Source organism: Phalacrocorax aristotelis, chromosome 13 (genome assembly GCF_949628215.1).
Source record: "Phalacrocorax aristotelis chromosome 13, bGulAri2.1, whole genome shotgun sequence".
NCBI classification, from domain to species: Eukaryota; Metazoa; Chordata; class Aves; order Suliformes; family Phalacrocoracidae; genus Phalacrocorax; species Phalacrocorax aristotelis.
Genome location: NC_134288.1, coordinates 18,326,529 through 18,570,003, shown reverse-complemented (window position 1 = coordinate 18,570,003; position 243,475 = coordinate 18,326,529). Strand labels below are relative to the sequence as shown.

At 46.5% G+C, this 243,475-nt stretch overlaps 3 protein-coding genes and 4 non-coding genes across 16 annotated transcripts; 6 read left to right on the top strand and 1 right to left on the bottom strand.

Annotated features, from left to right (window-relative positions):
• Window positions 1–4,200: 4,200 nt before the first annotated feature.
• Window positions 4,201–37,053, top strand: STAU1 (staufen double-stranded RNA binding protein 1). 10 transcript variants are annotated; one of them, XM_075109199.1, is made up of 16 exons: window positions 4,230–4,391; window positions 10,173–10,239; window positions 14,916–15,192; window positions 16,016–16,140; window positions 18,180–18,336; window positions 20,003–20,141; window positions 20,875–21,040; window positions 26,546–26,644; window positions 27,993–28,205; window positions 28,765–28,908; window positions 29,799–29,945; window positions 30,746–30,818; window positions 31,190–31,509; window positions 32,268–32,390; window positions 34,516–34,601; window positions 35,252–37,053. In XM_075109199.1, the coding sequence occupies exons 3-16, from the start codon at window positions 15,000–15,002 to the stop codon at window positions 35,337–35,339; spliced, it is 2,073 nt and encodes a 690-aa protein (XP_074965300.1). In that variant the 5' UTR covers window positions 4,230–4,391; window positions 10,173–10,239; window positions 14,916–14,999; the 3' UTR covers window positions 35,340–37,053. The 10 variants fall into 10 exon arrangements, with proteins under 10 accessions (XP_074965302.1, XP_074965299.1, XP_074965303.1 ...); XM_075109197.1 differs by having other exon boundaries at window positions 4,273–4,391; window positions 27,975–28,205; XM_075109201.1 differs by lacking the exon at window positions 10,173–10,239 and having other exon boundaries at window positions 4,201–4,391; window positions 35,266–37,053.
• An 11,007-nt stretch (window positions 37,054–48,060) lies between these two features.
• Window positions 48,061–48,149, top strand: LOC142064376 (small nucleolar SNORD12/SNORD106). Its single transcript, XR_012663078.1, has one exon. It is a non-coding gene; the product is annotated as a small nucleolar SNORD12/SNORD106 (small nucleolar RNA).
• A 911-nt stretch (window positions 48,150–49,060) lies between these two features.
• LOC142064375 (small nucleolar SNORD12/SNORD106) lies at window positions 49,061–49,151 on the top strand. The gene has a single exon (XR_012663077.1). It is a non-coding gene; the product is annotated as a small nucleolar SNORD12/SNORD106 (small nucleolar RNA).
• A 921-nt stretch (window positions 49,152–50,072) lies between these two features.
• LOC142064374 (small nucleolar SNORD12/SNORD106) lies at window positions 50,073–50,163 on the top strand. The gene has a single exon (XR_012663076.1). It is a non-coding gene; the product is annotated as a small nucleolar SNORD12/SNORD106 (small nucleolar RNA).
• Window positions 50,164–51,083: 920 nt separating this feature from the next.
• LOC142064373 (small nucleolar SNORD12/SNORD106) lies at window positions 51,084–51,174 on the top strand. The gene has a single exon (XR_012663075.1). It is a non-coding gene; the product is annotated as a small nucleolar SNORD12/SNORD106 (small nucleolar RNA).
• Window positions 51,175–74,572: 23,398 nt separating this feature from the next.
• LOC142063922 (somatomedin-B and thrombospondin type-1 domain-containing protein-like) lies at window positions 74,573–87,201 on the top strand. Its single transcript, XM_075108336.1, has 5 exons — window positions 74,573–74,928; window positions 78,295–78,489; window positions 79,405–79,483; window positions 81,161–81,337; window positions 86,249–87,201. Exons 1-5 carry the CDS (start codon window positions 74,670–74,672, stop codon window positions 86,364–86,366), a joined length of 828 nt encoding a protein of 275 aa, XP_074964437.1. The 5' UTR covers window positions 74,573–74,669; the 3' UTR covers window positions 86,367–87,201.
• A 29,004-nt stretch (window positions 87,202–116,205) lies between these two features.
• On the bottom strand, window positions 116,206–243,117 carry KCNB1 (potassium voltage-gated channel subfamily B member 1). Its single transcript, XM_075108709.1, has 3 exons — window positions 242,725–243,117; window positions 241,076–241,725; window positions 116,206–119,579 (listed from the first exon to the last, which is right to left on the bottom strand). The coding sequence occupies exons 2-3, from the start codon at window positions 241,640–241,642 to the stop codon at window positions 117,555–117,557; spliced, it is 2,592 nt and encodes an 863-aa protein (XP_074964810.1). The 5' UTR covers window positions 241,643–241,725; window positions 242,725–243,117; the 3' UTR covers window positions 116,206–117,554.
• Window positions 243,118–243,475: the final 358 nt, after the last annotated feature.

The window sequence follows — 243,475 nt, the reverse complement described above, 5'->3', positions numbered from 1 at the left end:
ACTCATTCTGTGACCTTTCCACAAGAACAGCCTTCCTGAGAGCTGTAATATTGTCAAGAAGGGGTAGGCCAGATTAGAGCTGTCAGAGCATGCCATTGTATTGTCACCAGCACGAGTTAACCATAAGGCGTCGTGAGATTCTGGCTCAAAGCTAGCCACAGCAATCTGTTGGTTTACAGTTCTTCACTCTTCCCTGAAGTTCGCTCATTCTTGTACAGAAAAGGTTTATCATTCAGTGAGCTTCCCTTTATCAGTCCCAAGACTGCATGCTTCGAGCTGTCAAAAATGCTGCTAGAATGCTGGCGAATCGCTTTGAAAACATTTTGACAAAACTTGGGAAGAGTTTTGCAGTGCAGCAGCTGTACGCCTGCACTAACTCGGATAACAGAACCAGCCTGGCTGTAGCAGTGCGGAGATCGAGCTATATTTGGTGGAGTAAATTGTCTCACCTGTCGAACGGCGCTGTCTCTGCCAGGCTGCATGCAGTGGCTCGTGGAAAGCCAGCTTGGATACAGCTACCCCGTGCTCCAGAATGGCGTGGCAGATTCCTTGTCCCAGAGCTCCCCGTGTCAAACCTTGATTTTTGTCTTAAACCAGCTCTATTCCTTTCTTCACAGAAACAATAGTATTTCTCAATACCTGTTACCTGTTTTGCAGATTCCATCAACAAAAAAAAGCTGAGAGAAGAGTCATGCGTGTTCTTTTAGCCCTCAGCAGAAGTATTACAAAGACACGTTCTCCTGTTTCAGGCATTTGGTTTTAAAATTTTGCAGTTGTTAACTGACAAAAGATATGCTCCAAGCACTTCTCCTCTGTGAAAACTTAAATCTGTCTATAAATCTACCTAGTTATCAGAAAGCAGGATGAATGCTTGATTTTCCCTTAGCTTTCTACCTTACTTATTTAAATCAAGTAATTACTGCCTTTAATATAATTTAGAGGAAATTTGAGGTGTTCCTAGGGAATATGGGCTATAATAGTAGGCACGGGCTAGTTCATGAAAAGCTCCGTGGCTTCTGTTGACAGCTAGTTGCAGAGATTATAGACTTTACAATTTCCTCTCAAAATAATAGTCTTCTAATTAACGTGGGGGTCAAAGCTTATGCTGGACTTACTGTATTGTATTCAAGATAAGAACAGAAGAAAATACCTTAATAATAAAGTAATAAATCTTAATAGAAAATAAAAGATATTTTGTAACAAATGAGTAACGTGTCAGAAAAGCAGAATAAAGGGGTTTTAGCACAGCTAGTTCATATATTTAGCGTCCTAGTAAAAAGCTTTCATTTTTCAAAAGCTGTAAAGAGAAATTCACATTCTGGTTTTGAGTCTGATGTAAGGGGTATTGTGAAGTAAGTATTTAACAAAGAAAATATATGAATAACAAATATCGGATTTCTACATGAACATCTGAAAATACTGTTATAGCACTGCTTCCTTCATAAAACAAAACAGAAGTTTCAAATATTTTACAAATTATTAGCTAGAAATAGGTCTCTGTCCTTGTTTAAGCTGCTGCATAAAGAAGATTGGAAAAGTCTTTTGTAACATTTTTGAGTAATTAATAATCATACCCATACTAGAGGAGTAAATATCTTTCACATGAAAAGGACAAACATGGATATTTGAGGTGGTGGGCCAAGTGTTCCTCAGACTTTTGAATTACATTTAAGTATTTGATTAAATTATATTCAACTTCGTAATCTGGCTGCGGATACTTTTCATCCCAAATGTGCAGATTTTTACACTTATCCAGATGTTCACAATTTTCTGGAAAGAAAGAGAACATAAAACTGAATTTTTAATGTAACTCAATCTGGGGGAAAAAAAAAGATAGCTTTGTAATTCCTCGTCTCACCTAACTTTCTACAAAAAAGCCTGCACGAATGTTGTTTCTGTTACAAACAACATTAAACCTTGCAGTAATGATTACACAACAGTTGAAGTTTCATTTCGTTCTGAAATATAACTGTGGCTGGCTCGGAATAATTAAAGCGTCTAACAGCACATATTATTATGCAACAGACCACACGAACATATGAATAGATGTTTAAATGTGATACAGGACATACATCTATATACCTATATACTGGAGAATGTCTTTTAAATGGTATATTGTCAATTGATTTTAAGTGTATGATGTATTTTCTTTATGGTATCTTTGGAATCCATATCAGTATTAAATACAGAAGTGGATATGGAGCTTTATTATTGTTTTTATTTCTAATTTGGTTTTGCTGAAATGCTGTAGTTGTGATTCTCCCCCCCTAAATACGAAGGCTTTCGCATTTACGTGTATTCGGTTAGTAAATGTTGTAGGTGGGATGCCACATTTGTTTGCCAAACCATGGCCGAAATTACTGACTTGCGATTTAATGATGCCATAGAGTTTAAACGCAACCTTGTAACCTGAAATGTATTTTTATCTATTAAGAGTGATAAAATATTTCTAAAACAAAAAGTTCTCATAGTATCTTTCTCTGACAGAATGGATTGACCTATTCTTGCGCAACTGGGGACTGTTTAATATTGCACTGTAACCTTTGCTAGCTTCTTCGCTCGTGCAGATTCGTTACAAAAAGCAGTTGCATTGCTTTTAAAAATCACACAAGTTAGGAGAAGTGTTGTCTTTAAAATGCTTAACTTTAAAAAAAATTAAGGTTGGCATTTAAGCTCTTGTAGGGCGTTTCAACTGCTACATTGACCCAGGAAGGGAAACTCCCGCTATTGCAGAAGTTCACTGGACAGCTGCATGCTACCGTTAATGTAGTGTTCACTCTTCTTTCAAGAGCTGTGGTATCTGAAGCAACATAATAGTATTTAAAGGCTCAATTTGTATGACAAACCTAAAATTACTAGGAAGTACAGACTCCAGTAGTGGCATGCTGGAATTTTTGCTTTCTTAATACATTCATATGTTGGTTTTCACTTAGCTAATGTATGCGGGTTCACTCCAGGTAGTGATTTCAAGAGTCCAGCAGAAACAATCACAAAATCACCGAGAGCCATGGTTAAGGTAGTGGCAGATAATTATTGGCTTTGGCGGGGGTGGGTGAGCTTTGTGAGATGAGGGGATGGATGCGAAGACAGCAAACTAAGGGCGTGCATAGGAACTAAACAGATTTAGTTTAGATGCCTTTTACGTTCAAATGTAGATCTTGAATTTAAATGCATTTAGCTGCAGAGTTAAATAATGTCAGTCGTGTGCAGCAAGTTGTGGAATTTTGTCCTGGGCAGGAGCTGTTCAAAGGTTTTTGCATGTACGTAGTCACCGGTTTTACTTGTGCATCTTCCTAGGGTCAGCATGATTTCTCCTTGCCGCTCACATGTGTTTTGAAATTTGAGAATCTTTTTCACAATACTCTTTCCTGGATGTGTTGGCCGACATTCGCTATTAACTCCGTCTTTGACAATAACTACACAGATGTTTAAGGTGAACGGAGCCGTGTTGGACACAGATGCGCCTCCGGCCCCATTTCCTTTCTCCTTAAAGGCAGGCCGGGCTCCCCGGGGGCCCGAGCAAGTTCCGCATTTCTTTAGTTTCAGGTGATGGAAGTAGAAAACGGGTGTTTCGTGTAGGCGTCTTTGCTTTATCTGACCGAGCACGGCGCGGGCCGGGCGCTGCGTCCCCGCGGGACCCGCGCCCGCAGCCGCCTTCCCAGCGGCGAGGGGCGGCCTCCGCTCCCCCGGAGCGGCCCCGCACGGCCCCCGCAGGCGCCGTCAGCCGCGGCCCGGCCGTGCGTGCGAGCCCGCACGGCGCCCCCTCGCCGCCCCGCGAGCCGGGGCCCTCGGGCCGCATCGCCCTCGCCCGCCGGTCCCCGGAGCGGGAGGAGACGGGCGGGGAGGGGGCCGGGCCCGAGCCCCAGAGGAAGGCGGCGGCAGGAGCGACCTGCGGCCGGCGGCGGCAGCGGCCCGGCCCCCTCCCCCGGGACCCGGCCAGGCCCGCTACGCTCCCTCCCACCGGCGCCGCCATCTTGGCCGGGCACGGCTGTTCTGGCGCGCGGGGCACGCTGGGAGCTGTAGTTCCCCTGCTCGAGGGGGACTGCGGCGCCTCCGGTGGGCACGCCGGGACTTGTAGGCGTCGCGAAGGAGGCGGCCCTCCCAGCCGGCCCCGGGGCCCATTGGCTGAGAGCGTGGAGGGGGGCGGTGCCCACGGGGGCTCGGCCGCCCTCGATTGGCAACGCGCCTGCCCCGCCTCCCGGCGCGGTGCCGTCACTTCCTCCCCGGCCGGAGCTGGCCCCGCTCATTCTCTTTAGTGTTTGCCCTGTGCCCGCCGCCTCCCTCCGCTGCCGCGGTCGCCCCCCGGCCCCCCCCGGGACCCGGCCCATGGACTGAGCCGCCCGCTGGCCCGCACCACCAGCCGGCCCGGGAGCCGCAGCCCAGGCAGCCAGGTGAGGGGGGAGGCGGCCCGGGCTCCCCCCGGCGCCGAGGCAGCGGGGCGGGGGGTGGCGGCGGCGGGGCCTAGCGGGGGCCGCGCCGAGCGGCGACGGCGGGGCCGTGGGGAGGGGAAAGTCCCCGCGGCGGGCGGGCCTACCTCCCCCCCGCGTCCCCCTCCCCCGGCACCCCTCCCTTCGCCCTCCCCCCCGCCCCGCACGGGGCTCTGCCCGGCTCCCGGAGGCGGCGGCGGGCCGGGCAGGCAGCCCCCGGCCCTGTCGCCACCACCGGGCGGGGGCCCGGCGCGGGGCAGCGCCCGGCGCGGGGGGAGCGGGGCGGACGCGCCGCGGGGTCGCTCCGCGGACCCTGGATGGAGCCGCTGGCGGGGGTGGCGCGGGCCCTCCCTGCCCGAGCGGCCGCGGCGGCGCCCCCAAGCCCCTGGGGCGAGCGGTGGGGCAGGAGGTGGCCCGGCAGGCCCTGGCGAGGGAAGGGTCAGCGGCGTGGCTGGGCTCCCCGGGCGCCGTGAGACCGGGCTGGCGGCAGCACCGGGCACCCCAGGCCGGCGATGCTGGCAATCCTCCTGCGCCCGCAGTCCCCGTTTGCGCTTGGAGGGTGACAGCGCTGGCCCCGGAGCAGGGGTCCGTAGCAGCACAGCTCGTGTCGGCTCTCTGAACCCCTGGGAGAAAGCGGCTGCAGCCACCCTGCTCTCCAGATTGCCCGGAGTGGGTGATAACAGTCACAGACTTCTGCAAAGTCCCAGGGGCACATGATCTTGGTAGCAAAACTCCCGAGACCTAGCTAGACTTCTCTGACTGTTATGATAAAAGGTGTAGTTATGGTGGCAGCAGCAGGAGATGCCCCCCGCCTTCTCCGTGTACAGATTACAGTGCAAACACCGAGACAGCTGGTATTAGCAGCATTAGCTTTCCTCCTGAACACTGGCATCATCACAGTTTCTCCTTACTGCCCGTGGGGTTTGGCAGCCATCACTGCTCACTTTTCTTTTCACTGGTTTTGGGGTTCTTTTGTTCACAACGCTAGTTTTTCGGGAGACGTAACAGCAACAAGTTCCTTTTAAAGCTTTACACTGCTTCTGTCTGTCCTGGAGGTTAGACAGGGTTTGATTTGTTTGGCTTATCCATCTAGGCGATACTATAGCTAGTAATGTTGACAACCGCTTTATTCATCTGTTGGGTATTTTTGTCATTGCTTTTCTGGCAGGTTTAAGGCAAACCTGGGAGGAACATAATATGGAATGTAAACGAAGGCTACGTGTATATATAGCAGTGAAATAAAATATGAGTGAAGTCCTTTCTCTGCTTTTGGAATAGTATATTTATAAAGTCTTTCTTCTAACTAGAACATGCAAGTGTACTACATAGTTCCCTTGCTCAAACTGGCAGAAATGTATTTTTGAAAATAGTAGTGAACATCCAGACTTGAGTTTTAATGATGCAGCTGTAGCTATGATGTAATAAAGTGATCTCTGATTTGTCTATTGATCATCTCATATATACAACAAATTTGTACGTTCAAACTGTTAGAGACATTCGCTGGATGTCTCACGTCTTGATGAAAATTTAAAGAGCCAATGGATTGAATTTTTAACTATATTTTCTATTTTCTGCTGTTGGATCAGGATGTCATTTCAAAGCTCTCCTTAGAGAATGTACGCAAGATACAATTCTTTTTTTATTATTTTAAGCAGCCATTGTTTCTTTGTTTGAAATTTTTCATAACATTTATCACTAATAATTTTTTCACTGTCAGTACCGGTCAAAGTATTAGGTGTTTTATGGCAAAATTAAAGTGTTCATAGGTTGAAATAAATTGGGGGTGATGTAACTGTACAAAGTCATGGCAAAATTGAAAACTGCTCTGTGCCTTTCGGATCTTACTGAAGAACAGCAACTTTATTCTGAAGACATATGAACTTTCCAAAAAATTTATTTTAATTGCTTTGTCTAGGATCCTTGCTGAGGGGTTGATTATTTTGTTAGAGTTCTTGAAGATGCAACTGGAACAACAGAGGAGATCTGTGCACTGATTACCATGTTAACTCTAATCAGTGTCAATGGGCTTTTTTGACCTGTTCTACTGCAGGAAAAAAAACCCCAAACATTAAATATTTTGTCACAGTTCTAATCAATTCAGCTAGAAGTAAGCATTTAAGTGTTTACCTTTATTCATGATTGACTTATCACTTTCTAGTTTATCATTTTGCATTATGTTGGGAACTGTCTGGTTTATGTGTACATCTGCTAGTTCCCTCTTTCCTTCAGATTTTACTTTCAAATTTTAGCTTTTTATCACCTGTTCTCTGACTAATAATCCATGTCTTAGCTCCTGAACTAGTTTGCTTAATATTTAGTGTTTATGCCCTTGAAAATTCATCTTGCTCAAAAAGAGCATTGTCTTTTTCTGCAGTGAATGTTGCCTTTGAGATGTACTTTGTCTTTCCCATATACTACAGAAAAAGATTTATCTAGAGATAGAGAAGAAAACATTGCTCAGCTAGTGTTTCACATTTTGTGTAAATAGCCTTAAGTCTGTAAAATTTGTAGTCTTTTAAAAATATTGATTGGTAGTGAATATTTATTTAGACTTTCCAACTGTAAATAGTTAGATGTTGTTAAACACTGTTACAGCACCCAAATGCTTTAGAACTTTAGGCTATATGTTACAAAGCTACCACTGATGTGTGTTTTTCAAAGGTATATTAGGAAACGGATCATCTCAACAGAAGTCCTAGATTTTGTGGAAATTTGTTCTTCGGGCTCCAAAATGGTTGAGTGTGGTGGCTGAGTCTCTTTTGTCCCACATTTGAGTTATTTAAAACTCCATTTTAAAAAAGGGAGGAGAGAGGGAATCTTTCTAACCAATATTTTATCTAGGTAATGAATGTACTGACTGTAGTATTTCCCGGTCTGTAAACAACAGGTGAAAGTGTTGTTGAGCAGTGGGCCTGTCTTTGGTGTGACCGTAAATTGTGATTTGAGCTGTGGGGGATTGGCCGCCTCTGTGACACCAGTTCAGCAGATTGTTCCTGCGTGGCGGAGAAGCGCTACTGCGATGCCGCGCTTTTACCCAAATGAGGGTTGGGTGACACTGAGTGGCAACAGAGCTACAGGCCCGTACAGGTGACAAAGGGCTTGGTGAGTAAATGCTGTGCATCGCTGAGTTTGTTTGGTTGTTTTGGTTCTGCCTAGCCCCCACCTCGGATACCTGCATTCTTTTGCAGGGACAGGGCTTGGGTTTTGTGCTCTAGTTGCTGATCGGAGAAAGAGGCATAAATGAACTTTCCTGCTTTGAGAACAGCTTGTTGTTGATAAGGAACAACTAATCTTCCTTGCTATGTGGCTGAAGGGTCAGATAACTGTTCTGATGCACTATGTTAAGTGCATCTACTTTTCAGAAAGAAATTAATGCATAATTTAAAACCTCATTTCCTATAGCTAAAACTTTTTCTTGGATATTGTTTGTGACGTGATTTTTTCCTCGGTGATGTCAAGAAGTCCTTGTAATCTGAACCTTGATGGTTTTATCTGGTATCTGTTCTGTTTCTCATTCTACGCTGTTTTCGTTCCATAAAAAGCCCTCCCTCCCTGGTGCTGGTGGGTCACAAGTGAGTGCAAATAAAGTTTTAATGGGGCGCACGTGCAAGTTCGTAACAAGTAGCATAACGAGAACATCATAACTTCCAGCCTTCCGAATGCGTGCATCCTAAGGAATAGGACACCTTTCCATATTCTGGTCCCGACGATGAATAAAACTTATTTCTTTGAGGATTTAGTCTCTCTTGCCTTTTCAAGTGGTTTATCAGAGTTCAGAGGAGTCTGCGGTGTGAAATCCCCTGTTTGCAAACCTGTTGTTTAACAACAAGGCCGTTGTCTTCCTCTGATGAGAGACAGAAACGTGCTGTTAGAGTCAGGGACACTGAAGTGTGCCGTGGGAGCCCAGGCTGGGAGGGACTCAAGGGAGTGAACTCGTCCATCCCTCTGCCGTGCCAGGTATGCCAGCCTCAGTCTTGGTGGATGTTTGTCAATTACTTAAAGTTTGCCAACAGTGAAGTCACCTCTGTCACCCAAAGCAGTATTGTTCACTGCAACCATTACTATCAGAAAGCGTTTCCTTGATGTGCTTTTAAGCCTCTTGCCTCTAGCTCTGTCACTTTAAGCATGAAGAACAGATTATTCTTTTTCACACCTAAAACCTTTCATGCACTTGGGGACTACTGGTCGTCAGGCCCCAGCCAGCCCTCTCCTCTTGAGCGTATACAAGCCCAAATCCATTAGTGTTTTTCTTACAGGTTATATTTTCTGAAAGCTGAGTGTTTTGTGCTTTTCCTGCTTTGTTTTTGCCAACTGGGTCCACATCTGTCTTGCAGCATGGTACCGTGTGTGGATGCAGTGCTCCAGCTGAGGGCTCAGTATCACTGAGTAGAGAGTAGGAGGATCACTGCAGGTATCTCTTAGGCTATATGTCCATTTCTGCATCTCAGTATGGTGATTGCTTTCTTAAAAGAGCCTGTCAGCATTGGCTTGTGTTCGGTAATGATGTTCCGTTGGTTTTAGCTCTTCTCCCGCTCTGCTGGTGTCAACTGGTCTTTCTGCCCAGTGTTTGATCAGCAGACAGTGCCTGCTCAGAACCTTGCACCTGCTGAGGTTAAGTGATGCATTTTTGAGCCTCGTTAGACCACCAGAGAGGGCTGGAGAAAGTTCAGTTGTCTTTATACGACTTGGTTTTGATCCCACTTGGGAGTATTATCCATTTCCTTGTTTCCCAGGTGCTTAATTAAGCCTCTAGAAAAACTTCTAGAAGAAAAGTTGAACTGGTAGGACTGTAACCCTCTTGTCTCCCTTCTTCGCTCTCCAGTTAAAAAAATAGTCACGATGTCTGCCTCTTTCAGGCTCTGTATCCTCATCTGTTCGGCAGGACTCCTCCGAGATAACTGGTTACAGTTCTAAGATTAGTTGCAGGATTTTGAAATGGCTGTCTGAAGTAAATAGAAGAGCTTGTTTATCTAAGTCCTCTTCTAACATTAATCAAGATTGAGATCTTACCCATTTTGTTGCTGGTAGTAATGTTGCTGACATGCAGTGGCTTTAGTTGTGGAAAAGAAGGATTAAACACTTCGTGCTATATTTGTAAGCAGAATAAAATATGTTTTGATTTCCGTTTAGAGCAGTCCGTGCAGTGACAGGTTTCATATTAAGTACTGAAACTATTTTATTCTAAAATGGTTTCAGATATGTTGATTTTTTTTCTTTATGCCTATTTATGAGTTAAATCGTTCAACTGGAAATGTAGGCAAAAGGCAAAATTTATATCAGATTTTTGCAGTTAATAGCTGTCAGAGTTTCTCAGGTTAGTGGCATGCTTTTGGTTTGGCTTTGTGAATTAAGGTCTGGGTCTAATTTCGGTAGCTGATCTCTAGGGCAGTTAGGAAGAACGTTAACTTCTACAGAATTGGAAGCCTTTCTACAGAAAGAAAATTTGCAAGTGACTCTCATAATCCTGCAAAGAGCACTCTTGTGTGATTCTACTGTTTGTGTAAGAAAAATCACTTGGGTTTAGGGAAAGAGCAAGGAAAGAAGGTTCTTGAAACAGATTGGAATTTCTGGTGGGAAAAACCTAATTCTGTTGAGCAGTCTGTCAGTGAGAATTTAATGGTCATATACAAATTCTTGTCCTCCAAACGCATGAGGCAAACTCAGTGTAGCGGTGAGACATGTACCACAGAAGATCTTTTTGTAGCTTTAGGAAGCAAAATGCTAACTCTCTGTTTTTCCTTTTAGGCATTCTCCATCATAAATACCCTATACAAAACTAAACCCAAATCTTCACTCTCTGGATCTCCTAAAGGTAGATGAAACTTACTTAAAACATTAAAGTTTCTTACCTTTTATTTGCATCATACTCAAGAAACCGCAAGTTGTGGTAGAACATGATTATCCACAGGAAGTATCTGTTTTTTGTTTGATCCTCTGGCTTCTATCTGCAACACCTTTGAGAATTATGACACAAAAAACCCCCAAGAGAACTTTTCTCTGAAAATGCTACATTCTTTCTTCTGTATAGGAAGACTTTAATTTATTTTTGGCTGAGTGGACTGAGACCGTGTTCACATCTTTGTGCATTTCTTTACTTGCCTTTTGGTTACCTTAGTGACTTCTGAACTTTGCATTTTAATGTATTCAAAATTTCTGTGAATATTCCAGGCATTGATGCACCAGAACAAAAATCTAAAAACTGGGGTGGGGAACAGTGCTCTGTCACCTGAAAATCCATCTCTCCAAGTTTATTATTGTCCACAGATCATTGAATTGTTTGATGGCAGATGTTACAATCACGAGGATAATATTCTAGTGCAACACTGTCTCAATAAAATTTAAAATATTTATGTCTTAGCAAAAAGTAAGTGTGGAAAGGTGGGAAAGGAGCAAGTTATGTGATTAGCTGCTGGCTAAGATGGTATGAGTAAAACATTTGTTCATTCACCTATTTTTCTGTGTTTGTGATTGGTTTTAAATTCTAGCAGCACCTCAAGTATTGTATAGGGGGTCAGTTTTTTGTACTAGTATTAGCTTTGAAAAGTCTGAAGTAGCTAACCCCTCATTACGTGGAAAAATCACCTGAAATACTGGTATCTCTTTGTTTCTCCGTGCACTGAAACAGCCTTTATAAGTTGTTAGCCTCAGCGTACTAGATTGTGGTGCATTTCCTTGGATAGTTAGGCTTTTGTAAGCCTGTTACAGGGCAGAGGGCATATTGCTTTGTAAAAGCACTGTAAACCCTTTTATACTCCCCAGATACCCTATAATCAAATGTGCAGTGATGGACAGTGAGTTCTTATACCCTAGTGAAATACTTCACACAAATCAACTACCGTATCATAAACTTCACAGGTAGCTGAAAAAATACAAACAAAATTCCAGGGTTTTTGTCAGACTGTTCTTTGAAGTTGCTTGTCAAAGTGTGAGCTAAATGTTTTTAAAAAGAAAACATAATATATATTTGTATGTGTAAACATGTAAGGTATAATCATCTAAGTTACTACCTAGTGTCTAAAATTGTCAGAAATTTGTGAAGTGGAATTTCAGCGATTCACGATATGTTTTTAATGCCTGCTTTGCTTTGGTTCTGCCTGAATTCGATCTAATGAACTATGAAATAGTTCCAAATTGGTGATAACTTACAGCACATAGATTCGACTTTTGATCTGAATATAAAAACATGTGAGATTGGTGAAGGAGAGAGAAACATGATGATGACGTAGCAATTTATATAGAAATGATGGAGCAATTTATGTAGAAACAAGCATTATATTCGCTTAGGTTAAAAATTATACATTGATTGGAGAAGTTTTATTTTCATTGCAATTCAGTTCTCTCCCTGATAATAAATTTCAATTCAGCTGTGGCGAAAGACTTGGCATGCCCAGGTACTCACCTAATTGAATTTCTTGGGGATAAACCTTGAACAGCTGTGTGTTCTACAGGTTTTAGATTTCTATTTCAAGTAAAGATATAGCTTAGTGATTCCCTAAAATTTCCTTTTGGTTGGGCATTGCAGCTTGTCCTTCCTCCACCTTTAGAAACAGTCATGGAAAGGAGCACACACACAGTCCTGTTGAGTGCATCTTTTCTTTCTTGCTAAATTAGTGGCTCCGGAGGCCGGGTATCTGTATGGTAACTTTGGTCATCAAATCATGGCTAGGTTGTCACTGCAAAGCATTTTGCAAAGAAGGGTGCGTGGGATTGTTACCGTCTTAGAGATGCATAAAGTGAGCTGTGCTCAAACTGTCGGTGCGTGGTTTCTGGTGAGGTCGGAAGTCTCTGGATTCCCAGAAGGCGCATAAAGGCTGCGCTCTTCCAGTTCATTGAGAGGTTGGTGGGAGGCCACGTGGTGAATTCCAGTGAGGTGTGCTTCAGACGCTTTCCTAGGTCCTTACTTAATCTGTTCAGATGTGACTGAGCAGCCAGAGGGCCGAAGTCGGGCAATTGGTCTCTACTCTGAGATCCTGGAGGTTACGAGCTATGGATGTGTCTGCAGCAGTTTTTTTCCTCTGGTCATGGTATGTGCACAGCTGAAGTCTATTCGAAATTGGATCGGCTTCCAAAATCTTATTGTTTCAAGCACTAGGATGTGACCTCAAGGCTCCACAGATTTTTGTGAATAATGGCTGAATTGTCTGTCCTGAATATTGTTCTGTCTAGAGGTGTTTGAAGAAAAGCTTTTTCCAGCTGAACACTGATGGTTATAACTCTCAATGGAGAGAGGTCTGGGTAGAGAGCAGTCTGAGCTGTACCGCTGCGAGGGTCTGTAGTATTCTGCTGTAAACATAGGAAGTGAGCTAATAATATCCTTGTCAGGGGCTTCCCTTCTTGGGGAAGAAAAAGATTACTAGGGATAGGTATAATGCTCTTCTCTGCATTTGTGCGATAGTTGACTAGAAAACCACTTTAGTGTGTGTGTTTTGGGGCTGAAATTCCATGTTCCTTAAAACCAGGTGATGGCAAATAAATGATGGATACTGCCTTGTTCTAAAAGCAAAGTGCTTGTAGACAGAGGTTTCTGAGAATTTCAGACATCCTTTCCAGTGTGATCTGAAAGATCCTGATGTTATTGACTTCAAAATAAAAAAAAATCGGTGTCATCTGCTCAAAATGTGTGGATTAGAAACTGTTTAACTTCAAATACTTTGAAGGGCATTGCACTTCAAAAGGAGAATTAGCGGGTTTTTTATTGCACTGCAAGACTTTATAGTCTTTTCCAGGCAATTATTGTTGTATTATGTTTGAAAACTTACAGTGTTTCTAGTGATGTTCCTGGGAATTAAACTTAGTGATTATAAAATTATTACCCTGGAGTCTTACTCTCCATACTCTTCATCCGTGTCTTACAACGCCTTGGAGCTCCTTTAGATAGACATCCTAACCCCCTTTCACACTTACAATGCATCCAGTGTGTAACTTCTGCAAATGTAGTAGTCAAATATAGGATTTGTTTTGAGTATAATTTGCATATGGGTCTTCTGAACTAATGACATCTGGACTAATTTCACTCTCTAGTAATAAACAAAGTTATCCAACTGGTAGTATGATAAACCTGACATGTTTATGATGTTTTTTCAAAGTAAAAATATTCCAGTTGGTGTATCTGTTGTTTCCCAGTAGCTTCTTTGCTCTTATTTAATAAATAAATAAATCTTTGTACCCATGAATGTATTAACCTAGGTTCTCCTCTTAGGTTTGTTTTGTCAGTAACTAGCTAAAAACTTCGCTCTGACTCATTGCTGCTCCTCTTACATTTGGAAGTCCATTCACGGGTTCAGAATTTGGAGCTTACAGAGCACTAGTGGAGTTGTGTTGCTACTAATAGCTCTCTGCTGGTAGCTGGAGCAGTGATTTCTCTTCCCCTCTTCATCTATAAATTATGAAAGAATAAACCTTCTTTTGCTGCCCTAATAAAATCTATAGGTGGCCTGTGTGTGTGTGTGCCTGTGTGTGTGAAATGTATTTACTTGGCTGTAAAATTTATTTTTAATAAATAAATTGATATGTGGATCGTAAGCAGATATGGGCAGCTGAGCTCTGGCAGCAATGACAGCCTTCGAACTGGCAACCTGTTAGTGTATATTTAGGTTTAACTGTCTGAGCACAAAGATAATGTTGCATCCATGTGCAAGAGAAATCAAATACTAATTTGTCGGTGGAGGAAAGACCCATCACAATACTTCACATTGACTGGTGCAATTTCATCGCTGGGAGGTGTTTTTTTTCTTAAATGAACCTAAATGCCTATGAGCACTTTCAGCATTTGCTTAGTGTTGCAAGGCCAAATAACTCTAAACTGATGCTTGAACTGTGACCGAGATGTGTTCTGACTTAAACAGAAGTAATCTTCAAAATGCGTGTAGCTTATAAAGTTTATGAACTCTTAAACCTTCCCTTTTCCAAGTCATAACTACTTTGGCATTTTCTGCTGGACACCGGTTGTGTTCCCCTCATTCTTGGTGATCCTGGGGGGAAAAGTATATGATTATAATAAAGGGTGCATGCTCTAAATAGTTGTTTTGTAAAGACTGCATTTATTGCTTGCCCTGCCAACTTAAAAACTTTATCTTCAAATGGTAGAATGCATGAAATGTAATCTGTTCATGAAGGTTGCTCTTTGTTTAGCAGTGGTTATCAGTTTAACTGGATTTGCTTTGTAAGTGGATTCAGTGAGGGGGAAAATGGATAGTTAAATGAACGAGCACAAATAAAGCCTCTATACTACTTCTCTTTTATAAATGAAATAAATGTGAAACTTAAATGATAGGGCATGTAGATTGAAATATGCTGTTAAAACTGGATGCATAAGTGACTTGCTGCATGCAAAAGTGACTTGCTGCATGTAAAATGGAAGCAATGGACGCTTGATTGAATACTTTTTCCCCTGTCCCCTTTTTTGCTGGCGGAGAAATAATTTCAATAGGTTGTTGTTTAGAAAATGCTAAATATTTAGTATAATAATTTTTCATCTTTACATTTTAGGTCAGCGATTTGGCTTCATCACACTGAATTTGCCTGCATTCAAAGCTGTTTACCTACAGTAATTTGCTCTGGTTGGAAGCGAACATGTCTCAAGTTCAAATTCAGAATCCTTCTGCTGCCCTTGCAGGGAGCCAAATATTGAATAAAAACCCATCTCTTTCACAGCCTTTGAGTATTCCTTCTACTACTAGTTCTTTGCCCTCTGAAAATGCAGGTAGACCTATCCAAAACTCTGCTTTACCCTCTGCATCAGTTACATCAACCAGTGCAGCTGCAGGTAAGACTGTGTGTCTGTTAATAAGTGTATATAGTCTTAGTGTTTATAGCTTGGCATGATATATTCCTGGAGTCTTGCACCTACAAATACTTTAAAAGTAATATTTATCCAACTACAGTAGTTTGTAGTGCTTTCTCGCTATTGAATGAAATCTGAGACAGATAGAAGCACACTTTTCCACAGAGTTCTAATAGTTAATTTAAATGTTTCTAATGGGAAAGAATATTTAAAATTGTACAACATTGAATTTTTAAAAGATTGCTGTCCATCTTTTCTACAAGCAGCTTGTTTTAAATATAAAAAATATGTTGTTTGAAATAGTTTAGTTCTGTTAGCTTTTGTTCTTTTATGACCAGTTTAATGGTAAATATCTTGTGCTAATAAAATACAACAGAGTGAACAAAAGTTAATAAATAAAAAATAGATAATAGGGAAAAATAGGAGAAGGGAAAAGAAACTAACTGGCTCTTTGAAATTGTTCAAAGCAAGTGACCATGATGAACTCGTAGAAGATTTGCTCCTTGAAACGTACTACATAAGATGCTAGCTAAATGCAGGAGTCTTCTAGCTTCATACTTCTGTCTTGCATTAAAACATCAAATTTAATGATGCTGTCTTTTAGGCATGTGCATTGCTTGGAAATTCCAAAGTTCGGTAGGTTGCTGCCAGTTTGGCTAATGAGCAGACCTCTCTGTTCCAGCAGATCTTTTCTGAGAAGTGGTGTATTGCAGACAACTAAATGCTAAGCCAATGAGATTTTCTTTTTTTTACATTAAAAATTGTACTAGAGTTCACGGCTACCTGTTTTTATGTAATCTTTCAGCTCCTTCAAACATGGCAAACCCCAAAGAGAAAACCCCAATGTGTCTTGTGAATGAGTTAGCCCGTTTCAACAAGATTCAGCCTGAGTATAAGCTTCTGAGTGAGCAAGGTCCAGCTCATTCTAAGGTATATATTCATATAAGTTTCTTGTTGCTGTTGTTCGTGCTTTTTCACTTTAATAAGTGGAAAGGCGAAGCATATGCTTTTGGTGCAAGATAATGCAGAATAATAGAGGGGAACGGGAAGTACCGATGGTAGGGAAATGTGAGGCTGTTACACGTGTACTAAAAAGTTGGTTTCCCAAAGTACAGAAAGGTTGAACTTACCTGTTACCTAAAACTGCTTAGCTTTTTTGAAGAGTTATTTATGTTAGCTCTGTTATGAGATGGCTGGCTTTGACTTTCATTTAATAAAGCAAGTTTTGTTCCTTGCACTCTTTGCTAAAAAAATTTTCTGTTAAATATGGATGATCCTTTTACAATAACTTTCTAGTACGATGTTAAGCTGCTGTTCTATGTCTTGCCTGTTCTGGAAATTTTCTGTGTTCTTCCTGTGGTACATTTTACTATTTTGAGATTCATGCCACCAAATTTAAAATATTAAAATAGTTTCTTAGTCCAAATTACCCCATGAGATGCAGGAAGATTTATGGCAATTATGTTTCTTTAGGAAAAATGCTACGTAAGGAGTTGCAGCGCTTTCGTGTCTATGTAGCTGGCAAGGTACAAATCTGTATTTGTTGATATACCCAGAATAAGTTTTACTACTTAAAATTAAGAGTTGCTCTCTCTTGTGCATATCATAACTGACATTGCTTTGGTGTTGCTCTGTTTTAGTTGTAAATAAAATGAACCCTTCTGTTCTAATTGCCCGATGTTTGGAAAACAAGGATATGGTATATGGTATAACTTGGTATATGTTCTTTAATGGCTGAAGTACAGTATGATTGAAGAGCACTGAACGTTCATCTGTTCTGGAACAGTTACTTTAGCAAAAGAATCTTTAGTTCTTCACAGTGGGAACGTAGGAATGCCTAGGCTAGACCAGCATGTGGTGTGTACCCCGTCTCATGGCATATCTTTTATAATGTGTCAAAATCTCAGTAATATACAATTCCTTTGGTGTTCTGCTCGTACCCAGAGAAATAGTTTTTCAGGAATACAGCAAATACACAAGCAGTTTGTGTTACTTCAGAGAACACTGAAGAAGGGAGTTTTAACATTATTAAACTTCTTAACACTCATTGAAGATATGTATTGTACAAGAGCTGAGATCAAGGCATACGAGGAAAGTCGGCCTGCCATATGTCTATTTAATCTGACATCATCTCCTTAAGGTGTTTCCTGGACAATGTTTGTTGTACGTTAGAGAAATTGCCTTGGAATTTAATAATATTATGAACTTTATAAAATCTTTAGTCCAAAATATGTGTAATATCAGCTTCAATGTGCAAAGGAGGCAGGGTTTGCATTTACAAAAAGTATTGGTACAACATTCAGAGCATCTGTTCACTTGTGTTTTCTTTCTGATTGAAATTAAACTTCATTTAATTACCAGGGAGACCTTGGCTTGCTGTTGTCTGATTAATTTGTGGAAATTTAGGGCAATATATATATTTCCTTATTCCACATAATTAAAAAGAAGCGCCACAGAGCTTTGCTCTATAATCAAATAATCTTGTGCTCACCTGTGGGCATGTAGAAGCTTTAATGGTACAATCTGAACTTATCTTTCTTCAAGCTGCTGAAAAATGTCATTAAAAAAAACCCCACAGTATTAAAGCAAGATTTGAGTTATGTGGAATAAAAAAGTCTGAATTTCAAGGCTGCTGTTCAGAGTAATGTTGGCATACCAGCTATCCATGCAGCTGTCACCTCTATACACATTGTGCCTCTTGTTTTTTAGCCTATATGATCTCGTGCAGTAGGCAGGATAATTGCTACCTACAGTTATTGTGAAATTCTTAGTTCTGTAATCAGAGAAAATCCTATCAATGTCCAAAGTGTTTAAAATCTGGAGATGACATGTTAGTTGAGGAAAGCTTTGATTACCGTATTCCGAAGTTTTGCATCACTTAAAGACTCATTGTTTTGTGTAAGAGGGTCTAATAAATTATGTGAATTCTGAAGCAGCTTGTAGTAAAAGCAATGTTTTCTATTTTTGAGGTCTTTACAGTGCAACTGACTCTTGGGGACCAGCACTGGGAAGCTGAAGGAACTAGTATTAAAAAAGCGCAACATGCGGCAGCTGCCAAAGCTTTGGAAGGGACAAAATACCCTAAGCCTACGGCTCGTCCATCTCGTAGTGAAGGCAAGAATCCAGGTATATGCCACAACAAACTGATTTAAAAAAAAAAGAAAAAAAAACCACAACTTTTCTGGTTTCACTATTTATTTTAAAGTTGCATAAGGATGAATAAAAGCAGTTATTCTGCATATTTAACAATGGCAATTGTCAAGTTTTGTGAGAACATCATCCTGATTTAATCTTTGATTGTTGTAGGTTATCATGTTAACCAGTTAAAAGTATAGGGTTTTTCCATCAAGTCATTCAGGCTTGAAGAACCCATGGCTTAACTTACTGTTGTGTATTGTAACACATGGTGAAAACCTGGAAAAGGTGTTTACCCTAATCTTAAAAAAAAAAAACCTAAGTAAAAAAATCCAAGCAAGCAAACAAAAAACCCATGAGGAATTCGGTTGCAGCCAAGAATTTGGCTTGCGACTGAATTGCGTGGACCGAATGCGTGGACCAAATTTCCATGGGCAGATGAATGTGTTTGGTAATTCTGATAGGATAATTCAAAAGCTTGAAAATAAAGACTTCTTTTGAAACAATTAAACAGACAAACAAAAAAAAGCCTGTTAAATTTGTGTTGAAGGATTGGATCAGAACTTTGGAATTTACATCATTTGTTGTTCTTTAAAGAGAAATAGATGTTGATTTTTATAAAAGCATTTGAGTTGTAGTTTGCTATGCTTGGGGAATTTCCTACTTTACTAAGATTGCTTTTAAGATACATTTCAAATGTAAAATTAATTATGAACTAGCCTCACATTTCAGCTGCACATGTGATTGTATTACTGTTAGTCACTTGAATTCAAAGCTATTGGGATAAGCATTAGTATGTTCAGCAAAGGTTAAAACTTCTGTGCCAGCTGTATTCTGATTTCATCTAAATTCTTTCTTTGGAAACACTTCGTATGGTCAATAGTGAAAATATTAGAAGCTAGCAATTACATATTTTGTCTGTGAATCCGTTCCATAATTTCATTTTCTTTTGGCAATTGCCTTATAACAAAATACTGTTGTACTAGAGTACACGCTGTTTTTTGAGCCAGTGAGGCCTGTGGCAGGAAAAAATGAGCATTTACGTGACTGTTCTTTCTCAAATGAGAATGGTCAGTGAGTCAATTCTTCATCCACACGATATCTGCACTGAGGAAATGTTTGTAGCCCTCAGAAGCAATATACCTTCCTTTTGAAAAGGCCAGTTGCAATTTGAAAGTGAAGAGTCATAAAAACCCTTCTCAGGTCATTGAGTACAAAGAGAAACATTAGATCATTCTTGGTAAACAGCAGACACAGAAGGTGTGTAGCATGTCTGTCAATTTAATTTTAAAATATTGCTTGGGAAGAGAAATTTCTGTTCTACAGACCACATTGTTAGAGACACTGTAAACATAAGTAAATTGGTAGCTTCACAAGTTTAAAGAAAAAAAAAAAAAAAACACACCCCAGAAAAGCCTCCAGCAAATTTACTTTTTTGCAACAGGATTTGTCAGAACTGTACTAGGCTGCTAATTTAATATGCATCATATAGACTTATTTTCTTCGTGTTTATTAGCATTTCTATTGATAATTCATTCGTTTAAGGTACTGCATATGGCAAAACTTGAGCTCATATTTCCCTGCTCTGAGACAGCATAAGAGTTCAGATTGTTGTTGCGAAAGTGGGACAACTCTCTTCATATTCGTTTTTATTTAGACAGTGTAACCCCCACAGTGGAGTTAAATGCACTTTGCATGAAGCTGGGAAAGAAACCTATGTACAAACCTATTGATCCTTACACGGGGATGAGATCCACTTACAACTATACTATGCGAGGTGGTACTTATCCTCCACGGTATGTATCATTTAATTTTCTGGTTTTGCAGTCGCCTATCTTTGAACTTCTGCTCTCGTCATCAGAGTGCTTTGATGTTATCTTCTGAAAACTAAAAATACAATGCCCCTTAAAGGGATATTCAGTTTGAAACATAGCCAGATTATGAGGCAAAGGTTTTAATGAGTATACCCCCTTAGAAGCTGTGATTTGTATTATTTAAGGTGGTGTTTTGTTTTTTCCTTGGGAGGGGAGGGGAGGAAAAAGGGAACTGAACCAAGTGATGAAGTGGTTTTGAGGGTGTTCAGATATAGCCAGCTTCACAAAGTGAACAGCTAGATATTTCTTGAGTTGCATTTCTGTGTAAAAGCAAAAGTGAATACAACAGTTTGATGCTTTTCCTAAAACTATTTAAATTAAAGCTTCAGTTTCAGGAATTTCACAGGGGCATAGGAATTGAGAATTCAAAACTTACTGGCCTGCCAAGTCTATAAAAGCGTAGTTGCATTGTCTTTTTCTCTTCTAGTTGGTTAGAAGTGTGTTCGTATTGTAAAACAAGAAATGTCGATACGCTGTTGCAAAGGTGTGTCCCTAAAGGCTTTTAGACTTTAAATCAAAATTTGGTTTTTTAGTACTAGTGCTTCAGTGCTGAGCTGTGGTTACTGATATCCAAGAGATTCAGCCATGTATAACTTAAGTTTCTGTTTACTTTGCAGGCCAAATTATTGGCTTATTTAAATCTCTCTTTTTGCAGGTACTTCTACCCATTTCCTGTTGGGCCCTTACTTTATCAAGTTGAGCTTTCAATTGGAGGGCAGCAGTTTCATGGGAAAGGAAGAACAAGACAAGCTGCTAAGCATGATGCAGCTGCTAAAGCACTGAAAGTTCTGCAGAATGAGCCCTTGCCTGAGAAACCAGAGGTGGGAATTAATCTTAGTGTTGTAAGCATAAATTGCTAAGATAAACTGAGATATTGTTGTAGATTTTTTCCTTATTGAGAGGAAGATTACACTGAAATTTAATTCTGTGTAGTAGTGTTGACCTACTTGTGTCGATAGAAACACTTTGATTTAAAGACATAAATTTCTATGGAACTAGAGTTTTCCCAAATGAAGTTATTTCTATTTACAGTTATATTATATTAATTCTTTTGCTGTCATATTTTTCCACAGCAATGCTATAGACCTCTGTCAGATATGAGCACTGGAAGCATAGATAGGAACTAATATCTTATCAGGTACAGATCATATACAAACTTCTGAAGAAGTGTGTAAATGGGGTACTTGCATTCTAGTATGGGCAACACAGAAATCAGATATGGGTTTGCTTCCTGGGCAAAATTCCTACATAATTTTTGGAAAGAACCATAGAAGTTCTAGAAGAGCAGGAAGTTAATGGAAGTAGTAAACTCATACACACATTTTGATATTAATATAAGAAGTAAATTTTTATCCCTCCATATATTTATGGCTGCCCAGCACTTTCCCTTCCAAGACCCTGCTATTGGTTTTCTTCATGCTTTTTTGTTAAGTTGCTTTTGGCAGAAGGTCTCATTGGGCGAGTTACGCATAGCTCTGGGGCTGGCTGACTGTGCGCACCCTCTCCATGTGTTGGCTGACTGCTTTGGCCAAAGACTACACAAAGAGTGTATTTAGTCTTACCTTTACGGGCTCAGTATACCCGTCTGAATTGTGAGGGCTTGATGTTAGAACTAAGAGCAAGAGACCTATTGATGTACTTCATGCTGGCATCTAGATCATGTTGAGGAGGAGGCGGCCATGCAATACAAACATAGAAGCAAGAGAGACTAGGATATTGCCAGAAAGGTGAGGAACAGGAATCGGAGTTTAGACTGATAACTTAAACAGTCTGGGGAGCATGAGAACTTGCTGGATACAGAGTCTGGCTGTGTGCTGAGAAAGAAAGAAAATAAAGAATTGGGCAAGAGGGTGACAAGGGGTCTCAGACTGGGGAAAAAAAATAGCTGAAACTATCAGGAATGGCAGAGCAAGAGGGTTGAGGAAATGTGTTGTGAAGCCAAGGGACATTGAGTTAAAACTTCCAGGTGTTTGTGGGAGAGAGCATTGCCCAGGTAATTAAGCAAAAACACTGGATCTGGTGGTTCAGTGAAGAGGCCTAGGGGGCAGATGGTAGTGGTTCAGGTAACAGAAAGCTCTCCTGGAGAAATGTAGATTATTGAATGATGGAGGCTACTAGAAGTCAAGGGATTACAAATGCTATTCTGTAGAAGAGAGTGATGCTGGGAATAGTAGCTGAAAGAGTGGAGGTGAGTTCTGCACTGAGATCTAGAACTGGCTATAGGCACAGTGTGGTCAGGGACAAGCTGGAGGTCTTCACGCAAGAGAGGTCAAGCCTGAGGGGATGTTCCCCCTCAGTGCAGGGAAACCCCAGATTCCTGAGTATTGTCGTTCTGTGTCAGTGATGCATAACATCTTTTTGCACTCACCGTCCTGAAAGGTAACTTGCTGTCGTCAGCTGGTTTTTCCACCTCAGGTAGCAAAGTTCTGTGTACTGGACCCAAGGAGCCCAACTCTGCAGAAAATAGGATCACATGTAACTGAATTATTTTCTGTTCACTTTTTTAGAAATGCTTCTGTACAAGTGACTTTCTGAATATTTGTAGAGTTGTGTTTAAAGTTGAGCAATGTGAGGTCTTCAGAACAACCACTGCAATTGTCGTTACCTGACCACGTATCCTTTTCTATAGGATGTCTCCATCAGTCTAAGGGGTGTAAATCAAGAGCTAAAGGAAGTAAACCTATGGTCTTTTTTTTAAGGACATGATAAGGGAAATACTATTGTGAATGTTGCAAGAGATTGCAAGAAGGGAGAACTATTTTAAGAATAAAACAGCTGCAAGCTCACTGGGAGCTGATGCTGTCTTGACCCTTCTATACATATGCTGGGCAAGTCACTTAAACTTTCATGAGAAACGTGTTTGTCATTTTATTTTTCTATTTATGTTTGACTTGTCTACAAAACAGTAAGAAATGCAGCTATGCTTAAGGAGAGCAATCCTTTGAACAGAGGGTACTGTTTTATAATAAGTCAGATCTTAATTTGAAGTTTGGTACTTAAATTATAAGTTCATTAATATTCATGGCTTTCAAATATTGTGGTTTTAGGAATGTCTGAGGGAAATGCTGGTTTTGTAAAAGCATTTTGCACTAGGCAAGATGAAGATAAAATAAGTAAGATTTCACCACTAAGTGAGCACTGTTAGTTCTTGCATTCAGTAAGGCATGGTCCTTGAAGGATTTGGTTGTGCAAGATCATAAGGGATGCTATTATAATGCACGTATACAATGGAGGTGAACTAAGTTGTCACAAGCAGACATAATCCTGATACTTCCTACCTGTCATTTCGTGTTGCCAGTAATTTTTCTTTTAAATTTAGTTATTTCTGTGTATCCCATTTGTGCGTGTGTGTAAACAGGATATGCTTAAGCTTGAACTCTTGTATTTTGTGGGGGGAGGGTGGAAGGAGAACGATTTTTCTAAATTATTATTATTATTATTATTTTGCAATTTTTTATTTATGGGATTTTATTTTTCTATTTTTAAATTGGAAAATATTCAGTGCTTAAGAAATCATTGAACAAAATTATTAGAGTTTAAGGGTAAGAGTGACCATTTCCCACACCTTCTCAGACTGCAAATCTAGAAGCAAGTGGCAGGAAAAAAAACTCAACAATATTAGCTCTCAGCTAGACAAAGCCCTGCCAGAGCAACCCAATTTAATTTTGAAGTCTGCTCTGCTTTGAGTGCGAGGCTGTAGCAGCAGACCTCCAAAGGACCCTTCCCACCCAGATTAGTCTGACTGGAGTTAAGATACACTGACAAAGTTGCAGTACGGTGTTACTTTGCACATTCAAATATAGAGATGATAAAGCATTGATTTAAAGCTTAGAAAATACAGAAAGCTATGGTTTCTAGCACAACTCTTAGACAGAAATTCTAACTTCTGCCTGAAAACACTAAAACCCGAATGGCTTCTATGTTTTTTGCCAACTCTTTTGGTAAATAGCAGCTGCTCTTTATACCCTCAACGTAAGGGAAAACAGTCAGACTGATAGCTGCGTTGAAATCAGAGTAGTTCTAATCAGCTACTCCACCAGTTTTCATAATTTGCTAGAGTTCCTAGGAAAAGGCTAATCCCTCTTAAAGGAGTATATAACTTTTGCAGTTTGCTTGGGAGTTTTTTAATGAATCACTTTTGTTTTCTTTTGTGACTGCATTTATCACTTGTTAGAGATAGATTTGAACAATTTGAGTGCTAAATGCTTATATTCATGGTCTCATCCTTGGAGAGTTTAGTCTATGCACACATTGAAACTACTTTAAAAGCAGACTTATCTTCCTTGAGATGTACAGGGAAAGAGAAAGGAGAGCGTGTGTGTATGATTATTTTTAATCTATAAAATAAACTTATTCAGAACTTGAGTGGAGGCAAAATAATTGGTAAAATAGCTATAGCCTTTTAATTGTTATTTTGCTATTAATTTACTCTTTTTAGATAAAGGTATTGAAGAAAAGTACCTGTGTTTTACACTGTGAGAACAGACTTGGAGTATGTCAGGAATACACACCATAACGTAGCAAATAATTCCATACTATTTATTTGTATTCTCTTGAAAGAATATTAAAGGGGGAAAATCTAATCCAGTAAAGAGAAGTCCTTGTAACCTTTGCAAGGAGAAAAGTCAGAATCTGAAAAACCAGAATATATCTGCAATTAAAAGGACAGGAAAATATTTGTAATTAAAGTGATTGTGCTAATGTTTTGACAGTAAGGGCAGCGACAGATCGTTCCTAGAGGTGCTGGCAGTAAACTTGCTGTAACACCTAGACCATAATAAAATAAGGCCTCAATAGTTCAGATAACTTTTTCTGGGCATATGATGCTATTCCGTTTGAACTTACAATTGCATTTGAAATAGGTTTTAGAATATGATCATCAAGACTTTTGACTCCTGTATTCAATCTTGGTTTTGCCAATTTTTCCCTGCGTTGTGCCTTCTGCTGAGGTATAGTATGGTTCCTCTAGCGGAGGTGTTGCCTCCGTGTTTCTCATGCAGGCTAATGCGCAGTGCATCCACCTTGCTCCTGCGGGAGCGGTGCCATCGCGTGGTCTCGGTTTTCGCAGAGCTGAAGGTTGCTCTGTGTATGCCTCCACGCAGAGGTTGGAGACTGGCTGTAGTAGTGGGCTCTGAAGTATCAGATGTTAACATAGTAAAAGGGTGTTGGACTGTAGGTGCTCTTCTGAAATGTTTGCAACTTGAACCTGAAACACAAGGTCAACCCGTAAGAACAGTGTGAAATCTGATGGGACAGTGGGAGGAGTGAAAACCACAGATCAATTTTACTCATGTTTTGTTCTGAGATGGGAAGAGGCTGCTTTAAGTGGTGGGGAAAAAAATTTCCTTTGTGGTTTTAATCTAACTTTTTGTAACAGGCATTGGGGATGCTTGCTACAACCAGAAATATTTTTAACAATGAGAGCTCTTTAGCATATTTCTGCTGCTCCAATAAAATATTTCAATAATTTTTGGTACCTGGTTGCATAACTAGTATTGTGGCATGATATAATTGGTGAAATTGTTGCTATTCGTCTTTATCATAATCTTTCCAATATCACTGCTGGACATTTAGTCTTAAAATTTCTCTGTTGCTGTTACCATGCCTCTTAGTTCATGTTGATCCCAACATCAGTGAAGACATTTTTGGAATCACAATCAAAATTTTACCTGGAGATACGTAGAAGTGCCTGTAGGTAAGCTTCACCTGGCACTGCTGTCCTCCTAGCAGGTGTGAGTTCTCAGAGATGTACACCGTTTGATTTAAGGCAAGTTCCTGATAGTACGCTCTTCAGATGAGAGAAAAATCTGTAGATGAAGCACTTGCCAAGGGAGCATGTTAAAAGACAGGGCTACGCCAGGGTCTAATTAGCCATCCTTTATTCACATTGGTCCCATTCTCAGAATCTTTATTTTTCCTGCCCTTTCTCTTATCTGATACTGTCTTAGTGCTTTTGGTACAAACGTCCAATCAGCATATGAAAATTTTATTTCATAAAGGTACTTCCATTTGGAAATCAGCTCATTTAACACTTCAGTTTGGTTTTGTATAAATAGACTTTTTTTAAACCTATTGGCCCTTATTCCATTTGTTCTTTCCTGTAACAAGCACATGAAAATATGAGGGTTTGCTAGCTTTTACACACACACCTTAAATGAGCTTCTTAAGTTTCAGTTCTGTAGTATGTATGCTGCATTTCTACACATTCACATAAAATGGTAGTAAAGGTTAGACTAATTAAAATTTTGAGAGTTCAGTAAACTGGTTGGATGGATAAAATTCAATTTAATAGGATCTTTATTTTAAATAGAGTATGCTTCTTTTAGGTTAACGGAAAAGAACCAGATGATGAAAATCTCAATAAATCTGAAATAAGCCAAGTTTTTGAGATTGCACTTAAAAGGAACTTGCCTGTGAATTTTGAGGTATGTTTATTTTACAAGCTCTAGATCTGTTTTTATTAGAATATTAAGGGTACACATTAAGTTGAGTCTCTTCTAGATAACCCAAACAACTGACTTGTAACATGTCTTGTTAGTTGTGAATACACTTTTACCTTTGACAGTCACCCTGATTGTCTCAGTTTATATGGTAAAGTGAACAAAAAAGAAAAATCCACCTGTTCACAAATATACGCACTAAAATCATAACATGAGTGAACAGCTATGCTGTGGTTGTCTGTGCAATCTTTTTTGCAAGCTTTTTGAATGAAAAATCAGTATTACAGTGAAGAAACAAACACATCCCCCCCATTAATGGTTAGAACATTGAAGTGCAGAGTCGAGGCAAAAGAGTATAGCTCACTCTGAAAGACGTTTATGGAAGTATTTGCTGAAGTAAGCACTGATGTGGACTACCCGCAAGTTGCAGAATCTCACAAATAGGTTTCTTTTCTTGCCATGAGGTGACCTCATGTGCATCTTGCTTTCCTTTCCCTTTGGCCTGGCTGCTTGCTGCCTCTTTGCCCCTCCTTGATCATTTTAGTTATCTTAAACCAACAGCTTCCATAGGAGCATCTCTGTTTCACTAAAATATTAATTTATCATGCTGCTTTCCTGAGCTGGCGGAGTAACATTTAAGTCAACTATCTGAATTATTATAGTAAGAAAATGCAATTGTGTGTAACTAAATTGTTTCTAAAACTCTTCTTCTATGAAGTTTTACATGAAGCTTTCAATTACTGCAGATTAGCCTGAGCATCACTGGTAAAACTATACTGTCACACAAAGCCAGTTGTGGGTGGAAGTTCTTAATTCTTTCCTATTTTTTGACTTTATGGATATTTTGAAGTATGATGTGTTATGACCGGAGTTAAAAGACTAAATCTGTAGTAGGTAGCTATCTTTTAGATGTCTCCAGAATTCTTGATTTCTGAACTAAAATGCCGGAATTGTTTTCTTGATAATGTTCTATTACCGTACCATGACGTATTTAATGAGGTGATGTCAACTGTGTGGAAGTACACACGGATGAAATAGAATTGTCTTTTTAATATTGAAGGAGTAAATCGGTAAATTAAATAAGATGGGTTAATGACGTATATGTAAATACTGTTTACTGCTCGCTGCATCTGATCTTTTTAAAGTATATGTTTATTTGGGTGGGATTATGTTATTAGAGTGAGTATGATTTACATCTCTACTTTCTGGATTGTGTGAGAACCTAAAATCTCTTTATCCCTAGTTCTTGAGGGAAGTTTGCTATAAACAATGTGCCCTACCATTTTTAATAAGTGTTTATCACGCTTTCACTCAGTTTTTCCCTCTGAAACAGGTGACCAAGGAAAGTGGTCCTCCCCATATGAAGAGCTTTGTAACCAAGGTGTCAGTTGGAGAATTCATGGGTGAAGGTGAAGGAAAGAGCAAGAAGATCTCAAAGAAAAATGCTGCAATAGCAGTCCTAGAAGAACTGAAAAAATTGCCACCCCTTCCTACGGTTGAGAAAATGAAGCCACGAATCAAAAAGAAAACAAAATCAATAGTGAAGGTAAGAGAAAAACAGATTGGGAATCTGACTGCTATAAATAATCATCAGATAAGAGACACTTTGGGGTTAATTACAAACACTCTTCAACTGCTCAACTTTCATCAGCAGTCTGGTACTGCCAATGAAATGATATTTTGCTCCCACAGCGGGGTTCTCGTACCACTTTTACAACAGTTATCCGTAAATTCAGGATGAAAGAGGAACCTTACAAAAGAACGAGTGGCACATAAAAACCAAGCTCGACTTTCAAGCCTTAGACTTTATAGCTTCGGGGTTTGCATGATTTTGCCTGTGCAAATTCTCCTGCAAGTCTGCCCCTCCTGGTATAGCAGGATTAGAAGTTGTAAAACTATTACCAGTGGTAGGTTATATGTGGTCAGATGTGACAGCAGAGCCAAATAAACCCAGTGTTTCTCTTTGGCTGTGACAGTGTTTCATTCAGCAACTTTTATTTCAGTGTTCTTAAATTCTAGAGATGAATTAATTCAGTGGCATGCTGCATTTGGCTATTAAGCCAAATAGAAATTTTGGCTTATTTCCTAAACATTGTTCTACATAGCTGCAGACAAGTCCGGAATATGGTCAAGGAATGAATCCCATTAGCAGACTTGCCCAGATACAGCAGGCCAAGAAAGAGAAGGAACCAGAGTACATGCTCATCACAGAACGTGGTCTTCCAAGACGCAGGGAGTTTGTTATGCAGGTTTGTATGTTGATTTGAGAACTCTAGTTGCATGGCTGTGAGTTTTGGGGTTTTCTTGTAGTTTTTGTTTTGTATTGTTTGTGGGGGAGGGTGTTGCTTGTTGGTTTTTTTATGGTAATGAGGTTCTCATGATGATATACAAAGTTAACGGGCCTACAGCCAAATTTCCATGAAATTTATTAAGAAGATACCTGGTGGGCTACGTTCAAGGAAGATAAAGGTGCAAGAAAAGTGATCTGAGTCATGTTTTAAAAAGAAAAAAATTGCATAGGGCACCAGAAGTCTATGTTGCAACTACCTAATATTTTAATTAACAGGAATATTAATATTCTGTTAAGAGATACTGAGCTTCTTGTATTTTGTAATGTAGGACTCACATGAACGTGGGTATCCTTCGTTTCCTCCTTCCCCTGAGTTTCTGTGTGTCGCCTTAGAGCACAGCACTTTCCGCACTCTGCGTTCCAAATACCAAGAGCACAGTAGTGTTTCTAATACAGAGTTATCTACTAGCCTCTAATGCTTAAGTGCCTTCTCCAGACCTCTCTCCTATCCTGGCCAAGACAGGAAAGGTAGTTGGTTTCCTTCCATTACATTAGTAAATATGCTAAACCTGTAACTTCAGCTTGGAAAACTTGTCTGCTGTGATACCAGTTGTGAGCATTTCGGCTGTTGCCATGGTGAGATGATGAAATACAGTTTGTGTGGCTTCTGTTTGGGTTTTTTGTGCTTGGAGGCCAATGATCATTGACAATAAATGACAACCTGCTTAGAATGATGATCACTTGAACTATTTTGTGACTCGTAGCATGCTTGAGAGACAGATCACTAAGAAATGAATCCTCATACTGCTGTTTAAGAATTGATTTGGTTTTTTCTTCCTCTTTGTCCAGGTGAAAGTTGGTGTACACACAGCTGAAGGAATGGGCACGAACAAAAAGGTTGCTAAACGCAATGCAGCTGAAAATATGTTGGAACTTCTAGGTTTCAAAGTCCCCCAACCTCAACCTCCAAAGCCAGCATTAAAGACAGAAGAGAAGGTAAGAATCTTTAAAAGTCACCACTGTTTGACACTACAGCAAAAGCTGAGTTGGAACTTTGCAAGGCAATAACGGTGTAATAAACTTTTGCTTTCTGCCCCAGCCAGAAATCAGTTGTATTGAGGTGACTGTTCTTTAAATAATAGTGCATTTTGGATTCATTAAGGTTTCAGTTTTGCAAGTAAATCAAAGTCTCATCAGAAGGCTAAAAAAATATTTTTCTTCTTTATAAAATGGCTCAGAACCTGTGATAAATTATATATTCGGTCTTAGAAGCTTATGGACATGTAGGTTATAGGACTTTGTGGTAGGAATAGTTTTGCATAGCCTTATTGCCAATTGCAGTCAAGTTTGTTATAGGTCTCTTTCTTTGGTGGGTCCTTTAGCAGGGAAAGAGCTTTGCATTCATTTATTGATTCAGCAGATGTTACCAGGGAGTTAAAATAGCAAGTCTGTTTTTAATTTTCTCCTTTTCCATGTATATACTCATTTGTGTCCAGTACATTGTCTTCAACAATACTAATGTTAGTTTAACTGACCTTATTATGGCATCCTGTTCTCAATATCTGTGTTCTTAATACCACTTCACTACTCCGTAGGTAGTTTGTCATTCAGTGAGTAAGAATCACTGAACTTGTCTTTTCTTGGTACCTATAGAATAATTGAAGTTTTTGAATAAGGAATTCTCCAGTAAAATTTCAAGTGGTCAGATCACCCAGGCCTTGAAAACTTTGAAACTTGGCGGGGGGGAGTTTTGAAAGGATATTGTGTTTTTGGCTTTTTTTGCTTTTATTTTTAAGACACCAGTGAAGAAACCAGGTGATGGAAGAAAAGTAACCTTCTTTGAGCCAGGCTCTGAAGAGACTCCAACTAGTAAGTAACTTTACTGAAAGAAATGTGGTCCTGTTGGCACGTGTGTGTATGTGAGATATGTTTCTCAGTCCCCTCAATAGTGCCGTTTAGCGCACTGTGAAGAGCACAGATATGCAACTGCTGGCTTGCAAACTAAATCTACCCCTTGAGAGGATTTTGTTCACTGAATCACTTATTCGGTAAGCAAACTGTCTTGATGATGCTGAAACTCTGACCCACCAAAGGTAAATCACGCTCACTAAGTTTTAGTGTTTCAAAAGTCATTTGAAACTTTTTTTTTTCCCCAAAAGTGGCTTTTGATGCCTATATATGCCCTCGCGTGCCTGCAGAAATAGCCAGCGTCTGTTTCATATGTACCTCTCTCTTCTCAGGTAATAAAGAAGATGAGTTTAGGATGCCTTATCTCAGCCATCAGCAGCTTCCTGCTGGAATTCTTCCCATGGTCCCTGAGGTTGCACAGGCTGTAGGAGCCAGCCAAGGACACCACACCAAAGAGTTCAACAGGGCAGCCCCGAATCCTGCCAAGGCTACAGTCACAGCAATGATTGCGAGAGAGCTGTTGTATGGTGGTACTTCTCCTACTGCTGAGACCATATTAAAGAATAACAACTCATCAGGCCATGTACCCCACGGACCACTTACGAGGCCCTCTGAGCAACTGGACTATCTTTCCAATGTTCAAGGAATCCAGGTAAACGTTCAGCTTTGCAAGATTTCTTCCAAAGCATTCCAAACTGGCCTGACCTGCTGTTGGTTCTAAAGCTTTTTAGTTCTGCTGGTGACTGATGTTATTCTGAGGCTAAAATTAATGTAAATGTTTTACTTTACATATGAAATGTATTGAATTTTACAGCTTTTTTATTTAGTTTTCCAATGTGCATTTCTGTACTGCAGTCTCAGCCTTAATTCAGCGTACTCTGAAGTTTTGGAAAAATAAAATTGAAAGTAACGTTTTCTGACAGTTGCCATGATGTATGAACATGATAGGAACTTGAAATTGGCTGATCTGAAATAATTTTTTTGTAATAATCATTCATCCATTAACATTTGCTGCAAGCTGTACGTTTTCTTGTGTTTGGTCCCCTTAATCAGAATTGCGTATAAGTTCCTGCATTAGTACGTTAAAGGAGCTCAGTGGATTGAAAAGTACAATAGGGAAAATTCTAAATGCAGATAGCTATGATCAGAATGAAGGTCACAGCAATAATCATTTTTACATAGAAATACATATCATTATTACATACTTTTGTTCAGAAGGCTGGCAGAGCTCTTACGATTAATGCAGAACATTGCAAGTGAAGTCAGACTTCAAAGTAACTGGTTCTACTGGCTGACGGAATGATTAAAGTAAGGTTCAGCTTCCTATATGAGCAAATAATCTATAGCAATTGTGACATATTTTCTGTACTTGGTTAACTGAACAGAACCAAATCCTTCTCTTTTCTTCAGGTTGAATATAAAGACTTTCCAAAAAATAACAAGAATGAGTTTGTATCTCTCATAAACTGTTCCTCTCAGCCACCGCTGATCAGCCATGGAATTGGAAAGGATGTAGAATCTTGCCACGATATGGTATGGTGAATTTTGCTGAAATGGTTTCTCTTTGGCCTTCAGTGAGTTAAGGGATGCAGCGGATAGACCGAAGTTTTATATTACCGCTGGATAGCAATAAATTAAATGCTGTACGATTCCCTGGCTAATTTATGTCTAATATTCCACATAAAATTTGAAATGATTGATTAATAATATCAGAATCTAATCTAAATAACCTTCAAAATGCTTAATATATGCTCACAATTTTGGTCTACAAAAAAATGCATTTGCTTTATCTTGATGATACTTGAGTGAGCGTTTATTAAAGAAAACATATGAAAAAGAACTTTTAAGTCATAAGAGCATACCAGTTTTTCTTTAACAGAATGCATTGATATTTCACTGGAACTGTAACACTTGGGTTCATGTTACCAGACTTTCTGCTGGAACGGAATCCAAAATGGAAGAAATGCAGTTCCACGTTAGATAGTGGGATACACCCAAAATCGGTTCATCACAGAATCCCAGACTGGTAGGGGTTGGAAGGGCCCTCTGGAGCTCACCCCGTCCCACCCCTGCGTGAGCAGGCCCACCCAGAGCAGGGGCACAGGGCCGCGTCCAGGCGGGGTGTGAATGTCTCCAGGGAAGGGACCCCACAGCCTCTCTGGGCCGCCTGTGCCCCTGCTCTGGCACCTGCACAGGGAAGGGGTTTTTTCTCGTAATGTTTAAGTGGAACTTCCCGTGTTCCAGCTTGTGCCCGTGGCCCCTTGGCCTGTTGTTGGGCACCGCTGAAAAGAGCCCGGCCCATCAATCTGACACCTGCCCTTTAGGTGTTCATAGGTATTTATGAAATCACCCCTCAGCCTTCTCTTCTCCAGGCTCAAGAAACCCAGGTCTCTCAGCCTTTCCTCACAAGGGAGATGCTCCAGCCCCTGATCCCCTTGGCAGCTCTGCACTGGCCTTGCTCCAGCAGTTCCCTGCCCTTCTTGCACTGGGGGGCCCAGACCTGGCCGCAGCCCTGCAGGTGTGGCCTCGCTAGGGCAGAGCAGAGGGGGAGGAGAACTTCCCTCGCCCTGCTGCCCACACTCCTTTTAACACGGCCCAGAACCTCCCTTAATAAATAAAATCTTTTATTCATACTAGCTGAAATATTTCCTTGTGAAAGAATGAGTCTTCTGGACTGTAAAACGTAAGGGACTTTTTCTATAAAAGACATCAGATATTGCTCACAATACGTACACGCTCTACTATAACTTGAAGAGAGTTTAGGTTTTTTGGTATGCAGTGGCGACCTGAGTACTGACTGCAGGCTAAAGTAATAGTTTGCAATATGTAGATACACTTAGGAAAACCTGGTTTTACTGATTTTTATATTAAAAATTTTGCCAGTAATTTTGTAATGGCTATAGTTTGATGGAGATTTCATTGATCTTTGTCACTTAATTTTGACATTTTCGTACCCAGCTCTACATCCTGCTGTAAAGAGCTCCTGTAAGACTAAGCACGCAGGTCAGTGCAGTAGGTAGAAGGGAAAAGGAAGGACAGCCAGTTCGGAGCTTAGACATTGTGACTGGACCAACGTGAGAACCTTCCTCTGTTCAGATGTTCAGCTTTCACTGACACATGTGCCATAACTAATCAGGGATGTTCTGAAAAAGTGCATCTGAAATTGATCTGAATAAAATTGAAAAAGGTTTCAGTCCTCAAAGGAGGTGACGGACTTTTGCACTGGCCATGTCACTGACTCTCAAGTCACACATGCCCTCCCTGTGATGTATTTTTGATTCCTGGGTAACTTGTTTTCTTTTTCTGCAAAGGACTTTTTGGTTCTCTGTGTTTTAATGCCCTTTATGTTGAGCTCTGTACCGTTTGATCCGTTATTAATTTAGTGTCTTTTTCCCTGATTTTAATAGTACTGAGGAATTCGTTTTCCTCCATTGCTAAAACAAACGCGAGGGGAATCCCCTAGCCACAGCACCATTCTATTGCTTAACGTAGCAAGATGAAATTCTCCACCGTTGCTTTTTTCCCCCACCGTAATTATGCACCTTCAAAAATGTATTACCAAAACCAGAACAATTACTTTTGTCTTAAGTGAGCCCTGGTCCCGCTTTCACTAATTAATGAAATGAACTCAGGTTGAATTGCCCTCTCTTTTCTTTAGGCTGCATTGAATATTTTAAAGTTGCTGTCTGAGTTGGACCAACAAACCACAGAGATGCCAAGAACAGGAAATGGACCAATGTCTGTGTGAGTGTGACCCGTTGACTTTCCCTTGCATTAATGGAAAACGCAAAACCCTATGATGTTCTATAAACAAAATGTGAGAGTGTTTTTCTTTGCCAGAAAAGTTAAAATGCCAAGGGCTGTTATCTTCTTCAGGAGGATGAGAGGGTAGGTTTTATGATCAAGCTCGCAGCGTTCAGGTGTCAAATGCAAATTACTAAGCAGAAGCGGTACACAGAATGTAACGGCTGGGATACAGAGCAATTCTCACTGTGATCCCTCTCCGTAACAACTAGTTGTTTACAGATATTTGTAAATAGTGTGACTTTTCAGCGTGTTTAAGCGTTGGAGCTGCTCCTCTCTCTCTAGAAGTCTTCTGTACGCAAACTCTGAACAATGTACAGGTTTCACAGCTTGCCTTCAGCGGAAACACGGAGGGGTTGCGAAGTACTCCCCCCGACCGGAGAAGGGGAGGCAGCGGAATTTATCCTCTCATTTAGATAATAAGCTGTCAAAATGGTGGAATTAACAAAGGGCTAATTGCTTAAGAATGGAGGCCAGTTAACGGAAACAAATTGTTACACACACCGCGAATCCTTTATATCTGATTTAGAAGCATCTTATTTGTGGAAAGAGTGTTTTATCCCAAGTAACAGGTGTTTTCTCATTTGTAGATGTGTGAAACAAGAAATGGAAAGTGACCCTCTTCTCAAACCGGCTAACTCAAACACTTTGGGACAAACACTGGACAGCACTGCCTAAAAAAGGCTTTTGACTGGACCCAAACCTGAAAGCACCAGAGAAAATCAAATGCTTCCTATTAATGTAACCTAACTGTTTTAGAGTGCTACAGTCTTTACAACCTACTGTAGTGTCTAAATCATAACCGTTGCTTTTTCTTCAAGCAGTGATAAATTTTTAGTTTCATTATGTTGTTTTGATTGAAATGACACTATAAATTTTTCATTTTAAAGTTTCTTAATTGTATCTAGAACAATAGCACAGTTTAGAAACTTTGTCTTTTGAGACTGACATGTTATCTGTGAACTAACTTGGGAAGATCATATCCATGTATGTGGTTATTTTGTTTTTACTGAAATAGCAAAGTTTCACTGGAAACAAATTGTGTGCCCGCCATTTTAAAAAGTCCGGTATTCTCGCAAACCTAGCTTAATTATCCAACGGTTGAATGAACTAAAACACTTTAGGAATTTTAAACTTTGATCATTTTTGGTTAATTTCTAGTTTTCTTGAGTGGGGGGTAGGGGAACTCGAATGCAACATGACTTTAAATGATCTCCGATCTATGTTTTAAGGATTGTGTGTGTAGATGGCACACAGCTCACTACATTACAGGATATGGTCTCAATGTAGTGCATATAAAACCGCAGATTGATTTTCCTTGAGTGCTTTATACTGTTTAATTACATCTCCATGTAGGGCTGAAAAAAATTACCTATGTTTATATATAAACTGTGTTGCTTTTGATGTTGTGTTATTGCGCACTGAACTGTGCGCAATAAAGTTTTTGCATATGGTCCAGGTAAAGCACGATAGCCTTGCAAGTTAAGTACTGCTTCAGTTCATTGTTTACGCTGGAATTTTTTCTCCCCATGGAATGTAAGTAAAACGTAGTGTTTGTCACCAATAAATGGTAATACTAAATTTTTTTTTTTGGTTAATTTATTCTTGTATGCCACTACAGGGGCTGCTTTTTTATAGGATTTGTAATGCTTGTGATATAGTACGGGCAGTATTGTAAAGCTATGGAGTAACTGTAAAATGGTTATCAATTACATATAAATAACTACTATTTAGTAATGTGGAGGATGTGAAAACCTGGCAAGGTCAAGGAAATTCAAAAGTAACGTGGGTACATTTTGTTATTTGTGCCACAGTGTGTTAGTGCAACTGTATTAATGGGAGCTTAAACTAAAGTTACAATTATGACAAGAAACCTGGCACAACAGGTTGGTATGATTTCAAAGTTTAAGTCTCTACTTTTAAGTTTCCTTGTTTGCTTGTAATTTCAGTCATAACCTTGCCTTGCACTTAGTAATTTCTGGGGGGTAGTGCTTTCAAAACAAAACAAAACTTTCCCTCGAGCAACAAAAGCTGGCACCGTAGGCTGACACACGGCGGTGTATCGTTCAGATGTGACTACGTTCGGTGTGTACCTACCTGGCAATCTGTGGCAGCACTTCCTAGACACCTGTCTGCAGCGCCTGTAGTAACTCTTGTCACGGAAAGCAGTTACTGCATATGCTGTCTCTCAGAGCTAAATGTCTCGGCCATTTTATCTGCGTTATCAAAAGCAATTGGGCCACATTAATTGCGTACCAAATTTTATTGAATCAAGTTGGTTTTGATCATTATACGCGCAAAAAAAACATTGTAAAGTTTCTTGGGTTTTTTTTTTTTACATTTGTAGAACTAAAATGCTGTACATTTAAAAATTAAAAGAAACTTGCTGGGCTGAGGCTTTGTATTGCAAATTCTTACAACTTAGAAGCTACTTACCAAGCAGTTTGTTTTGGAAGACCGAGAGCACCTCGACAGCCGTGTAGGTGGTCTCCCTGTGTTCATCCCCTGCTACTTAGGAGTCTTCTCTCCGGATGGGACTAGACCCTGTTCGTCTGCCTTGCAGCATTCAGTTGTTGATAACCTTACGTTACATATGAACCTTACTTAAGGTACTTTGCCACAGCTACCTGTTTCAGTACTCTCAAATGCATGTATCGTCGTAGAGGCACTAGGTAAGACAAGATCCTTTTGTCAAAGGCCTTGTGGTCACAGCCTCATGATGGAAGACTTCAGGTCACAGTGTGGGCTCTAGGTAGGCCAAGTGAGTTCTAGATAAACGTGTGGTTTTTCTGGTGTTTTCTGTTTGTTGTCTCTTCTGTGCTTGATGCAGCAAAGGCTAGGAAGAACCTGAAGGCTTTATACAACACTTTTGTTCAATAGATACTGAAATGTTCTACAAAGAATACAAATATGAGAAGACTGAGGTGAAGGTGAAATTCTCTGGCTGCAGTAGACTGGCAGGCTCGTACCGGTGTTGAGTGTACATTTCTGAGTACTAGCAGAGAGCTGTCTGCAAGACACCTCACCTTTTCGGGTTCGTTCTTTGAACTTTTTACTTTTCTTCTTGATCTTAAACCTTTTGACTGCAAGTGAATGAGCTGGAGCTTCTGAATATGAATATCAGTGTATATTAGCTTGGATTTCGTGGCACATATTTCAGTAGTGATCCCATTATAGAAAATTTAAGTATGGAGTCTGTTCCAAAATGACTTTTTCATATTCAGATCTCAGTTGGTTAGGGTTGTTCTCCCACACGTGGATTTTACCAAGCATTTTTCTCCCTGTTATCTTATTTGACTTTGCTTAGATTACCACCGACGTTTTAGTAAATTAATGCATTTTTCCCTATGTTTCTCCAAAAGTATTTGGCAATATGGCAGCACTACTCTGAGTGTTCCACAATCTGCTGTACATTTAGGAACTTGTTAAATTTTGCACTCAAAGTATGCAGTTCAGTTCAGCTACAGAGAACTTCCCTTTAATCACTTTCTAACAGGTGTAAGGAAAACAAAGTATTTAGTCTGATCTATCAATCTCATAACTATTGTGCTAACAACTGAGACAGCGATCTTGTTTCTTCTTGGAATTTACCATGTAGTTATCCCCGCCTCTTAAATCATATAGCCAGTGTTCTGCAAGTAGGGCTGCCTTCCGGCCACGGCTTCGAAGTGCAGGAGGAAGGTCTGATCCCAAGGGCTTCCACTCCTGGTACAGTAACGTGTAACTGAGGGCAGGTCGGAGGAGGCAGGTCCCTGTGGGGCAGGAGGTGAGACCTGGCAGAACGAGTCACTGAATTTCAGAGCATTTCAGTCTTGTTCATTTGGACCTTTTTTAATGCCTGCCCATCCTGCTCCCCACTGTGGAGCATACGGGCTCAAGGGAAGTAGCTGAGGAGTTTGGAAACCAGATTCTGGAAGTTTTTATATTAATTGTCCAGTAGTCCAGACAGCGTAGGCAACGCATTTTCCGTCACAAACGAAAACGTCCTGTCTGCCCGTAGTCCCTCACATGTCTAGGCTTTGACAGACTGCAGTCTTCATGTTGCTGTTTTCTGGTATTTGAAAGAAAGCACTCATTACTGCTTTCTCAAATTTCAAAGCCTTAAGCCAACGTCTAATTTCTAGCAGCTTTTGCATTGCTTTCCTTCAAGCCTTTTCTTATTCTTAGAAGTATACAGCAGCACTTCATAGTGGCTCTTGTCGAAAGAATGACGCTGCGCCACTGTTCTTTGAAGAGATGGTGCACTCAAATGTCTCTTCTTTCAGTGCCCTGTGTAAGAAAGCAGCTTTGCAGATGTGCTGCACATGAAACCTGACAAGTGGAGCCTGTTCCAGTGCGGTGTTACCAAGTCAGAGAGTGCTGCTCAGGGCTCTCATTTCAAGTAACAAGTTGCACACTGAAGTTGGTGTACAGGAAGGAGGGTAGTCCATGTTCACCCAGGGATTTTAGAGTATTATCTGCTTTCTTGAATGGGCTGGTTTGCTACCCCTGAGACAAAACACTGCATCACATGGAAGTTAAAGGGCAATAATGAAAATTGGCCAGGGAATTTTTTTAAAGCAGAGTATTTTATTTGTCATTAGGAAGTCCCGACTCCCCAGAGGAAGAAACGTGACTTTGTGATCCATCATTCTTGGTTTCAGGGTAGAGGTCTTAAAGAAAAGAAGGATTTGTGCAAACTTTATTTTTGGGAATGCTAACCTGTAGGGTAGCTAAAGTGTGCCTAGAGAATGAGAAGCGGCCTGGGTTCACTGCGATACCTGTTCATTCCATAATATTAAAATACATTCCCATAACTTGTTGTTGTTCTGTTTCAGGATATGGTCAGCTGATATTTGCTTACGATAAGTCCTGTCTGAAAGGACTCAGGGAATCTAGGGTCAGCAGCGGGTTGTTCTTGTCCTCAATTCTCTGGCCAAATCTTAGTACCACCCATCAGAGTTCAGTGTAGCTGTACCTGGAGTGCCACTGCCATTATAATGTTACCTAAGGATCAAACCAAAATTCGGTTCTAACGCACTGATCAATGTTAAAAACAGTTTTATTCTGTCCTAATGTATAACGACTAATGGTGGAGGCTCCAGAAGTCCCTAACTGCAGGAAGGGATAGGGTGTGTGCGTACCACTTCACTGATCTTGTTCTGTGAAGCAACCACATAACTGCTTGCTGCTTTTATTCTGAAAATCTGCAGAGGGAACCAACAGAATAAGTGTGAATCAGTGCAGTATCTTCCTTAAGGGCTTATATGTTTAAGTGATTTTATTTAGATGACTCCTCTGTTTAAGCTGAGACAAAGAAATGCTGCTCCAGAGGTGGTTACAAATCTGAAAATACTCAACTTCATCTCTGTGGCTGTGACATGCTCTATTGCTTCCCTTTACCTGCTGATTGGACACCTACTTATTTAATACCCAGCAACCTCTGAGCACGGACCTGAACATCCCGTGGGAGGAGGCTGGGGAAAAAAATTGTTAGAGCAAATTAAGATCTCTAGGGTATTAAATTAATCTCTGGATTAGAACTGAATAAAAGCATACAGATGGCAAATAACACTTATCCAAGAGTGTATTTTATTCTCCAACAAAACAAACTATTTTGTATACCACTAGCAGTATCCTACTGCAACAAAATTGTATTTGATTAGAAATGGAGAAATTATAGTGCTTTTCAGCTTTAGTCATTCTCCCACTTCCAGTTTCACAGTATTTTTAGCAACCTGCTGATAAAGGATGGTTTAGATTTTAAATGTCCTGTAAGTGATGCAGAAAACATCCTTCACACTTCAATACTTCCATCCTCTGCTACCGCTCTTTCATTTATCTTCACTGTTTCCAACCAAAAGATTGTCTTTTATGTGTAAATGCTGCCTCCCGCCCCCCGGAAGGGAGATCAGTTCTCTGAAAGAAAGCAATCCCAGCCCTGTGTTAAGGGACAAAACCTCTGTGTTTCCTGTTGAAGTCCAAATGCAAAACCTGTTTGGGGACGACTGGGCATCTCTACATGCCCTAATCCCTGTCCCCCATTTATCGTGGGTGCAAGCTCCCAAATTGCTGTCCTACCATTTTAAAGCCACACCAAGTACATCAGAGCAGGGACATATGTTGCGGTCTGAATGCTAAGTATTGCTTTCGTTGTTGTTTTCACACAGTAGTTTGGTTTTAATGAAGATGACTGTTTCGCTCTTGCCTAGAAAAAACAGTTGGGAAAGGAAGGCACCACTGGGAAAATCATCAGTAGTTTGTTGTAAATATGATTCGGTGTAACTGTCCCACAATCTGCTACTGTATTTGCATAAAAAGTTTGTAAATTACCTTTAAAGCTTGTTATGTAGATACAGAGGAGCTTACGTATTAAAAGGTTGAGCCAACAAGCTATTTTAAATAATAAAACTGATAAAAACTTGAAGAAAATGTGCTACTTCAAACTCATAAAGGCTAAATATATTTAAATAACCGCCTCTTCTAAGAATTCTTAGCAATAACTCTTGTGCGTTGTCTCGTACTCTACTAACTTCAAAGGTAAGTGGTGTTTTCAGGGAGTGTTTTAACTTCTTGTATTTCGACATGCTGAAGGGCTGATGTAGAAATCTAATGCTATTTTTATTTAAAAGAAAAAAGGTTATTGAAGAGCTTTTACTATCTAATCCCACCTCATTCTGTTGGTCCGTAATCGTATGCAGACAGGGAAGATGTACCTAGATTAAAGCGATACTGAAACCGGGCCAAATGTAGACCTGTCAGTCATTAGTCAGCTGGATGTGCCCCCACTGACTGCAGCGGGCTTCTGCCGCATGCTTCAGACAAGCACGTGGCAAGTGTGCACACTAACCGTGCACAAGCTTGCACATTCTGCATCTCCGAGCCTACGGTCCTCTGGGCTGCCCAGGAAGGGAACGCACCTTGTGGTTCACAGAGGGGTGTCTTCACATTCCTTGTGGATGCTGCCAGGGGTTTTTGCTGGCACTTTCTTTTGGGAAGCTGTTTTAGCGTTTAGCTATGTGGCACGCTCATCCCTCCCTCTCTACCAGCAGTTTTACTTCATTAAGATGCTTGATCTCTTCTCTTCTCTCCATGAACCCCTACTCCTGGAAGAGAAGCATCTCTTAAAGCACGCTTTAAGATTACCCGAATTGTGATGGACAGACCTGTTACACAGCTTTGGTTAGCGATCTATTAATATTCTTGAGATAGATCACAGTATTAGGTTCTATAATTCTTGACAGCATCAGCCATTTTAAAACAGCAGTTTGATGGGGTTTTTTTACAATCAACATAGCAACTTAAAGATTCGAGAATGGCAAGGTGCACTCTATTACTTACACGGAAGTGCACAAAGGAAAATTCAGTTATGCTCAAGTTAGAACGATTCACAGAGGGACTGCGGATGCAGGGGATAAGGAGGACCCTCCCGTTGAGTCACGAGGTTTGGAATAGACCCCCTTGCTTTCTAAACTTCTTTCAGAGGGAAGTCTAGGTGTGGCTAGGTCCAATCTTAGTCTCAGCCTTGGTCAACAGTTTATGTGAATAGGGATAAAATATATATAGTCAAACTGTGCACACATACACCCCGAAGTTAACCTGTGAATAAAACTTCCCTTTTTGTGAGTTTCATAAATTAATTACTTTTGTGTGCTGGCATTCATCAGCGCACGGCCGGTGAACCTCGCAAAGTCAGGCCTTTGAGCCCTCGTGAAATTGTCAAGAACGGATGGTCCTTCAGTCCTTGCAAAATCCCCCGAGAGGTGTCCCAGCCCGGGGGGAGAAACAGTCACGCAGCCGCTGCGGTCCCAGAGAGCTCAAGGGCCTCCCTCTTGGTTCGCTAGGTATAGGATCGAGATGATTGGCTTTGGTCAACATTTTACATTGCGGCCACAATTCTGGTACACAAGTCAGGGAGCAGATGGCCCAGGGTGGGCAGAGATTGCCTGGCGCATGAGGTGTTATGACCAACAGCAAGGTGGGATCTCAGAGTGGCTGGGGGGCTGCATCACTGCACATGTAGAAAAGCTTGTCCTGTGTAAATGGCCTGACAACACTTGGTTATTTTTGCAAGATAAAGAAGGATGTAAACATTTCTGAAGTCACTTTTAAGTTAACACCATATTGGCCTACAATTTCCTTTATCTTTTTGTACCATCTCTTTCTGACAGAGTAGTGTCTTTCATCAATGCCCAAGTAAAATTAATGTGCTAATAATCAAAGAGAGTAGTCTGTAAGCCATCAAAGCTCCCTTCTCCCTGCAAAAACATTTTCTGTAGAGTCTAGCCAATAATTTTGTAAAGCTTTACTGGTATCACACAGCATTAGAAATTGCTGTATCCTCAGTGTAAAGCTGTTAACAAGGCAGTTGCTCATTTAACAGGCATTTATTGTTTCCATGGTTTAAATGGTTTCTCTGAGCTTGGATAAACTGTTAAAACATTTTGATCAATTTTAAGGCTAAACTGAACAGATATATAAAATCAGCAAGACCCAGTCCTGCAAGGTGGACCGCTCTGGCTCACCCTAGGACTCGCTGCAATGGTCATACCCTAGAAAACTGCAGCATCTCTCAGGAAGAGCTGTGTTCATCAGAAAATTAATGTTGGGATCTCTCCGTAAGAGTGCTCTGTGTCCCCAGTGATCCACAGCGACTGACCTCTAAACCTGCTGCTGCAAACAGGCCCGAAGTTCCTGCTACAGTCACAGCATAGTCAGGATGCATTTCTGTCCCTTTCGGAAGGAAATCCTGGACAGTCTGTAAGAAGAAAAAAAGTTGGGACTTCATTTATGTGCAAACAAGCCTATTAAACTGGTAAATCTGAATACATCTCCCTGTTGGGTGTCTTGCTGAAACTCAGCTGGGTCATTCACAGTCTTCTTTTGTTTCTAGTTTTAGCTGCTGGCTGGAAAAATTCTGACTCCCCAGCTAAACTATGGCAGTTTCTCTTGTTGCCCTTTAACCCATTCTGTGACTTTTTTGTTTAGAATTTTTCATATTCCAAAAGACCAGTGTGTATGATTGGCAGATGCTCACAAAGATTTTTTTCAATAGCCTATCAGTGTGATGACTGTTTTGTTTGGATTATCATAGTGCTCTACAGTGAACTTGCTGACCAAACAGTTCAAAGAGATCTTTTCATGGCTTTCTTGATGCATACCTCTTTTTTTTTTTTTTAATTCTATTACAAAATTTTTATGCTGGAAAATTACAATCCATATTAGAAATTTCCTGAATTTTGGAGGCATCTGGTGCTGGGTTTTCAGCTTAGGCTACTACGTCAAGAAGTCAGAGGCTGCATCCCAGTTAAAATTCGGATTTCTTCATGTTCAGTTCTGGTGTGAAAAAAAAAATGACCCTGAACATAACAATGTAGCAGTTGAATGCTGGCATGTGAAATATTTAATCATCCCATGAGATTAACGAGGTCTTGTTTAGCAATTCACAAGCGTTTCTACTTTCATCAAGTTTCCCCTTCCTTGGGCACTAGAGAAAAGCATGATTCTGTGCTAGCGCTCAGTGTCGGCATTTGGAAGAAGCAGAAAACATGCCCCTGTGAAGGCTGACATATACGAGCATTCCCCAGAAGTTGTGGTACTGTTAAAAAATGCATGTGACTGCCTTTTAACCTTTTACCTTTGGTATGTAAGGTTAGATGGAGCACTGGCTCCTGCACGCCTCGCAGAAGAGCAGACACAGGGACCCAAGACCGGAGAGGCCCAGCCCAGCAACTGCAGCCTGCAGCTGCAGTGAATAACCACCCGCAGCAAGAAAAGTGCGAAGCTGTCCAGTGGCAGATGTGTCCTGCAGGCAAAATCCCTGCTGACTGGCTGTAAGGCAAAGCTTTCGCAGGCTGGCTGCTCTGCCCAGCAATGCTCCACAGAAGAGGTCCCTCTGCAAGTGAAAAACGAGAAGAATTGGGACTTCAGTATATTCTGACTTTTGCTGCCTCTGGAGGAACTTCCTCAGTTCAGTGAGTCTTGCTACAATGAGCCCTGTTCAACATTATTCTGCCAAGGAGAATAAAACCCACTGAAACCAAATACATTTGATGCTAAGCTGTGCTGCAGCTGTTTAACACCCCAGGCCTCCCCATTTTCCCTTCCTTGCCAAGCTAGGCAACACAAATCACGGTTACAGTTCCTTTTGCATTGTACGTGTGACTTGGGTTTGCACTGTAACAAGATTAGTTTTCCCTGTAATCCTCTTAAAATGTCCTTCCTCTGATTGTTCTTCTCATCTTTTGGCGTTCTGCAATCTCATCTTTTGGCGTTCTGCAATTTGGATTAATAGGATTGAGAGTTATTCCATAAGTCCTGTTAGATGAACTGCTTTCAAGAATTGGTTGCCTACAAACACATTTAATTTGGAAAAAGCATTTCTATGGTAGCTGAATTATGCAGTGTTATGCCAAACATACTGTAAGGCCTACATATGTACATGCAGTATGTGTCTGTAGATATGACTAGACGAGGTGAATAAAACAAGATAAACTTATTCATTTCAGAGTGTCCAAAATATCTCACGTGGCGTCTCTATGCAAACTTGCAGAGGCCTGGCTGTATGTTTGCAAACTAGATGACAAATTCACCACGTGCCTTTTCTTGTTCTCATCACATTTCAAGCACCATCCTTGAACTACCCTTTCCATTGGTCCCACAGGACATATTCACCTTGCAATCAGCTTGACCTGCTCCCCGTCGCTGAATCCTTGTTTAGTGGTAGAAGGTTGCTACCAAAGTAACAGCTGGTTTGCTGAAGCACTGATGTGACAAGTCACACAATGCTAACACTTGGTACAACTCGGAGTGAGCGACTGAACAGCTCTGCCTGGTGCCTTGGCGTAACCAGTGTGTATTTTACAAACATAAAAACCCAAAGCATGCAGCAATTACATGATTTTGTGCTAGTCTAGACCAGAGCTGCTTATTGCAGAATAACAGTGCTCACCTCCTGTGTTTAGCCCCAAAGAACATCCTGCTGATGTAAAACTAGCGTACAGCTCTGTGCCTTCCCCTGCCTCTTCCCCTGCCTCTTCCGTTTCAGCCCCATTGCTTCAGTTGACCAACTGAATTATTCTAGTGACAAAAGTTCCTGCCTTCCCCAGGAGGTGCTGGGAGGGGGGTCATCAGTGCAGAACATTTCTGAGTCATACAGTGGCACCCCCTGCTATGCAGCAACCACTAGTGAGGGATGAAACGCTGTGCTTGGCTGACCTTTCTCAACATGAATCGATGCACACACTCTGTGCGAGTGTAGGTCACAAAAAAATACCTTCGATGCGCATTCAAGGCTGTCACGTGGCAGGTCTACACTAGATACGGGCGAATGAATTCAGAGTCCATTTCCAAGGTGAATTTATAGCTATGAAATCACTGCACACGGCAGTGCTCAGGTTACATGCCTGGCTGTTCTCATTCAAGACACATCCTTCTCTCTTTATTCCGTTCCTCATGTTACTCAGTGGCAAACTACTTAACGCAATGTAATTTGCCTGTCTGTGGCCACCTAAAAGCAAAGTAACTGTTACTGTGACGTGTTCCCCAAACCGCGGTAGGCACCTCCCCAGTGACACAAAGCTGAGCCGAAAACCCAGTCGCACCTCAGCAGGGAGCCTGAGCTGGGAAAAATACAGGGGTGTGGGTGGGCAGTCCTTGATTAACCGTCTGGGGGCTCCTGCTCTGGATTCGGCGTGGATCAGGGGCTTGATGTTGCCACTGTACTTGCACATGCCTTTGGACACGTCACTAAACATCTCTGAATCAATCTTTTTTTTCATTTATAAGAAGAAAGTAAAGAGAAAATTAAATTTCCCAAGCCCTACTCGCCCACCCCGGCAATGCACGTTAGCCGTACTGATGCCCCAAGCCCGGGGCGTATGCAGCATGGCCGGTTTCAATCGCCGGACCTCCCCTGCAGCGTGACATACCCTGTGTACCGATGATATCCCCAAGAAAATGGAATTTTTGGAACTGTTCGCTAAAGCCATAACAATGAACTATGTGAGCCTGGTGAAACAGAAGTTGAGGGCCAGAGTCAGAAACTGAGACATAGGGAAGCACTTGGTTTAGGACTATGTCCTTGAGGAGAGCTGAGAGACTAATCAAACATCCCGCCTCAGAAGCCGCTGAGAACAGGGCGATACAGTGTATAGTCAAGGAGAACAACAAATTGGGCTGTAAATAAGAACTAAAATACTAAAAATCAGGCCCTTAGACCGGGAACCACCCCACCTCTAGTTAAAGTCCCTTAACCTATAATCATTCATGGTAAACTGAAAGTGAGCTGTGGTGTTACAACCAAGCGAGAAAGAAATTAACCAATTATTGGCTGAGGTGTGTGAATATTAGCTGTGATTGACATATTTAACAGTACAAATGCCTTGTAGTTTCTCGGTGCGGGGTGCAGCTTTGGGGGCCACCACCTCACACCAACCTTGGCACAAAAAATGGCTTGAATAAATCCCTCCGCTCTGTGTGTAGTTTGGCGTTTTGCACAGCGGGAGAACGAACCCGCTTTTCGGGATAACAGCGACACACACACTGGGAGCCAAGGGCGCCCCGCGGTGCCGGGGCCGGGCGGGAGGCCTGCAGCCGCCACCTCCGAGCGCGGGGACGGGCGAACCACCGGCACCCGCCCGCCTTCACGCGCCTCCTCACATGAAGCCCGGGCACAACGGCAGCCCCGGGGCGGGCTGCAGGCACTACACGGGCGCACCACCGTGAGGTGAACAGGCCCGGGGAGCAGCGGCGCGCCCGAGCACGCGCAGCGCCCCGTCCTGCCCTCCACCGCGAAATGGCGGCCCCGGTAACGCCTCCGCTGCCGGGCGCACCTCACACCACCTCCGGCGGCCCCGATGCCGCCGGAGCGGTGAGTGGCCCCCTCGGCTCACCGCCGCCCCTGCGAGCGGGGCGCGTCTGGGGGGGGGGGTGAGGGGCGAGAGGCTGAGCGCGGCCCGCCCAGGTAGCCCGAGCGGAACCGCCCGACATGGCGGCGGCGCCCGCCCTCAGCGTGGGCGGGGCGGGGGCGGGCCCCGCCGCCCCTATAAAGCGCCTCGCGCGGGAGCAGCCGCCCTCTTGCTCCGGCGTGGTTGAGGTGGGTGCGGGCTGGGGGTGGGCTGCGAGCGCGGTCGGGGGGCGGGTGGGTCCGTGCTGTCCCCCTCTGCCCCTTCCTGGTGGCCATCCCTGCCTGAGCGGGCCCCTGGCGGCCGCCGGTGCCGCCTGCCGGCCTGCTGAGGGGGCGGCCGGGCCGCGTGGCCGCCTCTTCGCTCGGCCTCGCGGGCGCCGTCCCCAGGTCCTCCTCTCCGGGTCCTGCGGGCTTTCCCCGCGGGCGACCGCCCTCCCCGGGACGGTCTTCGCGGAGCCGCCGGGGGAGGCAGGAGCGCGGCGCGGGTGTGCAGCGGCGGGACGCCGGGTGCTCGCTGGTGGAGGTGGTGACAGTTTTTTCCCCGTCAGAGCGACAGTGTTGATCTCTCGCTGTTCAAGCCAGGTCGTGTCTGATGCACCAGCGGGAAGCGCCGCTGCGTCCCTCGCGCTTGCGGAGCCGGCGCTGACTGTTCCCTTCGGCTTTGTTCGCAGGGTCCGGCGCGATCCGGCGTGCGATGAGGGCGGTCGCCTGGTTTGCTCCACCATGCCTGAACCTCTGGCAGGTGGGAATGGTAAGTCCTTCAAGTAACTGTTCCTTACTGTTTTGAGAACACATTTTTCTTCTTCAGAAGAGCTGTTCAGTTCCTTCTGCAGTGCTTTGTCAGGTTGGTGTCCCTGGAGACTTGACAGATACGTAGGTTTGGCCCTAGCCGCGATACTGTGGAGCTGACAGCAGAGAGGGTTTCCTCCTGCAGAAGCCTTGCAGCCTGGCCCTTTGTGCCATGTCTCACTCCCGCTGTGTGCGGGGTGGCAGCCCCAGCAGGGTGAGGAGTGCGCAGCCCGGGAAGGGCGGTGGGTTTACACCTCCGAGCCCCTGGCAAGCGCTGTGGCTGGAGAGAGGGGCGCCGTGCTGCCGCTGTGGCGGGGCGCTGGCTCTGGGGCGCCCGGCCGTGCCGCGCGCTGGTGGGCGTGCCGTGGTGCTCGCCGCGTGGGGCTCGCGGCTGCGCCGTTCCCCCGGCCGGGCTCTGCCGGCCGCGCGGCACTTGCTGCTGCACGTGCGACCTCCTGCCTTCGCGTCGGGAAGGCGGAAGCCTTGCGTGGCCGTAAAGGCTGGGCCTGCGGAGCCTGTTGTCTCTGCCTGCCTCTTTCTGTTGTGTCTGTCTTGACTGTTGTGCTCTGCTGTGGAAGCCCCATACATCAGTGTTTTTTATCTCGACGCCTGAGGTGTTTCCCCATCCCACTTGCATGAATTCACTCATTGCCCTTGGGTCAGCCGGCGGAGGTGGGAGTGTGGTACGGCCGCTGTGGGCGTGCAGCCACCCAACTGGGGACTTGCTGGTGTAAGTGATGACTGACTTTTTTCCCCATCAGAGCGACAGTGTTGATTTCTCACTGTTCAGGCCAGATCGTGTCTGATGCACCAGCAGGGAAGTGCTGCTGTGTCGCACACCCCAGCAGGGCCTGGTGCTAACTGATGTATTTGGCTTTTACTCGCAGGGCTCTGCAGAGGCAGAGGGGGTGTTGAGCCTCTGGGGGACTGGATGTGATGGCTGTAGCTGGCAGTTGTGAATTGTGTGAAGAGGGCAGTCACCTGGTTTGCTGCACCATGGCTGAACCTTTAGCAAATAAGAATGGTAAGTCCTCAAAGTAACTGTTGATCACTGGTTTAAATGAAACAAAAAACGGGTAGGGGGGAAATACCTTTCTGCCGGGGAGTTGCTTCCAAAAGTCTTTGTCCCTGGAGACTTGACTGATATGTGAAATTGAACATAGCCTAGATATTGTAGAGGTGAAAGCACAGAGGCTTTCCTCATTTTCCTCATGCAGAAGCATTGCAACGAGGTCCACCGTGCCTCCTGTTGCTCCTCTTCTGGCATGTCCAAAATAGCAGGTGTAGCTAGTGAACAGGAGCCAGCAGGGCAAGGAATCTGTAAGCTGCACCAGTGCAGGCTGAGTTGGAGCAGTATGGTGGTTTACAGTTCTGTCCTGTTTGTTTCCCTGATGCATTGTGTTTCAAGAGCTCACTTTAAGGACATCCTGCATTGGAGATACGTGGGTGATCTGCTGTTCAGAGCAGCTGCCCCAGTAGGGACAGGAACCATCCTGGCTGAAGTGTGTCCCTTTGGAAGAGAGGTGCTGCGTAGAGTCTCTTCTGCCCTGCCCCTTGCTGGTCAACTTGAGGGAATGTGAGGGGATTGCAGATGTTCAGCATTCAGTGGTGGCCGTATGTGTGCCAGGCTTTGCCACTTGCTCTGCGTTACTTTGCTCTGTCTCTGTGGATCTGCTTGGTGGAGGTGGGAGTGTGGTACGGCCGCTGTGGGCGTGCAGCCACCCAACTGGGGACTTGCTGGTGTAAGTGATGACTGACTTTTTTCCCCATCAGAGCGACAGTGTTGATTTCTCACTGTTCAGGCCAGATCGTGTCTGATGCACCAGCAGGGAAGTGCTGCTGTGTCGCACACCCCAGCAGGGCCTGGTGCTAACTGATGTATTTGGCTTTTACTCGCAGGGCTCTGCAGAGGCAGAGGGGGTGTTGAGCCTCTGGGGGACTGGATGTGATGGCTGTAGCTGGCAGTTGTGAATTGTGTGAAGAGGGCAGTCACCTGGTTTGCTGCACCATGGCTGAACCTTTAGCAAATAAGAATGGTAAGTCCTCAAAGTAACTGTTGATCACTGGTTTAAATGAAACAAAAAACGGGTAGGGGGGAAATACCTTTCTGCCGGGGAGTTGCTTCCAAAAGTCTTTGTCCCTGGAGACTTGACTGATATGTGAAATTGAACATAGCCTAGATATTGTAGAGGTGAAAGCACAGAGGCTTTCCTCATTTTCCTCATGCAGAAGCATTGCAACGAGGTCCACCGTGCCTCCTGTTGCTCCTCTTCTGGCATGTCCAAAATAGCAGGTGTAGCTAGTGAACAGGAGCCAGCAGGGCAAGGAATCTGTAAGCTGCACCAGTGCAGGCTGAGTTGGAGCAGTATGGTGGTTTACAGTTCTGTCCTGTTTGTTTCCCTGATGCATTGTGTTTCAAGAGCTCACTTTAAGGACATCCTGCATTGGAGATACGTGGGTGATCTGCTGTTCAGAGCAGCTGCCCCAGTAGGGACAGGAACCATCCTGGCTGAAGTGTGTCCCTTTGGAAGAGAGGTGCTGCGTAGAGTCTCTTCTGCCCTGCCCCTTGCTGGTCAACTTGAGGGAATGTGAGGGGATTGCAGATGTTCAGCATTCAGTGGTGGCCGTATGTGTGCCAGGCTTTGCCACTTGCTCTGCGTTACTTTGCTCTGTCTCTGTGGATCTGCTGGTGGAGGTGGGAGTGTGGTACGGCCGCTGTGGGCGTGCAGCCACCCAACTGGGGACTTGCTGGTGTAAGTGATGACTGACTTTTTTCCCCATCAGAGCGACAGTGTTGATTTCTCACTGTTCAGGCCAGATCGTGTCTGATGCACCAGCAGGGAAGTGCTGCTGTGTCGCACACCCCAGCAGGGCCTGGTGCTAACTGATGTATTTGGCTTTTACTCGCAGGGCTCTGCAGAGGCAGAGGGGGTGTTGAGCCTCTGGGGGACTGGATGTGATGGCTGTAGCTGGCAGTTGTGAATTGTGTGAAGAGGGCAGTCACCTGGTTTGCTGCACTGTGCATGCCCCTCTGGCAGGGGAGAATGGTAAGTCTTTGATCCACCTGTGTTCGCTAGCTTAAATAAAAAGGAAAAACCTCCTTTCTTGCAAGGGAGTTGCTTCTGCCATGCTTTGACAGATTAGTGTCCCTGGAGATTTGACAGGTGTGTAGATCTGAGCATTGCAGCAGGGACCCTTTTAAGCATTGGACCTGAGTATCCAAGTGCAAGGTCCTGCCCCTGGGGAGGAACAACCCCACACACCAGTACAGGCTGGGGGTGACCTGCTGGAGAGCAGCTCTGCTGAGAAGGGCCTGGCAGTGAGGTGACCCTGAGCTGGCACTGTGCCCTTGGGCCCAAGAAGGCCAGTGGGACCTGGGCTGTATTAAAAGGAGTGTGGCCAGCAGGGCGAGGGAGGTTCTCCTCCTCCTCTGCTCTGCCCCAGTGAGGCCACATCTGGAGTGTTGTGTCTAGTTCTGGGCCCCCCAGTTTAAGAAGGATGGGGAACTACTCGAGTCCAGTGGAGAGCTCTGAAGGTGATCAGGGGACTGGAGCATCTCCCTTGTGAGGAAAGGCTGAGAGACCTGGGTTTCTTGAGCCTGGAGAAGACTGGGGGGCGATCCTGTCAATGCTTTTAAATATCTGAAGGGCGGGTGTCAAGAGGATGGGCTGGACTCTTTTCAGTGGCGCCCAACAACAGGCCAAGGGGCAACGGGCACAAGCTGGAACACGGGAAGTTCCGCTTAAACATTACGAGAAAAAAAAACCCTTCCCTGTGCAGGTGCCAGAGCAGGGGCACAGGCGGCCCAGAGAGGCTGTGGGGTCCCTTCCCTGGAGACATTCACACCCCGCCTGGACGCAGTCCTGTGCCCCCTGCTCTGGGTGTACCTGCTCAAGCAGGGGTGGGACGGGGTGATCTCCGGCGGGCCCTTCCAGCCCTTACCATTCTGGGATTCTATCAACACCTGTTGGAATACTCAAAGTTTCCTTTTACTGTATTTCCTACAGCGATTAATACCTTGTCAGTTGTTAAGGGCATGAAGATTTTTCAAATGTAATTGATTGCCTCCTTCAGCTGAAGAGCACCTGTCATGGTGACTTCAGACATTTTTCCCCCACCAGATTGTCAATGCTGATGTGAGCTTATGTTTTAGGCAGATTGACTGATACCACAGATGCAAGGTGCTTCAGTTCCTCGTGTGGCTGTAATATTGAGGTGATGTGCCCTTGCGTATCTGGCAGGGAAACTGCGTGTATGCGGCTTTGAGGGTGGGCAGCACTGGAGGGTGCTGTCTGCACTTACAGTAACACTGACTGTAACACCATCCGACATGCGTAAAAGATGTGAGGATTAAAAGTGAAAGGACTGTTGCTTTCAAAAGATCTCAAGTAAATGGCAGAGAGTTCTGACAGGTTTCAATTTAACCTTAAGGGCATAAACATAGCTTTCTTTTGTTTTTGTTTTGCTCCATTTAAGCAGTGTTAAAAATTAGGTGGTGCTTAGAGTCAGGGAGGTTTTGTCCTTCATATTTTTCTTCCTCCCCCCGAATGGGAGGTTCTCAATGCCTTGGAGAAGGATGGATGAAAGTTAGCTTCCAGCAATGTATCTATTTGCAAAAAGACGGATTGCTTTTGGGGTCCTTTTTCTTCCTTTCTTTTTTGTAGAAGATCGATGATGTGACAACTTCTGAAAACGTGGCTGTTTGATTAGGATTTCACTAATGCTCTAAAAAATGTGCTTAAAAGAACTTTACTTCATTGGATAAACAGCTGTTGTCACTGGCTTAATTCAGTTAAAGCCTTGTGTTGCTGTTCAGGTGCCTGTTGTGCAGCTATCTTATTTCCAAGGGGGCTGAAGTCTGGTAGCCTGTATCTATAAAGAGCATAAATGTGACCTTTCTGTATGGCACTCTTTAAATTCAAAAGGAATGCGAGTGCTCTGTGTCAGATGGTGAAGCTGGTAGAGCTGACCAAATATGTTACTTTGACACTCTCTGGTCAGGCAGTTCCCCCAGGCTTTTGTCAGGTACTACTCTAAAAGTTCCCACAATGCAGTTTTAAGAGTGCATCCTATTTGGAGTGCCTGGCAGTGAAGTTCTTGCTGTTTCCAGAGCAACCTTCACCATCTAATAGTTTGGGGGAGGGAGGGGATTTGAAAGATAAATATTTGCTGTTTGTTGTAGAGTGGACTGACAAAATGTTGGCTGTTTTCTTGACAGGTTGAGACTTGTCAGAAGTTGCCCTAGGACCTGCTGTGATGTCAGTGTACTAGCAGAAAGGTGTCTTCTGCTAATGATGTCCCTCTCCATGCTGCTACCTGTGATCCCTTGTCCAAGCTACAGCACTCACATCACCCTGCAACAGCTCTGGTCTTTCCTCGGAGCTAGCAGGAGTGATTAATTGGTGTCCTGCCAACTTACAGACAAGAGGGTGTTATATTTTCCTTTCCCTTGGTATGAGGCGTTTAATTTTAATGGATTCTGGAACTTGCTGCACATTTAATATAATTGGATGCTTTTGTCTGCAAGGGCTGTGTTCACCACCTGACAACTAATGTTATCCTACCACAATCATTAAAAGTAAGGAAGCCTCTCCTTAGAGCAATTGTTGAGTATGGGAGGATGGCCTTCTGTGTAAGGAGGGGGGGATTCAAGTCTTGGCTGTCCCGTCATCCAGAAAGCTTTAGTGATGTATTGTTGGCAGCCTGTAAAGTGGGGAAGGGACATCTTTGCTGCAGCTGAAGCACAGTGTGCATGTCTGTACTGTTCAGAGCCTATTTTTAATAAAATCTGAGTACTGGGTGAATTCAGCTGGTGACTGATATTCTCTTTACAGCTTTTAACAGCCAATTTCTGGATGCTCTAATTTTTGGGGGGAGTTGGATGGTAGCAGGGCTTCTGTGTAGTGATTGCTTACACTGAGCTACCTCAAGCTAGAAAGGGGCATGATCTTATGGCAGTATAGTTTCATGTACCCTGAAGTAAAAGTGTTTAGTAGAGACTTGTCTGCTGCTGTGCTGCGGGAAACAGTACTTGGGCACGGTTCTGTATGTAACAGCTGGGTGCTAAAGGTTGACAACAGGTCTGTTCTCTGGACTAAAGGGAGAGGTGTAGTCTGCACTTTGCCTCCCTTGGAACCAAGGTCTCTTCCTCAGCTTCTCCCTTAGATACTGTGTGGGGAGCAGCTGGTGTAGAACATAATTCAGTGGGGATTTTAGCTGGCCTGGTAAAAGGTGTAGATTAGCATGGTCCCAGCTAAGTCACTGTGGCTTTGCAAATTCTCCCATACATGACTCTTACAGAAAAGTGATAGCAGCCTGGGAAGGAAGGGAAGCTGATGTCAGCCTCTGAGGATTTGCACGTTTCACTCCTGCAAGTGTGTTCAGCTAGCAGGAATGACTGCTGGCTAGAGAGACTTAGTGACAGATGTTCATTGAGATCCTGCAGCCTTCCCCTGGATGCTGTTTGGCAAACGTCCAGGTTTGTGGAGCAGCATAATTAAATATGGACTGTACATATGTGATGGAGCAGGGAACGACTAAACTAGAGGAAGCTAAAGGCTTTCCTAATACCAGAGCAATGCAGTCAAGAGCCCTAGGGTGTATTGCTTCCTGTGTCTGCCTTTCATATTGCAGATCAATTAACTGTACACATCTGGCCTCAGCAGGGGTGAAAAATCTCAGTGCACCTGTGCTGTGCAATGTCTGCTTGCATGTAGAGGGGTTCAATGGTGGTGAGTGTTCTGCTCGGAGGGCGAATGTGTTCTCCATCTGCTGTGCCCATTAGCGTGGCAGTCAGGAGTAGTGTCTGCATGATGCATAGTCAAACAGGCCTTGGCAGATGGCTCAGCAGGTCCTGGTCTGGTAGCGTTTGTACCCCCCGCTGGCAATGCAAATGAAGTAAATAAGCCCTTCAGATAAAGCTGATGTGAAGAATTGGGATACATATTAACCTGTGGTGTCCTGGACAGCAGGGTCAGATTCAAACCCCAGCCCTAATGATGGAAGAAATTATTCCCAATGTGCTGCTCTTGAAGTAGTGCAGCAGCCGGTATGTGCATTAGGGATGGGGTTAAAAAGCAAGTCCCGTGCAGCCTCAGGTTCCTGAGGAGCAGGGCCAACTGGCTGCTGAAGGTTCCTGTGTTGCTACTTCTGGGCCTGTGGAAGCTTGTAACTGATGGGTTGTTTCTGCTAAATACCAGCAGAAGGGCTGCTGCCTGAAGGCAGCTGGGTGCGTGTGTGTAGTGCCTGCAGGGAGCTGGCTAGCCTAACAGTGATAGTTCAGGTCAAAATAACTGAAGGGCGAAAGTGAGGCATGGGTAACAGGCTGAGGAAATCTTTAAGGAAAGATTTCCTGCAGCATTTGAAGAATTGCTGTGTTACTTTTACTGCCTGATAGCAACAGTGTAATTAATACTCTAATGGATTAGAAGTTATTTACAGTAACTACAAGTTTAGAGGGTATTTCAGCTACTTTAAAGCATAAATAAGTTTCAGTGGTTATGGGAGAGAACTTGGTATTTGCGTGGCCTTTGGCATGTATGTTTAGCAGGAAACAGCAATGAAAATCAGCTTTTAACCAGAGCTTAAAGCAGTCTTCTATTAAACTGGGTAGATATTTTTCTCATTCAATTAATGTAAGCAGCATAATCTGTTGAAACAACATATTGACGAGGGATCAGAACTGCTGCTAATACCCTTTTCATAATCTAGTGATCATACCTACCAGCAAGTGTGCTTTAGGGAGCAGAGCGTGCTGGTTGTCCGGTGGGAACTGTGAAGACAGATGCAGCTGGAACATGTTTTATTATGTCTCCAAGAAAAGTTGCTCAGGTGAGGATTCAAGCACTGCTGCTATTGCATATATGCATAGGAATGGAAGACAAAGCTGAAGATAACTGGTCCACTGTAGGCAACCCATGAATGCTCTCTAGTCTTGGATGCAGGGGCTGTTAGATGGAGGAACTGAACTGCATGCCATGAACCGAGTCTGGAGATCTCTGACCTGGCAGCGGTAGGGGGTGCTGTGTGAATGTGTTCCCCAAAGCTTAGAGAGGGCCAGATGGGGGTTCTGCATCAAACTGTCCGTTTGTTTGAGTTGTTCTGTGTGTATATAGTCAGGATGCTTTCATGTTGTCACTATAGCAGTGTGCTGTAATAAACCTCTGGACCAGTGCCATTAGCTTATTGTAAGAACAAGAAGTGTGACGAAGAAAAATCCTAAAAGTAACATCTGAACTTGTCAGAGGCTTTTATTTAGAGGAAGAGGAGGTCTTCTGTACTGATAAGCTGCTGCTTCAAAGCTTTTTATCAGCTGGAGCGACTGATATGCCTACAAACAGTAGGTACCTTAGGTGTGGCTTCATTTTACACTTGCCTCTGATTTTTCTGGAACTAGTTTGGGTCTAGAGAGCATCCCCCAGCGCTCCTTCCACACATTTGCTCCAAATTCTCATGCACTAGCTCAAAAATGTGAGCATGGCTGCCTTTACTATAAGCCTGTCTGGACAGAATTTCAGGAAAATGAGGATATAGGGTAGGCACAGCTGGTAAATTCAGGATGCAGGTCATTTCCTTTAGTACCATAGCACCTTTTTTTTTTTCCTGTTATACAGGATATCTTACCTTTTGATGCTTCTCCAAACACACTTGGTAATGAAGAGCTGGCTGAATTTGACTGTAGCCAGCTGTGGGCTCTCAGCCATGTGGTATGCTATGCTATGAGCTCAGGTAACTTTCCTGTGTGTAACCAAAAGCTATTAAAAAACTTGAGCTTGTAAGGGCCTTGCTAGTACAACTGGGGTACAGCCAAGAAATGAAGTAGGCTTCCTGGTTAACAGAGAAACCATCAAACTTTATTGTCTATACCAAGCATGGAGGTAAGATCACCCCATCTGGAAAATCTCTTAATGTAGCCCTTTGATAAAAGAGTGTGTGTGTGGCAGTTAACACTGAATTTGAAGCAATTTGCAGTGCTCTTCCTCAGAGCTGTCCTTGGCATTTGTTGTCCCATTGCTTGCCTGACTTCTGCAGGTACCGGTCAACTCCTGAGTGTGTCTGCTGGGTGTTCTGAATAAGGAGATGAAGGCCAGGAGATATGACTTGGACAGAGGCTGACTTAGAGCTTTTTCCCTGCACAGAGCACTCCCTCCTAGTTCTCAGAGGTCAGCAAAGGATAATCACAGCATGTCTGGAGATCGTACTCTGCTGTGAAGTGGCTGAACAGGGCAGTGGGGACAAATACGGAATTGTCAGTTCCATCGATTATGGCAGGAACAGACAATGCTGTATGTACTAATGTAACTTTCTAAAACCGAAATCTGGACTCGCTCACTAGGCTGGTATGCTTAAGCAAATGTTTACTTTTCTCAAACAGCCCTGTTTCTTGGTGCTGTGAGCATTTGAGAGGAAAATAGCACAGACTATTTGTCTGATGTTGCTTTTAATAGACATGTTTACATACAAAGTGAGAGGTTTAACATCTATATTCCCAAAGACCCAGGCATCTTTTTGCATGGTGATTATTACATTCTTTAGACCGTCTGTTAAGCAGGTGTGTTAGCTTATGGGATAGCAGAGTCCATTTCCTCACTGCTGCTTCTATTCTTTGTGTTGTTTCCTCTGCCTCCATCTCTGCTCAGTGATAGATAAAGTTATCTGACACATCAGCTGTGTTGACAGGCTAGATGTTATCATGGACAGCAATGAAGCAAAACTTGGCTTTGTGATTCGTCTAGGAAGATCCAGATTTCAGGACACTCAGACTGCCCCACAGGCAGTAAGGCGAAGGCTTTTTTTGAAGCAGAGGGTTTCCTTCTACAGCATCTGGTGTTTTAAAGAGATGTTCTGCAGCTACAGACCTGCACCCTTTTTGTCAGATCGCTTGCAGTGGTGGGGTGAAGTCAAGTGTCTTGGTTCAGCCCAAGTCTCATTTCACACTGTGGGAACTGCTGGCTTGTATTACAGCACCCAGGGTTGCCAGGCAGTTTCCCATCCAGGCATTGGGGTCAGGGTGCAGGTAGGGCTGAGGCCCTATGGCACTGCACTAGCTGTCTTCTGGCGGCTTTCATCTTGCAGAAAACTGCAATTCATGTCCCTCTGCTCCCTGCTGTGAGTTTTTCTTGCTCAGACCACCTGGTTGATGCTTAGGTTCAGCTCACTGTGTAGTGCGAGGACTTCTGCGCTCTCAGCAGGGTGAATAGAGAGGGGACAGTGGCTTTCCACCGAGGTGTCCAGCACACACGGCCAAAATTTCTCCTTTGCTCCATGATACCCACCAGATACTGGTGCTAAAGCCTTCTAGATTGTTCCACAGTAAATTAAACTCTGGGGAAAAGTGCTGGGGATGGTTCTCTACATGTTTACAGGGGTCTGAAGAAATTATCTTCACCTGTTTCTCTGCTCAGTGCCACTGTGAGGCTGGCAAGGACTGGATGTAACCTCTGCCCATGGGTCTTCCAGTGACTGAAATGGGGGCTCAAGTCTTCTACGATGTGGATGGGAAACACCTGGTAGCCTGCAGGTAGTAACAGAGTTGTCCTGGTGATGGGTAAAAATATTCTTTGTGCTACACCATATTCATAGTGTAAATGAAAGCAATTCCATTATATTCCCTAAGATTGTTTGGGCTCATGGAAACACGTTCAGGACCACTTCTGTCTGTGTTACTGAGAATCTGCCTGATATCTTCAGTGTTATATTTAGAAAAACATCTGCTGGCTAGCCTGCGCTTCACTGTGCCTTCCACTTGCTCTGTTCAGTTTTGAATGCTGTGGCTCGGTCACCTTGAAGTCCTCCCTCTAGTGCTGAGATTAAGCTTGACTTCTTTAATCTTTTCTCAAAGCAAATAATAAAGCCAGGGGCTGTCCTCATTTCCCAGCTTTGCAGACTCCCTCGGGTTCATGTAACCTTCCTCAGTGAGGATGTCCAGGGCCAGAGAGACTTTGGGAGATGCAGGCTGAGCATTGCCTGCATGAAGGAGCCAGGCACATTCCCAACCTCTGACAGAGTGGCAGGTGTCCCTCCGGTGGGCTGAGGAGGCCCAGCTGGTGCGTGGGGGTGGTCGGTAAGCAGATGCAGCCCCACATGGTGTTGCTTGCCCAGATGAATTCCCTGAAGGCCGTGCCTGAAAGCTGCTCTCTGAAGGTGGGGCAGCATGTCAGCGCCCAGGGGCTGGCCCAGAGTAGCGCACACATGCTTTCTGCTTCACACATGCTTTTCTTTCCTGCTGTGGGTGGCCCCGGTGTCTTCAGCAGCCTACTGCTTCTGGTTCAGGGCTGCTTTTTAATTGAAAGGGTGAGGCTTGTGCTTTTGATCGTCCCACAGAGACTGGAATGCTTGCACATCAGTTCAGGCAGGGCATGGCCTGTGGGCAGCAGCTAGCTTCTGGATACCGTTTCTCAGCAAGAAGAAACACTAAGCTCTACCTCTGCCCTTGTTTAGCAGCTTGGAGTATGTGCGCTTTTTGTGCTGCACAACTGCAGCTGTTGTATAGACATTGCCTCCTCCCATCAATTTTCCCAAATCTAGCTGGACAATTTAATGGCCTGCTGATGAAGAAAAGTGGTTGCTATCTCATGCGAATGGTTGCAAACCATCTGCAGGCTCATGGGAGCGCTGCTGTAATTGTTAAAAGTTACACTGGCGTGGTCTCCGTTCAAGTTTGCAAGAGTTTTGTCTACCAAGAAGAGAGAAACTTTTTTTTCTGTGAGATAAAGCACCCATGGGGGACGGTCTGTCCCTTGACACCAGCAGTTCAAAGCAGACTTCCTTTGAGTATTCACTGTCTCTTTTTTTTTACAGCAGGATATTTATAGGTGCGGTTTTCTTGGAAATCTACAGAGGAAGACTGGAAGTGTCTGAGAAGTTTTGTTAGTCAGCAATTTATGTGGCTGTGGAAAAGACTTAGTAGGGCTTGGGAAAACTGCCTGGAGAAAAAGGTGTTTTCCAAAGATAACAGCAATGTGCGTGTCTCTGGTTCCTAGCTTACCTAACCCTGTTCATTGGGCATGTGCTTCACAACAGCTGCTGTTGTATCACGAGGGTGATGTATATTTTGTGCTGCTGGTTATTATTTCCCTCTGCAAACCCTCTCTGTCACTAAGACATATACACATACTCCCTGCCAGTCTTTCCTGTGGCCCTGGATGGTATGCTGGGTATCAAAGTGGAGCTGAAGACTTTGTGAGGCTGCTGGCTGTAACAGCAAGTAGCAACATTTGTGGGGTGAGAGGAATGCTGACAAGGTCTAATGCCTCAAAGTGTGTTACAGTGACCTGGTGAATGAATTCACATGCAAGCCTGGTCCTTTTCCTAGCAGAGCTGACCAGGTAGACCTGCTGTTACATAGCCCTTTGGCAAGTGGAAGGCTTGGTGAGGAGGGGACAGCTTCCAAGTCATCCTGTTAGTTTATATGGCAGATACAAGTCTACTCCTCGCTGTTCTTTTCCTGATTCCCCCCCCCACACCCCCCCCCGCTCTGGAGAAAAGTACTGGCAGGAAGCACAGATGGATTTCCTTAGTGACAGAAATCGGGATCAGGGTTGTGTGTGAATGCCAGACTTGCAGCATAAATGCTGGGTGCAGAGTTCGCTGTGCAGGCACAAAGGGTGTCACAGCCTGTTGCCTAAGAGATGTGGTGCAGCTTTTTCCCTCCAAATGGCAACGGGGTGCCTCTCTTGCTCTGTATTGCAGGCCTCTGGAAGTTGCATTAGTGCATTCTCCTTTTTTTTCTCCTTTTTTTAGACAAAAAAGGAAAGGTCACAGTCTCCCATGAGCTGTCTTCTCCCAGTCTGAATTTGTGACAGGGAATCTGACAAAGGCACCTACCCGTGGATGATCCTAATGATTTTCCCTCACACTGGAAAGGAAAGCTCACCCATATTTGGGTGTTGTCAGAAATTCCTGTTGCCTGATGACAGGAGTCTGTTTATCCATCACCACATTATTCCCCTGACTGTGGCTCAGGAGCTGGGAGGAGGGAGATACAAAGCTGCATGGGAGGTTTGCAAGGCTGACAGAAGACAGGAGCGCTCAGGCCTTCAGGAATACGTTACTGCGTGCAGCCATGGGGGACAGGCTTGTTGAGTCGTGGTTTCCTGTAGGTTTGCCCAATCCTTAAGCCTGTATAGGATCCCTGAGAGATGGTGGGGTTAGCCCTGTAGAGGGAATTGCAGCGAAGGAAGCGTTAGGAGGATCTCACAGGGTTTCTTCATGTTCATTTCCCTCATGCTGGGAGCAAAGACCTCAGGAGCTGAAACAGCATGAAGCCCCCCCATGTCCTGAGATCTCTATGTATGTGCATGGTGCTCTGGCTCTTGGCTTCTAGAGATGTAACTCATCCAAGTTGCTCTCAAAGTTAGCTGTGAGGTGGGGCCTGTTGTCTAAAGCAGATCAGCTGGCTGTGTAATGTTTCTTGTAAAAGCAAAAATTGGTTTTGGCCCCTTTGTGCCATGTTGACTGCGTACAACTGGACTGTGTAGTCCTGGCAAGAGATGTCACTTGGGTCAGCTCCTGTGGTTTTATGCTAACGTGGTCCAGATTTATGCTTGGTGTAATTGTGAGTAAGAGCCTAAATGGAAACTCTGTAAGAGGGGATCTCTCCAGGAAGCTCAGCAGCTGTGTAAACCTCCAGATTAGAGAAGGGCTAAGAAAAATTCTCTTTATTACAATGGTGAATCTGGCCCCTTAGCAACAGCCTTATAATCTTCATGTCATCTTATTGAGAGACCTGTTATTACCAGAGCACTGAGTATGTGGAGGTGGAAAGATCTCACAGGGTGAACTTCTTTTGCCTTCCCCCCCCTCAAGGTGGTGGTTAAATAAACAGCAGTTATACAACAAGCTCAGCTATGGGAAAACTGTATCCAAGTCGAGGCAGTGGCTGTAGGTAGGGGGTTGGTTTTGTGCTGAATGTTGATAACATGTTTTACTGGGCAAATATAATTCCGGGGAGGGGGTGTCCTGTGGTGGCCTCTTCTGTCTGAGCCTGCTTCACTGAGGGTACAAATAAGCTGTAGCTCTGTCTGATCTGTAACACATGCTTTCAGGTTTTTTCAATTTTTGTTCAAGGCAGTGAGTCCATTGGGAAAGAGGGTGTGTAGTCTGGATGTGAGTCCTATAACTCATGTACAAAGCAAGATGCAAAACCGAGCTTCAGACAACTCCTGTCTAACAACTGACCGTGCAGGCTAAATATTCCCTGCTGAAAGATGTCATCTATTGTACATCTAACATGCATTGTCAGTCTGTTTGCTGTGGCATGGACAGCCAAGTTATTTCACACAAACATACACATGGAAACTGTAGTAGCTCAAGTGAATCGGGTATTTGACTGTCCATGTATTTCTACAAGAACAGGGAGCACGTAGCATGCAAGTGAAAGACCTACCAGGAGAGGGCATGTGTAAGGGTGATATTGAATTTGACCAGGAAGTAGTTGAAGCCAATTGTGTGCCTATGTCTAAGTGTCTATGATTTACCTGCTTGTTGAAAGTGTTCCTTCTATATTGATGGAGATCTGAAATACAGATAGGGAAATGAATACCATTAATTTCCAAAAATATATGCCAGATTCATTGACTGGAATGTCAGTGAATGTACCCTGAATGCCAGTAGAAGATGGTGCACCGACACCCAAGGAGACTAAGGCTTCATCAGGCGCTCTGTCTCAAGGGTATATGGAGGTGGAAGGAGCCATGCTGTTGTTATGGACTAAGTTGAAGTTACCAATTCAGTTCAGCAGGGCTGGCAGAAACTCCTGGGTTTTTTTTTTTGTTTGTTTGGTTTTTTTTGCTATAAACACGGATTCCTCAGTGTCTTGGCCACAGCCATTAAAGTCACCAGGCCCAGCCCCTTCAACAGGGGGATGGCATGTGAGCAATGTCCAGTGGCTACAAGCTGGCTGCATGGATGGAGGCAGGCACTGGAAAAGCCTTTGAATTGTTGGACTCGATCTTAAGGGTCTTTTCCAACCTTAAGGATTCTAGGATTCTAGGATTCTTCATCCATCTCCCTTTCCAAAGCATTGGATATCACTGTGGGTTCAAGACATGTTTATCAACATGAGGATAATGTTTAAAATCTGAATTTCACATGTGGAAGTTTCCTCACAACTCAGATTTGTGGTGCTTGTGAGCTGCTTTTGTGGCTCCCTTTCCTTTGGCCGTGTTGAATACTATTGAGCGTTATTTTCATTATTGGCAGAGATACAAAAGGGATATTCAGTGATACTATTAAGGTGATTTGGGCTAATAATGCCAATTGCTTGGACTCATTAGGAATGTTATTAGAAGTCCCTTCAGAATGTCATTATTTAAAGTCTAGTGACCTCTTCTGCCATCCAGATGTCTACTCATGACTCTTCTTCAAGGCTGTGAGCTTCAAGGCTGCTGCAGATAGAACAGAAATGTACAGTACTTCTATTAATTTTTAAAATTACTTGGCAGGGTCACATAGGTCCATGGAAATACAGTTTTGGGAAAAGAAACAAAAAAAACCTCTCATCTTGTTTCTCTGTGATGTGTTAGGCTAAAATCCTGGTCCAGCTACTGAACAACAGCTGTGAGGTCTCCAGCTCTGATCATTCAGCAAAATGTATTCCTTTACCATCCATCGCACAATCCCACTAGTTAAAAATTGCTAGTGATATCCACACCACAGAAAATATGTAGGGACTCGTGGGCCGCATCCTGCAGGCAATAGACTATAGGGCAGATCCTACCAGACAACCTGGAGAGTTGGATATGGTAGTCTGCCTCTGTAAACTTGCTGTGAGGTCCCGGGGCAAAAACCATTCAGAAAAAACAGAACGAGAAGGTGCAGTTAACCCATTCTCTCCCAGTCTTAGCATCCTCTGCTTGCATCACTGTTAAAACTTCCATTGTGACAAACTGAGTTTCATCAACAAAATAATGTACCTTCTGATACGAGAATAACAGGAAAGCCCTGTTTTCATGCAATTGTCCTTACTGATAAGAAAGGAAGGATTCCCACACTGCAGTCTTCTGAACGTGCTGTCTAGAAACATCTCCATCTGCTGAATTGTTTTAGATAAAACTTTTTCTACCCCATATCTTTCCACAAGACACTAGGGTGTCTTTAATATGCTACTTACTACAGTTACTGTAAGAAAATAATAGCAAGTTTCTTAGCAGTGAAAACTAAATTCTGTTGGAAATACCTTGGTGGAGTTTTACAACTTGTTTATATAAAATGCACTTTAACAGCAAATGAAAAAAATGTTTTCCTCACACACTTCATTTCTTTATTTGTTGTTTACAAGCTGCTTCTTTGTGTTGTAATTTATGGCAGTATTTTTGATGGATCTGAGTAGGAGCCTGGGTACTGAAAAGAGGGATGTTCTTTGAGGGAGTAAATAAAGTTTCTCCCAGAGTTCTATAATTCAATCTGGGTATAGCTGAAATAGCGTTGAAATAGTAAAAAAAAAAAAAGTTAATTTCTAGAGGAGAGGGAAAAAAATCAGCGCCCCTATTCCAAGTAAAATAAAGCAGAATATTTTTGTATTTACTCAGATGCAAAGGGCAGAGAGCCCTGTGACTTGGTTTTGCCCAAAGAACATTCGTACTTGACTGGTCAATGCCTTCTTGCTTCTGCTCTCACTTAAGAAAATAAATGTGACCATTTTTGTCATATAAATTGTATGAATTGATTAAAACTGTTAAATAGGTGAGGTAGTGTTAAAACTTCTGTTTCTTTTCACCCCGCCATTACTGCATGTTGCTTCCTAGTTGCAGTGAGAACTGCCAGTCACAAAAAGCATCTTGTGTGCTGAAAGTTGACTTCTGTGGGTTTGGGTCAACGCTTTGGTTTTTAGCTCTATTTTGCATCATAGTTCTGTGCTGCTGCTGAATGTTCTGTGTTTAGCTATCATCTGCAGAGTCTGAATTTGTGCAGATGGGTGGGTGGCCTTGAATCTCCTGTGGAAATATATTCATTGTAGATAAAGCCTCTGGTTTTATCGCCGTAGTAGTACCCTATTGCAAATTAAACATCTGCTTCTTTGTAGATTAGCTGTAACTTTATTAATTTATGAGGGTCAATTTAGTACCCTTTTCCTGTTAAAACAAGGGGAAATGGGTACGTTTTACAAGGCAATGTGGCTCCAAAGCTGAGGAGGGGCCCAGAAACTAGGACTCATTTGTTTGGGGTCTAGTCCTACAAATGCTTGGTCAAGTGAAAAGACCCAGCAATGACAGGGAACTGCTGGCACAGATCAGGCCGATTTGGTAGATAGGACTCAGCAGGATCAGGCTTTGCTGACAACGCTGAAACTAATTTCCATGCCACTTGGTAGGCACACCGCACCAGATGCGTCTGACTTGTCGCATCCATGAGATGCAATGCACTCAAATTATCTCTGGCAGGCAGAGGCGTGGATCAGACCAGGAGCTTTTCCCTTTGTGGACTCCAGGAGCTCTGCACAGCAGAGATTAAACTGGGATCTGTTCTCTGACCTCTTTGGCTTCTTGACAATTTGACATGTATAAAACAAAGTCAGAGTGACTGTGTGATACAGGCAGCACCTGGACTGCAGAGACCCAGACAATGTAGTCAGAAATCGGTTGCTTTTGCTGTTAATGTAGCTAAAAGCTTGGCTAATGTTGGCAATACTGAACCTGTTTTCCAGCCAGGCAATTTAAATTTCTGAAATGTACGTTGGTACTAGACCAGTTGTCTTTCAGATTTCAGCTATCTTAGTCACATACTAATGCATCTTCAGTTTATTGGAGAGATTTATTTAAAGCCAAGTTTTCTTAGGATGTGCACTCAAATGGCAACTTAAAAACAGGACCAGTTATAGTAAGTATATCTGCTTTCTTCTGCAGCTTGTGTAGCTCGTTACAGAGCCTGGTGAATCAGAACAGTTATGTCTGTCTGCAGTGTAATAATTCAAGTACCATATTTAAACATGCTCTTGAATTTTGAGAGACACCTCAGTGTTCTGTTTAAGCAGTGTCTATATCAGTTCAGGATTTGCTTTCCATTTGCTTTGCTTTTCTTCCTAACATCTGGGGAAAGATGTAGCAGAGTGAAAAACGTGTGGCCTGGACGATAACTGCATTGAAGAAACTGTGCTGAAGGCTATTCCCAACTTCCCCTGTGTTGTACAGGGTCCTGGGGACAAGTGGTGCCCTGTCACCCTGGAGTCTGATGCTGCAACTTGCATATGACCCATTTGCACTTGCTGACTCATAAAACAGCTCAACTGACTCGACAATTCAGTAAATAAATAAACGGAGGTTTCTTTAGCTGTGGGTGGATTAATTTATCCTGAGTCTTGTGCTGCATGGAAGGACAATATCAATTTTTATTGTCTCTTTTAGGAAAACCATTGTAAAAAAACCCTTTGATGTTTCTCTTAGATTTATCATTACAGAAGACGAAGGTGTTTTAGGTATTTCATCTTAATCTTACAAATAGCCACGTGTGAAAAAATAAAGGGCCTGTGCAAACTTGGAACTGTTGCCTTGTGACTAAGGAGAAGGAGAAATGGTGGCCCAGAGTCCCAGGCTCTTAGGCTGACAACACGTTAGCCAAAGTGATCGGCTTACGTGAGACAGGATGATCTGATGGTGACTGGGAAGACTGATCTTGTGGGGTGTGAACTGGGCTGCTGTTTCTGGGGTATGTGTGCACTTCTTGTTTCTTCTGTAGCATCTCGTGCACACTTGATTCTTCATAGGAAGGAAATAAAATGGTCTGATCTGAAGACAACATAAAGTTTCATCTTCGAGTTTTGCCACAGGTTCTTTGGAATGAGGAAGGACCTGCTGGGAGAAGTCCCTGGCTGTTTTATACATGTCCCTGTTGATATCTTCCGTCCTTAAACACCAGCAGCAAAATCCCACGAGCTGTACAAGCGAGAGGCACTGAGCTGCCGTTGGGGCCAGTGGAGGGAGGGAAGGCTGCTGCTGCCTGCCGCTCCTGGAGCCATCTCACAGCACGGCATGGGCTGCAGGAGAAGCACAGCTGGAGGAGGATGCAAAGGTGCAAGGTCTGAAGGAGGAAGCAGCTTTCTGTGGAGGCAGTTGGTGAAAGCACGAAAATGGAGCTAGTTTGGGAGGAATCTGAAAAGTGAGGGACTGCTTTTGAATTAATGTGGGAGAGGGTCATGTAGGTTACAGAACTTAGACAGGATGTAAGGCATTGTGTTCCTTCTGCTAAAGAGTGTGCCTTGCCATGGGATTATTCTGGATTTAAAAGATTCCCAGTAATGCTTTGTGGTGTCACCCTGGGCCTTCACAGGCCAGGGGAAAATTTCAGGATTGACTTGAAGGCAAACCTGTTCAAGGCTTTTATTCTGCATACGGGAAGGAACATGGCTTACCTTGTTCATAGGGTCACCTGTCATGCCTCAGATTCTCACAAACTGTGCCTTTATTTTCTCTTAGTAAAAGAAAAAGAAAACTGGTCCAAACACTGGAAGTACCAGGTTCTGAAAAGTTGGTTGGTTTCCTTTCCTTTTCTTTGGGAAAGTAAAAGACCCAGAGAGAAAGCCACTAAAAGCTTTTTGGTAAAGTATTTATTTTTCCTATTTTCTAAATAAGACTTCTTCCAAGGCCAATTTGAACCTTCTCAAGTTTTCATGAAAGATAATAGCTTTTTAATGACAAGACGTTTGTTTCATTTGTGCCCTGGGGTGAGTCACAGTCCTGCTCTCTGTGGAGAGGCACTGTGTGATGGGGTTGTGCAGTGGCTTTTGGGAGAAGAGAGGAGCAGAAGGCTAGCACCTGTGTTCTTTGTGCCCATGGCCACATCTGAATGAGAGGAGTGGGACTTCCCTGCTTCTCTTCTAGCCTGACTTCCCCCCGTGGTCTTACAATGCAACATATGTGAGAGAGGAAAAGGCAGAATAAGCAGACCATGCTTCCCATGTGTTGGAGTCTGCTGGAGACACTAGCTCTGCTGTGTTGAGATGAAGCCTTTATCAAGGGTGAATGCTTTTGGGGTTTAAATCTGAGGAGGTGTGTGCTCATCGTAACTGCTCTGCCGTGTTGTGGGTTCTCTCAGCGGTTCATCAAGATTCCTGGGGACAAAATGGTGAGCTGGAAAACAGCAGGTGCTTTGAACTTAGCTAGTCACACAGTAGGGCTCTGGAGAATACTGCTGCCCTCTGCTAGTGCCCTCTATGCACTCTGTCCGGGAAGCTGATGTGGTTCTCCTCCTTGCAGCCAGCTAACGGTGAGCTTTACATAGGTGGCAAAGGCACGTTTGAAGAGATGTGCAGCAGTTGCTGGCCTCTTGAGCACATGCAGAAAAGTCCAGGTCTAAGCAGAAGGGATTTTTTTTTTCTGCATGAGATCCTTTTTGGTACCTGGGTCAAAAGCCAGTTCAGGTGTGCTGCGCAAAACTCCCTTCAGTCCTGATGAGATCCCATCCCTTTGTCAGAGTATAGGACTGTTCCTGGGTGGGCTTTGTGCAGTTTAGGACTGTTTAGTTCGATGTTCTTCTCTGCTTTGGCAAAAGACAAAAGAATCTTGTGATCTGATTTTTTTCCTCAGATTTTCTTCAGGAAAATATCTGAATCTTGCTTGATATCAACCCTTCTCCCATGTCTGTGTGCTAAAAACTAGCAGATGTGTACAGAAGGAGAATGCTGTTTCAGGGCCTTTTCACTTCTGTTCTAAGATCTCAAAGGACACCATAAAGGAGAGAATCGTGGTGCAGAGTTTTAAACTCCTGCAAGTAAAGTGGTGTTAGGATCCCTGCAGATGTATTCTTTGCTTACTGGTCTTGATAAAAGAAAATTCCACCTGAATCTTTTCTCAAATAAGGCTTTTTAGGACTCAGTGCTTAGTCCTCCTCCCTTTCCTGACCCCTCAACACTTCTTTAATGATGGCTTTCTGCACAGGGTGCCAGGGGTAACCAGGCAGACGGGCATTTTAAGAAAGCAAGAGCAGGTGTGAAAGTAAATCAGCCAGCCCCTCTAGTTCTTACTATTATTATTTTGAGTTTGTCAAAAGAAAGAAAAAAACCTTAATTCTTGCATTATGATATTTTAACATATGAAACACTGCTCTTTTTCTCAGCATTAAAATCTTGTTATCTGCCTGTGTGAATTTGTTCTCATCTTGGCCTTAAGTGCATGAATTCACACTGTGAGTGGGACGTGTGGGAAAGCAGGACCACATCCACAGCAGCGATTTCTTTTGTAGGCAAGGGTTATCTAACCTAAAGAAAGAGGCAGGGCCTGTGAGGTGACCGCGTGAGGAACTGGGTGTTAGAAACTCAGCTATGGCAGAGATATCAACGGAGGAGCTGCTGAGGCAGAGTCAGGAGCGGTGGCACCTCTCCCCGACTCAGACCACTGGCCAGGCAGCCCCTCCTGCCAGGGCGGTACTTCAGCCTGTGGGAGAGACGATTAAGGGACAATTCAATGGAGATCTATAAAATCCTGAGGTGGCCTTGAGAAAGTAAATGAGAATTTATTGTTCCCTGTCTATTCCAATGCAAGAACTAGGGATTTAAATTAAATTAGCTGATGGAAGGTTCAAAACAACGTTGTGCCCTGTGTAGTGTGGCATACTGCTATGAGAGACTCTGGGTGCTCTAAGTTTACATGGGCTCAAAATGAGATGGGAGAGAATTTGTATAAGACATGGACTGAGGCATAGGTATTCCTTATTGGGAGATACTGGAGGCGAAACGATGAGAAGTGTGAGAGCATTCTGGGGAAATACCACTATATGTTCAGCCTATCTTATATTTCTCCTGGGTATCTGCTATTAGCCACTACTGAAGACAGATACTGGGGGAGATAGGTTTTTGCTTTGACCCAGTGCAGCTTTTCTAGTGGATTAATAAACCCTCAGCTTTTTATCAACAGCACTCTGAGCTCAAATCCCAGTTTCTACTCTCTGCTCTGGTGTGGTTAGATCAGCTCTGAAAAAGGACTAAGAGGACACTAGCTTGTGCAAAGGGTGTCTGTCCTGTCTTAGGAGAGCTGTGTGCACTGAGCTTGTGGCAGGACTAGGACAGCAGCATCCTCAGGATATAGGATGAGATGAAGGGCTGAGATGCTTCAAAGATTTTCTTCTGCCAGGGCATGGGGAAGGGAGTTAAACACTTGAATGGAACAAACAGTAAAACCTCAGGTGAATGGCTTCAATGGAATAGCCAGGCAGGGTAAATCCTCAGAGACAGCCAGGTGTTTCTTGCATGTGTTCCCTGCTTTTTCTGAGCTGGAGGTTTTTTTTTTTCCTATCTGCCACACAGAGGGAAGGATCTGGGATGGGAAAACATTCAGCAAACTACAGAATCAAATAAGTGCCGTGAACACAAAACCACAGCAGTTGCTCTGGCCTTGGTGTGAGGCTGGCTTGCCCCTATTCTGCCTGACTGATCAGGCAGAAGCATAATGGACAGTTTGAAAGGAAGAGTTAGTTAAGAATAGCGTGGGGTGGTTCAGTCTGTCTTCGGATTTGTGCTGGTGGTCCTCTCCTCTGTTGCACTTTGTCTCCAGTTCAGACAGGCAGGGCGTAGGAGCAAATGCTGCTGCTCAGCCACAGCAGCAGCCTGAGAGGAATTAGAGGAAATGTAAGGCTTGCTTCTGGATGTTAAAAACTGTTTCAGAGGATCCTGAAGCATCATTTCATGAAGGGGGGATATCCCCAGAAATGGGATGATGGGATAGGAAGAAAAGGTTGGAAGGTTTTTACATCATTACAAGTTGGGAGCTCAGCTTCCAAAGCATGGAGGGGTGACAAGTTGGCATCCAGTTTTGATTCATACAATTGCTGTCTGTGGTTAGAGCAAAGTCCATGATTATCAACTATCCAAAAAGGTCTCAGCCTCTTGCTGGGTTTCCTGGTTTTGGAGTTTTACTGCTTCTATTAGATTAGTTAGTTGTAGGAGGCTTTATCATTTTCCCTAGCTTTTCTTTGAAAACATTACAGTTTCAGAGGGTTTCTCTGATTCCCTGCAGATATTTAGAAGCTGAGAACAAAGTTGCTATAAGCAACTGGAATTCCTCCCATGCTCCTCTATGGACATAGTCTGTTTAGGACCGTGTGTGCTAAAACTCACCGGCAAAGCCTGGAAAAGTGTGCCCTTGTATCTTGCATGCTTTTGGCTCTCAACATGAGATAGGAAAGGCAGCACACCACAGGACAGACTGCTGCAGAAATTGATTTTCAAGTTGGTACCTGTTCACAGCAGCAAAAGTACAGGTGGAAATACTGACCTTTGCCTTCTTTTGGACAACTATTGCCATTGCTGTTGATTTGCATCATGTTCTAGAAAGCTGTGTGAACTTGTGGTGCTTCTTGCTGAAAAATAATGAAAAAGCAGAGCACCCCTTGTGATAGCCTTGGAGAAGGGTTCGAATGAGCTGGCAGCCAGCTTTCCTGCAGCCTTCACGGATCTGTAGAAATCACCTCCAAGAAATCAGATCACTTGATTGGCTACATTCCTTCTATGCTTTTACAGACTTGGTGGTGACAATGGATAGTAAAATCAGATGCTCTAAAGCAGAACCTTTTTTGGGTTTTTTTGATCCTGCATACTGGTGGTTCTGCTAGTTTCCTTATTGCTGGAATGCACAAGAATCAAAGTCCTGCACAAGTGACATAAAGTGCAAGGGATTGCTTACAAACACAGAATGAAGAAAACACTGCTATCAATGCATTTGCAATGTACATATAAACTATCAGGTGATAGGAATATAGAGGCAAAGGGGTGAACACCTGGGAATAGGTTAAATCCTATTTAAAAACCTGGTAAATTCTATCCAGGCTAGATAATCATCTGTTGGGTTGGTTGTTTGTTTTTTTTTTTGTGGGGTGGGGGGATGGTATGGCAAAATAAAGTTTAAGAAGGGGCTGGTATTGGACCGTGTTCCTCATTCCACAGATGCGTGGATCAGCCTGTGGTACAGGTGGGAACACTGATCAACTTCCCAGAGTGAAAGTAAGAGTAAGCTTCCCTTTGTGCCTTGGAAGGGACATTCCATCTGCAACACCCTCCCACCCCTCAGAGTTAATGAAGGGAGCAGGAGGGCCTCTGGGAACTGGGTCAGTGGCAGCTCCAGCACCGTGCAGCTTAATGAAGTGAAGGAAAATGATTGAGAGGCCAGTAAGGGCAGGAACCCTGCGTAGCCAGCAGGGAAAGCGGCTGGGTTTGTACAAGCAGGTAAAGTTGCATTTCCACCTGCCCTAGTGAGCTGCCTCTTGATGTTCCCTGTAGGTTGGAAGATACAATCTCCAGTGCCAAGGACAGCCCCGCAAGCTGTTCTGCTCTTGAACCTCTCCTTGTAAGATGGACTATCCACATTTTCTTTCTGCAAAGCACACTTGCTTGGCTCTAGTATTCCTCCTAGGACAAACAGTTCCACTTTTTAGACTCGACGATTGTCCTGCAAGAAATCTGTTGCTGGGCTGACGTGGTCCAGCATGGCTTGGGCCATGTTTTCCTTGGCTTCTTTAACATTACCATCTTTGGAGCCCATCAGGGGAAAAAAAAATCCCAACCTTACAAAAATCCTCTAGCGCAATGTCAAATCAGAACAAGGGAGAACTTCTGCTTTCAAATCAGGAATGGGAGAGGAGTAAGTTTCCTCGCAAAAGCTTTAGTTAGGGGTGGATTGAATACCAGCCCTACTGAGATGTCTGGACCCAGATCCAATTTTCATAATAGTGCACGGTTAGTCAAAATTGCAGTTTTTATGTGGACTCATTGCTTTCTAAAGCTAATTTCCATTCAGTTGGTTTTCTGCATCTCAGAAAAACGTTCCTCCTACCCCAACAATTGTTGGCAGGGGAACTGGGAGCATGGCAGCATCAGTGCTGGAAACAGAAACACCTGGGAAGCGTTCTCTGTTACTGTCCCTCAGTTAATTGCGCAAAAGCCCCACAGGTTTGTGGTTTATGTTGACTGATCAGCTGAGTAATGCAATCTCCTTTGAATGTTCTTCCTGTTCTAGATCAAGAATGAGACATACATTGATTAAATGACTAACCTGTGCAGTCACATAGTGAGTGACTCATTGCAGAGGCAGGAATTAACACCCGGTGTCATTAAATTCCTACTTCCTAGACCCCATGGCCTCTTATTTCTAGTTCTCTTCTCTTCTGTCTCCTGGCCTTTTTGCCTCTTGCCCATTGCAGGATTTGTTACGTGTGTGATTTCTAAGATGGCAATATCTGACCGCTGCCAAGAAAATGAGACGATGTCCTTTGCTACAGACATCTATGGGCATACAAAGAAGCTAAAGTTCCTTTTATTTCTTATCTTTTTTGGAACATTTTACTGTGTTATGCCTGAGTGGGTGCAGTACCAGGTCTCCTCTGCTCCCATGCTTCCAGCACTGCACATGATGAAGGTGTTAGCCTGTCCTCTAATATTTTCGGTCTTTCTAGAAGCATCTTTGCTGCAGTCTCCCTGAAATGAGAACACTCTGCCCATACGCTCTGTTAGTACAGTAGCATAATCAGTCACAAGAAATTGGTGGGTGGGTTTTATAAATCCCAGTTCAGTGTATATCGAGGTGTAACATCTGCTGCGATCAATATTTTAGAGCAAGTCTGTTTGATAAAAAGTTACAGTAAAGCCTTTAGGTTCCTACTGAATAGCTAAATAATTCACAGGAGTGGCCCTAATCACAGTAAAGCCTTTAGGTTCCTACTGAATAGCTAAATAATTCACAGGAGTGGCCCTAATCACTTTAAGCTTCTTGCATTTGAAAGTAAGCAGAAATTTCACAGTAATTCTGTAGAGAGGCAGTATAGCCAGCCGGATCGTGTTTCTTACAAGCTGCTGTACTGGGAATGAAGCACTATCAGGTTTTTAATGACTCCTCTATGCTGGAGTCAAATCTGGCAAAAAACCCGTCTCTTTTGTCGTTTGCTTTTGATGATGATGATGATTTGGCTGGTAAGCGCTAGCAGCCAGTGCAGAAATTATACTCTCTAGTTTCAGAAGTCGGCAGCAGTGCAACTATTGGATGCACGGGCATCACGAGATGCCACGGAGGTTAAGGCACAGAAACATGGTAGCGTCGGGAAAAGGAAGGATGTTAGTGCCCATGGCTGCGAGCCCGTGTCGCGGCGCGGTCCAGCCCAGGCGCTGCGCCGCCGTGCCCGCCTGCGGAGCGCCGGGGGGCGGGGGGCTGCCCGCCCGGCCCCCGCGCCCCGGCCCCGCCGTCCGCGCTGGCAGCACCGGGGCTCCGCCCGGCCCGGCGCGCCGCCTTCCCCGTCCGGCGGCGGGGCCAGGGCGCGGGGGAGGCGGGCCGGCTCCTTCCCCCTCCGCGCCCGCTCCCGGCGCCTTGCAGCCGGGCCGGGCGGCGGGGAGTGAAGGTCGGTGAAGGCGCCGTGCCGCCATGGCGGGGGCCCCCCGCTGGGCTGCCGTGCTGGCGCTGCCGGTGCTGGCGCTGCTGCCGCTGCCGGTGCTGCTCACGCGGCCGCCGGTGCTGCCGGCCCTGCCCGGCTGCGCCGCCCGCGGGCTGTGCTGCCCGGGCCGCGACCCGGCCTGCCTGAGCACCGGCCGGCGGCCCGACGGCTCCCGCGGGCCCTGCTACTGCGACCAGGCGTGCGCCCGCACCCTCGACTGCTGCCACGACTACGCCGAGGCCTGCCCAGGTGAGTGGGGCCGGGGCCGGCTGCCCCGCCGGCGCTCCGGCTGCCTTTAAAAGCGCCGCCGGGCCCCGCTTCGCTCGCGGGACAAGCGAGAGGGGGCGGGCGGCCGAAGGGGGGGATGCGGCAGGCGCTGCGCTCCCCACCGCGGCTGCGGGTCCCAGAGATGCTGAGATCCCCCTGGGGCAGATAGTGGCGGGGCGCGCCAGGACGATGCGTGTTGTACGGGAGGGGCATGTAGAGTAGGACGTTTCCTGACCGAGTCAAAAATCTCCCGGTCTCTTTGCCTCTTGTGGACTGAATTATTATGGATGGGATCAAATCTGCTGCTCGTGTTAATCTGCGCATCCCTGCAAAAGGCATCGACAGCCGCAGCATGTGGCTGCAGCTCCAGCGTTTGACCTGGCACGAGCATCGACTGCAGAACCCGTGCAGCAGAGTGCTGGGCTCACCGGGCAGCGCTCCCTCCGTAAACGTCCTCTGCTAAAGTGTGGATGTGAATTAAGGAGATGATAAGTTATTTTAGTGACTGGTGCGTTATCGTATTCCCTTCCCACAACAGCATCCTCAAGGAGTCTTACCCGCTCACATAATGCCTTTTTTGTGTGTGTGTGTGTGTGTGTGTGTGTGTGTTTACACCTGCATAGCTGTGCCTTAGCTGAGTTTTGCTCTAGGCAGATGGGCAGACATTCTCGTGATTTAATTGCCTTTTTCCTTTCAAGACAGAGCCGGAAAATGGTTGGGAAATTAGTTCATTCCGAAGTGATTTAAACAAGCTATGTCTGTGAGCAAGGAGAGGCTGGCAGGTCTGCGGACCAGTGACTCCTGAGCGCAGCAGAGAATTGCCGCCCATGGGACCCCATTAACCTGCCTCGGCCGTGCCCGGAGGCCCGGCACCCCGGGGCTGCAGGGAGCGTGCAGCTTGGCTGTCCTGCGTTGGTGCCGGGTGCCCCCCTTGGGCTGTTGGGTACTCGTCGGTACTGCTGCGCCTGAATCCTGCAGCCGTCTGGGATGACTGGCCTAGGCAGGAGCCCATGGTGCCTGTTCTTCATTGTACGGACGAGCAATAAGAAGCAGCGCGTCTGCAGGTCCCCGTTGCGCGTCGAGAGGGGCTGGCAGAGGGCGGCCGCGCTCCCTTTCTGTGCCGGGCACGGTGCGGGGTTACCGGTGCCACAGCGCAGCCTTTGCTGCCGGCCCGGGGGGTCGCGGCGCTGGGCTCTCCCAGCCCGCTGCCATCCTGTGGCTCACCGGAGGAATGACAGCCTCCTGCTTGCGGAGGGCCTGCGAGAAGGCTGGGCTTGTGCGGGATGAGGTATTTCCGCGTTATTTCTTGCGGTTCTTTTGTGCTGGATGCAGGGGACCGAGTTCTGCTTTGACTTGCCTTGCCTTCGTAACCTGACCTTTTGTCGGCAGTGTTCTTCCTCCCACCACTAAAGAGCTACTCAAACTGACCTGTAAAGCAAAATATTAAGGCAAAGGCATTAATATCTGACACGAAACAAAAGCGAAGAGAGCAGGATATTCCAAATAAATCAGATGCACAAAAGGTGTTGGGTAGCCTACAATCCAATGCACAGGCTTTTTCTGTGGTGCATTGCTGCATGTATGAAATGTCTCAGTTACACAGGAAATTGATTTAATTCCTAATCTTTGAATAGGTGTAAAAAGCTGTTTGTGGTGACTTTAGACAAAGAAGAAAAGCAGTAGTGCTTGAAAGATCTTCCTAAAGTTTCTGAAGACAGTTTCAAATGAGGCTAATGTAGTAATTAGGGGTTATCTGGGTTCCATGGGAGAACAAATTGAAGTATCCAGCTTGAGCTGCCTAGAAAGGCTGGGATTCACAACAGCAGCTTACCTCCCAGTGAAACCATGCCTTTGTAAATCAGAGTGTGAATGTCTGTTACAGTAAGGTAATGAGCATAGTGGCTCTTAATGGATTTGAATGGGCTCATCACATCTTTAAATTGAGTGGTAGATTAGTAGTGGAGCTGGACTCAGAACGAAGGAATGCCTGAGTTCAGCATCGTGGGTCAAATGCTTCTGTCCTTGCGTAGTTTGCCTCTTGAGTACTCACAGGGACTTTGGTGGGGGGTAGCTTGCAAGGGCAGCCCTTTTGTTAGGGTATGTAAGGTGGTGCATGCTGGCCTTTATCTGGTCACTGCGTGAGGCACCCAGAGGCTGAATCAGCAAGGCAGGAAACCTGATTAGACACCTACTCACTGGTACGGCTGAAGTTTGATGTCCTTACTAGAGCTGGTGTGGTGTATTGTCATATGCTGGCCCAGCTCAGTCACAAGACACAGAAATGCAAGGAGAGGGACTGTAGCCAGCTGAGAATATGTGGGAAAAACATAATGTGTAAGTCTAGGCTGACATGCAAGTGTTTTTCTCCAAAGGTATTGCTATGGTTAGGTTGTGCTGGTTAAGCACAACTGATCTAGTATATCATGGGCTATGGTTCCAGGTTGCTTTTGAGAGAGACAAGCAGATGAATGCTCTTGTGCTCAAGTGATTCCTGTTATTTCTTCATAGTTGTGTACAAAGATTCAATCCTATGAAACTCAACTATGGGCATGCTCATGGGGAAGACGTCGCAAAAGGGGATATGTGACGCAGGGAGTGGTACCAGTGTGTTTCAGACTGAATGGATGGGATGTTGAATGCTGAAGGAAGATATTTCTTTAGCTGTGTGGAGGCCAAAGCTTAGAAGTTTAGCACCATGGGTACTATGTGAGAGCAAGTAGGGATGCTCAATGATGTGAAGATTTTTGAAGCATTATTTCATGTGGCTTCCCAAAATTTAAAGTCATGAGTCACATCCTCAAAATATTTTGGAACTGGTTCCAACACGTACAAAGTAGAAGCCACTGTGTTTCATTTTGATTCTTGAACTCGACTCCAGCCTGCCATGGTGATGGTCCAAATACCATGGCTGGTCATCACTTGCTGTGTGACATCTCACAAGAGAAGTCAGTAAGGTTTCAGGCCTTATCTGCATGAAGGGTCTACAACACCCTCCCTTTCCTCCTGCTCCTTATCCTGTTCTTCCCCTACCACTCAATTTGACCTTGTCTAATTTTAAAACTTTTTCTCAGTTCATCCGGTGCAGGTCCCGGTTTGCAGGGGAGGCTTGCAGTGGCCTAGGAGAGGGAGGTGACCGGCCCATGTAGACTAGCCTGGGTGGCTGGAACTACTGGGCAGGTAATTTACTGGGAGCAGAGCTGCTTGGAACTGCCCGGCACAACTGTGGGGCAGGTGTGAGATAAGGAAGGTTGTACTGAGCTATGTCAGTAAGTGCCTTCTCTGGAGAAGGCACATCGCTGGCATAATTTCTGAAACCTTCCACAGCCCTTTTTGTTACTCCTCCTCCAGATATCTCCTGTGTTGTTTCTCAGTGGAGTGTCTGGAGTGGCTGTGCAGAGCCTTGCAAGACAACATACCGTGTTCGGAGGAGGCATGTCATCCAGGAGCCCAGGAATGGAGGAGAGGCATGCCCTCCTTTGGAGGAGAGGGCTGGCTGCGTGGAGTACTGGACTCCGCAAGGAACAGAGTGCAAACAGTCCCTGAGTAAGTCTACCAAAAATGTAAGTGTCTGGGTAATCGGGGGGAGGACTCTTGTTTGGGTCAGCAGAGCTGATCTTTCTTTACTGTATTTGAAAAGAGTTGTTTTCAGACACAGCATGTTTGCTCTGGGACTGTCTGGTGTAACTGAGAACTGAGCTCTTCACACAGGGGTGTAGAGATGTCCTTCCCGGGCAGTATCTGAACGTAGTGCCCTCCATTTGCTGTGATCTGCTGTGTTTCAAAAGTGAAATAATACAAGCCTGTTGTGATCTCACTTATACAAGTGTAAATCTCTGGCAATTTTGGTAGAGATGGTAGATGTATCCTGTTTAAAGCTACTCTAGGTGGGTGTTGAGAACTTTTTTTCTTTTTTATGTATTTTTTATTTTATGAGTCATCTGCAAAAAGTCATGAAGTAGCAATACCCTCAAAGACAAGGTATGACTTCTCTGCACTTGGAGCAGAGTGTAGGCTGAGGAGATCTCCAACTTGTTTCGGGAGAAAAAAAGCCTAATTTCAGTTTGTTCAAATCAACTTTTCATGATATACCTTTACTGATTTTTAGAACAGCTCCTAATTTTTGCTTGTATTTTGGGGTCAAAATCTGTCCAGTCTGGATGTTGGCTACAACTGATTTTTTTCAAACTTGTTGAGAGTTGGTGTTAAATGAATATTGTCTCCTCCCTCTATCTTTTGGGTGTGCCTGCTCAGGCAAAAATCTGGCAACAATACAGATTCTCTTTTCAGTGAAATGGTTGATGGTCACAGATAATACGAAAATACAAAGTTAGAATTGTTTTTGTCTGAAGATAAAACCATATGACATTCAAGGCTCATCTTTACTGTTTTGCAGACGTAAACAGCCTTAGTGCACTATTGCCACTTACGCTATGTACTCTTTCCCTTTGATATACACAGTCCCAGCATTAATAACAACAGGAGGGTTTGGAAAAGCGAGGAAAAAAAGAGCTGCAGCTGATGGCTGTGAAAGAGCAGGGTAAGTCTGAGGCTCAGCATGGGCTCAGTCATACTTCATCTTCAATGTCTCTCTGGTTGCAGTTTTGGGCCTGGCTTTTGGCTGGTCAGAATCGGTGTTTCCCAGCAGAAGGGTGGCACTTCACTAGAGCAGGGTGCTGCTCTCCCCTCAGTGACAGCAGTACCTGCAGTGCATCTGAAGGTTCTGGGTCTGCCTTGATGTAAGGCCACTACGAGACTGAAATTCAGCCCTTCATTCATGGCATTGCTGCTGTTTTAGGTTGTGTGATCAGAACACCAAAGACCATTCACTTCAGCTCTTCCTGATGTGGAATCTGGTGCAGTTTGTGCTTTTTTACATAAATGGGGTAAATTCTCAGGGGGCAGCATTTGCTACCTTGTTGCATGGGAAGCACACCCCTCTCCCATTTCAGCCCCCTCTTGGCTGTAACACTGCTTGTTTTCCCCTGCAGCACTGTTGCACAGCTCAGGTACAGGCAGGGCTGTGCAGAAAGCTCTGTTGCATTTCACCTTCTGAGACACAGCCACCTCTGTCTGTGCTGCTCTTCCTCTGAGCTGGTGCCTCAAACAGAGGGGAGGTGGCATCAGCCTTCCCAGTCCTCTAACAGTTGGCGTCATTGCTACCAGTGACACCGTGCTGATGGGGAAGGTTATCTTCCACCTCATAACCCCTTGTGCACAGCTTTGCAAGACAGTTATTCCCCAGGTGTTCTTCCTGCACTCCCTCGTGGTTTGCCTGTTTCTTGTTGGGAGCTGCCATCCCTGTTAACACTGTGTGGAGTTTCCCAGAGCTGCTCTTGCAGCATGAAGCAGTCATGCACTTGTTAATTTATTTCCCCACATGCTGTAAGTATTTCCATACTGCGTGGTTGCATCTGTCCCCCTCACTTACGTGTCTGAAGGAAAGAGCATCTGTTCACCCTGAGACTCCCTCGGACTCCTCGTTAGTTGAGCCTTCTCCCTGTAAAATTAAAAAACGTGAGCACAGCTCTATTGCACATGTATTTATCCTTGCTCTCTTTCCCTCAGATAAGACAAGGAAGCAAACTGCTCGCATGGTTCAGTGTGCTACTTGAAGGTGTTTTCCCCTCCAAGGAGGCCTGTTCTTTTGGGCTTTCCTCTCAGGTTTGGTTAAAATCAGAAGCACAGAGAAGTGTGAGCAGGGCAGAAGTGCTATGTCAATCTGGTAGTCCTCCCACTGAGATATGACAACCTCACCCTCTCTCTTAGGAGGGAGATCATCACAAGGAAAACCCTTCCAGACTGAATCTTAGCTCCTGTTGCAATTTGCTGTATAAAACCCATAATAAGTAACCGAGAGTAGATGACAGAGAAAGTGTGGTTCAGCAAATGGATACCAGAGTTGGAATCAGAAGTCTCTTGGGTTTTTTGGCTTTAGTCAAATGCTTGACCAATCTGTGCCTCTATTTGTAAAACCAGATGCCAGTAACACCTGATATTTTTTGAAATGCCACTTGAAAACACCAGCAGCGTACTTTATTCTCCATTTAACCTTGTCAAAATGCAGGTACGCCAGTGTTCTGGTGTTTATGACCTTGGGTGTGTGCTTGGGGGCGTTTCTTAATTAGTGATTAGTCTGGTTTAGTCTGGCTCTTCCAGTGTCGTAGAGGGCTCTGATCTGGTTATTGAGCTAACCTATCGGTTATTTTGGTTGCAGGTACTGTGTTGAGTTCCAGCTTGTGGCCATCATGCCGGACTGTTTGCACAGCCACCACTTGTACACTCACTGGATGCAGTATCTGAGGGAGGGCCACACTGTCTGCGTGGAGTGTCAGCATCCAGCTTTAGACTCCAGAAGTCTGCATTGTTTTGGGGATGGCAGTGGAAGCAAAAAGTAAGAGTTCTAGCTTACGTTTTCATGTTGAATTCTTCATTCTTCTCCCTTGATCTGCTTGTCCTAGTTTCACAAGGCGCTGCATGCAGCTCTCTGGAGCACTCCACATATATTAACTGGTCTTTGTTGCATACCATGTGTTTCTTGCAGAGATGAAATGACCTGGTGAAGCTCACGTATTAAACCAGTGGCAGAGCCAGGACTGAAGTGTGGGAGTACCTGCACTTAGTCTGCTAAATCTCACTGACTTTTAAGTGGCACAGTTGTGGAATTTTGTTTGTTGGAGTGTCTTTAACACTCCAGCTATGCTTCTGAGGTAATCGGTCCTGTCAGATGTCAAATAAAACCAGATCTGTTTCCGATTTTTAAGCACTGGAGATTTTGTTTCTACAAGTGACCCTTTGTGTTTCTGGTGACTGGCAGCTGGCTTAGGGACTTGGGGTATGTGCTGCCACCTGAGGTTGGATGGAAGTACTGCTAAATCTTTGCACTTTGAGCATTCTTTCCCTGGAAAGCTGAAGAAGCTTTGGGGTGACTGATGGGGACCACCCAGGATGTGCAAATTGGGCAGACTCCAGCAAAGATCAAGGGAGTGGCCTGAAGCTGTGAAACGCATCTGTAGCAGAGCCAGCAACAGAGGAGTCCTGGTTCCCAAGCCTCTGCTGTGGTCACTGGAGGCACAGCTTCTGCACTGCTTTTGTCCTGACACTCTTAGCCCTGTTGTTAGTTTATTAAAGGCATCCTCTGAAACTGGTTAGCAACCCTGCCTGGGAAAATGATTGCCCACCAGTGCTGGACAGGGCTATTTCTAAAACTTACATAAATGTTGCAATAAGCCCATTCATTTGCATTAGAAACTCTGAAACAGGTTTGTCAGGCCTCAGGCAAACAATGTATTGCACTACCAAGACTGCCAATAACGGCCTTTTTAGGCAGGGTTTTTCTCAGGCTTTTAGTAAGAGGAAGTCACATTAAAGTCTTTTCCTTCCCTGCCTCAGCTTGTTATATACAAAGGTTCCAAATGCTTTTAGATAGAGAAGATAAAAATCTTAAATGGTGTGGCCCGTAGTTCTTACCTGCTTTCAGCATGTAAATTATTATAAAAGCGCACAATAATGTTATTTTACTAAAACTCTGGAGCCAGACAGGAACATCAGATTAAGAGAAATAAAAAATTTGTTCAGGAATTAATTTCCTCATTGGGCTGCAAAAAAAAGGGGGGCATTTTCATTTGCCTGATCTGGTGAACAGCTGTGTATGTGGAATGGAAGCACAAGGAAAAAGGGACTGTGTCCTTTAGGAATGATGATCTGATCATCGGGTGTTGGCAGGCTGAAGGCTGGAGAGGGGTAGTGATGATGGAGTTGGGGTGAATGGTTACTGGTTCACTGAAATCAGGACTCAGCCCACATCTCAGCAGATGGTTTAAATCCATCCCAACTGAGCAGAGCCGAGAAATTGTTTGCAGAGTCTTGCTAGGGGTCTGTAAGGTGGGCTGGTGTCTCCATTTCGTTATAGGTATATGAGCTAACTTTTAACACAAGCGAGCTTTTACCCCTATTTTGTGCCTATAATGTCGAATGAAGTTATGTCTGTGGCATTTTTAAGGCAGGTATGAGCTCTCTGTGTGTGTCAAGCTGAGGTACTGTGTGTGTTCACTTGTGTTCATTTCCAGGGCAGTAACATAGGCTTGGAGGACAGGCAGGGCTGGCCTGAGCTGTGGACAAAGCTCCTATCTACAGAAGGCAATGGAGATGCACTTTAAGCCTCCTTGAACCAGGAGTGCTGGGCAGCTTTGTCAGAGGTGAACGTGTGACTGGCAGGTAGAACATGAATGATGCCTCTGGTCTGCAGCTTCCTCATCCTGTGTGTGTGTGTGAAGCCTCCATGACATTTCAGAAGGATCTTCTAGATAACTCGCATGTATCCCCTAGATAGGTGACCTCCAGGGCATGGTCTGGTGTTCTTTATCACTACTTGACCTTACAGTGATGGGTCAAGGAGATTATTGTCCAGGGCTGTGTATCTTGCTTTATTTTCTTGCTGTTAACATCTCAAGTGCAAGTATTTTCTATAGGTATTCTTTATATGAACAGAGCTGTCCCCTAATTTGTTTCCAGAAATAATATACTATTTTTACCAGGTTGCATGGAGAAAAAAAACTGACCTCCGTGATCTCTGAGAAGAAATTGGACTGTTGGTGGGGACAGCCATTGAGTGGGATGAGGGAAATGTCTGTGAAAAGGCTTCTGCCTTCTGTTAGAGTAAGTGGCCGCATCTGAGTATGCAGCCTTGCAAGGGAGCAGTGCTCTGAGGGCGCTGCATGGTGAGCTCCTCAGGCTGTGATTCGCTGGCCAGATGCGGAGGGCATAAATGCGGTGCTTGTAAAGAGAGGTGGAAGAAGATGGGAAAGCAACTGCTGCCCTGAGAAAGAGGATGGTGGGAGGCCAAAGCTGATGCCAAAGCCTGGGATGCAGCATGTATGGAGTTCGCCTAGATCTGCTCACAGGTCTCTGGCTGTGTACTGAGTTCACCGTCATGTTGAATTTTTGCCCGTGTAACTCTGCCAGGAGAAGTGGACACTTGATGGTGGTTGTGCCGCCTGACCTGTGCGTTGTGCGCTGGCCTGGCTCTCGGGCCGCCGGCTGAGGCTGTGCGGGGACGCATGCACAGCTGCTGCTGTCCCACCCACACCGTGCCTGCGCTTTGCTTCTCGCCCTGTCAGATTGGCAGCTTGTGCCAGCATTTAGTTCCCCGAGATGTTGTTCCGAGAGTGACTCTCAGGAAGGAAAACATCTGAGAGAGTTTAAAATAAACTCAGCAATGCTGGTATATTTTGATGAGTATTTCCTAATTATCTTCTTGTGTCTAAGTGGAACCTGGCTTATAAATGCTTCAAGTTAGAGAGAGATTCTTGTTATCTGTGCCTTCCACCTGTCTCCCACTCTGTAGAACATGCTAGTTCACTTTAACGCTTGTTATGCAAGCTCAGGAGGTTTCCCAAAGTCCTTGATTTATGGCCATATTTGTGGCCATCAGGTGAGGATAGCTAGGGTAATCTAGCTTGCATTGGCTTCTTCTAGAGGGTTTTGAGGTAAACAAGGCAGAGCGTCAAGCCAGGAAATAGATCTGTTGATTTTGGGTAGTCTTCTGAAAGATCTACAAATCAAGCACAGACTTGACATCTGTGAAATTGTTACTCAGCCTGTGTCTAGGAGGATCAGCTGCTCTTCGTGATCTGGAGCAAGGTGTGGTGGTTGTAGCACGTAAATGCCCAGACTGCAGCAGTTTATGCCCATGCTCATGGGGCGGAGGGAGAGAGAGAACGGATGGGCTTGATTTATAGCAAAGTCAGTATCTGCCTTCCCCACCAGCAAGATGAGAGTAAGCAAGTTTAGCTTATGTGTTTAAGGAGTAAAGCTTTTTAAAGTTAAAGCTGCAGTCTGGAGTTTTGAAGGACATGGGACCACTCTGTGCGCAGCTTGCTTTCTCTGAGATCTGAATCCTCCCTGGGCAGAATCTGGTGTTTTGAAATGACCCCAAGCCAAAAGAAAAATACAGTGAGCCTTTTCCAATCATGTGTGATGCATAAAACCCTGCTCTGGAGCACGGCATGTCATTGTGGAGCTAGAGCAATAATTCCACTTTCCACAGAACTATAAAACAAGCAGAAATTAGGGGTCTGTTGGGCTATTCTGTGGGCAGCTCTCTGCACAGGGCAAATGTGATCCAGTTTTGGAATTTGTGCTTCTCCAAAGGTCAGGGCTGGGACACAGTGATGTGAGGAATTCCCTTAAGCCACTAAATGCTAAAAGCTGAGAAGGGGCACAGTGCTGTAGCAAAATTTCAGTTTCTGTGGCCATTAGGCCAGCATTGCTTGTGCAGCCACCGATTGTGAATCACAGAATCCCAGACTGGCGGGGATTGGAAGGGACCTCTGGAGAACAACCCATCCCACCCCTGCTTGAGCAGGCCCACCCAGAGCAGGGGCACAGGACCGCATCCAGGCGGGGTGTGAATGTCTCCAGGGAAGAGACCCCACAGCCTCTCTGGGCAGCCTGTGCCACTGCTCTGGCACCCGCACAGGAAAACGGCCTCTGGATCTGCTTGATTGTTTTAATAGGATATTCCTCTGATCAGTTCTGGTCAATGCATTGATGGACTATCTGGGAGAAAAGGTGTTGGTTGGTTGGGTTTTTTGTCCTCTACTTACGTAGAGGCCTGTGAGTATCCTCGTTCCAACACTTGTGGGTCAGGTACCTCCAGCCACTTGCCATCCAGAAGCTGTGTTAGTGAGTAGCTATTAGCAAGACGGAAAAGCTTAGGCAAGTGTTCCGCTAACGTGGTTATCCAGAGACGCTCATGTCCCTGCATCTGCTCACACAGGCATGTGCCGTGTACTGCGTGCTAGGTTCTTACCCAGCATCTCCATGGCTATGGGTGGCCATAGAACTCTGCCTACTGAAAGGGAGCATGGTGTTACTAAGAAAAATGGAGAAAGAGCTGTTTTGCCCACTTTGCAACTGCCAACTGTTTCAGTACAGGAGTTTGGGGGATGTCAGTGTGCTTTGTGAGTTGTTGTATGCAATGCTGGGCACCTCACGGGAATGTTTCTGTGAATCCTTTTGGACGTAACATGTACAGTATGCGCTGCTCTGGGTTCTTCCAGTCCAGTGTTCCTATGAGGACCCATTGTGTCTTTAATTCACACTATCATAATGCTGGGGGGGGTCACTGTGGTTGCTTTTTCTTTACTATGGTAGAAAGGCAGAATTGGGTCCATGGAGTGAAAATCAATGTTGGCAAACTAAATGGGATTTACTGGGTGATTTAAGCCCTCATTGTACGAGTGAATTCCCTGCAACAGAGGTGTAGCACGTTAACTTTCTCCCTCTCACGACTGTGTTTCAGGAACCAGCTGTTGCACTGGCAGGCGGTAGGGAACCCTCGATGCAAGGGAACCTGGAAGAGAATTCGCCGGCTGGACACTTGCTCCTGTCCTTCTGTTCACAGCTTCTTGTTCATCTAACTTCTCCTGACAGTCCCAGCAAGTGGGCTGTGATGGCTTGCCTGGCACAAAGCAGTGGCAGCGGTAGTAACCACAACCAAACCAATGACTCCTCCATGCCAGAGGCTGTGCCGCTTAGTTTCAAGAGGTTGCTGCCTGCATTGGGCATCCTGAATCCTCTCTGTCCGTGTCCAAAGAAATCAGGCTGGCTGTGAAGTGCCAATCTCTTTCTGCACATCTGTTCCTGCTGCCTCTTCTGCCTGGGAGAGGCCAGTCTGACCCTGATGATTTCTTGCAAATTCCCCTTTTCTTGAGAGGAACGAGAATTCACCAAGTAAGAAATTGGACAAAAAAGGCCATATGGACCCAGGTTTAATTATTATTTTTTCCAAGGTCTCAATGAAGAATCAATGCAAAATAAATTAACCCAATTGTTTTCTTTTCAAGACAGTGGCACTTCTTTGTGGATGCTTCCTGCTTGTGCTCATATATCTTTTCCTTTTGTTTTTGCCCTCCCTGGTCTCATCATTTCATATTGATCCTCAGTCTTAGAGAGGGTCGATCTTGTGCTGCTGAGATAATGGCAAAACTTAGAAATGAGCCTGTTCAAGTCTGTGAGTATAGATGGTACCAGGGATGAATGGCCCCTTGGACTTCAGGTTTCAAGGAGCACCTCCGAGTGCCCCAAAATGCAGTGCAGTCCCGGGGCTCTACACAGGAAGTCATCCCAGCTGTACCAGGTCTATAGCTATAGCCTTGTATTTTTGACTGGAAAATATTTGAAATATTTTTTATATTCTGCTGATTTATATTCATACTTTTCTATAAACTAAAATAAAGGGGACTGGAGACATTCTCCCAGTGTGTGTCTATTGATTAACCTGTGTCATGCCATCTCTTTAGTGCCTGAACCTGCCTAATTTGTTCCAGCCAATCTTGCCACTGACTCATGGGCTCCAGCAGGTGAGGCTGGAGGAAAAGTCGCTGCTCTCCGGTTCTACTCAGGATTTACAGCTGGAAGTCCAGCACCATGACCTACCACAATGCAGAAATGGATGTGATATTTCTTTTAATATACACATAGTTCTGAATCTGCTTAAATAAAATTACAGCAAGGATGTGCGGCAGAGCGCTGCAGTGATGAGCGTCTTGGTAATTAAATTTGTCAAAACGCAGGTGAGTGGCTGGGGTGGCTTCAGAAGAGAGTTTTAATGCTCAAGTCCAACTCTAGTCTAGATTTCAATCATGAAAACCAATCTATTGACCATGAAGGTCTTCCTTGAAAATATCAAAGGACACTGTGGATGCATGCTTGAGATGCTTAGAGGAATATGTGTAGTACAGTGCTGAGAGGCCTGGAAGCACGTGGTGCCTCTTGGCCAGTACAGTAGGGATTTGAGAGCAAGTCTCTGCTTTTCATTGTACGTTACAGGCTGTCTCTGTGGATTAATGACTCACAGTGGGGTGATCTCATCCCAGAGTAGCAAGATTTAAAAAAAAACCTTGTGCTTTGCCGCTGTTTGACATAATCTGTAACTAACGTGTGGCCTGCTCAGGGGTACTCGCTGGTTTGGGAGCAGAGGGATGCGGTCCTCTGAGGGATGGCTTGGGAATAAATAACTAGAGAACATAATTTCAGTTTTTGCAGTGAGGAATTTCTATCAAGCTGGAAGCCAGTTTCTTTTTCATGGTGAAGATATGTAATAATAGTAGCGTTTAGTCACTGGAAGGTTTTCTTTCTACCGCAGAAGCCCCATATTGGGCCACAGGACCATAAAGAGGTGGCTGGTCATTTCAGAAGCGGGATGGAGCCAGCTATTGGAAACCCTTTTTATTTTCAAAATCTACCCAAACTTTTGGCAACATGAATCCCTGCTCTTATCAGATGCTTTCAGAATTGAGTACTGAAGCTATAAAGGATGAATTTTTTGCTTAATAATGCTTAAAAAACCACCAGTCTTCCAAAAGTTGCATTCAGCCCAGTCACCCCAATGCCCCCTCCTACAACATCAGAGCCATCTGGGTAGGAAAAGTCTGTATTGCAAAGTTGTAAGTGATAGTGTGAAGTGGGAAAAGCTTTTATTCTAATCAACGAAACAATGTGGCACCTTAAAGCAGCTTAATTGCAATCTCTTTAATTTACTGAGTACTTAAGCATTAGCTGCACTATATTTGTGCGTAAGACTTTGTATTGTCTTAGTACTTGCTGTCAAATATTTAGTCCTGACATTAATCTGTTTTGCTGTGAACCTTTCAGGAAATGTTGATTGGTACCTGCTGTGAGTAAACGGTGTGAAACACCCTCCCTGACCCCAGCCCGTGTTGAAAGTAGAAGACTACCCTCCTGCTTCAGTGTCTTGAGAATAAGTGAGCCATAAGAGAGGTCCTTTTGATAATACTTTGTCCTATCCCGGCAGAAACTGTAGGAAATTCTAGTCAGTTTCAATATAAATTTTATGTGTAGGAAGTTTGCAGAATCAGTCTCAAGTGAGTGAAAGTAGCTGTGGAGAGTTGTCAAGTTTGAGGATATGCTGCTCAGAAATAGTATTTGGGGTCAGATCACTACAGAATTTGGGCTTCATTATATTTTTGGAGGCTCACCGTAAATTTGCTAAAATGCATTTTAGGTTGACTGAAACTGCTTTTGAATTCATGCTACATTTGATGTTTAGTCCTCATAGATGGAGAGAGAGGAAAGAGGGGGATTTAGAAGTGATGAAATGTTTTTATACCTCCTAAGGGAAGTGTTCTGATCTTTGATTTTGGAATTTTATGTCAAGATGGAAACAATTTGAGTCAAACAAAATGTTTCATTCAATCCCCTCGTTTTCAAGTTTCTGTTTCGAGGAAAATATTGGAGGAAAAACCCCATCATTTTGAATTGACCAAAATGATTTATTTGTCAATAGTGTTCTCTTTTGGGTCCTGCTTGTGACAGCTGTGATACTAAATAAGTAAGCACAAAATAGTCTGTTCCCATGGCCAGCGACTTGCTGGTCAGCGTTTTCTTTGATGCTGCCTCATCCCTGAGAGATGATAATACAAGGCCCTAACAGGAGGTGCTGATGGTGGCATGGTAGGACTTCCACTCTTTTGCTTCTGTCACCGTAGCCCGGGGATGCAGGAGTATGAAAGAGCTAGCCCCTGAGGGACCCTCGTAGCAGCTGTATTTCTGCACAGGCTGTGTCGTTTGATGAAACGACATTGCAAATCCTAAAAAAGGCTGTGCAGCATGCTGGTTTCACCTCCACACCTTGGGTAACTGTACCAACAAATCCTGTTGGTAAATTCCACGGGCAAGGAAGGAGAGATGCAAGTGTGTGTGAGAAAGGAGGAGCAAGCAGGAGTAGAATATAATGAAGCTGTCAGATCACTTTTCCTGCAAATGAAATTAGCTCATGATGCAGACATATACTAAGTCCTGCCTGTTTCCACTCTAGGGACTTTACCATCGTCCATCATAATAATCTCCATAATTTCTACAGCCTGGGTTTTGGGAAAGATAAGACTAATGGAAATCCAAGGCAAAATACTCCTGAAAAATGTCTTTGTATGGTAAGCAAGCAAGGCAGCCTCACGTTGGGGAGAGGCTGTTTGCTGAAGATGACAGCTGTTCCCATGACAACACTAAAAACCTTTCACCATTGGGTATCAACAGGAGAACATCTCCCGCGGCAAGTACGTGAAGCCAGGAGCTTAGTCCTCACCTCCCAAGCACCATCCTGTTGGGCACTGGTAATGAGGAACGGCCAGTTGTTCTCACACAGCTCCACCTCCCAGGCACTGGCCTGGCTCCAGAGGAAAGGAAGAGCAAATAAAGCCAAAGCACCAGCCTGCTGGGTTTATGTAAAAGGAAAACTAAGCCCGACTGATGTTCCTACGCTTCCCTCTGCTCTTCAGCTGAGGATCCCAATTTTTAGTGATGAAAAGCCAAGCAAAAATCCAGGCCACCTAACAAACCGCTGAAGACGACAGTTGAAGGAGCCGTGTGATTTTCTCTGTTGTATAGAAGTCTTTTATTGTCATGGGATGGAGAGAGAGGGAGGCCCTGGGGGAATTCTGCTTTTCTTCACCCTAACCCTGTAGTGTCTAGCCTGTGATTCAACCAGTTTTCTTCCGCATTTGGAACAGAAGGTGGTAAAAGACCATTTTTCGCCGTGGGATCTTCATCAGGCCTATGAGCTCCCTGAGCGTTGTGATATGTGGGTCTCAGCTTCTGCAGTCATCTGAATGTATGAGGATCTGCTTCTTTTTATAAGGAAAAAAGCACTTATGCAATTGGAAAAAAAGATATTAAATGTGCCCAGAAAGCTCAGGAGCCAAAGGTAAAGAAAAACAACAAAAAAAGTTTTTTCTTAAATGCCCTTGTTGCTCTGAAGACAGACTTCTTTTTTCTTTTGCTCAGTGCCCAGAGGAGTTAAACATGTTCTGCTTGAATGGTAGGCATTAGCAATACTTCTCCATAAGTAAGACTGTTCTGTTATCTTTAGCTTTTCAAACCTAATTTTTTTATCTTTCATTTTGCGTATTTAAGTATTAAGATCACTAACTTTTAAAAAAAATTCTTCTCTTCTGGTTTTTTTTAATTACATTTTTTCTTAAGTCCTTTCCAGTTATAAAATTAGTTGCTTGTTGATAGTTATGATACTGCAAATGGAGGAGTAGGGGTGGGAAGGGAGAGGAGAGTCTAAACCAGCAGTGATTATTCTGTTCTCAAAACATATCTCCTGCAGCTTAAACCCACAAAACAAAATATTAGCAAGAGACCTTTTTTTTCTTTTCTAAGCGGTGTGGTTTTCCCATTCTCAAGCTGGGTGAAATACATCCACTTATAAAAGTTATTCTATGTACTCTGCGAATCACCACCTTTTTAAGTCCACAGGGCCTCCAGAGCGCTGGTCTGTGGTACCCACAGTTGCTCCTGTCCCTTGACACATGCACACAGCTCACTGTGACGCTGGCGGGACCCAGACACGCATTCAGACAGGATGTGCTGGGCTGCGTCTTGTCAACGTGTCACATGGGTATTGGAAAGGGAGAAAGCTGCAGCCATGGTGCAGTGTTTGTCACAGTATTACCCTTTTTTCATGAGTTAGGCACAGAGTGTGACTGCATGCTCCCCCAAAGCCATGAGTGTCACACCCTGGTCCATGCTGGAAAGGAGGTGTGAGGTTTCTTCTTATCACCGTTCCCTAATCCTCAGGGCTGAAGAGTTGCTCCCTGCGCAGAGGTCAGCATCGCTCTGGCTCTGTGCGTTGTTTTCCTGCTGTTACCTGCTGTGCTCAAAGCTTGGTTTACTTGAGCTCTGTTGTTTCCATACTATTAACTGTGTGCTTTTGAATTACTGGAAGGGTGTTGTAGGGTGATGCCAGCACTAATGGGCTTTCAGCTTCCTCCACTTCCATAACAATGCTCAATCAATCCTTGATTTATTCCTTGTATGGTATTTCAGCTATTAACAGGTGGAACAGAGGCTGTTTGGAAAATGGGAGTTGCTCAGCCCATTCTGCACGCGATGAAGGCCGATGCTGCTCCGGCTTGCCTAGTCCTGTGCCGTTCTGCTCACCCACAAGCTAAGTCTGACCTGTGAATGCTTGGAGCTCCTGTTTGAGAGCACAAAGTGCAGCTGGACATTTTCCCTCTCTGAGGCAATTGCATCTATAGCTGTGGCGGTATCCCCTGAAGCAGCACCCGTGACCTGGTTCTGCATCTTGGCTGCTGGGACGAATGGTGGGATGTAGGAGAGCATCTCCAGGAAATAGCTGTCGATCGCGTTAGCGGGGTACTAGCTGGAGACACTGGGTGTCTCCGATGTGATGGTAGGGTACTGCTAGTTTTCCTCTCTCTGTTTTAACTCTGTCTAGCAGCTGGGTGCAATATGGAAGCAGATCCCTGAAATGCTTTGACAGTGAGGGTGGCTTAAAGCTCGATTTCAGTTCCAGGGGATAACTGAGTGAGTAGTTTCACAAATGATGCTCAGGCAAAATGTGAGTTACCTCACCCACCTCTGCCCTCAGGTCCCTGCTGGGACATTGACTGTGCTTATTTGGGCACAGCAGTGTGAAAACACGACCTGTAATCACCGGTGGAAAGAGCCGATCACGTGTAGTTATGAAACCCCACAGCTGTGGGCCTCGTGTTCTGCTTGGCTTTTCCTCTGTGGTTTGTTTAGGGTAAATCCTGACAGGTACATGGGTTTGTGTGCTGAGCTCCGCTGCGTGCTGCACTCAATATTAATGTCGTCTGCCCAATTTAGGAACAAAGTCGTAAGTCCCTCATTTTTCTAAGGCAGGAAAAAAGCTTAAATACTTCCAAGAAAAGCATCACTGTTTATTATGCTGGCTAGGCTGGAAAGTCTTGGTTACAGCGTGTACTAAGGACTGACAGCCAACCCCAAAAGACATACGTACGCAAGCCCCCAGAGCACAGCCACCAGCCAGGGCAGCATGCGTGTATGCAGAGGGGACAAATGCGGTGTAAGGATGCCTCTTTTTGCCTGTAGCAACTAAACAAATGGGAAAGGAGCTGTGTTGTGAGAAAGGGAGGGCACTCAGGGCAGAGGGGGGAATATCAGGTCTTTATGCAGGAGCAGGTTCCCCTAGAAATGAAATTATCATCAGCTGGGAAGTTGCCAAATGAGTTGCAGTCTTCTCCGCACAAAATGACCCTTTATAGCCATATGGCTGCTACCAGCACAGGTCTATGAAATATTAACACTTCTGATGTAAGACACGATTTCTTCTTCTTTGTCTTCGGAGATGCCTGGCTGCTGGGAGAGGCAGGTGAAACCACCCCTCTGCCCTGACAGTGGCAGGGCGTTATTGGCAGGCCAGAGGAACCCTCCCTGGCAGGCTACCACCCTCTGAGACGTGGTTTGATAAGAAAAAGGCAGGAAAAAAACAGTCATGGAAAAGGCTGCAAAATTTCGACCTTCTGCCACAGAGGAGCAGAGTGTGAACTTCAGGACCTGGTGAACATAAACATCTCAGCTTCCAAAAACTGGCTAAGCTTTTGCCGTCAAACAGCAAGCATCAAAACAGAGAAGTAAGTATGCATGCTAGCACAGCCAGCCTTAGCAGTGCCCCTGTGTGCGTCACTGCGTCTTCGTTACCCGCTTACACTGCTTCCTTATATGAGCATTTTCTCTGAAAATACTACATATTTGGAGAACACAGAGGCAGATCGGTTTTGTGTCCTATAAAGCAAAGTTCATGCCTGCATTGTTACTTCCAGTCTTATTGTTTTAATAATCCAATAGATCTTTACCTCGTTTTCATTTTTGAGGGTCTCAATTTTGATGAGTAAGGCCTTGAACCTAACGGGAATTTCTAGAGCAATCCTTAAGAGCAGTTTCCTTGACTTTAACACGACTGCCAACAGTGGTAAAGGTAACCATATATTGGGTACCGACAGAAGCACAGGTCCATCTTTGGCGGCATCTCCCATGCATACAGCCCGGCCGGTGACAGCGCAGGGGACAAGGCAGATGCCCACGCCTTTGTGTCTGCACACAGAGCGCTCCTTTCCCGAGGGGCCGGAGGTATTTAACTCCATGCTAGTTCAATTTTGTATTTAAGTTGTCTCTATTTGCCAGTGATAGCTCAAAATTTATGTTACTCTTAATCCATAAAGCACTGGGCAGAATTTAATGTACACTTGTCATATGACACATGGAGCAGCTGGCCTGCAAGTCAGTAGTAAAGTCTGCAGGAGAAGGATCCAGCAGATAGACCATGCTGTTTGAGATGCTGACTGTGGGAGAGGAGAGGCTGTGCGTAAGCCTGGGTGATGGGCTGGCGGAGTAGGTCACTCCCTGGTCTGTCCCAGCCTGGCTCTGCAGCTGCGTTTGCATCTCTTGTGGCTCCTGGCACAATACCAGCGTTTCAGGAACAGCTGTGATTTTGGTTTGTTTTCAGTGTGGATGGGCTTTTCTTTCTTTTTTTCATTCAAATGCAAATGATCCCTGGGGTTGATACTGTTCCTCGTGAATGATGGTCCTACCTGTGTAAAATCATGAACACCTAACCATCAGACCTAGGGCGCAGGCTCACAGGGCGAGGGTGGAGATTTCTCTAGTGTTCCAGCTGCGTGGCTTAATTTTTGTGTCAAAGAACAGACTGATGGCATATGGGAGCTTTGGTCTTGAGAATTCATTCAGCTCCATTAAGTTGGTGGGTTTTTTTGTTTTGGTTTGCTTTTGGGTTTGGGTGGGGTTTTTTTTCTTCTTTTTCATTTAGAATTGCAGCATTAATGGTGGTTAACAGAGGTTTCCTGGAAACAGAGATGACAAAATACAATAAAATTGGTGTGGTGGTGGGTGTCAGAGAGGGGGGAGTGCTTATCATAACTGAAACGAGGAGCTGATGTTACTAATGTAAGGATGATGGCACATTGGCATGTTATGATGCATTACAGCTGCCCTGAGTTGGAGTTTGAAGAAAGTGGTGCAATCACAGCAGCCCTGCGTGTCACCTGCATCCTTGAAGGAGAAGGGAGCACAGCTGGAGGTGGAGCAGAGCAGCACTGACTGCCGGGGACAACCTGAAACAACAAATATCTTCAAGGGTTCCTCACCACACGATGGCCGTATGAGCCCTGAGCAGCACCGAATCATGAGTAGTTGTGCAAATAAGTTCATTCAATAAGTCTTAAGTGTCACAGGGAGTGATGGGCTGTGTCCTCTGCCTGCAGGGTGAAGGGGAGGAAGGATGCCAGGCTGGAACAGGCAGTTAGGGAAGGGCAGGAGCAGGGGAAGGAACTGCTCTGCTAATAGGTAGCACAAAAAGTGCTCTATAATGTAATATAACTCCAAAAACGTTTCTGTCTGCATTTCAAACACCCAGAAATGTCTTCCAAAGCAACCACACAGGAGTGGTTGCTACATTTATGTATTGGGAATGGTTTATTAAACAGCTGTAATTGTGCAAATCCAATGGCAAATATGTTTGCTTTATGTTAGCACATTTCAGTAAAAATAGCTTAATGATGGCATTGCAGTCATTTATTGGGAAATGTGGAAGCCATGCAATTCTGCAAATGCATTTTCCAGGGTTATGATCATCCAGTTCTCTATATATCCTTTATGCCTGCAATGGATTTATTCAGCCCTGTGCACCTTTGGTAAGAAGTGGATAGGGGTAGCATAAATAGGAGCTTTCCATCTAGCCCATGGATATGCAGAAGCAGTTTTCTCTGTCTTCACTCTGGAAAGTAACCTCACTTTCACGGAAGAGTGCATGGCAGGCTAAGGTTTCTTTAAAACCAGTCAAATCCTTTAACCCTCTCCACAAATGCACAGCCTTGGGCCAAACTGGAAGGCAATGGCACGTGAAGACGTCTCCCCTTTCTCGGGCTCTCTTCTCATTTGCTGTGGTCAGGATTTGATAAAAGCCTGTCACTTCTGTGTGTTTGGGGTCTTGGAGAGGAACTTGAGATGGGAGAAGCAGCTCTTTACTTGAAATCGGGGCGGGGGAAGTCTTACGTGGACTCAGTGTGACAAGTAGATGTTCAAACTCCTTATTAGTTGCAGAGGTTTCTCGAGTGGGCCTGAATTTCTTCTTTAATAGTCTGTGTTCTACTTTGTGTTCCCATCCTACACCAAACCCCACCATTCTCAGAAGCATCTCAACTGCTTAGGCCAGAGACTTTCCACAAAATCTGGGTGGGAGTGGATTTTCCAGAGGCTCTGAGGCAGGTCACGTAAAGCTGAACATTTAACTGCCTTCCATGCTTCGAGCAGCCAGTGCTGTGCAAGCAGGAACCCAATGGCAGCCAGTGGTGTCTAAGGGGGGGTGCAGATGGCTGCATGGTGGGGCCCACAGTGCCCACCCTGCACTCACAAGGGCTCTGGAAGGGTGTAAAATGGCCAGATCCACAGGAGGACTTAGCTGCCGAAGATAAGAGAGAAATGTCAATATGGAAGGCTTTTGTCAGCATGACTCCATCACCTGTTGATCAAAGGTGAGAGGGAAGAGGGGGTCAGAGGTGATTTAAGATCCCAAACTACAATCACACCTGCTTTCTTTCAGATCTCTGTCCTTTGAGCACAAATAGGGAAATCAAAACCTCAGATCAGCTCATTTTCAATCTCCTCCTTGACCTCTCTCGTGGTGGGGGGAGATGGTAAAGCTTAATAAGGAAATTTGTTTTACACAAGATCCCGGGCCTGTAGATAGCTGTGTTATCACTGGCTGCATTAATTTGTGTGCCTGTTTTGCTCCTTTTTTTAATCTTTGCATCTATTAATTATTGCAGAACAATTCTTACTGATAACTCCCTGGCAGTTTGCGCTGCTGTTCCTAAATTGTAAAATGATATAGTTGGCAGAATGGGTACAGACAGGTACAGTTAATTGGGCTTTTGCAGAAGGAAATTACATAGTATAATAATATGTCCAGGGTGCCATGGGAAGTGCAACTTCCTATTGCTTTAGTAAATAGGATTGGGAGAATACGAGCTCTGGATTAACAACTGCCTCAGAGTTTATCCCACAGTTGCAGAGGGCTTCAAACCCCTGTCGCTGAGCCCAGGCATCACAAACTCATTGCTCTGAGGTAACAGGTTTAGCTTCAGAGTCCCGGGGTCTCTGATCTGGTTGGGTGCTCTCTGCCTGAAGTCACAGGAATCACACAATTGGAAAACGGGTGGTGGGTCATGGTGGCTGACGGCAGGTGAGCTGTGCAAACCCAGAGCTTTGCTGGGGGGGACAGAGCACTTCTGCTTCTTGCCTCCTTTTTTAGGGAGTAGGACGGGAAAGAAGTCTTTGAGGAGGTTTTTCTAAGTGAGAAATGGTGAGAATTTTTTTCATTTCCTGCAAAGTGCAAGTCTCAAAACCAAGGCTTGCCCCCCCTCCCCAACCTGAATGCACAACATCGGATCAACTTGAAAGGTGTCACACAAACCGGGTAGTTTTGGAAGACTTTCTTAAATAAAACCATGAACAACTTGAAAGAAATTTGAAGGATAGATAGAGACTGAAATTTTATTTCTAGTAAGACGCCATTTTCTTTGAAAAGAACAACTCCTCCCCCAAAAAAGTCTGAGTAGCAAGTCTTAATTACTGCTACCTGCTGCCTTAGCTGGAGCTGTCAATAATTTGATATCAGCCTCAGGACTTTGTTGTCTCAGAAGTGCTGCCAGCAGCATGGCAGAGAGACCCGGACCCTGATTCCCAGTTCAGCTGCTGGCCTCCTGCACGCCGCCGAGACTGCAGCTCTTCTCCATTTCATCTTCTCAGCTGTCAAAGAGGGGTTGTAAACTACCATTTTTGTGATGGGCTCAGAGCCCCTCAGTGGGATGTTCTGGACGCAGGCAGCATGCTCATTTCTTCCTGCGTATACATACAGTGAGCAGGCTCCTGCAGCCAGCTGCACTGATCTCATTAAACCCCTGTTTTTATGAGTTGGGGATTTGTAATTTTTTTTGTTGTTGTTGCTGCTACTGCTGGTTTTCTGCATCACCACTCATTCTTATAATTAAAGTGACAGCTCTTGAACTAGTATGTCAAAACAGCACGGTTGAGGCAGAAAAGTACTGGGAAGATCATCTTTAATCAGACAACAATGATTCATGTTTAACTGGGTAGATGGTAAGTCCCAGATCTAGCTGGCTCACAGTGAAGTTTCCCCAAGGACAGGGTGTTGTTGAGAGTGCTGTGCAGCTGTCGAGGCCCCACCACTTGGGAGTTTTGGTGGAAAGTATTTGATATGCAGTTTCTGTCACTGTGTCAGAGCTGGAGCTGGGGAGCTCTGAACTTTCAGAGCAAATCCTTTCAGACTTATTTTCTAGAAGCTGTACAAAAAAAGAAACATAAAGAAGATTATTTAGGTTTGAAGATCAGTTGAACCCTCCAGCTTGGTTGAAAATTCCTTGTTTCCAGGAGTTCCAGCTCTCTCTTCCACAGTCTCTTGGTAGCCACAAAGCCAGGTACACTAATCCCAAGGGTATCTCAGTGGAGAAATCCCAAGTGTGGGTAATGTTCGCGGCTACACGATCTGTGCGTCTCCCCTGCGGTGCGTGTGGCCAGAGATGCTCCGAGGGCGGAGCGGCTCAGGGCTGTGTGAGCATTCTGGGAGCTTCTACCTGGCCATTTGCTCCCACTCCCAAGCTTAATGCTTGGTCTAGCTCTCACTTTTCCTCCTGCTTTCCCTGCCCTGTGCTCCCCGAGCATCAACTCATGTGGCTGTATATGCATGGTATATGTATATATGTATTTATGTATACCACATATAACCAGTCTTGCATTCCTTTGAAGGTCCCACTGCTTGGTGTAGCTGCTTTCCTAGAAGGGGTTTTTTTTGCTCCATGTACCCAACACAGGGCCATTCAATCTGCTGTAACCAGACAGCTGCAGTCCTTAATATTTCAATATATTCCAGCTACAAAACAGCTGGTAGCATCCAGCTAACAAGTACTTATTCACCCTTTTGTGCATTTAGGCTGCTGACCCCACCATTAGGGAGGTGCTATAAGAGCCTGGGGGTGGCCGGGGATGTGTCAGGGTTATGCTAAGGGGTCTCAAGGGCTTGTTTGGCCTTTGGAAACCCTGGGACTGAGGAAAGCGGCTCAGCCCATGGGCTGACGCACAGAAGACACTGAACAGCACTCGCTTTTAAGTTCTTATGTCTCTCTGGGTTAATAATGCTTCTGATTAGAGATATGCACCTGAAACTGTCTTCCCTTTTTGAATTTCTCCAGCTTTCTGCAAAGGCTTTGGAAAACAACCCCCATCCCTGCTGTGTGTTCAGCTGGGCCTGATTAACTGGGATCTTTGAGGTGGACCCATGGGAAGCGGGCGTATCTTCATTGTGCATTTAAGATGCCCTGTGACTCTGCAGAGAGATACCATGGCAGCCTGCATGTGGGGAGACCTTTAAATTTATCCTGCTTGCAATGGCTGCTCTCCAGCATCTTCGTTTGCAGGGTACAAGAACTGTGGATTAACGGCAATATTTTATATTGCCTTAAATAAACTTTCATTCCTGGCCAGAGCTTTGCACTTTATTATATTGGTATGTTAAATGCAGTATTATTCGCAGTGCTATGCAATCTTCAATAGTAATAGTTGATGCTGCTTAAGATGAAAAGGCTCAGGTTTCAAGAGCTGAAAGGATTTCTAGCTGGAAGGACTCAGCCCTCCAGTGCTCAGTAGCACGACCCTGAGCTAGCAGTTCATTTTTCAATAAGGTTTCTAGCGCCGAAGCTACTGACCTTCGTAAGGCCACCCGAGAGGGTGGCGTGGCTTTGGCCAGTGTGGCAGCTTCTGTGTTCCTGCGGTGCTTTACTACTGAGACAATACTCTCTCTCTCTCTCCACATATGAATGAAATCTTTGTTTTCAGCACTCCTGACTGGTAAATATATATACTTTAAGTGAAACAGAGGACTGAGTTGGTGGGGTGCGGCCGTTCTTTACGCATACACTGCCCTCTGAGGGACACTGACATGGCAGTTTGGTCCTCAAGTGCAACGGCTGGAACGGTGCGATGGCTGCATGAGGACGCTTTGGGCAATCTGAGTGCTGCTGGGATCTCTGCCAGAACGGAGATGAATATACATGACATACTTGTGAATTGCTGAAAGAAATCAGTGGGTGGGAGGGGTAAGAGAAGGGGGGAGGTGGGGCTGGTTTTTTCTCCTGTGCTCTCATACGGTGGAAGGTTGATGACTGGGAGCTATTGAAATGCTTATAATTGTCTCATTATAGACAGAAAATGTAATTAAAAGGGACAGCAATCTTTCTCCAAATTCAAAACACTGCAGTCTATCTTTGAAAGCAATTTTGGCTATTAGCACAGGTGATAATGTCCCAGCAATTGAATCCAATCTAATTTCCATGTCAAACCGCTAAGGAGAAAAAAACGAGTTCCCTTCCAGATGCCACCTGCCTCAGCCACCGCGTCTGGAGGGCGAAGCGGGAGCGTGACGCTGTGTGCAGAGCTCGGACGGGACGGACAGGCAGCCTGAACGCGGGAGCACTTGAGCATGGCCGTGGGCACCCCCCAAAGAAGAGCAGAGGCTGTTGTCTTGGCCGGGTGGTTCCCCTCGGTGCTGTCTTGCCCCGAGATGGAGGTATGATGGGTACACAGAGCAGCACACGATGCTGTCTGCAGGTGGCATTGAGTCTATCATGTTTGCTGGAGATGAGCAGTTCAGCCAAGTGTTCTCTAGGACAATAAGCAAATGACTCGCATCTTTGTCTTGTTTGGCTTAGATGTTAAATCAACTCCATGTCCTGGGAAAAATGATGTTCCTTGGATTTGTGAGCAAACCTGAGATGTGCATGAGTGAGAGAGCTGGGTGAAAACAGGCATCCTCTGTTGGACTCAGTGTGGCTGTTCCCTCCTCTTGCTCGGACAGGGGTGGCTTCAGAGAACTGTCTTCCTTCTGTGCAGAAGGAGGGAGGTTCATCCAGGCTTGCAGCGAGCAGCCTGGGTAGGTGCAGGGTTAGTCCAGCAGAGAGCTCTTTTGTGCCCCTCAAGACTTTCAGAAGGACCTTTAATTCTTCAGAGCCCTGAAATCACAAGAAATTTAGTTTCACATTCCTCATGCGTTATGAGGCTGAACAAAAATTTTTGGTGGAGTAACCAATAGGACTTGACTTCAACCCTTGGTGTATTTTCTCTGAAAGAAAATCCACAAAACTCTCCTCTCTCCCTCTATCCTTCATTTGCATGTGTTTCTTCTCTTCTGGGATCAAAAGCAGAGGAGCTGAACTACAGAGGGGAAAAAATCTTCCTGGGTCTTCGTCATCCCATGAAAAATGGAGTTGTCAGAGCTGCTGCAGGAAAAGAAGCCCCTCTACCTCGGTCCCCCGTGGCTTAATGCAAGGCTATGTCTCAGGGGACTCTGGCTTTAGCAGAATAGACTGTCTGATCCAACCAGCCTTTTCATACTCAGATGAGATATGGTGAGCATGTCTCTGACAGCCAGAGGCCACCACTGAAAATTATCTACTGCTCCTCTGCTAGGTGGGGGCTGACAGTTCAAGAAACCCTGCTCAGAAAAGTCTATGCATGAGTGAAATATTACTGGGGGGCTAGTGGAAGGTACGATCTTATGGTACCTGGCTAAAAGCTCACCTGAAACGTGTCTCCATGGTCTCTATCTTTAAGACTTCATGTCTCAACTTTGCAGCCTGGAAAGGGGAGGATGCTGAAGGAGACCAAAAGGAAGGAATTAACCAAAAAAGTGAAATAGCTGATTTTTTCTTTCATCTCCTGAGACACGAAAGATTTTTGCAGCTAATGAATTATTTCTGAAAAACACTAGTGGTAGCTGCCGGCAACATTAGCGTCAAGTTTCCCAATGAGCAAGGATCATTTATGTACTGATTTAAAATTCTAATGTATTTTCATTTGCAGTAGCTCAACTCTAACATGGCTGGGGGTCTGGAAAGAGGCCAGACGAAGTAGCCATGTTTCTGACAGCTTAGTAATCTCCTTAGATGCAGCGGTGGAAAACAGTGGCTGGATCCTACTGAAGCCTGGGGCAACCAATTATCTCAGCAGAGAAGCTCCAGAGCCCTTCATTAGCACTGGGGATGTGGGGAGTTTCTGGTTGCTGCAAGCACAGCAGTGATTTCAAGTTAAGCAGAAAAATCAGTTGTGTCAGAGGTTAAATAGCTCTGCTGCTATTTAAAAATGCAGGGTGGGACCCCAGCCCTGCTGAGAGCAAGGCAACTTCTGCTCTGGGCTTCAGAGACACTGGAGTTTCTGCCTCCTTTTCAAGGAAACCCTACAGCTAAGCTAGAGTTAAACCCCAGCCAGGAACACGGACTGGAACACAGCAACCCACCGGTGTCTGATCCCCTCCCGGTCCCTAGATGGGAAGGTGGCGATCAAGTCCCACCTCGCACCTGGAGCTGAGGCTGGTGGCCATCAGGGGCATGGGGAAGAGGGAAAGTGCTGCTCTGGCTGCGTCTCTGGGGTTGGCATCCTAGTGGCACTGCTCAGTGACTGCGGGATGTGTCATCCGAGAGAAAAAGAGAAACAGATGGTAGAAGGAGTTACAGTGGGAGGAGAACCCAATTAGAAGTCCCAGCATGGTTTGTGGTAGGGATAGGGATCTTATACCTTGAGTAACAGCCAGGAAAAGAGAGGAACCAAGCTTAACACCCATGATGGAGAATTTTCTTGTTTCAGGCAGAGAATAGTATTGAAAACAGCTTTTGCAAAGCTTTTGAGAGATTCTTCTCTGAAGGGAGGGCAAATAAAGGAGATACAACAGGGGAGATGGACTTAATACATCCAGAATGTGGGCTTATAATTCCAATATAGCGGGTTTTTTTAGGTGTGTCGTCCCTCCCCTCCCCTGGAAGGATGCTTAACATTCAAGACAGCAGCCTGGGAGTTGGAAGTCTGTAATCCCACCCCTGGGAACACCCCCAGCCCCTCCTGGCATAAACACCCAGTGCATTTGGGGTCACTTGCACCCCCGTTTTGGCCATTCAGAAGTTAATTTCCAGAAACAGTGAGCGTTAGTGTGAGCTGAAGTTGGGCAGCCAGCACCTCTCGGCCTCAGTTGCTGTAAAATTCCTCATCTGTGAAACAGACTTTGTAACTTTTCACTGCGCACGGCTCGGAGGGGTGTGTATGCCAGGGGAGCCGCTGATGTGGGCTGGTGTGGGGTGAGCAAAGCCAAGCATGGGGTGACAGGGGCGCCTGGCATGGCAGGGCCCCACGCGCTCCCCGCCGTGGGAAGACCAGATGCTCTTGTTAGCGCACAGGGTAATGCTCCTCCCTGTCGAGGTGGCAAAGCAAATGCAGCGTCACCCAGAGTCCAGAGACTGTGAAAAGGCTAAAGAAAGCACATCTTATGCTCTCAGCAAGCGCCTGGGGGATGACGGACTCAAAACCAGCAGGACAGTGACTATGGATGGGAAACTGTTCGGAACAGGGGCTCATGGGCAGCTCTGTGTGTCCAGAGCAGGGGAAAAACCCCCACCTCTACCCATTTGTGCATCTGGGTGTTACTCATCTTGCAAATACAAACCCTGAATTTCAGAAAATATCCGATCTGTGTTTTCCTGTGTGATTCTTGCGTTGTCATTGCTTTGCTCATACCTTATGCTGGGGCACGAGTGCCGCAGCCTGCCCCCAGCCATGCTCAGCTGCTGGAAGAGCCGGTGAAGGCACGACTGCTGGGCTGGTGCTTTCTAACGTTCACATGCTTGATTTGCTGTCAAAGCAATCTTTTCCCATGCCGCTCTGCAGTCGGAACTGGTTTTGCTTTGCAGGTGAACTGCACAGTGTGTACTGAGGCATGCTATTTATAGGAGGGCAAGGTTCTGTTTAAGGAATGGGGTACATGCATTGGGAGCGGGATGAGAAAGAGTGGCTGAGCAAAAGGGAGTGAGACATTTCTGATTCTGTACCCTGAAAAAAAGGACTACGGCATAAAATCAGAAAAATAATTCCTGAATAGCATGAGATATGGCAAAATTAAAGTATTTTTGTTTATTCTTTCTCACTGTGAGGATTTTTTCCCGTGAAACTATATTCCTACTTGGTACTGCACTGTTAATGATCTTGCTGACTACACTATATAGTTCTCAGATCCCTAACTAATGTTAACAAATGACATTGTGAAATAGAGATGTGTTTTCTCCCTGTGGAAGGGTGCTCAGGAACAAAGGGTGAGAGTTAAATGTAGAACCAGAGCTGAGGCATTCTCAGGCCTCACCACTGTGCTAAGGCCATCGAGTCATCCTAGAAGCTCACACTAGGCACACTGGTGGAAATGGCTGCCCATCCGTAAAGCCTTTTGCTGTACATAAGGTCCAAGAAATGCTGTCCTGTGAGTTTATTCTGGAATGCTACGAGAGTATCAATAGCACAAAATATTCGTGATGTAGGCACCTATGAAGAAAACTGCAGCACAGTATGGGATGCTTGGTCGCCTGGAAATCCTCTTTAAGTACTCCAGTATGTCTCTAAAAATCCTCCTACAGCTCTGGTCCACTCAGCTCCCATTCATCTACCCTGACACCAGCATACCGAAAGCATTTAGTCAGGAAACAAGCACTTGCAAAATCTTTCTTTCACATTCTCTTAATTTTTGTTATATAAATCCCATGTTTCCTGGAATAGAGGCTCTGAACTGCTGAACTCAGTCTGAAGTCAACCCAGCTAACAAGCTCATTTATATTAATAGGAAATCAACTGTTCCTTTTTGCTGGATTCTCAGTGGAGCAGCTGGTGGTCTGCTTTTTCCATGCAGCCATCCTACTCCATACTGAAATGCCTCAAAAATATTTGTTTGCTAGAAAATGTTAATGGAAACCAATATTGCTGATGCGAAAAACCAAATAAATAGAGAAACCCACAGATTGTTCTGGTCAATTAGACCCTCAGAAAGTGGTTACATTTTTTTTGTATACTCTCAGATAGCACTTAATAGCTGTCTTCCAACAGCCTCATGGCTTCTAATACCTGGTCATGAAGAAAACCCAAACAGAACAAAGCAGCGTTAGAGCTATGGTCACATTATTTGCCAGGAGTTTGGCTGTAGCTGCTATATCAGATCAGACTAAAGAGTTCTTTCCCTCACCTAGCCCAGCTGGTCAGCACTGGCTTGTTGGGGAAGATGTATAAGAAAAGCTAAACGGGATGACTTATGGGCTACTTGATTCATGGAGGAGAATGAATCGGTTTTGCCTTCTACCGTTAGCCAGAGGGTTTATATACTTTCTAATTTATTAATTCTTTGTTTTGTACTGTGATTTGCTTTTCCACTTAGTTGCCATTTAGAGTGTTTAATATCTTTGGAGCTCCTGAGACATCCAGACCTTCCCATTAGTGGGGTGGGCAGTGCACGGCTGGTCTGAGGCTGGAGAGCCACTGGCATCTTGAAGGTGGCACAGGGCCCTGTGGATGCCCCAGGGTAACGCTTGGACCCTAATGACAAGCCAATTACACGTTTGCATAATGATGCAAATGAGCGCCCTGACCTGAGCAGCAGCGGCATGTCTTTCCCAGCCCCTCGTTACCATTATACAACCTTGGACATCAGCCATGAAGGGTAGAGAAGGGGTCATCTTCCCAGGCTTTCACTAAGCCTTGGGGGAGACAGAGAGACACTCTCCTGGGATTTCTTTCCCACATAACGTTGCCTGAGGCACTGGGCTGGGCTGGGGGTAAACGCGGCAGGCCACTCTTCTCCCTGGCATGGCTGCAGTTGCCTTCCCCTATGGCTCAGCTAGGTGCTGGGGGTTATCCACACTGTGCGGGCTGCGATGGGGTCACAGCAATGAAAGGCGGCAGTTTCTGCACAGCCACATAAGCACTAAGTGGTACCAGAGCTTGGAAGGTAAGTGCACACTTGTGTAACGTTGTAGGCATCATCTGACAAGCGCTGCCTCAGGCTCCTGCGCTTTGGGGACTTGATTTTTTTTTAGACTTTTTTGGCTTTGCCAGTCTCTAGTGATTCAGATAATGATGTCTCCAATTTATTGTATCACCTGGCTATTAAATCTGCCTGTAAAGAGGAGTAAAACTAGACCACAAACATCTATGGAAATTCATTTTTGTTAAATAATTTAAATCTACACTTTCTCGTGCCTGGATCAATCTTCATCTGACTATCTCCAGTGTTCACCTCTCCACTGCTGGGGAGAGTGCTAGAAGCTGCATCACTCTGCAGGTCATTTTAAAACTAATTATAATCATTTTACATTATGTATTTTTTCTTTTGCTCAGCACATAGACCAATGCATTTTAGCTTCAGTTATTATTAACAACAGATCTGCCAACATTATAAAAATGGCACTGAGTATAGCAAAACATAAGCCTACCTTTAGAGACGTGGGTTCACTCTTTAATTATATAGGGATTGAAGTGTATGACACAACGGTGCACAAATTTGCACTTATTTTCCAAAGCTAGGGTTAATGCTCAGTGCTTGTGTTTCTACTCAGAAACTGCAGACAGTCGTTGTTGTGACACATTAGTCTCAGCTTCTGACTGGATGGCTGCAGATGATCCTCTGGGGCAAAGTTACCTCTAAATGCTCTTGCTTGCTGAATAATGATGATGTTGCAGCGCTTAGCAGCTCAATTTCCTTATGGAAGGAAGGTAAGTAAGTAGAAAGAGACAGTGTGGAAGAATCTAATCCATATTTTATAAGCAGAGTTTTTTTACCAAAAAAATGTAAATTACTGAAATTGTTACTGACTCCTCTGAAATTATCAAAATATATGGAAAAATGTGAAAGTTTCCTCATGTTCATCTGTGCCAAAATGCCTAAACATCCTCCTCAGTTCTGGTGCCACACTATGGTGTTACGTGGGAGCAGAACCGCCCCTGGAGAAGGCAGTGACATCTCTAGGAGAGAGGGCCATGCTGCGCCATCTGCACGTTCAGCAGCCCAACTTCCAGCACAGCACACCAAGTTAAACTCTAGAAAAACTCCACCGGGTTTTTTGAAGAAAGAATTAAAAGTAACACAATGAAGTGCCCATGGCCAAACCAAGCATGGCCCTTAGTTGCCAGATCGTTCCCTATTAAATTTGTGTTAAATGAAACACAGATTTAATATTTGTGTTTAATTGTGTGACGTACAGTGCTACACAGTGCTGTGCGCTCAGGCTGCGGAGGCAGCTGGCACAGGCGCGACCCCAGGGGAGGAGGGGATGGGGGGAGCGGGGGGAGCCTTGCCAGAGCTCAGGGCAGGGTGCGGGGGTGTTGCTGGAGCTCTCGTGCCCCGACGTGGGGTCTGTGCTCCCTTGGCAGGGTGTTGTTTGAGTAACCTTTGGGACCACTGGCTGTCACCTGGCTCAGCATGAGGCAGGCATCGGCGTGCTCTGGCTGGTCAGAAAACAGATACGGTGGTTTTGTAGGAGCAGAGGATCACGTGTAACAAGGAAAGAAACAAAAATGTGCCTAGTTGAGCTGAAATAAGACACATCATGGGAAAATCCATCCAAGTTGGGGGGGGGGGAGAGACTCAGGTTGTTGCTGTTGGAGCCAGGGAGGAGAGATGTGGGCTGGAGGAGGTGAAGGAGAGACCAGAAATGTGAAAAAGCTGCTGCCTTTCATTAATCTGGGTAAAGTCTGGGAAATGCGTATTGTTGTTGGTAGAAGAGTAAACCTACTGATGTTGGCCTTGGTAACATTTGGCAGCTGGTGCCTGAAGTAAGAGTGAGACTGGTGCTGAGCAGGCAGTGCCCACGCTGTGATCGCCGCACTCTGCCACCGGTGACGTGGGCTGGGATGGATCCTGCTTTCCAGGTGGTGCTTCTGCCTCGTGGGTTAAATTATCCTGCTAGTGCCTTGGCTTGGCATAAAGCACATGCAGGCAAAAGGGATGTGGGGTGGAGGGTCTAGGCAAAGCAAAGTTCCTGTAGTATACTTTAACTGGGAGAAAAATTAGTATCTATAGATTTGGCACACAATAATGAACCACAGTGCCTCAGGAGGTAGGCATTATTTTAATTGACCTGTTGAAGTAAATCAATTCATAGAGAAAAACCTCCTTGGACAGTATAATTACAGGTACTGGATTATAATTCAGGAGGTTGCATGCTCAGGTTGGCAGGCAAATAACAAGGAAAATCATTAGCAGAAAGTGGAAGACATACGTGATAGGAATTTCTCCACTTCCTAATTCTTCATTTGTAAACCCCTCTTCAGGTTCAGTGCCTTAATCTTATTAGATGTCATTGTCACTGCTTGTTATGGAACACTCGACCATTTAGATTTTTCTTAGAACTTACTAAACTGAAAAAACACAAGTAAATGCAGAACTATGCCATTAAAATGCTGCGCAGGGCTTCGGGTGAGATTTGTCCACTTGTGCATTTGACTTCCTGGCTTCCATTTGCAACCGCGGTGGCTGTATAAAATAAGAAGTAGAACTGTGCACTTAGTCTTCATGTGATTTGTATGTGCAGGAACTTTGTGAGGGTGCAGGGAGTGCGGAACCACAGTCCAGGTAGAAACGTGTGCTTATTTGTTCTTTTTAAATTTTAAATGGCCATAAATTAAAGGCTCGATACATCAGGGGGGTGGGGGTGTGAGATTAAAGCTTTGAAGAATCTTACAGAAACTGCATTTCAGTATAAATGGAAAGAAAATATTCCTGAGCATTTTAAATTACCTTTGCTCTGATGACTTGCATAATTTAACCAACCCACTGCTTAATCTAATGGAGAAGAAAACCACAGTGACTCCAGCAGAAAGTCCAAGTTTTTGCCTCAAGTAGCAGCAAAACCAACCTGTTTGTCTCGTTTTCACACCCAAAGCTCTTTGTCTCCAAACCTCGGCTGTTCTCCCATCTGCGTCTGGTTCTGCTGCTGCACAAGTGCGTGATCAAGACGCCGCTTTCCAGGAGCTGCGTGTGGGGTAGGGACGGCCCTGTGCTCTGCCCACCCATGCATGGAGGGCCTGGGGGTGCCCCACTCCCCGAGCCTGGCCGCGGCTACAGGAGACGTGGGTAGGCTTTGTTGGCGGCGGGTGAGGACTGAAGCCCACAGGCTTGTGCACTGCATCCGTCAGACTTAAAACAGGAGGCGTCAAGCTCAGCACTGCTTTCCTGAATCATGGCCCTATCCGTGAGCAAATAACATATGTCTAAACCTGCTGTCAACTGCAATGAGCTAAAGCAGAAACTCTGTGCCAGCTGACGGTGGTTATATTTTTGGCCAGTGTATATGACCATGAAACAGAGCAAATAAAGGCTTTGGTTTTATCCATACCTTTTTATTTATTTCTGTAGTCTGTAGTAAGGGACCATTGCTTTAAAATCCTTAGACATTTGGACATATTTTACAAGACAGTACAGTTTCTGAATGTCACACATTGATCACAGTTTCATACTACTACATGCATATAAAGACACTGATTTTTTTTTAATAATTTGTTTACAGAAACAATTGGAGAGGTCAATAAACTTCAACAAAGAATGACTAAAGCAAAGTTAAAAAAAAATACTCTAAGTACACTAGTATATGGCTAATGTTGCTCTAATCACCCCAAAATGCCAGGGTATTGAATCATTGCTTAAATGGGGAGAAAACATCTGCTGACGCATTGCCCCTTGGGTTGATCCAATCTAACCCAATGAAGGGATTGTGCAGGAGCTGCTGGGCTGTAGGGCAGGGACAGGACGTATTGCCCCCCACTACAGACACACTGGACTGGGGTCTCCATTGCGCCGGTTAAAAAATAACTGGAGTGCAAGGCAATGGAGAAACCTGTCGTATGTTCCACTCTTTCGCAAGTGGGGCACAGTCAGTTTCAGTTTTCAGATGCAAAAGCAATTTGATCCTCATGTACTAGAATAGCCACAGGAAACATACATTTTCCCAGTATTTATTTGTTGCTAAATGTCACATTTTTCTTTTAAAGGGAGCCCCATAGAGTTCTTATCCTTTAATGACTAGGGATGCTCGCCTCTGCCCTTCGGAGGGTTCACCGGGAAGCCCTTGCCTGGGGCTCATGGGCCGCTATGCAGGTACAGCAGCCGTCCTGTGCTTTTGGAGAAGGAAGACCTGAGGCTCTTCCCCGGCCCTGTGAAATGCTGAGCAGCCACTATGTGCAGCACAGTGACAGACCACCCCGCATCCTTCCCTGGGCGTGGAGGCATTACTAAACAGCACTTGCAGCAGTCCCTCATGAAGAGTTTCCTCCCCATTCAGGAACTGCTTCGCTGGTCTGATGAAAAACCAGGATTCTGTGGCAGTAAGTCGGGGTATATGTTTTTAATGCTAATCTAGTTAGAAAGGGAGTTTGGTTGGTAGCTGCGGCTGGCCTTTCTGATTGCAATATCATGGCTTCAAAGTTCAAAGTGACAAGGAGATGCTGCATCTTCCCACCCTCCCATCCCCAAACACACCAGTGAGGAACGTTTCAATGCAAAAGCAATTTTCTGCACCCACCACCAAAAAAACCCAGAAAGAATGGGGGGGGAAAATGTTTTCCACCTTTGCAACAAACGAACAGCACCGATATAAACAAAGTAAATCCCAGTGGTTGTCTGAGCCAACATGTGGCTAATGGTATTTAGGGGCAGTGAAACATAAAAGGAAGAAGAGGCATAATAGGCAGAGCTCCTAAATGAAATATGGAGAGTAGAGAAGAACTGTGGAGTCCTAAAATGATCTTAAATGTAGATTATCAATAGGACCAGAGGCTGTGACATGATCCAAGGTAACTGATGGCCCATCTGCCGGTAGTGTCCTCCCTGCATCAGTAAGTCCCTGCAGTGAGGACTGAGAGTGTTGAACCGTGTGGCTGAGGTTGTGGTCCTGCTTCAGGGACCATCATCTGCGAGTACGGGGTGCTGCTTGCAGCATCAAGCCCACAAAGAGTGAGCTGACACGGAGGGATGCTCAGTCAAGGCGGGGATGAGGTGATTATCATCTTCTTGCCTGAAGGATTCTTCCTTTCCCAGGCTGTCATTGACCCGGCTGTTTCCCATCCCCTCACCCCACTGGTTTCCTCACGGGTGCTGTGGACAGACACGTCCATCCCTGAGGTCTTGCAGGGCCTTTAGTTTTCCATTAGTTTTTAGCACTATGGGGCCAAATTCCTCACTGGGCTAAATGGGGCACAGGTCCATTACCCTCAACAGGCTTTTACTTACAGCAGCACAGGCTTTGGCATTTCATGCAGATTTGGCTCCCTGGCTTCCACAAGGCTCTAGTTTGGGTGAGTCTTTGTACTGAACCCAGCCTAATTATGACTATTTTTTGAAGGTAGAGTCACTACAGTCTTGAAAAGACCCCTTTTGAAAACATCAACGTTAATCCTTGTTCAGTCCTACAGACTATCAATAGTATTATTTCTAGTTAAAAAGAAAAATGAAGCTTTCTCTTCTAAGCCTCTAGACTGAAGACTTCTTGTGCAATGAAGCCAGAATCAAGCAAAGCAAAATTCTGAATAGTATTTACAGATATGAACACTTGTGGCACCCTACCATTGGTGTCAAAGGACACTTATTTGTGGCTTAGGTAACACCAGCAACAAAGGGGATACACACCTAAATGCAGACATTCAGTTTCCCTAAGGTTTCCTTTGTCTGACCAAGACAAAGTTTCAGTGCAAGAGCCTAAACCTGATCAGCATGGGGTGCAAAGCACATGCTGGAAAATAAACGTCTTCTTTGAAGGGCTGGTTGGTATTTGGGTCGTTCCTGTGGTGGTGCGGGAGGGCTACCTGCAGGGGAGCTTTTAAGAGTGCTCTGACTAGAAGCTTTCTATGGTTTTGTGGACTATGCTCAAACTTACCGATATGGAAGGTGCCTTTTGAAAGGATTTATGTGGTCATTGATGATAGATATGGTGCGCTATTGCATTAATTGCTTTTAAAAGAAGAAAAATCCCACCCAGTTTTAGCAGCCTCATGTGTGAATGGATCTGCCTGATACATAATCACATGCAATACTGTTTCTGCTAGTTACTCTGTTCATTCGGGTGGTGTCTGGACGTTCTGAAACAGGTGTTTTCCCAGAGTAATTCTGTTTCAGGTTTACTGGCTAGTGCGGTGGGGATATAAGAAAAATCACACAAGCAGACAAAAGGAAATGGGACCAAAACTCCAGCTTTGGAAAAAAAATGGTCACTGGCCAGACCACTGGGCGGATTCAAAAGGAAATGTGTATGCGGAGCTATGGGGCTCGTCTGAAGCAATTTGTCATGCTAAACTTCAACAGATCATGAGATAGCTTCAGGATGCACATTTATCTCATGGACTTTTATTCAATTTATGTGACAGTACAGCTATAAAGGAGCAAGGAAGAGCACTAAATAAGCAGGTACATGGACGGACTTTACCATAACCAAATCCAAATCTGGTCCCTTTCTGAACGTGTACATTCAGGTTTTTTTACCCCTCCATAATTTTTTCTCATTTCGTGATTTTTGGCTGGGACTGAAAGTAGGAATTCCAAAGCCCAGTGAGAAATGAAAGCCTTGAACCCTTCTGTTTTAGCCCAGGAAAAACTTCGCCAAAGGTGGGAGCTGTGCCTGAGCATCGCCAGGTCACTACCTTAAAATAAGAGCCTGAATTTTGATGCTTATCCCAATTCCATCATAATTATTAGAACTGTCAGATTAAAATCCTGCCCCTTCTTTATACTCTTAGCTTAACCAGTGTAAATCTGGACAGACCCTACTGAAGTCCAGGCTATGGCTAACACTGAAGCCGCGGCATTTGCTGACAGTCACACCGCCATAACCAAGGACGGCGTCAGGCCCGCTTCTGTGTTTCTCAGGAGGAACATCTTAGTTTCCGTAGCCAGCCCCTCGTTATTTTTAAGTACCACAAACAGGAAAAATACAAAAACATGACAACATCAGACAAACTCAGTGATCTTTCGCAGACGCACTTCCAGGAGGGATGTTGCAGGTGGTTTTTTTTTTTTCAGGACGAAAGAGAAAAAAAAAACCCAACAAAAAAGTTAGGGGATCAGCTAAGTAAATGAACACCAAGAAAGCATCTAATATATTATTCTGTAATAGAAAAAGAAGAAATCTGACTTGATTGCCCTATTATAAATTTGCTAAAAATACAGATATATATTTATATTTTCATATATATAACTTTTTTTTTTAAAATCTGAACAAAAAAATAGACTACTCTGGAATGCATGAAAGTCACGTGACTTTTCCATACATCAGATACTTATAAAGCCAACACAATGGCAAACAGAAGGTACAGAGGTAACTAGAACGTCTGTACTTTATTCAAGACCTATTTAAAGCCATATTCTCCCCAGGTGGGTGATCCTAAAGCAACCTAAGGTAACACTTGTTCAGTCTGGTTACCGTAAGCAGAAGTGACTGACCAAACATGACGGAGTTGGAGCTAATCTGGAGGTGCCAGGAAAGCCCGTCTCGCCCCCGACTGAGCAGCACAGGAGGGCGTCGTGCCGCAGGGTCTCCATCGCTCGGCTGCTTTATTCAGTAATTCTATTATTCGCTTTAAAATGAGGCGTTAAAAACTATTGGAGATCGTGGTATGTGGCGCTTACCGACAGAGAGAGAACTTGGCTTTAGAAACCTTGTCTTTGCGATGAGTTTTAAATACCCTTGTTATTTACTATAAACTGTACCGGTCATAATTCTGCCAAGACATAAATATACAGTAGGTACAAATATTAACAATACATTACAATTTTACAGAAGAGAATACTGTTTCCTTAGAAAGGTGTATCTTATTAGCTGCAAGGGAAGAAAAGGCTACAGTTTATCACAGCCATAGTTGCCAAAGAAACCAACCACCGCGGATGTGTTTCTGCGTGACTCGCACAGACAGATATTCCCTGGCGTTTGACACATGGCATGTTCAGGAAGGGAATGTGCCTTCTGCAGGTTTTCTTTTCCTCTTTTCTTTTTTTCCTTCTTCTGCCATTATTGACTCTCGAACCTTTCAGAAAAATGTGGATTTCACAGGAGACTGTTTTGTTTCTTTTTTTTTTTTCTTTTCTGTAAGTGTGCTTAGGTGAAGTTTCTAAGAAAAGGCACTGAGAAATCTACTGCAATGTGACTGCTGTATTCCTTTGTCCAAGGCTAAAACTCAAAGGGTCTTTGCCTCCTGGTTAAGAAAACTGCACCCATTCCTTCTGCATATATATATTATGTATATATTTATATATATGTATCAAAAACGATGCTGATGGCGTAAGATGCAAGCAAGCAAAAACATCACACATACACAGTCCTTTCAGATATGAAGTCTTCCGCAGCAGCAGGTGAAACTCTGTCAGCTTGCTTGATACATGATGCACAGTAACTTCACAGACCTGAATGCCAAATACCAGAGACTAAACTGCATGTTTTAGCTCAATGCAGGAGATATTGCATATTTTCCCCGACTGTTATGAGCTTTGGGAAACGTGTATCAAACAAACTCTAAAATGAAATTGTCTTTCTAGTGTCTATAGAATTTGGTGAGCGTTATGTTTTCAAAGCACTGCCTTTCCTTTTGTAATGAGTACAGATTTAGTCTACCATAGCTTTGTTAGAGTAGATTTCCCAGTGCTTACATTATATATATGTGTATTATGCACACACACACATATATAGATACATACTTCATATTCAGACTTTATTTCATTAAAATAAATTAAACATACTTCCTTTTTAACTGGGCACAAAATGACAGCTACATCTTCATACACAAATAAGAAAGAAATGCTCTTCAAGCATATTATATGCTTAATTTTAAATTATTTGCTTTCTATAAGAAATCTATAGGACTTTGGCTATTCAGACTTAAAAGGTAGATTTTTAATGATACTTTTGAATTTGGCTTTCAAAAGTGACTCAATAAAATGCTACTTTAAAGGTAGGACTAAATAGATGATATAAGGTGTGTGTCATGAGTGATCACACAAGGCAGACAGAGGGCCTTTGGTTACAAGGAGAGTTGCACCAGTTGATTATCGGTTAAAAAATGATAGAATTGTTGATCTATACATTTTTGTCAGTGCCATCTATAAACCAAATACATCAATTTGGATGAGAGTGTGGTAAATACTACACTATATGGCTATATTTAAATACGCTCACTTTCGTGATATGTAAAATATGACTTTTTTTTCCACGTGAAAGCATCAGCTCTAAAAATATTTAACTTGGAAATAGCTATTACTTACTTTATCAAAAAACTTTTCCCTGATTTTTCTTCTTTTTACATTTGTGCTGATGGCAGACATGAATGATCACTGAAACATAGAGATTATGTTAAGACTGTTCTCTTTAAAATTTCTCATTGCTGCTCTATGGCCTTGGAAGGCCACAGAATAAATCAGTATTTAAAGCTTATCTGCTGGAAAGTCACTTTACTTGTTTGTGACGGCTCAATCTTAACTAGTATCTCAGCAATACATCGGCTCCTCTAAGTACACTTGTATTTACTATGGCCAAATCCTAAAGTCCTTCACCAGGCAAAGCGCCCACTCGGAGGAACGGTGGTTTCGGCTGAGCGAAGGCAGAGTAAAAGCTAAGGGACCTCAGGGACCGGCCCTGCGTAAGTGCTCTGGAGAGTAGCCGCTGCACTCGCAGGGGCCGTGAATCTTGCACACCCCCACGTCAGCCCTTGCACGGCTCGAGGTCGCTTTCGCTGCCGGCGGGCTAGTTCTGAGGTGGTGGCTCAGGTCTTACTCACGCCTCCCCCAGGGTCTTGCCTTGCTGGGACGCAGGGGCGACCTCTGAGCGGGTACCTCAGGCTGCCTCCCGCTGGCCGGGGCCGGGGCCGGCTGAGCAGAGCAGAGTTAACGCCAACACGCGTACAGTTTTGTGCCAAGGAGAGACCTAACAAAGCTATCACTGTAACCCATAATAGTTCCTAAAACATATATGTGCTTATTGCTTTTGTCCGTACGTACTGCATTCACTATTACGGATTACAGACAGAAGTACTGCACAGCTTGCACGGACAGACATTGACATTCAGGACTAACCAACGCCTTTTTTTTTTTACAATAGGAAGGAACAAAACGCAGCGGACTCGAGCGGCTTGGGGTCCTCCTCCCGCCTGCGCGCCTCTGCTCCCACGTCCCGTGTCTCAGCACATCCCCGGACCTGCTGCATGCAGATCGTCACATGCCCTGGCAGGTACTCAGAAATAGGTCATGAAATGCTTCTTGACAGAGTTATTTACAACTGAGTTTTACAGTAGAAACAGAGAACAACATAAAAGATTACCATCACAGTTACCACAGGACAGGTTGTGACTTGCTACAGGCTTGTAACAAATCACGGTCACGACAGGAGGCACAAATTAAAATAGTGCTTGGTTAAAGTGCTTGATTGTTACACTCTGCTATCCTACTCCAGCATTGCAACAGCAACAACAAAAAGTCAACGTAAAGTGCTTTCCCCCCCGAGATTAAAAACCAAAGACAAATTATTTCCTACACAATTTGACATAACTTTATTGAAACAATAATATTTTAAAAACCTAGGCTGGTGGCTGCTAGTTCTGTTCATTTAAAATGGTCAGATCTTTTTTTTTATTTTTTTTTTCTTGTTTCGTCTAAAAATGACTGGATGTTATTAAAATGTCAGGCCTGATTCTCCTGTCTCTCGCAGCCGCTTCGCGCGGCAGCTTCGCAGGAGCCTCTCCTGCCCGACCTCCTCGTGAGAGAGAGCACAGCCAGGCCTGGGGCGGGTCGCTAACGAATCCCTCTTTTTGCATATTTATGTATCGCTTGCATATCTTTCACTGCGCCGCTTGGGCACAAAAAGCTTCAGACCGACCGGTTCCTCTCCTATGCCAAGGGCAAGGCTTTGGCTGACGCCTGGAGCGGGCGCGCGGGTGGGACGGGAGGCCCCGGCGCGCTCGGCTGTCCCCGCGGGGCAGGGCAGCGAGCATCTCCCTCCGTGGCAGGGCCGGGCAGGAGCTGGGCACTCCTTCCAGCCCGTACGCCCCGGCACCGGGAAGGGGGTCTGGCTGCGATGCTCCTGGAGACTCCTGCTTCTGCATGGCTCCTCCACACCTTCCCAGCGTGGGCTGTGGGTCCCCGAGGGCCACGCGCTGGCCCCGGGACACGTGTCGGTTTTTAGCAGAGGGTAAGTGCAAGTTTCACTATGTGCTAGGGGATGTTTGGAATTAGATACAAGTGGTGCAACTCACCCTGCTGATATTTCAAAAGAAAATGTCAGGTCCTACAGGATATCGTATTGTTAAACATACACAGAGCATTTTAATAATTGGTTTCTCTAGACCGCTATTTGTTTTAAATGGTTTTTGCTCGGATTTTCCAATAATGCAAGTGTTCCCTGTTACCTTTAGACACAATATCCATCAGAGAAAGCTGTAGATGGGGAACAGCTGCCCTGAAGCAGTGAGTACTGTGGTTTTGATAGCTTTATGCCAACCCCAGCAATTTATTCCAGAGTTCAGATCTGGCTGCCTTGGCATCCTTTATGGAACTAATGCGAATCAATATTAACATTTCCAAAAGGAGCTCTAGCGTTCAAGGGGAATGGATGGATATTTGGTCACATTGGCTTCACTGGACAACATGAAAGGAGATCAATGTGTGATCATGATTCGCAATCCTTGTTTTTTGACTGATGTGGGCAACGTCTTTAGAGTTGTTTCAGAGAAGGACATTTTCACAAACCCACACTGGACCTCCCCCAGACTTTTAGGAACAGGTGGCTTGTTTCAGCCAAGTTCATGCCATGCAGAAGCTCTTTTTTTTTTGTGTTGACTGTAAATACATTCCTTTAAACTTTCCGTAAGTTCTTTTGCAACCCATCTCAGATGCTTTGATCATGTGTGTTAGCATGTCCTCCGCTGCCTGGTAATACATGGACTTCTGGGGAAATGTGATTTTCTAGTCTGACAGTCTCCTGATTGCCCTGGATTCTTCCAGCGATACCTTCCATAGAGTAAATGCAGTTTTGCCCTATCAGCTTAGGGGAGGTGGGTAAAGCAGCAGCTTCTAGATGGTTCTTCTCTGTTCTATATACATTATCCTTTTGCTTTAGATAGCCACTGTTTGTAACATTGTACTTGGGACTCACATTTCCGGGAGGACTTGAATCGTAAAGCAGCTGACCTTCATCATCAGTGTCAGCATCTATATATTTGTGTATACCGGCATCGTGGAAGTTGAAAGCTATGGCTGTTTGTGTCTCTGGTGACTTTGGGGGTGTTCTCGCACTTGCAGTTGTGTAGATCGAGGCTTCTGGGCTCATGAGGGATCTGTCAGAGAGTAAGGAAGTATCTGTGGCTGCAGCAGCAGCAGCTCCCCTGCTCTTGAGAGGGTCTGGATATATTCTCAGTACATTTGATGCTGGTACTAATGTGCTGGTGTCTTCTTCCATGAAGTTGACTTTCAGAGATCTTAGTTTTAAAGGGTTACTGGCCTTTATAGAGCTTTTGGGACTTTCTATGAAAAAAGCAGAACGGTGGCTGCCTTCAGAGCTCGGTTTCATTTCCACAAATCTGCCACCGCTCCCCTCTGGCCGGCTCTGCTCCTGAATTACGTTGATGCCACCTTTGCAGGGAAGGGTAGCAAGCGGGCTGTGGGAAAACCTCCCGGAGTCAGGGAACTCTGCCGCGCAACTTATGAAGCTGTCGATGCTGGACATGCTCCTCATGTCAATGATCCCGTCAGTGCGAGTTGTCAGCAAGGGCACCATAGGGCCAGGAAGGGTTTCCATTTCTAACTCTTCCTTTTGCTTTCCAGGTTGACTCAACTCTTTAGTATTAAGATTTGGCTGGGACTGAGTCTTTGCCATTTTGTTGTACATGTCCTCCAGCTGTTGGACATTCAGGTGCTGGGGACTTGAAGACGACCTGGTTTTTTCTGGAGATCCTTGTTCCTTCGTTTCAAAAGATTTACTAGAGCTAGTTTCAGAGAGTGTTCTTTTGGTCCATTTCCATTTGCTGGGAGATAAATGATTGTCCTGAACTTTATCCTTTTTGGCTATGCTTTCTCCATTCTTTTCAACCACAATGTCCATGAGTTCTATACTACGGGCAAATGCATCCTTCATGTTCATGGAAACAATGCTGCCGTTCCTTTTTGCTCTTTCAAGAGCTTCCCTGCGCTTAATGGCTTTCTCCTGCCGCTTCTGCTCCTTGTAGAACTCAGAGAAGTTATTGACAATAATCGGGATGGGAAGAGCAATCACCAGCACACCAGCAATGCAGCACAGTCCTCCTACTATTTTACCTAAAAGTGTTTTGGGGTAGATGTCTCCGTAGCCTACTGTTGTCATGGTAATTGTTGCCCACCAGAAAGAAGCTGGGATGCTCTTGAATTTTGTATCATCCTCGTCCTTTTCTGCGAAAAACACTAAACTGGAAAAGATCATAATGCCCATGGCCAAAAACAAGATGAGTAATCCAAGCTCATTGTAACTCCTCCTCAGTGTAAACCCCAAGGACTGTAAACCCGTTGAGTGACGGGCAAGCTTTAAAATCCGGAGTATCCTCATAATCCGAAATATCTGGACCACTCGTCGTACATTTTGGAACTGAAGTACACTTTTATTGGATTCTGTGAGGAAGATAGTGACATAGTATGGTAAAATAGCTAGCAAATCAATAGCATTCAGCGGGCCTTTGAAAAACTTCCATTTCTTAGGCGAGGATAGGAACCGCAAGAGGTATTCCATTGTAAACCATGCAATGCACACCGCTTCTACGTGGGCAAGTTGGGGATTATCTGTGGTCTGCCCAAATTCATCCACGCCTTGTAGCTCAGGAAGTGTGTTAAGGGACAAGGCAATTGTAGATAGTACAATAAACATGATGGAAATGATTGCCAAAATCTGGAAAAGAAAGAGAAAACAGTGAATTGGTGTAGAATATATTGTGCCATTAGAATATATAATTATGCCATCATAATATATAATATAGTTGATGATGATGATGATGATGATGATAATAAAAAAATTATAATAGAACATTGCCATTAATGCATGGCTGTATTTCCACTTACACATTTCAGGCCTCTTAGGCCACAGAAGTCAGATAGCCAATGCATCCTGAGGTGATTTTATTTTGGAAGCTACTTTAGTTATGTCAGATGCATAAAGGAGCTAAAGCATCTACTTCAACTCCTGTGTCTTCATCTCTGTGTAGTCAAGGAATGCATACCGAGCAGCTAGGATGCCAGGAGGGCTGTGAAGCAGTTCACAGCAGGAGCTTTTGATTAACTACTAATTAGGTGCCCAACAAAGCCCATCTGGACAACAGGCTCTGAAATCTAAGCAGGAAGGAACGCAATTGTGAATGCAAGATTTGGTCAGAGTGACGTCTTCCATTTAATGCATGGTTGCATCTGTAATTTTGAGTGCCTATGGCTAATTACAGAGACCTGTGTGCACTTCTACTACCTATAAGCATACTAGTAATAGACTTTTTTAATAACTCATCTCTAAGTGAAACTGGACGGTTGTGAAATACATGAAAGCTTTACCAAGGTTTCTAAAACATTTTGAGCTCTGAGCCGCTCTGCATGCGACCAACTGGCCATCCTAGCCATCCCAGCGTGGCCATCGCAGCCAGGGGAAAGAGCAAATTCATCCAGGCAAGCTAAACTGACAACACTAAGGCAGCCAAGGCAGGGCAAGTCTGGCCACTGGAGAGCTCATCCATTATCAGAAACCAGCGCTTGGGCTGAAAAGTGCAATGAGAGAAGGGTCTGCAGTGAGCAGCCCCCCTCAAAACCCACATAAATCTGATCAGACCCTGGGCCACTGACTCTACACAGAGCTGGAAAGGACAAAGTGCTAGATTAGTGTACTTGCAGCTTTCAGATGGGGTAGCAGGCTATCCTTCCATACCTGTTTTATATAGACATTAATGCTACAGTTTCCAGTTTCCCTAATTACATCTTCTTTTAAGGTCATTTTAGGGAGGTTTTAGAGCTGACAGACAATTTGAGGAGTGCTTTTTTCTACTAGTGAATTCTTTCTCTAGTTTGTTAGTTGGGTGAGATTTTATTTAGTTTCTCAGGTTACTGCTAAAACACAGCAATGATTTCAAAACGCACGTATATGTGACTAATGATTTATGTATTCGTTTCAGTGTAAGCTGGTCCCTTATGCTCGCTTTTCTCCTGCTTGATAGAAAAGCAGCATGAAATCAATGGCAATGTATGTGCATGATGACTAGATACACAATATTAAGCAATGAATTATAAAACCTAGGAGAAGAGTTCTGTATCATCACTTGCAAATCTGGCGCACTCCTTCCTTGCCCATATAACTAGATTTTAGGTTTCCTCACAGTGGCCTTTCTCAGCCAGCCTCACAATACCAGGATATCCATTTACCACCTCAGGCACTGGACAAAGACACTCTTGCAGGATTTCTCTTCAGCCAAGCCCAGCACAGGCACCCTAACTGTTGGGAAATATCAGACTTCTGACCATTTATCCCTAAACGGACGGTCACTACAGTGCAACAAGCCTTGCTGCTGTAGGAGAAACATGCAGATCCAATATGGTTCAGAAACACTGTGGTCTTCTCAAGAAGAGCCTCACCTCTTCTCCAAAGCTGAAAGGCAGAAATGGACTGCAAAGTATGGAAGCTTCACTTGAACCAAATTCATATGGCAAGCTTAAACTATGGCTTTAGGAGAAAAGCCCATACACCTTAAAAAAAAATCCAAATTTAAGGCAAGAGTTTCAATTTTGAAATTTTTATTTCAACAAGTGTTTTAGGATCCACTTGCTGTTACTAAAACCCCTTCCAAATCAATGTAGTAAAATAATTTACCGTTTACCTCACAAAAATGTACTATATAACCTTGATATGTACATGTCACTGCAGACCTAGGAATTTAATCTGAAGAATGAGATTTGACTAGAAATAAAAATTATCTCCATTAAACACTGGTTTCATTGTCTAAGTTGGATTAGATGGAAGAAGTGAACGGTGTCAATGGCCTCCTATGCAATGGTCTAGTAAAGGGAATTTTAGAATAGCCTCGCTTTCAGTTACTAAATTGTTACCAGGAAAAATGCTAGGAAGATTCCTTTTCCTTTTTAAACAGGTTACCTAAAAGAATGTTTGTTGTTAGCTGTGCACCTTCACAGTGCTAGTGAACCTTTCACCTCCTCCTCGCTACCTTCCTCTGTGTCGCAGTTCAGCCCCAGCTGGCAACTGAACGCCCCGCAGCCGCTCGCTCACCCCCCCCCCCCCCCCAGGGATGGGGAAGAGAATCGGACGAGCAAAAGAACTTGTGGGTTGGGATAAGCACAGTTTAATAATTATGATAATAATGACAATAATGTTAATATGATAAAATGGAAAAGGAAGGGAAAGAAAAAAAGGGAAAAAACCACAGAAACACGAATGACACAGCCGCTCACCACCCGCTGACTGACGCTGCCCATCCCTGAGCCGCGATTGCTGCCTCCCTCCCCCGGCCAGCCCCTCCCAGTTCTTGTACTGGGCATGACGTTACATGATATGGAATATCCCTTTGGCCAGTTTGAATCTGCTCCCTTAGCTGTGCCCCCTCCCCTCCCGGCTTCTTGTGCCCCCGGCAGAGCCTGGGAAGCTGGAAATGCCCTTGACTAGTACGAGCACTGCCCAGCAACAGCCCAAACATCTGTGTGTTATCTCAACAGTTTTTTCATGCTAAGTTCAAAGCACAGCACCATGCCAGCTAGAGTGAAGAAAATTAACTCTGTCCCAGCTAAAACCATGACACTCTTCCATAAATTTGCTGCTGAAATACAAACAGCCCCACAACAACTTGTGCGCTGGGGGAGTTGCTTTGTTGAGAGGCTTTGCAGGTCAGTGAGCCCAAGCAGCTGTGGGAAGGACTTGGGAGGGGCAAAACAGGAGGAAGAACCATGGGATGAAGAGAAGCAGAGCAGGATGCAGGGAAAAGCGCTTGAACTGATGGCTTCCAACCCAAGAGAATAAAATATATGTCACGTGTCTCTTGGTGAAGTGGGGAGAGATTTAGGTGTTAACTACTTCTGCACAGTTGTTCGTTTCAAAAGACCATCTCTTGAAGACCAGGTAACACCCCTGAGAAGCAGAGAGACTGATTTTCTTTCCTGGAAGACTCTTTTAGTGGCTTTGCTGTAATTTCTTTATTTACAGCCCAACATTTCTGAAGGTGTTTGCGATATATTCAATGGTAATTTCAAACTTTTTGCTTGGGTTTATCTCTGCCCACTATACACAGAAAGGCTTATTTGTAGACTTAGATGTACCTAGTGTGTTTTATTTCCTTCACTTTCAGTGTAAGTATTAACACTCCATCTTAATTCAGTGGATGGCATCCAGCAGCAGTAATTGGTGTCAAACCTTCTGTTTCCTTTGATATACCTTCCTGCTTTGAAGATCAAGGCAATGCCAGATAAACAGAAATCTGAAAACTAGGACATCTGAGGGTAAAATTTGGTTTTGGTTTAGCAGATTTAGCCATGGAGCTAAGCAATAAATAGAGAGAGATGTTTATCATTTCTCCCGCAAGTTGGAGCAAGATGTCACCTATGCTCCTAAGATACAGATTTTCCCCCTTCTTGATCTACTGCAATCATACATCTTTGGGAATTTTGTCAGGCTAAGAAAAACTTCTAAATCTGAGTTGACTGTCCCCAGGAATTCATGGCACTTTTCAGTTGGAAAGTACAAAAAAGTGGGAGATGAAACATCTCCAGCGGGGTTTAGAGGATCCTTCTCCTTCTTTAAAGCAACCGTGTCCCGGTAGCATCCACCATCCAACAAAACCCACCCCAGGAGCAGCTGTCCACAGAAAAGTGGATCCAGCTGTTGCTGTCAGGCATTAGCACTGCGTTCAGTGGCACAGGGCTCTATCCCCATGCATTTACAGGCTGGGATTTCAGACTATAGAAGTCACCTCTGTCTGTCTAATACGGTTTCCTATCTTGGCCATACTGAGCCTCTGGCTTGGCAGCTTTTGTATTTTCCACTGCCAGTAACGAGAGACAGAAAGCTGATGCAAAGACATTTATCCCACCAAGAATGCCGCTAGAGATGCTCTGCGTGGCAGGCAGCCTTTTTGTTTGATCCCTGGCCTCTCCTCCTTCCTTTCCTCTTCCAGGTTCACTTCTCTTTAACAAGAAAAGCCAATAGGACAAATCTGGACTTGAGCAGGACCGATCCCTCTGCAGTAAGCGAGGCGCCAGCTGCGTAGGCAAGTGGTTACTGGAGAAGCGTGCCCACTGTCCCTGCTGCAGAGCACTGACCCAAAACCTCGCTGCTGAGTCAGCTGCTAGCTGCTGCTTGAAATGGAGGTCGGCGTGGGGAGAGGGCCTCCTGCTGTACCACTAGTTTTCATGACTTGTTAAAAAATGTGCAAGACGGCCTTGTGCTGGTGAAACATTTTGGGCTGGCAATCAAAGAGCTGAGGCTGAACAGGCTCAAGCACAGAAAGGCCCCCAGAGTGCAGGCTTGGACCTGCGGGAGGAACAGGGACGGGAAAGTTAAGCATCAGCATGTTACATTTTGTGAGTGCTGCTGAAATGTGCATCTTCTTACTTACGGGTCTAGCTCTTCCCCACCCCTAGGTCTTTTTGCTGGCTTGTCTGGCATGTGCTGACTTGTTACGGGGGCTGGAGAAGGCACCTCTGGTATCACTGCAGGCACATCTAGAGCTGCTGGCTTGGATGCCCCACCTCTGCAGTAGGTCCTATAAAACGCATAGCTGAAACAACAGAAAAGCTTGCAGCCTAAAGTTTGGAGGCGCAGGAAGAGGATTTGGAGGCACAAAAGGCTGAAATGCCTGGCCTGGGACAGGCCACGTTGGTGGCAGAGGCAGGTGAGGGAATCCATGTACTTCTGGTGCCACATCCATGAGCGCTGTTCTCCACTGCCCTCACATGGGCTCCACCGGAGCTAATGACACGAGCCCTGACAGAGCAGGTCTTGCGGGGCAGGTATCCACAACAGAGCATCACAGACACTCCTTAAACCGCTCATAAAGCCGGCAAGGTTTAAGACTAGTTCTTCCCTGCCCAACTCTCAGACCTTTTCTGCCAACAGACTGCATGAGAGAAGCTGTGTAGTTCCCTTACTCTTTGCTTCTGTAGTTACTCTTACTTTTCACCTGTAGCAACACACCATAAATTGCAATATTTCCCATCAGGTACTTTTCTAGGTAACTTGCAGAGGATATTGGATGGGCTCCTAATGACAGCACTGGCTTGTAGTGCAAGCCTCAGTATGTCTGGGCAGGATTCCAGAAAAAAAAGATCCCAACTTTCTCTTCCACTAAATTGACTGTTTCACAAAGATTGTTATTGAGTGAATCGCTGGATTACTGCTACGGTTCCTTTGTGAAAGCTAAATAACCCAAGGACAGGCAGGGCAAGGTTTTGAATGAATTTAAAGCAGTTGCCTCAAAGTGATTAGCATGATTATACTTACATGCTGGTTATTACACATGGAAATGAGACAAACAAGCTGATTATGTGAGTAAGTGTAGCCAGCCTGTGTGCAACTGCTGCTTCCTGAGGCAGGATGGATGTGCCATCCTTGCAAGCCATTAATCCTCAAAAATCCCCCCAAACTAGGTAGGCAGCCTCTACTACACACCTTCTGGGAGATACCCACCTGCACTGGGCCTGATCCTGCGTGCTGGGTGAGCGCGGCCCCAGGGATTTATCCTTTGTGTTGGCAAGGTCAGTGCTCATCCCTGGGCAGCAGAGGGGTCCCACAGAGGAGTCAGTCTGTTCAGAAATTTCCCTTCTCTCTTTGAGCTTGTGGTAGCAGCAGTTTGCGGGCAGCAAAACCGTGCATGCCACCCCAGGCAGCACAGAGCAGGGTAAGTGTTAGGCAGCAGGGACTAGCCCAACGTTTAGGCTTGGTGATATTGATTGCTTGATTATCTGTTCTTTGCGCTGATAGAGACCTAACTAATGTTAAGCATAAGACCGAACACTCTCAAGGCCATTAAAATTAATGAAAATTGGCTGTCCAAATCCCATAGATGGCTCTAAAATCTTGGTGTAAGCATCTGAGATCTATCTGCTCATGGCAATATGCCCTATACTTTTTCTGTCTTCATACTCAGTAATGAAGCTGATATAGCAAGGAGAAGGGGTGGTGTGTGGGAGAGAGTAGGAGGGTGTTTGAATATAGATTCAGTATTCTTGGAAATACGATGAGGAAATTGTTATGTAATCAAGAAGTTCAATAATGGTTTTGTCTAATGCGCTTTTTTATCTCCATCAAGGCCTGCAGAATAATCTTAGCATCAGGACCAGGTTTCATTCATATGCTCCATTCACCAAGGGATTTTTTCCTGCAGCCCCCCCTCCAAGAAAACAATAGACTTTGAGTCAGACTGTCCAGCACCATCCTGCCATGCCTATGCCAGCCTCTGCCTCCCCAGGCTCTGAGAAACAGAGAGCACGGTCTATTTTGAGTGATATCCCACGTGCTGCACAGTACAGAAACAGACGGAGAGTTCCTTAATCTCCTCCCCGTTTCTTTCTGCACGGGAATAACATCTCCTGCTCATGGCAGCTATACATGTCTATGGTATTTATTGACAGAGACTTGTTTTTGGAAACATCTCTTTATGAGAAAATGCCTGTTTATTCATTAACTGAAAGAGTTCGCGGAACCCGGTCACTTCTGATGTCATGATTCTGACCATTGGGCTTGCCAGACGTTTTTTCTAGAAAATGCTGAGGCCATGACGAAAGACAACACTTGCTTCTTGGATCATGATAAGAAGTTGTGGCCAAACTTGGGGAGAGGGTTGCAATGGAAATACAGAGAACGTTTAATCTGCTTTTTCATATGGAAGGTTGTTAAGATGCAATGCAAGACCTTGAATCTCCAAAACCCTTAAGTCCCACCGATTCCTGTGGAGTATAAACCCATGCTTAAGAGTATATGGAGTATAAACCCATGCTTCCCTGGTCTGGCACTTTACATGCCTCTTCTGCATCTTGCCCCAGGGGAGTCCTTGAGACCCCTTTGCACAAGGAGATCTGCCTCTGGAGAAGTAGGACCCTGCACACACCAGCTCACCCACGTCCCTGCGGTGCCCCCAGTGACTGTGCCCACAGTCTGTGAGAATGTAAACTCCTATGCCCTTCTGTAAGCATTACTGCGTAGTATAAAATCCATAAAAACAAACTCAAGGTAAAACTATGTATGTTTTTCTTTGGAAATATACGAGATCTTAATTTGACATTGCCTGGAAAAGCCCAGAATGAATAATGGTTAATTATTTTATTTCAGTTATAGCTGTAATAATTTTATCTGTTGAGAGAGTAAGTCTATTTGGTTTACAAGAGTATACAATACTTCTGCTGATTATATGTCAATGCTTCATTTGCCTACAGGCACCCAGAGAGCTGCAGCTACAACTGCTGCTGACTAAGCTGAAGTGGGCAGAGAGCTAGCCTTCAGGTATGGCTGCCTGTAAATTCCTTAATGCTATTAAGAACATGTTTAGTTGTCAGAAAACTATCAAGCCCCATTAAATGATAAATGGTGTCAGTCTTGCTTCTGAGCAAAGCCCGGATGCAAATGGTGTACTGGAGAAGAAAATGATGAATGAATGAAAATACTGAAAATGCAAACTTAAAAGGCATATACTGCCTTCAGACATCAGTGCAGTGACAGTACTCAAGAGAGGGTGAGAGGTGAGCATCTGCCCTATTTATGCTGCTGCTGGCATGGGGAAAATATAAAAAAGAAAACAAACACGTGGCACATGGAAGCTCATTTCCCATTTTTCTCCTGGCCTTGCCTTCTGCCCAGGACAACTGCAACCCCAGTGTATCGGGTTTGTGTGGGGAGGTTTTGGTAGTGGGGATGCTACAGGGGTGGCTTCTGCGAGAAGCTGCGAGAAGCTTCCCCCGTGCCCGACACAGCCAGTGCCAGCCGGCTCCAAGAGGGACCCGCTGCTGGCCAAGGCCCAGCCCGTCAGCGACGGTGGTAGCACCTCCGGGACAGCATATTTAAGAAGGGAACACAAAAACAAAACCCCACACAACTGGAGCCGAAGACGAGCGAGAACGTGTGAAAGAAACAGCCCTGCAGACACCAAGGTCAGCGAGGGAGGGGAGGAGGTGCTCCAGGCGCCGGAGCAGAGGTTCCCCTGCAGCCCGTGGGGAAGCCCACGGTGAGGCAGGCTGTGCCCCTGCAGCCCAGGGAGGTCGGCGGTGGAGCAGGTATCCCCCGGCAGCCCGTGGGGGACCCCACGCCAGAGCAGGCAGGTGTCCCTGAAGGAGGCTGTGACCCCGCGGGGACCCGCGCCGGAGCAGGCTCCTGGCAGGACCTGCGGCCCCGTGCAGAGAGGAGCCCACGCTGGGGCAGGCTGCCGGCAGGGCTCCGACCCCGCGGGGACCCGCGCCGGAGCAGCCCGCTGTTGAAGGGCTGCACCCACTGGAAGGGGCCCACTCTGGAGCAGTTCGTGAGGAGCTGTAGCCCGTGGGAAGGACTCACATTGGAGAAGTTCGTGGAGGACTGTCTCCCATGGGAGGGACCCCACGCTGGAGCTGAGGGAGGGTGTGAGGAGGAGTCCTGTGGGGAGGAAGGAGCAGCAGAGGCACCATGTGATGAACTGACTACAACCCCCATTCCCCATGCCCCTGCATTGCTGGGAAGGAGGTAGAAAAAAAGCACTGCAAGATATCCAGCCCTGACAGCACCAGAGAGACCCCAACGGTTTGCATGTCCTCCCTGCAGGTCCCTGCAGCAAACCCTACTGCCATCCCGAAGCAGGCCTTGCATGTCAGTAGGTGACACATGCTCCCAAGGAGGGCTCCAGCCATGCCAGCACCTGCTCTCCCCAGCTTCCTGCCAGCCCGACCCACTACATCCTCATCTGCTCGCGTTCCCACCCTTTGTGCTGCACAAAATGCTGGTCTTGGAGCACAGGAGTTGGAACAGCAGTGTGGTACTGCACAGCCTGGTCCTTCCCTGGAAGACAACTGAAGACACAGACCCTAATGGTGAACATCCCACCCGCTTTCACCCCTCCGCATCACTGCAAGTCACAGTTGTTATCAGGGTCAGGCTCCAGACCACCTACCCAAACAAAACCTTCCCTCCAGCTTGGTGGTCCCCTTTCAGGTACATCTCCCATTCTTGCTATCTATCTTGCATTCAGGTAGACAATGGTTTGCATTCAGAAAAATAAAAAATAAAAAGAATGAAACCCCTAACCCTCAGTACTGGTGAACGCCTGGGAACTGCTCTTCAAGATGCTTTTGTGATTTTACCCTGCACCAGGGAGAGAAAATGCTCATGATCAACTCCCACTGTCGCAAGCAGTCTGCTCAGCCTCAGACACTATTTACAGGGCATGCTGAGCTTAAAATGTTGGTTTTTTTCCTGGATTAGTTGTGGGAGAGTTTTTTTTAATGGTTAAATTCAATCAGGAATGTGCCAAGATAGCATGAAATCAACTAAATGTAATTAAGCAAAAACTATTAGCTTGATTGCTAAACCAGTCTTCCTCTCATGAATATGCATGAGAGTAATTGATATTAATTCTTTTCAAATCTGAGGCACATTAGTCCTGCATATTATAGTGTGGACTTTTTTTTGGGAGACTAAACCAGTTCCACTGCCACTTTCCCACAAAAAGGCACAATTAGTTCTGCTGCAGGGAGATTTACCTAATCGTTGATACCATACTGGGTTGCCACATAGTGAGGAAATTAGAACACAGCTCAAGTGATGTTTTGTCTGATAAAATGGTGACCTGTTTAACATTTTTTTCCAAGAATATGTTAGGAGAAGTGGCGAATCCGGTTACCAGTATCAGCCACATTAATGACATCATGAAGGGACCGGGAAGCCTGCAGGAACAGCAAATCCCTGCAGAGAGAAAGGCAGCGGCAATACCCTCTACCTGTTCAATACATGTGATGCTAGCGTGGCCCTGTTACCCGAGTGTCTAAGCATTTCAGCAGGCTGTTGTTAAGGGCTGACTTTAACTTACTGGGACTGCTGCACTGGGCTCCTTCTGCAGGTCACGGGACGTCTCCCCAGAAGGTCTCAGGGGGTTCTTCCATTCACACTTGGAACAAGGGCACAAAATTTATGCTGAGGCACTTTTCTGCCTCACAAGCTGGGGGAGATGTATTCCTTTAGGGAGGGAAATCCTCCTGCACCATGGGTGCAGCCTTTGCCCGTGCTGCACAGCCCCAGAATTTGCCCCTACGCTTACAGCCTGACGTAAGAGGAGCTTTGGTGGCATATATTGCACTGGGCTCACACAAGGGATTACAGCTATTAATTGTTACTCCTTGCAAGCAGCCTGCAAAGAAATGGAATATTAGCACCCCTCTTTTTGCAAAAGAGGCATATGAAACCTGCGGGTGGTGGGAAACATCTCTGCAGGATCCCTCCAAGCGCTCAGCACCAGGTTCTTAGTCCTTTGTTCTGGTAGAGCCTCCTGTGTCCTGATCAGCTTCTCTGCTCTCCATCATGCCCACGTTTATCCTCGCGTTTGGCAGGCAGACCTCGCATCAGAGAGAAGGGCTTTGATGCAGGGACACGTCCACACATGGGTCCACCCTTCCCAAGCCTGGATTCCCAAGGATTTTCTCTAACTGCAGCAGAGCATGGAAGCCTTGGTGGGGGCTTTGGCACAGACTGAAGTGCTTTAATCTCAAGCACAGATGGTTCTTCCCTTTGTAAGCACTAAACACTGGATTAGATATCACATATTTAATAAATAGCAACAACTGTATACAAGCTGTGTACAAAAGCAGCTAAAAGATAATCCTGGGCAATTAATCATTCATATTAGCGTGAGGCCATGGCAAGTGGTAAGCAGAGACAGTAGATACAGAATCTGCTGGAATGCAAAAGACAAGGCAGCTATACAACATTTCAACAAGAGAGTTTAATATCGGCTCATTAAGACAATTTTAATGCATTCTAGCTATAGAGAGGACAAAACTGAAGTGTGGAGAGGTATACTTGGCTCTTTATTGGGGTATTTTGGGTTTGGGAGGGTTTTTTTGTTCTGATTCTTTTGAAACTCTCTCTTGAGCTCAGAAAACCTCAAACAGTTTGAAGTGTCAGACGGCAATCTGGAGCGCTCGTTCAGGTGCTTGCTGACTTCTGGATGTTGACGCAACAGTAAGCCTTTTCAAACCACATGGAATAAACACCTCTTCCAGGTAGCGCTTGGCTTTCTGATAGCTTTGAAATCTCTTATGACAGCCTCTTCTATGTCACTGCCTCCCAGCACGGTCCCAACAGACATTGCACAGGCAGGCCAGCAACGATACACGCATCACACAGCGCAGCCCCTTCCTCCTCACATCCCCTCCTCAGCACAGGCCTCTGAGATCTCCCCACCACTGTCACCTCCCCAGGGTCGTCACAAGCAGCAGAGGCTCTTTTGTGCTACCATGGTACCTAAGAAGTACATATACTTACTTTTTCTTTACCACACCTTTTGCAATGCTGAGGGGACTGCAGAAAACCAGAGCTGAACAGAAAGAAATCAACAAAAAAGGGGAAAAAAAGAAAAAAAAAAAAAAAAAAAGAAGAAAAAAGGGAGAAAAGCGCCACTCTGTCCATTTGGCTAGGGAGCAGAGCTGGTTTTTTATACTGTTCCTGGGGGTTTTTGTGTTGTTTGGATGTTTCAGTGCTGTTTTACCAATTTTTTCCCTTTACCCAAAGTCACCTGAAACTGTTTGAAAAATGCAGTCATGCTGCCTTTTAGTGAATGTTTATTGAAGAGAGAGGATGGGAGGAAGCAAGGTTTCCTGTAAATGGCAGCTGACCAGTGCCAGGTGGTATATCGTATTTTAATGCATGAGCAGAATAGCAAAGACCAGCATTAAAGATTAAGGGAAATTATATACTTCACTGGATTTTAGCACATTTTTCAGTTGCCTTTTTTTGTTTGGGGTTTCTATGTTAATATAGGATGATACCGTGCTGTATTCTGGCTGGCAGAAATTAATCTTGTCACGAATGTACTTCTTTGAAAGGCTGAGCCTTCCTGAGCTCTTAATTGAGCTGATTTGACTGTCTCATTATCATAGCAGCAGGTTTTGGAATAGCCAAGTTGAACCTTACTTGAACTTGTTGGCTACATTAGTATTGCTTCTCTTTCTCCTCCCCAGCTCCATCCATGAATAATAATACCCAGTGTCGTTCGGGGTTATTTTATCCCACCGAGGCCTCCTAGTAACTGTTTGCTAAACAGGCACTAACATGGCGCATTGGGGAAGAAGCATATTGAAGAGCCTGAGTTTTGTTTACCAAAGACACAACTTGTCATTCCAGGGAAACACGTGGTTTTGATGTCCTGGGAAACTTGGGATTTTCTGTCAGGCACGTGGTTCCTGTTACCTTGCACATTGAGCAGACTGTGAGCGCGACAGCTTTGGGGTTTACAAAGCACGTACCACACGTGGACTGGGGCCAGGTCACTTTTTTTGGTGTTTCTGTTCTGAAATTTCGTTGCAGTTTGGCTGGTCAGCCCTCTTCTGGGCCCACTGTTTTCCCCTCGGAGCACGGCTCTGCTTGCCTCATCCTGCCGTGGTTCCCGAGTCACTGCAGGGAAGCAGCTCTACATCGTTTGGACGTTTCAATGAAGGCTCTGCCTGGCCAGCAGAAAATAACCTGTCCCTCCAAACAGACACAGGCTGTGGCGCGTGTGACTCCTGAGCGCCACGGTCCCTGCAGCAGAGGCGCCCGTCCCCTCCGCCTGCAAAAACTTCCTTCGGAAAGAGAGAGCGGGTCTGCAGAGGCTGCGCGGGGAGAGACCCTGCGATCAGAGCAAGGTCAGACGAAAGCCACCCCGCGGGTTCCTTTGGTTGCTGGATAAAGCTCAGTCTCCGATCAGGTTGCATTATCCCTAATGAGCTCTAGCAGACCTTCAGCTCTCTGCCTTTCCATCAAGACAAACTGGTGAGACCCACCTTCCCGAGGGCAGCACTTAACCCTTTCTGTGGGGAAGCCCCAATATTAACTGCGTCCTGAACGAGGCATGCAAACCGCTCGCGCTACGGCAAATGCCGAGTGCCGAACCGGAGGATTTACCCACGGCCTCCCCATTGGGAGAGGCGATCCCGACCTCTCCTTGTGCTCCACACGTCTGCAGAAACGGGCACCTGTTCCTGTGCTGCCATTTGGCCTCATCGTGAGGGCAGCACAAAAAGCCAAAAATCCCTGACAGAGCAAGATTTGCAAAAGATCCCAGCTCCTCTCTAGGTATTAAAATATGGCTTTTTAATGCATGCAATATCCAGCATCTCTCATTGACAACGTTAGTGACAATCACCCGCTGCCTGGTGTGAGCTGTTGGACCTGGTCTGGTGGGAAGTTGCTCAGCACATTCAGAAGCAACACACAGAGGAAGCCCAGCACAGGCAGAAACCCACTGCCGAGTAGGACAAACAAATCCAGTCTGAACTGGGAGTCTAAAGAAGGCAAAATACTAAGGGGAAAAAAAGCCCTCAGCACGCCAGGGAAATAAGTTTATAGAAAATTACCGAGGGATCTAGGAATAACCTTTCAGTGGTTGAAATCTGGCACAGACAGGCATGAATGAGAGTCCCTGGCAGCCGAGGGCTCTCCCTGTGCTACGTGGAATGAACTGGCAATTCCCAAGGCAGTCCCAAATGGCCAGGCTCCTCAGAGGGGCTAATATTGGCTTATTATTTTCCTTTATTTCTTAGGGAGGAAAAAGCATCCTAAGGGTAGCAATACTGGAGCTGTGTGTCCCAGTTAACCTGCTGCAGATAGGGTCAATCTGCTCCTTCCTGCATGCCCTTCAGAGGGCACAAAGCGTGTCTGTTCACATGGACGCTCTCCCCTGGGAAAGAGAGGAAGGAAAAAAGGCGCTGCTCTATTTATGAGATAGTCCTGCTTTATGGTGCTGCCCTTTCTGCAGCCTGGCTGAATGGCCTGGTGGGATTTTTTTCCTCTCTCTCATTTCTCTGTCAATTGATTGCTTACTGCCAGAGGGTATTATTGGCTTTTTTGAAGCTTCATTTTCTGGTTCCTGAACTGCTCATCCTCTCCTGGATCGTTGCTGTTACTGGAGGTCAGATCCAAGTCCCAGAGTCATTAGGCTGTTTTGAGTTTCACCTTGAGAGCTTCCTTTGCTCACCCCCATCCCATGGAAAGCCCTTTTGATCATTTCAGACACATACTTAAAAAAAAAAAATCCAATGGCAAGAGATGATTTGGTTATTTCAGTGGTAGGTAGAAATAAGCTGGAATGGAAATGTTCCCAGCCAGGCTTAAAGAATCATGGTGCCTGGGGGCATTCCTGTTCACTACAGAGCTGAGGGCTATGGCAGAACCCCGGCATCCCTGCACACACCGAACGCTTGCTTCGGTTCTGTAAACCTGCAGCAAGCATGCTCTGGTCCCGACTTTTGCTGTGGATGAATTAATGGGTTGCAAGATGTAGTTGTATAATTTCCATGAAAGTTACAGCCTGTTCCTGAGGGGTTTCCACCTGGACTGGAAATTCCCAGACTGTAACTTTGAGTGGCCACTGAAAGCACAAGGGGAAAAAATGAAGTGGTGAATCCTGAGCTTCTGTACTGTGTTGTTCAACTTCACCTTGCCCAGCTGGGTAACCACGGAGTAGAAGCTGCAGTGGTAAAAATGCCTTACAGAAAACAATCATTTTCTTAATTTAACACCTTACATATTGCTCCCTGAAATATTCCAGAGAATTAGCTTGTTCTCTGCAGAGTTTTGCTAGCAAGGTCTCATGAGATTCAAATCTTTGGCATGATATTTCTACTATCTTCTGGGCAGAAACATGTTTGTCAGATTATTGAGTAGTCAGTGGGCTTGTTTAGGAAACAGTTACTTAGAGCATAAGACCAGCAGGGCAAGGAGCAGGCACGGAGCCAGGCACAGGGTATCCTTATTTCTGGGGTGAATAAGCTGGAGATAAAGCTGCTACTACTGTGACTAAGCTTGACTGAAGATGTTTGGCTTGGGTCTGTCGGTGGGCTAACTCATTTCCTCTAAGGCTTTGTTCCCTTGCAGCAGAAATAAATAATGCTTTGTTCTGGACGGTGTCATCCTGTGCTGCTGCAAACACGCCAGTGCAGGCTCCCAGCCAGGAGCTGTTCACAGGAGCCCCAGACAAGCCAGGCCTGGGCTGACCATGTCTGTGCCCCAGGGAAGACGGAGGTGAGGTACGTGCTCCGTGGGCAGCTGGGCTTAAACATCAGCCTCTCCCGTTTAGGACCAGAGATTACAGGTGCCAACTCAGCAAAAACACCAAGCAGGAGCTAAAGCAAGGAGAGAGGCTCTTCACTCGTAGGACACAGCCAGTATGAGATGGTGTTTTGGGGAAAGGCTGACTTCTTCAGAATCATTCTCATTTATGAACTCTTTCTGTGAAGCTTTTGAAACTCTTCACTTCCTGAGCATTCAAGTTAAGACAAAAAATAGTTCAGGGTTAAAGAGGTTAAAAGGAAAATTCTTGGTAAAAATAATTGAAATTTAAAATGAAAATATAATGGAAACAGGAAAATAATATAAATGTAGCTTTGCTTCACACCCTTCTATCACACAGGCAGCTTCTGTGTGTTTTGCAGCGTTCGTGTGGTGAGTCCTCACTTATCAGCTATTTACCTCCATGTACAGAAACGTGTCTGGAGGAGAGAAGCAGTTACAGGATCTCGCCCCTGGCCCGGCTTCAGTAGGACACTGTTTCACCAAGGGTCTTTCCTTCCATGCTATTTGCCAAAATACGACACAGGGTGGAGGGATGCAGTCTTTTTCCTACCAAAAAGGATGCAAACACTGGGTCCTGACTTGCCATCCTGGTGGGGTGGTCGTTGCCTGCCCGGCCGTGCTCCGCTGCCCCGCTTTTGCCACCAGCCCCAAAGAGGGAGGCTTGAAAACTTCCCATTTAAATTCTGGCTTTGAGCAAGTTGGATGCCAAACCAGACAAAAATGCGGCATTCTGGCCGAAACCCTGCTCTTGGAAATGTGAAAAGCTACTCAAGCTGTATTAAAGCTGCATGTAAGAGATGCCACTATTGGAAACCAAATAAAAAACGGCAAATACTTTGTCAGCAGGGCAGGAGGGAAAGGGATGGCTCCTATTTAAAGATGTCTTAATCAAATTCAGCTTCTTCTACACCTCTAGATTTTGCTGCGAAATCTAGTTAAACGACTAAGCTGACAAAGACCCCAGTTACCAAAGGGAGAGATAATGAAGATACAAAGGAATTAGCTGGCAAAGCCATGTTCCTGGATTATTTCACTGCTCCACGGGGGAGCACTGAAACGCTGACAGTTTACCTTTCAAACCTCTCAAATAAAACAACTCTTGAAAATTGCTAAAATATTATTAACACAAAGAGCTACACAGCAGCAGGGAGGCTTTGTCAAAGTGACAGCAAAGACCACGTCTCCCCACGCTGCCGGCAGCAGCATCTGACGGCCGTGCCCGGAAGGTTTTGCTCTGAGCGCACGTGGGCGCAGGCTGCGGGACCCTGTTCCTTGCACGGTCACACTCCTGTGGGTGGGAGGTCGTCAGCCTTGCTCATACACTGAGCATGCTATTGCAGCCTGAGCAAAACTCAGTTAAACACAGGATTCTTAAAGATTGCAATATGTGACGTAATGGACATCCACCTGGACAGAACTACAGAGTTACTCAAAGAGAAATGTCAAGTATTATTGTTGAAGAAAAGTGTTGGAGAAAAAAATGACAATCACAGACTCCGCATTTGCAGTGCAGTGTCTGCTGCTTTGAAATCTGGCTCTGGCTGATGTTATTTTGGGGAATTTAAGCCAGACTCTTGCTGTCACCAGCTCAATGTTCTTGGCGTTGTTGCTGTTTCTCTGCTTTATTATTCTGAAGAAAGTAAGTCTATTTGTGTTCTTTTTTTGGCAGAGAAATGGCTGTGAGAGCACCGAGTGGACGGACTCCAGGTGGCACAGTGGCTCAACGCACGAGTCCCTTCCTCCTGCTACAGTCAGGTGCACTGTCACAGGGATTTCCCTCCTGCAGCACAGGGGTTTATGGGCTCTTAGGGTGTATCCCTGCATTAAGCACCTGAGCTGAGCTCCAGTCCTGTGGCCAAATGCTGCCAAATAAGTTGCACAGCCCAGGCGCGATGCTGGGGCCAGGAGAAAGGGGTGCACGCGAGCGGGCGCCTGCGTGCACATCCCAGCTGCCCTGGTCTACCCCATCCCTGCCTTCACGAGGGTCTGTGGCACGAGACCTGCCACGGCTGAAGTCCTCTGTAGGGGTGGCTCTGTGCCTGGGGACAGCGTTAGCGGGGCTCCCCCCGCCCCCCCGCGCGCAGGGCGCCGCGGCTCTGTGTGCCCAGGTGTACTGGGCATAAACCGCCCCAGCAGCAGATGTGACTATCCCGAGCACAGGCTATGAACCGACCTGACTTCAGCAAGCTGTTCTTCGGATCACCTGGTGATAGCCCGACAGTGAGCCAGGCAGATCACTTCCCTCCCAGTCGCTTTCTTTGAAGAGTTTATTAGTTCCCTGCTGCTACAGTAAAGACTGGTGCTGTTACAGGCTCTTACCTCTGAGCACTCCTTAATTTCCCCCTGAAAACCCCACACCCGACAGGTACCCAGATAATTTACCAGCCAGGTTTTGATGCCTATATTTAAAGAGGTGACCCTAATTTAAGAAAGGGCCAAACTGTAATTTGAAATGGTTTAAACATATTTTTAAGTAACCCTGTAAAATAACGTGCTGCCAAGCAAAAGCTTTGGGTTAAATTATACCCCCACGAAAATCACAGTATGTAAAGGCGGCTGCTGGAAGTTGACAAAGCCTTAATTATGGCAGCCCCAGTGGGCGATATGGCAGCGGTACAATCAAGCCTTGGAAAACCTGTGCTTTAAGGCCAGCGCTTAATCTGCGTGCCTTGTGCATGTCCTGCTTTGGAGCTGTGCCGCCAGCGCGGGTCACAAGACCCGAACAGCGTTTTCAAGGGAAACAGCTTCAAAATAGCCAAGCACATCCTCTTACTGGGGGAGGTTTCTGGGCTTTTTCTTCTCCTAGTTCAGGCTGCTCCAAAAAATAAACACAGAAACTGCTCTGCACAGTGTTTCTTGACATAAAGCCACTGCTCTGCTGCGTTGCTTTGCAACAGCAGCACCATAAAATGTACTTTCCTTGTGCTGCTCTCTTCTGACATCCCCAGCTTGCAACTTAAAAGTCAACATATTCCCCCTCCTCAGCCCCCTCCCACATCATCTCCTACGGAGCCACCAAGCCTTGTTGCTAATGGCCTAAGCAAATGATTTAATCACAGATATGTAAAAGGAGTGAGGAGCCTGCAGGATGGAAAAAATGCTGGGTAGACAGTAAGACTAATGAAGTAATATGTAAACTCAGGCATTTCCTAACAGACAGGACGTGGCAGGGCTGACATGTATATTGAAAGGGACATAAAAACATAGACAAAACAATAGCCTGGGTTGGCCATAGCTTGATTTACGCAGTGGAAAGAATTTTTCCTCTGAAGGCAAAGGCAAGAAGCATAGAAGGCTCTGTGCTTGGTAGTACAGTCTCACTGTCGCGACTGAAGATGCAAAATGCCTGTACCCAATCACACCCGGCATCTGTGGCTGTGGTATGAAGCTGTCCCATGAGCACTCATGCAACAAGTTCCCCAGGGCTCTGCAAGATAAGTCAGCATTTGCTGTCCCTGCAAGAAAAGGGGAGCCCAGGAAATTCGTTAGACATCTCGGCATGGGAGAGCGTGGGTGCTGTCACTGGGGCAGCAGCCTTGGTGCACAAGAGCTAGTCTGCATTGCTTGTGCTGGCCACCACTTGCAAGGGCGCTCCGAGAGCAACCTGAGCCGCTCTGCAGACTGGAGGCCCACCCGTGCTCGCTGTGCAAGGCAGAGGGTGCCCCTAATCCCCACCTCTGGCTGCCACGGGGCAACATTTGCATGCAGACAAGCTCCCAGTTCACACCATGGCAGAGTCCAGGTGTCGGGAAGAAACAGGCGCTGCGTGATGCCTACAGGCACGGTGGTACCACGCGGGTCCCGAGGCTGGCGTGAGACGTCTGCTTCCCGAGCCAGGCCGGGCGCCGCTGGGCAGGACAGCCAAACGACACTGCTCCTGGGGCTGCCAAACATACGGCGTGCTCCACGTGTGAGCACTGTACATGCCTCTCAAAAACACCAGCTGCTTGAGGTGAGAGCAGGAGTGCTGGGGAGGAGAGGGCAGCTCAGGGACCTGAGCACGTGTGCCCAGTTTCACTATGGCTTAGCTAACAAGGAAATTCTGTATTTTTGCCTGCCTGCTTTTACTGGAGAAACCGCTTAGAAATTCCTGGTGCTGCATGCAGAAAACCATGAAGCAAAACAACTGAGTCATCTGTTTCAAACTGTCATACCAGCTTCCCCTGTCAATCTGCGTGACCCACTCAATTCTTATCCATTTTCTTCATTTTGGGGGAGTTGTGAAGAATAAACACAATCATTCCAGCTGATTGGTTAAAATACATGCTGAAACTGCAGTTATTTAGCCAAATTCTCTATGGCTGTACCACAACTTGGACTTTATATAATCCAGGCAATCGCACCAGACACAATCAGAGAACTTGGTCTGACTGCATTGCTGCCCTGGACAGATTTGCCACAGTTCAGTGCTCTGCAGTACCTTAGCCAGGGCTAAAAAAAAAAAAAAAAAAAAAAAAAAAAAAAAAATTTAGTTATTAATGTCATTTTCCATTGAGATAGTGTGTGAAATCAATCTATCGTGCTAAATCTGCAAGTTCCAAACTGTATACATAAGGTATATTAGGGGATTTGGAAAGATTAAGAATAGCTCCTGAGCGTCTCTGTGTGTGTATAAGCACCGATTGTTTTATCTATGAATTACCTGCTGCTGTGCCGCAAAGGCGAAGATAAGGAAACCAGCCTGAATCAGCCTTGTTGGGAACCGCATTAGTGGGATTATATGCTTGCGGCTGAGCTCTGCTGCTGCTTCTCAGGGTGATGTGAAAGGATCACAGAGGGATGCTGCTCTCCGGAGCCAAGGGAGCCCAAGAAATACCTGCTGCCCCTAAGGCAGCTGGCATTTCTCCGTCTGCTCAGCACTGCGCCTCTCGGGTCAGTGGCTAGGGGATGGCCCGGCGTGTGGCTGGCGCCAGGCTGCGCCCCCGCAGCGCTCCCCGCTCCCCGCACCATCCCCGCAGCCCTGCCGCCCAGCCAGCCGCCGTGCCCCGCTCATCAAGGTGTCCCACACATTTCTGCCACTGCCTCGTCCTCCGAGAACTCTTTGAAGCACTGATCGACTCTGCATTGAAAAAACGCATTAAAAATATAGAGCATTAAAATGCTGTAGTGACTAGAGGCAGTGGGAGGAGGTCTCTTGCTTAGAGCGGGAGCTGAGGGTGCCTGCTGGCATGTCTCCTTCAGTTTGGTGCTTCCGGGGTGTTTCGGTGCAGGGGAAGAGCCCTCTCTGTGCGCATCAGCTCCATGGCACGGCAGCTCCTGAGCAGGACGGGTGACCGGGCTGCGACACGCGGCTGCAGAGCCACAGGAGGCTTGTGGCGTGTGCGCAGAGCCCGCCCTGCACGTGTGCCGTGGCTCAGACGGCTGCGGCGGTGGCGGCCACCGAGCCTGTGCAGCCAAGCAGGTGGGTTTCCCAGGTAACAGTTCTTTTAAGAGCAATTATGACAGCCTGAGTGAGAGGTCAGGATGGGGTGCTTTTAAAAATCCACCTTGTTTTCAGTGCAGCTTGCTCCTCCATGCGCCACGAATAACTACCAGGGTTTTTAGCTGCTCCTGATTAGTGACAAAGCGTCAGACTCAGCCTGGCTCCGCTCCTGGAGGATCAGCAGGGCTCTGGCTCTCATAGGCGGTAGCCCAGGAGTCTTGTCTCTGCGCCTAATAAGACATGCTGATGAATTAGCCTTTCACACATGAACACAACCCCGCTCTTGCCTTGTGACTTGCTGAATCTCGTAATTCCCACAGGAAGGCAGATACCCGCCTCCTGCACCCGCCGGGCTGCAGCGCTCAGCGGTGCCCTGGGAGCCTGGGCAGGCGAGGTTTGCTGGAGCTTGCCTGGCTGAAGGCACCTGGACTTTAGTCCCAGGATTAGTATCAGGGGAAACGCTTACAAGGAAAGAGCATTCCACGGAGTAGCAAACACATGACTCACACCATCAGTGGCAAAGCTCAGCGCGCCTGGCACGGCGAAGCATGTGCTACTCCAAAGTGGCTACCTGGCCTGGTTCCGGCAAACCTGCGTCGGGAGGAGACCTCTCCCCAGACACTCATAGCGTGCGTAACCGCACGGTTTATAAAAAGCATCCTCTGAAAAGATTTTCCCGGGCAAAGGCCCATTATGAGGACTTCCTGGCTTACGCGGCTGTATATAGCAGCGGTAATCCTATTATGCTTATCCTAAACTGTCCTCCACCAAACAGTGAAGTGAACTTTACAGAGCACTAGAAGCTTAATGAAGCCTCTGAGCCCGCTCTGAGCAGCACAATTCTGCCCCTCTGCAGCCGCACGGTCGTGCTATCACAGAAACACAAACAGCACACCTGCGCCATACACACGCCGAAGGCTGCTTCCCTGCCTTCATTCGGCTTGTTCTCAGTAAATTCAAGGCAAATTCTTTGTAGGAAGAGTTGTCCTACTGATTCTTCATCACTGAGAGCCCAAACCCATGACTGTACGTATGGCAATAACTCTGCTCTTGCAAATGGCTCTGCTGAGGCTAAAGACTAGCTGCTCATGCACTTGTGTATTTTCATTGCACTGTAAGGACAAATGAAAACGGTACCGATCAGCCAGGCCCTGAGCCTGCCCTTTCTGCAGGGGCCTTGCAAGTCTCTAAAAAAGCAATATTACACCTACAGCTAGCGAAAAACAGCTGGCTCACAGCAGCCTCAGCGCCTCTACAGACATTTTTTGCTGAATATCAGCGAGAACCTTCAGCGCACCCGTGCAGACTGGAGAGCTGATCAGCTGTGTCAGGTGTCACGGCAGATTTGAATGGCCTAGCCATTTTGCTTCCGCTGCATAAGGTCGGATGACAACATTCGTGTTTCTCCCCTAACACTTTTTCACTCTATTGGCACTTGACAGTCTTTGAACTGCTCCAGGAAATGCTGAACATTGGCGAAGCTCCCGGCCAGAAACCAAAGGGATGGGCAAGAGCATACAGGCTGCAGCTGGAAGGGGCTATATAGGTGATTATCCTGAAATCTTCATGTCGCTAACTGATATCTTAAATATTGCTTTAAAAACCACAATGTAACTCACAATCCTGCAAACAGCACACCTCTGACTGCCCCGGCAGTCTGTCTGTGCAATGTATGCCCAGTCCTGGGCAGGATAAGACCTGCCTCAAGGATGTTGCAGCACATTTGCAGCATAGCAAGAGGTGCTGGTATCACCCCGTGTGTGGCCAGCAGGGCTTAACTTCTAACCACCACTAAACACAGATTCCCGTAACCTTTTCAGACCTTCCTCGTGCCTTTTGCTAATGGAGAGCACCTCTGAGGTTTAGCTCTAGAAATTAATATCTTCAAATGCTTGCTTTTTTGGTGCAACATACTGAGACAGGCTAAATATTTTTTGTTCTTGTCTTGCCCGGCTGGTAACCCAGATACTATTAGTGAAGCACAACTGGGTCATGCGAATTAATATTAGCATCTGCGTTAGCTGCTTTATTTACATCACTGTAGCTGTCAAAAGTTGTAGGTAGCTTAAAAGGAATATGGTTTATTCATGTTGACACTAGAAGTAAAATAGCTAGATGAAGGAAGGCTGGCTCCTCAGGACCAAGTGGCCAGGCAGAGCCCGCGGCAAGCACAGGGCCGAGGGGGACAAATGCCTCGCGAACAATCTGTCGGTGCGGGGTAAGGAGGGGCAGCTCCTCCCAATTCACATGGGCCAGCAAAAGACTTGGCTGGCAACACAGCCTAACAATGCCCACCGGTTTTCTGCATTGGCCGAAACCGCAACAACATTCATTGTTGAAATAACAGAGGGTGGAAGGACCCTAATTTTCCAACGATCCCAGCTTCAGGTGAGCTCTGCCAGCACCATTCTGGCTGCTGCTGGACGCAAGCACATGAAATGCATGTGTCCTTATTGCTAAGCAACAGGGTTAGAGGTCAATACTGATAAAAGACAACTCTCGTGCTTCCTAAGCTAACTTCATGTATTCTGGGTGGAGATCTGTGTTGCTTCAAGCTGTGGACCTGGTGGGTCCTCATCAGGGATTAAGCTGAACTTCTTGGTGGCCAGTCCGCAGCTCTGGTTTCTGCAAACTTCCCCACGTGGTGCTGCTGTCACGTCAGGACTAAGGAAACCGGGCCCTGATATTCCCAGTTCCTGCTGCGGTGCGTGCCCGTGGTGGGGAAAGGGGAACAGCCCTGCGACCCCCAGGGCGTGTGTCCCCGCTGTGCTTCAGTAGGGTTGCGCCGGGGCTGGGGCTGGACCTGAGGCATCAGGTAGAAGAGGCTATTTTTTAAAAGCTCTGATCACTGTTTCAATATAATTAAGGAATGAATTAACTTTCTGTCTCAGAAATTACGGAAGCTTTGTCCATATGAAGTAGTGCCTCTTTCCTTAGGTCCCTGTGGCTCTCACAGTGGTCAATGTTTATCTGGAAGACCCGGCAGGTCCTGTCTGGGGTGGAGGAAGGTGAACCAAAGGGTTCGTGTTTGGAGAGGGACTGGTGTGAATGCAGTCAGGCTGGCACGAACCCAAGCACAGAGCATTTGGGGAGAATAGTGTTATTATTCTTTTTAGCCAAAATCCAGAAGGTGCCATGAAGTGTGGGGTCAGTTACACCTCTCTCCACTGACGTCTGCAGCCATAAGCTCTCCGACATGCAGGTGCTCAGTCACATCTCTGAATGGCTTTAAGAGCCAGGGCTTGGTCTCCACCTTAGAGCTGTGAAACTGGAACTGTCAGCTAGTGTGCATCTCCTGGTGGTTTCATTTCTGGTGGGTGGCCACTACCTTCCTGAGCGCATGCTGTGTTCCTGCCAGGTTCTGCCCCCTCTCCAAAATCCCCTGTGACCAAGCGCCAACCATCCTGTAAACAAAGCCAATGCTGGGGTTTAATATTATAGGAACCGAGGTAATGCAAATTTCTGATGAAAAGAAATCTCAGCAAGGCTGTGTTTAAGTAATTGCTGGCAGTGTGCATTGTATCAGCAGAATTCTTAGAAATGTTTTTTCTTGTAAGTAGAAATTGAGTCCATTTATTTTTCCAGTCTGCTCAAAAATCCTTGAACAAAGAAAACTAGAAAACACTTTCACAAACCAACTTTACTGGACAACACCACTGTTAATTCCCTGGGTGCCTAAAACTTGTTTTAAAATAACATAAAGCAGCAAAGCAAGCTTTGAGCATGTCTGCAGGGCACAGACATTCCGGACAGGCAAGGGGCTTGGGTCAATCCCTGCTGGTGCCCAATGGAGCTGCCTTTGCCTTGGGTTCAGGCAAGAGGTAGGAAGGGCTTGGGAGCTACCAGGGTGGTGCAGCACTGCAGCAAATGTCTCCCTGGGTTCCCTTAACCATCGTAGCTGCATGGCTTACCATTTCACCACATAGATCAGACAGATCACCATCTGTTCCAGCAGCCTGCACCAGGAATGCAATCGCTTGCCTGCTGAAGAGTCCCATTATCAGTAAACTAACCAAAGCAGAAATTACATCCTCCCACACGGGCCAGAGAAATTATTATAGTTCTCTTATGTTCCTGTCTCAGCTGTTATTTGGATAAATTCTTAAACCATTATATCACAAGAAAGACAACATCTATTTTTTTAATGTGAGCTAGTATAGCAGGTGTCCAGGAATCAGGTATGGGCTGCTGAGTTTCTCTTTGCCTTCAGGAAACACAAGTAGCCATCTGGAAGCTCCATCAACACACCAAAACTGCAGCTATAATTGTGTTTATTAAACAAGAGTCTAAATCTGTCCCAGAGAAAGCAAAACTCTCCCTAGGACCGAGCATGTCAGTGCTACCCTGGGCCCATGGCAGGTCTGACCTCCCAGTAACCAGCAGCATACTGGCGAGAAGAGACGTTGTGGCTGAAGCACAAACTAGAATAAGAGGGACAAGTCCGACTGCACTCGGCTTTGCCGGGTGTTGCCTGGCCCATGCACTGACCTGATTCCTCAAACAGCCAGCTTTGGTATAAATATTTTCAGCTGACAAAAAACAGCAAAAGACAGTGGCTGTCTCTGAGCACGTTTAACATGGCGAGATGCTGCCAGTCCTTGGGACTACTCTGGTCTACTTATGTTGAGGATGCGCAGACAAGAGGCAGAAGCAGTCAGATCTTCCCCCCGCTTGCCCCAGTGAGTGACTTTGGTTTTAGGAGCAGTGTCTCCCGGCGGTACAAGGACAGCACGCTGCGTTTCACTTGGGAAACCACCTGGCCCCAACCAGATGACGCCTGCTCCACCATCTCCTCCTCGCTCCGACGTTCCCCAAAGCTGGATCCAGAAGAGGCCGATGTGCATGTCCAGTGGCAGGAATTTGTCCCTGGAGGCTCTGAGCACCAAGGCACGCGGTAGAGGGGAACAGCCATTTGCATACAATCAGGTGTGACTGACATTCAGAATACATTATGCCCTTAAACCTGTGTGAGTTTTCATCCAGAGTTACACAATAGCATATTTTCAGTTCAACCTTTAGCTCCAGTCTAATTTTTCAGGCTGCAATTCCCACTATCCTTCCCCGCCATACAAAACTCTGTTTCTTTTGCCTGATCAGCCACTGTGATTGCTCTGAACTTGACCAGGTCAGAAATATTACAGCAACATTTGTGACAATATGATAATTTATTAAAACAGAAACATTCTGAGAACAAAAGTTGGATTCCTATGGTCTGTTTAAAAAATATATGCATATTTTTGCACTTTCAGAATGTTTCCTTTCAACATCATTTAGTGAAAAGCTCTCTTTTGAGCTCAAAATGCCTTCTTTCCTTTGTTTGGTTACTTAATTGGAAATAAATTAATGACGTTTTTGAAATACCCTGGTCTGAAATTACTGAAGTAAAATATCTTGAATACTCAGACGCAAAATGTAGATATTTAGAGGAGATAATGGTTGCACAATTTGAGGAGGGAAAATTTTCAAAGTCTTAAAAATTATTTCAGACAAGGACACTATCTCCTGCACCTCCCCACTCTACCACCGGTGCCATAAGGAGATCTGGCCCGTTCCCTGCTGGGACCTCCTCTGCCTTTGGGTGTTTGAAATCCTCCCCAAAGGGACAAGAGGGAGTCATGGACATATCTAGGGATGCAGCTCCTGGGATGAGACCCAGCACGAGTCAGCTATTCTTACTGTATTTGCTGATGAAAAGTTACATTTTTACAAGCAGTCTTAAGGGAGACAGAAATTTCAATGAAATTTTCAAGTTTCACCCAAATTTGCATCTCCCCCATCAAACTTGTCAGCCTTATACCCAGATGTGTGACACCGCACTGTGACAGACCTGCTGAGTTCGTACCAGAGCTCCGCAATCACACCATGGCATTCCCATGAAAGCCTGCTGTCCTGGCCAGCCTGTCTCTCCTTTTTACTTCAGTAATAGGAAAAGGCAAGGCTTTTTCTTCCCTTAATCAGCTGCTGGCTCCACAGGTGTTCCCCCATCACCCGTTTCCAGCAGCAATCGCAGCGTTAGCCTCTTCTTGCCTTGCACTAAATCTAGACAATTCCCTACCAGACCTGTATTAGCTTTGCTCTTTCATCTCCAAGGGAAGCCTGAAAAAATTATGAAATTGTGAGGTGGGTTTTTTTTTGCTGGCAGGTTTAATAGCCCTCTGACAGGCTCTTTGGACACTGTCCTGCCAGCTGTCAGTCATACTTTTTAAAGGCAAATCCGTAAATATTCCCTCACCTTGTCTAAAAATCTCACAGAGGACTTTTTAGGGGATGATTTGTTGGTGTTGGCTGCACAGCCCTTGCCAGCAAACCCCTTTGAACTTACTCTTTAATAGCTGACTATAAGGACAGCTTTTGAGTTACAACCTTCATCTCTTATGGTAGTGCCGACCCAGCCATTGCCCCGGGAAGGGAGAGAGCAGCGATTCTGGAGTTAGTATAACTTGCATTGCTTATACAAATACATCAGTGTAAGACACCTTGTATACAACTTGCTCCTCCTCATCTTTCTAGAAATCCCACCCTGGGTCCCTGATTCTCTTCAGAGCAAACTGAATTTCCTTGACCAAGAAAAATTTCCAGAGACTGAGAGGTGATGCTTCACCACATCCCCTCCCACAGGCACTTGCAAATCCCACCTAATGATTACACAGACGCTTCTCCCAGCATGAAAAACTTCCAGGAGTATGAAGTAAATGAATCTGGGACTTGGGAACACCAGCAAATGCTGCTCCTGATTTGAGGAATGAGGTGGAGCTGTTTTGTTGTGCTCTGCATTGCTGTTGCAGGGCCAAGAGGTTTGTCCAGGGGCTGCTCTCCTCCTCCTGAGGCCCATGGGAAGGGAAGTGCAGGGAGAACAGAAAATATGTGAAGAACTGGTGGAAAAAAGAGTCATTCTGGCTTGTTATTTTTGACCAAGAGCTCTGAGCATCTGCTGGCTTTAGTTTTGCTAACTGTACTTTTTAATTTTGGCAAGGATGCCTGGAGCCTAGGAGCGGAATGCACTGTATATATAATTATAAATCAAAATATAATATAATAAGTAAAATGAACACTGAAAAATACCAGTCACTGACTGCATATGCCATCTACCTAATAGATCCAGGTTGTGAGTCACCGCTTGAATTAAAGAGGTGCAGCGCAGTGGTGGAGGGCCAGCTCCGCAAAGGTGGTCGGGGTCTAACACCTGCCTTGGCACCTACCTCTCGTTGAAGCCAACGGCTCCCAGACCTGACCCAGCCCCCTCAGGGACCCTGACTTCAACAGAGTGCTAGTACCTGGGTGCCCTCGCAGGGACCTCAGCACCAGGCTGTACATCTCCTGTGTTATATAGGCAAAGAGTTAAACGCCTGGGGAACGGGATCACAGACCTGACTGGAGATCAGCCTACACGAGCAAGAGGAATCCGGGGCTGGGGCAGAGCTAAGGTCGTTCAAGGCAGACGGGAACTTTCAGGAGATGGACACCTGCACCAGGGCAGTCCTTTCACATAGGGAAAAAGGGAGAAAGAGAAGGTGTTGCCGTACCCTGAGGGCTGGAGCATGTATTTGGGGCTAGAGGAGCCAGTCCAAGTTCTAATCCCTGTTCCACAGGTATGAAGCAAGCCTTGCAGTAAGGGAAACGATCTGACAGTGCTGCTGAGCTTTAGCCCTGGGGCGTGGGAGGCTGCAAGGAGCAGGGTGGCTCTTCAGAAAAAGCCTGTGTAACTGGTTGTTTTAAGTGACCACTTAAGGCACCAGGGAGTGGAAGTGTGAGGGTGAGAGGGACAAGGATGCAGAGGTTTCTGCTGCTAACCTTAGTGCCTTGAACACAAGATCAAGTTTGCATGAAGATAATGAGCAGCAGAGTGGGTATAAGGGTCTTTCACATGTAGAGAAGCAAACGTCACCCCTGTGCAGCAAAGCGCTCCTCTAACACACCTGCGCCCACACACACACATGCACACTGAGCTGCAGTGCCCAAGCAACGCCACCAGCCAAGGGCTAGAGCTTCTCTGAGACCCCCACGTCCCTGGCGCTCCTGCAAAAGGTGGTTACGGACTTACAAAAACCAGCAGTGCAAAATAATTCAGTGCTGCTTCACTGCAAGATGTCAGGATCCCATAACAATAACTCACAATGATTTCATAGCAACTTTAAGCCAGACAGATTCCGTCCTGCTGTCAAGGCCATGTGTCCTTGGCTTCGCACTGCTGTCTTCCCACTGGAATTCAGCCGCCTCTGCACTGGGACACACTGGGATTTTAATCCTGTAAATGATGGCATCAGTCCTGGCCTCGGGGTCTTCCCTGGGAGCGAGGGACTTGTTGCAGGATCCTTCATTTCTGTTTCCAGACAACTAAGTTCCCAGCAAGCTGTTAATCTTTGATTTGGCCATCATTACTTAAAAGGAGTGGTTAGCAGAAGGTAGGTACCTGAAACCTTAAGGAAAACCCCAGCTAAAAGGTGTAAATATTTCATTCCTCTATTAAAGCAGCAGCTACAGCGTGTGACAGTGCTCTGGTGGGATTCTGTCTTGCTCCTCTGACTGTCCAGAAACAGAAAATAAAGCCATTTTGTGACACATTTTTCTTTACAGGATTCCAAAAAAGCTCTAGGTCTGAGCAACAATGTGAGAAGACTTAAAATATTTCCTTCACAGAGGTTTTTACTCCTAAAGCGTTTTATGTTTCTTCTCCTTGGGAATGGCAATAACAACGATTAAAGCCCATAAATCTAGGAGCAAGTCTCCTAACTACCTTTTAAATGAAGCAGATTTGTTTATGGTATATTAAGGGCACTGGGACGGTTTAGTGTTTTTACCAGCTGTTCCTTGTGATTTTCTGGCAACTCTCAGGATGTCATTGTCATTCCCAACACATCTCAAGATGCTCTCAGAAGCCCAAGGAATGGCAGCCAGGCACTTCGGCACCCTCCTGGGAGGTTTAGCATGCCTTGCACGCTCCAACATGTTCGCTAAAGGAAAATCCCCCCACTTTGCTGTGCCTCGGAGCATGAGAGGTGTGCAGACCAAGAAGTTCCTCTCACTGAATGCAAGATGCAAAGATAAGGAGAAAGAACATTTTAAAAAATATTATTTTAGCAATTTCAAAGCTTCTCACTAGAAGCTTTTGAGTTGCTGGGAAAAAGGTATCAACTGTGATTCTGGAAACACAACCCCCTGCCCTTGGGCTGAACCTGGACAGGGACTCTCCAGAAGATCTCACAGCATACCTGGTTCATGCTGATTGCCCCTTACAGGTACTCTTTCTGATATTTTTATCCACATTTGTTTTCCTTTCCAGGAAATTAGCTGGTAAACTTGGTGGTTGGTCCTTTGTCTGATGGGAGATGGACCTCTATGGTTCTCATAAAACCTTCAAGGTATCCAGGTTATAATTTGGCTGTTCTCTTTCTTGCACATTATATTAACTTCTGATTTGCTTCTGCAAAAACTGCTAGAGAGGTTTTTCTGGTTTGTTAAGGTATTTTCTTCCTTGACTGATAATGCTTCAAGGGAATGTGATACATTTACCTGCAAACTCTGGCTATGTACCGTACCTTTTGTCCTGTGACAAGCCTCATCCAGCTAATGCACCAAGGAGTTAAAGTTAACTCAGATACTGTTGATGATCATGCTGATGCAGTACCTGCTCTTGACGCTTTCAAACTTGACTAGGGGCAAAAGGGTCCCTTGCAAGGCCATGAGGATAATCAGAGTTGTCCCTACTTTGGCCAGAAGACTGGAAGTGCACGAGACTGAACAACTTCAGTGTGTCCATAGACTGAACTTGTCTCAGCCACAATTGAGGTTGATGAAACAAGCGGTTCCACTACTTTATAGAAGAAGCATTTAAAACCCTGTCATTATTAAAGGTTAAAGCTAGCTGTAGTCTCTCAGATGGCTCTTACCAAAGCAAAACAGAGCACAATTCGTATAAATTGGTGCCTCAGCACAACTGTGTCATTTGCATTGAGACTCCTAAAGCATCAAATGCAAATCTTGCTTTGCCAGGCATGATGATACATCGAGACTGACCACTTTGGTTGTAGCACGATAGTGCTGAGTGAGAAATGAAGCAGCAGGACAGGAACCAAATGACAGAGGTATCGGGGGGGACAGGGTGTGTGGGTGACAGAGCCCAGGGGAGAGCAAGGCACAGCGGGGAGGAAAAATAACACTTGCTGTTAAAGCACAGGAAGGGGAATTAGGCAGTCTTGGTCCTTTTCCTAATCATGTAATTTTGGATTTGGTCTGTGACCTTGGGTAAATAATTTATTCTCTTTGTGCACAGTTTCCTCATCTGTAAAAGAAGGTTAATAGCAACTGCTCAACAAGGTTGGCTTTTCTTGGCTTAGGTGAAGGTATGAGTCAGGGCAGACTTTGGCACACAGCAAGTCTGTGACGTGCTAAGAGACCCTATGGAGATAAAAAGTGCAAATAATTATTATTTCTTTTACCTGAGGTAGGTGTTAACCGCAGCTGTACCAATGGTGCAAATGACCAGAGGAGCAGGAGGAGCTGCCAGGGGTCTCTGGGTGGCACGGGGGGTGAGTTTGGACTGCCTCTGGTCACCTCTGCTGCGTATCTGCATTTTTGTTTACCAGAGGAGCAACGTGAAGTGGAGCAAAGCGAGTTCTGACAGCTTTAGAAGCACAGGGAGAGGAATCGCTACTTCTTGCGCTGTGGATAAGCTGCAGCTTCCCCTATGACCACCTGTGTTTCTACCCTTCATCTGAAATCCATACTGCTATTTCGGAACCCAAGCAGGAAAAATAACACAGTATTGTACTTTGGGGTTTTTCCACCTAGCTATAATGCACAGTAGATGTGTTCACCTTAGACACTTGCTAGCTGGCTGAGGGTGATGCAAAACCCCATCAAATACAGTAGTCTGGGTCTACCACATTTTCAATCCCCTTTCTATTGAGGCTGCCATTCCCAACATGCAACCGTCCTCTCCAGTCTGAGCAACATGGCTCTCTGCAGAGCCTTCCTGTCTGGTTTCGAGAGCCTCAGAAAACCAGTACCTAAAATGGATTTGTGGGACCCATGAGCAACCATTTTTACTGCACTCCAGCCCAGAGTAACCGCTCATCATGCTAATACGAGCATCACCCAGTGGGATGTGGAATATTCATATAAAATTCAGTGACTTGATCAACACAGCAGTTGATGCAGTTGATAGTATGGTTTGACAAAATTACTGAATTTCTATGAATAGTCAGCTTTTGCACCAATATACCTGAGAAGAGAATTTAGCTCCCAATAATAAGAAACCCTTTTATGACAAGCTATAAATGTTGACATTCTGTGTAACTTTATATTCACGCCTTGTCTCCCATAATATTGGTAATGTTCAGAGTTTCTTCCATGGTAAGTCCCAGCAGAACAGTAACAACAAATTCACGGTACTACTTACCCTACTATTCCTTAGTGGTGTGGAAGTGCAGAGCCCAACTCATTCATAACACATTAGTGCTGGCCTGAATCCTTGCAAAGTTGCTTATTTTAATTTCAGTGCTCAATCAGAAGAAAAATCCAAGAGCCCTAATGCTGTTGTGGCAGAGGCGTGTCAGCCTCTGGCATCCTCTGTCTCAGCCGTCGGAGGAGTGGGCTCCACACGCAAGGGAGCAGCGCTGGTGGGGTCTGACAGCAGAGGGGACCCACCTCCGCTGACACGGCACAGGGTTGCTCTGTGCTCTGCTGAGGGTGATAAAATAGCTGCTTGGTTCCCCTGCAGGGCATAGCTTTATGCACTGCTAAGGTGAGTAATAAACCAGCCTGGACGGCAGATGGGTTCTCCTGGCCATATAACAATGGACAGGATCCGTATATTTTTAGTGAATCCCTTAGATTTCTATATCTCTTATAAAAAAGAAGCTATGTGCACTTATAAGGCAGCTCACATTTTAGGAGTTTGCTATTATAGATGTCATTCCCAATGGTTAATAACTCATCCAAGTGTGACTTGAGTAACGCACATCATCAATATTAAATGTGACATTTACTATCAAGAGCAAAGTTTTGGGGCTGCTGCCAGCCCCACTCACTGAGACATAAATATTTTGATCATCGAACAAGAAGAAGTAGCTGATCAGCCTGTGCTCACACCCAACAGCAGCAGGGAGTAAAGGGGTGCTTTCACAGAGCCCCAAGTGGCTCAGCAATTGCAGTGCTGCGGGAGCATCCTTGGGCTGGTGGGGCCAAGGCAGTGAGCAATGCGCCCATGATCCTCTGCCTAGGCGGGTACCCTGAGCTGCGGAGATCGCGCTGCTGCTGAATGTGCCAATGGGCACATGGGGGGGAGATGGAGACATTCCCACTGGGAGCACTCTGGAGCAACAGTTCCACCAGTCCTGCAAATGTTTGCACTAAACTGAGCACTCTGCGCAGTCTGGGAAAAGAGGACCCCCCGTGCCCTGGAGAAGACCACCTGGCCCTCCACAGCTTCCAGTTTCCAACAGGTCCCTTGAACAGGATCGGCAACACATCACCTTCCTCCTGGAGACCAGCCAAGTCTGGCAAGTGATCCATGCAAAGATTTGACCCTCTTGTGATGTCTTATGTACATAGTTTGCTCATGGCTGTGTCCAACCTGGAGCTGAGTTGCCTGGGATGTCTAAAACTCGACTAAATCACGTGCATTCATTTATGTCCATAAACATTTTGGTGCCTACCTCTGTTTACCATGCAATATTGTTGCTGTAGCCACTTTATGGTTGGAGCTGTTTGTTGCAGTGCGACCCCTGCTAAATGATACAGAAAAAGTACAAAACCAATAAGCTGCTGGTGTTTAAAATCTGTGTTATCGCTCTGTGATCATACTTGTCCCACAGCGATGACACTGCAGAGCTTATGAGAAGAAAGGCCCTTGTGAGCGACCTCACATTAGAGCTTCCTCCTTGTATTTCATCCTTCCAAAGCAAAAAGACAGCCGGGGAAGCTGAGCCTGGCGCTGCTGGTGCGAGAAACACCCCTCAGCTCCTTCCGCTGAAGTGCAGCGAGCTGCCCGTTCCGCTCCCGCTGTGCCCAGCACCGGGCTTAGGAAGGACCGTCGGCTCGGGACTTAGGGAGACGGAGGTGCAGGATCTACCAGTGCCAGCCAGTGTCGGTGGCCAGTCCTAGATATGACAGCAGAGGCCGTTGCCTGGGGCAAGCGGAGCCATCGTGAGCGCTTCCCTTCTCCTGGGCAGCTGGGCGAATCGGGTGGAAGGCTCTCCTGCTGCAGGGAGATGTGAAGTACAGGCCCGTGCCCAGCCCAGGAGTGCTGCTGCATTCCAGCCCCTGCTTTCACCTTTCCGTAGTTTATTTTTTTCAAAACAGTTATTTCTACTTTTTCAGGTCAGAGCAAGGCCTGTGTCTTTTGTTTGCCGCCTGTGTTGTCCCACTCCAGCAAGCCGTAGGGAGAGCAGAGAAGCCCTCGCTCTGGCAGGGAGGTGGGGATGCAATGAGCGGTGCTGCCGAATAACGGCTTGTTCAGCTGAGAGACCAAGCTGAAAAAATGAAAAAAAAGCCAGAATTTTGACTTGATCCAAAATGGTTTTTTTTTCTGCTTAAAAGAAAAAACGTTTGCCTTGCTCTGGGTTACCAAAATTAAGACACTTTGTTTTTTAACAAGAAAAGTTACCCCATCACTATTTCAAATAAGAGAGGGGAACCATTTCATTTAGAAAATATTGCAGCAAACCACTTCCTTTTGCAGCAGCCCAAATAAAATGTTTATCCATCCCCAAATCACACTTCTCATCGCTGCACACTGAACTATTCCTGTGGCTGCAAGCTGTTCAATGCCCCCTCTCCTCCTGAAAAGGAATATTTTGGCAACTACATGATTTGCTAAAAAAATGTATCACTCAGCTATAGCAGTAAGGAAACACCAAATAAATACTGGTAAATTTTTTTTTTTGTAATTTTTTTTTTTCAGAGTCCATTATTTTAAGGGGAAGAATTTTTTGAAAAGTACCAGGCATGTTTTCATGAATGCGACCGCGTAACTAGACATGATAGATAAGTCTGGAAGGTCTCATTACTACGGAATGGCACTGTATAATAAAGACTGCAAACACCAAATAGCTTCATTACTCCCATTATCATCTTTTATCATCATTTAATTGTGTGTATCAATTTTTAATAAAGAAACTTTATGTGCCTATGAATGAGACCATACTGAGAGGGGCTTTCACTGATTACAGAAACGTAGCTGGGCTAGCTGGGTCATCCAGACACAGGAGCAAGGTGGAGTGGGATAAAGCATCTTAGTAATTCTGGTCTGCATGATGAACAGAAACACTTGTTAAACTTTACTCAGTGTCACTTAATGTTATTAGCCCTCCTGGATTAGAGTGATTTTACTGCTCCTCCAAATAATGACAAATGGTGCAGCTGGACAGAGCTGAGCTATTCACTCCAGTGATAATTGCTGCACAATGATATTAAAGAAGCATTCACCAAAAACTTTCCCAGTTAATGATGTTTAATTCATTATTAAATGCAGCTCATTACTGTTGGAAAGAAGGCCATTTAGCAGCCATCAGCTTTGCTAATATTGCTGAACGTCTTGCAGTGGCCAGACAGCAGGGGTGAAGGCACGCTTTAAAAATGTATTTTCACTTCAGAATAAAAATGGAAAATTTTCTGGCAGTGTTTTGAAAAGAAAGAATGTCTAACCCCATCTGAATCTCTTGTTTCCCTGTAAAATCAGAGCAGTCAGTTGTTTGCTCCTGGAACTAACATCTCCTTTACATGAGAATTTAAGGGTGTAATTTCATTGCAAGGAAATCTCCTTATCCAACACTTGCTCCCCTCCTGCTTCCCACCAGCTTTGCTGCGACACGGATACAGGCATTTTAACTGCAGCCTGTCTGCAAGCGCTTTCCGTGCCGCCAGTGAGCCACCAGATTTCTCCCAGCAGGTACTGGTGCTCCGGCTCCTGCAGTTGCTCTCACCAAAGCAGCAGAGCCCAAGGCCTGTGCAGTCCCCCCGCCAGTGGAGGTTTAAGCCTGTTACACAAGGCAGCCTCCCCGGTGCCCCCTGAACACGCAGTTGCAGGATGTTTGTATAATCGAGGCGCTGAAGGTGAGGCCAGATGGTGCTCCACTTTTGAAGCTCATTAGGGAAAGGTGTTTGGTGACTCATGTCTAATACTATTTAATGTTCCTTCAAGCCCTCAGGTACAATTCTCAATGCCTCTCCTGGCTGGAGTTCCCGGGTAGACCTCGTTTTCGATTTGCAAACCCTGCATCACCCGGAGCCAGAGCTGTGCTGCTGGGTCAGCCAGGCAGCTCCCAATAACACCTGAAACCAGAGCATTAAGACCACCAACACGATGAGAGCGACGTTGTAAACTCTCTAAGTCACCTGTTCTGGGGTTTCCATCATCTCAGTGCCTGGGTAGTCCCCTTGGCCATTCTGATACCACAAAACGTCACTGTTCAGTACACACAGAAATGACCCAGGGGTTGAGACGGCAGGAGACACAAGCTGCCTTCCTGCGGTGGCCCTCAGGGGCTCTCTGGGGCTGGGGAAATCCCATGAGTTCTGTCAAAAGCAGATGTACTACCTCCCTTCTTCCATAGTGCATCTCGAGACATACACGGGCGAAGCATGGTGTACGATCAGTTACTGCCGCATGAAATAAATGGCAGCTTCCCCACTGATGCACTCTGAGCTGCACGCCATATGTTTACGACAGAGCCTTTCTAGATATTGTGCAAACATTCCTTAATTAAACAGCAGATAATTCTTCTGAAAGGACTGAATAGCACTATTATCATCAATATTTACACAGACAGAACTGAGATGTAATGACGGGCCTGTATTTACACGGGGTTGCGTGTGTCAGGATGGGTGCCCGTCCCCGGGGATGGGGGGAAAGGCACCTGGCCCCCAGCATCCTCTCCCGGACACATACATATCTACACCCTCTTCATGCCATTTCCCCATTCTGAAACTGGAAGCTCTACCCAAGGACTTCCAGCATGACGTGATGAGACACCTGAATAAGGGGACACAAATGCTTTTACTCCTAGTGGCATAAAAGAACAAGAGGGCCAAGGCCCCTAAACAGCATAAAAAACCATTGGTTTAAATTATTTTCTCCCCTTTTGTTTTCTTCTGATGCTCCCAGAAACTAGACTCTGGAAAGGACTAGTGTGAGAGAACGCCTAGCTCCGGTACAGAAAAGCTAAACCACCTTTATCCCGATAATAACATTATCAGGTCCGCAGCAAATTTGTGCTGAAAACATGAGACTGTGTGGACCAGGAATGTGCCCGTCCTGTTCCCTGTAATGGCCCTTAGATGCCACATCACACAGAATAATATTTCTCTCAGAGTGGAGCCAGGAGGAGGATTTATCAGTTCAAGGGACATTGCCTGGGACCTGCAGCAGGACCCAGAAGCCTCTCGTGCTGCAGCTTGGCAGCTTGTACCTCCCCATGGCCATGGCTTGGAGCAGGGCATGAGCTCTGCCCGGTACATCGCCTGCAAACACTGTTCTTGCACGGGCTGCAGTAAAACCCACCGCCAACCTGCTCCTTCTACCACCACTTGCTGGGGACAGCTCTCAGCTGTCTCACCTAACTCCTTGGTGATGTAGTTGCCTTGGCAGATAGGATGTAGAAATGCAGTTAAAACCAACAAAACAACCATTAGCCAGTACAGTGAGTAGTGAGAGAAGAGAAGAGAAGAGAAGAGAAGAGAAGAGAAGAGAAGAGAAGAGAAGAGAAGAGAAGAGAAGAGAAGAGAAGAGAAGAGAAGAGAAGGAGGCAGATCTGGCAGTTTGCAGTACTATTACCCAAAGCAGCTATGCAGGAGCACCAGAGACAGTGGGGAAGAATTGGGCTGCTATGGAAAAGGCTGGTTTTACCCGGCATGATGCGGCACAGCGGAGCACTCAGCTCAGTTTATTACGCAGCCCTCCTCAGACAACCACGGTACTGAAAGCTGAGGGAACTGAGGTGCCAATTTCCTCCAAGGAGATATCTCAGTGCTAATTCACATCTTTTGAGCTAAAAAATTGTACAGGGTAATGTCAGGTTATAAAACAGGCCCTTGATTTGCCCTGGTTTAATTAAGATAATGAGAAATGTAGGATGATGAGCAATGGTTCCAAGACAGCAGGAAAAAAGGGAAAAAAAGGCTGAAAAGAAATTACATTTGGAACAGAGAAGAGCCTATGGAGTTAGGGGCTGGGGAACAGGCTGTGACAAAGGGGATGTCTACAGAAGATTTATTGGTACCAAAAATAGAGCAGTGCAGGATGGGGCGACTGGAGAAGCTCGGTGAAGCAGAGCCGCCTGCCTCCGGAAGGCAGGTGCCAATCCGGCCCGCCGGTCCTCTCCCATGGCGTCTGAAGGCTGGAGGAAAAACGAGCCGGCAAATCTCAGCGTGGTTCCTAACAGACACGATCACAAGCTTGACCGACGCGGCAGCCACGGGGGTCTTGGCAGAAGGGCTTCTCCCTGGTCTGGTAACACCATGACACTGCTGACTGCTCGTAAACCTTTCCCACTTTTAATGTATGGTTTCCAGCAGTGAGGTTGTCAGCTGGAGGAGACTCCGGCACACAGGTTGCACGTCAGGCAGTCCCATCAGTCTCGTACAAATAGCTCAAGCATGTGTTTAAGTCTCACAGATTTCAGTGGGACTTGAGTGGACCCAAGACGAAGCATCTGCTTCGCTGAACTGGGCACAGCCACTCCCAGTATCCAGACACACATGAGAACATTTCTTTCTTAATGGAAAATTCTGGGAAATCCTGGACAAAAGTTGGTCTTACTGAGAGGCATTATTAGCTCTGCTAGCTCTAGATCAAAACCAGAAGAGGTTCAGTACTTTCTAGTTTAAATATAGTCTGTCCTGCCCTGAGTCTACCACTGTGTCTTATTTCTGTCCCAGCTAGGAGCCCACCATGGTATAATTTGGATGAAAGTGTCTGTTAGAGAGAGCACTGAGTTCATCATTGATGCTTCCTTAATAGCAGGAACAATAATTATGACAGTAACAATAACACCACCCTACCCTGCAGCACCAGAATTGGCATGCCTGAATTTACCGTTTTGCGGCAAATACCGTTTGCTTTTCCTGTACTGCCCTTTCAACACATTGCCTTGGAGAAAGAGACCCCAAAACCAGAGACCGAGACCTGCCCTGTCCCTGCAGCATCATTTTGACAGCGGTTGGAGATATATTCTAGGAAAACCAGATCCCACGATGTGCTGGGAAAGAGGGGAAACTCCATATGGGCCTTTATGCGCATGCTACGTAATTCACTGGCACCATAATTAATTCAGATCACTTAGTTTTACAAGAAGTCCTTCAGCAGTGTAATTAAGTTTATGAGTGATCAAATTGGGTCCAGCTTCAGCATTAGAAGAGCAGCCTGAGACAGAATCGGTAACAACAGGAGGGAGGAGGAGAGTTTAGGCTGGAGACAGTTGGTCAATATTTGGGTGGCATGAGACTGATTATATACCTCCTTAATAAATATGCATTTAATTTCTGTTCCACCCTGTCTAACCCACTTGTCTGATGTTGTATTATATTGAGCTTCTATGCAGTTTTTATAGGTTGAATCCCAAGAGCCATAATTTATTGACATTAGTTCATAAATCTTTAAAAGGGCAAGAGAGACCGACTTAATCAGAACAAATCATTTCCCCTTTGTTTGGACTTGTTTAAAATCAGTTGCTTGCTACTTGATACAATTTAAGTGACTAATTATGACTTGATTTTTCTTCCCTCCCCTATCCTTTTGATTCATAATCAGTGCTTTCAGCTAGTGAATTTACCATTCTCAGAGTACCATTAAAGATTGGGTCCTTTCCATGAATAGTCTTATTTATGCAAGTACCCCATCAACTTCAGAGAGCATCAGAGTGATTAATTCACAAATAATTTATCTGACAAATGTTGCTTCCCCTCTCGCCCCTCCCCACCCTTGCAAACCGCCTGTGGGCGAATTAGAAATGTCTCAATTATTCATTATTCAGAATTACTTGTTAATTTTTCTCAGTAAATAATTTTTGCCCTAAACATTGAGTAGCTGCAACGTATGCGAGCACATTTCGTGCTCTCTTGGTCAGTTTCTCAGCCACGTGCCCTCATTTCAGCGCACAAAGGGGGTGATTTCGATACCCAACCGGCACAGAAGTAATGGAGAATTTTACTTTCTGACATAGAAAATGACAGCTAATTCTGTATTATCTTTAATTATTTATCTACAAGCCCACTTTGAAGTATTTTAGGCAAGAGTTACATAAGAGGAAAGCATTGTTACTGCTTCGTGTGCCCTCCTTTCCCTGGGACAGTCCTCCTCGCTCCCGCCTGCTCAGTGACTGCAGGCGGAGGAGCTATTTTAACTTCTGCTTGGCGGGGCTCAGGGAGGGGATGTGCCTGCAGGAGCAGCCTCCGACACTGATGGGGACGGAGGACGCGCGGGATTCCAGAGTGCTGCTCTCCCCTCGCCCCCTGCCTTTGCCCCCTCTCACTGGGATGCCCAGGACAGAGAAATTCCCTGTGCTGCCCTGCTCCAGCACCTCCAGCAGCAGGTGCTGGGCCGCTCTGGTGTGGGTTTTACGCGGCGACGGATCATGCCTGCAGAGGTGCGTGACTCCCGGCCCCGGGCAGCTCCTGGGAGCGGTGGCGGCCTAGGCTCTTGGCGTTCAGCCATGCGCCAAGGGCCTGCTGCTGTGGGTGGGCTGCAGACAGCACCCAGAGCTGCGCCCACGAAGGCACCCAGCTCCGGCAGAGTCCCGGTGATCGCCGAGGCGTGCCCGGCTTCGGAGCTGCCAGCGAACGGCGCAGCGCCGGGCTGGGGGGACTCGCGGGCGGGCGGCGGTGCAGCTGCCGTCACGGCTGCCCGGCGCCACTCTTAGCCACAACACCTGCGATATTTGAGCCCGGCAAAGCGAAGGCTTTATGGAGGCAGATGGTTGCAAGCATCTGCGAGGCCAAGTGAAGCGGCGTGTGTGAGCTGTGAAGGGAAGCTTTTTATTTGTCAGGAGGTTGGATCATTATCTGACAATGAATTCTGGGAGCCACTTACTCTCCTCCTTCTGTGGAGGGCTTTTCCACTCTTTGGACTCAATATTATATATAAATAGGATTGATTTAGGTCCCGAGAAGAAGCTCCTCAGCAAAGGAAAACAGCAAAGCCCTGCCGAAGGAGGTTTTCCAGGACACACGCTACCTCTCTCCGCAAGCAAGGGGCCCTTTTCATAGAAAACCTGTCCTATGTGAAACGCTCCGGTGGCTAACAGAGTTTCATCTAATTTAAATGAAATGACTCCCTCTCTTTCCATCTCTGACCTCTGGTGCTTGCTGGTTGCCATGGAAAATGGACAGATGAAGCCCAGAAAGAATTTAAAGGAGAACTTAACTAAATTGAATTTGTTGGTCTAGAACCTTGCTCTTCAGCCTGTGTCTGGCAATAGGGATGCTGGCGTTTCTTTGGTGGCCTAGCCATTAAATAATCGAACGGCGGTATTGATAAAGCATGCATTACAAATCGAGTCAAGTAAAGGGTTCGGTGAGGGAAGGCAGCTTGGCAAATGGCACCTTGATTTGTGAGAGGGCTGCTCTGCGTGGGGACCCGCGTGTCCCAGCCCGCGTTCAGAGGGCATCTTCGGGTTCTACCTCTGCGTGCCCTCCTGCTGCCGCTGGTTCCTGCCAGATGAGGGGCTGGACTGAGGACAGCTACAGGGACCTGAATGAGGTCAGCCAGGTGCCAGAGAAGAGGAAGGAGGTCTTGAGGGCTCATTAATGTGTATATGGGGCTGGGAATTTCCCACTCCATTTTATGGCCCCTCTGACCCTATCTCCACTTAGCAACACTGGAAAGAAAAAAAAAAAGAAAAGTAGGTATCTATTATGCATAAATAACCTTGTTGCCATGACAGCAGCAGTATCTCCAAGCTCTAAGAGTATCGGGAGCTTTCGGGAAAATGAGAACTGACACCCTGCTCACAAAATTAATCTCCTGGGTTAACCAGGTGAAGAAGAGCTCAAGTCATCTGCCAAAGGGCAAAGGGCTGGATAGATGTGTTTTCTTTTTTAGAGATCTCTGAGCACAACAGATATTTTATCACTGTGCCTTTGGAAAGAAACCAACCTCTGAGGCGTAGGCTCCACCGTGGAGCACGCAGGATGCGCACGCCAGTGACGGAGCAGATGCAGCACCGTGTCATCCATCACAGCTCCTTGACTGCCTGCAGCTCACTGCAGTGCGTGTCGTCTGTCCGCCTGGTCCCTGAGTCTACCCTAAAACTGGTCAGTAATCGAGGAGCTAACACTCCTAAAGGATTTGGCACATTTCCCAAGTGCCATTTTTGACTTTTGTGAATGAACAGCGAAGAGTGACTCACCCACCTCAGGGAGAGCCAAACCATAAGCACGGACATGGGGGGGGCAGGTCTGGCCCGTGCCAACAGAGACAGGTTACACAACGGATCACCCCAGTGGTCCAATTCATCATCATCTCTTACAGCAATCAAAACCAGATGTGGGCCTCTAAATTTCTCCCTTTCGTTTGCAGTTAGCTGCCTCTGGCTTTTCGAGATCCCATGGAAGGAGATAAAGGGACTGATAAAAGAGACGGGGTCACTGAGACTTTGTGGTGGAAGAACTGGCCTTTTGCAGAATATTCATCTTTAAGAGATAAGGGAATTGCAAGGTGGATGCTGAGGCTAGGCTTTGTGCGTACTTGTGTGTGCTTTACCAAACCCTAAACCTCCAAAAATCAAGGCAGACCAGAGAGCTCAGAAATACCGCGCTGCCTGGTGCGCAGCCTTGCTGAATCCTGAGGTCTGGATGCTTTCTTTGCCTTGGTGATCCTGTGCTTTTAAAGTCCAATTTTGGATTAGGCTTTCCCTGCAAATGGAGGTCCTCTGCCAGCCCAGGTGACAATTCAGCACCCAAACACCTCTGGCGTTAGGTTTCCCTTGCCTTCCTTACACAGCCCCTGTCTCGAGACACATGCCTAATGAACGTAATATCCCAGGAGAGATGATCCACTATTCCACGCTGACAGCAATAGGCCCGGTATCAACCAAAACCTGGGAGAAATCTCTCTCATACATAATAGTCAAGCAAGTAAGGCCAAAAGCACACCAGAGGCTCCCCCTCATCTTTTAAGCATTGTTTCAGGGAGCTTCTCTCCAAAGCATTTTTGAACAGCAGCAGCAAGTACAACTAAGATTAATGGCTTTGGTTTTATCCCAAAAAATATATTGCTCAATCTCAGGTTTGTGCTTCCGGAAAATGATTTCTGTATTAACGGGATCTCTGTGACATGCCTTCCCCACGCCCCTGCTCTCTGTTCTCGTGACTGTTTCCATGACCGTCACGTCCAGCACTGGTGAACTGGGCCAGTGGCTGCTGCCAGATTTATTTTTAAAAACCGTTTTGCCCTGCACGATCCCTGGTGCCAATGCAAATCTCTGCCGGTGCCAGACAAAGGAGAGAGGCCAAGAGGTCATTCCTACCCCAGATCTACCCCAGCCCCTTCCTGCGCTCACTTCACTGGCATGGCTGTGCCTCAAAAAGCCTTTGCGGGAGGGGACCCTACACGTAAGCTGAGCCCTGAAAGTGACCCCTCTTATATGAACTAATGACTCCAATTTTTCCATGCAGAGCACCGTAAGAGAAAATTTCCCTTGCTGACTGCGTCTCCCCTCCAAGGAGCAACTCCAAAAATGTTCCACAGAGCAGAGGCCCTCTGTAGATCCCACTTTGGAAATTACTAGTGTAACTAGGATATATTTTCCCCAGGATAAAAACAGAGAGTTTTTTGCTAAAACATTTTTTCTCCTTACAGAAAAATGCTTTGCTACTGAAGTTTCAAACACTAGGTATAAATATTTCTTTTATACCATTAATGCTTCTTTGGCTCTTCTTATTTTTTCAACTGTCTCTTAAAACCCCAGGCACTGAAAGTAAGTTACTCCTTGGCTGAAAAACATCTGGACTCAGAATTGCTGTCACCTTGTGCCTCGAGAGCAGTGGCGTGAATGTGCCTCCCGCCCCCACCTGCCCTGCCTGGGCTCCCCACTCAGCCCACAGGCTTGGTGCTGCAGCAGCCTGGGGAGATGTGCAAGAGGCCGCCTCTGCAAGGAGCTCGCGGGGAGACAGGAGCCTCCCGAGGCCTCTGATGGCCTCATTGCCCACTTTTTGAAGGGAAGGGGGATTGGGATGTAATGTCAATCTAAGATTCCCAGCATGCATCTTCTCGCGACTTGATTTTACTGAAAATCAGCACCTACCATTGCTCCAGTGAACTGATGTACACTTCCATGCACATCTCCCTGTCAGACAGCATGGTCTTTTAATGCTACAGTGAATGATCGGTTCGGCAAGTCTTGTTGAGAGAAGACAGAGTGACCAGTATCACCCTGGCTGCACAAGGCACTCAGACTTACACATCCCATAGGGATGTCCTGCTCATTCCTTTTCCTTTCTGGAAGGTGGATATTCACTCATGAACCACTAAGGAAACCTTCTATGTTCACCTATTTAAGACAGAAATAATTATGCTGACTTAAACGTGAAATTTCCAGCATGTTTTTTCCAACATTAATATCTCCTTGTATAGTAACCTTATTATAGCCAGAGATAAGTGACCGCACCACAGTACTGGCCTTGTTTAGGTTTCTCAGTAAGTATCTTATCTAAGTATAAGATTACTATATACCTCTTATTTCTGTTGCAATAAGCAGCTTAGACAACGTGACTCAGGGTCACTCCATACAACAGCACTATGCAATTATATGTAATTTTCTGGTGTGCAATGAAGTGAGCTGAAGGTTTCCAGTATGCAGCTTCAGGTCTTTGCCATTAAACAAGCAACTCCATGCTAAGACTGGAGACTGTCAAGAGGCAGATTTTTTTGTTTCCCATAGGAAATAAGGACATTTTCACATTTACTGCACAATAACATTTCTGAAAATGTTTCAGATAACTAAAAACATCTTGAGAATATAGAAAAATTTTGTTCCAAATCATGACCTTAAGAAACACTGTATTACCTGATTGACAGAAAATAAGATGTGTCTTGGAAAGAAAAGCCATTCCAAAACTGATTCAAAGTTGTACCATCTCAACTTCAAATGCAGTATCTCCCTCGCTGTTTTCTTCTACAACACACATCTCTGTTGATATCCCCCCTCCAGAACAGGCAGGTAAAACACCTCACTGTCTGGGTAGCGCGGTGCTCGGCCGGGGAAGGGACTCCCGTGCAGGCTGGCCTCTCGTGAAGCCCCTGTTTCCCAGCAGAGCTGGCCAAACTCGATTTGGGCTAGCACACAGTTGGCACACTGTGACTGCAGAGCCAGAATGCCACGGAAATAAAGAATTTTAACAAAAAACAAGCTTCTGGAGACAAAGTGCTTCAGTGGAAACTACCTGCGCAGCTCTGAGAGTTTAGGCGCAACTGCTGATTTTCTGGTGGGGAGCAGTCAGTATGACTAAACCCCGCCCTGCCCCTGGTAATCCCACTTTAGGGGATCCCGGGGAGCTGCCACGCTGGCTGGGACATCCGTCAGGCCCAGCACGGAGAGGCAGCGCGTGCGAAGCCACGTCTCTCTGGGCTCACACTCAGCCCAGCCTCCACGCAGACCTGAGGGCTGCTTCTTTGTGCGCTACATCAGCTCGAACTCATTCCCAGACGGGGAACTGCAAGGCTTCAGAAAAACAGTACAAACCCTGCTCTTGCCATGAACTCTACAGGGCTGGGCAGAGGCTGGCGCTAGCTGTCCCTGGGACCAGAAGCAGGTCCGGGCAGAAAGCACGCTCCTCCTCCCTGCTTTCCAGAGCTGTATAATTCCTTCACCAGAACAGATGGAGCCACTAACTACGGCTTTTCACCTCTGCTCCTCAAGTGTGCTATTATGCTGCGGGTTTAAGGGTGCTTCAGAGCTATGCCTGTACCATCCAGTAACGTTTTCAGTCTGCAGTAAGATGCATTAGCAAAAAGGTCAAAATGCCATTTACTGAATTTGCCAAGGGAAAAAAACAGTACAACATCAAGGAATTCAATAGACAATGCAGCTCAGGGCTCAAGCAAAGTTAACTGACCCATGGTCTGTTTTTGTGAACAATTGCAAATGTCAAGTTACAGGTTGCAAAAGGAGAACTTGGGGTTTTATAACTGTATCAGCAGTTGTCCTAACTGAGGGACTCCCTCAGATCCCCTGACTGAGGTAGAAGAATCACCGAACTGATTTTGGTTATAATGAATGTAAGTACTGTGCTCCTTACCACACACCTCTTCTGACCCCGAAGCCACTGCTCACCCACATCCAGCCAGGTGCGGGTGTAAAGAGCAATACAGGTAGTCAATGAACAGCCTAATTTACAAGCCTGGCCATAGCTATTTAATATCTAATTGCACCCTAGATCAGGCACAAACAGACACGTTTGGGCAAAGCTGCCTCTCCAGAAGCAGAGAAGGAGAATTTTCCCCTACAATTCACACCTTCCACGTGCACGAAGGCTGAACCAGGAGCACTGGGCACTTGAGACCCAGCGGGTTTTGGTTATGGGTGCAGCTTGTGGGCATCTGGTAGGAGCCTTGCAGAGATCTGGGTCTCCTCCAAAAGAGGCGTCCGTGTGCTGCCTTAGGCTGGGTTGGTGAGCCCGGAGTGATGCCCTGCCAACATGCAGTGCTTCCACTGTTCAGGAACCCAAATCTCTCCTGTCTGGAAATCCTCCCTTTACATGATGGGGCATTTCAGGGCCCTGTGTTCGTGTTTCTCACTTGCCATGCTCTGAGCAGACAAGCTACCAGACATGCAGTACTACATCCAAAGAAGGAGAGTTTTGCAGTTTTTGCAGGGAGCAGATGTTGCCAAACAACAAGGACTGAGTGGATCAAAGAGTCCGAACTCCCGGCTCGCCCCCATGGCTCCTGCCAGCAGGACCTGTAAGTGCCAGTGGAGAAGGGGTGAGGGAAGGTGCCCCAGCCCCTGCCAGGGGACACCGGGTGCGAGCTGCAGATAGCGCCTTCGCAAAGCACGTAACGCCTTCGGTGCCTTTCCCGATAAACAGCTCTGCAGCTCAGTCAATCCCCTGTATAATTATACACATCATGTATCATTCCAAGCAGATTCCTTTTGAAACCGAGAGCTTAATTGTGACCTACTTTTTTGTTACTGGTTTATAGAAGTTTTTGCAAGGCCTTTGAAATCCAGGGTTCTAAATGGCTCCACACAGGAGAAGAAAACTCTTTTTTTTTCTATCTTCTTCCACCCTGCCCCAAGGATGACTTTTATTCTAAACAAAGCGTACGTCAACATCCCCTTCCATAAATCAATTATTAATACAGGGTTGATTAGACCTAACCAACCCCAGCTCTATGCAACCTGACTTGAGATAGGAATTAGGAAGGTGTGGAAGTGTTAATAATATGGATATATGTCAGGTGGAGATCCACCTAAAATCACATGGCTTTGGTTCTTAATCAGAAGAGGTGGAGGGAGGGGAAGGCAATGCAGCACCCCCTCACTGTCCATCTCTCATCTGCACATTATTCTCTTACAACACCATCCTTTGCCTCAAATTCTTCTGGCCGGTTTCTATTGACACCCTTGGCAGGACATCCATGGGCTGAGAAAGAGGGACCAGGTCCGTGCCTGCAGCGAGCAGCTCTGACAGGACCCACGGCTCTTCGAGCCTTCACCCCGCGGCAGCAGGCAAGCACTGCCGGCTCCCCCACCTCCCCTCTCCCCAGGCTTGCTCCCAGGGTGCCCACTTAGCCCCCAGACCTACATGAAGTCAGGGCTTCATCTGGCCTGGAAGAAAAGCACATATTTATGGAGCAGCTCCCCTTTCACCCTCCACGTCACTCCGGTGAAACCCCCCGCCACGTCTGGCTCCACGAGGCGTCCCTCAAGCTTCGCAGCACCCCGAGATGCTGAAGGTGCTGGGGGGTGAGGTCTGGCGGGGGGTGAGCAGTCTGTGCCATAGCTGGAGGGCACAGAGGATGAGGCAGGGAGAAAGGAGAGGTAGCATGGGGTCAGCCCAGTGCAGGCAGTGGATTTGGGTTTGCAGGCAGCCCGTTCTCGCTGGGAAGGGGACAGTGTCATTGAGAGGGAGCAAGAAAGGGGAAAGGAGATCATGTTTTCTCAATGCTCTTATCGAAGGAAACCCTTAATACGGATTGTGATGAGGCTGGATAGAAGGGAAGGTTACCTGTGACAGGGTGAAAAGCCGGTGGCAGGCGGTGGGCTGCTGGGGAAGGAGGCGAGCCGCGCGGCGCGGGGGCTCAGCTGGCCCTGGGCCGTGCTGACACGGGCCATCACCCTCCGGTCCGGAGGGGAACACACACGTGCAGGCTGCCATGCCGGGCTGCCACTGCCTGCGGGGTCTGCCTGGACGGACAGCGCTCGTCGCTGCCTCCTAACCTTGTAGAAAAGGGTGGTTAATTCACTTGGCTAATAATGATGAACGTTGCCTTGGGCAAGCGGGGTTGGGCGTTCAAATAAACCCCGGCCTCAAAGACAGGGACACGATGTAGTAGTGCTCATGTGATACCTCCCTTCTCTCCTCTCCAGGACCCTCAGTTCCCACCACTGCTGGTCCTCTTATATTTGAGTTCTTGTCACTCTAAGGATTTTGGGGAAAAGGTAAAAGTTCAAGGTTGTTTTAATGAAAAGAAACCCTTCCTCCATTCTTTAAAGAAAGCGAAGCTAGAGGACAGCATGGTGTTCTCTGTAGGAGAACCCATGAAATACAGGAGTCCTGGAAGACTCCTCCACTTGGAAAGTGTTTCCCTTACAACCTCTGTGCAGATGGGTGCGGGGACATGGGAAATTTGCAGGCTACCCCACAGGGTACCAGCCACACAGGACCAAACACATCCCTCAGCCCTGGATGCATCCTACCGGGGGTGTCAGGAGAAGACACTTGGGTGAGGTTTGTGCCCAGCACAACAGTCAGGTTTTTTTCCTACCATCACTGCAATACTGATAGTTATTATTGGCCTCATCAGAAACAGAGCTAGCCCTTTCAAAGTCTCCCAGGAAAAGCCATGCCGTGTCTGATCCAAGGAAGAGAAGTTCAGCAGCAGCGTTAGCTGAGCACAAATGGGAGCTGTTACCCTTATCCCTCTCACCCATTAGTGGCTGCTTTCAAAGAAACAGAGAAACAAGGATTAATGGATGAGTTTTCAAACTCACTGGGTATTAGAGCTACAAAAATACTCATGGTGCATGTTAGTTGCTACAGGCTAGGTGAGCGCGGCCGGTGTGGGCGATGGCAGAGCCTGGCAGCCGCGGTGGCGTGGTGAGGGTCTCCATCCCATGCACCCAGGGTCTAACAGCAAGTCCAGTCTCCCCCAGTGTTCTCCATCCCAGGGAAGCTGCTATACTGACTGGAGACCTAATATACTGGGAACCATCAGTCATGGCAGAAATGCCCCTCTGAGGGCTTGGAGAACTCAGAAGTGCCATTATTTCCTGCACTTAAAATGACTGATAATCAAAAGCTTTGTTTGGAAAGCCCCATTTGTGCCTCACACAACCCTAGGCTCTGATGTATGCTAAAATCTTGCTTTAATTATGCATGAAATGTACATCTTTGGCTTTTAGGGACAGAGGAAACAGTTTTGTCTTGGGAATAACTGAGAATTATTTTGGCCTGGAGTCAAGAACACACAGCCCGGTTTTTGTTCATTTGAGTTGGTTTTGGGTTACTTTCTAAGTGCAGGCAGCTGTTTGACGAGAGCCCATTTCCTACAGAAAAAGTTATTGTGTTCTCGGCAAATTCTCTCAATGCACCATTTCAAGACCAGAGCAGTCAGTGTAATGCCTGTTCCTCCAGCTCCAGGGCTGCTGCCTTGCAGATCGCGGGTGAATCCAGAGGATACGTAACCCCATTCTGGGTTGTAGTTCCATCGCTGAATATTCTACTGTGAATCCTCCAACACTCCTAGCCACCTAAGTAGTTTTTAAACAGTGGGTTAAGGAGCTGAAAAGGGTTGCAAATCATGTAGGTATCTTAGAAAAATGCAGCTTCTCATTTTCTGCTAGTGTGGATGCCCTCTGCACCAGCCTGCAAGCCCTGACTGCCAGTCTGCCGCGGCACTTGCATGTATTTGCACTTGGTCTCAGCTGAGCCGGGTGTCTGGGGACCCGGCAGTTTCTGGTGATCACAGCTAAAATTCAGATGATGCTGATTTCCCTCCTTGCCGCTGCACACATCCAGCCAGCGGACATCAGACGTGCCTCTGAGCTACCCAGAGATACCCAGCAAGGATACACTGGAGCTCTTCCTCTGCTCTCAGACACACAGAAGTTACTGGGAAAAATATTAAACACATGGCTGCAGATCCCACCTTCACGTGGGCAATGCCTGGACCTCCAATGCCATTCCTGCTCTCCCAGCCCCATGCTGGCTGCTCCACACAAAGCCCAGCTCAGATGGATGTGCCCCTTCATCCTCCCTCTTCTTCCTTGTCCTCGCACCAGCTGCTCGCTAATCCCCCTCTGTGCTCACCCCTGTGCCCGTGCTGGCGGCACGGAGGGCAGCAGGACGCTGGCCGGGCCAGTGCCTGGCCTGCCTCGGTGATCCTGGGGGCGCTGACGGGACTTGCCTATCTCAGAGAGAGCCGGCATTATCCCTTCCCGCAGGGCTAACAGACAGCCAAGGGCTCAGCCCTTCTGCCTCTGCCCCAGGTCACTCAGGCCAGGTCTGCCCACAAGCCCCGGGTCTGGGATTCCCTCCTCATTACTCACAGTAATGCAAAAGGGCTTTTGGTGACCTCTAGGTCCACGCTAGCGTTTTCTGGAGGAAAAGGTTTGCCTCTTCTAAACCTCCCTCCCCTCACAGCCGTGAACAGGGAGCTGCTTGGGCCCCGAAGCACAGCTGGTGCCTCAGAAACATGCCTGGCTGGTTGTGTTCATCGGAGATGCGGGCAGTGTGGCAGGAGCTGAGATCCCTTCCGCTCCCGGCAGGGGCCAAGCAGGGCAGGCGGGAGGGCCGCGGGTGGCCGGCACGCAGCCAGGAGAGGGGGGGTGGAGGACGGGGGGAGCTCCCCACGGTGTGCACAGCCACGGACTCATCCCAGCTCTGCTTCTGACGGATGGCACTCTGATTTATTAGCTGGCACCAAGTGATAACGGGGATTGAAGGCAGCATAGCACCCGGGGAGGGACGTGGCCCCCTCACAGACGCCTGGCTCTAATGCGGATTTTGCTTCTCCCCTAGCTGTACAGAATAGTCTCTCAAGAGTCGAATGCAAATAATTGTAGCAGTTGTGATAGCCCAGGGCCCCCGCAGCTGGGCCGCGATCCCGCCATCCGCCCCAGCCAGCACCTGGGCAATTCCCACGGGTTTTGGTGGGATGCGGCGCGGAGCGGGGTGTTTCTTCCTCAGAGCCTGGCCCAGAGCGAGCGGTTGGCCGTGCCGAGCCGTGCGGGACCCTCTCCTGCTCTCAGCGCAGGCGGAACGAAATCCAAGAGCCGCTGCGCTCTGCGGCGGGCTTAGTGCTCACAGCCTCGCTCTCGACTTCAGGAGCACCCCAAAAGCTGCCTATTTCCAGATTATGCTTCCAAGGAAGAGCAAACAATGCAGAACTGCCATGATATATTTAACGATGAATCATTCTCTTAAAAATTATCAGCTGTGAAAGGCTTTCACCACTCTGGGGATAATGCAGTGATGTATTTCATGTGAATCAGTATGGAGCGTATCCATGGCAACCCCATTCTCGCAGTTTGCCAACAGTTGGGGTAACCGGCCTGGAAGAGCTGCAGAAAATAAACCTGCATATTATGGGTTTTTAAAGGAAAAATCAGGCCTGTTTTGAATTACAAGCGGCTTGTCCGTATGCTCGGCTTAGGCTTGTTTGGTTGGCATACTGCGAGACCTTCAGTGGGTGTCCCTACCCAGGGCAGTAATTCATCATCTCTGTGCAGCATCCATCCCTGCTGGGCAGGCGCTGATACCCAGGGGGTCCTTCCTCCACAGCTCCCCGCTCATCATGCACGCAGCCGAGGGGTCTTGGGCTGGAGCCGGGGCGCTGCAGCAGCTGCTGGCCGTGGAAGCATGCAGGTGCCGGCACAGGCGCGTAAGCCAGCTGCGATGCTCAGAAGCGAGCGCTGGATTTAGCAGTCTGCCTCCTACTCTCAAAAGAGGCATAGGCACTACAAGGCAGATCGTCATAAGGCCACAGGCAGCCGAGCAGGCAAACAGACCCTAAGCCCACCCTGAGGGCAATGATGAAGGCAACGCAGATGCCACCATAGGCGCAGCATTTCTGCCAGTAATTTTAAAGCAGCTGAAACGCTTGTGATGTGCTCAGAACCCTGTTTCCAGCGGGTGCTCCAGAGCCTGCGGTATTTGGGAAGAGAGCAGAAAGCACCTGCATCACCACAGGGGCTTGATCCCCAGGATGCATCTTTTTGCAGGCTTGGAGAATGCCCTGCCACGATCCCCAGGCTGGTGTAAGTTCTGGGAGGGTGGTTCATGGGAAAATGCTGCCCCTGCCTCCCAGAAACGTCAATGCAAGACAGAAATTCCCTGTGTAAATGTGAACTTGTACCGAGCAGCCTTTTGCATTACTCAGGAGTTGCATCCTGAAGACTATAAAGTACTGGGGAAAGTCTCAAAGGAAAAATGCGTTCCAGTTTGCTCTTGGACTCTAGCACAGGTGTTAAACTCTCCCTGGTTCAGTAACAAGAATCCTATAGAAACGGAAAAAATGTAGTTGTTTTGTATGATAACAGGATTTTCATGAAGCTCCTCAAAAACAGCATCCTGCAAAAGAGCGCCGTGGCTTGTTTAACACATATTGGGTCAGTCTGGGGTCTGTGTCTGCCTCAAGGAGAGAAAAACCAGAGAAGGGCAAGTGACTTTAGGGAATGAAATGGCTGTTTGATGCAGATCACTGGGCATTAGCGGTCAGGGCTGGAGGTGCCTCCGTGTGAATTCAGGCCAGGAATGCTCAGGAATGGGGAGACCATCCCTCCGGAGAGCTCAGCCCAGCTTCCCAGCCTCAGCCCATCCCTGGGCACACGGGAGCTCTGCTGAGCTTTGCTCGGTACGGATGCCCACCAGGTTTCATGCCTGCTCTTTGGAGCTTGAAAACCCAGCCTGAGGCAGCATAAAACAACGTTTTCCCCTCAGTATTATGTGGTGAGTGATTCCAGCCCATCTTTATTTTCTCTAAAGCATTATGAAAGACTAAACATTCCAAGAAAATGGCATCCATTCACAACATGCCAAGGGCCACCGGCGGTGCTAATAAAAATTCTAATTGCAAGAGGATAACTATCAATCTCTCTGACTCATGCTGTGGAAGAAGCTGAAATGGCACTCTTGTTTTCATCTCTCCAGCGCTCTGTCACAAAGATAGCGTCTTTAGGATAACATCTATAAAGCACATGCTGTGCTTGATATGTTTTCTAATTTCACTGAACATATCCCTTATATTTCCCCATAAAATATAAGGAGAAAACAAAGGGAGAAAGGATGAAGAATGAAAAATGGCAGAGAGAAGAAAAGAGAAGGAAGGTAGGAAGAGAAATAGTTTGGTTTCTGCCAACTTAAGATTTTTCAGTCTTCTAAAAAATTCGAACCAAATATTTGTCCATTTCTGCATGTTCGCCTCTCCAAAACGTCGCCACCCCACGTGCCGCTAGGCCAGCCCAGCCCCGGTCCTGGAGGCCACCTCCCCTCCCACCCAGAGACACAGGCCAGTTGGCTACGAGCGTAGCTCGGGAGAGCCAGTCCTGCTGCCATGTGGAGAATTTCCAGGATGCTGGGATATATCCCCAAAAAACACCAAACGCAGCTCAGGGGAGTGAATTTAAGCATGTATCCATTACCATATTAATCCTCCTACTAACTTCCAGCCAGAAGAATTGTGTCTTGGCGCAGCCCCAGAGCTGATGAGCCCATCCCTGTTCTCCGCAGCACTACCTCAGTCTCGGTCAGGACCAGACGGTACAGCCTCGGGGAACAAATGTGAACAAAATCTAATTTTCTGCTGGATCAACCCTAATCGTAAATCAATAGTTGAGTTTTTTATTGTTCTGCAGCATGCTTCGGCACTGACTAGGCTGCAAGTTAGGAACAAGTCCTGGTGCTGAGCCTGGCGCAGGTGACAGAGCCTGTTGGGTCAGGAAGGCTGAAGGGGTACAGGTGCTCAAAGTCAGGAAACTCCTTCTATGGGCTGGACGCCCGTGTGGACTAACACTGCCGCTACATCACAAGTACAGAGGTGACTAATTACCCCGCAGTACCACAGAGAGGCTGGTTGTAAGCAAAGTAGAGGAAATTACAGAAACTGGGATTCTGAGGCTTACTGGGAGGTGCAGATCCATCTACCTCCACAACTATCTGCCACACTGAACGGCTTCTGGTTAGTTTTCAGCAGTGCCTGGACTAACTGTGTCTGTACAGAGATGGGAGAGAATGTAAATACTCAGGCTAACCTGGGCGATGCTTGTTTGTTTGTTAATACGTAAAACCCGGGCCAGACTCTGCCAGGTGACCGCAATATTTAATGTTACATTATATGAGTAGTTGCAAAAGCTCATGTTTGAGGAAAATTGGAAACCATTTATATACATGTATGCAGGTATATTTTAGTTTTGGAAGAATGGAAACTCAACCACCAGGGTCATAAGGGATCTACGAGGCGCTCTCTCCATGCTCTCTGCGTGGACAATAGCAGAACCAGGATTTCTGGCTTTTCTGTGTGTACTCCTGCTACGTATGACATAGTCTAAGTGTAGTTAAATTGATGTGGCAGTGCTCATGTCAGAGCCCGGATATGCTGACTCTTAACATCCTGCCTTCAGACAAGACCTTTCTGGTCCAAATTGTCCATCCAAGAGGCCTCCTCTACCAAAGACAAGTGGTGATGGAGCAGGGTGACCAGGACCCGCAGTCCCTGCGTGTCTTGCTCTGTGCTTTCATATTGAACAAAGAGGACCCAACCTAGAAAACCATGCAGCGACTGCCTGTCCACCTTAGCCTCTGCCTTAATACAGACCTCATGTTGGGCCCATCCATACCTTGCTGTCCAAGGAGCACAATATGGGACCAAGGTGACACGTCTGGACCCTCCTGTAGCGAGTGCTGGCCAAGGGACCTGCGGCCTCTAGACAGGCTGCAGAGAGGCTCCCTCCCACACGCTGCCTGTCTCGCGCCGGGCAGGGCTGTGTGCTCCTCTTCCTCCCAGCTGCCGCAGCCTGCCAGTTCCCCTCTGTTCCCCCTCCCAGTAACACTCGAGTACCAGCGTCTGTTTCTCTGCTGCTGCCCTTGTCTTATTGATAAACACTTGGTCACTCCCTTTGGCAGATGACCCAAGAGGTTTGGCTTACAGAGAAATGTCTCGCCCTTCTCCGTTTCATTTCTACCTGGTTTCTGTTGACATTCTCTCTATGCAAGCCCTTTGCAGCTCGAGCTGGACTACGCCTGCCAGCTGGGCTTGGTTATGCTAATGACCACCAGATCCACTGAAATCACTCTAATTAACAGGCTCTGCAAAGCGCTGCCGGTAGTTAGCACCCTGCAAACGTGCAATGCCAGTCATGTCCGAAAGGATACGTTTTCCTCACCTACACCTGCCAAGAACCATTTCGCAGACTTCTCTGAAGCAAAAATAAAGCTTGGTGGATAAAGCAGGCCTGGACACATAAACCCATTCGTAACAACAAAATTTTGCTGTTCTCCCCCCAAAGCGGCAGTCCTTTTCTGCAGAGGTATTACCATGCTTCTGGCAATAAACACGTGCATAACAGCAACAAGATCAATGAAAATCTACTACATATGGTGGAATGAACAGAGACTCCTTTTAGAGTGAAAGACACATGTATATTTTCTGAGGCCTCTGTTTGCTGTGAGGCTGGCTACCGCAGCTGACATCAGCAAAAAAATAAGATACGACTGATTTAAGGACACTCAGCAAAGCACACTGCAGTGCAGGATTGGGACCTCCAAAGCTATTTTCAGTGCTATGTTCTTTTACGTGCGTGCCATTGGTGAATGTGCAGCATTGCAAGCAGGCAAGCCACAAAGGGGAGGTTAAAAATACTTTTTCTGAATACATAGACCTAAACAGTGGAGACAGAATTTCCTCTTATTCAGATAAGCAAATTGAATATGCCTGATATCCTGATAACACTATTTTCAAGAGGTGAGTTTTCCTCTGGAAGCTGCCACCCTATCAATACCCTGTGTCCAGGTCTTACCTTTCGTTGCTTGCATTTTGCATCACCAAGTGGCATCTGTGGCAGACTTAAATTGACCATTGCCCCAGTTCTGTTGATGACACCATGTCTTCCAGAGGTTAAATGACTTTGCCAGTGTCCTATTAATAAAGAATCCATTACTCTTGATTTCCTGCTTCCTTCTAGGTACCCTGAAATCTGTATTTCCATCTTGGCCGAGAGCAGAGTCCTCATGTTCTCAGTTCTCAGCTGCCTGGTCAAGCCCCGAGGACCCCCCAGCCTCCCATTAGTATAGGTATATCTGGGGGAATACAGCCTGGGGGCCCTCTCTGTCACCAAAAGTCAAAGATTTCACAACATTTCTAAACCCCTCTACTGCTCAAGGTCTGGCAGCTAGAGAATTATCCATTTCCTTGAAAACCAACTTTTGAAATTAATTATTTTGATAGGTGGCAGGATAACATTGTCCTATTTTGTAGGAATTCATGTTCTGAAGACTTACGAGTTGAGTTTCAAAGTAAGTAGAAAACCAGAAAGATATGTGAACACAAATTTACATGGTTGGTATGACAACAGGGATGTTTTGTTTAGATAAGACTGAAAGGCCTTGAGGAGAGAATGAAAGAATATGTGCTCTCTAAAAAAAATGCAAATCTGGAATGGCTTCCCCAAGATAGACAAGAATTTATTAATAATTTCCTTCAGAGAGAAGATAAGGTTGTCACACAGGAGAACTAACCTGAGAGTCATCAGTTTGCAATGAGCTGAAACCAAGTGGTAAACATACATCACGACTACATTACAGCTGCAACCGGGAGGGATGTTTAATTATTAATTGTTAATCGTATGAACAAGTAAATTTACTCTGCCTTCATTAACCGTGCTCTGTGTGTTTGAGAGATCAAGTTCTACAGCCCCTCGGCACCATTTACACTTGGGCTTGAAAGTTCCCCCCAGGTCCATCTTCGAGTTTGTATGTGCCAGGAACCTGCAGGGTTCCCCATTTTTGTGGGTGAAGCCCTGGAGATCTCCTGTCTCTCAGAGAGGCACGAACTGGGGAGACCTCGCTGCAGTTGGAGTCCCACCCTGGTGGTGTGAGACAAAAATCGGTCACTGGCTTGGTTACTTTTGGTGATTTTCATTTGAAAGCTTCTACAGGGACAAAAGCAGCAGGACTCCCCAGGAGCAGCTGCCGTTTCCAACACGGTGCTTTGCACAGTGCAGAAACCCCTATTCCCTCCCCAGGATATGCGCAACTGAGCCCGTGAGGATGGTGGGGCGGCAGAGAAGGCTGCGAGAGCAAAGTCAGCCTGGCAAGGCAGGTGTTACGCTATTCCCAGTTGCAATAAAACTGACAAGGAATTGAATATTCCCTTTTCTTCCCAAGCTGCAGTGCTTTCCAGCTTGTTTCTCTCTCCAATAGCCAAGACAGTTACAAGGTCACCGTACACTCAGCCTTTTAATGCGTTATATGAACTACTTTGACACAGTGCTGGGTTTGTTACCCTCTCTTTCCACTGCAGGTACGAAGTCAGAGCGAGCAGTCATTGTGGGACTGGCCCTTCTTCCCAGGGGCCGGGCTGTCCCTGAGCAATCCCGCTGGGAGCTGGGAATGGGCACAATGGCAACAGAGCTGTACAGAGAAGGCAGCCGCTGGGGGAAGTTACTAGCAGAGGGCTGAGGAGCACGTGGGGTGCATAGCGGTTCAAACGGAACCAAGAGCCGGCCGATGGCAGCACTGAAAATACATTTCCGAGATCATTCGGTGTTTCTATGCGCAGGAAAGGAAAAGTAAACCCCAGGTATACACTGACAAGCCCTACCAGTACTCCTCCCAAAGGCACTTCTGGTAGGGAAAGGGACAAACAGCAACGGAGAAAGTCTGCACATTTCCCACTCTGATATTCCCTGATTTTGTGCACAACAGAGAGCTTTCAAGTCTCCAAACCCAACAGGTATGATGCTGTATTTATGTTTACTTTAGCAAACCTAATCAGAAAAATCTGTTTTGTGGAAGCTTGTGATAGTCTGGAGAGCCGTCATTTTTATGTTTTCTTTGGAGCAACAGGAAAGAGAACATGTGATAACGTGCTTTGGTAATGTTGAATTGTTTCAGTTTGACAAATTACGATGTTTTGTGCTAAAAGTGCAAAGTCATAATCCACTATAAAAGGCTAAACAGCATATGTACCTTCTACTCTTATATATTCACATTCTAGAGCTTTCATTTTCATCTAACTCAGAAGCCAAAATGACACAAATTGAAATGATAAAATCAAAGGGAAACATTTTTACCTTAGCAAAATGAAACACCTTTGGTGTTATTGAAACTAAACAAGAAAGTCAAAATGATTTGACATTCCCCGTGAAACACTTCGTCGGTACTGACATGCTTCTGTGAAACATTTCTACTTCAAGGGGGATTCAGGGAGGCCATTGTGCCGTTGCCTCCGGAGCCTCCCCGTCCCTCCCGCTCCCTTCCCCGGTGCCAGCTCTGCACCACCTCACTGGGAAACCATCTCACCGGTGCAAAACGGCTCAGGTTTCCCAGCCAGGACTGACGCTGGAGGTCATGTAGGGCGCTCTGTCATTCTTCCAGAGGTGCTTTAGCCCCTGAAGCCTTCCCTTGTGCCCCTCGGCCCTGCAGAGGAGGGGGGTAGGTGGCCAACGGTGTGTGGAGAGCCCCACAGACCCGAAACACCGTTGCGGGAAGTCAGCACGTGGGTTTGGGGGGCTGCAGCCCACGCAGCTCTGGCATTAGTCTTACGAGCTCTGTTGAGGAGGGGATGTCTCTGTGCACGTCTATGCTCTTTCTGTCGGCGCGAACAGCCAGCCAAGAGAAGCCCTGGCCTCGGCGCTCTCCCGTTTCGTGCGAGTGGGCGCCTTCGATGCTCTGCCCCTCTTCCCCCTCTAGAAAAGACTCTTAGAAACTCATAGGGACAAACTCGGTAGAAATCAGTTCTACTGCTGCAGGCATTATCTTAAGAACTTGCAAGCAAAAATAAAAAGTTTATGGAGAAATTTATGCAACTACTTATATGATTCAAGTGAGAATTATACTTCATCTATATCGTCTTATACTCTGGTTTAAGAAAGAACATTTTCCTCTGTAAAATCCTACAAGAGTTTTTATGAGAGACTTAAGAAAGGAAACAAGAACTGCATATTCCATCTGATTCATTCAGTACCTGAGAAATATCTTAATAAAATTAGAAAATAAGATATTGGAACATACTAAAAGTCTTTCAGTACATGGTTTTCCCAGTGCAGGTGGAATAAAAAGAGGAATTAATTGTAAAAGTCAATTAAAGGTGTGCCTTTTAATATTCTGGGGAGGAGAAATCTTAAACCCTGATTTTTGTGTTTTGACTTCAGGGAAAGTGTGTTTGCCACCTATTTACAGAGAGCAGTGTCTGAGCCAGCCAATTATTTAAATACCAAAACAGAGACATAATCTGTGACTTAATTAAGCCGTCTCTCTACCTTTGCAACCCGAGACAATCTCCCTCTTGCTTTGGGGCTCTTTCTCTCTCTGGCTGCTAAAGAAACAGCCTAGCCAAAAGTAATTTGCTGCGTGCCTTCCAGCCAATTCGCCGCAGGAGAGGAGGAATTATTCACCTGAGTGTCACCCTTTCACGCAGCTTAAGGCATCTGTTCGGGGCCGCCCCAGGGTCCAGCTGCGGCCACGCTTGGGTGTTGGAGGACCACAGTAGTGACAGAGCACACCGCAACCCCAGCCTGTGACAACTCCTGCACCCTGGTGGGAAACGCTGGGGTCCGAGCCCCGTTCTCTGTTCCTGCCGGCTGCTTGCCCCGTGGCGAGGCTGAGCGACGGAGGCCACCGCTCGCCTCCTGCAGGTGACAGGAGCTCCCTGCCTCCCTCCTCTCCTGGGCAGGGCACAGCATTAAAAACGTATCTTGTTCCATAGATAGAAGCAGACAGACCCAGAAACATCACCCAGCTGAGCGCGCAGCCTCTGCGAACGCGGCCGGCAGCTTCCAGGTTTATCAGTGCTCTCGTTCTCACTGGCCTTACAGCCGAATAGGCTAAAACCGCAGGGCCTGAACTGTTAGCCCAGAGAGCTTGTTTACGTAGCAAGGGTCAGAAGCGAAGGACAGCAGCTCTAGCAGCACGGGAGGTGAAGCAGCGACGGTGTGAGAAGGGAGGATCCGTGAGCTGTCTCCATGCAGGCCTGACGCAGAGGGGCCGGGGGTGCTGGGTGCCTCGCTCCAGAGGGTTGCAGGAGCCTCCCCCGCCTGAAGCAGAACTGTACGTTTGTACTGAGGTGGGGTTTTACACCCGTGCAGGAATAATCTTTGAGAAGTCCTATACAGAAATGAATTCCTGATGTGAACAGGCAGAGGTCTGACCTCTGTTCATGAGTCATGGGCTTCATTGCACAGATGTGGAGAAGAGGCAGTGAGGAGGCTCCCCAGTTTTCCTCTTGTTCCAGCAGTTTCAAAAAGGTCTAATGAGACTTTGGACATCTCAGAAGCAGCCATGATAAGGTTAAATTAGTACCTGTCCCCCTGTGCACTAAAAAAATGAGTTTTCAGAGTAGTGCCGGAATATGGTAATGACACATCAATATTACAACACTGTTTGATGATACACATGAGACAATATGATCTCTGGGGCTCAGAGTAGCTTGTAATAGATGCTAACCTGAAGCTATGAAAATATATGACAAAAATAGCCTTTATGGAAACAAGCAAAGTTTTAGAAGGCAGGATTGTGGTTTCCCGTAGAAGCACAGTTAGTGCATACAAAGGCTCAGCTGCCGGAGAGATACGGGAAGCGCTCATTTTTATCATGTTTGTTCAGATTGTTTCCTCACTGCCAGATTTTTGCCAGGGTGTCCTAAATGTCACTCTTCAGCAATAGCTATTTATTCCTCTTTACTGCCACCAAAACCTAATCCTATATATCAGCAGCCTCCTCCCAGCTTCTGTAACAAGAGATGCATCACAGCCTGTGAGATCCTCGGGTCTGACTTGGTTTGCAAGCGCCTCAACGGGTTGCAGCTTCGTTTTATCTAGATTTACTGCTTTGAAGAAAGCAAAGCATTTCGTGCCTGGCAGATTCATTTGAGGTTTTACTTCAAACATTTTGCAGGACAAACGCAGAGCAAAGGGTTGAGTTATACAACTGGAAACACGCTCACAGGAAGAGCCTACAAACATAAAATACTTCTGGAGCTAATCTCTTCCTTAGGGCATCATTTTGGCCTCTGAGACAGCTCTTGTAAGGACCCGAAGGGGGTCCCATCCTTTCCCGTGCCCTTACTCCAGTTACAACACCTGCTGGTTAGGGTTACCCTCCTGCACATGCTGCGCTCCCCTCGACTGAACAGCTCGAGAAAACTCATCACATTTGTGATCTGACTTGGCAGTGGGCATTTGTGAGACTGCTGGGGTTTGGTGTGCCCGGGGCCTTTATGGTAAATTGATTCCTCCCATCAGACTCACTCTCCTGCCAGGGAAGTTGACTGAATGGTGATTTTTCGGACTTCTCCTTTCTCAGAGAGCATGACACTGATTTTGAATATATTCAGGGGTCCAGAGTAGCTTATCACACACATATTTTTTGAGTCTTTATTTTTTTATACCTATAAAACATGTTGACAGCCATCCTCTCTGAGAGTCTGGTGGAATTCCCTGGGGGCCGTAGGTGCAGAACTAACAGCACCGACTCGTGCAGCGCTTTGGGGTCCTCAATCCTCTCTCTCAGATATATCCATCAGAATTAGAAGCACAAGCTGCAGTAGTGCTCCTTGTTAGACAGTGGCTAATGACTTATTTAACACTTCTGCTTTCTAATCCCAAAACACTGAGGAAGGAAAGTGAACTAGCAAAATCCCAGTTTGGAAGAAAGAGAATTTTATCCTCCTGTAGCACAGGAGTTACACAGTAGTCAGGACACAGGGGAAAAACCCCAACTTTCACAGCTTGAATCCTAGGGCCTTTGGCACTGTCCCATATTACTTGTCCATGGATCAAGTAGTTTGGCAATATATTGGACCCTTCTAACTAAATCAATGGTGTGCTGATGTTTGGAAAAAGGCCAAGGGTGAGGGAGTGGGACAACAACAATTACTATTACCTTTTAAATCTCTTTGTCCTGTGGAACTGGCTGATCTGAGCTGAATCACCACAGTTAACACATGTTGTTCTCGAAACTTTTCAGAACCATGCTTGAAAAACAGGAACACTGGAAACCTTGTGGGAAAAATCTTATTCCCAATCTGAAGAGATCGTTTCGGATGAGTTTACCAAAAATGTAGTGATCTATCAGACAACTCTTGAAATGGAACTGTTAGATGCTGGAACCAACTAAGGGCTTGGCTCCAAACCACTCAGGGTAGCTGAAAGCAAATTCATTGCACAGCTTGGGATAAGGTCTGAAGTGATTCTCTTACCATTTCCATGACACCAGTTGGGACCGACTGTACTGCAGCCAACACACAAAAGGTAGAGCAGAATGGGTGTAAGAGTGAGGTCAGAGTCAGCCCTTAAATCATCATTAGGTAACAAGCCATGTTGGCTTCATTATTTCATTTAATGACACATGAACTATAGAGGTGTGGGTGTAGAAAATTAATATCTGAAAAAAACAAGATTCAAATGAAAACATTTGATACAGATAAAGAGTCTTTTCCTTTCTTTAAGAAAAAAAAAAAGCAAGCAGAGGTAAATATCCAGAATAATTAGCCCAAATAACGCCATTAATCCTAAGCAGAAAAAGATACTTATTCTGCTTGGATCCCTGCAGTAAGATGAGAACATTTTATCCTATGCAGCATAGTGATTTTCCTTGTTTACTTGTTGCACATTGTACGCTCCTCTCCTAACAAGCAGCAGTCATTGCCAGTCCTTCAGCAGAGCCTAGCCTAAGTGTTCATATTATATTCGTCACTGTTTCAGAGCCAAAATGCTGTAAATAATCTACCACTCCAATTTATTATTATCTTGACTGCCAAAGCCAGCTGCTCTTGCTGCTTTGCATCCCTTTTCAAAGGAAACGCATTGTTTCTTCCAGCTTTGGGTCTCCTCTCACACATCGGTGGAAGCAGGAATCTTCTGAAGGCAGTGGAGCTGTAGCGATGTAAGCCTGGGGCACGTGAGGAGGAATTCATTGCGGTTATGTTGTCTCTGTTTCCGTAACGCCCTGGCCCCTCAACCAAACATCTGCTCCAGTTGTGCTGGGAGCTGTACAACATGTAATCGTTGCAGCATCCTGACTCAAAACAAGCCTGTTTTGTTTTCTCTCTGGTTTATTCTGCTTTTATGGGAGCTCCTGTGAAGCCAGGGGTATCAATACATTGCTTGATGCTACTCAGACCTCGAGGAATGAGTTGATCTTGGAAAAAGATGAAGAAGAGCCAGGCTGTCTGAAACAGGATGCTTTTTATTATCTTGTTAACTGCTGGCATGATCAACTCACCCTCAAGACAGTGAGTGAGATGATGAGATTTGCCGCTTTAGAAGAAGTTTTGGGTGTCATCCAAAGATCTTCAGTGCAATATATGTTGTACACAACAGCTAAATATTTTGTACACCTTGCAAAAGAGGTGTGGAAATAAGAAGACACGGAGAGTGGAGAACACGTGACGTCTACAACGCAAACTCCTTTCCACAAAGTTTTTTCATCTGCTGGCTTTGCCTGCTCTTCACACATGACAACTGCTCACAAAACAAGAGGGTCCTGGACAACAGGATTAGAAACTGGAAGCTGTGAGCTGAGCTAACTTCAGCGGTGCTGCACGAAAACAGCCTCTGAGCTCAGAGGATGCCAGACTGGGGTAAGAGAGAGAGAACTTTTGGAGGAATGCAGGGGAAGTCCTGGAGTGTCTCTGCCCTGAGGAGACACGAGACGGGGCTTTGTTTCTTGCAGGCTTTGGAGACCTATTTAATCACCCTATATCTATTATTCAGTGTTTTCATTTTTATTGAGGGACCTCGGCAAACGTGCTGCTGGGTGACAAGATGCAATCAGGCTGGTTGTCACTGACAGCAACGCTGTGCTGCCTGTCCCTCTGAGAAGCGACCACAGTCTCCGTTCATGCCTCACGGGCAACAGGACTGGTGAGGGCGATCAGTTGTGACTGTTGTGAAGAAGGGACCTGCTGGGATGGGAATGGAAAGCGAGTGTGCTGCCGGAGCAAACCCAGCCGAGGCAGGCCAGAATCTGGCTAGGCAGGCACTTGCCTGCGCTGTACAAGTGGTCAGCACACAACCCTGCCACCCCGCTGCAACCAGAGCATGCTTGGTCTGGGAGGCTCGCAGAGCTCCAGCAGATTTTGCACTGCGTGATGAGATATTAAATTTATCAAAAGAGGGAGAGGAACACGCTGGCATCCTTTGAGTCTGCTTGCCTCTTTCTCTACCGCAATGATGGTCTCTTGCAGAACCTGAGCAGCCTCTCACACCTACTGCTTATTGCATTTTCCATGTGTTTATCAGGCAGTTTGCCATTTATATGCTTGAAATGCAAGAATTTTTGCTTTCTCAACTATTTGTCTCACTTCAAAATGCCTGGACGTAGTCCCCCGGGCACATACACAACACTCCTCACATGCTACATCAGCTGGACATTCAAAAGATCATGGGGCAGAAAAATCAGGCAGACTAGGAGTTTTCTCTGTAGCACCAGCTCATCTCTTCAAGCAATGAAACAAGGAGATTAATCTCAGGGGACTGTCTCAGCTCACCTGCGTTCTGACTAGAAAAGGTACTATAAGATCATAAACCAGATGCGACACCCTGTATTGTTCCTAGAAATGAATGGAAGTTAACACGTAGATGGTAGACATACAGAATTTTTCATTCTGCATACAAACCCACACCTGGAATACACAGATCTAACACCAGAACCAAGAGTGTAGGAACAGCTGTTAATTGTGCTCATTCCTTCTCATCTCCATTAAAACATAGGTCTGCTCACTTGATGGCTTTTCAACCATACCAGAGCTCTTCAGCTGAGAACACAACTCCAGGCTCTAAGTAGGGTCTTAGCAGAGTTTAAGTAAGACTTCTTGAATATCTTCCTCTTTTCCTAAATTTTTATTATGAGCTGGCTAACCATTTCAGCCCTGAAACACCTAGGCTAATGCATCTCAGAAGCATCTGGAGTGCTAAGGCAGAGCCTGGAGCTTCTTTGTTCAGGTTAGGTATGAAAGCAATCACAGCACAGCATCAGCAGCTGCCTATTCATCGCATCCTTCGAATGATGACCCTTCCACCATTTGTAACTGTGCTAGCACTGCTGTGGCTTTGGAAATTCAGCCTCAGACCGTGCTGCCAGGTGTCCCTCTGCAGCTCCAGACTTGCCCTTCGCATAAGCAACAGCAGCAGGGAGGGAAACAGCCCCAACACGGTGCACTCGCCCACAGAGGGACAGGCTGGAAGTCTGCTCTGCAGTATCTTCAATGCTTTTATTATCCACACTAACTATATTGGAGATAAGCCTAAGCCATGCTGTGGTCCCCATGGAAACAGGTCCAAAGAACTTTGGTTGATTATTAATCAAGGTATATGAACACCCGTTCTCCTCCAAAGGTCCTGAAGAAATGAGTCCCGTTAGCAGCCCCAGTAGCAGAGGATGTGCAGCAGGACACGCACCCAGGAGGCTGTAGCCCCGGGCTGCCATAGCATTTCACTTCCTTTTCCCGCAAGGGATGGAAAGAAGGAAACCTGCTCAAGCCTTCAGCAAGCCCCCACCCTGCTTATCCCACGATGTGCCACAGTGAGATCACGTAGAGACATGAAGTCACGCTTTGTCTCCTTGGTCTCGGCACTTGGAGGCCAGCGGTGGCATTTCGAGGGCTGGTATTTGGAATGACAAAGTGTTTGCAAGCAGGGGTGAATCATTTCCCTGAGGACACCCTCAGACTTGCTGCAACATATTCAGGAGGAGAAAACATTCTGCCTTTGGCCTTGACAGTCTTTTAGCGTCTCTGAAGTCTGCCCGTCAGACGTGCAGACACACAAGGCGGTCGTACCTCGCTGCAGCCATGACCAATACTCCCAGTACAACACAAACACCAATCCCAGTGCCAAACTGCCTACTTATCGAGAGTTAGGGGGCATGTGTGAGAGATTACAGGAAGCACAGTGAGGAAGGGGCTTTAGGTGACTCAGACCCTTTTCTCTCCGGAGCAGAGGACAGCCACCAATGAACTGGTGAGTGCTGCTGGTAGGAACTGGGCCGTGTCCCCCCCCCCCAAGTTCTCAGACTAAATTTGCATTGGAGAGTGATGGAAAATTTATGTCCAAATTAGAACATTAACAAAATCATGTAAACTGGATAATCTAAATTATTTATGTCTATAATTTCAAAATACCCTTTGTAATTTAAAAATTTGTTCATCTTTTTAATATTAATTTTAGCACAAATTAGCTGGTTTCATTAAAAAAGCTATTTTGAATCGAGCATCAGAAAATCCCATTTCAAAGCTTCTCTTAAACTCTTGTTTTAAACTTGTTTCAAAGAAGGGAGCCCTGAAAACTGAGACTTTCCCAAAAGGAGCTTCAGCTTCAACAGTCATCTAACAAAAATATTTCACCAGAAAGTTCCCAAACAGCATTTCTACAGCATCACATTGCTTCCAGATCTCAAAATAGGAGACTTGGGGTTATTAATCCCAAAATCTTTCTTGGTCATAACCTTTTTTTCGTAAAGGAAAAGCAGACTGGCATTTCCATGAGGACCTGCAGCCCCATCGACGCCATGAGCACTTCCCTCCCATAGTGATCTAGCCCTGAGCAGTGGGAGTCTTTCTCCCTTTCCAGGAGTTTTGGCGTTGGGCTGTTCCATGGGAACAGAGAAAAGCGGCCCGGGGAACATTCCCCTCCAGGCTCCCCGGCCACCACGGAGCAAGATACTGCAGCCAAGAGGTCACGGCCACCTCCAGGACAGGCTGACACGCCACTACCCAGCCATGCTGCTCCCTGCACAGGGTCATCACAGCAGCTCAGTGCCTGCAGGACACTCCAGCACAGTTTTGTGGGAAGCCTCTTCTAGACTCCCCAGGCAAATGCTTTCCCCCTTGGGAAGCCTCCACCTTCACCAACAAGCAGGACCAGCAAGCACACAGCAGCCCCAGTGCTGCTGGGGAACCTGCTGCTTCCCAGCATTTGCCACTTTGTGTCTGCCCTACTGGAGGTTCTCCAGGATGGGAGCTGGAAACGGCAAGGACCAACACCGGTAGAGCTGGAACTGGAAGCTCTTTGCCCTTTCTGTCCATTTAAAAATGATGTCTCAGCAGAGTAGATTGCCCTCTCTGGGCATTGCAGCATCTGTGTCTGAAACCCCCGATTCCCCAAGGAGAGCGCTCTTCATTTCTTCCACGCTTGCGAGCCAGGGAACTGTATGGTCTCTCTAACCTGCTCTTCTAAAAATGAAAGCGGCACATTTTCCTTCTCCGTTGCCCCATATTTTTTCTCTCTCAACACAAAAGGTGCCCTGCGGAGTGATAAGATAAATTCTTTCTTCCCTCTGCCACTTTCGTGACTATCTACAACTGAGTTTGCTCATGAGATGCCACAAACCGTATACACAAGCTGCCACAGAAACGTGCAATTAGAGTAGATCTATACTGTACACGGTTACAAGCCCTGGGAGTTACAGGACTGGGAAGCTTTTGTGCTCAGGCAGAGGCCATGGGCAGAGGAGCACACACCAACTGCTCAGCCACCAAAATAGCAAAGCTGTGGCTGTGCGCTCTCTGCCATGGCAGCAGAAGGGGGCATTGGGTTGCTTGGAGACTCGGAGGGACCTCATTGTTAGATTGCAATTCAGTTCTTTTGTGGCTCTTGGGACAGCCAAAATGCTACAAGTCGCTGATCACATTCCCCTCCCGGGAGTTGAACAAGCTTTAAAGCAAACAATACAAATAGAGCAGCAATTATGGACTAGAAGTTTCCTTTTCTGTCTTGCATTAAACAAAGTCTTTTCTCTTTCCATCTGTTCTGGAGGATTCGGGATCTCTGGGCTGCACTGGAGAGAGTTGCATCCCTCCACCCACAGCCACATCGTGGCTACCAAGTGATGTAATCATGGTGTCACAGGGCCCCCACGAGCCAGCCGCTGTGAGGCTGCGCAAAGAACAACAGGATTGGGACCTAATCCCTAAAACTTCTCTCCAAAGTCTTCCCAGCTAGAAGAATGTCTTCTCTGAGCTATTATATGTTCTTTAAGCAATGGCACTGAAAATAAGGCCAGTGCAGAACGCTCAAAGGAAAACATATCAGCTAATTCCAAGGAGTTACACGTTCCCTTACTCGAGTTCAGAAACGCCTGCTCAGAGGGGGCACACAGTTCCCGGATCCATCCTCCAGCCAAACTCAAACAGGAATTTCTTGACCTCTGAAGAGTGAATTTGTTTTGCACAGTTTCTAGATAAGGTCTGAGTTAGAAGCATTTTTACAAAGAAAATAAAATGCCCATAATCTTCTCCTGGGCCACAAATGGAAACCTGAGGGTTTTTGTGTGTATGCTGAGATCAGAGCAGGTCTATCTGAGTTTTCTATTTCTAGTCAAAGGCTTTATAAAATAACTCTGTGCCAGCGACTCCCATAACCTTCTTTGCATGAAAAGGGCAATGACTTCTTGGCCAGCTAAAAGCAAAAGTATCCAGGGTCCTTCTGACCTCATTCCTTTCTTGCAGAAGAAAAAATTCTGGGGAGAAGAGATGGAAACCACAGTGACTGAGGGGGGCTCAGGACGCCCTGATTCAGCAGCGCTATCCTCTTTCCAAACAAATCCTGGTTTCAGCCAGGCTCCGGCTTTTCACAGCAGCTTCAGGACCAAGTGAAATACAGGGGTTAATCCTCAGAGGCAGCAGCTGAAATAACTGCAGGTCAGAGAGCTAGATCCTGCCGGGTATGTTTTAGTCTATCAGAGGATTATGAAGTTTTCCACAGAAAGAAAAGGTTATGCACGAGCTCCTGTCTCTGCCCAGAATTAAGGTGCCCTGGTCCCTCCTCACTGTCCTCTGCTCTACCCTGCAGAGGCCACAGTCAAATATGTGCGCCAAGAAACAACAAAATATTTAAATGCTTAATTCCTAATTGGACTAATGGATATGGGGGGGTTAGGCATTTGCATAGGAGCTAGAAGCCTTAGAGCTGTTTGAAACTAGACTTAAATTTTGTTTTATCCTTAACGAACTGAACCAGAAAGTCTGTGGCATCATCATGAGATCAAATCACATGGGGGCTGGCTACCTTCCACATCACTGATTTGTCCCTTGGGCATTAACAACTTTCAAAATACATGGGAAAACACACACACACGACCCCTTTGGGCAAATATCTCTGGCATTAAAGAAAATACAGCTGTGAATTATGACCTTAACATGAAATTAATGGCCTGAGTATATTTTTAAATTTTCTTGACATGATGATTAATTTGTAGAACTAATAAAGATAGTGGATAAATGGTTAGTGTTCTCCTGCAGATGGTCACAGTTTATAACTATTATTACTTTATTATTACCATAATGATTCAGAGACTGGCAGAGAGAACCTGATTACCAGTCCAAAACCTCTCGGAGGTGAATGTCACTTTTCTGTTCCTCCAGAACCGTCTCTTCCTTAAAGTCCTCTAACAGTAACTGCTGTCCAAGAGCCTCTCCAAAAAAATTACCCCTATCATTTGCTTATGTTGCCTTGAGGAAATAAAACCAGGAATTTCTGCTGGCAACTTCCCTTCTGAGCAGGCACAGGCGCACAGGCTTTTGCCAGGGCACAACAGAAAGCTGCGGTGGTGCTTTTCAATCCTACACAGCCGGGAGGAAGAGCCTATTCACACCTATCAGGAGTCTATATGGGAAAAAGATCTAAACTGATTCACAGCAGCAAAGTTTCCTGAACTTGACTTCTTGCTCAGCAGCCTTCCTGAGCACAGCTCGGTTGTCCTTCCCAAAACACAATGTGTACCTAGCACTCTTTGCCGTGTCTGAACAGCCTTACTGTTCTGTTTCTCCTTTTTAAAACATGCATATTCTAAGATCATTTTTCTTTAAATACCTTGGTCTGGTCTGGGAGGAGTGAAAGGCAAACACAGAGGGACAGGCCGGTTCTCTGCTCACTCTTTTGCTGCGCATAATCTATGGATGTGAATAAGAACCTTTCAGGTTAGGCACTAACAGTGCCAGTATCTGAATTTTACACATGAGGGAATTGATGTACAGGGCAATTAAATTTTTGTGCAGAACTACATAAAAAGTACATTGGACCAAAACCTTGATCTTGAGTCTTTAGATCAATGCCTTGGCTGACAACATCTCCTCCTCTGGCTTTTCCAGTTCCTTGCACAGTATCTCCACTGGCTTCGCTTACTCAACTTTTAGCAAGGAGAAAGACTAATTCAGCCAAGTGAGATGCCCAGGACGCCCCTCTGTATTGACATGGGCAATCCAACCACCAGGGCAGTCAGGAGGTATTCTCATTGCTGCCAACAGTCAGAAGAGCACAAGGGAACCGGGAGCTGCAGACGGCCGAAAACAACAGGGTCCCGAGGGGAGGTACACGCGCCCTCTGGCTTTGCAGCTGCCAGTGTTGGAGGGGGTAGACCACCACACACAAACCAACATGCGTGAAGCCCATCTTTGGCATTGCAGCTTTAATTTCTCCTGCTCCGTTACCCTCCCATTAAACCCAAATGGTGTCCGATACATCTCTCTGCTAGAGCTGGCCAGCCTGCACCCCCAAACAGCTGGCCAGCCGGTCTGACGTGAGCAAGCAGATGGACTGCTGGTTTGTACTGCACAAACTACTCCATGACAGTGGATGTATTGGCTATATTGTCCCCAGGACTCCATTTGTTGTATTAAGAATAAGTAAGAAATAACATTCAAAACAATAAGTAAACCAAAGCTGATTTTTAGCGCTCCAGAGATTTTAACTTGGTGGGACTGTCTGCTACAACTGGCCGTAAAATGTTACATTAAAATCAGATGGTGTTACAAGAGCGTATGTTACAGGGTAAGAACAAGAGAGAAAAAGCCAGCTGTAATTTTAGCAATCTTGTCCATAACATTGAAGCACACACCGGCGCTCCTCAGACCCCGGAGGAGCATGATGCATATTTTACAGCCACACTTATACTGACTATAATTTATACCCTGAAGCATTATTGCCTCTGTATGAAAAGGGCAATTCTGTTTTCTAGGGAGCTAAACGGCTATCCAGAAGGCACCCAAGTCCTCCAGAGAGAGGCACAGACAACAAAACGTTTAAGGCAGAATGAAGAATTTACTGCTGGACCAACATGGACTATAACCTCTTTTGCCAGCGACCTTCACCGAACAACATAAACGACATATTCCAGTCTGACAATGAGATACAACAACCTGACAATCTGCTGCTTGATGTATAGGGTCTGAGGGGACAGAAAACTCACTTTCCGTGTTAAAAGGGATGCATTCTCTGCAGAACAGCAGCTCTGCACGGCGGGCGGCTGCCACGGAGGGCAGCAGACCTGTGGACAGTTGCACTCGCTGTCCTTACCCAGCTGCAAAAGCCCCTGGCATGCCAGGAACGCTGCTCCCCTTCTCTTCCTCCTCCCCCTTCCCACCCAGGACATCCTTCCGCCCCACGGCGAGCTCCGTCCCCGCACTGTTTCCCACAACAGTCTTGTGGGACAAGCTGGAGACCAATCTCTCGGCAGATGTAATGGCCGTGGGGTGACGGGACAACCACCATAAGGGGATCCTCACCACGGCCCTAAATGATAACGTTCAGCAGCAACACTGACAGATAACAGAATCTTGCAGAACCAAAACCAACCTTTTTTTCCCCTAAGGCCTCCAGTAAAGATGGATTTGTCTCATATCAGTTGTCCAGCCCTAATAAGCCATTGAGCTTCTACAAATAGAGAGGTGAAAAACTTTCATTTCAAACACTCCTGTTTCACAAAAAAGGTACTTAATTTATGTGCATTTAATTACTGCAGTTGCAGAACAAAATAACCTTTGCCTGTGCATTGCTAGTAATTGTATACAAACATTAGCATAGTCTATGCATTAAAGAACATCTTAATGTTTAGCGGTAAAAATAGTATCAGCTCTGGAGATGGTATAAATGAACGGCTGTAAAGCTCTCAGTTTACTTCCAGTAAGGTCTGGTCTATAATTTTTAACCAATCAACATCTTTTCAGTTGACAAAAGTGAGCAGATATGTATCGTCTTGCCTTGTGAGGCTGAAAATAGATTTTGCAAATATGTTTCTGGGTGCGGAGGTGGTTCATACAAGCGAAGCAAAAGATGCGAAAAGATGGACACGATTTGGTTCCTGGGGTTGGATTTGAGTCCCTCTCATCTGCTTACACTCATCAATCAGTCCATAAAGGAAAGTCTGATCCTATTCACAGGGTGTATGGCACGTACTCAGAGCAGAGGCTGGGGCCTGGGAGCGACAGTGCTTCAAAGCCGTACGAAAGGATCCGGCGGCAATATCACCTAACACGTCCTACCATGTCACACCATCAGACAGAGCGGGCACTGGCATTCAGATTCTTATTTCTAACGGAGCCTGTGGGATTTGCCAAGTTGCATCAACTATTTTTTTTTTTAATCTAGAGGCTAAGAGGAGGAAACAGAAAAAAAATTGACAGCAATCCAATTTGTTAGCACTTATATTCTGTACATATGAAAAAAGAAGAGCAGCACTGCTTGTGTTTCCCATACACTCAAAGACTAGGCTTAGCCAGACTTCTCACAGTCTGGGTAACCACAATCCTCCACCCTTCAGTCTGGCTCAGGGCGTTGAGTCCTGGAGAGCCAGAGGCTGTGATGTCTCTGCACACCAGGGAAGGGAGGAGGCTTTACCTCCTGCACTGTCTGATCCCTGAACCAGCACCACGGCAGAGGCTTTCACTGCAGGACCAATGTCCCTGGCTGGAGGAGCTGGGGTGGGTAAGGATGGGGAGCCCAAATGCAGGCCACAGCCAAGGCACAATTCAGCGTCCAGCTGTACCCCTATGTGCCCAGAAAATCTGGTATTTAAGGCATACATACCTCAAACCTGCTGCTCTTAAAACTTAAGGTTCAAGGAAGCCCTAACGTTCACCTAATCCAAACGCAAATTGAAAGTTTGATTGGTTTTTAGTTGGAAGACAGCTTTAGGATGTAAATCTCTACTGCTACTTAATATTTTTGTCATACTCAGTCTTTTCAGTTCTAAAGAGAAAGAGACACTTCATTGACTTGCTCATTCATTGCAGGAAGAACAATATTTGAGATCTTTGAAGACTATTCAAGAGCAACTTATATGAAAAGCTGTAACAGCTGGAGTGGAACCATTACTTGTCCAAAACTAGAATTTGCTTCAACTGTATGATTTTTATGTCTGGCAAAATACAGTAAAATCATCCCATAAAAAATTATTTACAACTGACCTATTTTTATTTAGAGCAAGCAGAGAAAAAGCCTCTGCAAAGGAGCTGGAGGAGGAGGCAGGGCTCGGAGGATGTCTACTAGAGCTACAGGAAGCTGAGCCTGTTGAAGAAGAGATAGAAGGGAAAGGATGGTCAGTCAATGTCTCAGCGCCCGAGACAGCCTTCACGCTCGCAGGAAAGAGAACGCACACCCGAGGGTCTAGTTTCACGAACACAGGCATGAAAACTACCCTGGTAAAATCTGCATGGAAGAACTTGGTTGTTCTCCTTCCCATGGGCCTTGATTTGGTAAAACGTCAGTGAGTGGCTTCCAGCTCTCGGGCCCAGGGACCCGTGAGGGAAAGGGGGATCTCATGGCTCTGCAAGTCCTGTAACCCACGCACCAAAAAATCTTCCGAAAGGGCCTGGCCCTTTGGGAGGAAACACGCCGAAACCCATTAGCTGAAGAAGCAGGAGGATACTGGTGAAGCAAACACACCGCCTGGTGCCTGTGATGCGTGCCAGCCCCCCAGCTCTCCAGGGATGGCTTCCATGCAGCGTGCGGGCAGCGCACCTGGGGCCGCGACCCGGGCTGGGAGCTGCTCACCTCCCGACCTCTCGGGGGCGGCTGGCACGTCTCCTCCAGAGAGTACCTCAGTTTCCCCCAGGTGGGGGCGAGCAGTGCCAGCACCCTCCGAAGGGGCGGCGGCGGCCAGCGGGTGAGAGGGCGGCGTGTGCGCCGGGCGCTACAGCCAGCCACACACGCGCCAAGACCCGGGCAAATCGGAGCCACAGGGAGATACTGCTGCCACTAAACATCCAGGTCATGGGACTGGCATGAATACAGCTGCTTTAGGCTTTTTATTTGCCTTCTGCTTTTCTGACCTTTAGATTTTGTATCTTTCGGCCTTTTCCTGCATTCACGAGGACCTGACGCTCTCCTTTCTTCTCTTAAATGAAGCTGAGACCACTATGTACTCCCAGCTTTTGCCTGGGAAGCTTTAAGGAGATCACGACCAAGAGATCAGACGACTTGCACTGAGGTCCTTAGTCCATTTGTGCACAGCCACTACAGTGTAATGGGTTTGTTTTGTTATAGTCTGGTAGATTATTCCTTAGCTGTAAAGTACCCACCTACTTGCTGCTGAAATTATGCAGAGCGAAGCGAGCTGCAATAGGTTCTGGAGTTATCTGCCGGGGGCATCCCTGCATGTTTCTGAGTTTTATGATCTTAAACCACCACATACTGTTCTGTCCCTGAAGGACATCTAGACAGTGATTCACAGTACATGTTCTCAAAGAAAGCAGCAATTTTCTCCCTTTCTCCTGTTACCCAAACTAATATAGGAGGTAAATTAACATTTATCAAATATCTTAAAATTGCCCTGTTATTCACCAGCATCCACTGCTGCTTTTTAGCTCGGCTTTCCTCAAAATCAAAGTTGTTGTCTTAATCCCATTAAAGCCAAGGCAAAATTCCCATTTCAAAACTAGCATTACGTCCTTTGTACTCGGTCTGCCAATGTGAAAGGACCAGATACAATAGAAAAGGAACAGAGATATTTTCTGCCAAGAACTATATCATGATGGGAAATATCCTTTTTCAAACACTGAAATTCTCCAAGAAGTTAAAAATTTATCCAATTGTTGTCCATTGAAAATAAATCCTGTCTGGTTTATGATTGCAGCTGGTTACCTCCCATGCCCCCAATTCTATTTGCATTTTTTCATAATTAAAGTTTTCTGGAAAACTCTTTTCCCACTAAAGCTTTGTAGTTTTGAATTTTTCTCTGATTGATGATGGAGGTGCTTCAAGGGGGAAGCGGGGAGAGTAGATAAATGCATTTCCATTTCCACATGCCACGTGCTCCCAGGCACTAGGGCTGCTGCGCGGAGTCACACCATGTTATACCAAGTGATAAAGTCACACAACAAGAAGCAGCAACACAAAGCTGGCTGTTGTATCTGACATAAGACGACACAGGTTGTCACAAGAGTGCTACATCAAACAGCCAGGGAAAGGAAACAACAAGAGACACTTTACAGATGTCTGGGCTGAGGTTTGGAGGCATCGCTGGGGCCAAAAACTCTTCTTCAGGTCTTGTACAGAGCACATATCCTTCTAATAAAGGCAAAACCACACCAGAATTAGATGTGTTCTTCTCTGGAGCTTCCTTCTGCTCCTGTGTATTTATAGCCTCTTTCAATCCAGATAATGTGGCTGACAAAGCAGGATTGATTTGATTAGCATGTAAATAAAGCCTCATTGCTGCTCCTGGCTTGTCTGTCACGGTTATGTTTTGATGGGGTTTCTGTCTGCCTTTCATATTTACATCTGCTTCTTGTTTGCTGGGTTTCCGAGCCCACGTGTTGGGAAGGGCTCAGGTCTCTGGGAGCTGCTGGCCGGAGCCCCCTCAGGCAGCAGCACCACAAGGCATGCGCGGAGCCATCTGAGCAGATCCAGGACCGCCTTCCCACAAGCAACACCAAGAGCGTGGTGGTGCTCAGCATTTCCCCATGTTGGCCTTCACTGCTCTGGTGGGGAGTAAGCAGGGATCGACCAAGCCAAAAGAACCTCGCGGGAAAGGAAACACTCCAGGACACAGCCAAATCTGGGAGGCTCCTAGAAGGATGCAAAACGCTTGGTTGGTTTTACCCACGTACCTGGGCACCTGGGCACCACAGAGGCTGAATACACACGCAGACATATCTAACCAGGCTGGTCTCAGATAGCGAGGAGCGACCGAGGAAATGTCTTAGTGACACTGAGGTATGCCTTGGCTTACCACAAAAAAATTGAGTTATTTCTTGCCCACCAGCTGTGAGGCTGATTTGAGAGTATCTGTGTGCTGCAGATGATGTAGAAACAGCCTGAAAGCCAGCTATGCCCCAGCTCAGCCAGTCCTGTCCTCCTGGTATCCCAGCAAAAGCCTGATGGGCAGTGTGCTCCAGCTGGTCATGCCCAGCTCACACCAGGGCCCTGCAGTGGCTTCTGGCCATGCTTTCCCTTGCCCTGCCAGGCAGGATTACGCAGGGCTGCTCAGCCTCGGTTCTGAGCACAAGTCCCCATCAAAGAGCAAAAGGCCCTGTCCCAAGCATGTGGCACTTGCTCCTGACCTGGCTCCAGGAGCAGGATCCCATCAAAGCCATTCTGCATCTTCCTGCTCATCAGGGAGCAGCAAATACGGGTATATTCATATCTTGTTTTCCAAGCAAAACAGTTCTCAACAGCTTACAGGAGAAAGAAAGAATTCAAGCACATTCCTCTGAATGCTGGCCAAGTAACTGCATACATCTCCAGGAACAGGGCAAAAGGAGCCACAGATGGAGAGGTTCCAGACTGAATGGTTCAAGTAATGGTTAAATATGTGCTCCTCAGAATTAAACAAACAAGTCTCCTTTCCAAATACATTCAGCCGCTCCTGTCACTTACAGAGATGGGGCTGCTTTCAGTCACTCTAGCGAACAAGGATAAATCTGCAGAGTTTTGTTCTAAAGGTAACAGCCACAGCACTGAATCCTGACAGTGAAAGATGGTTCGCAATAACACGTTAACAAGAGACATAATCCCAATAAATGAAAGTGGCAGAAATCCACAACAAAAAGTAACAGACTGCAAGCTAAAATTGATCATCAGATAAAGCGCTATTATCAAAATAGGACTTAAAAATAAACATAGAAATCGCCTTGCAAAACTAAAATAAGAGTGGCTAAGCAAAGGATTGGGTTTGTGCATGTGGGCATATACGTACGCTTACACGAAAGCCAGTGTGCAGACACGTTCATGTGTGCAAAAGGACGGGTGTGCATACATGTATTTATGGATTAGAGAGCTTTTGCTTTCCTTAGAGTAACCATATCCCCAGGGATCTGCCAGGGATGCTCACACACACCTCCAACAGCAAAGAGCCTCTAAGGGAGCCCCAGACCCAGCCCTGGACTGAACGGAGGGTGTCGCGCCATGTCCCCAGCAGGAGCAGCGCTGCCCTCTGCTAGGAGAAGCCCTGCTCTTCCCAGAGGGGACAGAGGAAATGCAACGGGGATTGCTTTTCTGCTCAGAGCAGACTTTTGCCATGCCACGAGGCTGCTCATATGATGCTCCCTTTGCTTCTCAAGATGAAAACCTCTCTGTTCCACATCTAAGAAGCTCAGGGAACATGGGTGGCTGGTTTGAGGTTTGAGACCCGCCGCGCAGATCTCGTGCGTGGAAGGCTCAGCCCTAGCAAAGCCCTGCTGATCTTCCCTGGGCTGCCTTCAGACAGGAACAGGTTTATTGATATTCAGATTTTGATCTTGTAATAGTCCTGAAGCACTGCAAGTACATTCAGTTGTTCGTGCCAGCCAAGGAGAATAATCACAGCTGTGGGTGCTACCTCCGACAGGTCTCTGTCTCTCAGCCCAGATGCCATGCTGACGGGCTCCCTGGAACTGGATGTGCAGTCAGTGTTAGAGCGACAAGGCAGATTAGGAAAAACAGAACTTCTGATCCAAATTGAAAGGAGGAAGCTACGTTTTTGAAGTTTACCACAGAACAGAAACGCAGAAAGGCTTTGTTAGAGAGCAATGCCAAATCGGTGTGTTTCACTGTGTTGAAGCGGCTAAGGGTATAAGCACGCTACACCTTCACGCCACTTGCCTCTGCAAACACAGTGGGCAGGGTTCATCCTTATGTGAAGAAGAAAGAGAAGTGCAAAAAATAAATTTAAGTGATGTCACACCAAAACAAATCCAACTAAGCTGTGCTTTCAGATGGAAGACTATTCTGCATTTAAAAATGACTCCTTTATGGTCCCTGAGGAAGCACCGGGGAGGACCCAGTGCCCAGGGCACCCCTGGCCCTTCTGTGTATTGCCAGACTCCTCGGGTGGCCTTGGCAAAGCAGTCACTGGGTGCCTGGTCCGCCCCCCGCCCCGAGGCAGGGTAACAGCATTTCTGCAGATAAACCGGTCCCATCACGGACAGCAGACAGCGACCACGCTGATGGCCAGGGACCAGGGATGGAGGAGCCACCTTACCCTGCTTTCCCCTGCTGCTGAAGGTCTCCTGTAGCTGTGCTTGCTTTTAAACCCCCTTGGATAACTACTACTTTATTATTATCGTCAATCCAAGGAAGATAGCACCTCACAGACACGCGCTTTTGCCCATACTCTGGGGCTGTGGAAATTAGTGGATGTTCATCTCTGACTGACCAGAAGCATAGCAAAGCCAGAAGCAGCCCCAGCTGCGCCCTGCCCAGGTCTAACACTCCTGCCACGGCAGGTTTCAGCATGGAGGCTCTGCAGCATGAGCCCTTAGAAACACTGGATGCTGACAAATTTTGTTATAAGATAAATGCCAATATATCCAATGAACCTATCTGTTTGCGGCAGCGGGGTTAGACTGCAGGCTGACAGCCTGCACGCTTGGATTATATTATCCAAAGGAAGCACCGGCCAAGGACTGCCTAATGTAATTTTCCCTCATTAGGAGGTTATTAGTAATTCCACCCGAAGGGCTGTACTGCACGCTGCACCCTGACACTCAGCAGTGTTTCAGGGGGTGGCATTTTCTACTCCCATTTATAGGAAAAGGGAAAACAAGAAGTTCATGATCACGGATGCAACCCGTGGTCTGGGCAGGGAAGTGTTCATCCATGATTTTTCATGTGGTCCTGAATCAAGGTTTCATGGGCATCTGATCACATGGCTTTATCAACAAGTACGTCCCTGGTTTGGGAACGGAGGTATAGAGGTGAGGGACTGAACCACACACCCCCCGACATCTGGCAATAGCAGCCCCTACCAGCTCGGTGTGAAGAGATGCGCACCCACCAAGCCACGAGCGGGGATACCTCTGTCTGCACAAAAGGGTGTGCGCCTGCGTGCGTGGTCGAGCCCGTCTCCCCGAGCGTGGCAGGACCCAGTCCTGCCCCATTAGCAGCACCAGCAGCCCCAGCACAGCCTTGCCGCCACCAAAACAGCCCCAGCAAAGCATCGGGGCACAGCTGCAGCTGGGGGCCGGTGGAGTCTTGAGGGCAGGAACCAGAACTGCCAGCCGAAGGAAATCCTGATTATTATAGGTGTAGATAATAAAATCCTCCTGCCTTGGAAGAGAAAAAGCCCCAAATCTTGACAATTCCAATGGAATGTAGTTCAAGAAAAAGCTGACTCACCGAAACACTGTGCTTTAACAAGATTTATACACACGATACGAATATTAACTATAATAAGGAAATTATAGTTAAATATAATATCTGTATTTAACATAAAATTAAACAAAACAAGACCATCAGTTCATTTGGGCTGTTCCAGTGGGGAATTCAGACAAAATTAACATGGCCCACAAAGCTTCTTAATTTGAGCATGATTGAAATGTTGTGGTTCTGCTGGCAGGTTCCTGAACAAGACCAAAGTTTTTAGCTATGTTATGTGGCTTCAATAGTAAAACCATTTTTTCTGGGGTGCAGCCCTACCCTAACAAAGCCCTGGACATGATCTGAACCTCTCCGAAGCCCAGGGCTGTTCCAAGGCAGTGGGAGCACAGCCCCTGCTCCTGTTTTGCTGCCCCGCAGCCTCCTGCTTGCTTGAAAACATGTAGCAAACCACTACTTTTAAGCAAACATCATCCAATTTCTCTCCAGAATCTTTTCTGCTCTTTTCTCAAGGGACTTGCATCACTAATCACTTTGGTGTTTTGAAACCCTCCTTTTAAAGGCCGACTCTTCCTCCCCTCCGCAGGCATCTGACAGAGCTGTTGCAATCAAACATCGCAGGACACAAACCAGGACAGTGATTCTTCGGGCAGGCACGCCTCTGTCTCTCTTACAACATATTAGCTATTTTTATCCATTACAGAGAGCTAAAAAAAGATTATTTTTTTTTAAAGTACTTCAGGGAAAAGAAAAAGACTCTGCTCTGAATCCCTCAGTAATCTCTAAACAGCTTGTCCCCCACAGCCCTTCCACCCCCTTCCCCTTGCCTGCCCCCTCCCTGTTAGCAGAGACCCGATGGGTGGAATTGCTGGTGCGTCTCTGCCTGTCCCCCGCCGGGGCTGCTCCTCCAGCCACGGCACTATCAGAGCACCCCAGTGCCGCTTGCCATTTTTGGCAGTCGAGCCCAGAAATATGCAGGAGACGTAAATAATTCCTTTTTCGAATTTGGTCAAGAGGAGAGCGCGCTGGTGGGTGCCAGCGGCATGGCGTTCAGTGGGAGGGAGCGAGGCAGCAGGGGCTGCCAGGCACACAGAGCACCCTGCTGCCCTCTCAGCCACCCACCCTTTCAAGGATGAAGGAAAGGAGACGAGAGATCTGGCAGCAGCCCTGAGACAGGACATGTTTTTAACACCAACTGTTGCAAGGAGCTCTGGGGGAGCACAGCAGGGGCTGACCCAACGGGCACCAAACCGCACATAGTCCCGGCCCTGAAGCGCTCACAGCCCGGGTTTTGGGGTAACGGTGCCCTCCTCCCGCATGCCCCTGCCCTTTGGGGGAGCGGCGAGGCAGGGCCTCGCTGCAGCTCACGCAGGGGAAGATTTTAATGGGCGCTGCTGGACCCCGAAATACGCGGTGGCAGCCTCGGGCAGCAGCCGAGCAGGAGGGTCAGCCCTTAGGGGGTCCCCGTGGCAGGCACCCAAGCAGCCAGGAGCGTGGCACCGGGCAGCAAGGTCCCGCTCCTGCTTGGCCTCTTCCTGAGAGCCCATATGCAGCATAAAATGCACAATCTGACCTGTTAATTCCTTACAGAGACGCGGGTGAAGACGAGGACCGGGTGGTCCAGAGCAAAGCAGCGTCACCCCAGGGCAGGACAGGAGCCGCTGCTGGGCTTGCCTGTCTCCTGCGCTCTGCCCAGGCTGCCACATCGCACCACGGCTGCTCAACGGGGTTGTGTGCTGGAAAGGTGGTCTTAGAGAGTGAATTCCTCTTGCCCCGGTCCAGCATGTGTTATGTACCTAGATGCTGCCATCCACTTGGTCCTTGGCTTCTCCGCTGCTGCTGCCTGCCAAGAAGCTGAAGATCACAGGCAGAGACCCACTTATTAGGGAAATAACCATTCCTCATACCCATTATGACAGGGCTGAGTCTTAGAGTGACATTCAGAAGTGCTGTCAGGCTCTGAGCTTCTGCAAGATGCATTCTCCCTTCCCAAGGCTGCTGACATCCTCCCCAGAACAGCTCCAAAACCTCTGAGCTTGGTCCTCCCTCGCCCCTTACACCTCCCCCATGCCCATCAGAAAATGCCAACACATGGTGAAGACCCCATCTCCCAGGGCTCTCAATCCAGAGCATCCCGACGCAGCAGCACAGTACCAGCACAAGTCAGGAATGAGGGGCTGGCCCTGCATTTCATAAACTAACTGTGTTAGGGCAACCGCTTGTTCTGGTACATCGCACTGTGCCTTCCTTCTGCATGTCCCAGTCAGGCTGACTTCGCTCCGACTGGAGACCTCAGGAATTACACACCCTCATCCAACAGCAGGGGCCCCAGACCAATTCATGCTCTGAAAAATTCCCACTGTGTGTCTGGTATCAAAACCCCTGGTGACATCTCTGCTCTTGCCAGCTAGACCAACCTGATATGAGAGAGCTGCTTGCAGAGATGGAAGGCAACAGCGTCTGACACAGCGCTGATGCTTAACCCAGGACCCGTCACACCCGGGCTGAACAGAGGAATCACAAGAATAGGAAAAAAGCAACCAGGAGATGTGCTTCCAGGTTGGGATGCCTGTTCTCATCACCAGTGGACACAGCCCAGCTTGGGGCACCAGCGTGAAGAAGGAGGTGATGCGAGGAGCTATCACCAGGTAAGCAAACAGACTGGGGCTGGTCTTGCTCCTTGCTCAGTTAAGGACCACATTTAAACTTGGTCAGATCCCCATTCTCTACTTACTGCTCACTCACTTCTCTACTCTCCTGCAGGTAGAGTCATCTCACCAGGTCTGGCAGCCCCCTGCACTTTCTCCCCACCCCATTTCAAATCCACCAGGCTCCAGGCCCAGCCCGACCAGCTGTCCATCCCAAACATGCACCTCCTCTGGTAAAGGACGGAGGAACTCAAAGCTCACTGCAATTTTCTCCCCAGGTAAACAGATCCCTGTGGCAAGTCAAGGTAGCTTCATTCCCCACATCTACTTCTCAGTGCCTGCAAAACAAAACCGTGCAGGGGCAATCCATTAAAAGTGAGGAAAACTTCAGGCTGGGCAAAACTGTTGATGTACGAGCAGGGTTCAGAGAAGTGTTTACGACATACAAGGCACCGTGCCTCCCCGGCCAGGAGGGCAGGGGTCCTGGCAGCCTTGGCAGGAGGCCACCTCCCCACTGCTGGGGTCCCTCAGTCCGGGAGGGCTGTGCCTACCATTAGAGAGCTATGGAAGCAGTAGTGTCTTGCATGAGAAAGGTCTCAACCTGAATATCTGAACAGGGTCTTTAAAACTGGCCTGAGACCATGTCTCATACTGAGAAATAACCTACACCCTTTAAAACACCCTGGGATTTCATTAGTTGAAAACAAGCCTGTCCAGCAGAGTCCTTAGCAGGCTGCTTTTTGCCAGTATTTACTTCAGCTCTCTAACTGCATGACAAAAAGAGAAGAAAAAAGCTGAAATATTCTCCTGGTGCCCCGAAAGCAAAACTCTCCCGAGTTTTGGCACCACAGGCTGATTCTCAGTAGGTGGAGATTTGCACTGACTCCAGCTGAGCTTTGCTCTTTGACATCAACGCAAGAACTCGCCTGCGTCTGCAAATACCATGCTTATGCAATGCTACTAAATACATTCCCTTCCTGCTACTCGCACCAGCCTGGAAATACAACCCACTCCAGCCACCAGCTTGCACAAGCGCTCAGTGCTGCAGCTCGCTGCGAGGGAACATGGATGTGCTGGAAAAGCAGGATTAATTTTGTTTGGCCCAATGACGCTGCAGGTATTGACAGGCGGAAGCTGCCTGAAAGGTTGCTCCAGTAATAAAAATTTGGCCCATTCTCTGTAAAAGGCCTCAAGAGGGTTTTTCACCTTCCCCCTGGCAGCTCGTGGTGAGCTGCAGGTCTCCTCTGTAGCCGAGGCACTGAGCGTCCCCTGAACCAGCCACCCACGGCCCGTCAAGCGGCAAAGAGGGAAAAATCTCAAGTTTACTCACTGTGGGGAAAAAAATATTTGCTGGAGGGCCCAGTTTAATGAATAACGAGGAGATAAAAAAGCTCCAGCAACCCCAGTAAATCTGTTTCATGCTCGGCGCTTCCTTTTTCCATCGCATTCTCTGCTCGCACCGGGCGCCCGTGGCACTGACAACGTGCAAAGCGCCCATGACGCGTGTGCTGCTCACGCAATAAACAGTCCACAGATAATTCAGAGACACTGGAGGGGAGGGGTGGTCACGGCCCCCTTCCACCTCCACGCAGGCAGAGGTTCCCCTGGCTGTGGGGTCCAGCCCAGCCTTTCTCCGAAGGGATCAATGGCCCCACATCGCCCGGCGTAACGCCTGCATCCTCAGCCCTTCCCAGCCGCCTGCCGGCCAGCAGCTCCAAAGCCTGAAGCTGGCGGGCAGCCATGCACAGAACAGGGTCCTCTAACTGCTCCGCAGGCTGTGCAGGCTCCAAACGAGTGGGGTGTCTGGATTTTCCTCCTTCTGCTTTTAAAGTGTCCCCAGTCACAGCTTGCAGCTCCAGCAGTGGGAATCAGCTGCCATGGAAACCTTGCGAATGCCCTTTTCTAACGGTAGCTGCCTAACATACAGCTGAAGAGCATTCCCTCCCTGAGACACACAACTCTGAAATTACACCTGCTATCCCTTGCAGGATCCTCTGTGTGCCCGCAACGTTAAGATAATCGGTTTGGAAACCTCCTGTGGAGCAAATTCAGTGCAAATGAGGCTGGGCAGCACAAAAGGATCAAAAGCCAGAAATTCAAAGAAATCCAGATATACCCTACTATATTTCAGTTTTGTCCTGGGCTAATGAGTTTCCTTCCATGACATTTGCTGCCACAATGCTATTTCCTGGCACTATGAGGCTTGCAAGGGAAAAAAGAAATATTTCCGTCTCTTGCAGGTAGGCCACAATTCAAATCATCTCCCACCCACATCTCTCTTTCATTAGATCATCACAAAGCACCGTCAATAAGCCACAAGTCACTCAGCTGAACGAGGCAAAGGGAGGCATGAGATTGCACTCGGAAAGTGCTGAGCTGCACCAAGGCAGTGGGAGGCAGGAGCCCTCAAAGCCTAAAGGTTCTGTGGTGCTGGTGACAGCACGGGCTTGCAAGAGTTTGGTGCAACAAAAACCCCACACTTGCTGAAAATGTAAGTGTTAATGATACACCTTGAAATATTGTTTAAGAAAAGTCAGCAGATATTTAACCCACTTGAGGTCCTAAGCAAAGCCACCATCAAGTGCACATCTTTTGGCATCCTGAAGCCTTTTGGGATCTGGCCCTGGCTCAGGGCTCAGACTGACAGGAGCCTGCCAACAGCAGAGGTGCCATCCTGGCTCCCCATCTCCTGCTTCAGGAACCAAAAAATGCTCCCCGGAGGTGTGGGAGTGGGAGACAGAAATGCAAACACCCAAACCATCCTTAAGTCCTGGAAGATCCTCCTGACGGAGTCCCTGCTGTCAGAGCCATGCTCTCACGCCAGCTGCCCTGACAGGTCAGCTGAATTTCCCAGCTTATTTGTTGCTTTAATAAGTTTTGCAGGGGCATGAAGGAAGAACAGCAGATAAGATCTGTGCAAGTTAACTGAAACAGCCATCAAGGGGAAATTTGACAGACTGATAAGTAACTAAATGCGATTCTTGCGACAAGAGTTATCAGACAGCTTAAAGATTAATCAACAGTACCAGCCCCTGGGAAGAAGGCCTCCGTAGCAGTAGGTCTCTCCCAGAAGACAGTGTGCCATGTCCAAAACATGTCCAGACAGCAAAGACAGGGACAGAGGTGAGGAAAGGGTGGTGGCTACAAAAACACTGTACAAGTCATTCACCACATGGCTCAGGTTTAGGTTTCTTCTGCTTGGTATTCATGTCATTTGACTTGCCCGCTTCCTCCATGGAAGAAGGGAGGATTTCACAAGCCAGCTAGAAATTATTTTGACTCAACGATGCATGGGTGTTGCCAAAGTACATTGCAGGCAAAGCTGAGAGGGCCAGACTTTGTTTCTTTGAGTATAGGTGATCAATGTGGATTTTAGCATTTAACTATGGGGCGAGAGAACCCCTCAGCCTTCTCAATTTACCCTCATCCCATCATGCCAAGAGAGCTCAAGTCTGGCATTCAAACATCAGTTCACCCCTAGGCATCAAAAGAAAAGGTCCTGCAACGGTAATGCATCAACTCTGGGTACACCCTCACCATCCATTGATTTGTTCACTTGTTGTGCTTGGCTAATCTGTCTTTAATCACTTCACATTATCTTGCATTCAAGAGAGAATCCATTTATAGGCTTTAATTGCAAAGCTTCTACCAGTTTTTGTTGCTGCAAAGCTCTTGTGCTGTCAATCAGAGATGGTCCCTTTTTGCAAGATAACAACATAGAATTTTACTATACAGAAAGAGAGACCTTGTATAAGACTGGCATCTAATTACCAGCAAAAAATGAGAAATTGCTAATATCTTTAACAAAACACAGTCCAGTACGTCTGCCATACAGAACAACCAAGGCTTAGTGCCCAGGTTTGTCCTGGTGCTCCCTGGCATTTCACCTAATTATCACAGCATGGCCTGAGTTTGCACATCCTGAAAATCAGCTACAAGGAAACATTACCCGTCCTGTACCTGAGAAAAGCAATTAACATCATCTTCCTTCCCACCTCCCGCAGCTGGCATTCAACCCAAAAGCTCTCAACAGTCTAAGAACAGAGCACGTTGATGCATTTCCTTAGCTTTTTCTCCTTTCCCATGCAGGTTTTTCTATGCAGGACCGCAGCAAAGCAGAGAGCAGGCAGCAGTACCCTCCCTCTCCATCTCCACAGCTGCTGAAGCACAAAGAGCTGGCCCAGGGCTCAGCTCCTCTCACCGTCAGGAGAGGGAGGTCCCTGCTCTGCTGCAGATCCCATGTGCTCCTGGGTCTCCTTTGGCCTCTCAGCTTGCAGCCCAAACCCAACAAACACCCTCTGGGCTGACTGAGTGCCAAGTCATTTGGGAAGACCCGTGGACACCTGGAAATGTCAGAAATTTAGGTGGGTTTGCTTTTCTCCCTCTTTCTAAACTTCAAACCTTCATGTTAAACTGGACATCGCTCCAGCTGTGCAGCACCAGAAGAGCTGGGTCACCATCAGCCGCGGCTGCAGTCGACCCTGGTGTTCACCCTCTAGCCAAGCCAGGTGCTCAGTGATCTTGGACTGAGCAAATAAGTCCCCTCAGGAATATTTTTCTCTCAACAACTGCTTGAATGGAAATAGCTTGATCCCTTCTCAAGGCCTCTGTAGGTTGGCAGTAAACTGCAACAAATTCCCTGAGTTAGACCTCTTCTGGGCTCAGTTTCAGCCAGGAACTGATTTCTGATTGCCTATTTTCTTTCTCTTTTGTAGGTGCTTTCTCAGCTCCTTCACTTCGTGCTGTAGCACCTCTTGGTTAGCAAGCTCCGGGATGGCCAACGGCCTCTTGACCTCCAGCCCTGGGTGAGGCTGGCACAACCTCACCTGTGCCCGGCTGCCTCCTGGGATGCTTCGTGCTCCCCTCCTCAGCACAAACTGCATTGCTGCCTGCAAGACATCCTTCAGCCTCTCTGGGAATCTTCCAGATACTCCTTTAACTCCCTTTTTTGAAGCCTACAGCTCTTTATTAGAATTTGCTTTAATCTTGTTTTAATTCCTTTTGTAAAGTCTCTAGCTACCTTAGATCTGCTTTAATTCCTTTTGCAAGATCTCCACCTCTTGTTTTAGGCCTTTATTTAAAGTCATTTGGCTGAAGGTCCTGGGCTCTGTGCACAGCTTGGTTATTTGCTCCATCAGATTCAGCAGTGAAACCAGTTCACAGCTTGTTCCTTTAAAACTGGCTCCTGCTTCCAAGAGCCAGACATACCTCTTTGATCTGGATCAAAGTCTGGGGCCCCTCTAGGTCACCCAATTAACAGGAAAAATTGACAAAGGACTTAGACATGCCTCTGATGAAATCCTACTTATTTATGCAGAATGAACAGCCCTGGTTCCCTGAAAAGAAACAGGAGTGAAGCTTCCTTTCCTAGAGCTCCAGGCATGTGTCAGCCAAGATTTAATCCCAATTTCTCATTTTAAACTTTTCTGGGATAACCCCCTCCCAGGATGCCCCTCTGATTTCTTCCCCTCTCTGACTCTGTCTCTCCAGCCTTTATTCTCCCCTTGCCCAGACTGATGAAAATTCATCAAACAGCAGCCTGGAAGTCCTTTCCCCAGATCATAACAGACACAGCAAACAGATGTGCCTGGGAGGAAAGGAGCAGAAAACCAAGGGGTCAGCTCCTACTGACCCCGCAGCTCCCACTAGTGCGGTCTGAGGTCACTTCTTCCCTTTGGATTACCTTCTCCCATTTTGAAAATGAGGGCATGACAAAGTCTTGAAGAAAATTTTGCTTCAGTTTGGATGGAAATCAGAGACTTTGTAAAGAAATGACCCACTTCACGTATGTAGCGAGCTGTGCTGGAGCAGGGATTGTCCAGGTGGGCAGCATACACTGCCTTGCACACGCATGGACCGTTCCCAGCTCCTCTGAGGATCTTGGTATCTCTCTCTAAAACCAGTATTTGCCTTTGCCCCCTCGCCTTGGAAGTGGCTGCAGGGGGGATTCTGCCATCCTGCAACTGCCTGAGCTATAGACGGGAAAAAGGGAGGGAAGGGAGCTTGTTTTTCTGCTTGTCAACTTTTGGAAGTGAAACCAGCAGTAATAAGAATTTCACTGGCAGACAGAAGGACAAGTTTTCACTGTTAGTAAGATGTCAGAAGACAATTGTTTATTTAAACTAACTCAAGGTCACAGACATGTCCAGCTTGAGAGAAATAATTTCTTTTCCTTTCAAAATACTGCATCTGAAGTTGCTCAAAAGATGAGGCAGGACGGTATGTGCATGTGGCTCCTGCTGATAGTGGGAGGGCAAAGAGGCCCAGGGAAGTTGCTGGAGTCTGAAGAAAAGCAGAACCTTTCTGTGAAAGAGTGCAGATTTGGGCAGCACGGAAAGGTCAGCCCTCCCCCCCAGCAAGTGTGAACCTTGGAGGCAGCCAGAGGATTGCACGGTCTCTTCTTCTAGTTTTGGAAAAAAAATATATCAGCCTCTATCTTTTGAGTAGTGAGGATTTAAATGCTGGGTTTTCCGAACTACTAGAGTGTATGTCCCAGGTTCCTCCTGGTGGCAGGTGGCTGGGCACTGCCATCTCTCTCTGGGCTGTGGCATGGCCAGGGCAAGCCAGGAACACAGTACAGTCCTTGGAAGGACTTCTGAGCAGCCAGGAACACATGTGAGCCCATGGTTTGCCCAAACCTGGTGAAGGCGACCACGTCCCTGCGTGGCACATTCTTCTCCAGTCCCTGTACATGAACGCAGGGTCTCTGAGGAGCCATACCATCGGTAGACTTGGCTGGTTGGGTCATGGGCATGTTACTAGCACCTGAGTGCTGCATGAAAGGAAAAACACAACCACCCCAACCTCATCCTGACCAGGACAGAAACAAAAAGGTGGTGTCCATTTCCATGTTCATTTGGGACATGCTACCCAGGTAGATTCCTTGCACAAGCTGCTCCAACTGCTCTTTCAGAACCTGATGCTGGTTTGGAAGATGCGGACCGTGCATCCCGTCCCTGTGAAGACCCTGTGAAGACCCCGCAGGCAGGTCCGTCCCTGCCTGCCCTGGCTGGCTCACCGGCACCGAGCACTGCTCTGCCAGGCTGTTTATGCTGACAGCTCCAAACAGGGTCCCGGATCCCATTTGATGCAAGAGGCTTCTGAAGGTCTGCAAAAGCCCCACATCTACAAAGCTGGCATCTCCTCGGCAGGACGGAGGAAAGCTGGAGAAGTCACGTGGCAGAAAGAAAGTTTGAGCCTTTTTGTTTGAAAAGACCTTGCCTGAAGAGCTGGAATGAGAAGGTGCCTGGAGAGACCTTTGAAATTCATATCTTGATTGTAAGTACAACGAAAGTGAAGCCTCATGTTGTAATTGAAAAGCAAAACTGTCAAAACTCTTTGGATTTATGGCTACTGCAAACCACTTCCCAACTATTTTCTAAATTGGTTCTCTCCAAAGTAAAAACAAATCTCGCTCTCTGCAGAGGCTTTGCTGAAGAAGAAAAACACAGTACTTGGAATGTAATTTTGCTTTTGTTTTCTCAGGGAATGTGTGATTTTTTTTTCCCATTTGGTCCAGTACAACAGAAATTGATTAAAATCAGTACCATAGGAAATGGAAAAGCCAGCTTTAAAAGAGTTAACTTACACTTTTCCTAAGTTCTTGTCTTCGTGAACTTACAATGCTTGTGATCACGTGCTCAGACCCATGACTTAGTCACTTCTTAGAGTCTCCTCTGCAGATAAAATACCTTTTCAATTCAGCCTTTGTATGATGCAGAAAGAAAAAGTCGTGAAAACTGGCATAAACCAAGCAGCACGATGCAGTAAACACATGGGATTCCGATCTCCCTTCGGACTCCTCCATCCACAGATGGCACGTGCTGCCCGTGGGTCCCGCAGCAGCCTGCCGAGGCCAGGGACGTGCCTCGGGGAACACAGCTCTGGCTTTGAGACTTCTTGGCTCTGCTCTTTTGAGCGTGTGGGTCCCATCGCACAACCCGTGTTGATTTTCATTGGGAAGGACGTGGTCAGTCCTCCCTGCACAGGGCTGTCCCTCCAAGCATGCCAGTCAAAGGCAGAAAAGAGCCATCCCACGGCAGGTTCCCAGCCACTGGGTGGTGATTGGGAGCAATAACTAAAAATTACAGAACAATGCAGTCTCTCAGAGGTGTTGCAGGTGTTTTCAGGAGAAGGTTGGGTGGCTCCAAACTGGAAATAGTGCTGTATTCTCTTGCCAAAAAGCGTTTGTGGTTTTGGACCCAGCTTTTACCTATGACTCACCAAATATCCATATACATAATAAATCTGCACTTGCAGCTCCGAGCAGCTCTATGCATGCACTGCAGGAACAGTCTACAACTACCAGATAGATCTAGTGGGTGAAGAGACCCTGTGCACTGGAAGTTGGTCACCAACTACTCGATGCCTATAAATACAGGTAGCGTAATTACGCACGCTCAATAAATATATATATGAACTATTTTTTTCCTACATTAAGAACGTCCTCAAAACAATCTCCTTTGTAAAACGCATAGATGATGATCTAGACAACCCAAATTTAAATGAATTGAAATTTAAGGATGGTAGAATTGCACAAAAGGGAATGTGCAAACATTTTATTCTGAATTCATGATGCTTCATAGCCTGGAGCCCCAGGGTGGCATGGGCTAGTGGAGAAGGGTCCTTGTTGTTATGTACATGACCAAGAGGACATATATTATCAAAAGTGAGACAATCGACCCTAAGCCAGAGCATCTTACTCATCCTCACACACACTCCGCACACACTGCATGCTACCCATGGCCCCGGGAGCACAGCTCACCCCCGTGTGAGCTTTTCTGGAGGAGGCTGGGGACCTGGACCATGGCTGGTGCCAGCCCTGCAGTGCACGCCTGTGCTGGGACCCTGTCCTGCCACCTCCAGGCAGCTGCAGACCAGGGCTGCCTGCACAGCTGCCAGCACAGCTCAATGATACGAAAACTGACCCTCAGGCTCAACCGTCCATTTTGGTGCATGAATGGGAATGTGGAAACCTTGCAGCAGACACAGGCGTGGTTTGCACCCCCACTCTGTCCTACCCAGTGCTGTCTGGAGACATCAAACACTTGTACGTGCCACATCCTAGTCTAGAAACCACAACTGCTTCGTTTTCCCTGCTCTGACTGTCTTGACCTCTCCCAGCCTTTCATGCACTCCTGAGACTCATACTTTTCTCAAGATCACAGTGGGCTTGTGTTTTTCATCCTCATGTGATTAATAAATTATGCTCTACAGATATTTATGCAGTTCATGTTTGTTTTTCCATCAATAGAATGTTTATTTGACCTGGGAACCCTATTTTCCATTGTCTGAATTTGAAGTTCAAGACCAGAACTTTAGATATTAGGTGATTTATAAGCCTCTGCTAAATATGTCTCAGCCCATTCTGATCAGCGAATCTCCCATTTTGCTCTTAGCAGAATCCCATCAAAGCAGCAGGTGAAAGAGGAATCGAAGTCAAGAGCTACTGGTAAACACTTACGCTTGTGAATACTTGGACGCCTTGACATTATATCCAGCTCTGCTCTAAGAAGGCACTGTGAGTGCTGTGGGACCTCCCATGTGCCAAGCAAGGGTCTACCGCAGACCCCTTCAAGGAACACAGAGTTTTTTGTTCAAGCTATAACAACTTGTAGCTCTGGGACTGTTACTCTCTCAGGCTGTAGCATCTAACCCCAGCCACTGCTGAGTTTGGTGCGAATGTCTCTTAATTTAGTCTTCATTTCTGGACCACACCTTCTGAACAAACTTCGCTTACCACATGGTTTCCTCCCTTCATAAACCTATGTGGTGCATCACAGAAACTATATTCTGTCCGGGAGCTCAGAGCAGAGGGAAGCACAGGGATACAAGGCACTGGACTACAACTCCCATGGTCCCTGCAAAAGCATTTCCAAACCATTTCAGGTTTTTTTGGCAAAAATACCCAAATTGTCTGTAGGGGAAATAAAACCAAACCAACGCACTCGCAGCAGAAAAAAACCCTTCATTTTGCTGAAATACAGTTTTCGGTTAGAAAACAGCTTTGCTGGAATTTTTTCCAGCAGCTGTAGCTATAGCAGCGATGCTTCCAGAGGCCCCGGGAGAAGACAGGGCTGGAAGAGCCGATGAGCTGGTCTGCTGCCAGCAGCAAGGGACCGCAGGCAAAAGGCCCCTTTGCGGTGCGGGAAAGCTGCCGTACGCAGGGGGTCCTGCTCTCCCCAAGGCTCAGGGAAGCAGCCCTGCAGAGGGGACCACTTGGCTGGGCTCTCCATGAGCTGGCGCAAGGAGCATGGCGTTCCTCCTCTTCCTCCTCCCTCGGAAGGTGCTGTGAGCACACGTGTGAGGCAACCCCTCCGCGCCGGGGCGGCTCGGGAGCGTGTGGTTCCCACCTCTATATAAAGCCTCCCCTTTCCTGTTTTGCCGAGGGTGTGGGTGTCAGTAAAATGGATGTTTTCTGTCAGGAGTGACAGTACTGGGGTGAGCGTCGGCTTCCCGCAGCGTGGCAGCACCGGGAAGGCAGGCACGAGCATCCCTTGGGAGGGGATCTGCTCTCCACTGTCCTTTCGCTGCTCTAATCCCCGCCTTCCCCGGAGGTGCCGATGCCGTGTTCACAGCTCAGTGAGATGACCCAGCGCACGCCGTGCCCCGCGAGGCTCACGCCTCTTTGGCAGGGCAGAGCAGTGGCTGTGCTCGCAGCCTGCAGCCCCCCGCCCCGCAAGAGCGCCGTGTAAAGAGCAACGTGCCCCCAGCACCCACCTGAGCCCACCGCGTACGCCTGTACCACTTCTCTGGACAAAGCAAAAGACAACTGGTATTTACAGGGCAAGGAAGGTCTCTAAGGTTAGGGCTTAGGTGATAAATCATGAAAAGCACATAAGCCAGCCCGTTGGCAGAGTGGGCAGAGCCAAACACAGGGAGAACGAACATCAACTGTAGTGCACAACAGGCTCATATTCAACAGAGGGGTCCTAAAAACAATAAATGGCTCCCTCCCTGCTACTGCGGTAACCCTCCTCCACCAGCGTCAGCTCCATTTGCCTGTTCGACGCCGGCTGTACTGGAGATAGGGTTTCCTTCCCACAGATATGCTCCCGCCCCACCGTACCATGGCATGGCGAGTCAGGCCCTAAGCGGGGAGGGGGCTAGGGCTGCCCGGGTCATCCCCCCACGAGTGACCCGCTGCGGTGGGCAACCCGAGCTCGGGGACTCTCTCAATCCCTAATTTCCAGAGAAGTATAATTAAGGAGCCCTCCCCTTCTGGTGGAAGTCTGCTTGTGTCAACAGAGAGACGGGAGTATTTAGCAGACTTTTTCCATCCTGCTAATTTTAGCCCCTTATATAACATTTCTTTTCAATACAACCCAGTTTCTGTAGCCCACTGAAGGAACGGCACTTCTCATTTGTCTTACACCAGTGCCTAAAATATTCCCCAGAGCCCGAGGGCTGGCTCTGCGCTCCCCACCGCGCATGGGGCCAGCTCTGCCCACAGCAGCCCGAGGTTTAAATAGACCAGTGTGCAGGGGCGCAGGGAGGGAAAAGGGGTGATGCCCTAATGCAGCAGCAGCGGGGGAAGGAATAAAAGCCGGTTCCCCCCTGTGTGACCACAGGACCCCAACTCCAGCTACCCCTGCGCAAATAGCAGCAGAGAAGGGGGTCGCCTCCAGACACTGATGCCTGAACCTCCTGGCGAGCCCTGAAGCTCCACATGCGGACACTTCAGCTTGCAGCCCTTGCTGCAAATTGCCTCAACCCCTTTCCTGCTCTGCCTCTGGCTGTCATCTTTGACGGGGAGCGGTTCTTACCTTCTTAAGTAAACCTCAAAGTTTGATTGTGAAGCTCCAGAGCGCATAAAAAATACATCAAAATAACTCAAACTCCCTTTGACGGACCGCATGAAGTTTGCAATTAGCGCTTCAAAGCCACGATCAGGCATGGAAGGCAAAAGCAAACAAGGCGGCGGCAGACACCCAAACCTGTCAATTATCTAGCTGAATTTTTTGCACAAGCCTGGGAGAGCTGCAGAAATAACTGCCCGAGGCCAAGTTCAACCCTGCCACGACACTGCTGAACTCAGTGGCTTTACACGTGTGACTAGTTTTGACTTTTGTACATGGTTTTTCACGTGAAAAGTTTGGTCATCCAGCATCATGTTGCTGGGCAGCCTTGTAGACAAGCCAGGCCAGCGGTGATCCCGCCAGTTAGCTGGCTAAGTAGGGAGTTTTCATACTACAAAGGGGAAAAAAAAAAAAAAAAGGAGTTTCCTGTGAGTGCGGAGAATTTTATGGCGATGCCACTGAAATGACATGTGTAAAAAACAGTGTCAGCAGCGGGAGCAGAGGAAAGCGCAGTGATTCCCTGCGAGAACGGGCTCTTCCCACGCTGCGGGTGCGGGTCCGTCCCGCAGCCAACCTGCTCCCTGCATGGGGAAGCCGCTCGGCTCCCTTTCCCTTCAGCTCCTCGCTACTGCAGCACAAGCACGGTTATTTACATGCCACCTTGATGGATTTGTCCTTTCCTCTGTATCAAGTCAGGCCTCTGAGCTCGGTATCCACCAAGGATTTCTAGAGAAGCTTTGAATAAATCATGAGCACCTTATTTCACTTTACAGTAATTAATCTAGCGGATAACACACTAATTTGCCAATGCTGGGAGCATTTATCTTTTCCTCAAAAAGAAGTTTTGCTACGAAAGTTTCACTCTAAGCAAATCAAAAACAACCCCCCGTGCCCATCCTAAGGTAACAGCTGGCTTTAGAACCAGCCTAGAGAGGAAATACTTTCTCTGCAGCTCAGTGGTGTGGTCCCATCCGCTCCCCTATCCAGGAAAGTAAAATCTTTCTCTCATTCCCAGCATCTCATACGAAGACTTGGCAAGAAGACAAACTGTGTTCCCATTCTTCATGGGGTGACCCCTGCCTTCTCTTCTCTTTTCTCCTAAAAGCAAGAGTAAAGCCTTTGGCCCGGGGTGCCTGCACAGCACCGAGCGCAGCGGGCTCCTGGCTCAGGAGCAGACCTCCCAGGCACTACCATAATATAAATAAATATGATTCATAAAGTCTAACGTTGAATTTGGCAACTGATCCTCTGAACAAAGCTGGTGAGTAAAGCCCTGAAGAGGTGGAACCAGCCACAGTCTTCATGATTGCATTAGTCAGCACGAAGGAAATGATCACAATTGCTCTGATGTGTGAATTTGGCAGAAAATTGTTTTCGTCATAATCTTGAACTGTTTGACCTTCTCATTGAAAATTATACCAAAGACCATTTTTTTTTTTCCAGCTGCTTAAGCGTCGGTATGAAGTGCCAGACCCTGAGCTGGCATCAATCAGCATAAATCCACCGCATGCAACAGGGCTGGAACCACTAACACCAGCTGAGAGGCTGCACAACAGGTAAACGATGAAAAGGAAAGAGGGATTAAATGTTAACATCTCTAACACCTCACAGGCAAAAACTGGAATAAGTGACGAAGCAGTCTTTGTCTTTCGCAGTAGCCTACATCTTTGGATTAAAATTATGGATAGTGCGTTGCTGTTAACAGCTATAATATAACCATGTAAACAGAGTGATCCCCAGGTAATCAGTTACTGGTGGCTGGAGCAGCCCGGCCGGCTCGAGGGGAGTTGGGATGGTTTGTACCAGCTTAGGATGGCAACTGAGCTCCTCCTGCATGGGCACCGCTGCGCTCTCCAGGCGGGGTTTGAACGGGGTGACGACACGAGCTCAGAAAGGATGCACCCTGTCGTAGGGATGCAGGCAGCAAACTGGGCAGGGGAAGCACTGAAGGAGCCGAGGCTCTTCCACCGCGTGGCCCACAAGGCAGAGACCCCCAGGCAGCAGCAGCGCTGGTGGGCAAGGCACAGCGGGGTCTGCTCGCCCACTCCCCTGCCTGCCTCGGCAGCAGCGGGGTCAGTCGGGGTGCAGAGTGTCACGACGGCTCGGACCGGCCTCTGCTCATACGGCAGCGTGCTGACAAGCTGTTGCAGTGCTGCCTGCAATCCCTTTCTCTAAGGCTACCCCTACGGCAATGGAAACATTAATTATAAGTGAATCATACCAATGTCTGCGAACTTGTCAGCAAGGACCGTTAGTGAGGCTGTTGAAATCTAAAATATTTCTAAGGCAAGAATCTACAGAAAGGGAAAATTAAACCTCAAGAGAAGAGTTGCTCTGCTGATGTGCGGCCATCCTCCTGAACTGGGTGGTTTGGGGGCTGTCACGCTCAGGACCGGCCCCTGGGCGCTACACAGAGAGATGCTGCGACAACCCAAGGTGTGCCGAGAGGGCTGGAACACGCCGGGGATGGGCGACAGCCCGGGGGGGGCATCACATCTGCCTATGTGAGCCTCTTGCTACTCCAGAAGCAGCATCTCTCACCAGTTTTCCCTGCTCCATCACCCTGGGGAAGGTCTGTCCTGCATTTTTATATAAAAGCCTGAGTAGAGTGAGGGGCTGGGGAAAGGTTTGCCCAGGCTTTTTGGGCTACATCCCCTCAAATTTAAAAAACCACCCCCCTGCTTCCCTGTCAGTGTCTGTACCACTCTGCTTTCTGCAAATTTCTTCCCCGGCTGCATTCACCTGCATCATTACCTCTGGCCAGGCTGGGTCTGTCTGTCCTGGTAACACCAGCCCCAAGGCAGCACCTGCCCCGTAAGCACGCCAGCCAGCCCAGCTGCACAACTGTCCCCAAAACCCCTCATCCATCAAAGCCCAGGGCCCACCATCACAACCTTGGCAGCTACTTGAGCTTGGTTAAAGATGGAAAAGTTCAGTTACAGAAAATACATTGAGAAGCACTGCCCAATGGGCATCTCTTGGGGAGCGTAAATCTGAAAAGTAAGGGTCTTGCCTCTTCACAGACCCTGCCGTCCCTCCCTCCTGCTCCCATGCTTAGATAGCAAGGAGTTGGGATGGAGTAAATGTCTGCAGGGCAGCTTTTCTCAAAACATCTGCTCCTTGCCAACGTCAGAAATATCCCTTGGTCTCTGGTACGACGGCATCTATATTCCTTAAAATCTACATCTTTATTCTTCAAGTCAAAAGTACTGAAATCTCACTGGGTTCTTTGCTCTTGTAAAACCAAAGGAAGACGTATCGCTAAATACAACCCTTCACAGGGAAAACCACTCTCCTAGGAGGTTTCGTTATTCCGGGAGGCTGTTGGGCAGCTCCGCGGCTCCTTCACGCCAGGGCTCCCCTCCAGCACGCCACGGTGGGGCAGCATCGGGGCCCAGCGCTGCTAGTGATGGGGCACCTCAGACTTTGAGGAGAGAGAAGCAAAAAAGGGGGAGAAGTCAAGACCAGGACAGAAAACTCAACTCTCAGCAAGAAAACGAAACGACTCTTGCCTTGCAGTCTGAACGGTACAAAGGATATTGTTCAGATGTTTCTCACCTTATACTGATCTACCTCAGCCTCGAACACAAACCAACTATATTTACGCCCCAAAAAGAATATCCCAAACCCCCCAGCAGCTCAGCACAAGGCAATAGGACTCCCCTTTATCAGGGCTCACAACTGGAAGAGGGGAGGGAGCCTCTATGTAAATTTGCATTACCTGCATTTTATATAGCAGCAAAAAAAGGAAAGAAATATATCATAATAGGAACTTTATATATCAATAGGAAAGGAAGATGGGGTTCTAGGAGCACGTGTGGGGGGAAACACAGCAAAATTTAGCAATGCCACTTTGGACAGCCCCATGAGTGTGGCACTGAAAGGAGATGGGGCCAGGCAGGGGCTCACACGGTCAAGTGAGAGGGTGCAAGGTGTGAGCAGGGAGGGAGCAGCCCTGCCTGGCACAAACCCCTCGCTCTGGGGACGGGAAAGCAGCCTGGGCTTGGCCAGACTGGAATAAAGGAGGTGCAGGAGGATGGAGAGGAGAGTTACAGGAAAACGAACGTGACAGAGCACAGACAGAGGAGTTGTCAGTGCAAATACACAGGAGACACCACAACTGTCATCACACACCATCGCAGCATTTCATGCCTTAACCTTCCCCCAGGTTTTGGGGAACACACTTAAATCTTCTACTTGTGCCAGGCCAACGAAGCTATTGCTGCGCAGACAGCGTTTCTCCTCTAACAGCAATTACTCCTCATTGCCACCAGCAGCAGCGCAGTGGGTCAGTGGCGGCGGGGATGGAGAGGAGCGTTAGGCTGAACGGCCTCACGCCCCATCGTGGAGCTGGAACCCAAGTGTGCCCAAACAGCGATCCAAAGCGGATGGCCTTCACGGCAAGGGGTCCCGGGGGGTCCTGGGGGGCAGGGGCACCTACCCACCACGTGCCCCAGGAGCATGTGCCCAGGCAGCTCTAGCTGTTGGAGCTGTCGCCACAAACTTCTGCCGGGCAGCCCGGCGCCGGCGCACTGGCGAGCAGCAAGGAGCGGCAGGGAAGCCGCGGCGGCTTGCTCCTCAGCTGAGGTTCTTATTGTGACAAGTGAATCATCAGGAATGAATCTAACAAAGAAAGTGTTATAAACTTAACAGAAAAATTATATCCCTCTGGATGTGTGTTATATTTTGAGAATAAATGGAGGAACAAGGCATTCCTCAGTTTAATCCATCTCCTGTGTTTGCCTGGGGAAAAATACAAACCCTACAAGCCGCCTTTTCTCATTTCCATGTAACCTACCTCTCTGCAAGTTGAAGCCAAGGCAGCCCTCGTTAAATTTTCAGGTGTACAGACTCTGCCTCTTCAAAGAGCTCTCTTGGGAGGGATGAAAAGTCCAGACTGACACCAGCAAGGTGGTGCCACAAGTCCCCCCTCATCCGAGGTTCACTCCCCATGCAGTGACCAATGCACTGGGTTTGCAGATCCTGAATACTTTAATGAGGACAATACAACATTGACCCCAACTCTGCTATTGTTGCTGAAGGATGGAGAGTTAAGGTCCTCCTTCTAACTCTGAGGGGACTTCTGGGACCCAGCAAGTCTGCTGACATCCTTGTGATGCCGCATGTACCTCTGTCAAATGAAGGCAGCATCTATGCCTTAAAGAAAAAGCCTGATGAAATCCAAAATTGACATGAGGAAGCCCGAGATGTTGTGGGAAACTATAGACAGTCCTTCCGAAACCAAAACTCCACCCTTGCAAGGACACTGCTGAACAAAGGTGTCCTATCTATAATTATGCTCATTTCTAACTAAAACATCCAGAAATTATGAAGACCAAAGTGAACCTTTTTGCCAAAAGGTCCGTTTCAGCTGTTTCCTAACACAAATTCGTCTTGGGTCTGTTGGTCTCATGGCCAGTGCACACAGAGAACCAAACCTGCTCTCCCTTGAGAAACCACATTTAAACTCAACCTGAGCTGGTAGGAAAGCAGACCCCCTGCCCTCAGTTTTGAGTGAACGTTGTCATGTTCTCTCTTTCCCACGAACAAGGAGCTATGAAATCCAAGGCTTTGCATGCCAGAATCCCCTAAGATCCCAGTGGGAAAGCAGCCCATCAACCAAAAGCATGGAGAACAGGATTGCAGGGGAGCAGAACAGAAAGGGGCCGATTTTACAGTGAATGTTTCCGACTTCACAGCCGCAGCTGCACTGTTCAGTGTGTGCCCGCACCCGCGTGCCACGTGTCAGACACCCCTTGCACTTCCCGTGGCTGAGGGAGACAAATGCAGCCCCAGACACAACCCTTCGGTATTATGGAAGCTTTATAGGAGATGGCTTCCAGCCTCACGACTCCTTTAGTCTCTCAGTTAATATTTATAAAGCTTGATATTTGTGCAGTGCTGTGCAAGGGGAGGAATATTAAGCAGAAAGGCCAGAATGGGGTCCAGGGGAACAGATCTTGCTCCAGGCAAGGCACTGGCTACCTCACCGCGGCAACGGGGCACCCAGTATAACGCAGAAGGAGAGAGAATCAGAGGCAAAGCTTTAGCCCTGGGCATTTAGTTAAGGTTCCATGCACAAGTGTGTCTGCAGAGATAAAAGGCAGTCGGGATAAATCCCTGGGCACGGTGGCTGGACTGCCAAAATAGAGTTAAACACTGACATGATCTTAGTACTGAAATGCTTGGAAATCAAGCCAAGAAGCTGGACTTTAGGGAAAGATCAAAGGGTAAATACATCTCACCGGCTTGTTTTCTTTTGAAACTCCAACCAGGTTTGCAGGAGGGAAATGTTTTTTAAAGAGATGAGAACAGGCTGCTGCTCCAGAGGACTCTCCCCTGCTCTGCCTGGAACCGCATTAACTCTGCCTAAAAGAAGTAGCCATGTCATGACTCATACTTTCCACTCCCCATAATCCCTCTCAGTAGGGCACAGACTTAAGAGTTTTCCTCTGACTTCAGTTTTGTTGTAATTTATGCACCTGCTTTGAAAGAGCCTTTGAAAAATCTGACAGTGGAGAAAAAAGGAACCTGTTTTATCTGTCTGATGGACAGGCTGAAAAAAGAAAAACCCCACTGCAGTGGAATTCCGCATTACCAGGAAAATGATGTCTGCGTCTGTAACTCTCTACCAGGCTGTTAGTAATCAAAAGTAAACTACTAGAAATCCTTTGTCAGAACAAGGGCAGAGCTTAAGTGAAGAATAAGCAATTCAACAGAGTCAGAAGTGTGCAGCTGACATAAGACAGAGCAAATGTCTTTTTAAAAAACACACCAATAAATTATGTACGAGCGTGCACTCAAGGGCCTGGCTCTCACGTCCAGCTCCCAGGGATGACCGCAGTGGCCACGCTGGGTCTCGCACGCTTCCCAAGCCTCTGGAGCCAAGCACGAGGCCGTGGGTACTTCTGTAAAAGGATTTTTTTTAATGGAGCTTTGGAAAGGTCAATAAATATATCTAAGTAATGACATGCCTGTTATTTTAGGAAAAGTGACTTTTTTCCATTGTCCCTGGGTCTGAAACAGTGAACGCTACTTCTTCAAAGCCACTTTGGAGTTGCCATTTTATACATAATGACAGACTGTCATGATTGCATCTAAAAGTCTGCGAGTGACAGTCCATGAGGCCTCCCCATCAGTCCAGATGGCTCCCCAGGTTCAATCAGTGTGGTTTGTGCCTCAGCACCTCTCTGCAGCCTACCCTCAACCCAACCAACTGCCCCCGATTCCCCCGTCCCCTTCTTTCAGCTGAGTGCTTCCTCTGCATGCCTTTTGTTGGCTTTGGTCACCAACGCTTTCCCAAGGTAAAAAGATGCTCCTGGGCTCACACACCTGTCTCTTGCTCTATTTCCAGCTCTCTGTTCTGCAATGCATATTACTGCAGAAGGAAAAATACAAATTGCACCCCCTCACTGGTTTCTATGAAAGCTGAGTTCATCTCAAGGGACAGATTTCATCACTCCCATCCCGCAACAAAGAGCTCCCACTGGGAGCTACCTCGGCGTGCGCCCATCTGGCTCGCAAGCCGGCGTCCTGTCTGTGAAATGCATCCAGACCTCTGTGCAGCACTGCCCGGTGCACCCCCTCAAATAGGACCCTGCCCTACAACCTTTTCAGCCTCATACAGGAGATACAGCTGTAAATGAGGACAATTTCCTTGGGTCACTGCTTATTTAGCATTTTACAGCTCTGCTGGTCTAAGTTGCATATTTTTACCATCTCATAGATTGCTCCCTCCATCAAAATAATGGTGGTGAGTGCACGACATGTTGGAAAACCGAACAGTTTTACTGCTGGCTTTTTGGAAGGTTTTGATCAATACCTGCACCCAGTTCCAAGTGTACTTTGTTCTAAAGTGGCGATAGCATCTGCCTGCCTGATGTAGTGCTTTCTTAAGTTGTTATTTAAGAAAACATTGAGTTTTATTGGCGGTTGTATTTGGGGCTGTGTTTTGAACATATGAATGATTGGTGCCCCGGGGAAAATTATTGTTTCTGCTGGAATGGAAAACTAAGAGATATATGAATAATAGAGACAGACCCTCCTAAAACAGCTCCGTTTATCCCATTCATTTCTAAAAAGTCATATTACCCAGCTGAGACCATATAAATGATGCAAAACTGACAGAGTATTGAGTGGTTTTGGGATATTCCAAACCCAAATGATAGTATCTCGGTACTCCTGTGATGGATTTATCGAGTGATAATCCTTCTGCATACCCTCTCATTCTGCAGTCAATGAGTAGCTTTCCTCAGAAAAGCTTGGGAGCCTTTACCATCCGTCATCTTGATGACTGCAAATATCCCTTTAATGGTGTGAGCCCCAGAAATTATTTGCACCCATATGAAAGCATGAAATTTTAAGAATACTCCTTTCCTTGGAGCTTTCCTGAATGTTAATAATGGGAAGGGGACACAAGGGCAGGCAGTGGGAAGAGATTCAGAAGTTTGCTGGTCTACATTAAAGATGGATCCCACAGGTAACATCTCCAGGTTACCCGTGTCCCTCACGATTCTTAGTGCCACTAAGATAGACACCTTACTCCACGCAAATCATCTCATATCATTGAATAAATTTAAGAGGAGCAAATTCGATCATTTATGCATTTTTAAACCCTTCCTCCAGCAGTGGGGGAAGCATTCATTTAGAAATCTCAATTATAACACAGCTGTTAGCTCTATAATTAGACCAGTTAGGTCATTTTGGATGTAGTGCGCGTTGTTCACCTGAAATAACAAATAACCTGCCGTTCCACCCACGCTTTGTGCACCTTTCCAAAGGCTTAGAAATACACATACAGTCTGGTTGCCTGTGGTACCATACAATGAACAGCTACTGCTTCGAAAATCCTGGTGAGGAGACCTAGTCATGGGCTCAGCTTGGGCAGAAGCAGCTCTTACCTTCTGCCGGAGGTGAAGGAAGGAGCTTGGTTTTGCAGGAAAATCAGCAACACACAGCCCAAATTAGAGACTTTTATCAAACGCTGCCAGAAATGCTGGCAGTGCTGGGAAGGGGCTCTGTGGGGACCAAGATATGAAGGCAGCCATCAGTGCAGAGTTTCCTTGGGCCTTTGCTGGCACACGAAACACTGTTCATCAGCACAGCGCTGCGGAGCATCCCAACACACACTTGCCTCTTACCACCCCCACATGAAGCCTCAAACAAGAGATCTCTGTAAATAGCAGGGGAAGCATAAACAAGACCAAACCACATGCCTTAGCATTAATGCTGGCATACCACTGGCTTCTGAATCCAAAGAAACACCCTTTTCTGGGGTGGGTGCGTGGGTGGGGGTGGTATCAGACAATCCCATGGCAACCAGCCTTTCAGACTGGTTGTCATTTGATCAATACGGCTTAAGCCATTAATCAGAAAACCAGGTCCTTTTACCTAATCTGCCTCTTTAGAAAGAAGTAATTTGGCCCATACATGTGCTGTAAGACTGCCACATGACCGAGTTATTTTGGGGTGACGTGCAGTTGGGTCACAGAGCACCTGTGATGGAATCATTTGCTGCAGAATGCTGTTATTCAACCATCAGTGACTAAGTCAGTCACAAACACAAGGTAGCCTTTGCCATCCACAGTCTCCATGGCTTCCAACATGCAACTGAGGAGTAAACTCTTTTACACGTAACGCACACAAAAACATCACCGTGGGAAGTTAGTGCAAAGCTGGTGTAAACCCAAGCCCTGGCTTCCAGGAGCCCAGTGTCCACACCCAGACAAGCCTCAGAAAGCTCCCAGCTAAGCCCTTCTCCCCACCTGAGCCGATACAGCCGCTTGCTGTTGAGAAAATAACATAATTGCACACCAAGAGCTAAGCCTAATGAAACCATATTGATTTTGTTGTTAAGGCCGATGTTTCTAGGGTTGCTGGCCTACCAAGATGTGTTTTCCAAACTCTACAGAGACAGAAAAGTGCAGAGAAATCTTATTAATGATAAAACAAATAACCCAGCAAAGCAACAGTGCTTGCTTCCAATTCAAATCCTAAAGGTGACAGATTTTAATGTGCTCAGTATCTTGCCTCCTACTTGATGACAGATAGTTTTGAATAGCACGAGGTCACTCCTCATTAATTAGATACATCATTTATACTGTACTCCTACCAACAGAGGGGGAGGGGGCTCACAATGCCAAAACTCCTCTGTACGCGAGCACTGTGCCTATGGAAAATGAGGACAGCAAAGAGGAAACAACTATTGTGTGAGAAGGAAAATTGTGTTATTGTGAGTAGCTTCTAGCTACAGAGCTGGGTGATGCCGAGCAGGGGTTTAGTACATGGAGGGCTGTCCACATAGAAAATCTATCCCCAAATCCATTGCTGGGAGCACGGCCCCTGGAATAACATGGGATAAGTTTTTCTCCCCTCCCCGCCATTTTCTTTAACTCCTTCATTGTTAAACACAAATAGTTTCTGAAGTGCAGAGTTGCAAGGGAATGCCTAAGAGGTGACCTGAGTGCGAATGAGGAGAACAGTAATGCCTGTGACCACCTCTGGGCGTGAACACCTGGAAGAGGAGGACAGTGAAGGACACAGACGTCACTCCAAGAAAAGCCATCAAGAGGAGAGAATACAATGGTGGCTTCACCCAGCATTTGAGGATAGGAGGTAAATACTGAGACAACATGATCTATTCTCAGCTGGCCCCTGCGTCTTTGGGGACCAAAAGGGACCTTGCTGCCACCCCCGCTGCTAGGAGGTTTTGCTGGTGATGGACCTTTCCTTGATATCCTTGCCCAAGTGTCATCACAGTGCTCCAGGTTGCCTCAGTAGACACCCAGCTCCTCCGTGGCAGGGATCCGCTTCAGGAGGGCGTGAGCAGACCTTTAGTCAGCTCCGGGGGGGCGTACACACATTATGAAAACACATGCTTTTCATAAGCCTACATGTACATGCTTTGCTGAATTAGACAGGAATAAATCAGCACTAGAGAAATTGCGTTCCAAGACTGGGTGTAGGTATTTGCGCCTTGACACTACCCTTGTGTCCATAAATACCCCACAGACAGGGCAGGGAGCTAGAGGTCACTGTCTTATGCCAACAGACAAAATGATCTTTCTCCAGCAACCTCTTCATCTCTGTGTGGGCAGAAACTATGGCAAACATCAACTCTTTGCGAAAATCGCTGCACAAAGACTCATTGCCAGCTACCTGGAGGCCTTGAGCCTGCTGGGGAAGCGCTACTTTCCCAGATTTGGCCATTCGCTATCTTTCACTTCCACGCAATCCACAGGGCAATAGCTTTCCAGCACAGCCTCCCCAGGAAAGTCTTTCTCAGAAGACAGCAGACTCTCATGCTCACAGTCTAGAGCACAAGCATACAGGAGTGTAGTGTCCAGAAAGAAAACAGAGCCCAGGGTGCATATTAATGACCAGTGACACACAGCCCAGACAAGGTTGCTGCTCCATAGTCAAGCTATAAATCTGTCCAGATCAGATTCTGACCACGTCTGCCCTGTTTATATTACAGAATTTTACAGCCATGTGATTCTTTACCTGGAGAGGAAGAGTATCGCTGCACAGCCAGTTAAGGACTGGGATTTGTTATCTGGCAAAAAAGACCTTGATGTTCTCTGCAGGACGGAGAGCATCTGTGTGTGCCGGCTGCTGGCTGGCTGCAGCACTTCGGGGCCAGGGGCTTTCCCTGGGGGAACTGCTCGGCTGCTGCCTCTACAGCAGGACCGCCACTCAGGAGCTGTTTATAAGTTCCTGTAAAATTTTCATCCCTTTGTTTTCCCCAGCAAAAAGCTTCAGAATAGCAGAAAGGTTTAAGCCACCCTACCCCTACCAGCGTATTGATCCAACTGAGATCCTGCAAGAGCATCCTACTCCTTCACCTGGTGAGAAACCTGGCCCAGAGAGCTGCGTTACATGGATTTCTTCTTTGAGAGGGTTTTTGCTATATAGTTTGGAAGGATATTTCCAAATTAAGTCAAAAAGGGGTTCTCCCTGCTTTCTCCCACTGTCTTGCAGTGAGACTGGCTCTGCAATGTTGGCAGGAGAGAAAAACCAAGTGCTGCTTTCACCAGGGAGGGGAAAGGACTCAATCTGAATGTGCAATGGCAGACAGATGGCTGAATTAGAGAAAATACAGGTTCCCTTCCCTGTTTCAGCCATACATTGAATCTCCTGGGCCCAGCACTCTCACAATTATAGCCTCAAAAAGCAGATGAGGCCTTAACGGTCACGTAGGGTGCCACGGCTCATGCTCATGAGGAGCTTTACTGTGGCTTACCAGCCCAGCTTGCCAGCCGAGGGAGGCAGCCGCTGGCGTGCTTGCTCCAAGCCCCAGCCAAGGGGCCCCAGCACACATCTGATGGGCCCCAGCTCGGCTGGGTGCTTTGGCGCTGCCAGCACAGCCGACAGCGTGAGAAACACTTGCCTGCGGTTCAAACCTGACCTGGGTGTGGGAAAGGGGCTAGCGTCCACTGTGCCTCAGGGTGTCTGCCTGCACAGTGGGCTTGCGCAGACTCCTGCGGAGCGCCCCACGATCCCCTCGGGAGGAACACTGCGGAGAGTGAGCAGGGCAGAGAACAGCCTTCCCTGTGGGTCTGGAGGATCCTATTTCTGCAAGTAGAAGTGAGAAAGTATCCAAACCGACAAAAAATAAAATGCAGACTGTTGAACATCTGTTCTACAGAAACAATCTCTCCGGGCCTTTCTGATGCTGCAGATGACACATTAACCTTATGCACTGAAGAATTTTAATTGAAGGATGAAAATGTCCTTGTTTTCACAGAAACTTAACCAGCACATGTTCCTGGCAGACTACTCACATCCTGAAAGTTATGCATGTGCTGAAGTTTTCCACTCTTAGCAAGGCTTTCATTTCACCTCTAGCCAGATCCAGCTGGAGGGTCAGCTGGATCCGAGCATCACATATGCCCTAGGCAGAGCAAGAGGGTCAGCTGTTTTGATACTCTTAAGAGATAACTTTGAAAAAGGGCAGGGGAAGGTGTCTTCCATTCTTTGTTATTATATGCTTATGTAGCTCCAAAAACCTCCATTCTGTACTGGGTCCCAAAGGAAAATGTTTGCAGTAATCAATATTTGTTAGAGTTTAGTCCCTCACACACCAGAATTCAGCAGGCTGCTAATGAAGACGACAATTATACAGCACTTCACACAAAAAGCAAGCCAGTACAGGTGCAGAGGCTGGAGCTTTGCCATACGTGCTCTCTGTTCTTTGGCACAGGACATCATTGCTTTACTTAAAATGTATTGAAACATCCCAACAGCTTAATGAGTCAGTCTGAGAGGAAAAGAGGTAACATTTAAGATTAATCATTAGCTGTTGACCTCCTAAGATACTAAATCAAAAGGCGACAGCTGGCCAAACTAAGCTTTATCTGTATTCCTTCTGAAGAAGACAAGCAGAAATGATGCTGTACCAGCAGGGCAGTAATAAGACAGGCTGTGTTTGTTTTGCCCCTTGAATTAGCGCTCCAATGTACAAGTACAGGGAAAAAGTGGTGCCCAAAGGATTTACGTCCAAGACATGCATGGGAAAAGTGAAGAGATTTTTCCATCCTTTGCAGGTGTCTGTCAGAGGCGCAAGAGAGAAAAATCACCTTTTGGAGTTTGTGCAGAAAGCTCACAACAAGGCCATGACCCCGCTCCCCCGATACCAGCCCCACCTGTGCCCAACAGACAGGCGTCTCTCAGTTCGGGGGTTCATCCCACCAGCATGGAGGGAAGACACACCTGAGCAGCACAACACCATGGGGCTAGCTCGAGAACATTGAGATAAATTTTGAGCCACTGGACTCACCAGAAACACTTTCTAGAAGACTGCAGTGAGGTCAGTGGCAAAGGACTTTTACTGAAAGAAACAGGCTTTTAAAGATGGGGTTGCAACGTACTTTTGATGCAAAAGATCATTCTGGGGGCAGGAAGAGGGAGCCTAATACCAGCGTTAAAGCTTATTCTCCCCCCAAAAAAATTTCTAAGGAAAAGAAATATCCCAGCAAGCAGGTGGTAATGTAAGGAACAAGGGATGAAATGACTTGATTTGAACTGCTTAAGGACCTTGTGGAAAAGGAAAAAGGAATAAAATAAGGAAGACAGTACTTAGTTTCCCTTAGGATATGGGAGTCACTAATTACTGATAGAAAGGATCTGATTTGCTGACCATTTAGACACACAACTGCACTCTACACAATGGTACGCCTAATTTGCACACAATTATCCTGTTTTTCCGCACTCAGATTGAATAATTGCTTGTATAAACCGCAAGACACATTTGCATATTCCAACTACCTGACCTGCATGCTAAACCACAGCAACTGTGCGTACAACCTAGCTGTGCCTCCTTCCTTTGCACGCACACGCCGAAGCCTGCTCAAATCTAGACCACAGATTACATCTGCGCAGAAAGTATCAGCAAAGCACTCGGGTACCAGAATTGGGATGGAGCACCTGGGGCAATGCTTCCCAGTTGCTTTAGGGTTAGTTTATAGCAACAAAACCTGCGAGGGCACCAGCTTAGATGAATTAAGCAGGGACAGCCAAAGCAATAACTTTCTCTCCATACCTGCTCCACTCACTCTTTTGGAGATCACAGCTGCTATGTGAGGGCAAACTGGCTGGTTCATCTCTTGCTCCTTTGCACAGCCCAGAGTCCTACTAGAAACTGGGATCCCAGACTAAGCGAGCAAGTGGTAGCGAGGCGAGCAGCACAGCTGAAGACCAGGCTGAGGCACACCGCCCTTCTGCCACTGACGCTTCAAGGAACAGGGCAGTTTGGTTATGGGATTAGTAATTATAGGAACTAAGCCCCATACCTTTCTACAGCAGTTTTTGTTTACTCTGTAGAACATATTTATGTCTCGTTCTGGGGTAGGATACGTGAGCTGTGAGTCAGGACAGCATTGCACTTAGTGCTATATGAACACCAAACAAAAAGATGGAGCTTCCTACAAACAGTTTATGAATTACATCTGTGACTCCTGGAAGTGGCATTGCCAAGCCCAAGTTATCAGGAACATGAAGCAACTTTTCCAGAAGATAGGGCAAACTAAGTATTTCACAGCCACTTTACACAAAGCTCTTAAGAGCATCTTTAAAAATAACTACCAAGTCAAGTGGGTTTTGTTCATAGCTATTCATTCATAGCCAGAAATTTTAACAAATTTGTCCTTTTGCTTAATGGACATGCAAAAATAATGGAATTATACCTGCCCCAGTGTTCAGCAGAGAAGAAAGAGAGGCCAGACATCACTCTAGTGGGACCCGATCCATTTGCCTAGCATGATGAGAGTCTCATATTTCAGTAGGTAGATTGCATATGCTAAAGCTGGCTTTGGCCGTGGCTGCGGGCGTTAAATGACACCGTTCCCTGGGATTGCTGGAAGTGTAAAGTTACTCCTATAGAATAACATTTGTGTAAACACAAACAGACAGACTACAAACACGTCAATTAGCAAAATGAACTCTGATACCTGATGTGATCTAGAATGCAGCACATCTTGTGTTTGGTGGAAATATCTCCTTACCAGGACAGCCCAAAAGGGCCCTATCCTGTCATGCTGAGCCACACAGAGGAACCTGGAGTCAGGACGGGGTTAAAACAGGTACAGCGAGTGTTGGGTCTGTTGGTACCTTGGGTGGCACGAAGGATTGTGAGGTTCTTGTTCCTGAAAAGCTGCCTTTGATAAGATCTGCTCAGTCAGGGCAGGGCTAGCAGGCCCCAGATTGGCGGGAATTAATCAAACCACACACTGCACCTCACCTGTTTCAAATTCACCTTGACGGATCAAAACAACAGTAAGTAGGACTCAATACCTGGAGTCAACTACCAAGCCCACAACTTTGTCAAAACAAACTGAAAGTAAACGCCAGTCATATCACTCGGCATCTCCTCAAAAGGCAAAACTAGAGGTTGACATATCTGAGAGCTCTTGTACCAGAGGGTCTTCAGCACTCCTGGGAAACTGGATCTACGCCACCTCCTCAGGGTCCCCGCAACACTGACTTAATCTGTTTTAATAGATTGCAAAAAACTGGCAAGCACTTAACACTGAAAGTCAAAACCGCTGTTGTGCGAGCCTGCCTTCCTCATAGTAACAGGTAACACATTTAAAAGGCATGGCTTTTCTCAGCTAAACACTGCAAAACCTGCTGAGATCAGACTCTTACCTGGGGAAGATTAGAGGCTAAAAATAACCGTGTGTTGACTAACCTAAGTTTAATTCAGCTCACTGGTAATAAGCATGAGGTACAGCTGTAAAGCGAGGGGGAATTTGCTGCCAGAACATGGGTATTTATTTTTCATCTCTGTTCTATCCTAACAAAAGCTATTCTTTCTGAGAACAAACCCATTCCTAAGTGACACTAGTCAACATAGTAAAATGCAGATGCTCGTGCAACTCTTAGTCCAAGGGCTGAAGGGGAAAAGAACTAGGGCGAGCTTTGCAGTCCACACTGTGCAGGACTTCCTAAAGCCTTGTGCATGGAAAGGTGAGAGCCATGCTGGCTGGGGGCACCACAAGAGCTCCTTCCCCTGCTAAAGCAGACTCAGCCTGCGAGCAGCTCTGCAGTGGCTCCCTGTGGAAGGGAAGAGAGCGGGGAGCAGTCAGATTAAAAGCTCCAATGTGAAGGTCCTCACATTCTGCATGGCAACCCCTTGGCAGGACCAGCTGCTCTGGGCTGACAGCTTTGGGTCCCTTGCAGCTGTCTGCTGAGGGCACTGGAAGAGACCCCGTTGCTGTGACAGCTAAAGAGACCCTCCGTGGGACACTACGTGCACTTGACAGGCTGCACCTCAGGGACCCCTCCTGCAAAGGGCAACAAATGAAGGCTGTCTTGGAGCAAGGACCAGTAAATCTCATCACTAAGGCTGCTTCAGAGAAAGCCCTCTGCCACCACCTCTGCTGTCGTCAACCAGGGACGCAAGTTCTGCTGCCATTCGCAACTTTCCTCTTGCCAGCAGAGATAATACCATGTTGGTCTAGAAGATCTCCCAACTGCTGCCTTCAGCCTGAGTCCACCACCAGTCAACCTCGCATGCGACGGCTCCGATACGTTGGCCCACAGGCTGGTGGAGTCATTCCACAAAACAGCTACAGAATTGTGACATCTGCTCCAGCTTGCTTCACCTTTCTAGACCAGGTTTGTTCTTGCCTGTATCTGGGAGATTCTTATTTACTATTTCTTCTGCATTGTCACATTTAAGTGCAGATTGATGATAATAGTTACTGCACCAGGCAGTCATGAGGATTACTTAATTAATGTTTGTGAAGCACTTTAAGATTGTCAGATGAAAGGAGCTAGGAAATGCAATGTATAATTATTATGTATTATTAATAAATTTCTGGCACATTGACAGGAGGGGAGACAACATTTGGGTTTTTTTATTCCCCTTTTCTTTTCTAAAAAGATTTAACTTTCATGCTCTGAAGGACAGATTTACCAAAAATTCACAAATAAGTAAACAAGGAGTGAAACCATCCTATTCCAGCACAGAGGCTGGGTTCTTCTGATAGCTGACAGCAAACATTGCCTCAGAAAGTGAGTTACACTCCATTTCTCTCCAGACCCTTGATGAACCCATAGTTTTTGAGAATGGCCAGATATGGAGACATACAAGGATTCTACAGTAATTACTAATAGTGGAAGTGGTCAAATGCACCAATTGAGAGAAGTAAGAAGAGTTTAATGTGTGATCACTGTGGTTAATAAAAGCATGTGATGCAAAAGAGATTAAGTGTGCAGAGCAATAAATGGGCATTTTGAAACAAACAAAAAAAATACAACTGGGTGAATGAAGCTTTTCGGAGCTGAAAATGTGCCAGATACAAACAAGATACCCAGAAATATGAAGAAACCCATCTGAGATGGATTCCTAGGCAGTTTCATCGAAGCATTAAACTCTTATGTACTACAGCTGCCTCTTGAATGCTTACAGCTGGAAACCAGCTGCACCAGAGGAAAAAAAAAAATGGTCCAGGGACTAGGCAGGGATTACAACTCCGTTCCTTGCTCTGTCACAGACCCTGAGAAGCCAGTTAGTCCCTCAGCACCCCCTCTCCAAGCAAACCAGGATAATTGCGCTGCTCTCCTTCACAAGACAGCTGGGAGGACAAACATGTTACAATGCGCTCAGATGCCAGGGTAGAGAAAGCTAGGGACTGCCAGAGGCCAAATCGCTGCTGGAAGGGATAAGAAAAGACTGGATTTAGTCATATAAAAGGGTCCTCAGGGAACAAAGGAGTTGCTCCTGGTGCTTTGTGCCGCAACATGTTTCCATTTCCAGTTTAAGCTACCACCAGATACCATTGAAACCAGCCAAGCAAAGCATTCCCAGCACATGGAAGAGATCTTTGTCATGGAAAGTGTGCTTACCAGAAGTCCTGCCCCCAGAAAAGGTCTTAAGTTGCGAGACTGAGACAGACCTCTTTGCTCACATCTTTGTTCTTTTAGCAAAATAAGTATTTTAAGAAATACCCAAGGAGAAATATTAAGTCTAAAATAAAATCTGATAAGTATAATAATGTTTTAGAAACATTTTGTCCACCAGTACTAATCAGAGAGCATTTCTGGTGTTTATGCTGTTTGTGTACTGCAAATGAGATTTACAGCTCCATTTCATTCAAAAATGAGTAAGAGCAAATGGACTTATATAAAATAAAACAAAACTAATCTGTGCTTTTGGCTAGAGCGACTGCAGGAATCCTACTCCAAACAGCATTGAATAAGTTGAACTCACAATAACTGGAACTGATTATGTACCGCAGGAAAAATGAACCTTAAAATAAATTATTCCTTCCGTTTGTTTTGACTGTTCACCCAGCTTTTGTTAGTGACACTAGGTTTTTTTTATCATATTAGATGGATACCTGGTGGATGTTGTTCTTCACATGACATTTGTCAATATGAGATTCAGATACCAGCAAGTGCTTCGGTTTCTGTTTGCTATTGATTGCTCTCGTCCCAGCCCAGGTTTCAGACACGCGACCAAGCAGCAGAGCAGGGGGTTACAGCCACTTTCCCCACACTGCGCTGGCAGCACCTCAGGAGAAGGGTCGCAGAACACCCACAGCTGTTGGGCCAACAGTCCACATCGTTGGACCAGAATAGCTGCAGACCTCAAACACGCTCACAGGAATCGCGCCAGGAAGAGATTTGCGAACGGCGAAAGGGGAAACAGTCCCAAAAGTGTCAGTACGTCTTCAAGACCAGGCTGAAGGGAGCTCCCAAACTACCAAAAAGCCCACGCTCTGACCCTTACATTCACACATACTGTTACTATCAAAGGTGGCAGTTTTTTCTCAGGACATACTAATCCTGTTGAGTAACGTTCGAGTTGTCCACCGCATTCACTGTGCTCAAAGAGGTGGTTGCTAGGATTAGTTCTTAATTGAAAATAAATACCTTCCATATACAGGTTAATTTTGGTACAAAGAATCCCCACGTGGGAGGGCAATTTTAATTTAGTATGTGTGCACACGTATCAGCATATACTGTATTGGCTATGTATTATGGTTTATATCATTTCCATAACACAATTATATATCTATATAGCCTAACATACTCATTCTCTTGCTATTCAATACTATTTAACTGCATCCCCTCCCGTCAGTCAGAATTGCACCAGAGTGCTGAAGATGCCCCAGTACAGACCTTGTACTTTTAGGTCTACCAGAGAAAACCTTTCCATTTATCTGTAATCACTCGCTCCTCAAAAAGGAAAAAATATTTCAGACTGGCTCATATAAATAGGAATACCTGTGCTGAAACAGAAAGAGGTTTGATTTCCTGCTCCACCCCCTTGGATAAACTGTCAGAGGGCTGCCAGCACCTTTCCCTCTCTAGTATCGCATAGCAGGCAGCGAGCAAGGGCTGCTGGAAGCTCACCTGGACCATGAAAACGTACTGGTGACATGGGACAGGGTCCCCCTGCCCAGCTCTGACCTGGCCTTCCTCCCTGACCTTGGGCAATGACCACCTCTTCACTTTAAGATGGGGATAATACATATATCACAGGTTTGTCCCGGCCTTAAGTAATCCATCTTTTCAAAGCACTTTGAGAGCTTTGCTTGATGAGTACAGACATTATAATACTCATCTGTTCCCATTACATTCAATAGGAGTTTTACCATCCACATGAGCAGGGCTGGGGCTGCTGGTGTTACTGGGGGACCTAGAAAATAAATGTGCTTGAGATATTTAAATGCTAGCAATCTGGGAGGGGCTACAGCAGGTAGAGAAGCATGCTGCTTGCATAGGGGTGCTCAGCACTCTTCCAGACTGCCTTAGAAAGAAAAAAAAAAAAAGTAGAATTTTTCCTTTAAAAAAAAAAATAAAAATCAGAAAGACCTCACCAATTCCTGCTGATAAACATGTTCAGCTAGTGCCAGCTTGTAAAGGTAGCAGGGGAGGCCAAGAAGAGCTAGGACAGTGGAGAAAAACTAGAGATCAGCCAAACTCAGCGGGCAAGCTTTACTGCAAGGTCTACTTTTGCTGTACTGGGTAACCGAGAAAGCCAGGAGGTGAACGTGTGCCTATTGCCCCAGGGACTAGAGTTAGGGCAAGGTCGTCCTGAGGATAAGATGTGCCAAAGAAGTTCAAGTACAACAGTTGAGAGACGGGGTGCGGGGCAGGGATCCCCGAGCTGTTGCCATCTCCCAGGCCCATGGCACAGAGCAACACAGAGCTGATTTACCCACTCAGCCCTCAAAGTGATTTTGCCCCATAAGGATGGTGACCTCCAAACCTGAGCTCGGCTATCACCGTACCACGGTGCCGGTACTCCCAGTCCCAGTACAACTCATGGAAAGCCAACCCAGCCTGCAATGAGCCGAGCCTCTAGATCTAGGAAACAAACTGGGCAACTCTCATAGCGGTGATGGTCTGATCCTTGCCTGTCTTAATGCAGTAGAAGCAGTGACAATGTATAGCTTCCATGAATATCTTCCTCAGAGAAGGCTAATATTAATGTCTTGCTCACATTTACTGGCCACATTGTGCCTCTTCTGTTGCTGCCAGATATCTCCATGGAGTAAATCATATTGACTGTGTTTATTACAAGAACTAAGTGATCAGCTGTGAACTTTCTTTGACATAAATATTTTGCCATTAGCAATGACAGATAGCAATGCTCATGTTGTAAAAGTAACATTGGATTATTTCTCTCCGTGGAGGCATTTATGTCGTGAGAAATCAGAAGGAAATTGTGATCTTCAGCATCAAGAGGAACAGGCAAGAGTAGGAACATGGCGGCAAGGATATTTATCCTGCTGTGTAAAAGGAGTTAAACGAAGAAAGTGTTTTTAAGAAGATAGAAAGAATTGATTTTCCTACACAGCTCTGGAGTGCCTCTGTGTAGCCAGCTCTGAACACCACTGCAGCACAGGTAGCAGCTGAAGCCGTGCCCACACTTTGCGAGTACACACCACACTGGCATTTCCTGGGTGGATCAGGCCCAGCACTCTTCTGAATCCCATTATTGCCAAGCCTCTGTAGTTACAGCTGAGCAAAACAGGGATTTTCCATTCTTGCAATATTTCCTACATTTGTGACGGGTGATGTTGACACCTTAAACCATGTCTAGTTGCAGGCTAAGCAGGATGGGAGAACGCCGAGCAGTGGGGAAAATAATTTCTCAGAGAGATTTTTCAAAGGTACAAATGAGAGCTAGTGCTTTAAAAATAGCATTGACTCTACTTCTACAGCACACATCCTCTAAGGAATTCAGCCCAGGCACCTAAGTTTGTCGCTTCCCTCCTGAGGCAGACAGGCAATCTCACACAGATGCAGATGCTTAGGCTCAGGGAGGACCACAACCTTGCTCCAGGCTTTCCTAGCAGGAAGTTAGATAAGTTAAAAATCCAATGTTATGCCTACATATATATTATGTGTGCACATGATACTTCATGGACTGTATGGCAAGTACATCAGAAAACTACTAGGTGTAATAATTTTAATTTTCCTTCTATAAAATTCTTCAGAGACAGCAAACCTGCAGGCTTGGATTGTAAACTGCTGAACCCAAACCATTTTCAGGCAGGAAATGCCTGGTCCAGCTGCCTGCCTGGATCCATGGGTGCTCAGGGCTGCAGTAATAGGTCTGGAGAAAGGATCGCCTTTGAATGGCGAGGATTGCACCTGGAGAGCTTAAAATAAGCTTGTTGTTGGCAGATGCATACCATGCAGAAATTAGCATGGGATGTTGCACTAGGGATACAGGAGACCTAACAAGCCGATGTCATGGCCAGGGTGCCTCCTATATCACAAGGACTCCCAGCAAGATTCTTTAGAGCCAGGAAAGAATCACAGGACATTATTACCAGGTTGGCAATATTACTGTTGTGGTTCCCCCCACCTCCAAACTGCGCGTTTAGGGAAGCTGTAATGCAGAGTAGTTCTGGGAACTGGCAGCACAGCAATACATTGTGGGAAGGTCATCAGTGAGACAGAAGCAGAGGAGACATTGCAGGGAGCTGAACGTAGGAATTAGGGCTCTCCAGACAAAAGATTTAACAAGTTCACTGGAAGGACAAGCACCCAGAAAGGAGCCGCAGGATGAAGGAAGAGATTGACACAGAACAGCAATTATTTGTGTGTCCACAGGACAGAGTTGTGCTGGAAACCCAGCAATAAGCTACAGACCAAAGTAGCAAAATCCTGAACCCAGGGGAAAGGCTGTGGAATGAGGCTTTGCTTTTGAGGATCTCCAGAGGCAGGAGTTTACTTGGGATGAAGGGAAAGTCGCCTATATATAGCAGAAAAGCCAAGACAGTAGCTGCATCAGAAAAAAATGAAAGTCACAGATGCAGGCAAAATATGGGCAGTCTGCCCTGCGATGGGTGCCTCAGAGGGAGACAAGACATGGCTAAGATGTGACCCCTGCAATTAGGGAGGGGGATTTCCTCTGCTGAATGCTGAATTCAGGCAGGTTTAGAGATGAATGAAAACTGCATGCCATAAGGGAGGGCCAGGAATAGAAAGCCCATGTGGGGGAAGAACACTCTAGATGTAGCATCTCCAAGAGGCTTTATCATTCTCATTTTGTCACTACTATCAACAACAATAAGAAAAGAGCTTACAGAGCAACCTCCCCGGTCCTTAAGCAATGCATCCAGAGATTAGTAGCAGAGAGCAGTGGGCAGCTGGAGAAAAGCTGTTCAACAAATGTAGAGGCATGCATAATAAGATTACTGCATGGGAGTTGCATGTTTTCAAGGATAAACATGATATTATTGCACTGGCAAAGTCATAGTAGGAATAGGGGAAATGAAGAAATAGCCGGAACAGCAGGACTGCTGCAGCTGAGCTCCCAACAGGACAGGGACAAGTGGGAAGTGGAGGCAGCGAGGAGGAGTGGAAGTGCACATCCTACTTGACATGCAGATATGCAGAGAGATTTTTGCAAAGTGGGTGATGTCATCCTGTTTTTCTCAGCCTTCAGGAGAGCAAGAGGAAAAAAAAAAAAAGATAAAACCAGCACATGCAGAGGAGTCTGTAAGACGAGCAGACTTTCCCCCCACCTCCCCATGCAACATTAATTGCTCAAATATTGATCAGATAAATAACTTGTAGGAACTAAAGGAAGGATTTCTTTTCCTCCTAAGACGCAAAAAGGGCAACATCCTTGCAGAGCTGCTGGAAAGGTCCAGTTGATCAGAAAATTAACTTACATGGCCTCGGAAATCAAGAACTTGAGCTGGTCTGATTTGTTATTTGTTTATACTGGAAAGCAGTCTGATTTTTCAGGATGCCATAAAGTCTAGTTGGAATTACCCAGGGGGCACAACAGCCTCACCAGGCAGGTGAGACCCCCACAGATCCTAACTAGCTTGGTTAGTAGAGAACAGCTACAGGAGGGACTTCTGCTTTGGAAACCCAGGGCTGCTAGATGGATTGTGGGTGACAGAAACCAAGCTTGGCCTTGGTGAGGGAAAGAGTAATTAAGATTAAAAGCCCAAACCAGAGTGCTGGAGAACTCCTGGCCACTACTGTCCTGACACTAAGTCCCAAAGAAAAGCAGCCGTTCTGCTTGGCTCCTGTAGACCTGCTTTTCTTTCCCAAGGAAAGGCAAACTGCCATACAACAAAATGTAATAGCTGTTCCAGCAAATATCTGCACCTCATCTTTATCTGGGGTAAATCCAGACAGAAGCAAGCACCAGTGTCCTCTATCGTTAAAAATGGATCTTGTGAGTACAAAGTACAGGAAGAATACTATTAAAAAAAAGAAAAAAAAAAAGAAAAAATCAACCAAACTATTAAGGGGGACTGGGAGAATGATAAAAATAAATAGGGACATGCAAAAACAGTGATTGCAGGAAGAGGAGGAAGCATCCAAAGACTGCAGTGAGTATTTTTTCAGGGATATACAGGCAAATAAAGCCACAGGAAGCACAAGAAAATGATCCTTTAAAATAGCTTGTAAGGCTAGGGAGAGAGAAATGAAGAGTTTTCTTGAATAACTGCCTGTGACATTTTTTTCATTTGGTTGAGGGAGGATCCCTCAGTGCTCACTTTTGCGCATAGGCTGTGCCCACCAGGCAGGGCAGCACAGCAAGTGCCTCCAAGTTAAATGTGGGTGAAATAGCTTGGGTGCCTGTTGCAGTGTCTAACCCTGGGGAAGGGCTGGAGAACTGTACCACAGGTCTATGGCACCTCACACAGGGATGGTGCGGCTTCAGTTACAGCTGCGAGGGACAGCAACGTTAGAGGAAAGGAGCAAACACTCCTCTGCTAGTGGTCTGATGCCTCACTGTAGAAATCTGGAGGCTCTCAAAGAGTGGGCATTATGAAGTCTAACGGAGTGTTCTTTCCCGTCACATACAGGGTGAAGCATCGCACATAAATAAGATACTGCTTGCCATGGGACGGTTAGTTTAAAAGCCAGACAGATTAGTCAAAAGATATGGATAAATCCCAGCAGATAAGAGAGCAACAAAAATTAAGGACTCGGGGATTCGTCTTCTCTTATTTGAAGGCTGTTTTCCACCCTGAGGTACACCACATGTAATTCCTTTAAAATAAAAAAAACCTACCAGACAAAACCCAAAATGCAAACACCACCCCCCAAAATCAACACCTCGCACTCTCAGTATTTAACCTGTCCCAGTATAACCATAAGAAGTTCTGCAGTAAACTGTTACAGAGGAGTCAGGTTAGGTGTCGGGCATAAAAATGTTAAAATACAGACAATACTGACAGCCAGCAAGAAAGCCCACCTTGCTGGAGCGGGAGTTAGACAACAGGGCATGGCTTACAGGGGGATTGTGTTGGGCTTGGGTAACAACCTGCATTTGTAGCCATTTTCTAGACTTCTTAAAGAGAACATGAAAGGAGCCTGTATTTCTTACATTTAAATGGAAAAACCTTTGCACTGAGTGGCACAAGTCTGAAGGAAAAGAATAAGTGAGAGTAGTACACATTTTCCCAATTATTTTATGTCCTTCGGTGACAGTCATTAAACCTCAGAATAGTTTACTTTGTTCCCTTTCTACAGAAACAGTTTGAGCCCCCAGACCTGGCAAAGCAGATGGAGTCTGGCTTTAGGAAAGGTGACAGAAGTTCCCGGAGGTCCATGGCCTCAGCGAAAGTGCTCCACTAAGCAGACAGCTGAGGAAAGCTGGCCAAAAGCTATCAGGCAGAGGCTCAGATATAGAAAACGCAGCCTGAAACAGAGCCTGGGCACAGCTGCTTAGGTCAGATAACAGGTCAGGCTGCCAACTCTCTCCCCACATCCTTCCATCAGGAGTTGAGAACTCATACCACATATTGAATAGGCTGGACCCAGTCTTCATGAAGGTGATCAAAGCAAAGGGCATACTCTGGCATGAGAGAAAAGCTATCCACCAGCAGGGAGAAAATCGGATAAAGAGTAGGCTTAACAGCATTTCTGTCCTTGCCCAGTAAGCTAATTGTTCATCATGCCCGTTTTTCCTTACTACACTTGAAATGAGTAGAAATCTGTGCTTGGGAACTGCTGGAATAGTTGAGGTCTGAGAACATACACCACCATTTTCATTACATTAATGAAGTCACAGAATGGTAGCTTTAAATGGGAAGGGTAATAATGCATTACCATCCACTCTCAATTAATCCAGAGCCCACAATGCCAAATGCACTTACTCTGAGAATTTTCTCAGAAAATGCAGCTAGAGTATATTTCTTTTATAAATCACAAAAGACACTTATTTGGCAAGAATGACCCCTGCTCATATACAATAAATCATGAGCATCAACAGTCTCTAATGGATTTTGAGTCAGAGTCACAGACAGCAAAGCCCGGGGCCTGTGTTTCAGGATTCCAGGACTGTGCCAAAGGAGCCTTATAAATTATTAATGCATTCAGCACAGTGTCATCTGTGCCATTGGCGAGAAAGAGACAGTCTGGGGCTCCGTTTGTCATTAAAAAAAGTGATAATCGGTTCAGCAGCCAACCATGCCTCTCCCTTCCCCTGCCAGAATGAGCCATTTAGCTCCACGCTTCATAAAATCTCTTCCCCAAACTTTTGTTCATGCTCTTGGTCCATGATGTGCAACACTTCAATAAAAGAGAGAGAAAGTAGCAGTCCATTTTCGTAAGTAGCCCACCAAAGCCAGCCTTCCTATGGGATGGAGTTAAGGTTTGCATTTGCAAATGTCATACAACAGGGAGGTGACATTAAAGAGGTAGCTGGGGCCTCTTTCTACTTCTTTGCCATGCTGTGAGGACATCGGTACACAGAAAATTCAAGTTTTGGTCCTTACTGCTCAGTCTCTCATGTTTTTCAGTTATTCATCTCAGTTTTCAACCTATTCCCCTTCACTTTTGTCCCCATGGTTACTGAATCATCATGTTTGCAGAGATTTTCCTCACTGAAGAATATGTGACTAACATGAGACAGCTAAATTATCAGAGCCAACTCTGACATTGGTTTCTCCCAACATGGATCTTATCTTCCAAATACCTTCAAATAGATCTGTTGCACTGGCACCAACTTCAGAGTAAGCAGCACTTCAACTATTGACAGTGGCAGAGCTGCAGCAATATTGCACAGGGAGTCTTAAAATAGGCTAGAATCAGGTGAAGGATGAAATACAAACATTAGCTTTAGCAGACCTACAGCCTAGGAGCGCACAGTACAAATAACTAGGTGTGTTTCACCACAGAATTTTAAATTAAGCCCTAGAAGGGAACAGCATTATTTTCTGACTGGACCTGGGTTTAAGACTTCAAGCAGATTTCCTCTTAAAAGCCAGTCTGGCTAAACAGTAGGAGACACGCAGTGTTTTAGGCCCAAAGAAATCTCTATTACAAAATGCACCAAGGCAGGCCACTCAATAACAAGTCTATGAACCTTCAGCCACAGCAGTCAACATATGCTGACTCAGGGGTCTGTGCTGCTCCCACACTGAGCAGCCTAGACTGCCCCAGGGAAGCTCAGACCAGATCCCTTCCAAGCTACCCCAAAGAAAGACACATTAAACCTTGTTTGTATCTGGGAGGTTTTTCTCCCCTTCACCCACAGCGTCCATCCAGCCACAAGTGTCCAGATGCTAAAGCAAGGCTGGCAGGGCAATACCTCATGAAAGCATCACCACAGTCATGAGCCAATACAGTCAAGACTTGAGAAGAAATGTGGAGATCTTACCTTGGCCGCTACGGAGGAGTTCGGCTTCTCCAGGAGGTCCCAGAGCTTTTTCCTTTTGTCAGCACAGCAAGTGTTATCAAATTCCTCCCCTTCCCTTTCCCTCAGTGTCTCAGCTTCTCTCTTCAGCTCCTCGTTCATCTGCTCCTTCTTCTGGTGGTAGCGGGCCTGGCAGCAGGACTCCAGGTAGATCTCATCCACCCCCCAGTAGTCCAGCTCCTGGCTGAAGGACAAGGCGCACATCTCCTCCATCATGTGCAGCTTGCCAGTACGGTAGAAGTTCAAGATTGAAGTGAATGCCCCGGGATGCCTGTCAAAGAAGTACTCGTTCTCCTCCAGGTTGTAGTCATCACAGATCTCCATGAGGGAGTCGTGCGTGTTGCAGTCTCTGAGCTTACCCAGCCTGGTCCGCGGCAACCTGTCCAAGGTCCGCCAGAGAACTTCATGGGCCAGCCCCCCCACATTGAGCTTGACCCTTCGGGAGCAGGCCTTGCTCCTGACGATCTCCGTGGGGTCTGGAGGCAAAGAGGTAGTAGAGCGAGATCCATGCTTATTCATCCCCAGAGGCATCGCTGGTCCCCCTCAGGCTGGTGGCTCCAAGGTGCGGCGTGGGGCAGCTCTCCTCACCTCTCCTTCCCCTCCATGCCCCGGAGCTGCAAGAGAGGCCAACCGTGGGTCCCCGCGCCGGCCTGCCGGGGCGGCGGCGCTGTCCGCGCCCGCGGTGCTGAACCGCCCTCCGCGCCCGGCGCTGTCCGCGCCCGCGGTGCTGAAGAGCCGCCCGCGCCCACGTGCCGCCCGGGGCGCCCCCCGCACACCCCGTCCGGGAAAGCCGCGGCGCCTCGGCCCCGGCCCCCTCTGCCAGCACACGGCTGGGAACGGGCGTCTGACCGGGGAGGGCACCGAGTTGCCCCGAGCACCCCTCGGCATCGCGCCCCAGCAGGCGCCGGGCCGCTAGGCAGGGGTGCGCTGGCACATTGTCCCCCTCCCGAAGCGGCCGGGAGCGCAGCGGACCCGCCGCCGCCCCTCCGCGAGGGCCCGGACCCGCCGCCGCCCCCACCCCCGCGGAGGGGCCCTGCCGGACTGCGGACCCGGACCTCGGCGCCCCTGTGACCCGGCCAGGGCAAGCCCCCTCCTCGGCGCCGGCGGTGCCGCCCGCCCTGCCCGGCCGCGTAGGCTGCAGAGAGACGCGGAGGCTTTTAATAACTCCAGCCTTGCAAATTTCCCTGAGGAAAAAGCTAGGGAAGAGAAAAGGGGGTATTTCCAGCCACTCTAACGACGCACTCTACCTCTCGGGCTGCCCAGGGACGCCCCCCTACCCCACCCCGACCTCTGCATAATAGGGAAATCAACGAAAATCGGAATAAGGAAAACAAAACAACCCCGAGCCTTCCTTGCAAAGCCGGGTGGCTTGTGACAGCCCTGAGCACTGTTGCTTAGACAAGATGGCACGAAGAAAAACCCCGGCGCGGAAAAGAACGGCTTCCCCATGCTAAGCCGGCACAGCTCCGGGGGCTCGGCCCCTCTCCCCGCCGATCCAGGTCCCCCCAGCCCCAAAAGCGAAATACCACCGCTGCCTCCAGGCCGCCTCCGGGGCTGCTCCACAGCCGCAGCCGCACACGGGGGAAGGCTCCCCTCCCTCGGCCCGCACCTACCTCCTCCTGCGCGCTCCCGGCGAGGCGGTGCGGGGCTCTGCGGGGCCGAGGGCAGCTACATCCTGCAGCGGGGCGGGCAGCAGGGGCGGCCCCGCTCGCATCCCCCCGCGGGCAGCCTCAAGGCGGAGGGATGGCGGCCGCGCTCCCGACTGTCCGCGGAGCCCGGGGGGAGGGGAAGGGAAACGAGGTAAATCGGATCCCTTGGCAGGAAGCTTTCCAAGGCCTTCCCTCGGCTGCGGCTCCTCACTCCTGCCTACAACCAACGCCGAAGCCGCATCTGCCCCCGCCCCCCCAGCCTCTCTCCGTGCCGACACGAAGGAAAGCTCCGGTACTTCCTTCTGCTGCCTGGGAACGGAGATCAACAAGTCTAGCCCGAGCCTCCAGCTTTTCCCTGTAATTCTGTCCCGGAGTTGTTTGGAGTGAATTGGAAGTTGGGGGTGGAAGAGAGGAAGGCAGCTCCACCGTGAGCTGGGATGCAGCATTGCAGGGAAGGTTAACGCTTTCCTGGCCGGGCCCCGCCGCCCCGGGGCTGATTCACAGCGGGGGAGGCGCCTTGAACAGACCTAGCACCGGGGGGAGAGCCACAGCATCCTTCCTTCGGAGGATGGGGCTAATCCCAGCATCCCCCAGCTCCCGGTGGTATCACCCGTGAAAATAGAAGCAAGGATTGGTGCCAGGAGAAAAAATGATGAGCAGAGAGCCCTGATTAGCCCAACAGGGCCCCTACTGCTTCCCAGGCCCTGCTTGCTGA

What these genes read in the sequence shown, in the direction of transcription:
- LOC142063922 (XM_075108336.1), top strand. Translation starts at nt 74,670, where the DNA reads ATGGCGGGGGCCCCCCGCTGGGCTGCCGTGCTGGCGCTGCCGGTGCTG. An exon ending in CTACGCCGAGGCCTGCCCAG is followed by an intron (nt 74,929 to 78,294) that starts GTGAGTGGGGCC and finishes CTCCTCCTCCAG; the next exon opens with ATATCTCCTGTGTTGTTTCT. An exon ending in GATGGCAGTGGAAGCAAAAA is followed by an intron (nt 81,338 to 86,248) that starts GTAAGAGTTCTA and finishes ACTGTGTTTCAG; the next exon opens with GAACCAGCTGTTGCACTGGC.
- STAU1 (XM_075109196.1), top strand. Translation starts at nt 15,000, where the DNA reads ATGTCTCAAGTTCAAATTCAGAATCCTTCTGCTGCCCTTGCAGGGAGC. An exon ending in AAGGTCCAGCTCATTCTAAG is followed by an intron (nt 16,141 to 18,179) that starts GTATATATTCAT and finishes TCTATTTTTGAG; the next exon opens with GTCTTTACAGTGCAACTGAC. An exon ending in CTCTGAAGAGACTCCAACTA is followed by an intron (nt 30,819 to 31,189) that starts GTAAGTAACTTT and finishes CTCTCTTCTCAG; the next exon opens with GTAATAAAGAAGATGAGTTT.
- KCNB1 (XM_075108709.1), bottom strand. Translation starts at nt 241,642, where the DNA reads ATGCCTCTGGGGATGAATAAGCATGGATCTCGCTCTACTACCTCTTTG. An exon ending in ACTCCTCCGTAGCGGCCAAG is followed by an intron (nt 119,580 to 241,075) that starts GTAAGATCTCCA and finishes TTTCTTTTCCAG; the next exon opens with ATTTTGGCAATCATTTCCAT.